This window comes from Pelobates fuscus, chromosome 8, assembly GCF_036172605.1.
Source record: "Pelobates fuscus isolate aPelFus1 chromosome 8, aPelFus1.pri, whole genome shotgun sequence".
Taxonomy (NCBI): Eukaryota; Metazoa; Chordata; class Amphibia; order Anura; family Pelobatidae; genus Pelobates; species Pelobates fuscus.
Genome location: NC_086324.1, coordinates 54,425,760 through 54,714,117, shown reverse-complemented (window position 1 = coordinate 54,714,117; position 288,358 = coordinate 54,425,760). Strand labels below are relative to the sequence as shown.

The following is a 288,358-nucleotide window of genomic DNA, read 5'->3' as shown; positions in this document are numbered from 1 at the left end:
AGATTAACAACAACACATGACTTATTACAACAATAAAGCCACAATGGAGAGGCCATGTGTGGAAAAACTAAGTGCACCTTATTATTCAGTAGCTTGTAGAACCAGCATTAGCAGCAATAATTTGATGTGATCATTTTCTCTCTGACATTGTTGTGGAGGAATTGTTGCCCACTCTTCCACATCCATTCCCTGCTAACATCACATTGGTGTAATGTGACACACTTTCACCTTGTGGAAGTTCATTAGATACACTATAAGAGGCATGACATACAGGTGGTTTGTGGCTGTTTTCACTTCCTACTATCATGATCCAAGTTATAGATCCTGTGATGGAGAGATCAGGGGCTGGTCCACATTAAAGTATATCCATCAAGGAAAATTAGTGACTCTTTGCTTACAACTTTCTTTCAAAATGGTAGTCTAGATGTGACACATGGGATATTGCATTTTCTCAAGCTCATAATGACTACATTGCCAACCCCTCCCCTGATTTTAAAGTGAAATATTGAGAATCCAAGAGTTTCTTGAATACATTGCTGTTATATAAAGTAAAGTCCTAGCCGGATTGCGCATTAAAGCATTGTTTAGCATTTTTGTGGAATGGAAAGACAGCGAGGTTGGCCTTGAGACTGTTGCAATAGCACACATTTCATCTCAGCCTCAGATTCACCACCTTCTAGAGACCATCTTGCCATGGACTGGGTTGAATGTCCATCAAATTTTCTAACACAATCTTTGAATACCAGTTTTGCCCACAAACACAACTGACCTACCTGTTGCACACCCCTTATATTATTCTTCCTCATGAATGTTAACACAATCCCCTATTGTACATAACAAATAAAGCCCCGAAATGTATCTGAGGTTAGGCCTACTTTGGTAATAACTGATCTTACCCTTTTTACCCGTAAGCCAGGCTTCCCAGCTGGTACTACTGAGAAACTGTTTAGTGCCTGGGAGTTGGGGACATTGACGTGCATGAAGGACTGCGGAGACAGGAACCACCACAAAGTTCTTAACTACACTCTACTGAGGAACTAATATCTCACTTTATACAACCCACTTTGTCACCTAAATATAAGCAGCTATATGAACATTGTATTATTCAATTGAAAAATTCTGATTGGGATCAAAGACTGGACAAATGAAACAACCAAACCGTATATTTTTACTCAATTAGTAAAATATCTACTTCAATGCCTCCACTAACAGTCACTCCCTACGCTTAGCGAGTCTAAGTGGGTAGTTGGTGTCACCACCTAATCATCAGACACAATCCTTTCAGCTACCAATGAATTTCTTTGATTGTTATCTGTACCATTATACCAGGAGATGCAGATTGTTAGTGAGCTTCGCAGGATTGTTTGAATTAGGTGACAGGCCAAATTATTCCATAGCTTTTGAAGCGGTCAACAAATATGTATCTTTTAGTGTAGAAATTGAAACCTATGTCATGGATTTACTACATCTGAATATTATACTCCCAGAAATAGCAATTTTGGGTATACTTAAAACCACTGAAATGTGTTCATATCTTGGCAGCAGCCATAATAAAACATCTTAAAACATGTGGACAGGCAGGCCTAATCTGGCAATATGTACTGTTAAACGAGCTTACATGTTCAAGGTGGATTACTTAGAATCCATATACACTCATTTTTTTTTTTATGAAATCTTCTCTTAACGCATTAGTTAAACAAGTTGAGCTGCGCACCATTCATTGACTAATTCTTACATAAACTGAAGGATTTGTGACAATCTCACTATACAGGATACACATCATGACTTACTACTACTCTAGATGTTTAAATGCCTATCATTTATTATGCTCTGCAAATTTAAACTGAACTGTTCTTTTATTATATATTAAATAGGAATTATTTTATGAGACTTCCCCATATCTGTAACATCAGAACTTCATCCTTGTTTATTTTTGTCTATTTCCAGTAAAATACCTGAAAGAAAAAATGAAAGTTGAACCTACAAGGGAACAACTTTTTGGGGGGCTTATTCAAGGATTGAGGACTTGACTGGCAAAATGTTGGACAATATAGGCAACACATAGAAGCAAAACTAGAGCTGTACTCACAGTCCACTATTTGCCTACATAATACAAGTCAATTTACTGAATGAATTGTATATTGGTATAATTTTTGTTTTCTCCCCCTCTAGACAGACAGCAGAATTGGAACAACAGCTACAGTTTAGTCGTGGACTATTGCAGGAATCTCTTGGCATGGACCAGACGCAGGCTATTTCACGACCATGGGTGTTCTCATACTTTGAGTTCCTGGAGCTCCTGGGCCTACCACTCCCTGTAAAAGAGGAGGAGGAATAAAAAAAACAAAAAACCGCCCACATACTTCCTGCAGGACTGTTACAACCAAATCACATTTTTAGCCTGACCTGCTCATTGTACACAAATACACTGGTTTTATTATAACAAATAATAAAATACAGGTTGCAACAGTTTACAACAGGCACTCCAACAAACTCACATTAATAAAATGTACGATGTAACATTTGCTTCTTCTTTAAAAAAAAGTCATTGTATGACGACATGTAACTGCATTATCACTTAACATGTCCGACGTAGGATGTCTGTGAACCTTAGGAAAGGGGAGCTACAGACCATTAATTATTTTAATTACACATATTTCTTACCTTTGACTTCATGTCAACATCACCCAATCCAAAAAATATATTCTCATTTCACTATATTAGCAAGGAGATTCTTTAATACCATATGAATATCATCCATGGTGCAATAGCTGGAACATTGTTTGGGAAACATATTTGAAGGTTTAGGTGTATGGTTATTTGCTTAATTAAGCCCTCAACCTTACTATGATAGTACTACCAGAACACAGATTACAATACTAGCACTTCAATTTACAATTCGCCAGTGCGAGATGACAATGATTTCAGACAGCAGTGGACGGAAATAAAACATAGAAGGTAAAATTTTGCATCTAATTAACGAGGCTTACAAATCAAGCAAGCATGGGGTTTGGAATAAATAAATACATCTCTATCACGAACTTAACTTCTGCTTCTTTAAAAGGAATACTATATCTAGCCCCCCTAAATATAGTAAAACCCTTACCCTTATTCCAATCTACTGGCTCTGCCAAGACCTGCCTCCTTGGCAGACCTCATCAGAAGTGATGATGATCTCAACCAATCACAATGCTTTATCATAGGAAAGCATTGAATTGGCTGAGATTGTCGATTCTGATAATCTCAGCCAAGGAGGTGGGCCAGGGGCGGAGCCTACACCACCCTGGCCAATCAGCATTTCCTCAGATGCAATGACTCAATGCATCTCTGTGAGGAAAGTTCAGTGTCTCCATGCAGTGCACTGCCCCAGGAAGCACCTCTAAAAGCCAGCAGAGGAGTGGCCACTGGAGTTGGCCCTAGGCTGTAATGTAAACAGTTTTTTTTTTGTTTTGTTATTTAAAGGCAGTGTTTACAGCAAAAAGCCGGCAGTGACAGAATACTCATCCGGACAACTACATTAAGCTGTAGTAGTTCTGGTGACTATAGTGCACCTTTAGGGCCTTCAATACCACTTAATGTTCACTGCTTCTAAACTGCAATAGCATTACACAAGACTTTATACAGTTTTACAGCATCCAAATTGACAGTTAAATGCAAGACACTTTTTTTGTAAAAAAAAAAAACAGGTTTCAAATTAGAAAATGAAACTCATCACATTTTCCAAGCCAACCACTCAAATAAAACTACAATCCAGGTGTTGAGAGGTAGGGTCAATCTTACCCAAGGTTGGATTCTGTCAACAGCAGAAATGCAGATGGATGGGGAAGATTTGTGAGCCTAATTTGTAGCACAGTGTTTGCCAAAAACAGTCAAGGAAAGAGTAACCTGTAGCCATACAAGATCGTGGAAGGAACGGCAGCAGTCAGGGATGAATATGCAATGGTAGCATTAGAGAGAAAGCAGGAAGGGAGTCTGCAGTGAGAGAATTTATGAAATATTAGAGTTCAGGTAGGATTAGGCAGTGGCAGAAAATTAAATAAATAAAATTGCCAGTGGGGACATAGTGTTAGCTACAATAAAGCACTAGAAACTATTGTGAGCCAGGACATTGTGCGATCATTAGTGGGAATCTGCAAATACCCAGCACATTATGCATTGAAGAGATGAACAGGCTGGAAGGAGCAGAGGCAGTATGAATGTCTAACACAGAAGGCACGACCTCCTAAATAGCTTAAGCTGCCTCTACCTTGCTGGACTGTTTGCCAAGTACCAGAACCATGGGACTCTAATGAGCTCCAGCAGCCACCAGGTATCTTCTGATCTACAGGTATTCGGACAAGATGCATCCCCATAATTCATACATAGGCAGTAATCATCGGAACAGACTAGAAAAATGACATGTCAAGAAGAATTCAGCCTCCAGTTTAACAATTTATTTTTATATATAGAACTTCAAATTAAGCAAAAAGACAAAAAACTTTTTTGTAATATACTTTTTTTTTTTCCTTTTTATTAAAACCCAAGCCCCACAAAAATAAAAAGATACACCAAACATTATTTCCATAACGGGTTGTATTGCATGACCACTTGTATCTAGAAAAACACAATTCCTATTTCTGCTAGGCCGGCGTTGGAACAATGACAATAAAGGGGGTCATGTTCATTATTGTTTGATAAGAAGCTAATCCAAAATTTTTATTTTATTTTTACATTTTCATCTTAAGTCCCCGGCTACTGATCTCCTCATCACTAAGTGAATTCACGATGTGGATTCCAGAGTAGGTCCTCACTGTCCAGAAGAGGTGAAGAGAAATAAAAATATTAACATAGGACCTGGACCGGTGCAGCCGTCAGAAACTACTCTGTGCTTGATAGTTGATGTGGACATTAAAATGAGGCGATTTTGTAGACTGGTAGCATATTACTATGAAGAAAACAGTTCGCAGAGGATAGGTAAATGACATTAAAAAACATGTTAAAACCAAAATTGCAACAAAAAAGTGAAAAGGGAATTACCAAAAGTAAAACGGGAAAATTTACATAAAAGTTTTAAAACGATGAATGACCCCCAGTCTGTTCCTGATAAACTTCAATAACATCTTCCTCTTCCATACCAAGCTGAAATACAGAAGAATTATAAAAAATAGATAAAAATTAATCCATCAAAGAGGTGTCAAACTATGCTTAAAAAAATCATTTAGGAACACAACTGTATTTCTCCCAAATTGCTGCACCCAGCAGTTACAAAAGCAGTGTTGAAAGTCTAACATCATGCCCCCCATACAGTTTGGACAATCTCTGTAGGCTTAGATAGAATTTAAAGGGACACTATAGTCACCAGAATAACTACAGCCTAAAGTAGTTGTTCTGGTGTGTATAGTATGTCCCTGTGGTCATTTGTATGTAAACATTGCCTTTTTAGAGAAAAGGCAGGGTTTACATAACAGCCTAGGGACACCTCCAGTGGCAGTCACTCAGATGGCCACTAGAGAGGCGCAGCACTGAGGTTCAGCATCTCTATGCTCTACTTAAACTTTCCCCATAGAGAATCAATGATTCAATGCATCTCTATGAGGAGATGCCAATTGGCGCAGAGCGCCATTTTGCCGTGCGTGTGCGTGCATTAGCCTCCCAATGCTTTCCGATGAGTAAGCAATGGATTGGCAGAGATGGTCAATTCTAATTATTTCAACCAAGAGGTGGAGGGGAGCAGGTCTGGCGTGGTTCTGAAATACAGGAGAGTTTTTAACTTTATTTAAGGTAACAAGAGGGGGTGGATACAACGTGTGGCCCTCACTGACTGTGTCAAGTAATGAGATCATAAAACATGGCATACTAACCTCTTTAGGAGTTTGGTGGTCTGAGATCCTCTGCCCTTCAAACAGAAACCTGAGTGAATTCATAGGAACACCCTATAAGGAAATATATATTATGAGTCTCCACATATATTCAGAAAGTAAAACTATGTCTTCACGCTGTATACATTCTTAGAGTATTAAACAATGGGCTTTCCTCACAGTCCACATTGCCCAACCCATTAATCATGCTTACCAACTAGCCAGATTTTCCACCAGGACAATCTGTTAATGTCATTAAATTCTTAAACAAGGGCACATGTATATGGTTAGACAGATTTCACTTTGGGATATAAATGTTTGATTTGTGCAGACAGGAAATGTACTAGTCCCTTAACTCCTGAGGCTTGATAAATTCCTAATCCAATCTATAGAACGTCACAAATCCATCACAGAACATCAAACTCAAACCGTCAAAGGTGCTGGTGTTGTAAAACCAGGATTGGTCATATATGATGGTCATGCCCCCTGACTTACATTTTGGAAGAAAACACATAAGCAAATTGGTGACATATTAATTTCAGAACCAGAAATCATATTGCCCCTAATCCCTGTCCCCTGGAGGATGTTCCTAATGATCCAGCACTGGTAAGATTGCAATGACCACCTTATTTAATAGGATGGACAAGCATACCACCTTTTGGTATGTGTGACTTTATTTTTCTCTCTCAAGAAACTTGGGGAATGCTCTGCCTTTACACAACCTACTAGAAAAATGTATTTATATTTCTCTTTCACTCCTCCACACTCTCTATGACCAACTGATCACCTACAGTCATCGGAAGAAGAAAACACACCCTCTTTGAAATCTATAGTTATACATATCAGGACATAATCATCCGTTCTTTAGCAGGTCTTAAAATTAGGTAAATACAAGCTCAGATAAACACCACATGACTTTACACAGAGTCATGATTTAACAAAACTTAAGCCAAAATGGCGCCACCGTGTGTGAAAACAAAGTGCCCCCTTACTGCTTCCATAGGAGTTAAGAGGCTAAGTAGCAGACAGGTGCTGCTAATCAAATGCCCTTGATTAATTGATTAGCAAGTGTGACCACCTCTATGAAAGCCAAAGTTTTAGCAGTGCCAAGGAGGAAAGACATAAGCAATGGTCTTAGAGAAGCAATTGTTGCTGCCCATTAAACTGGGAAGGCTTACAAAAGCTATTTCCACATTTTGCAAAAAACAAACACAGTATATCAGCACAAACACCTCATACCAATGGTCAAGCAGGGTGGTGGAGGGTGTTAAATAGGGCTTGTTTTGCAGACACAGAACCTGGGAACCTTGCAGTCATTGAGTCACCTATGAACTCCTTTGTATACCAAAGTATTATTGGATCAAATGTGGGCCATCTGTACGACAGCTAAAGCTTGGCCGAAATTGGGTCATGCAGCAATGATCCCAAGCACACCAGCAAATCTACAACAGAATGGCTGAAAAATAAACAAATCAAGATGTTGCAATGGCCAAATCAAACTCCAGACCTCAAACCAATGGAAATGCTGTGGATGGACCTTAAGAGAGCTGTGCATAAACAAATGCCAGCAAACCTCAAAGAACTGAAACTACGTTGTAAAGAAGAATGGGCCAACATTCCTCCACAATGATGTGAGAGACTGATAAAGTCATACAGAAAATGATTACTTCATGTTATTGCTGCTATAGGTGGTTCTACAAGCTATGCAATCATAATGTGTACTTTGTTTCACACATGGCCTCTCCATTTTGGCTTTAATTTTGTTAAATAAATCATTGCACTGTGTAATATGTCATGTATTGTTGTTCATTTGGGGTAGTATTTACCTGCTAAGGAACAGATGATTGTTATTATGCCCTGATATGTAAGACCACAGAAGTCATAGAGGGTGTACTTCCTTTTCCCCATGACTTGATACATTTATATAAAGGTTTACGTAGTTGGGGAATTTCCCCACCTCTTTTGCCTTGAATTTGCAAGAGTTAGAAGTTTCAACGCCCACCATGGCACCTTGACGTAGCCGCTTTCAGTTTTCAAACTATTTAACTGTATATTTTACCTTTGCTGTACAATTGTTATTCCTGTACATTTTTGTTGTGTGCGGAAAAATATTGTAGCAGGTTAACAGAAATAAGTGCAGGATTGCAAAACAAAAATAAAACAAAAACCAAATATACCTATACGCCTTTAAATAACGCAATGTTTTTAGTACTACTCCAAATAGTAAAGTGTGAGCTCACCTACCACATGAAGTCAAACCTCTTAGGAGAGTCTTATACAAATAATTCAACTTGCTAATTTCAGCTAAAAGCCAAAGTCTCAAATAACATCAGGTCTAGTTTTTATTTGCTTCTGTATTACAAAGCTATAGTATATCCTATTAAAGTAATACGTGGGATGATTACTACAGAGATTTGAAGTGGTCATGGTGCCTGGAGTCTGACTGCAAGTGCAGCGTTTTTATTTGAGCCACTGCACATATGGAGATTAACCCCTCTTTACTGCCAGTGATGTTACACTTTGAAGCTCACCAATTGCTTTGTTTTTTGCATTAACGGTACTAACATCACTGCAACAACAATGGCAAACCAAAATCAAATCACTTCCAATAAGAATTCTCTGCAAAGAATAAAAGTGTGTGTGTGTCACAGAATCGAAAACTGCTAAGCAAAAAAAGTATATATCTGAAGAAAGTACATCCCCCAGGCAATTTATCCAAGAGCCTTTAAACTTCTTCTATTTTACCATTCAATCCCCAATCTCTTAAATCTGCTGATTTTCAAAGAAAATACTTTTTATTGGTGCCTAGTAACACCGCTAGTGGCAGTCACTCAGACGGCCACTAGAGGTGCTTCAGCACTGGCGTTTGTCTCCACGTTCAGCATAGAGACCCTGAACGTTCCCCATAAAGATGCATGGATTTAATCCATCTCTATGAGGAGATGCTGAGTAGCACATATGCAATAGCCTTACGATGTTTTTCAATGGGAAAGCAATGGTTTGGTTGAGATCAAGATTGATGATCTCAGCCATGGAAGCAGAGCCAGCCACAGGGAGACTAGCACGGTTTGTAGAAGAGGTGAGCAAAAAGTAAGTAGATAAAAATAGGAATGGGAACAGTAACCTAAACAGCCACTTTAGGATCAGTGTCAGGAAAACAGGTTTGCATTTCTGATTCTATAATGTTCCATTAAAGTGACACTATCAGTGTCACCATACTGAGAAGCATCAAACACTGGCTCTATATCTAAGCCTAATCCTACCTTAGAAGGATTCCCTCTGCTGAGAACAGTACTCACATCATCAGAGGGGTTGCAGAGTTTAAACACTAGAGATGTCTGTGACTGCCATCTACTGGGAATTTTCTGTATTACAAGGACATAGCCATGTATTGCTGAAACGTAGGTATGCAGTCCCTGCTGCTCACAGCAAGCAGGGGTGCAAGCAGGAAGACCTTGTCAGAGTCTTTTTAAACCTTGGAGATCTCCATTGGGCAGCTTGCAGCCCTAGAATCAATGCAGTGAGTACGACTGCACACCCGCGGTGGGTTCAAAGAGCTGAATGCAGCAATTTAACCATCACATTGCAGCCACAGGGATTTAAATCACTATTTATATAGCTGTAAGCAGCACTAAACATCGTGTCAGCAGACAGTGGGGAGCCCCAGGTATCGACTGAAGACCAAGTCTCCCTGGATTTAATCCTGCACAAACCAGAATTTTAAGCAGGGGAGGGGGAGAATGTATAGCCCATCTAAAAAGCTGGATACATAACTTTGAGCACTGCATATAGCTCATCTGTCCGCCTAAGGCCACTAACTGTGGTCCGAAGGGACATAAGGAACCTCAGATATCAGATGATACCTTGGGCTTCCTGGTACCAGCTGTAAGTGTGTTATTAATTAGTGTTATTTCCCAAGTTTTGCATGGCAGAACTGTGACTGATAATACGGTTAGCTTCTACTGCAATAAAACACATTTGTATGCTGTGATGTCCCACAAGTACAACGACCCCGATATATAATAAAACCACATAAATATGTAAAAATAAATAAATTACAAAAAAAAATAAAAACACGAATCCATTCAAACATAATGACTCCACATATGTAGACCCCACTTTCATAGTCACTCACACTCCAAACACACCAACGTGAAATGCTGCTTATGTGTGTTCTCAGGTGTAGAGGGCATTTTAGGTCTGGCTAAGGATTTAAAAAGCTGTGCATCAATTCTGTAAAATAAATTGTGATATTAGGGAATTCATTTTGTTCTAAAATATGTATTAGTGACAATTTGTATGTTAATAAGAAAAGTATTAAGAAGAGACGAGGGAGGAAAGCAAAGGTTAAAATTTGTCTTCCAATGGATGACAATCTTTACACTACAGAAACCATGAAAAAAAAAAAAAAAAAAAAAATCTACTACACGAGTATCAGAATACATTTAACTACAGCAGTTCCTTGGCACAAGGAGATAACTAAACCAGATTTTATTTTGAAAAGAGAGAAAGAAAGGTTTATTCCTCAGTTTCAGGTACGAGACAATGTTACCTTGCAGAGGTGCCCATAGCCATGGCAATCTGCATAAGCCAACACTATCGCAGTCACCAAGTTAGAGGGCCACTATAACCACTACAGTTAACTGTAGTGGTTATGGTGTAAAGTCTTTGGGTCGCCCCTCTCCCTAGGGTGAGGAATAGACTACCAGAGGACTGGTCGGGGGAGTTCGAACTAACAGAAGGTCCAACGTAATGTGTACAGGGAGCAAATTGTAAGGCAATTCCGACATATGGCCCACCCAGCCCAGTGTTGGATCAACAGGGCTATGGCCATGTCTGTTACCACGTCACACTAGCCACAAGGGCATAGGATTGGTACTAAAATGGCACTGGCAATATCACATATAAGGTACAACAATGCACAATTTATGAAGATAATGGTACCCAGGGTTCCCCTTCCCCATCCTTTTTTTCCTTTCTGTATTCCTCCCCGTTACCTAGTTATATAAAAAAATTATTTTACGCAGCGAGGTGGAGTAGATGTGCACCACGACAAGCAAGATAAGAGATAGTCATGTGTGAGGCGTACGAAACGCATATCAAGTGCATACAATGTATATTAGCAAATTTGATTGCTTTAGTGATACCGGAGCTGTATAGTATCTGAGTATGTAAACCTACTATATAATGTGACTATTCTTGTGTATCATATGATGTCAGTTTGAGCTTCTCCAGAAACGACACTTGAAGCAATGTATACTGTGATGTACAAGTTGTTTTACTGCACCAATAAAAAAAAAAAAAAAAAAAAAAAAGTTACGTGAGGAGAAGTTTTTGATTCATCACCGTTCACCATTTAGTGAGTAAATCCTACAGAGAATATAGTTTTTGCTCCCACACACTGTCTCAGGCCTTAGGAAAACAAAAAAGTCAGTTTTAGTCAATGCCCCACATACAGCAATGATAGAATAGACACTGGAAGCAGAACTGGGGTGTCCTCAATTCGCAGCCTCTCTCCTATAGGGTACCTGAGAAACGCAAGTAGTATGGGAGCATTGGTATCTTCCCTTACAGTATGTCTGAATGTGTTTCAGTGCGCATCCTGTAAGCGTCTATATTGGCGTGTCTTAGAGTGTAACAGGGAGTGTAATAGTGTCCGTGTTCACTTACTCAGCATTACAGGTCATTTAAAATTGTAAAAAATAAAAATTAAAATATAAAAAACAAAACAAAATACATATATATTATTTATACACACCCACCATTTTTTTTGGCTTTAATTCAGAATAAAGAAAAAAAAAACTCACAACATACATTTTCCTTTCACACATGTGATCACATTGGGCATGGCATGGATTGATTGCACTATAATTGTACCTGTCTCTGACAATATGACTCTTTCAGCTTTTTCAGATGCGTCGTCATCTTTACCTTGAAGTGAATTTCACTGCTGTCCTAAAAACATAAATAAAAGACACTCAAAATGTGTACGTTTCTTAAAACTCATTTTAAGAAAAAGGAAAATATGTATATTGGCATTACGTGCCAGTATATAATGAGTAGGGTGTTATCACTCACAAATACTACTGGGGTGATGTACGGGAAAATTGGTCAATGACCGTGAAATGCTTACTATGAGAAAATGCCGTTAGTGGTTTTAGAGGAATGAACAGCAAGTGTAATGAAATATGGATACATCCAGAATTTTCTCCTAACAAAGGCCTGTTATGCATCTATTACATGCCACCCTCCTTCCCTGTATTTTTTTTCTACTGAAGTGTGTTACGCAGCAGCTGGACTGTCACATCGTTCCCTATCTTTCCTACTAACACAAAGGCATACCATACATATATTTGAAAGTCAGGCTGCCTGCCAGTGATGGGAATTATCATTCTTCAAGGCAGCAGCCACAATTTGAGACGGACCTTAAATTTCTTTGTACTCTGCCCCCAACAAAAATAAAAATGTACTGGGGAAATAAGGACACACTGTCTTCTTACCTGTCCAATTACTTTGAGTTTAATATAATCCCCTCCATCTTTCTTGTCCCCTAAATCTTCACTTGAGGGTTTTGCTTCCTGAGTAGGAAAATATAAATAAATTAAAAAAAATGTTTAAATAAAAAGCACAATAAAACAATCTAAAGCAAATCAAAACCACGAGGGCAGAAAAGAAAATAATGATCTATAATTAAGCAAAGTAGTCATTTTTCAAAAAAAGTATACACACACAAACAAACGCATATATGCCTATTGTCGCTTAATGTAATGAATGATTTAACAGCCCCCCCCTGCAGCAGTGAGATGTGCCTTCTTACACAGTCTATTCACACTTAATGTCCTTTCATATCCAATGTTGCTGATTCAGCTCTACGTGGAAGGAACGTTTTTTTAGAGTGTGGAATCAGCAGGTATAAGATGCAGAAAATCTGACGAATAATGTTCTAGAAAATAGATGAGACTCCAGCACAACGGAAAGATGCAAAATTAGAAAACACCTTCATTCAATGAGAATTACACTGCTGAATTCACAGTAAAAAGCTTTCCACCCTTGATGCCGCTCATCCTTAAAAACCCCTACCATCTTTCATTAACCAACTAAAATACACACAACAAAATGTCAATAATATTAAAGGAACACTACAAGACATGAACATAATAAACAAAAAAAAAATAATAATTTCTATTGGCAGTACTTTCACTCTTGATGAAGCATTAACAGCATTGTGTGTCATTATACTGGGCCTGATGACACTAGACATGAAGACCTTCAATTTTCAATGGCCTTTAGCAACTGTCAGGGTTTACATTTTGCTGAAGCCAGTCCGACACTTCTAAGAAACACCAATGTGTTACACTGCCTGACAAAAGGGCAGCATATTATGTGCACCAGAACCACTTCATTAAGATGAAGTGGTTTTGGTGCTTAGAGTGTTTCTTTAACCACTCAATAAACAGGCGTAGTGGAATTCCAAATCTTTCTACTGTCACTGGTCGTGCAGTGATTAGACGAAGCTAGAAGACAGAGCAGCTATTGCTAATCTTAACACAAAAGGACTCAAAGCTTCTCTACGAGAAGAATTGTATTGGCCGAGCGTTGCAACTGCCGTGCACGTGTCTTGGGATGGACCTGAGATCATCAAGCATGACGATAGAATTGCTGGTAAACCAGGCAGCTGAATAGACACTGTTTTGGTGCAGGATTGCAGGCAAGTTAATTAGTATTTGTTATAAATAGGGGAAGGGCTAAACAAATACTTACACTTAAAAAAAAAACTAGTAATATTAAAGCGTTCCTTTATTCTATACACAAAGTATCCCATGGTCAAAAAAAAGAATAAAAAAAAGACCCTTTTTATTTTTTACGGTACCATGGCATACACTAGGACTAGAACATAATGAGGCAAGATACTGACAGACAGTATGGGTATACTCCAATCCTCAGACAAATTAAATAGCTAGGGTACGTTAGAGTGCCATAAAGACCAGGGTTTTTCAAGTTTATGACAGGTTACAGACAGCCTGTGACATAACTATTGCAGCCACTCTCTTCAAAACAAACAGGAGAGAACAGGCGTTGTGGGCGATTGTTAAGCTTGAGCAATAATATGCACAAATATAGTTCTGTTTAGGCTTGAGACACGAACTAGAAAAACGTCTATGATAAATGCCTCTGGCATTAGCGGTAGAAGAATCCTTGTCTGGAATGCAATTAATGTTTGCAATTGGAACCTAAAGGAATGTAAAGATGGCCAAGCCCACAAAACATGTAGTAGTGTTCCTGTGTATCACAATGACAACAAAGAGGGGGAACTCATGGAAGGGCATGTGCTAGCCTCTAGGTAGTCACATACCATCGCATTAATAAGTTTTCTAAGATTCCCAGTAATTGAGACAGCACGCAGTACCCTGGATCATTGAGATGTCTTTGAACCATTGAGCAGTTGTAAATTGTTAACTCATGTTCTGTTCCTATTTAAGTATGTAAGCGAGTTTCTAGGGCCTGGACAGATTAGTAAACAACACAGCACAATGACAGATGTTTGGAATTACTTTTCCCCCTCACACAGTTTACCAATTACAATTATTTATATCGCATATTTATATTCTGCAGTGCTGTACAATTGGTACAGAATACGAACACTTAATTCTAACAAAACAATATTGACATATTGGAATAGTAGAGGACAAGGGCCACAGCCAAAAGAGCTTACAATCTAAAACCAAAACTAATCAAATCAGTCAAGGTCAAAGCCAATTCTCTCACACAGTCTAATCACTGGCTTCTCATAGAGAAGCCTGTGATTGGACAGTTTTGCTAGCCGAGCGAGTATGTGCACAACTGAGCCATTACGTGGAGGCAAAAAACGATACATTAAAAATATAAAGACTTTTAAAGAAAAAAAAACGAGACTAGGGACGTGGGAGGACTCCGAAAATTGAGGGAGGGACGTGACAATCACACTTCCACCTTCAGTCCCTGCCTGCAAGTGAGCAGTTTTATCCGTCCATTGCAGACAGACATATTTTTACATAAAGAATTGACATTAGGTGGTTCGGAACAAAGTCACATGTGCCGTGGGGGTTTCAGGGAACGTGGAACTGGTTATTTAGGCCTGATTATTAAAATGTGGCTCTGAACATGAACTGCATAACATATGCTGGGAGATGAGCTGGAAGTCGAAATTTAGGAGAAGCTTGAAAATACTTTGAATATTTTGCAATTCAGTTTTCAATTCAACATAGTTTAATAAGCAGAGAGCCTTTAGTTGCAAAGGTAATAAAACCGGTAAATGGCAAACAATGGTCTTAACACTGTCAGCTCCAAGTTTCAGGAACATAATAAAATGATCCAGCATTACACAACAAATTCTACATACATTGCTCCAGCCTTGCAGCTACCAAGTGTTTAAATAGTTCCTTTACTTGGTGCACCTGTACATTGTGGTGAGCTAATCTCTATGGACCCTCGAAACAAATGCAACTGGATAAGCATCTTCTGAGGAGGCCTACAAACGCCTCAGTTACCCTACACATTTTCTCGCATGTTCCCCAGCACAATGTACAAATTGTGTGAATAATACAGGGACATGGATCGTACAAGTCATTAGTTTTGTGGAAGACCAATCCTTTAAAACAAAGAGCAAATAATGCTGTGATTTCACAGATTTTCTATCTTAATGAATATATGCACATCCAAGGTTATTCCCTACAGTGAGAATTGTCAGGAATTCAAAGGAAACACTATAGGGTCAGGATTAAATGTGCATTAATGACCCTACAGTGATAAAAACACTATTTAGCTTGACAGCCAATAGGAAAGCAGCAAAACGCCACCCTGACCAATCAGCATTTCTTCAAATCGATGCATCTATATGGGGAACATTCAGCTTCTCCATGCAGAGCGTGGAGACGCTGAGCATCAGTGTTGCACAGACCCAGAAAGCATATCTAGTGGCCATTTAAGTGACTGTCATTGGAGGTGTCCCTAGGCAGCAATGTAAACACTGTCTTTTGTCTGAAAAGGCAGTGTTTACAGCAAAAAGCCTGAAGGGACTAACTATGCTCACCGGAACAACTAATTTAAATTAGATCACTGTGAGCTAAAGATATTTTATTGCTTATATTTAAAAGAGACGCACGCACACCAACAGTGTTATTAACTAAAGTAAGAATTATGAAAAATACCAAGTAATTTTCAAATTTAAAGGAACACAAACATGTATTCCTGAGCCTACATGTTTCCTAAAATCACCATCAAGACCCCCCCCCCCCCCCCCCCCCCTTAAATATAGTAAATTATTGCCTTTATTCCATTCTGCTGGTGCTGGCTCTGCCTATGATCTGCCTGCTTGGCTGACATCATCAGAAGTGGTGATCTGAACCAATTACAATGCTTTCCCATAGGAAAGCATGGAATTGGCTGACAGTGTCAAGGAGGCAGATTAAGGGCAGAGCCAGCACAAGCCTAAACACATCAGCATCTCCTCATAGAGCTGCATTTAATCAATGAATCTCTATGAGGAAAGTTTAGTGTCTGCATGCAGAGGGTATAGACAATGAATAGCAGTACTGCACACTGTGCAGCACCTCTAGTAGCCATCTGAGGAGTGACAATTGGAGGTATACGTAGGCTGTTATGTAAACACTGCGTTTTCTCTAAAAACCACAGTATTTACTGCAAAAAAACTTGAAGGGACTGACTATACTCACAAGAACAAATACAATAAGCTGTCGTTGTTCTGGTGACTATAGTGTCCTTTTAAAGGATCACTATAGGCACCCAGACCACTTCAGCTCAATGAAGTGGTCTGGGTGCCAGGTCCCTCTAGTTTTAACCCTGCAGCTGAAAACATAGTTTCAGAGAAATTGCTATGTTTCACTGAGGGTTAATCCATAGCTCTCACTGAAAATCACAGTGAGAAGAGGCTGGACGTCCATAGGAAAGCATTGAGTAATGCTTTCATATGGGCTGTTTGAATGCGCGCGTGGCTCTTGCCCTCACTGTAGCGAATAACCAGGTCAGTAAAGTACATAAACAAAAAGGTTGGTTTCTGAAGTGCGAGCTGTCATAAACTGTGAATACAAGGCGAATTTTAAAGTTTTAGGCTAAAACAGCTCAAATGAAAACATAGCATTTCTTTTTTTTTTTTTTAATGATCAAAAATTCTAAATAAATGTTAACATTTACTTTCAATTTATAGCAACTGCCACTTCAGCAAATAACCTGAACAAAATTAAAGTATACATTTATCAGTGAACATAGAATACAATATATTTCTTGGGGGTGGCGGAGGCAGGCGTAGTAGTACGCAGCGTCATCTCACAAATTTATCTGCGCTCACACCATGTCCATAAAATGACATTATTACACGACATACGTAGACACACACACATATCCATGACGGTCCTTTAACCCCTTAAGGACACATGACATGTGTGACATGTCATGATTCCCTTTTATTCCAGAAGTTTGGTCCTTAAGGGGTTAAATAAACATAAAGTAGAGTGCCACCAAATAGCTGATGACTATAACCACATAACAGGTCCAGACACAGAGGGATGGACAGGAGAACACACACACACACACACACACAGGGATGGACAGGAGAACACACACAGGGATGGACAGGAGAACACACACACACACACACACACACAGGGATGGACAGGAGAACACACACACACACACACACACACAGGGATGGACAGGAGAACACACACACAGGGATGGACAGGAGAACACACACACACACACACAGGGATGGACAGGAGAACACACACACAGGGATGGACAGGAGAACACACACACACAGGGATGGACAGGAGAACACACACACACAGGGATGGACAGGAGAACACACACACACACACACACACAGGGATGGACAGGAGAACACACACAGAGGGATGGACAGGAGAACACACACAGAGGGATGGACAGGAGAACACACACAGAGGGATGGACAGGAGAACACACACAGAGGGATGGACAGGAGAACACGAACACACACACACACACACACACAGGGACTCATTCCCTAAACAGTGGATGACAGAGAATTGGAGAGTCAGACTAAACTAATCAATCTCCGATCAGAGCTGACTTGGAGAAGGTTTCCAGATCAGCTATTTTTGCCTAATCTTGCAATCCTGTCTCCAATTCACCACAATGACTGCTCTGTGATTAGACCCCCATGGCCTCCCCCTGGAGGGGAGCTATGGCGGGCTGCCCCCACCTGATCAGACATGCTGCCGCCGTGTGTACCCCGGAATGCGCTTCTGCTTCACCAGGCACAATAACAGCACTGGACACTCACACCAGGCGGGTGTTCCGGGGCTAGTGACCTCACTTCCGCTCCAGCGAAACCCCGCCCACAAAAAAGCTCTAAACACTAAAGGCGACTGCTCTGACTATTATCGCTTCCCGTGGATACTTTATACCCTTGATTGCTCTTAGGGTTGCAACGACAAATATCCGAGAGCGATAAAGTGGTCTCCGGCAAGAGGTTCCCGCTGGATGAGACATTTATGCTAAGCTGAGGGGGGGAGGATTGAGTTACTAGTGTTTAGAGCTCTGAGCCGCAGCCGTGCGGATGACGTCAGTGATGCAGTTTACCGGAAACTGTGCAGTTCTGATCATAGAGTAATAACTCCAGGGAGAAAGAAGTCCTTTTATGTCATGAGCCATGTTTATGGTCTCCTGTTAGAACCTGTGTGATAAACAAAGCTTAGGATGTCATTTTAAATATAATAATAATAGAGTGGTTTTATTATTGAATGGAATATTTTAATGTTGCCATATTTAGAGGATTATTTATTAAAGTTTGTATTTTTTTGGGGGTAAATTTATGGTGAATGCAAAGGGGTTTATTAGCTAAATATAGAATTGTAGTTCATTGCAAAATAAAAATAAAAAAATAGGAGAATTAATATTGCAAAGCGCCGCAGAATAAGTTGTCGCTATATATAAAAGGCAAAAAATAATAATTGGGTTAAAAAAAATCTTGCAACAGGGCTGTTCACTGAATTGGGATGTCCGGAATAGAAAGAAATATCAAATTTTAGGTCAAAACAGCTGTACCGAAATGGAAAAACGTTGTACTCAATCTATTTTGGCCTGTAATTTGTAAACCGTAGTCACTACTACTGTGCCACATTAGACAAGACATGACACACACTTCTCAACCATCTAAAATTTAGTGGGACAGTACAGAATTTGGCCTGTCCCAGTTTTGGTCTCTGGTATCCAACACAAGTGCAAAGCACACCTATTCTTAAATGTTATGTGTAAACTGCACTTGAGATACTCTGCGCATGGACAGAGTGCTTCAACAGTGCTCTGTGTGTCCAATCCTGAGTGAGTGTGACCAGAGTGACGGCCTTGGCACAAAACGATCAAAAGAGCACCCTCCCAGCTGTGTGATTGACAGCAAGGAGGGTGCAATATTGTCACTTCATAATAGTTCAAATTTCTGGCAAAGTTCACTTAATAAAAGTTCAGTGGGGGGCAGCACCCGACTGCCAAACTGACAGGATGAGTGCTGAGCGTTTTCCCATGCTTTTGCAAGATCCTTTGGGTATAATCCCTGTCCACCCCCACTGTGTAGTGTCTTCACGGCTGCGCCTTGGCAAACCCAGAGATCCCACACTTATGAAGCTCGGACATCAAGGGCCAGCGTTGTAAATTTGCGACCTCCAACCGACTGAGCTGAAGAGAGGCGGCCGCTCTCCCCGCTCTAAAGTTTCTTAGAAAACCACCTCTCACCTACCCCCTTTCCAGAGCAGCGGGGGTTATCCCGGCCTCCGCTGAACTAATAAACACTATTATTCATAGCACGCAGGATCGATCCCACTTACTATTGAGACGTGACTGTACTACTCAAAATGGTGGAGGCAACTACACCTTGGTTACAGAGACTGGCCCTGCAATGCTCAGATCAGCGAGACTACACTAGTCGAATCCTGTCAAGGCTGGAGGAAATATTTGAGAGCTTCTGGGCCCAACTGGAAGAGCGATCAGCAGCATCAGACCCTACCATCTGGGGGAGACCAGAGAAGCTGGAGACATGGTCCTCTGGGCAAGTAAACCTCACAAGCTCAAGCCTTTCTACTTACCTGCCCTCCCGGGCTGGTGGCCAAATGGGGCTTATACCACCACATAGTCTACCTAAGTGGAGGTCCGCTAGACAGCATCGGCATCAGACTATCCGGACTCTTGTTTTTTTCCCACATGGGAAGGATTTGGTGTCAGGAAACTCCCGAGCCTTGTGTTAAAGGGGCGCCACTACCTGGCGATGTAACGATGATCAACCCAGCGAACCTTCCCTTTCATCTTTAAATGTGACGACTGTGGGAGTTGATTGAATGTCAGTGCCCAAGTATATGACGACCTACCATCTAAACACTAGGGCCTTGCAGTTTCTGTAGCCACCATCTTGTTTTGATCCATTACTTTATTTTAATGAGAGCAAATCCTGATAATGTGTCTGGTTCTAGTGGCATACTAGCATATGTAAAGCCTGTTTTACTGCCCTTCATTCCTTCCATAAATGCCCAAGCTTATTCACGGTGTAGTCATTACGACTGTAACATTATTTTAAAAATGAGCCTGTCTTAGCTAGGAGTTAAATCCATTGTGCTCATTACAATTCCAGTATTCATGTTCTTATCCACGTTAAAATTAGAATGACACGTGTACATTTGTTATAACTCATTATTTGTACTGTATTACTCAAATGCCTCAAATAAAAAGAGATTTACAAAAAAAATTAAATAATATATTAAAATTCGGTGAATATTACTGTCCGATAGCTAAGTAATGTATATAAAACAGAAAAGATCAATATTGCATAGGAACTTTGGACATTTATCATATACTATATTGTCCCAGAATTGCTTCAACATTTCTCAAATGATTGCTTTTCATTTGTTTGCTTTGCAGGTGAGAAATACGAATGGAGCAGTCTGATCAGCTGCAAAAGGCCAATCAAGACATATCTAGAGTAATTGACTAGGATCCTAATTGATAGCAATTTAGGAAGATTATTTGTAATTAATTCAGAGGTAACCTTAAATTTTCTATCCTTTAAATTAAAGGGACATTCTGGCTACCAATACAACTTTAAAACATTTGATAGATTATGGCCTCATTAATATGCTGTATTTTTGCCTAAGCAAATCTTATCTTTATAGTTTTTGCACAAACGATAAATGTTTTGTAGAATTCTGCACCATAAGTGTTCCTCCTTAGCCACGCCCCCTCAAGCCACATGACTTCCTTATCAAAAATATGCACACAGTCGCACACCCAGCAGCTCTGAGTGAGCTGATTTTAATTCACAGGTTAGTTACAGACAATCAAAGAAACTATAAACAGGTAGTGATCTCCTTACTATATGTTTCCCTGGGTGTCCTCTCCTTAATGCAGGTTGTGTTGTTCAGAGCATTCAGTACTGTCAGGGGCTTAGCTGTGGGCATACCTTTGAAAACGACGTGAGTGGGTGGCTAAAGGTGCAGGCTTATGCAAAACATTTATTTATTTTATGCAAACACTATAAAGATTTGAGGATGCAAAAAAATACAACATATTAATGAGGCCAAAACCTCAAAAAAATTTCCAATGCATTAAATTAGTATTAGCTCCCAGAGTGTGCCTTTTTAAGCAAACTCAGCTTAAAGCTGCATCACATTTAACAGGGTTATTTGCTGAAGTGAGAGCTAAAAGTGAATTTAAAACTTAAAGGGACACCATAGTCAACAGGAAAACTACAGTTTAATGTAGTTGTTCTGGTGTGTGTAGTATATCCCTGCAGGCTTTTTAATGTAAACACTGCCTTTTGGGCCAGCATTGGGTTGGCTAAGATCATCAAGTTTGATGATCTCAGCCAAGGAGGCAGAGCCAACCACGAGGAGACCCGCGCATAGCTGGAAAATGTCTATAAATTAACTTTTTTACCGTGAAACAAGGGAGCCGGGGACCTAAACAGCACTATTACAACTATATTGTCAGGAATAAATGTTAAGTTCAAAGTGGAAACATTCTGTAAGTCAGCTATGCTTGCAGCCCAGCTACTCTCGACTTAAAGGGTCACTATAGGCACCCAGACGACCTGATCTCATTGAAGTGGTCTGGGTTCAGTGCTACTGTCTCCTCAACCATAAAATGTAAAATATTGCACTTTCAGAGAAACTGAAATGTTTACATTGCAGGGTTAAGACTACCTCTAGTGGCTGTCTTCCAGGTTTCTAACGGAGTTTAGCAATATGAAATGACATTGTACATCACACTTTGCATTAGAATGTCTGTCTTCAAAATCCTACATATTTATTGATTGCTTTCCTGTGGGGAAGCTCTAATGTGCACATGCGTGCAGTAGACCCAGCCTGTGTTGAGGGACCACGGTGCTGGACAGAGGTAGGTGCCAACACGATTTTTAACCATTTCAACACCTAAGGGGGGTAGCAGTCCCACAGAAATAAGCAGAGAGACACTATAATGTCAGGAATACAGTTTTGTATTCCTTATGTTATGTGTTCCTGCAAATTTAAAATTAACTTTGAATTTTCGCTTTAGTAAATAACCCTGCTAGTCTTTCCAAACTGGAGGAGAATATCTTAAAGTTTAGGAGTTGCTAAAGTGAGAATTCAAACTGAATTTGAAATTTAAGGCTAGAATAGTTGAATTGAAAGTACAGCTGACTTAGTAGGGACTACTTCTTTTATGGTAATGCCTGAGATTGACAAAAGGAGGAGTTCCTCTGTCAACTTCTGACAAATCCCAGCAGCCGTCACATAACGACTGTGGGTTTCAGACATTGTCTATGGAGGATCCTGTAGTCTTGAGAGTGTTGTACAGCACTACCGTGGCTCCTGGCAGCTGAAGTGCCAGGAGCCGAAGAGACCTGCAGTTTTAATATGGCGGCGGCCATAAGGGACAGCCTTAAGTAAATAAAACTCACCCCCCCTGCAAACCTCGGCCACTAAACCCATACCACACTTGTCCATTTCAGGGGATATGCAAAAAAAAAAAAAAAACGAATGGACAAATCTACTTTAAAGCTACAATAGTCAAAATGAAAATAGACCTGACTTGGAAAATTCAGGTATATTATACTAAATCTTTAAATTCACTTTCAAATTTCCAGCAATGGTTACTTTACTGAATATCTCTGCAAGTGAAAGAACCCCACTCAACCTCCAAGTCATTATACAGACTTGATGAGTGTTTGGGTGCAGTCCTGAGAATGCTGCTGGTGTTCTGATAACTGAGGGGTGATGGCATTTGTAATTAGAAATGAGAGTTTGGGAACTCCCAGCTAATAATTTAGCTGTCTTAATCTACTGCATATGACATGGTGCCCAAATATATCTGCTTTATATGGAAACCAAGTTATCACCACTCAACTTTTTTCTCACTACACCTCCACTTGTGCTGTAGTGGTTATCCATTTTCCAATCTAGCATGGTTCCTATGGATATTTAAACATATTTGTTAACTGTTAACAAACTAGCAGTTCATTACTGCCAATGAAACTTTATTCCCTTCGAGATAATTGATTTCATCTTTGCAATAGACTGTCAATGAGCCATACTTGAACACCAATCAGAATTTTGAGAGCTGTAAAGTTTTGTAAACTACAAATTAAATCTATTTTTTTTTTAAATCTGATTTTTGTTTTTCTTTGTTATTATGGGGCAATAAGTGTAGATTCCTGTGAGAGACAAAAATAAAGATTTTAAACAATTGTAGCATAAAGCTGCAATATATAAAAGTGAAAAACATCATGGTGTCTAAATACTTTTTGAATGCACTTTATATTCATTCAATTGTGTGCTCAAGTTTATAGCATATACAAAGTTCAAAAAAAGTTTTAAAAGGTAAAAAAATAAATAATGAGACATATTACATAACATTGCAGACAGAGCTGTGATGTCAGAATGCAGCTTATTGTGACATCACAAGGTTGGGTATTTATCTCTGCAGAGATTACATAATCAAATGTCAGTTGGCTTTGGCTCTTACTACAGGTCATTGGCTGCTCACTGACAAATATTTTCACTAGCGATTCACAGAAAATCTATGATACTACAAATACACCTTATTTGTGTTCGGGGCCATTTCAGTAATGGAATGAAATAGTGATTAAGTAAAATACCATAATAAGCAAAAGTCGGTTGAGGTGTGCCGATACCGACGTGTGTGATAGGCTTGTAAATTAATTGTCAAAAGGAATACCGATCTTGTTATACCAAAGATATTTAACACGAAAACACATGATGTTATACCGGCATATTTATGAGGACATCTTAACAAATGCCTTTCTTAACTCTTGTATTGGCTGAGGTATATAAACGGCATAAGGGAATGACTTCCAGCGGCCTAATGTTTTGATCACATGTACCGGGATGTCTTGGCTTGAGGCAGTGGGTGCTGCCCCTATCCTGAATGAATGTCCTGAATATTTGGTGGCGTTTGAGCTGAGTCATGTTAATAATATCCGTATGTATACTATGAATTTAGAAGTGGTTAGGGTGGCCCATGAAGTGAACAGAGAGGGAGTGAGGCGTGTGCAGTTGTTGACAGTAGGGAAGTGTCAAACTTTAACCGGGCCCCAGGTATTGTTGGTGGGGTAGTAGTGCATAAGAACCGCTTGACCCATCTGGCTGGTCTTAGTTGAGTGTAGGCTTAGCACATAATGGTCCTGTAGTTTGTAAAGGTTTGAGTACCGTAGGCAATGCTTAGCATCGTGTTGCCCTGTGACAGTGAACTCTCTGGGTCGGAGAAAGCCGTAGACAGTCAAGTATATGGCGGTTTTAAGAACAGTGTTTGTATGAGGCTCGAAAGGTGTGGTATTCCGTTAGCCTGAAATATGTTTGAAGAGTTGTATATCGATAGGCCACCTACGTTGTGGAGTAGGACTGTGGGATTTGATTATACCCTTAAGGAGGATTTTGATGGGGTAGGATGTGAGGAATTCTTGTTTGTTGGGATGAGCTGAGAACATGTGGTGTTGGATGCCCGTGAGATATAACTTAATAGTGTTGTGTGACATTTTTAGTTTGATGTGGCAAAAAGTGTCGAAAGCCACCAAAGTTGTGTTATCAAACCAGTTGGTTAGGTGGTGATCTGTCATGAACTTTGATATAACCAGTAAGCTCTGTCATAAGCAGTGTGCGTATTCTTTGAGAGGGCCAATTTGTCAATTCCTGCTGTGACTTAGCAATTCTTCTATTCCAAGATTAACTGTTGGAGCGTGGGAGCGGTCGTGGCTATTGGTAAGGCTGTTGTTAGGGATTCACTGAATGCCTGAAATTGAAGACGAGATAGGTGGTCAGCAGCTGTGTTATGAATGCCTGGTACGTGGTAACAAACCAGATAAAATAGGTGACAGGCTGTCAACCACGTTAGTCTTCTAATAAATTTCATTATCACCAGGGATGATGACCTGCCTTTGTTTATGACACCAAATTGTCAGAGAAACATCGTACCGGTCTGCCAGTCCATAAATGTCCCCATGTTGTTGCTGCGGATACAATGGGGTATACCTCGAAGAGCGCCGAGTTCTTAGAACCCTTCAATCTGGCTTACTTCTTCCGGCCACCTACCCCACAGCCAATTGTCCCCAAATATGGCCGCAAACCCCGTGGGTGCCACTGCATCAGTCCAAACGGTGGAACCTGTGGGAGGAACATGCTTCTGCCATTCCAACTTGCTAGGAACAAGTTCTACATGCGTAATTCTGCAGCGGCTTGTTGGTCAAGAGGGGTACGGTTGTGGTTGTCTGGGAGTGTAGGGAGAAGGCACAGTAGCCTTGAAATAAATGATGTGCCTTGAGGTATGATACGCATGGTGAAATTCAGAGAGCCTATCAATTTTTTTGTACATTTTTTTTCATATGTGCAGGGTTAAAGTCTTGAGTGTCATAAGAATTAATTGTACCAGGTAACCAAGTTTCGGTTGGTGCTGGTTGTATGGCAGAGGGAGGCCCAGCCTTTGTGAGTGCTGAGGTGACTGATTCGAGATTTGCCAGTCTGGCGTTAATTTTCCTCATGGAGTTCATGATGAGTGAGGCTATCATGGCCTAGGATGGCCATTGGTAGAGATTTTGAGTTGATATATTTACCTTCAAGGGTATATGTTACTGTGTGCTGGGATCATATGTGCAGGGTTAACGTCCTGAGTGTCAGGAGAATTGATTGTACCAGGTGACCGAGTTTCGGTTGGTGCTGGTTGTACAGTAGCGTGAGGCCCAGCCTTTTGAGGGCTGTGGTGACTGACTCGATTGCCAGTCTGTCGTTAATTTTTTTTGCTCATGAGTTCAAGAGTGAGGCTAGCATGGCCTCGGTGTCACCTGAGTTGGTGTTCCTGGGGCCTTCCCCCGCCTCCATGTTGTCCGTTGATGTGCGGAGGAGTTTAAATAACTCTGCTTTCTTTACTGAGGCAGGGTAGGGGATTTAAGTCAAAAAGAAAAAGAAAAGAAGCCAGTGACTAAGTCAACCGGCCTCTGAGTGTGCCAGGGGGATCCAAACAAGGGGGTAACCCTTACATACGTGGGAAAGAACAATATTTACAAAAAGGTAGACCTAGGTAGAGAAGAGGAACCTCAATATTTTGTAAATATTGTTCTTTCCCACGTATGTAAGGGTTACCCCCTTGTTTGGATCCCCCTGGCACACTCAGAGGCTGGTTGACTTAGTCACTGGCTTCTTTTCTTTTTCTTTTTGACTTAAATTGTTCTAAACTGGTTTTAGTACCTGCAAAAGTGTGTCTTATTCCCTACTACTGTGTAAACTCATAAATATGGCCAGTTTCCTGAATCAATTAAAGGACCCAAATCAATGGTGCTTAGATGCTGAGAAAGTATTCTCAGACAAAGAATGTGCATTCCTTTCCACAGATATGAACATAGAATCAAAATTTAGACAACTATCGAATTTCTGTAAACAACAGATTAGGATGGGGTGGGAAATCTCATCCCTCCAAAATTACCTTAATAAATCGATGATACCAAGGGGTCTCAGGGTACAAATTATGCCTAACACCAATATAAATGATGCCACCCTCCTTAAAGAATGGGAAGAGGCGGCAAATCTCTGTTCTCGAACCTTTATGGATATAATATGTAGATTCGAAAGTAAAAAACTTACAGAAGTTAATGATAAAGTAAATGAGGCAGTTGAAGCCACACAACAGTTTAAAGAAGACCCTAACTTTAACACTCAGGAAGTCAGTCTCCAACAGAATTTAAATAAATACAGGGATTCTATTAAAAATCGGAAACATAGGAAATTCCTAAGGGACCACCAAGATTATAAGAATGAACGTGTCTATAGGAAATTCAGAAAGGTTACACATGTGGAATCCGACCAAAATACCACATCTGAGTATGAGACCTCAGACACAGACAATGAGGACACTAACATGGCCTCTGTATCCCGTACGAACGAACAATCAAAAGGTATCCTAAAGAAAGGGGTTACTTTTTTAGGGCAGAGCCCCAGAGAGGGGGAAATGCCATCACAATACAGACAGACAAGATACAGGGGGAAAGCACGGAAAAGATACTAGACACCAACACAAAGGTCCTCAATCTCTCTGACACTATACTTACTGACCCACAGTATCAGGTCCTGAGGAAGGGTTTATCGTTTGTCCCGGTACCCCCTTCAACAAGTTTGATTGGATAAAGGATATCCACTTGTTTGGCAGACGTCTGGCCTTACATAAATACTTTCTTACCATCAATGAAAAAAGAGCCCGAGAATTGGGCTTCAGTGTCAGAGAATTTCAATGCTTGAATGACCTTGTATCTTTGTTGGAAGACAATGATGAGACCTCCCCATACCCCTACACAGACTTGGGCCCTAGAAGTAAATTTACACCGAACATCAAAGACTTCAAAAATATAGATATGTTCGTTGAATCAGTATGTAAAATGGTAGACAAACTCAAAATAGATTCTTTGGAACCTCGACCCCATAGTAATCTTTCAAGGGATGAGTGGCGTGCCCTCCGTGTCCTGCAGGACAACGAGGACATCATCATCAAACCGGCAGATAAAGGGGGGAATATTGTTGTTTTAAACAGAGCGCACTATATTCAGCTTGCAAACAACATACTCAAGGATGATACAACTTAACGTACATTGAGCTCTGATCCCTCCATCAAATTTCTGTCAGATCTTAAATGTGTCTTGGACTCAGCATTTGATGACGGCATACTGGGTAGGAGAGAACATGCCTACATCTATATTAAAAATCCGGTTGTGTCTACGTTCTACTGCCTACCCAAGGTGCACAAAAAATATACTCAATTAACAGCTAGACCGATTGTGTCAGGGTCAAATAATCTAACAAGTAGGGCTAGTTATTATCTTGACAAAATACTTAGACCATTTGTGGAAAAACTACCGTCCTACTTGAGAGATACAAAGGACACATTGAAGTGCCTAACGTCTCTCAATCTACCTAGAGGTGCACTTCTGTGTAGCCTCGATGTAGAGGCCCTGTACTCCTCAATCCCCCACACCCTGGGACTGGCACACACTAAATGCTACCTAGATACACGGGGACTGAGACACGAGAACCACACGCGATTCGTAATAGAGTTGCTGAGGTTTGTGTTAACCCACAACTTCTTTCTCTTTAATGGCCAGCTCTACCACCAGGTGCAGGGTACAGCTATGGGCACGTCTTGTGCTCCATCATATGCCAACCTGCACCTGGGGTGGTGGGAAGAGAATGTGGTTTTCTCAGAGATCAATGTGGAGTTCACAAGACACATCTTCCTTTGGAAGAGGTATATGGATGATGTCCTCGTTGTCTGGACGGGCACGGAGGACGCCTTCAGGTTATTTGTAGAGAAACTGAACACCAATGAGCTGAACTTAAAACTCACAATGGAAATTGGTGGCTCTACACTTAACTTCCTAGATTGCACTGTCAATATCTCTAAAGAGTCAAGAATTGACACCACTCTGTTTAGAAAGGCCACCTCAACAAATACGATGCTAAGATGGGAAAGTCACCACCCAATAACTTTGAAAAAAGGCATCCCGGTTGGTCAATACCTACGCTTGAGGAGGAATTGTTCAACTATGGATGAATTCATCAACCAAGCCAAACTCCTCAGAGCTAGGTTCAAAGAGAGGGGATATCCCAATCGTTGCCTCAAAAAAGCATATCAAAGGGCACTATTAAGTGATAGAGAAGATCTCCTAAAAGATAAAGTAGCACCAACAAAGCAGGAACCTATTCGCTGTGTGGCTACGTTTGACTCTGGATGGGACCAGACCAAACGAATACTAGGCAGATTCTGGCCTTTGATTTCCCAAGACCCCCAACTTAAGGGAGTAGTGACTCCTTTTGTCTCCCTCACTGCACGAAGAGGCAAAAATCTAAAAGAAGTGTTGGTTCCTAGTCATTTATCTACAAAAAGGGGCAACACTAACTGGCTCTCCGTGCAGGGAACTTACCAATGTGGCAAGTGTGTGGCCTGCCATTATATGTTAAAAGATTCTAAAGTTCTCCCAGACTTGATTGACCAATCAACATGTCAGATCAAAAAAATTTTAATTGTAATACGAAGGGGATTGTATACCTACTGATATGTGTGTGTGGCCTCAGATATGTGGGGAAAACTATTCGCCCCTTCAAGAGGCGAGTTATGGAACACATACATTCAGTTAGGAATTTTAGAGACACCCCAATCTCTAGACATGTTAGAAATGAACACCAAGGTGACACACGAGGGATCAAGTTTGCAGGTATAGAGAAGATCCAGCTAGGACGCAGAGGAGGCGACCTGGACCGTACTCTTCTCAAGAGAGAATGCTATTGGATCTACAAATTCAATACACTGGCCCCGAACGGACTAAATGAAGGGTTTACATTCACGCCCTTCATTGAAAATTAAAATGAGTTTCACAGTAGATAATATTCAACATCAGTAGTAATGCAAATTACTTAAACTGTATATATGTATATATAACAATCTCTGTAAATACTTTAGTTATTTGTGTGTTTAAGTTTGGTTTTTAATGTCCCTCAGCCCCTTAATCACAGAAGTGAACTAGTGATACAATATCTATATTTAAGGAAACATTGCTAAAGAATTAAAGGACATTTCTATTTATACACAGACGAAGATATGTATGTACAGTAAGTTTTCGTCTTGTCCCGTCCCTTTAAATAACCAGGACACAGATCTTGTGCTCCTAGACAAATATAGCATGGATCCGTTTATCACTCTTACATATATTCAGACATGGATGCATAGATTTTTTAGATCCTGCCCCTTTAAATAAGGACTTGGATCATGTAAACAATTTATCTGCCATTTATACCACACTTGCATATATGTATGTACAAATATATACTCTTGTATCACTGATGCATCACTAATGTGCATATGTGCATACATCATGGACTAAGCTCCTCTAATCATAAATTTTGTGCAAAGAGGATTATTAGCTGGACCATTCAGACTAAGAGTGGATACAGACTAATCTTAGTCTGATCCACTAGATAAAAAATGACACAGATCGTCAACTTGTTCAATATGAATTGAACGTTTAGACGACAGTGCACCAGGGAGGTCCTTTAGAATCCCTGCCAATCATCCGGTGACGTTCACAAGGGGGCGGCACCCACTTGAACGGAAGTTTTTGGCGCGAACATTTCTTTGACACGCCCACTGTTTTCCGACCCGGTACTCCTATATAAAAGAGCCGCACGAGGGACAGACTGACACTATACCTCTGACGAAGGCGCATCAAGGCGCTGAAACGCGCGTTAGGTTAGTTTAGTCAGGAGAAGCCACATATTTAAGATTCCAGCGAGCTATAGATTTATGAATCTGGGGGCTGAGGATGTCGAATTAATCAATTTATTCTATAGAGAGGAGCTTTGGATGCTCAGCTCTTTTCGTGTGATCTGGGGGTTTGGGAGGTGGATCCCTCGAGAGAAGGGGCTTCCAATGTTCGAGCATTCAGCTGTGACAAGTCTGCAATTTAGCTCCACTGCTTTCTAGTGACAAAACGTTAAAATCAAAGTTATAAGTTACAATTTAACATCCCAAAACACAGGGATTCTAAAGCTATGGGGCAACAATGTGCACTTGATATAATATCCCCACAAACAGGGATTTAAGAGCAACGGAGCAACAATGTGCACTTGATACAATTTGTTTCTAATATTGTTACCAGGTACACCAGGTTTTTATACCTATTCTGAGCTCTTCTCTCCATATCTCATCCTATTTTGGCTATTGAGCCCATTTGCTGGAATCCTATCTGGGGTGTTTTTTCTGGGAGGACTATATATATTATAGATTATGGTCCACACCCAACAGGCATTCTGGGGTCTGGGAGAGGAATCCTTTGAGAGAAGGGCCTTCTAATGCTCCAGCTTGATCATTCAGCTGGGTCAGCTCATTTACCTCTATTGCTTTCCAGTGGTAGCACGATTCAGTAAAATATCCCACAACATAGGGACTTTACAACTGAGCAACAATGTGTACTTGATCCCACAACACAGGGATTTAAGAGCAATTGAGCAACTATGTGCACTTGATACAATTTGTTTCCAACATTGTTACCAAGTGCACCAGGTTTTTATACCTATTTTTGAGCTCCTCTCTCTATATCTCACCCTATCTGGCTATTGAGCCTACTTGCTGGAGTTTTATCTGGGGTGTTTTTGGGAGGACCTAATATATATATTACAGATTATGGTCTACACCCACAGTTATTTTTGTGGCTCTCCTCATCATTATTTTATACTTTTTTCTTACCAACTTTTTTTCACTTTTTATTTTTATTTTTGTTGGTGTTTACACATGTATTAAGGCCGTTTGGCCTGTATTTGTGGGAGGGGCTTAAATTAATTCACTCCCCTATATAAGGGACACCCCTTACCTGACTCATATCGCTTGAGGTCAGCATCAGAATGATTTCCACTTCCGGGTCATCCAGACGCCATTTTACCTGATTACTCCATGAGGTTTTCTAAGCAGAGCTGTGTCAGGAATCCAGCCACAGGCTTTTCCGGCCTACCACCTTCTTAATTCAATCCATCGCCGTGGATGGTGCCCAAGTGACTCACAAACCGTAAGTCGACCTACCCGTTACGCCAGGCATCAGTCCCACGGCACCATTCACGGGTCAGGTCCTCACTTTACGGCTGCATTTTGTCTAAGTCTGTTCTAAAACTATTGCATGTTCATGCATATCATTTGTTTAAACCCCCTACCAGTCTTTGGGTGTACTACAAGCTTCTTAGACATAATCACATTTCATGTACAAACCAACGAACCACTGCATTTTCGCCTACACACTGACCCCTACCGGCCATTCGGTGTACTACAGGCTTCTCAGACATTATTGCATTTCATGTACAAACCATCAAACCACTGCATTTTCGTCTGCACACTGACCCCTACCGGTCATTCAGTGTACTACAGGCTTCTCAGACATTATTGCATTTCATGTAAAAACCAACCAACCACCACATTTTTCACCTACACACTGACCCCTATCGATCATTCGATGTACTACAGGCGTCTTAGACGTTTTTTGCATTTTCATATACAAACCAATAAACCACTGCATTTTCACCTACACACTGACCCCTACCGCTTTTTGGTGTACTACAGGCTTCTTAGATATTATCGCATTTCATGTACAAATCAACGAACAACTCTTTTTTTTCGCCTACACACTGACCCCTACTGGTCTTTTGGTGTACTACAGGCTTCTCAGACATTATTGCATTTCATGTACAAACCAACAAAACACTGCATTTTTCACCTACACACTGACCCCTATCAGTCATTCGGTGTACTACAGGCTTCTTAGACGTTTTTGCTTTTCATGTACAAAACAATAAACCACTGCATTTTCACCTACACACTGACCCCTACCAGTCATTCAGTGTACAACAGGCTTCTCAGACATTATTGCATTTCATGTACAAACCAACGAACCACTGCATTTGCGCCTACACACTGACCCCTACCGGTCATTCAGTGTACTACAGGCTTCTCAGACATTATTGCACTTCATGTACAAACCAACTAACCACAGAATTTTCGCCTACATGCTGACCCCTACCGGTCAATCGGTATACTATAGGCTTCTCAGACTTTATTTCACTTCATAAGCAAACAAACTAACTACAGCATTTTCGCTTTTATACTGACTCCTATCTGTCAAACGGTAGGATTAACCCCTTAAGGACACATGATATGTGTGACATGTAATGATCCCCTTTTATTCCAGAAGTTTGGTCCTTAAGGGGTTAAAGGGTATTTTAACATACAATCAGCATTTCTGACCCCTACTGGTCAACAGCAAAACAGTCTTCACATGTCATATACAATTTACCAGCCAATATAAATTACACATACGATTGTTTTAAACATAACCATAAACCATAAATTAAACTCCAGCACGGGCTCAACTTCAGGTTTAATTCACAATAATTTACATTTCACATCAAGACCATCAGTGGTTCTATCAACACTGCCACCTACAGGTCTGTCAAGTACATTGACAATTTTCATGGGGTTTTACAAACACCAAAACACTGACACCTATAGGTCAACAGACAAACAACATTTCACATACCAATCAGTATCCAACTACACTGCCACCTATAGGGCACTCGGCAGATCTCCAGTGCACTTGCATTTTGCAACACCATGTTCACTGACCCCTACCATTCAATAAGACATCCAACAATTCACATAGCAAGCACTATATCAACATCTGGTATAAATACATATATTATTACACAATAGCAGACGCATCTGTATATACGTAACTGGTAATATAGTTCACATACATTTTTCACAGCACGCTGCTCACGCAACAGACTTTCCCCTAGCAAGGGGACATACAACATACAAGGTGGAGACAGACCACATTTTCACTTGTACATACGGCACTTAATGGGTTAAGATTGATACATATTTAACCAGTATGGCTACGATGTTTAATATTTACACATCACGGCACTTTACTTTTCACATATACTGTACGTATTAAGATAAGCTTGGTCTATGCCATATTTCCTTATGCCATACAGTTTTATCCATTCAGGTTACAGTTACTACTAAAAAACCTATAGGGATTGTCAGGTTCAATACCATACTACCAAGTACATACACCTGCTCACGTAGTTATTCATCTCTTACCTTCCCTGGAATAGTAATAGTATACTGGCAATTAGGGTTCTAGGGCCCAATAGGTATTACCCCCTTTTTTCTCTGCATTATGCTTCGGTTAGTGGTCCCGCGAGGCCAACACCCCGCCTCACACTCGGAGGCATACACCCCTCGGGCCACTCGTGAGCTAGCCGCCTCGCATTGTATCATAGAGAGGGCCTCACCTGTCACTCCCCTTCCTATTTTCTGGTTACTGTCACCGAGAGGTCAACATCCTGCCACAACGTTCGGTGGCCACTCAAAATCCCCTCGCGCCAAGCATAGATAGAGCCTCTCAAGCCACTTGGCAACTAGCAGGGCCTCACCAGTCACCAAAAAACACCAAGCCTAATCGTTTCGCCTTACGGCTTAGCTAGCAAGCCAGTACAAGAACTCTGGGTACAAATAATAATTGTAGTCTTTATTGTTATTTAAGTATTTCTCAAAAAGATGGTGAAGAATCACCTCTTCCTAGCACCCCGGCTAGAATTGATACACCTTCAAGCAGAGGAGATGTTGCTAGTCCAGCAGCAATCAGATCCTGGACGATCCCACACATTACCACCGACCTAAGGAGGTGACAAATCCCCTACCCTGCTACAGCAAGTAAAGCAGAGTTATTCAAACTCCTCCATACATCAACGGACAACACGGAGGCAGGGGAAGGCCCGGCTACATCAACTCAGGTGACACCCAGGCTACTAGCCTCACTCATAAACTCATGAGCCAAAAAATTTATGACAGACTGGCAATCTCGAGTTGGTCACCACAGCCCTCACAAGGCTGGGCCTCACGCTACTGTGCAACCAGCACCAACCAAAACCCTGTTACCTGGTACAATCAATTCTTATGACACACAAGAGACGTTAACCCTGCACGTATGATGTCAGCACATTGGGGAAGCAAGGCATATATATATATGTATGATGATGTATCTGTGGTGGTCAGATCCAGGGATTCCAGGTAAATCTGGAACTGACTATCCCTTGGTTGGGTTGGCAATTGGAATATGTAGAGATGTTTATTTTTGCAGGTACCCATACAGAAGGGATTTTGTCCCAAACAAATGGACGAGCGCTCTCAGGCTCCAGGTACCAGCACCTCTGAACTACCAGAGACCATTGATATGAGTAGTTGCATTGCATATAGACTGTTGCATATATGTTCAAATGGTTCAGGGCACATGACAAACCATGTGTCCCAATACAACTTACAAATAACGTACTCACCATCTGTACACACCAATGCATTTTCAACACTACTGACTCATCACCCTTCCAGACTTGTAGTAGATTTACTAAAGCTCTGGAGCTTCAAAGGGCTCCCATACAGGTATCATAAACACACCTTCAAGGAATATAGCATGCCTTCACTTACAGTCAGCACAACAACACCATTGGCTGTAAACACACTCATAGCCAAGATTTGCAGAGGGGTCTTCCAATCTCCACCATTTACAGCAGGGCACCAAACACAAACACATTGGTATTGTCACAAGGAATCTTCCCTTAAACAAAGACTAACCATAGACTTATTGGCACCACACACCTCCGCTACCCCAAGTCTCAACTCCCTCATACCCTCCGAGGAGTTTTCTTACTATACAACACCATTGATCTACCTTTACAGCTATCACTCAAGCATGGGTTGAAGCTTGGTTAAGTAAGACCAATATCATCAACGCAGTAAACGGCTACCATCTACCCTACACACTGGCACTTACATGGCATAAATTGGGCAATCCTTTCCCCGCTCAACTTTCGAGCTACAGATTAGCCTACTATCGATATTCGCAGATACTCTGTGCTGGTTATGATAACATATCCAGAGGTCTTACAGTCATACACTATCTAGAAGACTTCTTGTTGATCAAAGATAACATATTTTTCACTAGAAGCCTCATGGCAGCTTAGTCTGGTTGACCACTTGGGCGTCCCAGTACCCCATAAGAAACAGAAGGCCCAGACACTATCATCACATTACTGGGCATATGACTTGAGTCGGCATCCATACACGCAAGTTACCACAAGACAAATAGGGAACATTCTCATCTACATCAATCACTACCTCCTGCTTAGTACTTACAACTGCAAGGAACTACAATCCCTACCAGGTTCCTTAATTTTGCCATGCCAATCATACCACAAGACCACGCTTTCACATCCAGAGTACTTTCTCCTTTTTTCCACACTTCCAACATGATGATCAGAGGATGTCCCTAGACACCTCAGCAACAGCAGACCTGCACATGGGGGGGGAATTTCTTAACCACTTGGCATGGTAAAAGCATGTTCCTTCCAGGATTGTCTGACACTTCTCCAACCAGATGGTCAGACGCGCCGTCTACCACGGGTTTGGCAGCGATCTACCGGGAACGATTGCTTTGGAGCTGTTGGCCATGGCATCCAGGTTTGGAAATTTTTGCACCACCTCAGCCCCTTTGGGAGATCTACCCCATTGTAGCAGCTGCTGTGGCATGGGGTAAATCATGGTCAGGATCATCAATCCGTTATTACTCTGACAACTAGGCACATGTCATATCATCAACAATCGCCACTACTCATCCATAAGGTCATGATATTTCTGGGGAACTCACTTGGTTGGCCACTTATCACATTTCACTTTCATGTACCAGACGGGGGTATACATCCCTGCCGATAATTGTCTCATTTATATTCCAGGCATGTTCATCATACGCTTCCTACAGCCGCCCATACAGTCACGGCCACGCTTTTGTTCCAGAGACAAAATCATGGATTAGACATACTCATGCAGCATAGCATGCACTATCCCACCTAGCACTTTCGTCCCATACTTGTAGAACACATAACACAGCTTTTCACCTGGCTTAAAGAATCTCATTGGAACACGACATAGCTCAACCTGTGTCATAACATTTCTCCTAGGTTTTGCTTCTTTTTGCCACCTTAAACTTAAACTATCTCACACACCATTAATTATATAGTTTACAGGCATTCAACAACACAGGATAACCTATGGCCAAAACTACCATAACTTCATGCTATCATACCAGACAAGAATATACTCAGAGGTTTTCAGGAATCCATTCTCCCACGTTCCTCTCAGAGATTACCAATAGCCATCCAACTTTTCATCCTTATCGGACCTATTAGATCTACAACCATTCAATTATACTACCAAGTCGGCCATTATCAGCCATGCACATTGCCTTTTATGCCTTTCTCAGGCCAGAGAATTCACTACCATCACCACCACTCAGACAGATCATTGTCTCAACGATCCCACATACGTAAACACATATTTCATTACCTATTGGCTCTACCACATTCCGAAACGAGTCAACACGGACCAACAGTAGAGATAACATACTATCCTACCCACAACAAATGGTGTTCACTTTCGGTCCTAGATTCCTACCTTCAAAATTCTTCCAGGAATTAAATACTGTAATGCATTTAAGGAAATGTCTGGTTAATTTGTATATATTTGTTGACTGTATTAAATCTTTGCTTATTCATTTTTGCCCTCTTTATTTACAGGCCTACCGTATCGTCGGTCTCGGCACACCACAACCGACTTGCTCCCTTTATACTATCCTACGCTTATGCTGGATCCTTACTCCATATACGGCTATTTGCCCCTTACACAAGTATTAAGGCCGTTTGGCCTGTATTTGTGGGAGGGGCTTAAATTAATTCACTCCCCTATATAAGGGACCTGACTCATATCGCTTCAGGTCAGCATCAGAATGATCCTCCCACCCACTCCTCATTTCAACACTTTCTCTTTTCTTTCCATTTACTTTACTTTCTTACTCCTTGGTGGGCCCTCTTTATTTACAGGCCTACCGTATCGTCGGTCTCGGCACACCACAACCGACTTGCTCCCTTTATACTATCCTACGCTTATGCTGGATCCTTACTCCATATACGGCTATTTGCCCCTTACACAAATATATTTTATTTTGACAAATTACAATAAACGTTAAGTTTTATCGTAAAGCATTACCGAAGGGAGGGGTCTCCTATTGGGTGGATCAGGTTTGGGGTTGAGGAGGTTCCTCTTCTCTACCTAGGTCTACCTTTTTGTAAATAGGGTAGGGGATTTGTTGCATCCTTAGGTCGGTGGTAATGTGTGGGATCGTCGAGGATCTGATTGATGCTAGACTAGCAACATCTCCTCTGCTTGAAGGTGTATCGATTCTAACCGGGGTGCTAGGAAGAGGTAATTCTTCACCACCTTCCAGAGACATACTTAAATAACCATAAAGATAGTAATTATTATTTGTACCCAGGGTTCTTGTACTGGCTTTCTAGCTAAACCGTAAGGCGAAACGATTAGGCTTGGTGTTTTTTGGTGACTGGTGAGGCCCTGCTATTTGTCAAGTGGCTTGAGAGGCTCTATCTATGCTTGGCGCAAGGGGATTTTATGTGGCCACCGAACGTTGTGGCAGGATGTTGGCCTCTCGGTGACAGTAACCAGAAAATAGGAAGGGGAGTGACAGGTGAGGCCCTCTCTATGATACAATGCAAGGCGGCTAGCTCACGAGTGGCCCGAGGGGTGTATGCCTCTAAATGTGAGGCGGGGTGTTGGCCTCGCGGGACCACTAACCAAAGCGTAATGTAAAGAATAAAGGGGGGGGGGGGGGTAATACCTATGGACCCTAGAACCCTAATTGCCAGTACACTATTACTATTCCAGGGAAGGTAAGATATGAATAACTACGTGAGCAGGTGTACGTACCTGGTAGTATGGTATTGAACCTGACAATCCATATAGGTTTTTTTTTTTTTAGTAGTACCTGTAAGCTAAATAGATAAACCGTATGGCATAAGGAAATATGGTATCGACCAAGCTTATTTTAATACGTGCAGTATATGTGAAAAGTAAAGTGCCGTGATGTGTAAATATTAAACATCGTAGCCATACTGGTTAAATATGTATCAATCTTAACCCATTAAGTGTCGTATGTATAAGTGATAAAGTGGTCTGGCCCCACCTTGTGTTGTATGTCCCCTTGCTAGGGGAAAGTCTGTTGTGTGAGCAGCGTGCTGTGTAATAGAGTGTTTGTGAACTATATTACCGGTTACGTATATGCAGATGTGTCTGCTACTGTGTAATAATATGTGTATTTATACCAGATGTTGATATACTACTTGCTATGTGAATTGCTGTATGTCTTATTGACCGGTAGGGGTCAGTGAACATGGTGTTGCAAAATGTAAGTGCACTTGAGATCTGCCGAGTGCCCTGTAGGTGGCAATATAGTTGGATACTGATTGGTATATGAAAAATTTTGTTTGTCTGTTGACCTATAGGGGTCAGTGTTTTGGTGTTTGTAAAACCCCATGAAAATTGTCGATGTATTTGACAGACGTGTAGGTGGCAGTGTCAGTAGAACCACTGTTGTTCTTGATGTGAACTGTCAATTATTGTGAATTAACATTCACAATTAAGTTGAGCCCGTGCGGGAGTACAAGTTATGGTATATGGTTATGTTTAAAACAATCTTGTGTGTAATTTATATTGGCTGTAAAATTGTATATGACAAGTGAAGACAGCTGTTGCTTATGTAGTAGGGGTCAGAAATGCTGATTGTATGGTGAAATTCCCCTTAACCCCTTAAGGACCAAACTTTTGGAATAAAAGGGAATCATGACATGTCACACATGTCATGTGTCCTTTAGGGGTTAATCCAAAATGCAAGGTTAACCTGAGATTTTAAGAGTGACCTGTAGGGGTCAGTGTGGTTATGTGAACACTTGTTCGTGAGCTATACCCCATCGTAATGGATGCATGATGACAGGGAAACGAACAGTGCCTGTTCGACAATATATCATATGTGAACATAATAGCCTAATAACAGTCATTGTAACAAATCAGTGTTCTGTTCGTGGGTTTTAAAACAAGAAACGTGTGTTTAGTACCATAGTATATGCATGAACTAGTTCCTGTTCGGTAGAAATTGCACGAACCGTGAGCCTGGTATGTTAGGGAAACAAAACTAAACGAGCCTAGTATGTTAGGCAATGAAACAGAACGTGTTCCCGTTCGGGAGTACGCTAATGCTCGAAATGAGCCAGAGACAGATATAACCAAGTGAATTTAAACTAATGATATGCACGAACATGCAATGTTTTAAGAACAGACTTAGACGAATGCAGCCGTAAAGTGAGGACCTGACCCGTGCATGATGCCGTGGGATTGATGCCTGGCGTAACGGGTAGGTCGACTTACGGTTTGTGAGTCACTTGGATGCTTTCTGTGGCGATGGATTGAAGAAAGAAGCTGGTCGGACAAAAAAGCCGGAATAGAATAAAATAATAATAGATAAAATACTTCTAATAACAGTCAACCTTAATTTCACCGGGAGAACTAATTCCGTTCTACCTGCAGCTTTGATAGTCTCAAATAAATGGAACCAGTTAAGATATAGTACTGACGTGTAACATGAACCACAAAATCATGTGTGTATATATAGTGTAAAGTTGTTTGTTAGTGGCTATGTGCAACATGGCCACCAGGTGGCGTGTGCTTTCCTGTGCCCTGATCACCCAGGCATTGTGTATAGGTATTTGTTAACTGGCTATGTGTGACGTGGCCACCAGGTGGAGTAGTGTTGCCCTGCTCCCCCAGGCACAGTGCATGGTTGTTAGTTAAACGGCTGTGTGCAACATGGCCACCAGGTGGCGTGTGCTTTCCTGTGCCCTGATCACCCAGGCATTGTGTATAGGTATTTGTTAACTGGCTATGTGTGACGTGGCCACCAGGTGGAGTAGTGTTGCCCTGCTCCCCCAGGCACAGTGCATGGTTGTTAGTTAAACGGCTGTGTGCAACATGGCCACCAGGTGGCGTAGTGCTGCCCTGTGCACTGAATACTTTATGTCACATATCTGGATACATATAGCGGAGTTTGCAATGTGTCACTTTAAAACCAGCAGTAACATAACATACCTGGAGGAAAACCCTCATACAATTGTGACTGCTAACGTGCAGTTACTCATATATGACATACTCAAGACAAGCAATATTTAATATTGTATATATGCAACCAGCTTTAAATCGAACCATTGTGATGGGAATCCAGCATGGTCAAAATTTAGTAGGCCGAAATCTCCACATGGCATATGCTAATTAGTATCTGGTTACAAACAGTTGGATGAGTCATCAGTATACTGAGCATGTGTGGAAGTGGATAGTAAAATCCTTTGTCTTCAACAAGCCATGTGGTCTGCCATATAAGGAGATCCTGAATATCCTGTGTGCTGATTGGTCTGAGGAATATAGGAGGGGTTATACTGTATGGGAGGGGATATGCTGTTAACAAAAGTCCTGTGTACAATGTATTTGTCTCTCAGATATTTTTGGAACAGGAGTTCATCTGAGACCCGATCGGTACGTGATTAAAGGCATTTTACTTCCTGAAGACCTGTGTCCATATCTCTATGTGTGGCTTCTGCGGTTTGTTACTGTTATTTCCCCTGTAACACCATCACTGGCTTAATTGTTTCTACAGTATGTGCCTCCTTATGCATGCCTAAGTGCCGGATATTGTATGCCGTGACTGCCTTGGTTGGGAGTGTAGGGAGTAGTCTTCTTAACACATGTAACCTGTCTGCCTGCTTGTTGGAAAGAGGCAGGCAGATAATGTACCGAGAACCTGTGTCGGCTGTATCTACGGGTATGTGCCGGTGTATGGAGAGAGCAACCCGGCTTTAGATGCACCTTGTCGGTAATCCACCACCCTTAACCGTCCCTGAACCATCTCGTGACCCTCTGCCGAAGCGAGACTTGCTAACGCAAGCCGGTGGGGCTGTTTGCAGGGATTCTCCAGACCTCCGTGACCTGCGGTGAGTCCGAGGGTGACCTGCGGTATCCCCGGCCTGTGTAACCGGAGCCGGGGACCTCGGCAGGTCGGGCTAGGCTTAACATGCATACTGGTACAATGATACCGGTCTGCTGTACTCACTGTTTGGACGGGAAAGTCCCGAACGGGCGGCAGAGTGTTTGGTGACTTGAACAAACGACGAGCTGTCAGGAGGACTGAGTGCCACGAAAAGGAAGAAAAAATAAATAGAATTGAAGCGCTGGAAACCGGAAGTGCAGTCAACCAATCAGCCGAGCATCTGGAACCTAATAGGTAACATAGGTAAGAGGGGGAGTCCCTTTTAAAGGCACATAGCCCCTCCCGCAACTTCAGGCCCAGCCTTCCAATATATCTTGAATAACGCATATTGTGCGTATTACCCTACCTGCCTTTGAGTACCTCCACCTCACAGCGAGCACATACCAGAAAACGTCAGACCCACAGAAAATACCACAGAATGATAATACCACAGCATGAAATCCTAAATCCAAGTTATACTCATTATACAATAACATTTCTTCAGGGAGACCACATGAACTCATATTCTCACACCTTATCTTATGAGTTTCATATTTTGTATTTTCCCTACTCAATCAATTATATGGATGGAAAAAAAAATGTTTTCCTGTAGTTATTTTGACTATTTCAAAACTGATCATAAAATCATTTATTGCCTTGGGCATAATTTATTAGTGAAATACAAGGAAATATTTACTTATATGTAATTTGCTAATTGAGTGGTTTTTCACATGGTCATCAACCCCTGATGATGAAAGCCATGGCCTGCAGGCTTTTATTATTCACCTGATTGGTGAGGATGCGGAAGAAATTAACCAGCCTGAGATATTGATCTAACAGGCGAGGAAGCTGTAGAAGGAGAACAGGTATGTCTTTTTGCTGATGATACTAAGATATGTAACAGGGTTGATGTTCCAGGAGTAATAAGCCAAATGGCAAATGATTTACGTAAACTCGAAAAATGGTCAGAGTTGTGGCAACCAGGGATGTATTTACCACAAGGCAAACAAGGCATTTGCCTAGGGCGGCACTTTCAGGGGGGGCGCCAAAAAATGCCACCCCAAGCTCCCAGACAAATGCCTTGTTTGCCTCGTGTTCTGGGGCTGTCCACCTTACTGTGAGTGAGTGTAGCTGTCAGTGTGTGTCTGTGAGTGAGAATGGGTGTGCCTGTGAGTGTGTGTGTCAGTGTGTGTATATGTCATTTTGTGTGTATCTGAGAGTGTATGCCTGTCAGTGAGTGGGTGTGTCAGTATGTGTCTGGCAGTGAAAGTGTGTGTTGGTTAAAAAGTGTGTGCCAATGACTGTATTTGTCAGTGAGTGTATATCAGTGCATGTATCAATGAGGGCATGTGTCTGTCAGTCAAAAAAATGGCCTTGGAGGGGCAAATTTAGATGCCTAGGGCAGCACAAATCCAAAATACACCACTGGTGGCAACTGACATTTAATGTGGATAAGTGCAAGATAATGCATCTTGGACGTAAAAACCCAAGGGCAGAGTACAGAATATTTGATAGAGTCCTAACCTCAACATCTGAGGAAAGGGATTTAGGGGTGATTATTTCTGATGCAGACAATGTAATAAAGCAGCAGGAAATGCTAGCAGAATGCTTGGTTGTATAGGGAGCAGGGACGTTTTAGCCGCAAGGCAAACAAGGCTTTTGCCTTGGGCGGCATTTTCCAGGGGGCGGCAAAAAAAGCCCCCCCCAAATGCCCAAGGCAAATGTCTTGTTAGCCTTGCGGCTAACAGACATGTCGGCGGCTGCTGGGCGGTCGGGCGGCGCTGGCGGGCGGCTGGCGAGGGAGCACTTCCTCTGAGCTGTCTGCTTAGCTCCCTCGCGCGCCGCAGAGTGAGGCTGGGAGCCGGAATCTGACGTCATCTTCCGGCTCCGCCTCCCAGCCTCACTCTGCGGCGCACGAGGGAGCTAAGCAGACAGCTCAGAGGAAGTGCTCCCTCGCCAGCCGCCCGCCAGCGCCGCCCGACCGCCCGACTGCCCAGCAGCCACTGGACCACCAGGGAGAAAGATGACCCCCCCCCCCAGCATTCCCAAAGGTAAGGAGGCTGGGGGGGTTAAAGTAAAAATAAAAAAAATTAATGTGAGTGTGTGTGTGTGTGTGTGTGTCTGTTAGTCTGTGTCTGTTAGTGTGTGTGTGTGTGTGTGTGTCTGTTAGTGTGTGTGAGTGTGTGTGTGTCTGTTAGTGTGTGTGTGTGTGTGTATGTTAGTGTGTGTGTGTCTGTTAGTGTGTGTGTGTCTGTTAGTGAGTGTGTGTTTCTGTTAGTGTATGCTATAATAACTATAACATTTGGCTAACATTCCTTGTATTCTGTGAGGACATGCATATTTCTGTTAAACGTTAGTATATTAATGTGAACCACTTAAACAGTAAATGCAAACTTAGAGATGAAGATGTGAACTATAAAACGACAAGGTGGCCCTTTCAATCCTCATGGCCGTCTGGGGGGGTCTCTCATGGCACTGCTACCAAACTGTCCCTGGGGTGCTAGGCCTCCTTCCCTCCCCCCCCATGCTGATCTCCGCTCACCGGTCGGGTCCCCCACAGTTCCGTGGGCACTCAGGAGCCTGTCCGTTGGACCCCACCACAAAAGTCCTCTGGTCATCTGCTACCTGCACCTCCCCAGCTCCATGTGGGTCCCTTGAGGTGTGTGTTCCTACGTCTCGCCCGGTGCCGGCCACATGCTTGAGGCCAGTGTCCACCCCCCACGACCACCGGTCCGTCGGGGGGGCTGCGGGACAGTCCTTCCCCACCGGGCTTGTGGCGCCGGGGACTAGGCTCTCCGGGGACCCCTCAAACCCAGAGGCCCGGGCACCCACCTCTCCAGCGGTCAAGGTCACAGCACAGAGGATCCGTCCGGCGCCCGGCCCTGCCAGGGTCCGTGTGGGCCGCTCATGACAGTCCCCCTTGGTGAAAGCAGGCAGTCCAACCAGGTACAAGGAGATGGTCCCAAGGTAGGTACCGGTCCTGTAGCGTGTCCCTTGATTCCGGGTGCAGTTTCAGGCGTGCTACGTTTAGGCGGCCTGTGCCTGTATAGGAGATCAGTGTGTTCCCCAGGTGGCGTTCTCCGACCCGGGGCGTGCGGCCTCCATGTGGCCGGGATTACCCCCACCGGCGGGGGGGGCGGGCTGCACTGCTCGCCTGTGTGCGCCCTTATTTAAGTTCATGGAACCCGCATGCTTGCTCACACGGTCAGGTAATCAGGTGCCCGCTCTCGGGCCGTGGCATATTCAGGCCTGAAATGATACGTAGGCCGGGTGCATCTTTCTCGGTATTCTCTGTATATTTTCTGCCGCAGTCTGGTGTCGTGTGGAACAAACAAAAAAGTGCACACTCCACCAGAAAGGTGAGATCAGGCTCAACACTTAAGTAAAGGATTCCCTTAACCTTCACAAATCTCAGACAAATGGGACAAACAAAAATAAATGGAGCACTGAAATACCTGTACAAATATATGCACGATGTAACTAGATGACACTGTATTATAGCCTGTAAATGACAGACAACCAAATCATAGTGCAGATATGTATGATACAAAGGAAATACAAAGTGCAGGACGCATATAAATTTTAAACTCACAAATATAGAGCCACAGGGTCACCTGGCTCTAGTGGTACACGCCTCGGGATCTTTAGAGGGGATCCACCACCCTTTCTTTATATCCACTTGGTAACTCCCACTTCCAGAGTGAAGATATGGATGCAAGATGAATGAATATCCAATAAATCAGGAAAATATTTATTAAAATAAAATTGGAAATATAAAAGTAATAACAAAGATTCAAATGAATCAAAATAACATGACAAATAGTCCTATAAACCAAAACGCGTTTCGCCAGGAGCTGGCTTCCTCAGTTGGTGTAAATTTTCAAATGATACCTTTCCCGCTTTTATCTGATGTAAATTGCTTAATTTCGGGCATCTGTGTTGACGGACGTATTAATCAATGGGACGCATCTTTTATCCGTGCGTCTATGCCGGCATCTGTGAATCCGGAAGTTTTGTTCATGGAACGCACACGTGACCGGTCCGTGACACGCACACGTGACCGGATGACTCATGCGTCCGCACAGAACTTATTGCTCATCCTCTTATTAGTTCTTCGTGGAACGCACGTTTGCGTTCCACTTGGTTCATTGATGAACTTACAAAACGTCCTTATTGGTAATGAGTCCACTCGCAATTATAGTCCATTTTTAACAAATAGAGAGAGATAGAAAGAGAAAAAGAGAGAGAGTGTCAAATATAATTACATAAAAAACACAATCAAATACCATATAATTGATTCTAAAAACACTCCTAATAAAATGCTTAATGCCACTAATTATAAAATATTCCAAATAATAAAAAGAGAAACTAATGAATAAAAATCATGAATATTCACAATAGGGGAATGAAATATGTAAAGTGCAGACATTAAGAAGTAGGGAATATTTCCCCATATATGTACAATAAAAACATAGAGGATGTGGGACGTATAGTAGAAGGGTGGAGACATTTGGGAAGGGATATTTATAAAAAATGACAAAGCTCGAAATCTAAATTTAATCCAAATGGAACTAAAGTATTAAAATTATAAATAAATGACATCTCTTCCTTCCCAATTTGTTGGAGAAAATCTCCACCTCTCCACTTTCTCTTAATTAACCTTAGTGCACAAAACGTGAGTCCCTGTGGATTCTGATTATGATGTTGTTTAAAATGTTGAGGGACACTATGAGTTTCTATACCTTTCTTGATATTCCTTATGTGTTCGGAAACCCTGATGTGTAGGCATCTAATCGTTCTCCCTATATACATTTTATTGCAGGGGCATATTAAGAGGTAAATGACATTTTTAGAATAGCAAGTCAGTAGATCTCTTATGGCATATTCTTTATTACTAATTTCTCCGGTATTTTTTATAATCCTTTTTTTACTATTGGTTTCCCTGCATGCTAAGCATGTCCCACATCCATAAAATCCTTTACTTTTTGTTAAAAAGTTACCCTTATCACTGGAAGGATTTTTTAAAACACTATTGACTAAAATCTGTTTCATATTTTTACACCCCCTATGTACCATCTGAGGTTTTGATGGTAAAATCTCCTTAAGAATTGGGTCATCCTGTAACAGATGCCAATATTTATTAATGGCATATCTTACTTTTTTATTCCTTGCTGAAAAATCACAAACAAAGGGGATCTTAAATTTATTTTTTCCTACATCTTGTGTTCTCTTTTTATTATAAGAGAGTAGATCACTTCTTTTCAATCTTTTAATTTCCTCAATACTTGATTCTAATCCACTTTCATTATATCCCTTTTCTAGAAATTGGCCTTTTATAACTTGTGTCTGTGTCAAAAAATCCCTTTCTTGCGTACAGTTTCTTCTTAATCTCATGAATTGGCTCCTTGGTGCATTTGTAAGCCATGGGGTGTGGTGGCAGCTTGTTAGGTCAATATATCCATTGCAATCAACCTCTTTAAAATAATTTTTAGTATGGAGCTTTCCTTCTTCTATAAAAATATTCAAATCTAAAAAATTGATATCTGAATTACTATATGTAGAGGTAAGTCTGATCCCCCAATCGTTATTATTCAAAAAAGTTAAAAAATGATCCAGACTGATTCCGTCTCCTTTCCAAATAAAAAATATGTCGGCAATGTAACGGCGATAGGTGACCAAGTTCGCTGTAAAGTGACTATGCAAAATGAATGTCTCTTCCCAGTACGCCATAAATAAATTGGCGTAACTGGGTGCGAACTTGGTCCCCATCGCCGTTCCATTAATTTGGAGATAGAAACTATCCTTAAACCAAAAAAAATTATTTGTTAAAATAAGAAAAATTCCTTCTTTGATAAAATCAATCTGTTCCTGTTTAAAATCAGACCGTTCTAAAAAATATTGCACTGCTTCAATTCCTTTACTATGTGGAATGATACTATAAAGGGAACTGACATCACAAGTTACTAATATAAAATTATCTTCCCATATGATATCATTTAAAATCTGGAGGATATGTATTGTATCCTTCAAATATGTGGCGTTCTTTGCAACTATTGGTTGCAGGAGCACGTCGATATATTCTGATGTTCTTGACGATATGCTATCTACTCCAGAAATTATGGGTCTTCCTGGTGGGTCTGTTAAGTGCTTGTCCATCTTTGTTAAGCAATGGATTTTTTTGTGGATTTTTAATATTCAGATATTTCGCTTCTGAATCCAATAAAATATGATTATTTAATCCTTCTCTAATGAATTCCTCAAATTTTATTGCAACTTCCCGGCTTGGGTTTGACGGTAATTTCCTATATGTCTGAACATCCGATAGTAGTCTCTCTGCCTCCCCTATATACTTGTCTTTTGATAAGACTACAACCCCCCCCCCCCCCCTTGTCTGCTGGCTTAATGATAAGGTCTTCATTCTGTTGTATGTTTTTTAAAGTTTTTATTCCATTGGAGGAAAGGTTTTTTTGATATTTATTGGTGTGTTTGATTTTGCTAACTTCCTTCATCACCATCGTCTCAAAAGTCTGTATTTCACTAGAGATCATATTTTTAGGAAAAAATTTAGATTTCTCTTTGAGATTACTATGTATGAATGGGGAGACGGAGTTTTGTTCTATAGTGTCACTCCTATTGTGAAAAAACTTTTTCAAACATAGTTGTCTAATAAAACGATTAAGATAAATAAAAAATTCAAAAGGTTTAAAATCTAAACCGACGTCTGATTTTAAACCTTTTGAATTTTTTATTGATCTTAATCGTTTTATTAGACAACTATGTTTGAAAAAGTTTTTTCACAATAGGAGTGACACTATAGAACAAAACTCCGTCTCCCCATTCATACATAGTAATCTCAAAGAGAAATCTAAATTCTTTCCTAAAAATATGATCTCTAGTGAAATACAGACTTTTGAGACGATGGTGATGAAGGAAGTTAGCAAAATCAAACACACCAATAAATATCAAAAAAACCTTTCCTCCAATGGAATAAAAACTTTAAAAAACATACAACAGAATGAAGACCTTATCATTAAGCCAGCAGACAAGGGGGGGGGGGGTTGTAGTCTTATCAAAAGACAAGTATATAAGGGAGGCAGAGAGACTACTATCGGATGTTCAGACATATAGGAAATTACCGTCAAACCCAAGCCGGGAAGTTGCAATAAAATTTGAGGAATTCATTAGAGAAGGATTAAATAATCATATTTTATTGGATTCAGAAGCGAAATATCTGAATATTAAAAATCCACAAATCCCAGTATTTTATTGCTTACCAAAGATGCACAAGCACTTAACAGACCCACCAGGAAGACCCATAATTTCTGGAGTAGATAGCATATCGTCAAGAACATCAGAATATATCGACGTGCTCCTGCAACCAATAGTTGTAAAGAACGCCACATATTTGAAGGATACAATACATATCCTCCAGATTTTAAATGATATCATATGGGAAGATAATTTTATATTAGTAACTTGTGATGTCGGTTCCCTTTATAGTATCATTCCACATAGTAAAGGAATTGAAGCAGTGCAATATTTTTTTAGAACGGTCTGATTTTAAACAGGAACAGATTGATTTTATCAAAGAAGGAATTTTTCTTATTTTAACCAATAATTTTTTTTGGTTTAAGGATAGTTTCTATCTCCAAATTAATGGAACGGCGATGGGGACCAAGTTCGCACCCAGCTACGCCAATTTATTTATGGCGTACTGGGAAGAGACATTCATTTTGCATAGTCACTTTACAGCGAACTTGGTCACCTATCGCCGTTACATTGACGACATATTTTTTATTTGGAAAGGAGACGGAATCAGTCTGGATCATTTTTTATCTTTTTTGAATAATAACGATTGGGGGATCAGACTTACCTCTACATATAGTAATTCAGATATCAATTTTTTAGATTTGAATATTTTTATAGAAGAAGGAAAGCTCCATACTAAAAATTATTTTAAAGAGGTTGATTGCAATGGATATATTGACCTAACAAGCTGCCACCACACCCCATGGCTTACAAATGCACCAAATTCATGAGATTAAGAAGAAACTGTACGCAAGAAAGGGATTTTTTGACACAGATTTTTCAGCAAGGAATAAAAAAGTAAGATATGCCATTAATAAATATTGGCATCTGTTACAGGATGACCCAATTCTTAAGGAGATTTTGCCATCAAAACCTCAGATAGTACATAGGGGGTGTAAAAATATGAAACAGATTTTAGTCAATAGTGTTTTAAAAAATCCTTCCAGTGATAAGGGTAACTTTTTAACAAAAAGTAAAGGATTTTATGGATGTGGGACATGCTTAGCATGCAGGGAAACCAATAGTAAAAAAAGGATTATAAAAAATACCGGAGAAATTAGTAATAAAGAATATGCCATAAGAGATCTACTGACTTGCTATTCTAAAAATGTCATTTACCTCTTAATATGCCCCTGCAATAAAATGTATATAGGGAGAACGATTAGATGCCTACACATCAGGGTTTCCGAACACATAAGGAATATCAATAAAGGTATAGAAACTCATAGTGTCCCTCAACATTTTAAACAACATCATAATCAGAATCCACAGGGACTCACGTTTTGTGCACTAAGGTTAATTAAGAGAAAGTGGAGAGGTGGAGATTTTCTCCAACAAATTGGGAAGGAAGAGATGTCATTTATTTATAATTTTAATACTTTAGTTCCATTTGGATTTGTTATGGGCAAATGCAAATATTACAAGTTTTAGAATGAAATGTTGTATTTCTTAAACTGTGTACTTTGTATTTAAGAGATATTGCAAATTGACAAGGTGTTAGAAATGGAACATATTGTTTTTCATAGATGTTTCTTTAAGCAATAACCCCAGGTCATTACATGTTTGCGCCATTTTGTCCCAGACGAATTACAATAACAATAATGCATAAACAAGCTTCAAGGCTATACTACGACTCTTTCAGTACACAATATACTGTGGTAACCCCAAGTTAATGGAACTTCCCCAAATCCGGGAATCTCCCACGACTGTGCACTTACGTCTTAGTATAAACAACAGATAAGCTATTCAGACTTTGGGAAGCCATCTTGTCTCTTGAACTTGATGGAAGTTCCCCAGGTCCGGGAGTTTCCCATGACGTGTGCACTTGCTTTTAGTTATGGACTTTTTCATATTTGAACTATGGTGACTCTAAAATGACGACACTTAAGGTATAAATAGGTGTACTTTTAAATGTTAACACACAGAGGAGAGACTTGGAGACAGACGCTGCTCCATCTTAAAATGACTGAGAGGCTGACATGATGACATGTTCAGAAGGGTATGTTAACCTATTAATGATATTTGCAAGCATTTAATTTCATCTTATAAACTCTGCTATAATGGATTTGATATGTCTATATTTATATTTTTATATAATAAATATCTAAAAGACAAAATCTATGGCTTCCAAGACAATCCTTATTTTATATTGTATTCTCAATTATTTACACATGTTAAATAGAGGATCTCTTACTAACTATATAACATTATGGCTAAGATATCTGTATGGTTAGCCCTGCTAAGTTCTATGCTTTAAGACATTATAGAGGTAAATAAGGGAACCGCAAGCGGTTACAGTTGGCGACCACGAAGGGAGAGTTGCAGTCTGGCCTACAAACAAATATAGTAGACATAAAGTATAAGAGCATAACAGCTAATTATCCAGATAAATAATTGAATCATGATAGTTAAAGATCATATGATTACAATAACAACTGCAATAATGAATTTTTTAACTTTAAAAGAAAATGTTATTTGGTTTGTGATGGTTAAAGGTACATAACGCCACCTATACAAAGGTAGAGTTAAAATATAAATACCTTCAATATTGCATCTAAGTGCTTTCTTAACTCACTTTTAGAAACAATAAAAAATCCAAATCATCTTAAGTTACACCCAACAGCCGCTGGTAAATATACTTAAACAATTAAGATTCTCATTGTTAAGCATCCAATCTTTCCATAATGGCTGTCAGATCTTGGTAAAAATAAAATTCAATATTTGGGTGTTTCTGGTATTTTAAGCCACTAATAACTGTAGTTATTATATTATCTAACCATAACTTAGGGAATAAGTTGTCTTCTACCTAACAGGACCAAGAAAGATGAATAATGTCATATTTCCAATTAGCATCTATTCTAAATATATTGCGACATTTTGAATAAAAAAGAGTATTTTTAACATTTAAAGAGATTGTAATTTTACATACCATTGTGAACAAAGGCGGTAAATACTTTGCTGCTTCAAATCATCCTTATATCTCTAAATCATATACAAGGGTTTTTATCTTTAAAACAAAACACTAGAAAGATTAACTATGTTACTATTTCATCTATCATTATTATACAAACTATAACAAATGTAAAGATTTTTCCACAGATCTTACCTGTTAACATTTTTAGCACAACAGCACCTGATGTCATTGAGATGTCTATCACTGAGATGTTACCAAGATTCCAATACAGCAAAAAGAGGCGTTCTTGAGAATCCACTTCGATTGCTGTATCAACATAACATTTACTATAATGGGAACCATGTCACTTAAGACAATGTCTTGGAAATGCTGTCAATTAATTTATTCCGTAAAAGAATATCGGAGATTATCCAATATATACACATCATAAAACGGTGTAAAAATGTTTCACGGAAAAAAACAAAACAAAAAGCAAACAAGACAAAAGACAAAGACAAATACCAACACCATCACCACGGTGATAACAGATTATGCCGATTCAATATCTGCAACCAATTCTAGCCAAATATTTGGAAAGCTGGACTCTACAACCTATACTCTACAACAAATACCCGGGTATTCTACAAACACAACCTCCAGCAATGTATCTAAGGAATGTAAACTTCTACAGGCCTTTACAGACTTTGGATTACAAATACAATTACTACTTTTAACTTTGGATTACAATTCGTATCTGGATCCATCCAAGAATATCTTACTCTGGAACTTGGTGTTCTTTTCAATTCTTTCCCAGACAAAGGCTTTGCTCATTTTAATCAACCACCTCTACAGGCAAAGATCACACTACGGATATTTTACTGTTACAACAATGATCAAAGATGCTGGGAGCACAAAAAAAACCTAGACTGTTGGAGAACTTTGGTTCACTAATTTAAGGAAGAAATGGTCTACAATGCCCACAGTTTAATGGAGAGGGTGTTATGGGCAAATGCAAATATTACAAGTTTTAGAATGAAATGTTGTATTTCTTAAACTGTGTACTTTGTCTTTAAGAGATATTGCAAATTGACAAGGTGTTAGAAATGGAACATATTGTTTTTCATAGATGTTTCTTTAAGCAATAACCCCAGGTCATTACATGTTTGCGCCATTTTGTCCCAGACGAATTACAATAACAATAATGCATAAACAAGCTTCAAGGCTATACTACGACTCTTTCAGTACACAATATACTGTGGTAACCCCAAGTTAATGGAACTTCCCCAAATCCGGGAATCTCCCACGACTGTGCACTTACGTCTTAGTATAAACAACAGATAAGCTATTCAGACTTTGGGAAGCCATCTTGTCTCTTGAACTTGATGGAAGTTCCCCAGGTCCGGGAGTTTCCCATGACGTGTGCACTTGCTTTTAGTTATGGACTTTTTCATATTTGAACTATGGTGACTCTAAAATGACGACACTTAAGGTATAAATAGGTGTACTTTTAAATGTTAACACACAGAGGAGAGACTTGGAGACAGACGCTGCTCCATCTTAAAATGACTGAGAGGCTGACATGATGACATGTTCAGAAGGGTATGTTAACCTATTAATGATATTTGCAAGCATTTAATTTCATCTTATAAACTCTGCTATAATGGATTTGATATGTCTATATTTATATTTTTATATAATAAATATCTAAAAGACAATCTATGGCTTCCAAGACAATCCTTATTTTATATTGTATTCTCAATTATTTACACATGTTAAATAGAGGATCTCTTACTAACTATATAACATTATGGCTAAGATATCTGTATGGTTAGCCCTGCTAAGTTCTATGCTTTAAGACATTATAGAGGTAAATAAGGGAACCGCAAGCGGTTACAGATTAAATTTAGATTTCGAGCTTTGTCATTTTTTATAAATATCCCTTCCCAAATGTCTCCACCCTTCTACTATACGTCCCACATCCTCTATGTTTTTATTGTACATATATGGGGAAATATTCCCTACTTCTTAATGTCTGCACTTTACATATTTCATTCCCCTATTGTGAATATTCATGATTTTTATTCATTAGTTTCTCTTTTATTATTTAGAATATTTTATAATTAGTGGCATTAAGCATTTTATTAGGAGTGTTTTTAGAATCAATTATATGGTATTTGATTGTGTTTTTTATGTAATTATATTTGACACTCTCTCTCTTTTTCTCTTTCTATCTCTCTCTATTTGTTAAAAATTGACTATAATTGCGAGTGGACTCATTACCAATAAGGACGTTTTGTAAGTTCATCAATGAACCAAGTGGAACGCAAACGTGCGTTCCACGAAGAACTAATAAGAGGATGAGCAATAAGTTCTGTGCGGACGCACACGTCATCCGGTCACGTGTGCGTTCCATGAACGAAACTTCCGGGTTCACAGATGCCGGCATAGACGCACGGATAAAAGATGCGTCCCATTAATTAATACGTCCGTCAACACAGATGCCCGAAATTAAGCAATTTACATCAGATAAAAGCGGGAAAGGTATCATTTGAAAATTTACACCAACTGAGGAAGCCAGCTCCTGGCGAAACGCGTTTTGGTTTATAGGACTATTTGTCATGTTATTTTGATTCATTTGAATCTTTGTTATTACTTTTATATTTCCAATTTTATTTTAATAAATATTTTCCTGATTTATTGGATATTCATTCATCTTGCATCCTTATCTTCACTCTGGAAGTGGGAGTTACCAAGAGGATATAAAGAAAGGGTGGTGGATCCCCTCTAAAGATCCCGAGGCGTGTACCACTAGAGCCAGGTGACCCTGTGGCTCTATATTTGTGAGTTTAAAATTTATATGCGTCCTGCACTTTGTATATCCTTTGTATCATACATATCTGCGCTATGATTTGGTGTTGTGTGGAAGCCTGGGTGAATCCTCATAGCGCCACGGCGAGCAATCCTGCTTTGGGGCAGATTATAATTGTGTTTTGTGCCGTTTTTCGGGGCTCGGGCCCGGAGCCACGTTGCTTTGCTGCCATGCCGCTTGGTGGCCCGGCCCCGCCCCCCCGCAGAAAGCTTTTTGGCGCACCCATGTGGGCATGGTCATCTTACTAACCCCTCCCGTTTGCAAATGTCCAGACATGCATGTTTCTATAAATATTATAATGTCTCCTTAATAAACTTGGAATGATTTTGTCAAGAAATAAAACCTCACAGTTTAAATTTTTTGAAGGTTTATATATGTCTTTCTTTTTTTTCCCCACTTCAGTTTGCACATAACTATCACATGTATATTTTACATGAATAAAGAATGACGTAAGGAAAATGTACGAAATAAAGCACAAGTTAAATGATGAACTATTAAAAATAAAAATAATCAAAGCTATGTTAAAAATATAAAGTCTCATTATAAACTGTTGTATAGATGGTACTTAACTCCCTCTATAAGTTTTAAATCACAATTGTCAAAAACTAATACGTGTTGGAGAGAATGTGGACATATTGGTACACTGTTATACAATTTTTTGGTCTTGCCCTAAATTGAAATTTTGTTGGAAAGAAATTCACACATACTGATCAGGTTCCTTTTTTAACTCCAGAATTGTTTCTCCTGAAATTTCCAGATAATTAAAAAAAAATATTCTATGTCATGTCCTGATTTTGCTACTTCATTCTTCCCCGTTATTGGAAGAAAGATACTATTCCATCCATGCAGGAAGTGATGCAAATTGTCTTGGAATCTAAGAGATGCAAATTTGCTTTTAGGCCACCTTTTGATAAACTTCGTTTATAGAGACATGAATGGAAAGAAGACGTCAGAGGTCAATTTCATCTGTAATTTTGACATTTCCCCTTTTGGATGGTTAATCCATCAATATAGTTTATTTATCTTTGTATAAGAATTATATTAAAGGGACACTCCAGGCACCCAGACCACTTCTGCTCATTGGAGTGGTCTGGGTGCCAACTCCCACTACCCTTAACCCTGCAAGTGTAATTATTGCAGTTTTTTATAAACTGCAATAATTACATAGCAGGGTTAACTCCACCTCTAGTGGCTGTCTATTAGACAGCCACTAGAGGTCACTTCCTGGGTTCTAGCACAGGAAACCTGTGCTAGAGCGTCGCTGGACATCCTCACGCAGTGTGAGGACCTCCAGCGTCGCTCAAAACCCCATATGAAAACATTGAAATGATTTTTCAATGCTTTCCTATGGGGAGACGTAATGCGCATGCGCGGCATTTCCGCGCATGCGCATTAGGTCTCCTCGGCCGGTGGGCGAGATTAGTCTCGCCCACCGGCCGACGTAATCACAAGGAGGAGCGTTGCGGAGGCGGAGACAGCGGCGAAGGACATCGCCGCTGTCCCAGGTAAGTCACTGAAGGGGTTTTCACCCCTTCAGCAACCGGGGATTGGGGGGTGGGAGGGAGAGGGACCCTCCAGTGCCAGAAAAACGGATCGTTTTTCTGGCACTGGAGTTTCCCTTTAAGACTGAAAAGTATGACATTCTACTCGTACATATTTTATTTTTATATAGTAACAATGTTTATTCTTGCATTTGCTATTATTATATACCGGATGATATCTGTTAATTACATTCCCCGTTATTGTTTTTGCTGTTTTATTCATATTCATATTGTTTATATTGTATTTTTATTAAAAACGTTTATTTATTTATTTATTTTTTGTCAATCTTTCTTTTATTAAGGCATGTGCAATAGGGTACAGAACAAAAAGAGGGGAAATGCAATAGTGATATACAGATAAGGGTTAATACAGCGTTAATTACATTTCCTGCTGAACAATGCCTAATTTTTTATTTTTTATGTTGGTTAACGAGATTAGGTTCACGTTTGGTTTGAAATACAGTTGAACAAACATGTGTAAAACAGATTTTGAACTTCACTCTAGCCCAATTATGTCATGACATAAATGTTAAAGCAGGTAGCCCCAGCCATGACTTGTCGTCTGACTGTCAGCCGGTCAGTGATGGCCTATGGGCTATACCGATGCACGTTTTCATGAAAAGTCTAAGTTTGAACACCTTTAAACTTAAATGCAGTATTACAGCAGAAAGCGTTACAACAGGTAACGAGGCATGCATTAAGTATTATGGCTGGCGGCGCTTCTCTGACATGGATATGTCCATGACTATGCAAAAATGTGAACAGCCTAACGAAGCCTAAGCAGTTAAGTTAGCAGTGACTAAATAAAATACATATAAAAGTTAAACCAAAAAGCTGTAGTAAGGAGCGCCAAACGGCAGTTATCAATGCTAGAAGCAGCTTATGATATGTAGTCACGTTCTATACTCTCTAAGCGCAAAGATGCCCTGCATAAAATCTAGGGTGGGACGCTTAGAGAAACCCGATTGGGTCAATAAGTATAACATTTAAAAGCAGTGTTAGGCTGTAAGAGGGTAGCGGTGGTCCATACAAGGCTTATGCACATATTTAGTGAACAATAGGTGAGGTCCTAGCAGTAAGGATAATAGTGCGAAAAACCATAAGCATAAACATCACATAGGTTAAAACGATAACATGGCAAAAATTTATAGAAAAACAGTAGCTTGTCAGCGTAGGTTGGTAGTTACGTGCAGGGCACGGTTCGTGGGTATATCATATGTTGTCTAAATGCAACTATTGGACGACAACAGCCGTGTGGGAAGTATGGTGGTAGTCCAGTAAGAGTAGTTCGTGCTTGTCAATCGGGCCCGGTCCCCAAAAGTCATTGGTAGTGCGTTTGATGAACTGGACTATCAGTCCGTGTGTCTGGTTTAGCCTATACCGCTACTAGGTAGGGCCCCGGCACGGTCCAGTAGTATGGGGTAGATAGCATCTTCGTCTTGGGAGATCCTCAAGGCTGCGGCATGGAGCGGGTTGATGGTAGTCGCCCTCCGGCCCCAGGACTCCGTGAAGGCCTGCACCTGCGTTCCACCGACTCGGTTGCTCTTAGAGGCCGGGTCGACCCATGGTAGGGTGCCACGTGAGGCTAGGGTGTTCAGCCGCCGCCAGCGGCGGGCAGGCCTCCGGCGGTGTGGTTGGTGCTTCGGAGTGTCACTCCCTGCGGCCTTCAACCTGGGAAGGCATTGTGGGCGGCCTACTATGATGGCCTCCAGTAAACGGCGGAAGCTTTGGGTGGTATGTCGTGGCAGTTTAGTGCCGCGTCCCTGCCGCTGTGCGTGTGGCTTTGGGCCCTCAGGCGGGTCTCTGGATGCGGCTGTGAGTTTGGGAATCGGGCTTCGTTGCTTGGGCCAAGGCTGGGGTGTCGCTTTATTCAGGCTTGTTTTACCCCTCTGGTGTGCTGGGGCTTGTCTCATAGTAGGTTGCTTGGTACTGTGTCGTGAGTTGGGCTGGCACTTATGTGGGAGGCTGGCTGTCATGTTGGTTTGGGTCGGGTAGTTTATTAGTACCTCCAGTTTGCGCATGAGTTCATCAGTATCCCTCCAGCCTGGCCTCGAATCCCGTTTCAGCCTCTTCCTTGCCGAGCGTCCACGTGCCCTGCACTGTTTCTCCAGCGTTTAGATTTTGGGAGCCGCCAGTGTGTGGGTCGTGGTTAGTCACAGTGTCTGTATGTTGGACCAGGATAACCCCCCCGGTCCGGTGGGGGGGAAGCAGAGCCCCGAGTGATCTCGGCGGCAGGGGAGACCAGGGACGGGAGGTCGGCCGCCTCCCCCGCCCCAGGCCCCCGCTAGGCCGCACCTGGACTTCGGCGGTCAGCGTTCCGGTAATCCGCTTCGGAACCCTCCTGCCTTCATCTACGGTAGGCGGAACCATGTTTGGGTCACTTGGTGTGTGGCAGGAGTCCCTGGTAGTCGCTTGGGAGAATAGATTGGTAGGGAGCTCCTGCAATGTGCGACCGTCCGCCATGCCAGTCCGGCCCCGCCCCCAAAAACGTTTATTAATAAAAAAAAAAAAAAAAAAAAAAAAATCTAATTATTATACAATGTTTTTCTCATTTTTGCTATGCTAAGTGTATAGCTGTTCAAATGTTGCTCAATAAGTGTGAAAATATTTCAGTGACTCTTTATTATATTAATTAACTATATTTATAAACTATATTAATTGTCCTTGCAATGACAGACACACAATCTCACTGATTTATAGCTCACACACAGATAGACACACAATGTCACTGACAAACACAAACACACTCACTGACAGACACACACTCACTGACAGACACACACTGATAGACACACTCACAGACACACAGTGACGAATACACACACGCACTCACTGACAGACACATTCACACTTTCTTGTACACTTTAATTTAATTTTTTTGTGATTTTTTTTTTTTTTAATTCTTTATTTTTGCAGTGCATATGGTGATAACATTCAGGCACGTGGTACCCCAAAGGCAATCCGCATGCTTAGTTCAAAACAATGAGTGATAACATGAAAAGAAATAGGGCGTGGTAGTACAATGCACAATTTTATATAAATATACAAACAGGCTTAGATCAAGATAGTTAGGCAAGGTATAGATTATTCACGTGGTATGCTAAAGTAATTATGCGTGTTCAGAATAAAACATACATGTGGTAAGATCGTTTAAATTGGCTATAGACTGAGTTAGCAATGTTTGATCGTTCCTACAAGCTAGATACATACTATAACTACCGTTGTCCCGGCAGATTGAGTGGTGACAATAGCTTTCATTTAACATTTCTATGGTGCAGATCTAGCTAAATTACATATGTCAGTACAGCAGTGTTTAACATCAGAAGCTTAGGGAGCCTGAGAGAGTTATCAGGTTGTCAGTGTCATAGTAGAGGAGTGGGTTGCATTAAAGTGAGTACGAGTTAGGCCAAGTATACTAGTGGGGCGTTATATACGCTTGTGTGGCATGAGCCTGCTAAAGATAAGGTAAGCGGTTAAATCCGTTAAAGCAGTTAAATCGCCAGGTAATCAGGCTTGTCAGCATATAGTTAGCAGGGTATGGGCCGTACTGGCACAGGTCTAGTAGGCTTACTAAAACATTATAGCATTGTGTAAAGAATATTTTGATAAAGTCACAGCAAATCATAACTGAATAAACAATGAGGATCTCTTACAAGTTCGATGTTGTTTGCCAATTTTCGAAACCTTAAATTATAAACTGCACCATCAAAACTTCGTATGGGCATGGTGATAGGGCAGCAAGCTAGCCCCCATAGTGTTACCAAAAGTCAGCCGACTCCCTTAGCCGGCATTCTCATGTCGCCTGCACGCGAGGCACCGGCGGTGCTCAGAGGTAGTGTCCACATGTCGGTAGTGCTTCTACCGGCTGGGGTCTTAGAGCAATGTCCTCTGGAGTGAGGGGGGTTTGGTGTGTAGTGGTAATCTCGCCGTTTTGTTCGGGTGTTCCCGCCGCAGCTCCGCTTCCCGGCTCTCTGGCTCCGGGCCTTCGCGAGAGCCCTCGCCTTGAGTCCATGGAGCCTCCCAGACACGGTGGTTGGCTCGGGGGCCCGCGGGTTCTCCCTAATCCAGGTGTCCCCACGGGTGTATGGATGGCATGGGGTACTCCCCCGGTGGGCTCCCAGCCCAGAAGGACGTCGGGCAGTCAGGGCGGCAGCTTTGTACACCCTTTTGATAGGCGATGCTGGTTTGGGGTTTAGTGTAGTCTGGCCGGTTTCCCCCTGCGCTTGTGCTGTTACGCCCGCAGTGCGCCGCTTGGTATGTGGCTCGGTATCCTTCCCGGTAACACAGTGCTTGTTGCTTTTGTAACACTTGCTTTGCCGTCGTGAGGCTTTCGGCTGCAGTTTGGCCACCAGTTTGCGCCAGAGGTCGTTGAAGATTGCTCCAAGTCTTTGCTGTGTCTCATGCTGTGGGTCTGTGGGCTCGAGGGAACATGAGGTGTCCGCCATTTTGGGTGCATCCTCGTATAGTATATTTCCCCTTGTACTCCCTCTCTGCACTCTCTCCGGACTCGATTTCCCTCTCAGGTGTGGACCCCGATCACCCCCGACGGTCCAGGGGGGGGGGGGGTAACGGGGTTCCTTCTTGCGTTGTGTCAGCCTCTTGTGGCACCGGACCGGGGGATCGGCTGCCTCTCCCGCTCTACGGTCGCCAGGCCTCATGGCGCAAGTCGGTCTGCCAGCTGGTTCCAAGATGTTCACAAGCTGCAAGCTCCGTTTAGTACCCTGTCATGGGTTGAGTGAAGCTGTTTGGGTTGCTTTTTTGTATGATTTTGGGGCCAAAAAGCGGTATTTTGCCCTATTGTTTGAGGAGCTCTGCAGTGGCACGTCTATCAGCTTCGCTGGTCAGGCCCCGCCCCCCGTGATTTTATTTTTGAGGCCCAGTGGGGTCTTCTCCCTGGGGTCCAGTGTGGATCTCTGCTGTAATCTTGCAGTTCTTCACTCCTGCCGCACGCTGTTTCTTATGTTGGGGCCAGAATGACGACATATTCTGGCTCCTGGCATCACAGAGGGTGCGTGGGAGGAGTGAGAAACGGCAAGATCAGAGCTCCCTGGCTGCCGCTGGTTGCCTGCCACCCTCCTCTTCTGGCATATATTGGCAAAGTAGGTACCTGCTATACAGGTAAGCAGGTTCCTATTCTGCCTTACTGAATAAGCGCTGCTTTGGGGGTGTCTTAAGGTGACCAGACGGCCACCACCTGGGCCCCCTGTGACAGGGCACCTCTTAGTGCCTCCCCCACTTGGGGCGCGGTGCACCCTCTGCATCCGCCCAGGATTGGTCTTGGGAATTGTGTAGCATCTTTGAGGTAGCATACCTTGCTTTAAATAATAAGAACGAGAAAATAAATCTATATGTGTAACATGTTTACCATGTGAACTGCTTCAATCTGAATACGATTGCACTCTCTATAAGGCACATTGGTTTCTGATGGTCTGCACTATATTGTCTGTATATGTATCTTTTCAGATGATTTTTATGAAAATTTCCTGGTGAGATATACACTAATTATATACACAAAGTAATATTTTAGCGCAACAACCTTTTCTGGTTATTGGACTATTTTAAACACCCACTAAATTTGGGTGATTGCTGCTGATTCCGAAGATCTTTATCATCCCAAGTGCTACACTTTATATCAAAATTTCTTTTAGCGCTATCCACTGTTTTGGGTTTACTGTCAGTAAATGTGTTGTTATATCTGTCAGTGTGTCTGAGTGAGTGTATCTGTCAATGAGTTTGTCTGTCAATGAATGCGTGTGTGTGTCTGTCTGTCATTTTGTGTGTGTCTGTCTGAGTGTGTTTGTATGTCAGTGTGTTTTTTTCTGTCAGTGTGTGTGTGTCAGTGAATGTGTATTTTTATCTGTGAGTGTGTCTGTCAGTGAGTTTGTTTGTCAGTGAATGTGAGTTTGTGTGTGTATGTCTGTCAGTGTGTGTGTGTCTATCAGTGTGTGCCTGTGAGTGTGTGTATGTCTGTCAATGTGTCTGTCAGTGAGTGTGTCTTTCAGTGCGTGTCAGTGTGTGTCTGAGTGATTGTGTGTGTCTGTCAGATTGTGTCAAATCAGTAATTGTTTGTGTGTCTGTCAGATTGTGTCAAATCAGTGAGTGTGTGAGTATGCGTGTCTGCCAGTGAGTGTATGTCAGTGTATCTGAGAGTGTGTGCGCCGGTCAGTGAGTGGGTGTATCTGTGTGTATGTCAGTCAAAGCGTCTTTTAGTCTTTAACAGGAAGAGGTGTGGCCTTGATCAGAGGGGGAGGGGCAAATTTAAATTAGGGGGTGCCCGAGTTCTGTCATGCCTTGTGCAGCAAAAATTCTAAATACACCACTGTCTCTATTACGTCATATCTCCAACCCCAAAATACAGAAGTGCCACCAATCACTCATGATTTCAGTGTGATCATTTAATAGAGATAAATGGCGCACAGAGCACTCAGAGTTTAGCCATGCAATGATAAAAAAAAGGAAGCAGAAGGGAATGGCATACCAGAGCGTGGCACGACTTTCGAATATATACAAGCTCTTAATTTGTACAATATGCTATTCAATTGGATTGCGGACGTTAGCATCCTTGTTTACCTTCATGTTATATGGTTACTCAGCCCTGCGAGGCTGTCTGATTCCAAATGCAATTTATGAAAAACGGTTTAACTGTGAACACTTGTATATCCCGAAATTGTTTCTGCTTTATGCACAGTGACCAATAAAAAATTGTATTAACAAAAAAAAAAAGGTAGCAGAGATTTAAAATGTTAAGAATTGGGGTAAAAAGACACCATTAAAAAGAGGGTATTAGGAGAAAGACACCAGAGGTGGGAAGATGGAGGTAGGAGAATGGGTTATTGGTGGAGAAAACCACAAAATTAGGGGGCTAGAGAGACACAAAAAAGGAAAAAGTGAGTTAGTGAAGTAGGGACATAAATAAGGGGGAGAAGTTGAATGGAAAGACCAATTGGGCAAGAATGGGAAAATTGAGGCGCACAAAAGAAGGGGTCAGGAGACGCTAAAAGGGATGAAGAGGGTTAAGGAGACACCAAAATAATGGAAGAGCGCAAGGAACACCAACAAAGGGAGAGGAGAGTTAGATAAACCCCACAGAGAGAGAGAGACACTAAGTAGAGTACAACTCCACCTACTCTGAAAGGCCTCTGCTCTTAGACGTGGCCATGGAGCAAGCGATCTGAGTGTGCAGGAAGTGCCTAGAAGACAACCACTAGAGGCTGTCTTAATCCTGCCATGCAAACTAACTGCAATGTTTTGCATTGCAGGATTACGGGGACAGGGGCACTTCACCCAGACCACTTCAATGAGGTGAAGTGGTCTGGGTTCCTATAGTGTTCCTTTAATGAGTGGGAATCGAGCTGGAGTAACACTTTGTTGCTAATTGTGCTCATTAACCTGTCATGTATAATGTAAAACACCTCCATCGGCTTGCCACACATCACAACACATTTATGTAGGAATGTGTTACCAAGCAATTTCAGCCATGATTCTTTTTGGACAATATGTTCAAAAGATTTAATATTTCTGGTTAAACTTTTTAAATAATTTTTTTCAAAGCATTAAAATATCCAAATATATAAATATTTGGATATTTTAATGTTTTGAAAAAAAATAAATTTTTAATCGCGTCTAAATATACAAAAATATCAATATATATTAATATTACAAAATTAACCATTCCTCATAATATGAAATAATTTTAAAAGTTTATTAAAAAATAGTAAATAATTAGCAAAGATTGTCCAACAATATTAAATTGAAGTCTAGGTTTTATAGATTTGTGTACTGTATTGTTTGCTTGTAAACCGTAAACAAAAACTCAACAAAAAAAGCATAACAAAAGGACTAGTGAGACATTTTCTGATGTCCTCAGTTGTGGGACACATGCAGAAAAATACAGGACAGAACCCTGAAACTGGGAATATCTCATTAGCCCCTTTGCTTTCCATCTATAACAATTACAGCGAATGTGCTGTGGTTGCTATGGTAACTCCTCAGCCAGTGCTGCTAGAGCTGGATAACCGTTAGATAATATAGTAATGTAGTGACAAAACCAGAGTGTTGGCGTCATGGAGGACATTTGTAATGCCTGGGGAAAGTGTCCAAAGGAAAACCAGAGGAGGAGCGCGGGTGGGCCAGAGATGTGTGTTACAGAAGTTTTAAGATTGTGACTTTTATGAAAGTCTTCACATGCAGCCTCTTCGCTTCTAGCGTGACTTCACCAGACGAGGATCGGGGGCTAAGAGAGACTGTCCTGTTGCTGAAATAAATTAATAAAAGTTATTTTTAATTATGTAAAACAAAACAAAACAAACGAGGGAAGGGAGATGTAATCTAAACATAAAAGGAAGTCACCTCATAATGTGAACACACAGATTTATTTTAAATTCTTTATTTTTGAGTGCATGGTTAGACAAGACAGCTCGCTCTGCCACAATAGCGTTAGTGAGCATAGATATTTCACATTGATGTTACATTTATGGCATTTGAACAGTGCACAATTTTTTTTTTGAAAAGCATGAACAGAACATAGTTTACTATCGGTTACGCATTACAGTTAAATTTACTCGCTTAATATCGCTTGTTGTGAAGAGTATGCATGCTAAATAAATAAAATCAGTGCTTGCAAAATAACAGCTTAAAACATAAACTGAGAGCGCTGATTTTAAGAGCACAAAAATTTTCCACCCAGCTACGCTGGCATATTAGCTTAATATGCAGACCTCAATTTATTAACCATGTGTAAACATATCGATAGGCGTCTGACATTGCATTTTAGGATTGACATGTATAGTATGGTGCGATTAATGCTTAATCCAGTGGGTTAGAGGATGCCAGGCAAGGCGGCCATCTTAACAGCTAGTTGCACATCTTTAACAGGGTGGTGTGGTGTATGTGTGACCCAGGGGCAAGCTAAACCTCGTGGTCAGGGAGGCAGATGTGTATGTGCCTTTAAGAAGGTCCCCCTATAATATATTGCCTGTAAACTGTGAGCTAAGCTAAGCAAAGACATGGTACAAAATACAGCTAATTAGGTTACTCTGGTATAACAAATAGCGTCCGTGGCAATGATCTGCTAGTTGCTGCAGTAGCCAAGTTGAAGCAGGTATGGGAGTGTGTTATCCCGTGGTGTCCAGCTTCATGGAGCTCTGTGCTGGCTGTTATCACACGCTGACTTAATAGCATTGTCCATCGCTTCCATGTGTTCCTCTGGTGAGGTGACGGTAGGGTAGTGTAGCCGGACTGATGCTTGTTTCTCCGCTGTGCTGATGCCCTCTAAGGGTGTTGTGCGGTCCTGCTGTAAACCGGCTGTCTCTGTGCTTTGCAGCTTTTTCTGTGCTGGTGAGAGAGTGGTGTTCGGCTCTTCGTAGGGGAGACCTGCTTCCCTGCACGTCTGGAGTGTAGGTGTTCGCCTATGTGTCTGCGGTGTGTTCCAGTTCAGTGCAGGTGCTGGTTTGCTGTGCCCCCTCCTCACCCTCCCGTTTCGGGCCTGCCCTGGGGCTAGAGTAGGAGTCCGAGCTTGCTTCCCGGGCGGTAAGTCAGGGCGCTTTGCTGGGGGTTTATTCTTGGCTGAGGTGGGTGGCAGGCTAGTTTGTACCTGTAGGCCGTTCGCGTTGTGAGCGCTGGGCTGTTGTCATAGGGCCCCTCATTGCCTTCGGCATGCATGGTGTCCGCCATCTTTGATGAGATATTTAGGCTGTTGGTCGTGGTAGCGACGCTGCTGGGTCTTGGTAGGCCTGTAGTTGTTGTGGCCACTGGGTGGGGACCGGGATGACCCCCCCGGTCCAGAGGGGGGTAAGCAAGACACCGGTCGGAGACCCGGGAGAGCGGCCGTCCCTACCCGGCTCAAGCTCCGGAGCGCTTCGGGCCTTGTCGGGTTGCTGTGGAGTGCCAGGCATGGCCTAGTGTGGTATCCCCGTGTACCCCAGCTGCTGGTAATCGCTGTGGGCACCAGTTTGGGTCAGTGGTTGCGTTTGGCACCTTGTGGCACCGATTCTCAGACCCAGAAGCAGGAGCTCAGACGGAGCACGTCTGATCCTGTTGGCGGTCAGGCCCCGCCCCCCACACATATTTATTTTAATTATATTGTTCCTTAAAGACACTCTCCAGTCACCAAAACAACGTAATGTAAATAAAGTTGATACGGTGCAATGAGTCCCCCAGAGGCACTCTTACCTCAAGGGATTAAATAAACTAAGCAGTGGTTTCGTAAACAATTTAACTACAAAGTTGCCTCCAGCGGTGAACTGCACTCGCCCCCAGGCGTCATCCGTTTCTGAAATTTTACTTTCAAGAGTGCCACCAGGCAGGGGCGACACTGATTGACTAAGTCAGTCTTGTGAATGGGAAGTCACTGATTGGCTGAGAGTCAGCTGACCGCTCTGAACCAAACAGCAGTGTCTCTGCCCTCCGCGTTTCTTGAAAGTGAAATTTCAGCACGGGATGCAGTCGGGGAGGGGGCGGGGTTGTGATGGTCGCCGCTGGAAGCAAAGTTAAGATTAAGCCATTTGAAAACGGTTTAACCCCTTGAAGTAAGAGTGCCCCTGGGGGCCTCCTGCCACCATAACAACTTCATTTAGATGCTGATTTGGTGCCTGGAGTGTCCCTTTAACCAGGCTAGCGGTATTCCCGAGCGTGACTCGGGGTTAATTTTCGCTGCCAGAAGCGGTAACCCCGAGTCACGCTCGGGGTAGATAACAGAGCTGGCAGCTTCCAGCCCCCGGAGGTAAGATGTACTTACCTCCGCCGCGATCCGCTTCGGGAGGACTGCCTCACAGCCCAGGCAGCCCTCCCACGGCAAATCAGGCCCCCGGGGGCCATGTGATCGCTCTCAAAGAGCGATCACATGGCCCTCTATAGCTGGCTGTGGATCTGCCAGCAGGGGGACTGTTTGAAATATCAGACAGTCCCCCTGCTGGTGGGAAGTATAAAAAAATAAATAAAAGACAAGTGTAAAAATAAATTAAATATATTTTTATATATATATAATATGTATATATATTATATATATAATAGATGTACATATATATATTATATATAAATACGTATAATTAAAATAATAAATAAATAAATAAAATAATAAAATAAATAAATAAAAAAATTGAAACAAAATTTAATATAAATTATATATGCATATGTAATTTCATTCTAACTGTATTTTGTTATTAATATATATATATCGGTAACAAAATACACTTAGAATGACATTCTATATATATCTCTATATATATAAAATACAAATAACCGCAAATATATATATATAGATAAATACATATAATTACATAAAAGATTACATTAGTATACACGTAGAATTTAAATACCTATAAATGCATATATATTAAAATTCTACATGTATATTTAAATAATCTTTTAACGTAATTATGTGATTTGATTAATTAAAATTTGATTGACATGCCTGACAACACAGGGAGAAAGTGCAGAGAATTTAATTTGCAAACACTATATTTGACCCTGTAACTCTCCAAGACACCATAAAACCTGTACATAGGGGGTACTGTTTTACTCGGGAGACTTCGCTGAACTCAAATATTCGTGTTTCAAACTGGTAAATTGTATTACAACGATGATATTTTAAGTAAAAGTTACGTTTTTTGCATTTTTTACAAGCGAACTGCACTTTTATGGTCTATATTATTGTTGTAATATGTTTTACTGTTTTAAAACACTAATATTTGTGTTTAGTGAAGTCTCCCGAGAATAACAGTACCCCCCATGTACAGGTTTTATGGTGTTTTGGAAAGTTAGAGAGTCACATATAAGGCTTGCATTTCATTTTTTTCACATTGAAATTTGCCAGATTGGTTATGTTGCCTTTGAGAGCGTATGGTAGCCCAGGAATGAGAATTACCCCCATGATGGCATACCATTTGCAAAAGTAGACAACCTGAGGTATTGCAAGTGGGGTATGTCCAGTCTTTCTTAGTAGCCACTTAGTCACAAACACTGGCCAAATATTCGTTTTTTGCTTTTTTCACACAAAAACAAATATGAACGCTAACTTTGGCCAGTGTTTGTGACTAAGTGGCTACTAAAAAAGACTAAACATACCCCACTTTCAATACCTTGGCTTGTCTACTTTTTCAAATGGTATGCCATTATGGGGGTAATTCTCATTCCTGGGCTACCACACCGTCTCAAAGGTAACATTACCAATCTGGCAAATTTCAATTTGAAAATGGAATGTTCTATATTTGACCCTGTAACTTTCCAAAACAACATAAAACCTGTTAATGGGGGGTACTGTTGTACTCGTGAGACATCGCTGATTACAAATATGTGCATTTTTTTGCAGTAAAACCTAATAGTATTATGACATTCACAGTTAAAATGGCAGACGGAAATGCAAATTTAAAAAAAAAATCTTATTTTCTCACATTTTTTTTACTTTTATTCATAATAAATGATGTTCCATATATGAATAGTGAATGATAGATTAAAGCCCTGTTTCTCCTGGACAAAATGATATATAATAAGTGTGGGTGCATATAATTTGAAAGAGGGGAACTACAGGTGAACAGACATATAGCGCAAATTCCAGTTTTTGTTTACGTTTTGTTTTGATCAGAATGTGCACTATTGACTCCGTCCTGAAGGGGTTAACTTCTCCTTGCGATCCAGCGATGTCTCCGCGCTGTGATTGCCGGTGAGAGCCCCGGCGGATGCCTCCATCTGACTTCCTGGTTCCGTCTCTGTGAGCCGCAGAGGCTCATGGGGGCGGAACTGGGCAGGTAATTCAAATGCAAAAAAATGGTACCGCTTTTGGTACAAAATTCCTGACATAATCATACCGCCAGGGAGGTTAAGGATTCATGTTTGCCACCTCATAAGATATGTATATATAAATAGATCATTTTATTGGGGTCCCTTTAAATGACCACTGAGAGCACCATAACAACTTCATTGGCATTCAGTTGTTATGGTGCCTGGAGTGTCCCTTTAAGGCTGGTCATTCACTATGGGACTTGTAGCTGAAGCCACAGCGCTCACTGTGTCCCCTCCCCCTGCCAGCACGCGCACAGCGCAGCACAGGAAGGAAGGGAGGGAGGATGGGAAGTCGCGCGGCGGGAGCGGAAGTGGCGTCACGGAACAGGGCGGGGTTAGGGCGGATCTCGCGGTTGCTGCTGGGAGCCGACTCACACGTGTCTGTGCAGCGCGGCTCGGTGCGTCCTCAATCGCCTCTCCCCGAATCCCGGCCCCGCCATGCTGGTGCTGTTTGAGACCGCGGCGGGTTACGCCATATTTAAGGTGAGTGAGTGTGAGCGGGCCGGGCTGTGTGACCCGGGAGGGAATAGTGAGGGAGGTGAGGAGGCGGCCACGTGGAGGGACCCTCACTGCTCACATGTGGCTACTGGGCCACCTCGGGCACCACTTGCAGAAACCGGCCATCACTCCGCGTGGGTCACTGAGGCAGCATCAGGGGCTTTCACTGAAACCGTGCCGCTTTCTGCACTCTAACAGTTATATTCTCATTATAGGCAGATATTCTCATTATAGGCAGATATTCTCATTATAGTGCTGCTTTAATCCGGCTCTGACCCTAAATATTATAGTGCGATGAATGTCTGTCTGGACTCGTCTCACTTATATTCAGATGGACATAAAAGAGAAAAATCGGTGCATGTATGTAGAATTCATATGCTGCGGGAGGGCTTACATATTGCAGGGCAGTCCTTTTCATGTACTGCCCATCAGCCCGAATTAGGAATATATGTCTAAGAAAGAATGTAGGATCTTGGAACTTAGTTCAACGTTGGGGGCAATATGTCATTGGACACTGTAACATTATGAACATTATTAACTTTAGAGTGTCTCTCCCCTCCCCCCACCACTTGCAATACTGCTCCTCCCCCAACACGACCATTAAAGGGTACTTCATGCATGTGCACTTCCACTAATTCCTGGTAGAGGGCTAACAATTTGACTTGTTACATACCTGGGTCTCACTGTGCTCCTTTTCTACTCTGAAACAGGATTTACAACATCGACTGGTAGCCGAGGGGTTCAAACTCTGCATGTTCGATGTTTCATAGAGAAATTATGCACATACATATTCCATGCACCAAATTACTGAAGTGGCCATGGTGCTCGGTGTAACCCTGTAAAAAAAATTTATGTACCACAGCGCCTGGATAAAATCTTCATGGCAGTCCGTTTAACACATGATCATGTCCATGCAGATTTTTTTCATATGGAAACATTGTGGGCGGCCTTTGTTTCCCATAGAGAATCATTCAGTCTGATTCTTCTGTATGAGAAGCATTACCTTGTTCAGCTGAAGAACGCAGAAGACCTTTTGTTTTCAAATGTCTTAACCCCTTAAGGACTGGACTTTTTTTGCGATGTTGTACATTTGCGACCAGGCATCTTTTTGACACTTTTGTGGTGTTTGTGTTTAGCTGTAATTTTCCGCTCTCTCATTTACTGTTCCCATACAAATTATATATTGTTTTTTTCAGGACAAAAGGGGCTTTCTTTACATACCATTATTTATATAATCTCATCTAATTTAATTTAAAAAAATGAAAAAATATGATGAAAAATTGAAAAAAATACACGTTTTTTGAATTTTATGTGAAAAATCTTTTACTCATCTACAAAAGCGAATGAAAAAAACTGCTAAATAGATTCAAAATGTTGTCCTGAGTTCAAAAATACCCAGTGTTTACATGCTTTTTGCTTTTTTTTTGCATGTTATAGGGCTATAAGTACAAGTAGGATATTGCGGTTTCAAAACATACATTTTTAAAATGTATCAATAGTGACATTGTAACACTGTTATCTGTCATAAATTGCTAAATAACACCCCACATGTACATATTTTTTTAAAAGTAGACAACCCAGGGTATTCAATATGGGGTATGTCCAGACTTTTTTAGTAGCCACTTAGTCGCAAACACTGGCCAAAGTTAGCGTTCATATTTGTTTGTGTGTAAAAAACTAAATTGAACGCTAATTTTGGCCAGTGTTTGTGACTAAGTGGTTACTAAAAACGACTGGACTTACCCCATTTGCAATACCTTGGGTTGTCTTCTTTTGCAAATGGTATGCCATCATGGGGGTAATTCTCATTCCTGGGCTACCATACGCTCTCAAAGGCAACGTAACCAACCTGGCCATTTTCAATGTAAAAATATTTGACCTATATATTTGACCCTGTAACTTTCAAAAAGGCTATAAAACCTGTACATGGGGGGTCCTGTTCTACTCAGGAGACTTTGCTGAACACAAATATTAGTGTTTCAAAACTGGAAAATGTATCACAACAATTATATCATCAGTAAAAGTGCTGTTTGTGTGTGAAAAATGCAAAAAAAGTCACTTTCACTGACAATATCATCGCTGTGATATGTTTTACTGTTTTGAATCACTAATATTTGTGTTCAGCGAAGTCTCCCGAGTAAAACAGTACCCCCCATGTACATGTTTTAGGGTGTCGTAGAACGTTACAGGGTAAAATACAGTGATAGCAAATTAAATTCTCTGGTCTTTCGGCCTGGGTTGGCAGGCAGGTCCCTTAAATTGCAATCAATAAAATAACTTAATTATGTAAAAATATTACCTAAATACGCACGTAGAATTTAAATATATATGCATATTTATATATTTGACGTCTACGTGTATATTTATATAATTATTTATGTAATTTTGTATATCGACATATGAATAGTTCGCATTCTTTTTATTTATTTAAATATACATAGATATATATACAATTTCATTATAAGTGTATTTTGATATAAATATATATATATTAATATCAAAATACAGTTAGAATAAAATTTCGTATAGATATATAATTTTTTTTCAATTTTTTATTATTATTTTTAATTTTTTTAATTTAATTTAAATTATTTATTATTCGTATTTTATAATAATATATATATACAATATATATAGTTATTATATATATTATATATATACGTGTGCAAATTAATTATAAGTGTATTTTTATATTAATATATGTACATATTAATATAAAAATACACTTAGCATGACATTATATATATGATATATAGACATATATTATATAGGTATAATATATGTCTATATATCATATATATATATACACATATATAATAATATTTTTTTTTTATTACCTTTCACTTTAATTTTTTTTATGATTTTACACTGGCAGGGAGACTGCCTGTCAGCACAGACAGTCCCCCTGCAGGCAGAGACTAGGACACCTATTGTGACCATGTGGTCGCCCTGTTGGGCGATCACATGGCCCCAGGGGTCCTAAACCGCCATGGGGAGACTGTCTGGGCTGCAGGCAGTCTCCCCACACCGGGAGCACCGCCGATCGCCGCCGGGGGAACGACGGCGATCGGGTAAGTACATTTTAAATTTAGGACGGTTCAGGACCGTCGTCGGTCGGCAACGCAAAAATGCCGATGACGGTCCTGAACCGTCCTGCGTCCTCAAGGGGTTAAATGAACACGTCAAGCACCATAACCACACCAGATCACTGGAGTACCCTGGTGCTGTCGCGGGTAAGAAGTCAAACAGATTTAGTTTGACAGCCTGTCTGGTGTCCTGCTAGGCAGCTTCTGCTTCTGGTCTCTAGAGAATCCAGTTAGCTCTGCAGAGCTAAGCCAAACACTGCTTATTGGCCAAAAGTAACCCTCATTGCCTGTAAAGGCACACACTGCAGTTTGAAACCCGAAATTTTGTGTAGCGGTGACTGCATGGCTAATGTCCAGACATCCCATTGTACAGCGCTACAGAATCTGATGGTGCTATATAAATAATAAAATAAAAATAATCTTGCGTTTGGTTACACCAGACGATCTAGTAGCTGCATCCTCACATAATATATATGCAGATCTAGACCCTTTATTAAAACAGCCATTTGCTTTCCTCTTCCCCTCTCGTTACTGTATTGCCGGTTGGGAAATCCTTTTTTTCTGCTCCTAGGAGAGCAGACTTGCAAGAGTTTTTTTTTTTTATTATTTATTTTTTTAACATAGGTGAATGTGTTAATGCAAAAGTCTGCATATAGAGTAAAATCCATGCAAGGAGTACATGAAATGCAGCATGTAGGTCTCCCAGCCTGACTGACAGATTAAAGGGACACTATATACACCCAGACCAGTACATCTCATCATCAATGTGCCATGTAAGAAAGAAAATACATTTTCTATTAAAAAAAAAAAAATATATATATATATATATATATATATATAATTATTTTATATATATATATTTTTTTTTTTTTACTCCCCGCAGGGAGTAGGTGGCCAATGGGGTACTTGCATTAGGAATACATTTGTTCTGATAATTCTTTAGTATTAATTTATTGAAAGATTGAGAGATCACAAGTAAATTCCTCTTCCTTAATGTAGGTGTGCGGGGATAAAAAGGATATACTTTTTTATCATTAGAAATTTAGATGTTTATGACATTGTGATTAGTTTAACCTCATAAGCATCAGATATTACACTTTGCCATAGTCGCAATACAAATCAATTAGTCTGGCAGTGTTTGTATTTGTCAGAGAATATGCCCCTAGTGGCAGTCTGACTGTAAGCCACTAGATGAGCTTTTTCTTGAAGGCCATTTCAGTGCTTCTTTATGAGAACCATAGGGTTGGATTCGCGTGCCAATTTCAGCACATGTACCGTAGGTCCCTAGTTAGTTTTTTTTTGTTTTTGTGTGTGTGTGAAAAGCATTGAACTTCACTGAAATCATCACAACTCATACATTTATTGGAAACAGTCTACTGCACCCAGACACCTTTTTATTGAGATGAAATGTTATGCGTGACTTCAGTGGTCCTTTAAAGGGACATTCTATGCACCATAACCACTTTATCTCATTGAAGTGGAGTCCCATGGCACTGTTCAATAATTAAACATATTCAGATTATTTAAATTAACACTCCAATCTGCACTTTTTATAATTTAATTGGGAAACACTCCCATGCTATCAGTTAGTCTGGGAGGTTTGCAGTTTCCTTCCATTGGCTCCCTTGACCTAAAATTAATGCATGTATTCATTAGGGGTATATCTTCTAAACAGTGCCTTCAACCCCCCCTCCCTCCCAATTTGGGCAGGTAAGTGGTCCTTTAACATTGAACGAGGGTGACTTCAGTTCTGCAGTGATAACTGTGGCAATATAGAATTACGCTTTAGCCAGGAACTGGGCTGTTCTGGTGTTAAACTGTTCAAAGGTGAACCGCGGGGCAGCCCTAGGAACCATAACCACTGTATCAACATATACAATTCCTTCTTGCCACAGGTTCTAGATGAGAGTAAATTGCAAGAAGTTGACAGTATATGGAAGGAATTTGAAACGCCGGAGAAAGCAAATAAAATGTAAGTTTTTATTTTTATTTTTTTCATTATACTGCCCCAAAGCTTTCAGCCTATGATTTACCTCTGAAGTTGGAGTAATACAAACATTCTCATCCCCGTTTGCGCAGTCACAGAATTTGTGTCTGTTTGTAGTTTTGGGGAGCCCTGTTTGTGACTGTTGCCAATGATGGATCCATTGTTGAATTGATTACCTATGATTACGTTCAATATTTTGTCACTACCACTGAGGCAACAATAAATAAATGTCATGCAGTAAACAAAATGTGTGAATTGATTTTTCATTGTTTAGTCACTTTAAATTCCTGATAATTCACACTTAAGTGAATAATCTTGAATATGGTTTCAGTAATGTGGACTCTTGGTGCATTGGCTTTAAAGGACCACTCTAGGCACCAAGACAACTTCATTTCAATGAAGTTGTCTTGGTGCCAGGTACCTCTAGTTTTTTTTTGTTTTTTTTTAAATTCACTGCCGTTTCAGAGAAAAAGCAGTGTAATTTTTTTTCCCTAATCCCACCTACAGTGGCTGTCTCTGAGACCGCCACTAGATGGTGCTTCCTCAATCCTCACTGTTAAAATCACAGTGAGCTGACGTCAGACGTCCTCTTGGACGTCTAACGTCATTCCCTCTAATGCAGGCAGCTCAGATGTGAGCGCGCCTGCATTAGAGACTATGCTGAGATGTGAACGCGCCGAGCGCGTTCACATCTCAGTTTTATTCCTCGGAGGCCAGTGTGTGAGAGAGAATCTCTCACTGAAGACAGAGTGCCGAAAGAAGAATCTTCCCTAACGGAATCTGGCTGCACATTGACAGTAAGTACATTTTTCTAATGTTTTTATTTGCTTATTAATTAATGTAATGTTTTATTAATGTTTTTAATTTTAGTTAGTGATTTATATAAAGTTTAATTAATTAATATATATATGTTTTTTTTTTTATTTTTTTTGGAAAAAATGTTTTATTTAGATTGATTTACTTTTCCTGCTGGTTCCCTGGACTGGCGCTGGGTAGTGAGAGTTGGAGTGCCGGTGTTCTATCAGATTCAGAAGGTATCTGAGTCTGATAGAAGACCGGGGCTAGAGGAATGGGAGGTGGGCTAAGGGAGGACAGTGGGCGGTGAACTGAGATGTCACTCAGTTCGCCGCTCGTGAACGTGCACACTGCGCGCATGCGCGGTGTGCATACAATTTCTTCCCATTGAGATTCATTGTAGTCAATGAATCTCAATGAGAAGATTTTCATTGGATGAGCGCTGCGCTGAACGCGCATGCGCTTTCGCCCGCAATGATTTCCTATGAGAGGAAATTCATTGGCGGACGGCGGAGAAGAGAGTCAGCAGACCTGATGACCGCGCGGGAGGTGTAGACGATCGGTGACGTAGCGCTGCAAAGAAGGTAGGTAAATGGGTATTTAGAATAGTTTTTAAAAGTTAAAAGTGGGCTTCAGAGGGGCACAGAGTAGTCAGTTATAGAATAAGGCAGTTAAATCAGGTAGTTTATGGGGAACTAGAGTGGTCCTTTAAGGGTATGTTTGGGTTTTTTTTTTTTTTCTGTGCTTTTTTTAGTGTAGAATATTGATTTCAGTTGTGGAACAACTGTACAGAATGTGACCACATCATTGTTTGCTTTTTTCCCCCCAGAGTGAAATTAAAACACTTTGAGAAGTTCCAGGACACCACAGAAGCTTTAGCAGGTAAATACGTCCTAGGTGAAATCCATAAAACATTCATGGAGAAAATTGTGAGCTAGAGGCAAAATGTTCCTTTTATTGTTTAATGTTATTTTGGAACATTAGACTTTTAATTACCCTCCATGCTTAATTTGCTGTGCAGCTGTCTTATATGTCAAATAGTGTATGTCGCCAATGATGGAAATTTGTTAAGATGAAATAAGATGATTTTTACATTAACATTTCGTCACTACCGCTGAGGCGACTTGTCTGTCTGGCTCCTTTACAAAATGTGATTGAAATGTTTGTGTTTGCAGTCTGCTATAGGGAATGAGTTTACTGTGCTTTTTCTCTCCCTCCAATCCTGATATCAGCAGATGGTTGTGAATTGTGGTATACCAGGGCTGTAGAATAAAACAAAAAACATTCTACCTGTCCAAGGGCTATTTGCTGAATTCAGAATTTTCACAAAATAATTCTTAAAGGAGAAATGGGGGCAAAAATCGCTAATGTGGAAAAATTCTCTCTCTGCTACAGTCACAATGTGGCTATTTTCACATCGCTTTTGCCATTTGTATTTATTTAGCAAACTTTGAGTCTTGGGAATTAACCTAAGGCAGAACAAAGTTGTACTAGACAACTTACAACCATTTTTATTTTCAGCATCCACCGCATTGATTGAAGGGAAGCTGAGCAAGAACTTGAAGAAAGTCCTGAAAAAACTCGCAGCCAAAGATGCCCACGAGCAACTGGCGATTGCGGATGCCAAGCTTGGTGGGGTTATCAAGGTACAATGTAACAAATGTTACCCAGCTATTTTAACAGCTAGATGGCGCCATTTGTAATCCCAAGGTTTAAGGGACATTCCAGTTTTAAGGGAAGAATCTTGTGCTAGACCATTTTAAAATGTCTGTCGTACTTTAGAAAAACAAATTGTATTGTGAATGCGTGATATCGTGACATTGACAGAGTAGTCGGGCATATTGCAATGACAGTGCCAAAGTGCAGCAGTAAAAATTGCATACACAGTTTTTGTATTCCTAGTATAACATAAAGAATACTAAATAAATACTCGTTCAGTCCAGCAGTATCATGCATAGGGAACGAGTATTTCAGAGGATCCACGCTTCTGGCGCTGAAGGATTGAGAGCTTTGTGTATGGCCACTTCAGATATAATGTATGAGAACAACTTTTCAGAATTAGAATATAGTGCATTAAAAATCCTTCTTGCATTCTATAGGCCGATGTATTGATTGGTGCTGCTGTTGGTGGCATACAGGTCTATGCTGAGGAATGAGTGATGGGAGAGCAGGAGGAACCTCCTCTAGTTGATTCTTCTCTCATTTCAGTCGGTTTCCCCAGGAAGCATGCTTGGGACATATAGTTCCGGGCAGGCAAGTGGCAAGGCTGCTACAGGGAGCATGTGGTCATGCGCTCCTAGCGACAGTCTGTTTTATTGTAAAGTCCCACTTACTTTGTAGCATGGACCAAACTGCTGTCCCTTCCCTCTGCCCAGCCTCGGACTCCACTTCATACCTGAGGCTTTGTGGAGGGGGTGGGACATATTGCATGTCTGTTCCCTGACTGGCTGGAGACTGGGAGTTGCCCAGTAGGAGGAGTAAATTGGAGGCTGGGACCAGATACTCTTAATTGGTGAGAGGTAGGGACACTAATTGGTGAGTGAGGGCGAAGACAATAATGGTAGGGGCCCTAATGAACACCTCGCTAATGGGATGAGTTTGATTAGGGGACATTAATAGAGGTGGGGCAGGGGCAATAGTGGGATAGGGTACATGCACTATTGGGGATTTGGATGCAGAGACAAGCTGGGTCAAATCACACACATTGTCTGCAGGCATACTCTCACTTTGGGGGAGGGGGCAGAAGGTGAAACAGATGAGGGGTATACACTAAACTCTGAATTGTTAAAAAAAAATTTAAATAAACGGAGGCAAAAACTGTGACTTGCTGTATTGAGCAAGTAGATTGCCATGGTGGACATGTAGATGTGGCTGCTGATTTAGTCGCCTTTTCCCTTAAATTGAGCAAATAGACCTATTTTCTCAGTTTTGGCAAGTATAAGTGAGTTACAGTAGAGGGCTATTCCCCAATAATGGGGCATAAGTCTCCGGGGACTGTGCCTTAGTGTTGTTTTCCTTTATCTAATTATTTCAGTGGTAAGGCTAATAGCTCATGAAGCAATTGGATATATCATTTTTCAGATATATAATCCTGTTGCTTTTGAAGCGGTACTTTAAGATAGACCTTTCATGACAAGCTCACATTGATGCGAGTAATTTGATGTTTTGGTTTTAGCAGAGCTGGCTATAGTCTTAGATGGCCTGGGTACACATTGCACTTCTTTGCACACTTTACTGTTGTACTTATTGGGATAGATTTGTCATTTCATAGTTTTCTCTAACATAGGATCTTGCGTACTGTTCTTTTTATTAAAATGGCTGCCGCTGTAAAATGTTATGTAAGTATAGTGAACTGGACGTTCTTTCTTTGTCGTTCCTATAGGAAAAAGCCAACCTCAGCTGTGTTCACAGCGCCATGGTCACCGAACTGATGAGAGGCATCCGTAATCAGATAGATGGACTGATCACAGGACTTTCGTCTCGTGAGATGGCTGCCATGTCACTGGGTTTGGCTCACAGGTGAGTAATACCTTATTTGTTGTTCGTTAGAGTAGTGTTTGTCCTGTGGAATAGCTTTTAAATTGGCTCAATTAGTTTAGACTTTTAGGACTCCTATGGCATAAGCTGCATTGTAATCAGGAATTTTGTGTTAACTTTTCTCGAGTACCACAGTCACACAGGATACTTGGAGGATAATGGAGTGTATAACCTGCATCAGATAATTGAGAGCATCTCAGAATAAAAGGGCATAGTAAACTATCGTAAATTGTACATCCGTTTACTTGGGATTTTTGAACCCTGCTTAGCGTTGGGATTTTTTGATTTTGCTGCCGTTGATGGATCTTTGTAAACTTTAATTCATTCGACATGGCATCAATGCAGCTGACATACCATAACTTTTTAATTGAATTTGCCGGTGAAATACATTTACGGTCCCAGGGATTTAAGTGGTTCGTGCCTACTGGACCTCCTTTTTAGGTTAGATTTAGATCTAAACTTTTGATTGTATAACTGAATTGTACCTGAGTGTAAATTTGCCTTGTGCCAAACCCAATAAACATGAATGTGTGATATATTCTTTATTTCAGTCTGTCTCGATACAAGCTGAAGTTCAGTCCTGATAAGGTGGACACAATGATAGTTCAAGCGATATGTAAGTATAAGAGATTATCTTTTTCTTTGTGAGTGCGATCAGGGGCATCATTACCAATTTCTAATCTACCAAAGCATGGTGGTAATACACTGTGGGGCAGGCTACTTTTTAATTCTCATTGAAGTGGAACTAGCCTGTCTGCAATCAATCGTTGAGTTAATCCTTGGATATATTGTGTAGATGCCTTGTTCTGTTTCTAACTGCCTATCTGTGTAACGCCATCCTACTTGCAGGATATTGCCAATCTATAGTGTCACTCCCACCTCAAAATCCAATAATGGGTCCAATTCCTGATAGAAATGTTAGTTATAGGTTGAAAATATTTTCATGTTGGTGTTTTTGCAGAAAACTTGTCAAAATACAATCTGCATCTGTAGTTTTTATAAGTTTTGAATTTTTATTAATTTTTTTACTTCAAGCTCTTTTGGACGATCTGGATAAGGAGCTGAACAACTACGTGATGCGGTGCAGAGAGTGGTACGGATGGCATTTTCCTGAACTGGGCAAGATCATCACAGATAACTTGGCCTTTTGCAAGTGTGTTCGTGCAGTTGGTAAGTTAGTGTCCTCCTTAATATTTGTTCAGCATATAAAATTTGAATTCGACATATTCTGATTCTGTACATTTGCTCTGTTATGAGTTTTCAAATTCCTTTTTGTTCCTTTATCAGTGTCTCACCAGAAGGCACAAATTTCTTAAAAACATCTCACTAATCCTGCAAAGCTGAAATCTGTTAATGTGTGCGTTTTGAATGCTACACATAGAACCATCGTTAACTAACCTGTAACACTTCCGAAAATGAGCATTTTTCTGACCATAAAGTTTTTCCTGGGCCAAAATAAATCACTGTTTAGTAGATCAATCCCGAATGAATACATACGTAAGCTTTTTGTGCATGCATTCATTGGTGGGTACACGCTAAAAGGGCTTGCAGTGGCTGCAGTTTTTAGAGCCCCCCCAGAAGAGACTATAGGTCATTGAGAAGCCTCTAAATTTGAGCCCTTGGGCATGCGTGTACGGTTTGGAGGCGCTGGATGACCTAATCTCAGGTCTGTGGGTGAGGAGGCTGGTGTGCTCAGAAGGAAGCTGCAAACCTCTCCGGTTCTTTGACGGCCAGGGAGTGTTCTGTGGTTTTAATTATAAGTGCCAATTTATCATAGAAATCTGCACTTTTATGAACTAGATTTAAAGTAAGATACTCCTCACCCATACAGCACTTCCCCTTAATCTGTCTTTGTCCTTATGGGAGAGTGTCACAACTAAGCATTACACAGGCTGAGTGGTATATTGATGACCATCTTTGGTTGTGTTCTGCAGCTGTTGGTCGCTTATGTGATGTTTATAGCTCTTCTAGTGGCGGACTCCAAATCTGGTCAGTGATGATGATTTATATGTAATTGCCTGATACATCCATGAGGGCAATTCTAGTCACTACCTCATCTGAGACCTGTTTGAAAGTTTGCATACATTTTATTGCTTTATACTATTCTTCAAGATCCCTTGATATTTTGTTTTAACTGTAGTTAATAGGGCTCACAATAGCAGTCTCTTAACTTGTAAGATTTAGCCCTTTTTTTTGTCTGTGCTAGAGATCAAGACTCTTCACTTTTTGTGTGCAACCTGGAGCGTATTCCTGCTTGAAATAAATCAGTTGATTCTTTCTTGCACATCAGTGGCTACAACACAGGTTAAAATGTAATATGTATTGAAAAGCTCAACAACTCTTAAAACTACTTCTCCCGTGCTCTTTTAGGGGACAGAGTCAACTTTTCGAGTTTCGACCTGAGTGATTTTCTCCCAGAAGAGGTGGAAGCAGAGGTGAAGGCAGCTGCAGAGATCTCCATGGGAACAGAAGTGTCAGAAGAAGACATAACCAACATCTTGCACTTGTGTGACCAGGTAAGTCAATGGGCAGAGTGTATACACTTTTTAGTACATTGGGAGCAATATATACAACAATTTTATAATTCTACAGAATACAGCTGTTATGGTGTCCGGTCAAATGTGAAGTTCTTTGCTGGACATTAAATGGACACTCCAGTCCCTTTAAAGCACTTCAGCTTGTTGAGGTGCTTTATGTATTAATTGCATGTCCCTGCTAACAAGGTGTTTCAAATACCTTACTTTCAATTACATTAGGCCTGGCGCATGTTTGTGGGGGGGTTACTCAGTGAAGGGGTTACGACTGTCAGAATGTTTTGTTTTGTTCCATGTATTATGTCTGGTTGTGTTTCTTCGAGAGTAAACTTCTTCACTGACTGAAATTAAAAGTGGAGTTGTCATCATTCTGTAAAAGACGACAAAGCATCTAGCATGGATTTTATAATAATCAGCTTTTAAGTTGGCCTGGCCGCTTACATTGTTCCAAATATTCCCTTCTAGGTGATAGAGATCACAGAGTACAGGTCGCAGCTGTATGACTATCTAAAGAACAGAATGATGGCCATTGCACCCAACCTCACACTGCTAGTTGGAGAACTAGTTGGCGCCAGGCTCATTTCCCACGCTGGTAAGGCTCCGGCTACCCAAAGCTTTCTGTAATTGGATAAAACGTAGGTTTCTGATTACTTGCAGCTTCTGATGCAGTCTGTTTATTATGTAATCAATGATGATGATTCTGTATAATTGCCTGATAAAAATATGAGGGCAATTCTAGTCACTACCTCATCTGAGATAACATTCACTTCTTTTAATACACGTCATGTTTTCAATGTATTCCGGCAATGTTATTGACCCATTTTAATTTTGTTTCTACCAGGCTCACTGTTGAATTTGGCTAAGCATCCTGCGTCAACTGTGCAGATCTTGGGTGCAGAAAAGGCGCTATTCAGAGCTCTGAAGACTAAACGAGACACTCCCAAATATGGTCTAATCTATCATGCTTCGCTGGTTGGCCAGACTACCCCTAAAAACAAGGGCAAGGTGTGTGTCATGTCAGTGTAATCCCCATAGGCAGTGTGGTCAGTGTGTAATTTACCTTCTCTGGAAGCAATCTCTAATCTCTGTGGTCTCTTCCTTTCTGTTAAATGGAGAAAGGGAAACACATGTCCCACAGTTCTTGATACTTCTTAACAGGATATTCTTATCTGTTTCTCATCAATATAATTAATGCTTTAATTACAATTTCTGACCACTTTTTTGTTTAATCAAAAACTCCTTTAATATTTAGGCACTGTTCAATAAAAAAAAAATAGATTAAAAAAAAAAAAAAAATTCTAGAAGAAAACAAAATGCTAATCATCATTCTGACGTCCTCTTCAGTCATGCTACACTGTTCATTGTTTGATTCTCAAAGCTTCTCTCTGTTTTCCTTACAGATCTCCCGTATGTTGGCTGCCAAGGCATCTCTTGCCATTCGATACGACGCTCTTGGAGAGGACACAAATGTAGACTTGGGTGTAGAGACCAGAGCGAAGCTAGAATTGCGTCTCCGACAACTGGAAGAAAGAGGAGTAAGTACATTTAGCAGCTTCAAGCCTTGTCTAAGCTACTGGTCAATGAAGAGAACTTGATTTGATTGCCTGATAACTCCATGAGGGCAATTTCAGTCACTACCTCGTCTGAGGCCAAAATTACTGATATCTGTCAATGCAACGTTGGGTGGCACACTCATTGACTAACATTCTTTTAATTTCTCAGCTCAAACGAATCAGTGGCACCGGAAAAGCACTTGCCAGAGCCGACAAGTACCAGCATAAGAGGTAGTCATTTGTGTTCAGTATGTACTCTTCTTTATAGAAAAAAGCCAATAGTAAGCCATCTGCTGTATTTTTGTTTAAAGGGAAAACCCTTTTAAATTCTTTTTTTTCCCATTTTCTGTGTATCTAATTTATATACTTTGAAATTATGGCTGGTTTCAATATCAAGCTTTTTATTGATTTTTAAACTATTCAATGTATCTGTCATCTGCTACTTTTAAGGCAGTTGTTTACTTTTTTGTTTTGTTCCCCTCCTTTCAAATCCTAATTTGTGCTGAATACCCCAGTGGGACAGATCATGCCCTAACCTAGTTTTTGTTTCTCTCTTTGCAGTGAAGTTAGAACCTATGATCCATCTGGTGACTCGACATTGCCCGCTGTCCCAAAGAAACGCAAGTTTGAAGAGGTGGAACAGGAGGAAGAGCCACCAACTGAGATCAAAGTAAAAAAGGCAAAAAAGCCCAAAGTGGAAGTAGTGGAAGAAGTTGAAGGTTTGTGTTTTGTTTTCTGTTTGGTTAACGATGGCTCTGACACTGCTTATGGTCATTTTGTCACTACTTTATTAGATCGGTGTGTCATGTTTTAGGTTCTCCAGGTAGTATTGAGTTTGAATACACCTGACCTGTATATAGTCTCTTTGACTGACCTCTATATTTCTTCCCTGGACCACTGAGCTGCTCTCCCATCACTGTTGGATTCTAGTATACATTAAAGCAAAACTGTCATTTCTCTGCAAGTGACCGTTCCAATTCATTAACTTCATAAACATAGTTGAGACGTGAGTCAATAAAACCTTAGTGTTCAGAGAATTGCCATTGCCCTGTGATGTTCCAGTTGTGCTTTGGCATTTCAATTCTATATTATTTTACACATATTAGGCATGCATTGTTTAGTCCTGTAAGCATACATGGTATTGTGTGTAGTAAAGGACTTCATCTCCATTATGTGGTCTTGGTGCAGTGCTTCTGTCATTTTAACCTTGCAATGTAAAACATTGCAGTTTTGTAGAAATTGCAATGTTTACCTTGCATCTAAACGCACGCCTAGTGGCGGTCTTTCTGATACCTACTAGAGGCCTTTCGTTGCAATGACCAAGTAAAACGCTTTCTAGGGAAGCATTGGATGCACTCCCTACACTCGCCGTGCATATACATTAGGTCTCCAAAATGTTCCTTAATAAAATTAGGCATTCATTGTACATAAAAATGTGGAAGAAACATTTGTCAGATTAAAAAAGTAGTTAATTGGCCTATCTTATCTCAAACCTATTTTTAAATTGGCTGTCGGTTTGTGCAAATAAAATCTGACATGATCATTCTACTTTACATAGATTTTCTGTTTACCTTTAGTAAAATATGCTACTCTGAGGTTTACAATATCTGCTTTAGAAGCACTAGACAGTGTTTTTGTTTCTGAGGGGCTTTTTTAAATTTATCATCTCACCTGTTTACAGAAGAAACGGTGGAAGAGGCACCAAAGAAGAAGAAGAAGAAAAAGAAGATTAAAACTGAGGAGGAAGAAGAAGCTGTAGTGGAGGTGATGGAAGAAGAGGAAGAGCCTACAACCAGCACAGCTGCAGAGGTAATATCATGAGTCTACGATAGGATTACATTCTATATGACACTGTGTTCAAGACAGAAAACCTACCTAATAAGATGCCTGAAAGCAACACTCCAGCATGCACTAATAATTTAAGATATATATTTTAGAAATGTGGCTGACGGTTATCTTAGGTGTTCTGCCCTTAACGTGCACCCGTCATGATATAAAACTGCATTTTAGGTTCAGGAGGGGACCACAATATTGCATCTGTACATTGTGCAAGCTGTATTTCTAGTGAATGTATACATTATCTGCAAAAAACCTTCTTGTTACTCTGCTTAACAGTTAGTCTATACAGAGAGTAGAGCAGGCACTTCTGCTGACATTGCAACTACAGCTCATCCTCAATAGCTGCTGTGATTACTTTTAGCAAGAGGATGTGTGCACCAAGATAATAGCTGCTAAATGAAACGTATAACTTCTCACAATATATCCGATATTCGGTGCTTTAGGAACTGTAGTCCATAAACATGAAACTTGTCCTGATGGGTTCTCTTTTACTTTTTTGAAAAGCACGTACACAGTGGTTCTCTGGCTAAGATTATTCCATATATTTTTGCTGTTTGACCAGCTTCAGAAAATAAGTGCCCGTTGTGAAACTAAGAAAATATATCAATTTCTATCCGAAACCTATGAGGGGCAGTTGTATAGTTTTTACAATATAGAAGTTATTTCTGAGCCCGAACCTTCTTTCCAATAAACTCTTTCTAGGCAGCAGATTGTGAGATAAAATCGGACCCACATTACAGAGTTGAAAGGCTTCATATTTAGTGGAGTCTCTTTCTGCTTTGAGCAAAATTCGGCAATTTTTGCATTAACTATGTATAAATAGCATTAAGAAACCGAGGTCCCATTCAGTCGGCCTAAAATGTTCCTTTAAAAGCTGTTTGGTTATAATGTAATCCTAAAAAGCCCTTTGTTTCCCATCATCAGACTCCCAAAAAGAAAAAGAAGAAGAAGAAGAAGATTAAACAGGAGGAAGAGGAAGAGGATTAGAGGATGAAATGGCGATTATGAACTGTTTAAAAAGACTCAAATCTTGTTGTTTTTCTAAATCCACGTGCAGAAATACCCCCGGGTCATGAGTGGTGGCCCTGTTTAGGTTCCTTGAAAATGCGGCTTATAATCCAACATCCCTGGACCAGAATTTCACGATTTGCTACTTTACTTATTTAAGTGGCAAATCTTATAGCTGTTTTGATTTTCTCTTTGAGAAATGTATTGATTCGCTGTGTTTCTACACCAGAAGTGGACAAAGAAACTACATTTCTAAACCCCTATTTTTATTTCCTTAAATCAAGGTTTAATCTTTAATTTGTGTATAGACATTTGTAAACTTTTTTTTTTCCAAAATGTAAAAATATATACTTTTGTTAAAGTAACAAATGAGTATGCTGATCTTACTTTCTGCTGAAAAACTTTTAAGAGTCAGTAAAAACATAGTTTTATTAACCCTTAAGGAAGTACCTTTTTATACCGTACAATATAACTTTCTATGTATTTTTCAGCTGTACCTTTCATTTTGTACAAACACAAGATCGGTCAGACTTTTTTCTTCAAAGACGAGGACCCTCTGTAATTCAAAATAATTTGATCAAATATGGACTCATTTAGATTCTTAGTTTTGTGTGTTAAAACCTCAATTTTCAAGTTCTGAGAGCGAAAAACACTCAAAATGTTATATTTTTATATAATTGATTTATTGGGTTATCTTGCAAATTACAAGTTTATGGAACACCACAGTCAACAGGGTATGAAGTAATTCAAAAAGCTTTATTGACACGCACAGGTCAGGAGTTTGGAATTGCATCACTGGGGAAGCCAAAACCTAGGCTTGATTTTGACTCCCCCCTGCAATTCCAAATGCCTGATCTGTGATTATCAAAGCTTTTTGTATCAATGTATCCTATTGAGTTCTATTAACTGGACATGTGTATTTTGCAGCGTTTTCGCTCCTCCTGCACAATGACCATGCTTGATATTTGGGCAAGCAATTAGAATTAGGCATAAATGTAAGAATCTTAAGTCCAAGGATTGCGTTCCTTATCCGGTTTTATACAAAGGGGCACTATGGAGTTTTTCTTGCAGACTTTATTTAAAACACATTCTTTGTTTTGATGTGCAGTGGAATCAACACAAGTTAGCAATGACTTGTGATACAATTAAAGGCACACTGTGGGCCTCCAGACTACTTCAGCTTATTTAAGTGGTCTGGGTACAGTGTCCCGTCATCCTTAGCCCTAAGCATGTAATTATTGCAGATTTTAATAAACTGCAATAATTGCCTGCTATGGTTAACTCCACCTCTACTAGACAGCCACTAGAGGGACTTACGGGTGATGAGGCAATTTTTCTTTAATTTTTTTTTTTATTATTTAAAACGATATACGGTATCAAACTGGATAGGCATAAGTAAACAAGCTTGGTAAGCACCAATGAACAATTATTGATATATCTAGATCAACTATTCATGGGTATAAAAACAAAAAAGAACTAAAACGGTTTTGTTATAGATTCTGGCCAGGTTAGGTAGGACTGTTCCATTTTTATCTTTCTTCTCGCTGCATAAATAGACAGGCCTGAAGTATTATTGACAGCGACAGTCCTGTGTGTCACACCGGCTCACCACCTCCAACCCAGACCTTAATAGGAGCCAGCTTTTGGTGTCCAGGGATCCTCTGTTTCAAAGTAGATTTGTAAGATCACAGAGGCTTCAGATGTCAATGGAACAGCGAGCCGGAGTGACCTCTGGAGTCAGCGTTGCTACAGGCGAAGTATGAATACTTGGTTGATAGTTCACCCAATGCCAAGACTCCTAGCACAGCTTCTCTAATTGAGCCTCAAAGCTCCTTCTCCAATTCTGGCATTCTAGGCCTGTTAATTAAGAAGGTGCTCGTGTGTGGTGGCCATCCTGGACTTGCCGCGTGGTTGCGGATTTAGAAGAAATAGAAATAAATCTGGACTATTCCCAGCAGCATTTCGAATATTCGACAATTAATAGCTCTAGTTGGTAGGAGCTACTTGAGAATACGGAAAACAAACTTCTGTCACCTGATTCCATCACCGATGTCCCTCTGTGCTTGTTCAGGCTCTGCCGGAAGGGATGACTGCATGCAGGGCAACGCCCGTGCTCCCATTCTTGCTTCCCTCATAGGAAAACATAATTACTTTCTATGGGGTTCTACGTGATGTTGGCTGGTAGACAGTCACCAGAGGTGGAGTTAATCCTCAGACAATTATTGCAGTTTATTACCTTTGCGCAGGGTTAAGGGACCTGGAACACTGCACCCAGACTACTTTAATGAGCTATGATAGTCTGGGTACCTATAGTGTCCCTTTAAACAGTGTATTTTCGCTGTAATTGTCTTCATTTGTTAGTGGAGGAAATATAATTCCACATATCTATACACTTAGATGGTACACATTAGGCCTTATACCTATTTCATCTTGAACTGAGCCTCAAATTTGAAATATCCTTTTGTAGTTTCCAAAAGCAAATAGGTGGGAGATTACTACATGTAGCAGTTTCCTCTGTTGTTGTGTGCGTGAAGGAAAATGACTCATACTGCACTCAAGCACTGGACATACAGTTTTAAAACAAAGCATGCACATTAAGGGACATTATAATCCTCAAACAAATTTAGCTCAAAGTGGTTTTGGTGTATAGATAATTGTCCTGCAGTCTAACTCCTCAATTCTTGCCATCAAGGAGATAAATCACTTTGCTCATGCAGCTTTAGCTGCACCTCCGCTACATGTGAACTATACAGTCTCCGTACGCATTTCCTGTATATAGATGTAATGTTAGAAACTTCATTGCTCAGTCTGTTTAATTTAGAATTCTGTAAACAGCCTGCAGGAGCCGCTTGTCTGTGTTTAACCCCTTAAGGACACGTGACATGTCATGATTCCCTTTTATTCCAGAAGTTTGGTCCTTAAGGGGTTAAAGCTCAATTACCAGCTGGAGATAAAAAACTTCTAAAGTAAACACACTGTGCTGTCACTATCTGTGATTAAAATAAAATCCTTTTTTTTTTTTTTTTTTTACCATTTAGACTGTTTTAGCCAGTGGTGGTGTGGTTACAGCTGTATTAACAGATGCAAAGATAATTTAACTCCTAAATAAGAGAACTGGATGGTGAGCTCAAGTTGTTTAGGAGCTTAGATTATCACTGTAACATTAAGAAACTCACCCCCATTCGAACACTGTGGAGAATACACAATGACACTAATGCTCTCACTTAGGTTGTGTGCAGTGTCCATAAGACTATCGGGTTCTTTTGGAGCTCCTCATACATGAAATGTTTTAGTCCAGTCGCCCATAATTTTTATCTTGAGATCTCTAGGCATCCTGTCGGTTGACCGGCTCGGGGTTGCTTCCAGCGGTCACTGGCTAAAGCTGGAAAGAGGAACTTACCTGTTTGAGAGTGAGGCCTGGTGGTAGTTGTGGTGGGGAGAGGCAGCACACTTGCCGGATGCACTGTGCACCTGGCAGGGGTAATTCCGGTCCCCATCCTGATGGTCCTTGAACTATATTGGAGAACTGTGACACACGACTGTTCCAAAAGCGGCATTATCAAGATAGTGGTGGCCGCGTGTTCCCTGATGCACCAGGAAGAAAGGTCTGCCGCTAAATCCAAGCTGGACACCCTCTTTGATGATTTTTGGAGGAAGCTGTAGAGAATGCTGATCTATTATGCCCCTGCGTTCTCTGTAGCACCCTCTGAACAGCCACAACCAGCCAAATACCGCTCCGTAATCCTTATCGGGGGCTTGACATGACGGAGGCGGCAGAGGACTTGTCCGATTCCCCCGAGGAAAGCCATACTGCTCCTAAACTTGAGGTTTCTTCTATTCTCACTGTCCCACATTAACAAGCTGTATGAAACTGGACGTCCCTACTTCATCCCTAGGGCTTTCTGGGGTGGCATATTCGCCTGATGGTTATTCCTCACCATATCTATTAATGTTTGGTTGCGTTCTTGTTAGTAAAGCTGTTTAAGTCTACTAATTTAACCTACATTTCTAGCTAAGGCGTGTACCTAGCTTGTTTTATTATTAGTTCTAAATCACCATGTCAGGACAACTATCAACATAGTTTTAATAGTTCAGTATGTTTATACCTAGCCTACTTTTTCATGTTTCATTTTATTTTACTTTAAAATAGTGCATGGATTTAGGTGCCTATGTATCAATAAGTATGATATTGAATACCTGTCAATGCTGTCATGGCATCACAAGCTTGTCTGTAACAACCTGCACTGCAAAAATTAAGAATTTTAAAATATATAAAAATATACATATCTATATTCTCTCTCTCTCTCTCTCTCCTTCCCAAATTTTAACCCCTTAAGGACACATGACATGTGTGACATGTCATGATTCCCTTTTATTCCAGAAGTTTGGTCCTTAAGGGGTTGAACGCAACACTTCTGTTTTTGCCCCCATTTTTCATGAGCTGAACTCAAAGATCCAAGACTTTTTCTATGAACACAAAGGGCCTTTTTCTTTCAAGTATTGTTCACAAATCTGTCTAAATCCGAGTTAGTGAGCACTTCTCCTTTGCTGAGATAATCCATCCACCTCACAGGTGTGGCATATCAAGATGCTGATTAGACAGCATGATTATTGCAAAGGTGTGCCTTAGGCTGGCCACAATAAAAGGCCACTCTAAAATGTGCAGTTTTATCACACAGCACAATGCCACAGATGTTGCAAGTTTTGAGGGAGCGTGCAATTGGCATGCTGACTACAAGAATGTCCACCAGAGCTGTTGCCCGTGAATTGAATGTTAATTTCTCTACCATAAGCTGTCTCCAAAGGCGTTTCAGAGAATTTAGCAGTACATCCAACCGGCCTCACAACCGCAGACCATGTGAAACCACACCAGCCCAGGACCTCCACATCCAGTATCTTCGCCTCGAAGATCATCTGACACCAGCCACCCGGACAGCTGCTACAACAATCAATTTGCATAACCAAAGAATTTCTGCACAAACTGTCAAAAACTGTCTCAGGGAAGCTCATCTGCATGCTTGTCGTCCTCATCGGGGTCTCGATCTGACTGTAGTTCGTCGTCGTAACCGATTTAAGTGGGCAAATGCTCACATTCGATGGCATCTGGCACTTTGGAGAGGTGTTCTCTTCACGGATGAATCCCGGTTTTCACTGTACAGGGAAGATGGCAGACAGCGTATATGGCGTCATGTGGGTGAGCGGTTTGCTGATGTCCATGTTGTGGATCGAGTGGCCTATGGTGGAGGTGGGGTTATGGTATGGGCAGGCGTATGTTATGGACAACGAACACATGTGCGTTTTATTGATGGCATTTTGAATGCAAAGAGATACCGTAACGAGATCCTGACGACCATCACCTCATGTTGCAGCATGATAATGCATGACCCCATGTTGTAAGGATCTGTACACAATTACTGGAAGCTGAAAACATCCCACTTCTTGCATGGCCACCATACTCAACGGACATGTCATCCATTGAGCATGTTTGGGATGCTCTGGATCGGCGTATACGACAGCGTGTTACAGGTCCTGCCAATATCCAGCAACTTTGTACAGCCATTGAAGAGGAGTGGACTAACATTCCACAGGCCACAATCAACAACCTGATCAACTCTATGTGAAGGAGATGTGTTGCACTGCGTGAGGCAAATGGTGGTCACACCAGATACTGACTGGTTTTCAGACCCCACCCCAGACTCCCCAATACAGTAAAACTGCACATTTTAGAGTGGCCTTTTATTGTGGCCAGCTTAAAGCACACCTTTGCAATAATCATGCTGTCTAATCAGCATCTTGATATGCCACACCTGTGAGGTGGATGGATTATCTTGGCAAAAGAGAAGTGATCACTAACCCAGATTTAGACAGACTTGTGAACAATATTTGAGAGAAATAGGCCTTTTGTGTACATAGAAAAAGTCTTAGATCTTTGAGTTCAGTGCATGAAAAATGGGGGCAAAACCAAAAGTGTTGCGTTTATAATTTTGTTCAGTGTTTATACAAACGCAAATCATGAACAAAATTAGGTTCTGTAGTTGTGTGCTTGTTCATTATAGAGTACAGTGATCAGATTAAAAATAATATCTAGGGGACACTGTCTTCATTTAACACAGTAGGGTGAAGACGAGGGTCTGGAGCCTCTGGCAACTTCTGAGTTACGTATAGTCATGGGATAAAGAAAGAACACCCTCTTTGAATTCTATGGTTTTACATATTAGGACATAATAATATCTGTTCCCTAGCATGTCTTAAAATTAGGTGAAACAACCTCAGATGAACAACACATGACATAAAGGCATAGATTTCATAAATTATACAGCACACTGTAGTGGTTATAGTGCCACAAGTGCCCTGGTGCCTTCAGTTTGCCTTCTTAGCTGGGGTCCAATGGGTGCTGCTCCCTGCCTCGTCTGTTCCAGTCCTGCTAGGAGCTTCCCTTAGCTCTTCTGCTAAACTACACCAAGAGCCCCTTCACCCTACCCTACAGCCCTTATCCCCGCTACACTACAGCTCGTAAACTATTAGCAAAAGCTTTTAAGGTTTGACAACTTACAGGGGGTCATCATGGCACCATAACTACTACAGTGAGCTGTGTTGAATATGTTGTTTGGTGCTTTACAAAAACAAATTGCTCTGATATCCTCAGCTACCCTTAAAACCCTTACTATGCAAAATGAACAGCCCTACTAACATTAATTTAACCATTTCAGCGCTACTACTGAGAGCAGCAAAGGACAGTTTTCATTCGACGCACTGACATTAAATAAAACATACATTTGGGGGATGGACTTTGGCCATCAAGCTGTCTCTCTGCAAAATTAGTGACCTGAGCTGATTTACAGCTTTACGAACTGTTCTAAATGTGTCATGGATTAGGCTGGGAGTCTCACAGTTGAGAGCAGCAAGTTGTAACATGTATACTATAGAAAATATCTTGTTTAGTAATTGCTGTTCTGAGTATTTACCACTAGATGGCCACATTGTGTAACTTAAATATTAGGGTAAAGAGTGATTTGTTTTAGCAGCCATTGACATACAGGACACGTTTACTGAGTAGATATGTTTTTTTTTTTTCTTTATTTATTTGTATTTATTTTGATCTTTCAAAATTACTCGGGGCACTACCAGCATCATATGTGGAGGTGTATGATGATCAAAGAGTTTTATATTTTTTTCTTTTTAAAGAGGTGAAGTAAGGAGCCAGTGGGGATTAAATTGTCATCATGGATGGTCACATTGTACGCCAGTTTATAATTTACCCATTATTTGACATTTTAACATACTAACCTGTTATTAACACAACGGGACAAAAGCATAGGAGAGGAGCGCAGACCATGTGAAACTGCATAGAGGCCCAATATGGCAGAGAGAGCCTCATCTGGATATGAAAAAAGCTAAAAAGTGCCACATGAATGTCCACATCAATGCCACACTGAAAAGATGGATATCAGAATGCTCCAGAACCTTTAACATTGGCTGCTTAGCTCTCTTCTCACTTTGGCAGTATGCTTCAGGTCCCTTAAGCATCCGAATAACCTGTAATGGCAGCCAAGGTACTTAATTGTTAACAACTAGTTTCATACAGCAGGTAGTGAACGACAACACTCTCTATAAATCCACAGACTACTCCTGAAAACTGCAAAATTCCACTAAATGGTGGTGTTCCCGCCTCCCACTGACCTAGGTCCTGTTGTCTTAGAATGGAGTATACCACAATCATTAGCAGTCAAGCAAAACAGATTCAATATTCACATGATGGATACTGTACAAATACTGTCTATCTTCCAATATATAACTATTACTAGTTTGGTGGGATGAGCGGGAATTGATAGTGATGCGAACTGCGTCTATGGCGGTATCCAGAGAAGGGGCGATGTTGCCCACTGGCAGGTTATCTGGCCAGCATCCAGCCTTCAGGATCATGCAGGGTGTACATGGTCTCTCCCTGCATGGTCCTAGTGCCTGCTTCACGATCGTATCTAATGATGAAAGAAAGCAAGTTACCTGCGCTTTCTCCTTAATCCCTATGTTTATTTAAACAAATGGAGGTCATTTAGTTACTCCAATGGCCACTGGAGGGAATGCCCGCCTGCCAACGTCAAGGCAGACCCCCCTAGACGGGTCCTACTCTGACCCTTCAACTTGCTTCCTTGAGCTTCTGGCAAAGATCTCTAATGAGACAGAAAGGGGTAATTTTGATATACACCCCTATATACTTATTAACCCTTAATAGGGAACACATGGGATGGGTGGCAGCATTGTAACAAGGCTATGTGATACAAAAAGTGAATACAAATACAAAAAGAAAAGTCCTGCGGCGGCAGCAACAACCACAGTACACATCAGTCCAATATATAGTAAAAACCAAAGGAAAAAAGTTACCTGAGCTCTCTCCTTAATCCCTATGTATATTTAAACAAATGGAGGTCATTTAGTTATCCTATGTATATTTAAACAAATTGACGGCTGGCGGGCATTCCCTCTAGTGGCCATTGGAGTAGCTAAATGACCTCCATTTGGGTCACCAAGCAATCTGACATAGATGGTGTGGTCTGAAAGCTATCTATTGCTTCAGCCTTAAATTTGTTTTTATCCATAACTACTACATTGTCACCCATGTCAGACCGACTGATGACCAACTGCTCAGTTTGGCTGATGCTCTCCAAAGCTACCATTTGTTCCCTAGTGAAATGATAGGATTTCTTTGAGTCTTGATTAAGCTCTGTTAGATCCCTTTCCACCAGCTTATGAAATCTATTTCCAGGGCCACCCTTTGTACCATTTTTACAGTAATAAATAGGTCAATCATATGGGAGATAGTAGCAAGTGAAGGAAAAGGGACTGGGCAACTTCTGTTTTGCAATCAATTCAGGGCTGTTGCAAGGATTTTTGGCCACACAGGCGAAGATGCATTTTGCTGCACGACCCCTCTTTTGTATCTTACACCCCTCTACAGTATATCTTATCCCCCTTTTCCCCCTTTCTGTGTCTTACACCTCTTGTGTGTGTGTGTCTTTCTCCCCAACCCATTTTGTGTTTCTTTTACAATTCCCCCCTTGTGTGTGTCTCACTTTTACCCCAGATCCTTTGTTATTTCTTCCTCCTTCTCACCTCTGTTATGTAGCGTGGCCGAGCAATCCGTGGTAGAGGATCTTCTACTGTATCATCTACTGGTCTGGCAGGAAGCTGTTCATTGCTCCCATAGAGCACTTCCTGTGAGACTGGGTAAAGGATATTGAAAATCCTCTACTGTGTTCTGCATGGCCATGTTACATAAAGTGACTGGTAGAAGGGGAAAGGCTGTGTGCTTCCTTACTACAGGTCAACCCAAAAATTGCGTCCCCCCGGGCTGGCATGTCTAAACACATAGCTTAAATACATATTACAGGGAGCATTGTTGCTGTGGAGCTAAGGGACAGGAAGGGGAGAGGAACACTAAGGGACAGGAAGGGGAGGAGAGAGGACCACTAATAGACAGGAAGGTGTCAGGATCGGGACAGGGATCCAACACGCAAAGTACAAACAGGACAGGGTACGTATACCGGACCTTAGAATGGCCGGACTAACGTACGGAGAGTAAAGAGAATGGTCAGAAACAAGCCGAGGTCGAGGGAACGAGAGGACAGGTGAGCGAGGAACAAGCCGGGTCAAGGATACCAGAGGGAAACAGAGTAAGTCAAACTAGCCGGGTCGGAACCAAAGGAATAACTGAAATCGCCAGAGCACTGTGTGACTAGACAGGCTAGAACCACGACAGGGCAATGAGTGAATGGGAGAAACAGGTTTAAATACCCTGGTTACAGTGAGTATACCCGCCTCCGACGAGTCCTGAGTGGCTTCCAGTCACTTGAGTGACAGATCGGTCCGGACTGACGTCATGACGTCGGGCAGCGTGCGTGACGTCATAAAATGAGACGGATCCCTCGCGGCCGGCGTGAGAGTGTCTAGGAGAGCCGCGAGGGATGGAGGAAGCCGACCTGCTGGAGGAGTAAACTACTAAGTCTCTACCTCTTTCGGAGGTAGAGGCTTCAGGTACCCTGACAGTATCCCCCCTCTCAGATACGCCCACCGGGCGGAAGGAACCGGGACGAGACGGAAAGCGTGAGTGAAACGCCCTGCGAAGGCGAGGAGCATGAACATCCTCTTGTGGTACCCAACTTCTCTCCTCAGGACCATATCCCTTCCAGTCGACCAAATATTGTACTCTACCCCGAGAGATACGAGAATCAATGATGGAGTTAACCTCATACTCCTCCTGACCCTCCACCTGAACAGAGCGAGGAGGGGCGATCGTGGAGGAGAATCTGTTACAAACTAGGGGTTTCAACAATGAAACGTGAAAGGAATTAGGGATGCGTAAGGCAGCTGGGAGAGCTAGACGATACGCCACTGGGTTAATTCGAGTCAAGATCCTGTAAGGGCCAATATATCGAGGAGCGAATTTCATGGAAGGAACTTTAAGCCGAATATTCCTAGTGCTTAACCATACTCTATCGCCTGGAACGAAAATCGGAGCCGCCCTTCTACGTTTATCGGCGTGTTTCTTAACCAGCATAGAATTGTGTAGAAGAATTTGTCGAGTCTGATCCCACAACTTCCTCAAATTGGCAACATGTACATCAACCGACGGTACACCTTGGGAAGGAGAAACCGAGGGAAGAATAGATGGATGAAAGCCATAGTTCATGAAGAAGGGGCTTGAATGAGTAGAGTCACAAACGAGATTGTTGTGCGCAAACTCCGCCCAAGGAATCAAACCGACCCAATCGTCCTGGTGTTCGGAAACAAAACAACGTAGATATTGCTCAATCTTTTGGTTAGTACGTTCAGCAGCTCCGTTAGACTGGGGATGATAGGCAGAAGAGAAATTTAATTTAATACCTAGTTGAGAACAAAAGGATCTCCAAAAACGGGAAACAAATTGGGACCCTCTGTCAGATACGATTTGAGAAGGTATCCCATGTAAGCGAAAAATCTCCCTCGCGAATATCTCTGCCAACTCTTGGGAGGATGGAAGTTTAGGCAAGGGAATGAAGTGGGCCATCTTGGTGAATCTGTCAACCACGGTGAGGATAACAGTCTGTTTTTTAGAGATAGGTAGATCGACAATAAAGTCCATGGCCAAACAAGACCATGGTTTCTCTGGTACCTCTAAGGGATGCAGGAATCCACTTGGGAGCGTATGAGGTTGTTTGGTCTTAGTACACACTTCACACGCAGCGATGAAATCTTTAGTATCTTTACGTAAAGCAGGCCACCAGAAGTCTTTAGAAATCAAGGCATACGTCTTGCGGATACCAGGATGTCCCGCCATCTTGCTGTTATGGAAACATTGCAACAGCTCCAGTTGAAGAGTAGGAGGAACGAAATGTCGACCCTCAGGAGCCTGTTTAGGTGCTAGATGTTGCAGCTTAATGATCTCGGCCAGTAACGGGGAATGAATCCTGAGATTCGTATTAGCAACAATCTTGCATTTAGGAACTATAGAAGAAAGAATCGGTTCAGATACAGTGAAAGGTTCATATTGTCGAGACAAAGCATCGGCCTTAGAGTTCTTAGAGCCAGGTCTGTAAGTAAGTACATAATTGAAATGAGTCAGGAATAAGGACCAACGAGCTTGCCTAGAGGACAAACGCTTAGCCTCCCCAATATAGGACAAGTTCTTGTGGTCCGTCAAAATAGTAACCGGATGTAAGGTGCCCTCCAATAGATGTCTCCACTCTTTCAAGGGTTTAATGACTGCTAACAATTCCCTGTCTCCGATGTCATACCTGCTCTCAGGCCCAGAAAGTTTCTTGGAAAAAAAACCACAAGGATGTAACGGTTTATCCACCCCCAACCTTTGTGAGAGAACGGCACCTACTCCTGTCTCAGAGGCATCGACCTCAAGTAGGAACGGCAAGGATGTATCAGGATGGACTAATATTGGAGCAGAAGCAAAAAGTTCTTTGAGATTTTTGAAAGCAACGAGAGCTTCAGTAGACCAAGTCTTAGTATCAGCCCCTTGTTTGGTCATATTGGTAATAGGTGCAATAATAGAAGAGTAACCCTTAATGAAGCGCCTATAATAATTGGAGAACCCAATAAACCTCTGGATAGCCTTGAGTCCCTTAGGCAATGGCCAATCTAGAATAGACTGGAGTTTGTCAGGATCCATCTTAAAGCCTTCCCCAGAAATCACGTATCCAAGAAAATCTATCTGGGTCTGGTCAAAGCTGCATTTCTCCAATTTGCAGTATAAGCCGTGTTGTAGAAGTTTGTGTAATACCTTTCTGACTTGTCTATGGTGGGTCTCAATCTCTCTAGAGTGTATGAGAATGTCATCCAGGTATACAATAACACAATCCTGTTGAAATTCCCTAAGAACTTCGTTAATTAGATCCTGGAATACTGCCGGTGCGTTACAAAGGCCAAAAGGCATGACCGTGTACTCATAATGCCCGTAGCGGGTATTAAACGCCGTCTTCCACTCGTGACCTTGTTGAATTCTCACCAAGTTACATGCCCCTCTGAGGTCCAACTTGGTGAAAATCTTAGAACCTTTTAGCCGATCAAAGAGCTCGGTAATCAAGGGGATCGGATAGGCATTCCTAATGGTTATTTTATTCAAACCTCGGTAATCAATACATGGTCTGAGTGAGCCATCCTTCTTTTTAACAAAAAAAAATCCAGCCCCGGAGGGAGAAGAGGATCTCCTAATAAATCCCTTGTCTAAATTCTCCTGAATATATTCCTCTAAAACAGAATTCTCTTTAATGGATAGAGGATATACATTACCCCTGGGGGGCATGGTGCCGGGCAAAAGATTAATTTTACAATCAAAGGTCCTGTGTGGGGGTAGTGTATCAGCGTTCTTCTTATCGAACACTGCTTTCAAGTCTATGTACAGAGGAGGTATCTGTCTCCCTGTAGACTGGGTAGAACTATCTGGTGTGTTAATCATAGCCAATGGAGACACCCTGCGTAAACACCTCTCCTGACAACCCTGGCCCCATGAGATTATCTCCCCTAATTCCCAATCGATAATAGGGTTATGTCTCTTTAACCATGGGTAGCCCAGGACTATGGGAACAGAAGGAGATGAAATGAGCATAAGTGATAAGTTCTCCTCGTGTAAGATACCAATAGTTAAGTTAATGGGTATAGTCTCACGAGAGATAACAGGCTCAAGTAAAGGTCTACCATCTATGGCCTCAACGGCCAAGGGTGTATCCCTTAACTGGGATGGGATAGTGTGTTTAGTAGCAAAGACTTGGTCGATAAAATTCTCAGCAGCTCCGGAATCTATCAAGGCCATGGTCTTTAGTATTCCCTTCTCCCACGTTAAAGAAATTGGTAGCAGAAGCCTGTGATCTTTATAATTATGCGTAGAGGACAAAATAGAAACACCCAAGGCCTGTCCTCTAGAGAAACTTAGGTGCGGGCGTTTCCCGAGCGAGTAGGACAATTCAGACGCAAATGACCTCTGGCTCCACAATACATACATAAACCCTCCCTTCTCCTGTACTGCCTCTCCTCTTCAGAGAGGCGAGTATTGCCTATCTGCATAGGTTCAGGATACAGTGAGGTATTGGAATCAGGACTTTGAAATGTAGGGGCTAATTTAAAGGCAGGTCTGAAGTTCCTCTCTCTAGTATTCTGTCTCTCTCTTAAACGCTCATCAATACGAGAAATGAACGAAATTAAGTCCTCTAAATTCTCAGGAAGCTCGGGGAATGACGGAGTGCGGCGGGACGTAAGCGTACGCACGCACCAGGAGGTGGAGCTCAATGGGGGTATCGGAGGAAGGAGCAGCCACGAGGAAATGGCGTTTGTGCTGAGCCCGTGTTGAGCCTGTCGGGGAACTGAGAAGCAGCGCGGCCTGGTATCTGTTCGGAGAAATGCGGACACATAACTACAAGGAGAGGAAGAATTGGGGTATATATTAATTATGGCAACCAATGTTATGTGGATTCATAACCGGACAGCCAGACGTATACCGGAGCGGTAGCTGGTAAAAAAGTGCAGCGATTTTTATGTGGCTTATTATGGGGCTCGGTTCACTTTGCAACGTGGCCGATACCATTTAATGATATAACTTTCGGAATCTGGAACTGCAAATATAGATCAAATCCAGTAACCTTTTTTTTGGTTTGTTTTTGGTTTGTTCCCTTTTTTTTTTGCTACTAACAACTTATTAGAGAACAGCAATATATAAGCAAATATATGTGGCTTAATAAAGTGGTTTAACAGAATGGAAAGGTTATGACCACAAGATTTGATGGCTAACTGTCTGAGAAACAGATGAGGAGAAATCTAACAGCTTACAGCTTAACTCTCACTTGGTAAATAATTTACTACTTTGGTGCTATTTTTGGTGCTCCAGTTTGGTTTGTCCTTGTTAAGGTGGCACATACCACTTAAAAAAAAATATATATGTTGGAACTGTAAGATCATAGATGTGAATTTTATAACGTTTGATTTCCCTGACCGACATCACTTGTATCTTTGGACCTTTAATTGGATCCCTAATTGGATCATTGGATCAATAGACTTCTTGCAAAACGTGGAGATAAGAGGATCAAGAAATTGGGGGGAGAAAAAAAACAGCATAAAGGTCATAAAGGTCAAAGACCAATAAAGCCAAGACCAGAGACATTGAATACAAAGACAGATTGTTTTCAAGACAAGATAAAGAAAAGAAGCTGGTGAGAAAGTGAAAGTGGAAAGGATAAGGGCCCCTTGACACAATAGTAAACAAAGATGGCGATGCCAAAGATCTCAAAAAAAACCAAGGAGGTCAAAAAAGATAACAAAAATGAAAAAGTGGCTTCTAACTTTTTTTCACCACATAATAAACAGAATGAGGAACTATCCTTTCTGGATGAATCAACATTTGAAGATAAAAGAGTTTCAATAACCAATTTTCAAGATTTTATAAAAACAAGCCTGGACAATCAAACTGAAATTTTCAAAAAAGAATTAGAAAATAGCACAGCTCAAATGACAAGGCAAATGGAAGAAATTAACAGAAAAATAGTAAAAGTGGAAGAATTTCAAGAACAAATAACTAACCATTATAATCTAATCACAGAAGAACAAACCAAAATAAAGGTGGAAATAAACAGTTTAGAAGATCGAGTAAATATGATGGAAGAGAGAATGAGAGCTAAAAATATACGGATAAAAAATATTCCAGAAGATATCTCTCACGATAAAATCAAGGACTATTTGAACGGGCTGTTTGCAGCACTAAACTTACAAACTCAAGTTTCGGCAGTGTGTATGGAAAACATATACAGAATTAAGAAGCCACAGGGAATCCAGAATGCTTATCCTAGAGACACGATGGTTACTCTCCACTCCCTGATTGTCAAGCAGCAAATAATAAATGCAATAAGAAATAAAAAATTCTCAGAAGAGGATAAATTTAAAGATATCCAAATTTATCAAGATCTACCCAGAGCAGTAAGAATGGAGAGAAAAAGATATTTTGAAAAATTAAAACCACTGAAAGAAAGAAACATCGGATATCGATGGGGACCAGGAAAGGCCATTACAATAAATTGGAACGATACAAGGAAAGTCCTTCTGAACCCAAAAGAATTAGAAGATTGGACAGCTCAACAATTTAAATGATGAGGAGAGAAAACGCAAGAACTTTGGCAAAAAGGGGAAGAGGAGGGGAGAAAGAGATAAGAGATGGGAGAGAGGAAGGATTTTTTTTTTTTTTTTTTTTCTTTTTTTTTTTTTCTTTCTTTTCCTCTCCCCCGACAAGAGTGTTGAATATGAAATTGTGTATGGGACATATTATCCCATGGATAAACTAATAGGAGATTATTAATGTACATATAATAGATGAATGATGGGATATAATTTAAAAGGAATTTTTTGGGAATAACAGTATAAATCACTAATGGAGGGGGGAGATGCATTTCAGGACTAAGGGAAGGGGTTTTGTACAGGGGGTATCACAAAAATCAGAAGGATAAAATGATATTGTATATATGGAGGGGTGCGAATTTGAGTGTGATACTTTGATAAGGGATACACAAAGAGATAAATTAATAAGAGTTTGGTTAAATATAACTACACAATAGATAGAGTTTGGTATAGGGGATAGAAATGAATGAATTTTTGTTTACGGATAAAATAGGAGAGGTAATTTTTACAAGTATAAGAGGTAACAAGGTATTCAAATACTAAGATTTACAGTATATTTTCACTAATGGAGTGGGAAGATGCATTCCGGGATGAAGGGAAGATGTTTGCACAGGAGATATCATAAATAATCTGAAGGTTATAATGATACTGTATAACACGGAGGGGTGTTTGTACGTGATATTTTGATATGGGATACATAAAAAAAATAGATAAATTAGTAAGAGATTTGTTTAAATATAATAGCGAATAGATGGAGTGCTGTGCAGGGGATATAAATGAACACGAGAATAAAAAATTTCGTATGGATAAGGTGAATTAAGGGACTAAGGGTAAAACAATACGAACACTTAAATACCAAGGGAAAATATACAGTTTTCGCTGAAAGTCCTGTGAGAAGAATCAGTTTTTTTTTTTTTTTTTTTTCTTTCCCCTCTCTTCCTCCTTCTCTCTCTGCCCAGTATGAGGGACAGACAGAGGGAAGGAGAAAGATTGGCTGCTCTGCTCGGATTCCTCCTGTGTAGCTACCACTTTAAGGTCAGAGATAGACCTTAGCCCTAGACATAAGATATTGTCAAGGCTTACAGGTTGAAGAGATGATTAATTTCTATTATCTCTTGAAACAACAAGTAAGAATGTTTGGGAATGGGCTACTCTGTACTATGAGAGCTCAGACGTGTGTGAATGAAATGGGAGAGAGGGCAGCAGGAATAGATGTTACAGGAAAACATAAACCATGAAGTGTATCTCACTAAATGTACAGGGGCTAAATACCCCATATAAAAGAGCTATGATGAGAGGATTGCTAAAAAAAAAAGGAATAGATCTAGCGATGGTGCAAGAGACACATTGGATACGGGAAGATAGGACTAGATGGAACGATGAAGGATATGAGATAATCTCTCAAGCAGCCTTGAGTAAGAAAAAGAAAAGAGGAGTGGCCATAATCCTTTCAAAAAGAATAAATAGAGAAATTATATATGAGGATATAGATATAGAAGGACGGTACCAGATAGTAATATGTAAGTTGGAGGAGAAAGTTTACACTTTGGTAAATGTATACCTCCCAAATGTACTACCCACTAAATGTTTTAAAGAGATTATGGAAAAGGTAGAAAGGGTCAAGATAGGATTATTAGTTATTGCAGGAGATTTCAACTGTGTGGTGGATACAGCTTTGGATAAAAAAACAAAAAATAATAAACCCATAACTAAATATTTTATAAATCAAGCAAGGAACTTGAGAAACTCACTTTTAGAAAATAATTTATTGGATATATGGAGAGTATATAACACAGAGGGAAGAGAATATACACATTTCTCAAGGGTACACTCTTCACTTTCCAGAATTGATCTTCTGTTGGGGGAAGCCAATTTAGTGGAACAAATAAAAAGCATATATATAGAAGAGAATGTCTGGTCAGATCATAGCTATATAATTTTTTCTATAACTGACGTTAAAAAGTACAGATCTAAGACGACCTGGCGTTTAGACGACAGTATTTTGAAGAATAGTAAAGATCAGTTACAAATTAGAGAACTGATTCAACTGTACTTTAGTGAGAATATCTCAGAAGAACTCCCGATAACCACTATTTGGTGCGCATTTAAAGCAGTGGTACGGGGGTATTTGATTAAACTTAAGAAAAGGATTCAAAGAGATAGAGGTCTGACCAGAGAAAAACTATATATAGAGTACTATAAGTTGGCCAGAAGTAACAAAAGATCTTTAAGTAATGAATCTTTCAAGCAACTCTCTGAGATTAAAATGAAAATAGAAAAAATGGAGAAAGAAAGAATAGAGAAAAATCTGGAGAGGATGAAATCCAATTTTTATTACGACAATAATAAGATTAATAAGTGGTTAACAAAAAAACTTAAAAATACAAAAAATGGGAAAAATAGGATTAGTTGTATTAGAACCGAATCAGGAATCTGTAGAAAACCAGAAACAATAGCTAAGGCGTTTCAAAAATACTATGAAAAGTTGTATAATTTACCAAATCAATCAAAAGAAGCAGCAATAAACGATTATCTGAGGGAGATTAGGTTCCCGAGGATTTCGGAAGAACAGAAAATAATGCTAAATGCCCCTCTACAAATTGTGGAATTTACAGGTGCAATTAAAAAACTTGTGAACTATAAGACTCCGGGCCCAGATGGTCTGACTAATAGATTTGACAAGGTCTATGGAGATATATTGGCAGATTACTTGACTAGAACATATAATGAAATCTCTCTGAAAGGTACAGGCCCTAGAGAATTATTACAAGCAAATATAATCCCTATCCACAAAAAAGATAAGGATCCGCAAGATCTAAAGAATTATCGCCCGATATCACTTATCAACGTCGATTCAAAGTTATTTTCATCTATATTGGCAGATAGGTTGAAAAGGATAATTATGGAATTGGTAGACAGAGATCAGATAGGGTTTGTCCCAACCAGACAAGCTAGCACTAATATTAGAAGAATGATTAATGTTCTGGATTGGAGTGATAGAATGCGAATTCCCCTCCTGACCCTGTCATTGGATGCAGAAAAGGCCTTTGACAGGGTCGGGTGGGGATATATGATGGGAGTACTGAGGGCAATGGGCATAGATGGATGGATGCTGTCGGCAATAGGCTCTATCTATCAAAATCCTATGGCGAGGGTAGTGGGCATGGATTTATGTTCAGACTGGTTTCCATTGAAAAATGGCACACGGCAAGGGTGTCCACTCTCACCCATTTTATACATTCTCTCAATGGAACCCTTTGCAATCAGAATAAGAGAGAACCCGGATATCCGGGGAGTACCAACTACGGATAGAGAACTAAAAATAAGTATGTACGCTGATGATACCATTTTGACTCTAATAGACCCAATTAAATCAATTGATAATTTGATAAAAGAAATAGAAATGTTTAGCATTATCTCAAATTATAAAATAAACTCAGATAAAACGATTGTCTTATTTAAAAACTGTAGCAAAGAGTGGAAAAGTGAATTTTTGAAAACTTATAGCTTTGTGGATGCGAAGGGGAGTTTTGAATATCTTGGGGTAACAATATCGGAGAATTTGGATAAAATGGTGGAGATCAACTTTACTAGGCTTTTGAAATCCACTGGGATATCGTTAAAAAAATGGAACCCCTTGTTTCTGAGTTGGTTAGGAAGGATAAAAGTAATTAATGCGTACATAGTGCCTAGATGGACATACTTTTTTAGAATGGTTCCGTTAAAAATTCCTCTACCATGGCTGGAGATAACACAGAGGCTAATTAAAAACTTTATTTGGAAGGGGAAAAAACCACGGATTGGATTAGTTCAATTAACAAATAATACAGAGCAGGGAGGGGTAAACTTCCCGAACATAATAAGCCATTACGAGGCCTCTATTATATTCCACACTCAGTTATTAAATAAAAAAGATTCTGAAAAAACGGGCTGGTTTCGCTTAGAGACCCGAGCCCTAAATGGTAAAGAACTGACTAGGTACATCTGGCAACCCAAAAAAATTGAAAAAGAAGTCAGCAGTGTAATTCTAGACTATTTGTTGAATGAATGGAATAAGATTAGAAAAAAATTAAATATCCTGGGAAGCATTTTTGGGTTTATGAGAATAGAAATATTAGAAGCCCTATTGCCAGACTTAAAATTAGACTCTTGGAAGGATAGGAAAATTGAAACTTTGGACGATATAATAATAGGAGATAGAATTAAAGACTTTGTAACTCTGTCTGGGGAATTTGGTCTTCTTCAGGATGAGGCTTTTCGATATTTAAGAATAAAATCCTTTTTGGATAAATCACTTGCTAAGAGTAATATAAACAGTAGTATACTCATAAAACAGATCTTTGGAAATAATAGTACTCGAAAAAACATGGCAAAATGCTACGCCCTTATAAGAGCGACCCCCAAAAATATAAGGTCTAAACAAATAAAAAGTTGGGAAAAAGAATGCAATATAAAAATAGACCCAACAAAGTGGGGGGATATGTTGATACAGTTAAAAAGAAATGTTCACAACGATATATTGTTTGAGACTCAGTATAAAGTTTGCTATCGTTGGTATTTAGTGCCAATGAGACTAAACAGAATTGATCACAATGAATCTAAAATATGTTGGAGATGTGGAAGCAATTTGGGAAGTTTTGTCCATATTTGGTGGAGTTGTGGATTAATTAGGAGATTATGGGACGAGGTTTTTAGAAAATTGTATGTTTGGGACAAAATTCTTATAGAACAATCTTCAGTAAGGGCCCTCTTACACCTCCAATGGCCAGAGTTATTAAAATACCAACAATTTCTGGTCTGCCATTCTTTTATGGCATTAAAGATATTGATAGCTAGGGGGTGGAAGAGCTCCGTGACAATTGAGTTCAAACACTGGGAGAAACAATTAAAACTTCAGATTAATAACGAGATAGGGCTTTTTAAGAGGAAGGATAGTGTACAGAAATATGAAATGGGGAAAAAGTGCTTAAAACTCTTAGAAACTAATGTGCAACAATAGTAATCTTTTGTGATGTATACACAGAAATGTTTAATAGATAAAAATGACTTTGTATGTTTAAATTCTATTGTAACTTGCTGCCTACTCCCACAAATGTAAGAATGCATGAGGTATGATGTATGAATGAACTGTGAAATATGTTTTAATGATTTAGTTTGGAGGACTGGATGTCTACTAATATTGTCGAAACTGTCTACATGTTTATATGAAATAATGTTTTGATATGATGAGAAAATTTTTTTTAAAATCAAATAAAGATATATTTGCAAAAAAAAAAAAAAAAAAAAAAAAAAAATAAATTCTCAGGAAGCTCCCTAGTAGCAACCTCATCAAGGATAATATCTGATAGCCCGTTCAAAAATACATCTATATAAGCCTGCTCATTCCACTTGACTTCTGCCGCCAGAGACCTGAACTCTAGTGCATAATCCACAAGTGTTCGGTTCTCCTGTCTCAGGCGCAACAGTAATCTGGCTGCATTAACCTTCCTACCAGGAGGGTCAAAAGTTCTTCTAAATGCAGCTACAAAGGCATTATAATTATATACCAATGGGTTATCATTCTCCCATAGTGGGTTGGCCCATCTCAGAGCTTTCTCAATGAGTAGGGTGATAATAAATCCAACTTTCGCCCTATCTGTGGGATAGGAGCGAGGTTGTAGTTCGAAGTGGATACTAATCTGGTTCAAAAAACCACGACACTTCTCCGGTGAACCACCATAACGTACAGGTGGGGTAATACGGGAAGAGGCACCTACAGTGGCTACCTCTAGACCAGAACTTACAGGAGAGATGGAAGTAGTACGGATCTCCTCAGGTGGGTTATTGGCACGAGATAATAGCGCCTGTAGTGCTAGTGCCATCTGGTCCATTCTGTGTTCCATGGCGTCAAACCTGGAATCAGAGGGACCAACCTGACTGTTTGTACCTGCAGGATCCATTGGCCCTGTCGTAATGTCAGGATCGGGACAGGGATCCAACACGCAAAGTACAAACAGGACAGGGTACGTATACCGGACCTTAGAATGGCCGGACTAACGTACGGAGAGTAAAGAGAATGGTCAGAAACAAGCCGAGGTCGAGGGAACGAGAGGACAGGTGAGCGAGGAACAAGCCGGGTCAAGGATACCAGAGGGAAACAGAGTAAGTCAAACTAGCCGGGTCGGAACCAAAGGAATAACTGAAATCGCCAGAGCACTGTGTGACTAGACAGGCTAGAACCACGACAGGGCAATGAGTGAATGGGAGAAACAGGTTTAAATACCCTGGTTACAGTGAGTATACCCGCCTCCGACGAGTCCTGAGTGGCTTCCAGTCACTTGAGTGACAGATCGGTCCGGACTGACGTCATGACGTTGGGCAGCGTGCGTGACGTCATAAAATGAGACGGATCCCTCGCGGCCGGCGTGAGAGTGTCTAGGAGAGCCGCGAGGGATGGAGGAAGCCGACCTGCTGGAGGAGTAAACTACTAAGTCTCTACCTCTTTCGGAGGTAGAGGCTTCAGGTACCCTGACAGAAGGGGAGCGGAGAGGAACAATAAGTGACATGGAGGGGAGAGTGGCACACAGGGGGGCCTGAGTGGGGATGAAGACACACAGAGGGACATGAGGGGGGAGAAAGACACACAGATGGGCCTGGGGGTGAGAAAGATGTACAGAGGGGCTGGGTATGAAAGTCACACAGTAGGGGAGGGGTGGAAAAACAGTGAAAGAGACAGTGAGGGACTGGAGAAGAGGAAAAAGAGACACAGAGGGTCTGGTGGGAGACTGTCACAGTGGGGGTGAAAGAGAAACACACAAGGGAGCTGGGAAGAGTAAAAGACACAAAGGGGCTGGCAGAGAAAGAGACATACAAAGGGGCTAGGGGGAGTAAGATACACAAAGGGGGGATGTAAGAGATACACAATGGGGAACAATAGGGCATGAGATACACTATAGGGGTAAGACATTTAAAAGAGGGGATAAGACATAAAAGGGGGGTTAAGAGGCACACAGGTGAAGATGCTTTTTTGGGTGGGGGCACCAAAATCATCTTTGCCTGTGTACCCAAAAATCCTTGCACCGGCCCTGTGCAGAGATATTAGTAATTGTGTGCTGAGGGCTAGTTGCACCCCCAATACACGTCATTGGTAGCCCAGGACTGCTAAATGTCAATTCTGTGTAGATTTTATGACTTGTCAGAGCTTGGAAGGCAGTGCTGGATTCTATATAAAAAACTGTTTTTTTCCCCCTTCAGATTTCACTGCAATCGGAGCGAGGAGACCTTATGCATAATGCCCATTTTACACATAAAAGGTCCCCCAGCTCCAAAGGGTTAAAGTATCCCTTTAAATACGTTCATCACTGCTATGTTTATTTATATCCCACTATCTCTAGCTTGTTTTAAAGGATCAGTATAGGGTCAGGAACACAAACATGTATTCCTGACACTATAGTGTTAACATCACCATCTAGCCCCCCTGGGCCACTCATGCCTCCATAAATATAGCAACATCTTACTGTATTCAAGCCAGAAGCTGTAACTCTGCATGCTGTTTGCCTAAAAAAAAAAACAAGCAGTCTGCTGACATCATCAGAAGTGGTAGCCTGATCCAATCACAATGCTTCCCCATAGGATTGGCTGAGACTGACAAGGAGGCAGATCAGGGGCAGAGCCAGCATGATTCAAACACAGCCCTGGCCAATCAGCATCTCCTCATAGAGATGAATTGAATCAATGAATCTCTATGAGGAAAGTTCAGTGTCTGCATGCAGTGGGAGGAGACGCTGAATGTTTGGATGCATTTTAGGCAGCCATGACCCAGGACGGATCTCTAACAGCCATCTGAGGAGTGGCCAGTGAAGTTATCACTAGGCTGTAATGTAAACACTGCATTTCCTCTGAACAGACAGTGTTTATAGCAAAAAGCCTGAAGGTCATTAATGATTCTACTAACCAGAACAAATTCAATAAGCTGTAGTTGTTCTGGTGACTATAGTGTTCCTTTAAGTTATCTGGGGTTAATTCTAGAGATTGATCGACCTAAAGGAGGGTGGGACTATAGGTATTTATAATTTATTCACTTTGAGGTTGGTGTAGCTGTTGATAAAATATCTGTTTAGACATGAAATGTGTCCAACTCCTTTAGGCATGTGGCAATGGCTTTTTAATCATTTCTTCCCCTCTATAGATCTAGTAGGCATGTTTGTGAAGTTTTACTGCTGATCTGCCACATGTTTTCATGTCATGATATTTTTATATGGACGATAAATAAACAGAACCTGGTACGGCAATATTGTGTGATTAAATATTAAATATTTATTTGCTATGATCGTGATTTTAAGTAGCGTTGCAAGATTTAAAACTTTGTTTTTGTGTATGTGTGTTGTTTCCTTAATCTGTATTTTGCATATATTTTGGTCTTTATTAAAGCAGCATCTTTATTAAAGGGACACCAGAGGCACCAAAACCACTACAGCTTAATGTAGCAATTCAGAAGCAATTGCAAGTTGTGCAGTGTAAAAGCTGCATTTTCTGACAGCCACTAGAGGGACTTCCTGGGTTCAGTCCTGCAAAGATTGCAGGACCTACATTCAGTCTTCTTGGATCTTCATATCTACTACCTTCCAGGATTTAGATCTCGTCCTATGCAACCTGCTTTTTCTCTCAGTGTGCTATCCCCAAGTCAGAACAACCATTTAGCCACTGTATTGTTATTGAAGACATTTCTACCAAGACCCAACTCATGCTAAAGCTCCATCGCTACTGATTGCTATTTTCACTCCCGAAGACTGTACAGTCACAGACTTTGTATCAGTTGCCTTTCCACTTAGTTGCCTCATATCCTCTCATTCTGCTAAAGTCTGCTGTTGTCCAAATCTCTCTGCTGCCTCTACTGGCATGACCTAAGCAGCTCACTCCTGGATCCACCAGGCTGCTCATTCCACCCCCATGTGACCTCCTAAAGTATTGCACATCGTAGGTCTATGAGGCGGTTGTCAAGCAACTACCAATCTATTTAAGGAGTTTCTACTTCATTGTACAAACATCTCAAATGCCTCAGGAGGTTACAATACTGTCCATGTTGTAAGTATCTGCCATTATTGTTCTGTTTCAGATATCATTGTTGTTATCAAATTAACTCCATTGTAGGGGCTCAAGTGTCACAGTCTGTGGTAAGACTGATAAAGTCAAGTCATTTTATTTACTGCTAAAACTATTGTCCCCTCCACTTATTGCACCATGACTACAAGGAATTGTGACAGGCTCATAGTTTTTCAAAATAAGTCAAGTACATTTTATTGGCAGTGGAACAATTTGGTCTGTTCCTTGGGATTAGTGGTTTCCTTGGGACTAGGTTATCAAAAGAAAAACAAATTATTCCCTATTGGAAGCTGATAATGGGAATATCTTGATGAGTTTTAAGATGGTGGGACACTAAAGCACACCCCCAGAATTTAACTACTCCCCTTAACTCAGTAGCCATCAATTTCAGACCTGTGGGATCTGTCCACTTAACCTCATGTACTTAACCCCTAGTGGTAGTCCCTGTACCAAGAATAGGCAACCTTTGGCACGCCAGATGTTGTCCACTACATCCCCCATAATGCTCTTACACTCATAATGCTGGCAAAGCACCAAGGGAGGTGTAGTCCAAAACATCTGGAGTGCCGAAGGTTGCCTAAGTGTGCATACAATACTCGCAGTAGCATCCAATACAGAGAGACCCATACAACATACAGTGCCAGAAACAATTCACATAGCATAATGCACAGATACCCATACAATACATAGAGATGTACAACACTTAGCGTGGAAGACTATACCACCATCACTTCTGATGTGAGGCCATCTAGTCTTCTACATAGGAGTGACATTCCTGTGTCAAAAAGGATATAGCAACTGTGATGCACCAAAAATGATCCAGTAACGTTGATACAGGACCACAGTACTGCTGCCACGTGTAATTCCAGTGTCAAAAATGACGCGGAATGCTATGACCGTTCTTGAGATTATAGCCATAATGATGCAGACACTGCATAATTGCTCACCTGTGACATTCTGGCACTGTGCTGATGACATCAGACGCCAAGCCTGTATAATTTCAGACCACTAGGAGTTCTGTGCCCTGTGTGTGTGATGCAGTGTGTGTTTGTGTTGGTGGGGGTGGGCATTTTGATTGTTATATTATTAATTATTGTATTAATTATTATTTTATAATATTATTATTTTTTTTTTATTATTATTTTTTTCGTCCCCCCTCCCTGCTTGCTAGCTGGCCAGGGAGGGGGGCTCTTACTCCCTGGTGGTCCAGTGGCATTGGCAGTTCAGTGGGGGGGAGAGCGTGGCTGTCAGAGCTGTAACTTACCTGTCCTGCAGCTCCTGTCAGCTCCCTCCTCCTCCGCGCCGTCCGGTCAGCTCTTCTGTCAGCTCCCACTGTAAGTCTCGCGAGAGCCGCGGCTCTCGCGAGATTTACACTGGGAGCTGACCGAGGTGCTGAACGGACGGCGCGGAGGAGGAGGGAGCTGACAGGAGCTGCAGGACAGGTAAGTTACAGCTCTGACAGCCCCCACAGCCCCTGTCTGTATTATGGCAATGCAAATTGCCATAATACAGACTATTGACTCGAGTATAAGCCGAGTTGGGGTTTTTCAGCACAAAAAATGTGCTGAAAAACTCGGCTTATACTCGAGTATATACGGTAATAATAAGTGTGGGTGCATTTAAAATATAAGAGGTGAATTATGGTTGAGCCAATATTCCATATTCCAGCGCAAATTCCAGGCTTGTTTACTAGTATTGTGGTTTCTCTGTTCTCCTTTGACCTTAGATTATCCTTTGACTATTCCCATGCTTTCCAAAGAAGAAAACGATGTCCCATAGGTGTGTCAAGGGAACTTTGAAGGGGGTAATCCACTTCAGTATACTATTCCTATGCTTTACCTCATTAAGCATGGTCATTCTAATGAACGATATGACTAATTGGCACTTTTACTATTATATATTTGCGTGTTAGGTATCCGTACTATCCTGACAGGGCCAGCGCTGTATTTAGCACGAGGCTGGCAAGGCATTTGCCTTGGGCAGCACTTTCAGGGGGGCTGCAAAAAAGCCACCCCCAATCACCTTGGCAGATGCCTTGCCAGTCTCTTGTCCTGTGCCCCCCCCCCCCCCCCCCCCCGAGGCTGACATGCACTGATGTATGAGGCGAGCAGCGAGGAAGCACCCTCCCCTGAGCTTTCCCTGCTCAACTCCCTAGCGCGCGCCAGAGTGATGCCGGAGCCGGAATATGATGTCACTCTGGCAACGGCATCACTAAGAGGCACGCAAGGGAGCTAAGCAGGAGGAGCTTTACATCATTTCAACTAGCCATAACATGAGTATTACAGAGCTGCAGAGGACTTAAAAGAAGATGGTGGGTGCTGGGCAGCTCAGCTACAGTATGAAATATGAAGTAGAAATTATTTAAACTATTAGTGACAGCATAATGCTTCTCTTGTCCTGCCTCGGATTCCCTATCAGGCAGACGTTTTGGGGAGGGAAAACGGTAATATCTTACAATTAGATTTGAAAGGGCAAGGAGTTGTTGCAGTACTCACTCGCTGCTATTTCCAAGATACCTTCTTGCTTTCGTTCTTGTGCCCACTTTAACCACACATTCTTGTGGTATGGGCCAATGATGGCCCCTGAATAGAGGCCAATAGTATGTGTCTATTTATGAGCAGTTGCTTCTGCTGTTCAAATGGCAACTCAATGGTGGGCCCCTGAAATGTCTTCTTAAAGGAGAGTAGACCTGTGCAATACCTGCTGAAGCAGGACAAATTTCAAGTCTGTCCATTTATTATGATACCAATTTAGTTCTGACACACACATATAGACAATTGCTAGAGTAGAGTACCCCCCACAAAATGTCCCTATAAAAGAGGGTCAGACAGTACGTCTGATTGAGTTGGTCCCATAGTTCCAATGATTTACAGACAACTGGGTATTTAGTGTGAAGTAAGGGGGTTTTGGTGCTTAGTGAGCCAGAGATATAACTGTAGATGGTCTGGGGCTATCAATTCAGACTTCATGTCTACTCATCTTTTATGTCCTATCAGTATATGACAAGCCTGATGTACTCACCCATTGACACAAGGGTTATATGAAAAATAGTTTTGACCATTTTGCTGTCTTTTCTGTTGAATGCTTTCTAAGATTGTTTGTCTAATTGTATCTTGCCGACATGGCACACTGATTAAGTATGCTGGTTAATGATTTGGTCGTTATGTATTTTTATGATTTTCTTAAGCACACTTTGTAGGTGGAATTTTGGATAGCAATTGTTAATAATTACATATTGTGTCCCTGTTTGCATATGGATAATTAATAAAAAAAATAAACATTAAAAAAAAGCCTGATGTTGGGCTAGCTGAGGCATAGCGTGAGCATAGTACATTGGGCATGTAACACCCAGGCCTTCCATGGATTTAGCACTATAGAAGAAGCATCTCTCTCTTGCCTTGCTTTCCCATTCAAGTAAAGGAGTTTATTGTCATCTGTTGATGGGCAGGTTGTCTTTCGTCAATAGCAGTGGGAAGATATGTGAATAGATATAACAATCTTGGCATAATAATAAATTCATGCAATGCATACGACTGATCTAGGACATATGTTCTGATTAGTGATGACATAATAGTCTGTTTTGAACAAGAAGAGGACTATAATCAAACAGATGGTAAATTGAACCAGAGCTTTGAGATTAAAGAGCCTGGATTCATCAGATGGAAGAAAATGGCAATTATCTACTCAAAAACGGGAAATCATTACAAATCTTGAATGCTCTGGCATTCAACAATGGAACAGACAAGTCCTTACGTAACAATATTGGAAAAGATCTGAAAATTAACTGTTGGTAGCTACTGTTTCCGGGACAGATATTGCCTTGGTGGTAGAGACAGAGCCAGATAACACATTAGACAACCAAGGTGACCACCTATGGCCCAGGTGGTTTTCTGTCTGGGCCTGGAGCTCTGGCTCTCAGCAAGTCCTCCTCGAGCCTGTAGGGAGATCCATCGCTCTGTTGAGGGAACATTTCGGTCTGTACTAATATCTGGTACAGACCGCATTAACCAAGGATCGTGCTCACCCTCCACTGGACCATCAGGGAAGTTAAGCAAGTGAGGGGCATAACATACACACACATTACACTGACTGCTACACACACACACACACATCTGCCACCACACGCAACACTCAAGCAGCACACACAGACACATAAAGCCTCCCTATAGAGCTCTCAGCCACCTCCACTACATACACTCTCACAAACACACACGCACAGAAACACTCACAGAAACAGAGTCCAGGGCTCTAGGAAAGGGCCGCAATCTGCCATCCTGTCTAGAGCACTGGGCAACCATGGTAGAGAGCTTGTGCCAGAAAATTGCAGCAACCTGGCAATATGATTGGAATGCTGTTAAAAGGGTGAAGTAAGGTCTGATCAGGTCTGGGATAAAAGAGATCACAAGTCTACAAGTGGTTATAACTTTCGAACTTAGAGGATCAATACCATGACTATGCAGGTAGACATGAATCATCACCTCCTAGCAAGAGCATTGTCCATCAGAAAAGATGCCCACAAATGTTATAACAAAACCATTGTCAAGAAACTGGTGATATTTTTATTCAAAAATAATCCAAATATGCCAGGATTAAATAATAAAGGGTAACGGGACTTAACAGAGGTATTGGGAGCAACACTGAGTGCTCTGCAAAGCGTCAGTCCTAGGGCAGATGAAGATTCTCTATTCATGAAGCTGCATGGCCCTCCATGTACCTTGCGTAGAAGGCCCCATAATGTCTTGATCAGGACATTTCTAAACTTGACTGTGATCATAAGCTTCTTGCATAACTTTCAGAGAGTGGCTTTATAATACTTTTATCTTATTTTTTTAATGTTTTTTGCTTAATACTTTGTGCACCTCTTTGTTTGTATTTTTTGTTTTTTGGTGGGGGGATTATTTTAATAAAATTTACCTCTATAGATGTGGAATTTTTCTGATGGGTGGTCCCTTCACTGTATGACCGGGTGACTTATTCACACTTTCTCCACACTTTCTTCCTACATGTAATAGTACTGCTATTTTGATATCTAACCCCATGAATTAAAGAGAGATCAGGACGACTATAAAACAGGTAATATTAGACCTCCTGAAAAGAGAAATTTTGAAGAACAAACTAAAAAGAAACCATACGTAAAGAAGTTTGAGGCTAATAGAGGAAAAGAAACCTACATGAGGGAGAAGAAAAGAGATTATGAGAGGAATAGACCCAGGGGCGGACTGAGAACCCTCGGGGCCCCCGGGCGAAATAAATCAAGGGCCCCCTTACAGGCCCCACCCATACTCCGCAGCAAGCGCCACCCATGTCCCGCCTCCATGCACCGCCTCCAGCCACACCCTACACAATCTTTAGACACAAGGAACAAAAGTGCAATAATCCCTTCAAGGCCCCAGTAGAGATTACAATTGAGGGCTAATGGGCCATGGAGGGGGGGAGCATTCTAGCAGAGGCTATCTCAGTGTCCTTTAGAGGGTGTGTTAGAAAGAATTTCCTCCAGGTTCCATTAGAGATTACAATGGAGTCTAATGGGGCCTGGAGGGGGGTCTCTCCAACACTCTGGTTCCTATTCACAATATAGCAACACAACATAGCTCGCTGATACCTAGGCCAAGTTGGCTCCTCTTACCTTAATTACTGTTGCTGGCTGGCAGTCTGTGGGCTTGCTGGAAGGCTGTGGGCTTACTGGCTGCGGCTGGCAGGCTGTGGGCTTGCTGGCAGGCTGTGGGCTTGCTGGTAACTGCCGGAAGGCTGTGGGCTTGCTGGCTGCGGCTGGCAGGCTGTTGGCTACTGCCGGCAGGCTGTTGGCTTGCTGGCTGCGACTGGCAGGCTGTTGGCTTGCTGGCTGCGGCTGGCAGGCTGTGGCTTGCTGGTTGGCAGGCTGTGGGCTTGCTGGCTGTAAGCCTAACTGGTGGCCTGTGGGCTGGCTTGCCGGCCTATGGGCTGGCTGGCTGGCTGGCCGGCCTGTGGGCTGGCTGGCTTGCTGGCTACTGGGGCACTTGTAGATTATTTAAAGAAATAATCCATGCACAATAACCACTACTGCTCTGTGTAGTCGTTATGGTGCCAGGAGGGCCGGGCCCCCCTTTCAGAGTAAGTAGTCAAACTGTTTAAGAACAGTTTGACAACTTACCTGGGGTCTGCTGGGATATGAGGCTGTAGTAGGGTATAGGAGCAGTGGTGCAATGTGTAAGGGGTGCAGTGTGTGTGAAAGGTTCAGTGTGTGTGAGGGGGTGTAGTGTGTGAATGTGTAGGGTGTGTGGGGCAATGTGTGTATGAGGGGGCTGTGTATGTGTGTGGCAATGTTAATATGGGGGGCTGTGTGTGTATGGGTGGGCAGTGTATGTGTGTGTGTGTGTGTGAGGCAATGTGTGTAAATGTGTATGGTGTGTGTATGGGGGGCAGTGTGTGAATGTGTATGGTGTGTGGGGGCAGTGTGTTTATGGGGCTAGAGTTCACTCTCACCACTGCGACCACCAGGAATCCCTGGTGGTCACAGTGTTGAGAGTGAACTCTAGCCCGTAGCTCCAGGGCTAGAGTTTACTCTCGTAAGAGCCGTAACGTTGCCGTGGTAACCGCGGCAACGATCTGTGCTCGCGCAAGAAGGACCCAGAGGAGCTGAAGACTGAGCTCCCGGGTCCTCTCTTCCTCCCTCCCCTGCAGGCTGCCCGCATGGTGCCTGCGGACAGGGGAGGGGGCAATTGCCCTCCTCTTACTCCCCCCTCACTCTCTTCTTACCCCCCTTCTTACTCCCCCCTCCCCTTCTTCTTACTCCCACCTCTTCTTACTCCCCTACCCCTCTTCTTACCCCCCTCCTTACTCCCCCCTTCCTCTTTTTACTCCCCCTTCCTCTTTTTACTCCCCCCTCCCCCTCTTCTTACTCCCCCCTCTTCTTACTCCCCCCTCCCTCTTCTTACTCCCCCCTTCCTCTCTTCTTACCCCCCTCCCTCCTCTTCTTACCCCCCTCCCCTCTCTTCTTACTCTTCCCTCCCCCTATTCTCACCCCCCTCCCTCTTTCTTCTCACCCCCCCTCCCTCTTTCTTCTCACCCCCCCTCCCTCTTTCTTCTCACCCCCCTCCCTCTTTCTTCTCACCGACAATTTGAGGAAAAAGGCTATAATAATACTTCTTTGGAAAAAACATTGAAAGAAGTTAGTACCATCGATCGACAATCCCTTCTAAAATACCTTTACATGTTAACTTGTCCATGTGGACTCCAGTATATAGGTAGAACTTCACGTAATCTCAAAACCAGAATTGGAGAACATATCTATAACATAACCGTAAATTCATTAACCATAGTGTCTCTAAACACTTCATGGAATACCACAATAGTGACCCAAAACAATTAGAATTTGTGGCCATAGAAAAAGTTGGAATCCATTGGAGAGGGGGAGATTTAGAAACTTTACTTAATAGAACAGAAATGAAATGGATTTTTAACATGGATACCCTAATACCACAAGGTCTTAATGTAGATTTTGAGATTACCCCATATTTATAATTTTTTTATATATTTTTTAAAGGAATTTTTTATAATGATTTTTTAACGAATATTTTTATTATTATTCATTAAACCCTTCTTCCCTTTTTATAATATAGATTTTTCTTTCCTCTTTGTAAAAATACTAAATATATATTATATTTTTTTTTTTCTAATAACCCTTATGGACTTATTTGATTTTTTTTTATCCAATTTGAGTTAATCTCAAACTCTATTCCCTGTAATGTATACATTTAGATTATTATACAAAATGGTAATACCCTTATGACTGTTTAATAAGAATCTTAACAACTTCTCCCCATTCTTTCCCTTTAAAATTACAGGTCAAATGCTTTTTTAATTGTATGTATTAACTTTTTCTTACTTATATCTTTTGGGAATGTTCCCTAAAATGAAAAGAATGTCTTTTCTAAAGCTGTGTATATTTGTTTTAGAATGTAAATGAACGTTGTTTTATATATTGGATATGTATCCCCTTTTGCCCTTTGTGAATGCTTGGGAATCCATTTGCAATTTGGGCAAAGTCCGGAGAATGAGTGGTTCCGCCCCCGGTATATACACATCACGACGTGAACAAGGAGAGAACGTCATGACGCCATATCTAATGGACTCTGTACCCGGATGTGCGACCGGAGACCGGAAACCGGAACAAGGAAGTAGAAAAAAGTGCCAAAGAACGTCTTTTAAAAGAACTGGAAGGACGAAGAATTTTGAACTCTTGAAAAAGGCGATACTGCCGAAACGCGTTGAGTTGTTTTTCATGGTATTTGGACCCTCCTGTGTAAAGTATTTATCTTTACTTATTTTTAATTATCCACCGTGTGTCTAATAAAACTTTGAGTTTTAATCAATTGTATCCTGAGTCAATTGGAACAGGAAACATCTAAGGACCACAGAGGGGAACAAGTTTGGAGTGCCAAATACAACTAATGATAAGATATGCTGTTAGTCTGAGCCAGCTTAAGAAGTGGCTCATGACCATATTTTTTACAAGACTGCTTGGTTTATATGTACAAAGGGTAAAGTAGTTTTAGAGTGCTCTCACCTACCACTTTTTGTTGTTTTATTGTATCATTTTAGATGTGATTAAGTGACTCACATTTGGTGATTGCAGCACTACATTTTTAAACCTCTTAACCTTTATTCTTGTTTATTTAATCTAACCCCATGATGCCTGCTACATTTTCTTTTTTGTTTTCTGCAAACCTAGTTTAGTCTCCTCTGTTTTATGTTTTCCCGCTTTATATGGTCCCCTCTCAGAGGTCCGTCATAAGCTCAAATAATCTGGCAATTGAGTATCTTCGATCTTTTATCAAACTAAAAGCAATCTTTTTCCTAATTGTGCTTTTTTTTTTAAATTGTACCATACAGCAGCATCGCTTTATTGTCTACATCAGTGTATCTGTGTGTCAGGGTGTTTGTATATGTCAGTGTATGTGTGGGCTAAGGTGTGTGTATGTGTCAGTGTCTATATGAATTTGCGTGTATGTGTCAGTGTATTTATATGTATCTGTGTGTTAATGTGCATTATATCTGTGTAAGTATGTATGTATGTGTGTGGTAGTGTATGTGCATACATCCAAGCAGTCAAACACCAGCACAACGTACAAACACACTCCTGCAATCTAACACAAATATTGCATACAAACACATCCCAAATATACATCCGCATTTAAAAGTGAACATTACATTCAAACACACCACTGAAATCAAATGCAAACATTACATACAAACACACCCCTGTATTAAAATACTAAAACCATATACAAGCACCAACCCTTCAAACACCAACATTATACATTACACTATAGTGCCAGTATATGCCGCTGTACAGTACAGTGCTGTACAGATATACAACCTATAAATTTTGACTTGGAAGAATATTGAAATATTAAGGGAGCCTTGAACCTAAAAAGTTTGGGAACCACTGGTCTACAATATGTTTAAAAAATGCCTGCAATCGTGTAGGAACCTCCCCAGGCGATCTGGGGCCTACCTCGAGTTTCACACTGCACAGCCTGCACTAGAAATCCCGGAACTGCAGAGGTAATACAACACTGACCTCACCCTTAACACACGGCATCCCACAGACACATAGACACCATGGGGAGAAGATCCCAAAAACTACAATCAGGTGCAAGTAAAGACTTCCAAGATATAAGCGCCATGTTACAGTGCCCCACTGCCACAAAGATGGCAACCTCACCAGCCTGAATTGGGAGCCCAAACGGTTCAGAGTCACCAGCAGAGGACATGACAGGGGTGCCCCCAACCCAGCCTTCACAGACGGCACCAGAGAGAAGGCAAAACCATACTCCAGCCACCAAGCAAGACATTGCGGATCTATTACACAAAATGAGACAGCTCCATGTGGCGGATCAGGAATTGCTCCGGACCGAAATAGCAGTAACAGCACATACACAGGCCTCTGAGGAAGACATCCTAGACCTGATGCAGGAGGTGCAGGGTTTTAGAGAAGCATTCCAACAAATGCAATCCTCCCACGCTTCCCTAACAACCAGGGCTGACCTGACAGATAACCGCCACAGACGCACAAACCTCAAGATTCTGGGCTTTTCAGACGCCGTTGACACCAAAGAACTGCCTCACTGTAATGGTCTTACCTTAGTTGGAGTCCAAAGTGCAGAGATGTTTGCTCACCCTTGCAGATAAACACAACCCACGGTAACCAGAAGCTACCTGGGCTGTGAATCTGGGCACGGGGGCCTGGCAGGAACAATAACCGAGTACGAGGAAACAGACAAGGACAAATACAGGAGAATAGTCAGGCAAAGCTCCAAAGGTCAGGGCAGGCAGCGAACAGGCAATAACGAAGATCCAGAAGCAGGGGTCACATGCCAAGTCAGTCTTAAGGAACAGGAAACAATGAACTGACACTGCCCTCAGGGAGAGGCAGTGTTATATAGCTGGATAACAGGCAGCCAATTTGCAAGATGCCACAGGTGGACTTAGGAGACAGGTAGTAATCAAAGGAGATGTCCAGCCCCCTAGTGCTGCAGACAAGGCCAGGTAAACAGGGCTAGAAATGTATGTTCAGAGACAGGAGAGCAGGCTTAGGATGCAGAAGGACCCAGGATCAATTCCCCTGTAAGGCACCTGTGGGGTGGCCACGTCTGGAAGGCACGAGGAGAAGAAGGCACGGGGAGAACAGTGACACTCACTACCTAAAGTGCCTCACTGCCTCCCTTATGCAGCACGCTCATGCAAAGAAACTTACATTTGCGGCTTCTTTCGTATCCCAAAACTGAAGCAAGCACCACCTACAGCCACACAAGATGTTATAATCCATTGTCACTCTCTCACCAATAAAAAACGAATCATGGCTGTGGAGCACGGACGAACCCTGCTTACATTCGAAACCACCCAACTCACCTTCTTCCAACACATTGTTATGGCACTGATCAATGACACCGGTGACCAGCCAACTGAGAGCTGCTGGCATCGAATACAGATGGACATTACAGAGAACCCTGATCAAAGAGGGAACCACTAAGGATGTCTGGAATATCTGAAGCCAACGCTTTCCTGCAGGCCCTTGGAATCCCTATAAGAGCGCAGACTCCCGTGAAACCTACTACCCCACATACATGAGACCCTAAAAGAGCAGCACCTTTCATCCCCAGAGGAGATGAGAGGCGAGGAGCCCGACTTGAACTGATCCAGAAATGCCTGCTTTATGCTGCACTACATTGTTTTGTCTCCTTATTACCCTTTTCATAAAACTGACACACATTAGCCAACTGGCATCACTTTACGCCTCCCGATAGGCCCCTACACCATTTAGTGAGACCTTTTTAAGTAGCAAGAAGCCATAAACCTTGATGATATTCCCCCCTCGTCCCTTTTAGTTAGACGTTATACATGTGTTCTGAGACAGCAGAAACAAATGCATGCTACTCCCAATATTATTATTATTATTATTATTATTATTATTATTGCAATTTATATAGGGCCAACAGATTCCGTAGCGCTTTACAATATTATGAGAAGGGATTTAACTATAAATAGGACAATTACAAATAAACTTACAGTTACAGTACTTAATGCCCTTGTAAGGGGCATCACTCGACTCGGCAGTGCCACTGTTAATGACCAAGACACGATGCCAAACAAATCATTACTGATGAACCACACCACACCAGAGTAGTCTCTGACTGAAATGCTCTAAACACAACTACCACATGTGGAGTGGAGCACTGATCATGGCCGCACACTACGTAAAATGTCCCAGATCAGGGGAAACGCCTGACCAGATAAGGCCTTGCCATAAACCTACTGAGCACTCAAACTTACCTGACACTAGCTACCCAGTTGGGCCACCGCTTGCCTATAGACCAAATCACAAACTGATAGACTTAACACCCAACTTACACGACGAAATAGAATCACAAACAAAAAAACAAAAAATGAGGTCTGATAAACTGGAATGTTGTATTCGTCTTACCTATGTACAATTCAATATACGTTTCTTATGCTACATTCTCTTGCAAACCTGTATTATGAATGTCATACCTCAATAAAACAAAGAATAAAAAAAATGTGGATGTTTATTGCTTATTGACTTACGATAAAATTGTACTGCTCCACATTCTAAGTAAAAGGGGGTAGAGAATGGAATAACACGAGATGCTAAATTATCTTGTCCTTGCTTGGTGTCTGTCAATTTGTAAAATTCTGAATGATTAGATAATATGTTTCACTGATCAGATATGTTATCAGCTTTGAAGTTTTATTTGTGTTTTTTTTTTTTTTTTTATCATTCATGCAATTCTTGGCCAGGATCTGAGCAGTTAGACTGAACATCACATAAAACTGACAATGAAACCTATGCTCTAGTCACGAGAAGTGAAAGGGGAGGCTCAGGACAAAGAGACACTGGCTTATAAACGGAACACTCAACAACAATTCTTTGAACTTCTCTGCACTGTTATTTTCTCACAGTCTGCAAACACTGTGTTTGTGTTTTATTTGTTAAGTACAGATTTTCATCGTTAATGTTTAATAGTTTTACATTAAGAACTGCTAGATATTTTATTAAAATATTCATTAAAATCTGTCTTAAATCTAGTGAAAAAAAATATTTCTCTGAAGGCTTTTCCCACATTAACAAACTAACGGGTTTTAGAAAACTACATTGTATTACCCCCAAGAAAACGATATTGTATTACCTCAAGTGCGTTGACCTAAATTTGGGTAGTAACCCAAGATGACTAGTAGAAAGCTTTTGGATGGCAGAGAGTTAGTGATAACCTGGGCAGGTGTAGGTAGAATTTGATGTTAATTACTTTTAGGGCCTATAAAGGGTGTCGAGTAAGTAAATTGAGAGGCTTAGTGCTAATAATTATTTCATACCTACACTCACTCCACTTCACAAGAAGTCTTTCCCCTTTAATTGGAGTCATGATCTTGTAGCTCGCACACAAAACATTCTGGGTGCTTGGTAGTGTTCTCAAGCAAAGCTCTAAAACCTTTGAGGCCCACTAAACTCAGATATGTTAAACCACTGCCAGTGGAAGCCAGTGCCAGGATATAACACCATACTTGGCAAGCTCAGCCTGTGCTATCTCCAGGGGGAGCAGGAGGTAATGTTGGGCTTGCACACCAACCCTGGCTCTCTCCCTCCTCACACAGCAGGCCAGGTAAGCAGAAGGAGAAGGTGGCTATTACAATTGGATGTGTGAGTGTTAGTATATGTGTGTTAGTATGAAATGTTAGTTGAAGTGTTTGTTTGTATGAGTTTTAGAGTATGTGTGTTAGTATGTGTCTATGGATGTTTGTTCATTTGCGTCTATGTGTTAGCATGAGTCAAGGCTAGCCTAACCCTAACACGCAAATGTAGGAAAAGAGAAATCAAAGGACAGAAGTGAGTATCGACCCTTAGAGTGAGTGGGCTAGTGCAAAGCTAAGGTAGGTAGAATATCAGCAGGCAGACAGAGAATAAACAATGGCAACCTGAGGTCAAAGGAGTATAGAGAGGCACAAATAGGAGGGACAAGCCAAGGTCTGGAATGCAGACGTGAAGAATAGTTAAACTAGCCAAAGTGAGAATTAGATAGGACAATAAACACTATAAATACACTCTTGTGAATACAGGAACTACAACTGGGCAAGGAACCAATGTGAATCCAGATGCTAAATACATACTAGTGTTGGTCAGAGTCATGCAAGGAATGCCAGAGCATGCATGGTCAATGACGGCAGATTGACGCAGCATTCCACGGTGTCGAAAAATGATACAATCTATCCCTTTGACTGGAGGAATGATTTTTTTTTTTTGTGAATATAATTTTTATTTATTTATTCGTTGCGTTAGTATCTAGTAGCAATGAGACTCGCAGGTCTCCAAGATCTGTTTTGGTAAAGAGTAACAGGTCGGGCTCGCAGGCCCACAGCGTGAACGGACTCGCAGGTCCTCATGCTCTGGTGTTATGTTCTACATATAATACAAGTTTTCATGCATATTATAAACGGGATGAACCACATGTACAGAAACCGTTTTTAGTCTAGGTTAGTTAGCATTTTACACTGTGTTGGTATTTGTGATGTGAGCACCGTTGTTCATGTCATTCGTCTATTCAAGAACCTCGGTGCGTTCGCTATGTCTCAGCTAACTTATAAGTGTCGTTTGTATGTCGGTGTTCCCACGCTATCATTCGGTTCATGCATTGTATTAGAGGTTCGTGCTGTGTTTGCGTCTGGGCTTGTAAGCCTCTCTTCTGACCTCGATTATCGGGCCTCCCATAGGGCCCTTTGTCTTGCGTTGTGTGGTATTGCCCTTGTGGAGTTCGTGTTCCCCCCCCCCCCCCGTTACTGTAGCATTTCATATGTTTATGTAGGGTTGTGTTGGTGTTGTGGCCAAGAGATTCCCCCTTGCTGAGTGGGTGGTTGCGACTTTAGTAGTGTCGCGTCCGGGCCCCTCTAGAGTTATTATGTTTGTTCCTAGAGTGGGGAACTGTTGTGTGGTGCAGGAGCATCGCTGCCGGTTCCAGGGGGGGGCGCGTCTGTGAATTTCTCTAGCATTTTGTGTATCCTCTTCCAGTATGGCTGGATCATCGCGCAATCCCACCAAATGTGTTTTATAGTGCCTTCCTCTCGCTCGCATCTCCAGCATAGCCTGGAGTGGTCTGGGTTTACGTGGTGGAGGAGATGTGGTGTTCTATACCAGTGAGTTAGCATCTTGTAGGCAGTTTCCTGTATTTTACTGTGTGTGGGGCAGTGGTGTGTGAGGTAGCAGATGGATTCCCATTCTGCATCTGTAAGCGTGTTGCTGAGGGCGGCCTCCCATTTTCCCATGAATAGGGGCGTCTCGGAAGGGGTTTCTGATTGTAGCATGGAGTATAGGAAGGACACTCCATGCGGGAGTGGGTCTGGGTGTGAGCTGACCACCTCTATTGTGGTCCGGTCTCTCGTGAGTGCCGGTCCCTGTGGCAGGGAGTGCACAAAGTTGGTTAGTTGGGCGTATCGAAAGTGGTGCATGAAGGTCGGGGGCGTTTCCCCTAGCATATCTGTTAGTGTTTTACATTTCCCTCCTTGAAGGATGTGGTGTAGGCGTGGGGATGTATCTGGAAGGATGTGTTTGAGGGCTCTTGGGTCTAGTCCTGGGGGAAAGTCCTCATTGTGCATTAGTGGTAGGAGGGGGGAGGGGTATGGTGACATGTTCCCCTTCCTCGCGGCCCTCCTCCACACTCTCAGGGTGTGTCTCGTAAATATGGACATTTCACCCCATTCGGCCGTGTCTCGGCCCCAGGGAAGTCCTGCGATCGGTCTGCCTGCCTCTGTCTCCTCCACTGCCTTCCATAGTTTGTGCACCCTGTCCTTAGACCATTCCATTACTCTCTGTAGGTGTGTGGCCACATAGTACAGGTGAAAGTCTGGGAGGGCTAGTCCCCCTTTGTCTTTAGGTTGTGTTAATGTGGAGAATTTCACCCTAGGTCTCCCCCCGTTCCATACGTATCTAGTCATTTCTTTTCTGAGTGAGTTAAAGAAGGTGCCTGGAATCTCGATAACAGGTGTGGGAGGAAGTTCATTTTTATGACCTGAACTCTTCCAAGCCACGAGATATGCGGGTATGACCATTCCCTCAGATCTTTCTGGAACGTTTGTAGTATGTCGGCGAAGTTTTCTCTAAACAGGTCTCTACTCTGCTTTGTCAGCCATATCCCTAGGTATCTGATTTTATGTTCGGCCCATTGAAATGGGAAGCTATGCCATAGGGGGTCCGCGCGCGTGGTGGGGACGCTAACGTTAAGAATGCATGATTTACTGTAGTTAATTTTCAGGTTAGATATGTCTCCAAATATCCGCAGGTCTTTCTGGATGTTCGGGAGGGTGATTTCGGGGTTGGTCACCACAAAGAGGAGGTCATCCGCGTACGCAGCAACTTTGTGGTGTACTTGGCCTGTCGTTAGGCCGGTTATGTCTGGGTTGTGTCGGATGTGTGTGAGAAACGGTTCCAGGGCGAGAGCGAACAGGAGCGGGGATAGGGGGCACCCCTGTCTCGTGCCGTTGTGTATGGTGAAGGCGTCAGTTAATGCACCATTGACCAGCACCTGGGCTGTTGGTTCTCGGTATAGCGCCTCTATCCACTGTCGTGCGTGAGGTCCCAACCCCACGTGAGCTAGCGTTTCGAAGAGGTACTCCCAGCACACTCTATCGAAGGCCTTCTCTGCGTCCGTGGACAGCAAGAGAAGGTCTCCGCTTGTGCTCCCACCTCCGTGCATGAGGGTGAGCGCCCTGATGGTGTTGTCTCGTGCCTCGCGTCCCGTCACAAATCCCACCTGATCAGGGTGGACCAGAGACGGGATATGTTTTGTGAGACGCGTCGCCAGGATCTTGGCCAGTAGCTTAATGTCGCAATTAATAAGCGAAATTGGCCTATAGTTCCCGCAGTGTTCCCTATCTTTGCCGTCTTTGGGTATAATGGTGATGTGGGTTGTTAGGGCTTGTGTGGGGATGTGGTTCCCGTCTCTTATCGCGTTGAATGCTTCCACCATGGGTGGGTATAGGTCCTTGGCGTAGGTTTTGTAGTATTTTGCCGGTAGGCCGTCCGGCCCTGGGCTTTTGCCCGGTTTAGTGAGTTTAACCGCCAGCGCTAGTTCTCAATTGTGATAGGTTCGTCGATTAGTTCTGCGACATCTGCGTCTAGGGTCGGTATCGGGTGCTTTGTCAGGTATTCTCGGATCGAGTTACGAAGGTGTGCCTTCGCCCGTTCGGTTTTGGTTGTGGGAGTGTGTATAGCTCTGTGTAGTAAGCGCGAATCGTTCTCATGATATCAGTCGGGAGATGGTGTAGGGTCCCCTGCTTATCTCTAATCCTGTCGATGTATGTGTGTTGTCTCTAGGAGCTTGCCACTCTTGTTCCCATGTAGGGTGAAGAAGGCCTTATGTCTGAGTGCGTCCCTATGGTGTTTGGAGTGTAGAAGTGTTGCCGGGTCCCTCCTCAGTTGCAGGAGTCGGGCTTGGTGTGTGTGGTCTGGGTCTCGCTTGTTTTGTTCATCCGTCTTGTGTATATCGTCCAGTAGGTCTGCTAGTCGGGCTTCAGTTTGTTTCTTTAGTCTCGCCCCCTGTTGTATATAGTGACCCGGTATCACGCTTTTGTGTGCTTCCCATTGAATTGTTGGGGATGTTTGCTCCGCAGTGTTGGTAGTTAGGTATTCCCTAATTTTCTCGCCTATGATGGTCGTGACCTCAGGGTTGGAGAGTAGGTATTCGTTGAGTCTCCATTTCAGGGACATGGGGAGGAAGAGTGGTAATTTAAGTTCAAGAGATACTGGGGCGTGGTCTGACCACGTGGCGATGCCGATTGTTACGAAGGTCACAAGTGGGAGGTCGTAGTGTGTGGTGTATATGTGGTCTATTCGGGCGTATGAGTTGGAGGAATTATTTTTTTTTTTTTTTTTTAAATTCTTTATTTTTGCGTGCATGAGAGATATAAATATGGTACAACAAATGCATCACATGAGAGTATAACAGGTTACAATTGTAGTTGTTTGATGCATTCAGTCGGATTCAGCACAATTTTTTGTTACTGGTGTGTACTCCTAGGTATAGTGTGTGGTTTTGTAGGAGTGCAGATGAGTTAGTATTTCGCGGGTTTGTTACCTAGGTGTTGGGTTGTAGTGGATATCTGGGCCCAACTAAGCTGTTAACTTATTGAGTGAGGTTGTAGCGCGTTTCGGGGGCCTGGCTTGGTTCAGTGAGAGTTGTGTCGTCGGTTGGTGAGTCACATGAGTAGCCCTAGTGAGTGTTTCTATGCCCCGTGGGGGTTTAGTGGGTCAGTGTCGGTGTAGACTACTCGTGAGGGGTGGCGGCCCTAACCGTGGGGCTGTCGGGGGGGGGGTGTGTGTCGTCCGGAGCTGCGGATACCATATGCTGGTATTGCGGTTGTGTGTCTGCATCGGCCGTTACCGCTAGTATGTGCTAACCAGGTGCATTAAACTTTGTGGTTATAGGGCGTGGAGGGTAGGGAGAAAACATAATACATGAAGCCTTAAACATGGCAAAGTAGTGTCGCCGTTGAGCGGACAGGAGCAGGAGACTTCTCCCCCCCGTCCGTCAGGTGGCTTGTGCATTGGTTCTCTGTCTTCTTGGCACAAATGTTTCTGAGGTCGCTGGGTTCCAGTCGTGGGTTGTGCCCCGGGCAGGCAGGTTCTGTAGGCCCAACTGTGTGAGAAGTTCAGAAGCCTCAGTCCCAGAGGTGAGTTTATGTGTTGCCCCCTGATGGGTGACAAGTAAGGAGCGTGGGTTTCCCCACCTGTATGGTATTCCCGCCGTGCGTAATAGGCTGGTGAGTTCAGTTAGCGATTTCCTCCATTGGAGAGTGGCCTTGGATAAGTCCTGGTAAAAGGTCAGTTGGGCTTCTTCAAAATCAAGCGGGGTTTTGCCCTTGAGCGCGCTCATGATGTGCCCTTTATCTTGGGGTAGGACGCAGCGAATGATGACGTCTCCAGCTAGTGTTGCTGCTGCTCTGGGTGGGGTAGGCAGTCGGTAGATCCCTGCGAAGGTGAGCTTCTTCGTTACTGCCAAAGGGAGTAGAGATTGTGTGAGTCACCTCACGTAGTGCGGTAGGTCGTCATTGCTAACCAAGGCCGGGATTCCTCTTATTTTGATATGGTTACGCCGGCTTTTGTCCTCCTGTACTGCTAGTTGGATTGCCATGTGCTGGTGGTCTTGTTGTAGTTGGTGGAGTGAGTTTTGCAGTGTGGAGATTTCTCCCTGGATTGTTTTGACTTGTCCCTCTGTGTTGGTCACTTTTTCTGTGATCTGCTGCATGCTCATTTTGAGCGCTGGTAAGTCTGCTGCCAGCAGGCTTTGGATATCTTGCAGCATGGTCTGCATCTGCTGCAGATCCTGTTTGGTGGCTGGGTTTGCAGCTCCTAGCAGGGGTGTGGGTTTGAGGGTCATAGCCTGGGTGGGTTGCTGGGTTTTCTCTGTTTCCCCTGTTTCCCCTTGGGTGTTTTGGGCTGGAGGGGGATCTGCCTGTGGAAGGTCAGGGCCCTGTTCGGCCGCCATTTTGGCTGGGGTGTGTTTTTGCAGCATTACCCCTATGTCTGGCTGTGCTGTACCTTGCTGTGGTTTTTGCGATCTGCGCCCCATCTCCTTGTGGATGTGATCGAGGTCCTGCAGTGGATCGTCGCTGTAGTCTCCCAGGCTTTCTCCGCCCCACAGGTACTCCAGGCCGCGGTAGTTTGGTGTGAGGTAGGCCCGGTTTTTGGATTTGGGCTTTGCCTGCCTCGGTGTGTACCGAAATGGCATCGGGTTGTGCAGGATGGTCTCCCCTATTGTGTGCCGGTAGTTTTTCGCCTGGATGGCGTGTGGTTTGGCAGATATGCCGCGGATTGTGTGCTGTTTGCACGGAGCTGCCTGTAATGGCGTCCGGCTCGTTTCGCCGCGAAGCTCCGCCCCCAGGAATTATTTTTTTACTTATTTAGTCAAATTAGTAAAAACTACTGATGCAATTATCCAGACTCTTACAAAAAACAAAACAGTCCACAACGTAACATGGACAGACAGAATCAACACAGTAAAGATGTAAATCCTGCCAACCTGTCTCTATCTATTTCGGATTCTGGCAGTCACGATACTGACTAGAACTTAAGAGAAATTTGAGATGCCTTTTCTTCTTCATATAGAAGAAGTGACCTTCCTCAATGATCCGTTCAAACCGTCTGCTTACTTATGTATCTAAGAGGCATGGGGGTCCCTAACATATGCAACTATTATATTGCATCAACCAATGTGGGCATCCCTGGAAAACAAATTCATCTACCCTTACTCTATACAACAACTTCTATGGATGCCAACATCTTCCATACCTGCCCTCCCTAAAGCACTAAAAACCACTAAACATTGCGTGCAATTCTGGCAATGTTGGCTCCCCATACTGACAGGGAATATAAAGGCTCTCCATAATACAACTACTGACTCCAGACCCCAATATTTCCGCCTGGTCAACCAAGCAGATTATGAAAATGAAAATAAAACTTCTAACCGCAAGAGGTTTGCTCCTATTTGCAAAGTTAGCAAAACCGTTTCACCTTCCACCAGGAGAAATGTTTACATCTGATATAAAAATGCCCTCCTTTCTCACGACATAGGCTTCTTAAAAGATGATTTTGTCACGATTCGGGAACCTAACACGCTAACAGGTCACAGATAGTAAAGGGTGCAATACCAGTCCTTAGAATGGCCGGGTTAAGCACACGAAGAATAGTCAGGAGACAAGCCAAGTAAAGGGAGCCAGAAAACAGGAGAACGAGAAACAAGCCGAGGTCAAAGGAATGGAGAAAACAGGAGAATCGGAATAACAAGCCAAATAATCGGTAACCAGAGAGAAACACGAGCAAATTGCAATACAGGTATCATTAGACCACAACAGGGCACTGAGAGACAGGAAAGGTAAGTATTTAAATCCTGTGCTTAATTCTGATTGGATAACTTCCAATCAGAATTAACAATCACACGTGGGGGATATCTATACCTCCCACTGTGATTATTGTGCTGTTGCTTTAACGCCGGGTCACGTGAGTGAACCCGGCGTTTGGATAAATGTGCCGGCTCCCAGTGTGCAGCGTTATACAAGCTGCCGCTGGGAGGAGAGGAGGAGGACGCGAGCGGCGCGTCAAGCAGAGAGGACGCCGCTCGCCGACAGGTTGGGGAAGAGGGGACCGCGGAGCCCTGACAGGTTTGCTATTTAATTTTCAGAAATTGTCTTCAAAAGAAGGTGGCTGTGAAACCTCTGTCTATCTGTTATCACAGTTTGGCAGAACAGACCTCTCTAGAGAAACTCCAGTATATGGTGGAATGGGAAGAAGACCTCCCAAAATTATTTTTCTACAGAAGCATGATGAAAAGCAGCTTCAATATTCAAGAGAACATCGAAATGTGTCGGTCATTGGAAAGCCCAAAAATCACCTACTCATGAGGTGGCACCTCACCCCGTAAAGACTTTCCATATGTTCTAAAATGCCTCCACTAACTGTTGGAGATGTGGCCAAGCTACAGGCTCACTCCTTTATATTTTCTGGTCATTTCTCAGGCTGGAAGGGTTTTGGAAGAGTGTTAGACACCTCAACACTGAATTCATGAAGATAACTCTGGAGGTCAACACTGAATTTATGAAGATAACCTGGAGGTGTTCCTACTTGACCTATTCCCACCTATTCCCATTAGTATTTCAGGGCCCCCACCCACCGCTCAGGGGTGGGGGCCAGGGGGGAGGACATTAGGTCCTCCCCCTAATTAGTATTTTAGGGCCCCCATCCACCGCTCAGGGGTGGGGGCCAGGGGGGTGGACATTAGGTCCCCCCCTTATTAGTATTTCAGGGCCCCCACCCACCGCTCAGGGGTGGGGGCCAGGGGGGAGGACATTAGGTCCCCCCCTAATTAGTATTTTAGGGGCCCCCACCCACCGCTCATGGGTGGGGGCCAGGGGGAGGACATTAGGTCCCCCCTAATTAGTATTTTAGGGCCCCCACCCACCGCTCAGGGGTGGGGGCCAGGGGGGAGGACATTAGGTTCCCCCCCTTATTAGTATTTTAGGGCCCCCACCCACCACTCAGGGGTGGGGGCCAGGGGGGAGGACATTAGGTGCCCCCCTAATTAGTATTTTAGGGCCCCCACCCACCGCTCAGGGGTGGGGGCCAGGGGGAAGGACATCAGGTCCCCCCCTAATTAGTATTTTAGGGGCCCCCACCCACCGCTCAGGGGTGGGGGCCAGGGGGAGGACATTAGGTCCTCCCCCCTCATTCTAATTTAGGGCCCCCACCCACTGCTCAGGGGTGGGGGCTGGGGGGAGGACAATAGGTCTCCCCCCATTATTTTACTTTAAGGCCCCCACCCGCCGCTTAGGGGTGGGGGCAATAGCCCCCCCCTTTAGTTTAAAGGGTGTGGGCTCGGGAGGGGGGACCCAGTTTTGAATTTTTTTAAATTTTTTTTTAACAGTGAGCAGCCACTGGCTGCTCACTGTTTAATAGACATGCCCCTACTCGCGGTATAGCGAGTAGGGGCACAATTTACTAATACTAAGTAATTTTTACTTAGTATTAGTAAATTTGTCTGAAAGACCAATTTAGGTCTTTCAGGCTTTTGGTAGATAACTCCCTAATATCGTGGGAATTAGGGAGTTATCTACCAAGCGGCTGCAAGAGACGTTCCGAAGTCCCGAAGTGACGAAGTTGCCGAAGTTCCGAAGTGCCGAATTGGCGAGATCCCGAAGTTCTGAAATTACCGAATTTCCGAATTGTTGAAGTGTCGAAGTGCCGAATTGCCGATGTCCCGAATTGTCTAAGTCCCGAATTTTGGAATGCCGAAACGAAAGTTTTTCCCATGCACATGCCTACTACTAACCTAAATAAGTCACCTAAATGATGGCTGAATTTAGATAAGTGTATGAATGGTACCACTTGCAGTTGCACTGTATGGAGTGTGGGTGTGCTATGTAGCCGGCCCATTCTTAATGTTAATACATGAAAGCTGATCAAATGTACAAAGAACAACAAGGGCAAAGGTCTTGGCAGGGGATAAATAAGAAGCAACAACCGATTAAAAGCTCTGGTCTTTGTAGATTTCTCCATGCAACAATAAATACATTGTGTCTACAAACTTTAGTCCAGAGAAGCGAGGCTTCCATCTTAATGACAAATATTAAATTTTTTATGTCTTAAGCAGAGCCACAACAGCATTTAAAAGACTATATTTATTATGTTATATGCATTAAATATGTCAGTCACAGTGGAGAGACTAAATTAGGGACAGCATCTACAAATAGCAGTTGCTGCCCGGCATGTAACTCCCACCAATCTCAGACACCCTGAAAATGAATGTACCAGAGCATTAACCCTCATTAAAAAAAAATCATGTACTATAAACGTTACAAAATGTTATTCTTTGAGTTATGGCTAAATAATTTATTCTCAAGGTTTGAGGGATATTTAGAAACCATTGAACATCCTGCAATGTGGTTTATTATGATGTCTCTAAAATTCATCAATAGTATTATTTAGCCATAATGCACACTTCATCAAGACAAATACTTATTCTTTTTAAAATATTGCACGATCTGCCTGTTTTCAAATACTGTACTGCTCTATGAATATGAATGACCCCGCAATGCGCATTAAAGTAACACTCCACTCCAAGCTCCACAATCACTACAGTGCACTGTGGTGGTTATGGTGCCAGAAGTTCATTGGCACCCCCTCTTTTAAGTAGCCTTACCTGAGATCTGCTGGGCACTGCGCCCCGTCTCCCCTACTTCTTATGAAAAGCTGGAAGCTCCTAAGCAGGAGATTCTTTTAGCTCACCTGAGCATGGACCTTTAAAGTTTTAAATGGTTTGACTCCTTACAGAGATGGAGAGGTGCCAAGGCCTTCATGGTACCATAACCGCCTGGAGTGCTCCTTTAATAACTATAATGAATGATGGCACTGTGCTGTGCAGGACCCCAAATCTCAACATACTGTAGCACAAGGACATGTCCTGGCCATCAGAAAATTAGTCTGAGTTACAACAGTGCTGAAATACATTCAGTATCTCTTCAAAACTGTTATTTGAATTCCTGACACTTTAGTTAAAAACCCTGCAGGAATTATCGGCAATTCAAGGTGAATTTTAAATCTAGGGGCAAAGTAATCAACTGGAAGGAACGATATTTGACATTTTGGTATTTTAGCCCAAAGTTTGACATTCTCTTTGAATTCCTACTAGTAAATGCTTTGTGGCTACCCATTAAAGAATCTTTCTAAAATTTTAAATTTACTTTGAACCCAAAAAGAACACACCGGGGTTTAGTTACTATACGCCCCTCATTCTTTATAATATATGAGGACTGTCGTTTTTAGTCTTGTCACATTTACTTAAATCTCATCGACAGCCCGAAATCTCTTCCCTTTCAATGGTCAGAAGTAGCAGGGCGCCAAATCTTTCCACAGATTTTTGACCATCTTTGTAGCATTTGTGCCTTACTTTTTTTTTGCACTGCTCTCATTGTATCGTCCCCGAATGCCTTCTGAATCATCCGAATAGTTTCCATGGCGGAGTGTTCAAGCTTAACGCAAAATTTGATGCAGATTTGTTGCTCTACTTGCTCAGTCATTTTGAATGCAATGGTCACACACAGGGCCGGACTGGCCCACCGGGATACCGGGAAATTTCCCGGTGGGCCGCGGCACCTGGGGGGCTGCTCTGGCAATATATGTGCCACCGGGTGGCCGGTCCGGTGGCACATACTCTGATAGGGCCGGCCGGCCGGCGGCCGCATACCACGCTGGAGCCGCCGGACCGGGTGGCAGCCTCGCCGGTCCGGCGGCATTTCTAATGCTGGGGGCTGAGCCTGAAGGAGGAGGGAGGAGCATGTCTCTGTACCATGCTCCCTCGCGGTTCCCACAATTCACAGCACAGGAACCGCGAGGGAGCATGGTACAGAGACATGCTCCTCCCTCCTCCTTCAGGCTCAGCCCCCAGCATTAGAAATGCCGTCGGACCGGCGAGGCTGTAGTGGAACGCGCTGCCCCCCCTGACTCCTCTCAGGTAGGGGGGTGGGGTGGAAAGAAAGAGACAGAGGGGGAGGGAGAAAGGGGGGGATGCAAGAAAGACAGAAGGGGAGGGAGAATGGGGGGGGGGTGCAAAAAAGAGACAGAAGGGGAGGGAGAATGGGGGGTTGCAAGAAAGAGACAGAAGGGGAGGGAGAATGGGGGGAGTGCAAGAAAGAGACAGGGGGGAGTGCAAGAAAGAGACAGGGGGGGTGCAAGAAAGAGGGGGAGGGAGAGTGCCACAGGAAAAGGAGGGAGAATATAGAGACAGAGGGGGGAGAATAGAGAGACAGAGGGGGAGGGAGAGTGCCACAGGGAAAGGAGGGAGAAAGAGGCAGAGGGGGGATAATAGAGAGACAGGGGAAGAGATATGTGGGGGAGAGAGAGAGAGACACATGGAAAGGGGGGAGAGAGACAGAGGGGAAGAGATATGTGGGGGAGAGAGACAGATGGGAAGAGATGTGTGGGGGAGAGAGAGACACATGGAAAGGGGGGGAGAGACAGAGGGGAAGAGATATGTGGGGGAGAGAGAGGGAAAGGGGGGGAAAGAGACAGAGGGGAAGAGAGATGTGGGGGAGAGACACAGGGAAAGGGAGGAGAAAGAGACAGAGGGGAAGAGAGATGTGGAGGAGAGAGAGACACAGGGAAAGTGGGGAGACAGAGACAGAGGGGAAGAGAGAGACAGGGAGAAAGGAGAGAGACACACAAGGGGAGGGGGAAGAGAGAAACAGAGGGAGAAAGGAGACACACACACAAGGGTAGGGGGAGAAAGGCAGAGGGGGAAGAGAGAGACTGGGAAGGAGAGGGGAGACTCCTCTTCCCCCCTTCCCCCCCCCACGAGGCTCTCCCTTGGTGGTCGCAGTGTTGAAAGTGAACTCTACCCCCATAGACACACTACCCCCACACACACACCATACACATGCACACATTGCCCCCCCCACACATTCACAGCCCCCCACACACACATTCACAGCCCCCCCATACACACATTTCCCCACACACCCTACGCATTCACACACTACACCCCCCACACACACATACACTGAAACTTTCACACACACACACTGCACCCCTCACACATTGCACCACTGCTCCTATACCCTACTACAGCCCCATATCCCAGCAGACCCCGGGTAAGTTGTCAAACTGTTCTTAACCCCTTAAGGACCAAACTTCTGGAATAAAATGGAATCATGACATGTCACACATGTCATGTGTCCTTAAGGGGTTTTAAACGGTTTGACTTCTTACTCTGTGAAGGGGTCCCGGCACTCCTTGCACCATAACCACTACACAGAGCAGTACTGGTTATTGTACATGGATTTTTTCCCCTCCCGAGATCAGGCTCTGGATCCTCCAATGGTATATGACATGTATATTAATGTGTGTATTAGTTATATACATATATATGCATACATATATATATATACATACATACACACATACACATACACATACACACATACACACACACACACACACACACATATATATACATATACACACACACATATATATATATAAAATTATGCCTTTTATATTTACAATAACATATTTAAAGTGAAGCGCGCACCCACAGGACTTCAATATAAATAAGATAACGTCATTTTTTTACAGTTGTGCCATACATACATTCACTATTTCAGTCCCATTACCAAGCTTTCCTTAATATGTCCAGGTAGTTGGACTGAAATATTGATTACATGCACGTCTGCTTAAAATAAATCAGCACTTTTGTTTATTTTGAAGCCTATGAGTGCTTTTCTTTACGTTGGAGTAATAGTTTTTAATTTTAAGTTCTCTTTTCTAACTCTGTATCTGCACACTATGCTGGCGCGACGCATTATGGTGCTGGTAAATATTTTTTTCCAGGGCTGCTTTTAATTCCCAGTCCGGCCCTGGTCACACAGTAAACAGTCAGTAAGGCCTAACCAATGAAATCATGTTTTCAGTGGCCCGGTCAGTGCTGCTACACTTTAATAGTGCCACCGGGCCTCTTTAGTGATGTCAGTGCTGGTAGGAAGTGACAGCTGGTCACTTCCTCCCAGCTCACTCAGAGCGCCAACTCAGAGGCAAAGAGGAGGGAGTGTGAACTGGGAGAGACTCCGACTCACAACAGCCTCAGGCAGCCGACTGGACCCCAGGGAAGACCCTCTCGCATCTTAAAGGTAGGAAACATGAGTTGGTTAAAAAAAATTATATTTTGCACATTTGTGTGTGTGTGTATATGTGTGTGTTTATATCTGTGTGTTATTCTGTGTATCAGTGTGTGTGTCTGTATGTGTGTTAGTAAGTGTGTGCATATTTGCATTGGCATCAGTGTTTCTGTGTACCTGTATGAGTGTTAGGGTGTGTGTATCTGTATATGTGTCAGTGTATCTATCTGTGTGTATCTGTTTGTCTGTACATGTATCTGTATGTGTTTCAGTGTTTGTATCTGTGTGTAATTCTGTTTGTCTGTGTATCCTGTCTGTGGAAGGGGAAGCAGTAGAAACTATAGTGACAGTAACACCCTTTTGTATTTCTAGCATTACAGTATAGCTTTAAAGAACACTTCAATCACTGCAGTGGTTATGGTGCCAGGAGTGCCCTGGCTAATTGTGGGGAATGTACAAGGCAAATACAAACTGTGCAGGGAGTCTACCAACACTAGAACACTCTATATATGGAACGTTCTGTTCGCTTAGCGTCCCACTGACCATGTATTCAGAGGCTCGCCTTCTATACTGGCCTTGTGCTGCTCTTTTTTCCCCCTTTCCAATAAAGTTCGGCGACAATAAAAAAAAAAAAAAAAGAAGAAGAGTCAATAAACCCCAAGCCTAGACTCTCCTCCCTCTGCCATCGCCTCCGCCTTCCTCTCCCAGTCTGGGCGGTTTGAGAGGCCTCTTTGTGTCTGGCTGTGACACAGGAGCAGCGGCAGGAGCAGGAGGAGGTGGGTCTGTGTATGTGTGAGAGAATAAGGGAGGAGGGGAGCTTATTCGGTGCCTTCCTTATCAGCCCTTCCAAGCCACAACTCTCCTCCTCCTCTTAGACCTTATCACAACAAACCCTCCTTTTAGGTGGCTTTCCCAGGGGAGGAGAGGGGAGCCTGCTGAGAGGCTGGGGGGCTACTCCATGACATATTCAGCAACAGGGAGCATGCACACATAGCACTGCCAAAGCTCATCCTTCTGAGCCCTGCACAGGCCTTCATCCTGGAACTACAAAATCCAAGTACACTGCATTCTTTGGAATATTGCTTTTAATTTAATTTTTGTTGGAGGACAGGACCAGAAGCTTAACCCTGTATGCCATTTAATATTTATATAGAGATCTATATATTTTCTAAATACTATTTTATTTTTATTTTTTTTGATGAAGAAGAAATGATTTGACATTTTTTAAAAATATCCTTAAAAAGCCCATAAAGTGCTGGGAAAGATCTGAGGAGAAGAGAAACAGATTTCTTGCTTGGAAACTGGGAGTAGGGTGACATCAGTGTAAGCTGCTTCCAGGTGCAAGAAGAAAAATTTACTGCTACTAAGGAAGCAACATTGAATATATGAAACTTCCTAAGAATAATTCCTTGGAGGAACACATTGTATCATCAGACAAGGGGTTGCTTTGCTTTTTGTAGGATACTGATATATATATATATATATATATATATATATATATATATATAAGCAGGACCCAAGTCATTATTTTTTTTTGTATGGTCTACAATGGATTTTGCAGTATTTGCATTAAAACCCTTGTATGTGATGGGGATGGCTGTGGAATCTCATGCCTGATTTCTTGCTGTTTGGAAATGCTTTTTCAGGACCTTGGTGTTTTCATTTACATGCTGTGACACAGTGTGGGAAATAATACAGCTCTCTGGGAGTGCTGTAGCCCCCCAGGCTTACACCTCCCCTGGTGTGAGACCAAGGACATCATCCTTGCTACAGCAGCTATTCCTGCTCTGAAGGATCCTCTGCTGTCCCTAATGGATTAGCCAGCAGAATCACGTTCATTGGGAAATCGGATTACAGTTGAATAGATTGTATCTCTGTTATTTTTTTTTCCATTGCTCTAGCTACTTACTGTCCCTTCCCCCAGTTCTTTGGGGGCTACCTGGGTTATGGCTTCAAATCAGATCCTCGTTTTGCTGTTCCTTGCATTGTACTCCACCTTGCTATTAACAGCAGCTGCTGGTAAGTCCCTTTTCCTTGTCAATATCTTTTTTAACATTGATCGTTGCAGAGATTTGATGCTGGTACCATTTTTGTTTCCTATTTAAATGATTTAATCTGTGGATTTTATTTTAAAAGAATTCATAAAAATTGCCCTGTAATAATTTTTTTTTCTTCTTTAGTTTATTACTACCAAAGGTTATTCTATGATTCATTTGCTGACAATGCTTTGATTTGCTTGTGAAATCATTATGGGGAATTCAGAAGGTTTAGAGATTTGTATGATACAGCTATACTGGAGGCGGTGGTTGTGGTTCTTTGATGGGAGTGAAGTGTTTCAGGATGAATACATGTGCAATAGTGTCCTGACCATTAACTGTATAACATGAGATTGAATGGGAGTGGCACTTAATGGGAACTTCATTGGCGCAATACTAAGGACGCTCACTGCAGAGATCTCTAGATTTCGCAGCTTATCATTTCCAGGCCCTTAAAAACATAAATTAAATATAATTTGTATGATTTTAAATTATTATTTAAAATAAATAAATAAATGTTTTTATATGTAGTACTAGGTGTGACCGCAGCGCAGTATAAATTTTAATTACATGGTATTGTACAAATAATAGAGCTGGCAAATTCGCACAAGCATCAGGAGAAATAATCTATGTATGGAAAATTTTAGCACATGATTGAAAAACAGCCAATCTTTTTGCTTTGCGCTCTATATTTAAAATAGAACCAAAAATCTTGATTTTTTGCATGATGCTGTGTATATGCAAATTGTGAAATAATAAACCTTGCATGCTTGTAAGTAATTTTTTAGGTACCAAATCAGTGATTTCAATGATTTCATTCGTGTGACCCTCTAGGCTTTTCTGGGGTTAAAATATTCACGTTTAGTATGGCAGAATATAACCAATCTTCACATTCTGGTTTATGGTGGACAGGGTATGAGCTGTCTTCATAGTTTCATTAAACGTGAGATATTATTGCAGATTTCAGCATCCATTGAGAAGATTTGCTTGTCGCTGCAATGGGGCGCTAATCTTAATGCTTGTGCAGTCTTTTCATTCTATTATGTGTCTGCTGCTGTCTCTATGTAAAGCCATTGTGTGCAAGGCCAAAATAAAAACGTGATATTTCCACACGCCACTTCACAATTTAAGTGTGCCGTGGGCGTTACTAGTTTTTCTGTGAGATTCCATTTTGAAAACTGTCACAAAGATAACCTCATAACCTCTGCACCAAATGTCCCAATACTAGCTACACATTTTATTTGGTTCCTACAACCTAAAGATATTTGATTTCAATATGGGATTTATTTCTATTAAAGAATTTTTGAGATTCTCAGAAAAAACACATTCATTTTAGCCTAATGTTTGCATGATTGGATTTAATTGGGTGCAATCTACTGTTTGGCATATTAACCACTTGCACCTTTCTTGCCAGGGTTCCAAATTTATATACATGGCTTTAGCCATTCTATTCTTCTGCAACGACACACCTCTTTAATTCGACTCAAAGTATCATTGGTACTAAATCTGTTGTTAGGGAACGCAGTACCACTACAAAGGACCAGTTGCCTGGGGCATGACCAACATAATGTTGAATTGTCACCCATAAAAAAATGGCACTGTCACTCGTGGCCTCTTGGTACCCAATTTAGGGCCTCTCCCATGTTTTAAAGTGCCAGTGTCACCTCAAGACCTCCTGACATCTACAGCCTAACCCCTCTTGTATAGCTTTGTGAATGTAGACTTCAACAAAATCCTCCTCCATCTTTGGGTGCAATGCTAGGCTGAGGGCACAAGGTTAGGCCTCGACCAGTGCTCTGTTCGTCATGGCTATTCAAAATTAGATTCCTGTTTTTTGTTAACAATTCAAATAGATTGACGCATACCTGAGGAACAGCTAGCACAGACTGCACCATAACCACTGATTGGGTGCTTATAGTGCATCTTTATTTATTCTTAAACCATTGATTTAATGTTTGCTTTCTTAAACACCAGTCTACCGCCCCCCCCCCCCCCCCAAAAAAAAAAAATTGTGCTGTGAGTCCAAACCAGGAACAATGCTCTTTGTGAACTAACACACACATTGGTCTAAAATGTTCTCATTACCTAGTATTTAGCTAGGCTTTATTACTTAATGTGACAGAAAAGCATACAGTAATTATGGCAAGACCAAGGGAGTTTGTTAAATCTCATTTCTTTTTTTCTTCTCTTCTCTTCAAAACCATTATCTCTTGTCTCCAGAGTGTCTTGAGTCATGAGATCCCAGACTGATAAACTGGAATAGCTATTCAATCCTTAATGCACACAGTGATCACTGAATTTTAGTTTAAAATTGCCAGACTGGAAAATAAAATCTCCAACTCTTATCTTTCCAGCTCAGCCTTTTTTGTTCTAAACCTTGCAATCCCCCAGTCAGTTCCTGAAAATTCCCAAATTAGTCAATAACTATGAGCACATGGTTATACTGGCAATCCATTACTTATCCAAAATGTATATTTTTAGGAGGTTAAAGAAGCTCTCATTAACCCTGTTTTTCCCTATTGGCATTGTAGACCCCTCTGGCAACATTGTGGGTTAATTGCGCTTTTGACATTGGATCCTCCCAGTCTTGTACATCAAAGCGATGTCTCTGTCTCCACACTGCCTTAAAAAGACTGTGGGTTCATAAAATAAAGCGAGAACGGTCTCCTTCTTATTAATGCTACTGCTGGTGTAAGAAAGTTGATGCCCCAGAAAGAGAGGAAGTATTTATCTCTTAATACCCGCCTTATTTAAATAAAATACATTTTTACTGGCAAACATGAGGCTTCCCTGACGTGTAAGATAAATGTAATTACAGTACTTGGATATTTGGATTTGTGTCATTATTTATATAGCGCCAGCAAATTCCCTCGCGCTGACCAATGGGTATGTTTGTGTGTTGTGGTTTTTTTTTTTTTGTCCATTAAAGCAAGCATTTCTTTACTCTATCCAATTGTGAGATATTGGTTTTTTTTTTTTATCTTTTTTTTTTTTTTTTGTATTAATTTTGCATGCTTAAACTAAGTAGGAATACTAAATAAGTAAACTAAATGAGTAGGTATACTCTGACCTCTGAATTTCTTAATGCCATAATTATTTCTTTTTAAAGTCATAAATCTGGCCCCTGGGATTGTAGCGCTGTGTGTAATCAGTTTATGTAGATCCAAAGCGACAGTTCACCTCTCCCCAATGCGCAATACTGTACAGAATTTTGTTAACTAACCTTCCTTGATTTACTGTTAATCATGAAAGTGTGTGTGTATATATATATATTCATAACCATACATGTTTAATATTTGTGTGTGTGTACATATTACGTAGGTTGCTCTTAATTTGTCATCTGTCAACTATTTCCTGTTGTACGTATCCCCACTGTATAATGAGTAAGATGGTACTATATTCATGTTTAACCCCTTAAGGACACATGACGAAAATATTCCATCATGATTCCCTTTTGTTTCTGAAGTTGTGTCCTTAAGGGGTTAATAAAGTAAAATCTAATTATTTCTAGTGTAGAGTTGTCAAAGGCGATTGAAAATGTTACACATTACCATTTTTACTGATTGCTAAGAATACTTCTCCCCCATCCCTCCACCTTTTCTGACCAATGCGGTACTCAGTTATTCACTAATAGAGAAATATTTTGTAATTTTAACTCTTAGGCCAAAATAGACAAACTAGAAAAATCCCTGACTTCTGCAGTTTTTCTAACTTGGCTCTTTTTTGGTCTAAAATGTGCCTTTTCTGGTTTAGGGAATAATCCAGACAGTATTTTCTTAAAGGCAAAGGAAGTCTGTCTCCAATGTTGGGGAAACAAACACTCACTTCCACAGTGATCATAGTTCATCATTATCTGTAGAAAATATTGATCTTATCAAGTACATTTTACTAGCCCAAGGCAAGGTAAGACTTCAAGCACACTTTGTTTGGTGGTGGAGGTAACTTACAATAGGAATTCATTCTATTATTGAAACATTGAGCTAATTATGACAGGGTGATTTACTGAAGTGAGAATTTTAAATTTAAATTAGCCAAACTGGAAGCTTATCTGACTTGGAGAATTTCTAGAATTTGGACTTCGTTCTTTTGAAGTTCCCTGTGAATTCTTATTTTTTTAGTAAATAACTTTTAGTAGAACACTTAACTGATGGTTAAATGTCCTAGGTTTGTATCTGAGTCCTTTAGCAATGTAAGAACATTCCATGCAGTCCTACCAATAGTGGGCTTTAATGCCATTGAGATGGCATGGAATGTCCTCATATTTTGGTATGGTGCAAGGTTAAATCCCTGCTCAAACCAGGGAGAGCCAAGTATCTGTCACGGTGAGTCTGAGACTGTCCCCAAACTGTGGGAGACCCGCAGGTCTCAGTTACAGGTATGGTAAGGGTTAATGCTGTTTTCTGCGTAGTTTTGGGTACGGTTAAGGAAGGTGTGTTAGTGTGTGTAGGGTTAGTTAAGGGTAGGATTGGTATAGGATTACGGTTGCCCATCAAAAATGAATTTAGTTTCTAGACGTAGGAGGCATTTGACAACCAAGACTGATAGGTGAACTATTTTGTGTGTGATTTATTTCTTCCCTCTTTCGTTGCATTTTGTTTGAAAATTCTGAGCAAATATGTTGAAACGTGTTATTTCCCGATTTTTATTTATTTATTTATTTTTTGCCATTTATTAAAGAGAACCTGCGATGCCCATAATGACTAGCTCTTTTGAAAGCGCTTCAAATTCCGTCTATACATTTTCTGGCGGCTTGCTAACAAATTTATAGATTGGGAGAAAAAAACTATTAAAAAATTGTGTTTTCTCCCACCTGTCTCTCAATTCCATGGCAGACATGCAATGCTGAGGTTTGTTCACATGATGTCCCTCTGCTCTCCACCTATAGCAACCACAGCACATGTACTGTGGTTGCTATAATTCTCTAGCTGGTTTAGGTATGGGCTATAGGAATGGACATCACTCTAAGACCCTGGTTAAAAAAAAAGAGCTCAGGAGGTGGTGTAGCACCCAACTGTGTAAAGAGATCACATGGGAGCAGAGGGCCAGGTAAATGGTGACAGTTTCCCTTTATTGTTGTGTTAAGTGTACATATAGGACATTAAAATAAAGCCATATATAATATGTATGGGTGCTCTTAAAGAAATTCCTCTCAATTACGGTGGAACAAACATCTATTCTAGGTTTTGTTTTAATTTAGAAGTTGGTCAGTTGCCTCCTTACTGATGATGATGATGATGATGCTACAGAGAAGTTATTTATTAGAGTATTTCCTTGAAACTTGCTGTCCCTGGCAACACTTAAATGAGATTATCTCTTCCAGCTAGAGATGAGGCAGGGTATGCTAGCTGTCTTTAAAAGCGACATCTACAGCTTTAACCCCTTAAGGACCAAACTTCTGGAATAAAAGGGAATCATGACATGTCACACATGTCATGTGTCCTTAAGGGGTTAAAGGCAGAATTTTTTTCTTTTTTTTTTTTTCTTTTTCCTATCCTATAGGATTTCTGGCAGTTTCTATTTATTGTTTTGTTTTATTTTACAAGGTCACAAAGTTGGGTTTCCTTGTGTAATATCTTAATCTACAAAATGCTGCAGACAGCACAGGCTCCTGCGAGTAGTTGCTAATGTGCAGTCTTAAAGGGTCACTCAAAAACATTATATATTGCTGAAGTGAGTAACTGCTGACCCCCTAGACCCAATTCATAAATGTGCTGATTTTCAAGAGAAATCAGCACTTTCATGAATTGATCCGGGACAATTTGTGTGTTTCCTGATTTACTCAATTGAAGAGTTTTTCCACAGGGAAGCATTAGTCTGTGCTTCCCTATGAGAGGAACTCTATTGTGCGTCCACTGAGCATGCGCCGGTTTTCTCTGGACAGGAAGGGGAGACTTTGAAGTTGAACAGAAATGTCAGACAACCCTCTACTGACTGAAAAGGCAAGTAAACTTTATTTTAATTCCAGGGACTGCCTTCCATGTAATGGATTAAAAAGAAAAACTCATAAGCGCCATAGATGATAATTTCTAATGTACGGTTTATTTTATTGTATACATGGTGCAAAGAGTCTTGTCTTTGATCTTCAAGTTTTTCTCAAACTGATTTGATCAGACTTTATTGCAACACAGCCCTTCTGCTATGTCCCATATAATGTGGCATTCGTGCAGGTTTGGACAGCAACATTGGGTTGGTGGAGGGGCAATTTGTTTTCCCCTTCCCATACTAACTATATTTTCTACTGATTTGAAAGTTTGCATGCTTAGGAGTTTATGGTAGTTGTAATTCTTGGCTTTCTATAGGAAAGCTTAACCAGACACTGGAACATAAAGATTGGTGGCATTATTTCCTGTTCTGGTAGAGCCCTCTGTAGAAACTACAACACTTGTTTGTTTCCTACAATTGGAAATCAAAAGTAATTTTTGTTAATTTTTATTTTTTTTCTCTTCTTCTTCCATGTATTGTAATTCATTGTATATATAATTACTGCCTGACATCTTCCCTTTGGCAGTAATTAAAAAAAATAAAAATTGAAGCCTCTTAAAAAACAAAAAACAGCTGAAGCAAATGAATTGTACTAAATGACCTACCACTTGTGGACATGAAATAAAACAAGCAACAGGGCATTCTCCTGAGCCCTCTGGTCAGAATTTAACCTGCAACATAAACTCCTAAGTACTGGAGACCTGTAGTGGTTATGGTACCGTAAGTTCCCTGGCTGTGTCCCATAGTAAATAGTCAAAGCTGTTTTCAAATGACTGCTATAATGCTTAGTAGCTTTTAAAATAGTCTACAAAGATGGGATATGACAATCTCTCACTATTTATTTCCCCCCTCTATTTCATGCAGTTTAGTTACAGATATTTTTATTTTTATTCTGTATTATCTATTTATATATCCAACTGATAAAATCTTAGGAGACCTCAAGGATCTGTTACATTGTGCTATAGACTCGGTCCATCGTGTAATAGGAACTGGCCTAGATAAGTAAAGCTGTAAATCTCCATGAGAACAAATTGCAGTGTGTAAAGGACATTCACCTTGAGTGAAAGCCGTACAATAGCAGATAATAATGTTTGGTGGAGGAAACCTAAATCCCTCCTGCACAGTGTAACTATTATTGGCATTTCTATAGCGCCAACGTATTCCGCAATAAAACCGTAAATGAGACCATTACAAAATGTTAAAGGTACAATAGTTTGAGCACCCTGGTGGGGTATAAAAACACAACAAGAAGGGCATTGAAGACCCCCTATATTTGGATTATTTATTTTTGATACCACTTCTTTTTCTAAATCCCCTTTTCATTTTCCTGGAGTGAATGCTAATGCTTGGAGAGGAGAGAGAGGGAGAGGGAGAACGAACCTTCCTTTACACCCCATAGCCGGCGGACACCAAGCAGTGCAGTGACTGTCAAAATATGCAAAGATCGAAGACGGTGAAAGAGTTACTCTAATAGTGTAATATCACTGCATTTGCTCCACAGGTTAAAATCTCAATACATCATTTACTGTTCCAATGTTTTATTTATAAATTTTTTTATATATAAACTTTGAGTATACTCTACGGAACGTTTTGGGCCTTTCACATAAAGCTGAAAAATATAAGGGGGTTCAAGGTATATAGATGTGGTCTTCTGGACTCCAGGGATCCAAAATAAAAGGGCAATGTTACATGAAGGTAAAGTTGCTTGAGAGAGTAGAGCCATTTTCTTCTTTATTGAATGAATGTCTGAAGGATGAGGCCTTAAGAACCTAGGGATTAGCTGAGGCAAAGGGGGGATTTCTAAGGAAGGTTCTCCATTCTAGAATTTTGTAAATTTATGGTACACTTATTCATTTTTAATTCGATATTTTTTTTTTATTTTTTTTTTAACTTTTGTTTTGTAATTTTATAATCATGCCAAGTTGGCCAGCACTCACTGAACTATTGCAGACTATTCCAAGTAAAATAGAACAGTCTATTTAAAATGCAGAAGTTTGGTAAATTGACTTTAAAAAAGAAATACAAATAATAATTTTATTTTTAGTTTTGAAGCAAGATTTATGCTTGAAATAAAATTATTAATCTGCCATTGACTGACTTCCTTATGGCAGTCTGTGGAAAGAAGGGATGGGGGGGGGGGGGGGGGAATAGTTGCTTATTTAAGTGTATGATCTTTAATTAAACATGTTCCTGCATGTTCTCATTTGAAAAGCAGAAGTCTATAGTACTCTATTGTTTGCCAAAATCCAGCTGTAAAACTGCTGCTTTAAACATATAATCTTGCATCCTGAACTGGTTATTCAAGCGCAATCGCAATAAAAAGATTAAAAAAACAATTATAAATTCTCTGTCCTCTAGAAAGTGCTGATGCAGTCTGTGAGCTGTAGTGTAATTTTGGTGATAATTACTATGTAGGGGTGTGTCAGAAGGATCCATCTAGCATATTAATATTTATCATCTTGGTGTAATTAGCCCATGCATATTTTTTTTCTTTTAATCTCATTGGTCTGTTTTAATTGTGCCTTTTTTATTCAACCCTTTCTATGGAATCGTTGCCTAAAAATCAATGTTTCTGCAGGAACCTCAAAGCCTCAATATGAGTCCTACTAATATTTCCAGTGGTGGTACTGTAAATATCCTATACATATTTTTCCAGCAGTCAATAGTATATTTGTTCATGAAAAGACATGAATCAAACCAGTTGTTAGACGTGTTAAAGCTGCAGCAGGGTCCGCCGGTCAATATGCTTGGAGTTTCCCTTTAAAATGTATGACTCCAACATGATTTTATATATTTAGTCCTGCTCTGAACATAAACATTCAGATGTAGAGGCAGTGGTGTATACAAAACACTGCAATTCTGTATAGTTAAAGGGACACTATAGTCGCCAGAACAACTACAGGTGGTGACCACAGACCACTTCTCAGTTCCTATGCTTCCTGGCTGATGTTTTGGTCACTTTTGAATGCTGGCGGTGCTTTCACTCTAGTGGTAGCATGAGACGGAGTCTACAACCCACACAAGTGGCTCAGGTAGTGCAGCTTATCCAGGATGGCACATGTAGTGTCCAGAGCATGGAGGCGCAACCAGGAGACAGGCCAGTACATCAAGAGACATGGAGGAGGCACTAGGAGGGCAACAACCCAGTAGCAGGACCGCTACCTCTGCCTTTGTGCAAGGAGGAACAGGAGGAGCACTGCCAGAGTCCTGCAAAATGACCTCCAGCAGGCCACAAATGTGCATGTGTCTGCTCAAATGGTCAGAAACAGACTCCATGAGGGTGGTATGAGGTCCGACGTCCACAGGTGGGGGTTGTGCTTACAGCCCAACACCGTGCAGGATGTTTGGCATTTACCAGAGAACACCAAGATTGGCAAATTCTCAACTGGCGCCCTGTGCTCCAGTAGAGAATGTTCTGCTGCCTGCAACATCCTCCAGCATTATCGGTTTGGCAGTGGGTCAGTAATGGTGTGGGGTGGCATTTCTTTGGGGCCCGTACAGCCTTCCATTTGCTCGCCGGAGGTAGCCTGACTGCCATTAGGTACCGAGATGAGATCCTCAGACCCCTTGTCAGACCATATGCTGGTGCGGTTGGCCCTGGGTTCCTCTTAATGCTAGACCTCATGTGGCTGGAGTGTGTCAGCAGTTCCTGCAAGACGAAGGCATTGATGCCATGCACTGGCCCGCCCGTTTCCCAGACCTGAATCCAATTGAGCACATCTGGGACATCGTGTCTCGCTCCATCCACCAACGTCACATTGCACCACAGACTGTCCAGGAGTTGGCAGATGCTTTAGTCCAGGTCTGGGAGGAGATCCCTCAGGAGACCATCCGCCACCTCATCAGGAGCATGCACAGGCGTTGTAGGGAGGTCATACAGGCACGTGGAGGCCACACACACAACTGAGCCTCATTTTGACTTGTTTTAAGGACATTACATCAAAGTTGGAGCCTGTAGTGTGTTTTTCCACTTTAATTTTGAGTGTGACTCCAAATCCAGACCTCCATGGGTTGAAAAATTTGATTTCCATTTTTAATTTTTGTGTGATTTTGTTGTCTGCACATTCAACTATATAAAGAACAAAGTATTTCAGAAGAATATTTATCATTCAGATCTAGAATGTTATTTTTGTGTTCCCTTTATTTTTTTGAGATATATATTATAATTTTTATTTTATTTTTCTCTGCAGCTTCTGATTGTTTTACAGATTTTATTTACGCCTATTGTCAATTCTGTGTTTTACATTTTTAAGCCATGTGTAACTCAATAGAGCTCTAAAATTGTATTTGAAATTGTACTGTAACCAAACTGTGAAGCAGTTTGTGTCTATCTGAAAATATTTATTATTCTAAAGTTTATAAAACCAGTTCCGTAGAGCAGAATCATACTTTCTGTTCCCAGGACATACTTGAATGAAAGAGCAAGCATAATGCAGACTTCCTGGCAAAACATTTCATTATTATGTTGATGTAATACAATAGGACTTTGAACTTTTCAGAAGATTTAACCGTGACTGCATAACGCAAACCATTTAAGGGACACTCTAAGCACCATCACCTCTGCAGTTTGATGTAGTGGTTGTGGCGATGAGTCTTTTTGGTGCATTCCCTGTGTTTATGGTGTTTGGTTTCACTATTGTACTGCTGTTTTGTTGTCATTGAGCTTTTGTATGTTAAGAAATAACTTTAATCAGTCTTTTTTATTGTGCTGTATGAATATAAGTAAAAAGGCATTCATTTCCTTTTAACCTTTTCAAAATAGAGTATGTGTGTGTGTTTCAATGTATTGACTATCTACTGACTTCAGGTGGAAGGGGTTTTCAGTCACTAATTTTCCCCACCATAACTTCTTTTTATTTATTTATACCACAGAAATCTCACTTTAACAGTGCTCTCACTACTGCAAGGGATTCTTTGTAGGCATATGCAAATGAGCTCAAGAAAGAACCACATTTGTGCCTCATAATTCCACTTTATACATTCATTTCTTTTGGTTTTCATCCACACTTTCCCCCACCACAACTTATTGTGTGTGTGTGTGTGTGTGTATATGTGTGTGTGTGTGTGTGTGTGTGTGTGTATATATATATATATATATATATATATATTTGTGTACGGGATTATGGAAAGGGGCGTACATTCCCAATAGGTTTAGTTTTAACAAATAATAGTCGGTTGAGGTGTGCCGAAACCGACGAGAGGCTAGGCCTGCAAAAAAGAGGGCCCGCCTGGTTATGGTGAACTGAAAGGGGTTTTTATCTAACAGCTTAGAGATTCTTTCGAAGATGTTACCATCTATTGGGAGTCTTACAAGGGTTTTATGGTTATTTAGTCTCTGTATACCCTTAAGAATGTTTTTAATTGGGTATGTGGACAAGAAAGGGGTCTTGTCTGGATAGAGAGTAAGCATGAAGTGTTGTATGCCTGTTAAGTATAGTTTGATGGTATTGTATGCGAGTTTTAATGAGATGTGGCAAAAAGTTGAAAATGCCACCATAGTTTCGACAGAAAATCGATTTATTATGTTGAAGTTGCGTACAAAGTTATTGAATATCTCAAATGCCCTATTGTATGCCTTTTTAGTGTTAGCTGATAACCCGGCCTGAGCTAGAATTCTACTGTGGGCCAACAATAGATTTAAAGCATGACTAGATCTCTGAACTGCGGGGGAGTTTTGGGTTGTCTGTTCGCCGTAGGGTGAAGTCGGAAAAATTCCTGCAAATGGAAACGTGACAAAGCGTCAGCTGCATTGTTGGACATACCGGGAACATGTATACAATAAATGAAAAACTGCAAGTTCGCCGCCAACCAAGTGAGCTTTCTTACCAAGTTCATTGTAGACCGGGACTGAGATCGGCCTTTGTTAATTATATCGCAGGCTGCTAAGTTATCTGAATAACACCTAACTGCTTTGCCCCTCCAAACCTCACCCCAAATGTGTGCTGCTGCCACTATGGGAAAAATTTCGAACAACGCTGAGGTTTTGTCGAAGTTATCTAGTGAACTAGTCTCAGGTGGCCAACTATCATAAACCCATTCACCCCCAAATATTGCTGCATATCCAACTGAAGCGGCGGCGTCAGTCCAAACCACTGGAGAATCATCAGAGATGGGAGGAATGAATAACGACCTGCTGTTCCACGAGGATAAGAACAGTTCCCACATAGCTAGGTCAGCCCTTGCAGAACTGTCTAAACTGATCTTAGTGTCATCGTCAGGGAGGCCGTGGAGTAGCGAGAGCAACCTGGAGATGAAAGATCTGCCTTGCGGGATAATACTCATGGCAAAGTTAAGAGAGCCCAAAAGAGACTGTAACTCTTTCCTGGTGCACGACCCGAGGTTGGTGCAGGTGTGAATGTAATCTAGAATCCTATCTACTTTGACCTGAGGGAGGCTGGCTTGCATGGATTCCGAATTGATCGTGATACCTAAGAAGGTGATTTCAGTTTTAGGACCTTCTGTCTTATTAGAGGCTACCGGAACACCCAGTTCCTCGAATAAGGAGAGTGCCTTCTGCAGGCTGAGTGGTGTGCAGTAGTGAGGTTCGACGTACAGAAAGTCGTCGAGGTAGTGGATTACTACTGGGCACCTGCACTCGTTGAGTAAAAGCCAATTCAGGGTCTCCGCGAACATGTCGAAAAGTTTTGGGCTTCTTTTGGAGCCAAAGGTCAGCCTGGTTGCAAAATAGTATTCCCCTTGCCACTTAACTCCGTGAAGGTGCCAGAGCGACTGCTTAAAGGGAAACTCCAGTGCCAGGAAAACAATCCGTTTTCCTGGCACTGGAGGGTCCCTCTCCCTCCCACCCCCCAATCCCCAGTTGCTGAAGGGGTGAAAACCCCTTCAGTCACTTACCAGGGGCAGCGACAGGTCCCACATCGCTGCTTCCTCCTCCCCCGCCGCTCCTCCTTCTGGTTACGTCGGCCGGTGGGCGAGACTGATCTCGCCCGCCGGCCGAGGAGACCTAATGCGCATGCGGTGCCGAGAAGTCAATTATTAACCTCTTCTTACCGTTAAATTTACCCGTGGCTATACCCAACGGACTTGTCCTCCAGGACGTGATAGGAGGCGTAGTGAAAGGACCTATCATGAAGCCACTACCCACCTCCTTATCGAGGAGATCCTTCAGAGAGGCTGGGTCAGACAACGCTGAATGCAGGTTGGGGCATTCTAGTGTGCCTGGAGGGAGTGCTACAAAACCTGTGTGAAAGCCTTTGGTGAAACCGGAGATGAGAAAGTCCGCCAAGTGCGAGGAAGGATGTGTAGTCAGGTAACGTTGCAAATTAGGTACGTTTATTGGTGTAATTGCCTTTTTCGGAAACAGTTTGTTCGGGCACATTGTTTTTGCGTGAGCCCTGAAACAGATTGAACAAACATGGAGCAATCTACACCCCCCGTCATTAAAGTTATTGCAAACTTGCACTTTCCCGAGAAAAACTATAGGTCTGCCTAATTTGTCTTTAATATCCCTCTGACCAGAGTAGTCTGAGTTAGCAAAACTAGTGGACGGAGCTACTGCGGTACTGGGACAAAAGTTGGATGTGTGAGAAGCTGAAGCGCATATTGCACATGCTGGTGTCCTAAGCCCGGCGAAATGCCTACAAAATAATTCAGTGTCCAACTGACTCCAATCGGTGGGAGTGTTGAACTGTGCCAGTGATGCGGCTGATCTGGCTGAGAAAGACTTATGGTAGTCGTAGAACGCATAACCACCGTACTTGTAGGCAAGGTCCACCAGCTTGTGCAAGTATAAGTCCAGCTCTTCCCTGCGGAGTGGAAAAGAAGAGCAAATTACGTCCCTATACAACCCAAAGGCTAACACGAACTCGGGAATATTGAGTTTTTTGTTGAGCCTAGGGTCTCTAGCTTTCATCACTACGGAGATATCTTCAAAAGTGTAAGACCTGTTCTCGATGATATCCTGTGATGCGATAAGGAGGGAAGCTAAATTAACATCTTTCCCTTCAAGTATGTCCCGTTTAAGGTTCTGAGGGATCAAATGCACCGGATTAATTATGCTAGATTTTTTGGCGGGAATAGTAGTGGGGTTACCTCCGGAGCCGGGCTCTGGTTGTACCAGCGGAACCGGGATTTCAGTAATGTTGGTCTGACCGGAGGCTTCCAGGGTATCCAACCGGTCGCTTATGTTGGCTACGGAAGCCACCAAAGAGGTCATCATGCCTCGCAGTTCTGCCAGACTACTCTGGATAGTACCGTCAGAACTAGGGCCCGGCAAAACCTCCGCATTTTGGGGATTAAGCAAACGGAAGAGTTCTGCTTTCCTGGCAGTAGCCGGGAAGGGAATGCTCCTTCTGTTCAGCTCGGCCGTGATCTTTGAAATGGTCCAGGATCTGTAGCTGGATGAGGCACCAGGCTCTCCTGGCTGGATGCTAGACCTGGACGAGACGCTTGCAATTGACTGTTCATCGTCTTGCGCTGAAACGGTGGACATGCTGTGGGCATGAGAGAAAACGTAGCGTTAGAGGGAGAGAGAAGGGAAAGCTTAATTTATTATTTATTTATTTAATTATTGATTTTGTTTTGTGAGCTGGTTGGCTAGCTAGTGCCACCGTGGCGAAGCAATTAGACTAGGTTGATGACAGGTGAGGCCCTACTAAGTGCCAAGCGGCTTGAGAGGCTCTATCTATGAGTTGGTGCGAGGGGATTTCGTGGCCACTGAGCGTAGTGGCGGGGCGTTGGCCTCTCGGTGAATTGTAAACATAAGACAGATTGGGGGTGACAGGTGAGGCCCTCTCTATGCCACAATGCGAGGCGGCTAGCTATGATTTGGCCCGAGGGGCGTGGAACCTCCGAATTGAGGATGGGTGATGGCCTCGCGGGACCACTAACCTAAGGCGAAGAAGCCAGGGGAAAACTACCGCTATTGGGCTCCTAAAACCCTGAAACCAGCCACAACTAAACGGGATGGAGAAAATAGCCACGAGACTGAATGTATTCGAACAGAAACGCTATCCTTACCTGAACGATTGAGTTAGCGACAAGTAGTAGCCCAGACGACCCACAGAGTCAAAATACACCCTGTTAGCTTGTACTGCAGATGCCCCGAATTGTAGAGAAGGGACCCAGGTGACGTTTAGAAAATATAAAAATAGAAACAAATTCCAGGTTAGAAACCCCCCCCTCTTATTATTTTTTTTTTTTATTTATTTATTTATTTTTTTTAATATGTAAGAAGAGTGAGACTACCGATTCACACTAGAAACAAGTGAAGCATGCAACTTATAACGGCAGATTTACCCCCGGGAATATGAATGGAGAGAAAGCAGAGGAGACCCAAGAGTCAGTAACCACGTGAAAATTTAAAGTCCATAAGGCCAGCCATTAGTAAAACCAATTTAAATGACCAAAAGCATTTATGTAAATTCATGGCAAACAAACCGTTCCCCATGCCTCCCTCACTCGTACCCCATACATATGAAAAAACGAGCGATAGGAAAACAGTTCCTGAACCCAGTTAACGCAAAACTGCATTCAGCTATACAAAGCCATCAGGGGTAAAGAACTGTTCAGGTACACGTTAATATACATGAACTAACATTTAAATATGCAAATGCGTTATTAAAGAAATCGGGAAGGAAGCAGCCGAAACGGCATGTATACGTGAGGATGTAAAGGCATGCGTGTGAAACGAAAGGAATGCGACGAATTGGGAAAGCAAGATGATTTGCGAACAGTGATCGTTAAGGGGAACATGAAAGAGTGATGTACGAACTGAAAGACTTACGGTTTGACGAACGAAAGATTGCTAAGGCCGCGTTGGACAGCCAGGAACCGGCGGGCAGCGTGGCGCACGTCGCGGCGGAATGAAAGCGGGAACTTCCGGATCGACGAAGACAGGTGAGTGGGGACTAGTTGGTTTATATAGGGCTATAAATCCCTCCCACAATTTCAGGCATAAGCCTTCTATATATATATATATATATATATATATATATATATATATATATATATATATATATATATATATATATATATATATATATATATATATATAATTTTACGTATACGTCTATATCTGCTTATTCACTTTTTATAACCATAGCTATTTGAGAAAGTACTTGAAAGCAACCTGGTGGCAATGATTCCAACTGATCATAAGTAGAATGTCTGCAGATATAGCCGATGGAGGGCTCATGCCAGCTTGAGCATAGAAACGTAGAATGTGACATCAGATAAGAACCAGTTTCTACAATTTGAGGTGGGTGTGAGGGACCCCCACAAGAGTGTTGTAGCATCTACACGATTTTCAATATTTTATAAGCGCCTTTTCTACACAGTTTTTTCTTCGTCCTTTTCATTTACAATGTAGTATCCAATCATGTGTAGAAGTGACAGTTACCTTTTTAATATAAAAGAAAATGAAGAATTTCATGAATAAAAATGGTTAACCCAAATTAGTGGTGATTTTCACTGATTAATTCAGAGGTGCAATTTCCAAGGAAGTGCCCTTTAAACTTAGTAGCGTGGGTAAGTTTAGTTGTATTTTGTTTGTGTATGCAATCACATACCTTTCCTTCCTGTGTCACCAGCAGAACTCTTTCTGTAGATTTGTAGCATGAAATAATTCTGAATGGAGGAATATAAAGTTACATACCTGCCATCACATACGATAAAAATTATTTAGGGAATTAAAATGTATATAGTGAATTATAGGTCAAATAATGTGTTTAATATTTTCAGCTCAGATGTGACCACAGTACTTTTAGTTTAACAAAATGCCTTGTCAAACCGTAAATTACTTAGTCCGTGAGATATCCCATGCATTAAGAAGGCCGGATCAATGTGTGTGGTGTTTCCTTTCCCTCTTTATTTTGATGTACATTACCATTTAATTCTTCTCCATTATGTTCACTTGAAAAGTAGTATATTCTTTTTGATCATACCCATGGCTTTTTATTTTGACAAGTCCTATAAAAGAAAAGGCTAAACTGAAAGTGTATGACACGATATTTTTTTAAATTAAAATGCTTATGGGTCTTAGATTAGATTATGTACACTAAACCGTGAAATACAAACCTGTGTTAAGGGTACTAAGGAGCTCCTATAATTCTTTTAACAATAGGTACGCATTTTGGGAACTGCAGCTTAACAACAGCTGGGGCTCAGTTTGGCTTCCTGTCTGTTGACCTCTATAGACTTGATCTGTGGTTTTGTAGGTAATTTTCTTTAAAAAAAATAAAATAATAATGTTTGTTTATTATTTTGGTCAACCAGATAGTTACTTACTGGATAACTGAAGGATACAACTACTTTTCTTTTTATTAATTCTGTTACAGTAGCATGCTGAAAGATGTCTCTAAATCCAATTAGGTCAATCAATGATGAAACCTAATATTATTGTATTCAAAGACCTTGCCTGCATGTCTGGGGCATGCTGTTCATTCTCTGCAATGGAATTCAACTCAGCTGTTTCCTCTTTTAAGTGATGAAGCCTCATGACAAGTATTCTCTATATTACATGACATTGGTATTACCTTAATGTTCAACGTTGGCACCATTATGTGTGCTAACCATAAACCCTATCTATCTGTGAGCATCTTGCTTGTTTCATAACAAGTTACCATCTTCTGGTTTATTGCAGTGAGGTTTTTCGGGATGTCATTGGCTTCCGTGCATCGTTCACACTGTCTGTATTTCATGGTGTTTTGTCTTAATTTGGAAGATAACTGACCAACTTTAATGTTCAAAGCACAGTTGGTCTGTCTGGAATACTAGCAGTCTGACCATCAGCCGTTTAAGAGCTTGACCCATAGCTCTCATAAAAATGTACCGACGCAAAGTGGCACTGTCCCTTATTGAGTCTGTGCATTGTGCATACTACTCATTAAAAATTTTGTTTCCTATTGGCTGTCAAAGGTGATGGTTGATGGGAAATGCCAGTATGTAATGGCCGAAGCTCTTTCAACTGCCCCCCCTCCACCCCTGCCAATATTCAACTCCATGAGAAATATATCCTTACTTTGTCTCATTTCTATATTTTAATTCAATTGTTCAATTGTAATTGAGTTTTCTAAACAGAGGGTTTTCATAAGGATTTTGTCTATGAAAAAAACTCTGTGACACTACCGCTTAAGTGATCCCTTTTTTGACGTCTCATTTATTTATTTATTTATTTTTGTTAGAAGCACATACACGTAATTGGACACTAATTTCACCCCTACTTTTAATACACTATGCAGAGACTATTTTGAACAAAAAGGAATACATTATATCACTGTTTACAGATCAGGGTGCGGAGCGGAGTTTGCCTTTAAAAATATATATTTTTTTTAAATAAAACGTGCATAAAATTGGGGGGGGGGGGGGGGGGGGAACACTTTAAAAAAAAGTGTAATTTTTTTTTTATTTTTTTTTTATTGGACTAACCATTTTTTTAATGACAACCTTTCGGGAGAACCTCCCTTTCTCAAGTCTAAAGCATTTCTGGGCAAGACGACCCATAGAATTCAAAGTTGAGTTGTGACATGAGTGCAGAATAGAAAATAGATATAATTTTCACAGAGGGTTGTAAATATCTTGTGTGAAGATCAGAGTGAGGTGGGAGAGAGGGGGGGAAAAATGCAAACAGTGCAGAGGATGGTGCTATAAGGGGAGAGTAAAAACAAAATAATTACTTGTATTGATTGCATGAATTCCCATCCAAGAGTTACAGGATATGCATGAAGGCTTATATTTAGCGCGCGCGCACACACACACACACACACACACACACACACACACACACACATGTACATATACAACAATATAGATATAAATACAATCAAAAGCACAAATATATATGCATACACAAGCTCCAATAAGTGTACCCATAAACCTACATGGACCCATATATATGTATATGTACACATCCACCAATTCATATATACATACATGTATGCATGTATACACACTTATACCTACACACATATATTATATATGCACATAAACACATGAATCTAAATATATAAAAATAAAAAGATCTTGCACTCCATAAATCCAGAAACTTGCCCGGTGCTTGTCAAGCCAAATACACGGAAGATATTCTGGATAGCACTCTCAAGACTTGCTAAATAGTAAAATTTAGCTTTTAATTAGCTTCACATAAAAAATAAATAAAAAAAATTGTTTCAGCTTGTTACACACAAACTCAAATTTTAATAAAATAATTAACTTTTTTTTTTTTTTTTTATATATAAGTAAAGCTAAGGTTTACTATTTGGTAAGTCCTGAGAGTGCTATCCGGAGAATATATATCTATATCTTTTAACATTAAAGGTTAGGTTGTTCTTTTTAATCAAAAATTTCCATTAATTGTTTGAGCACCTGTGAATGAAAGCTAGGAACAGGCAAGATTTGCTTGTGAAAGGGATTTCACTTTAATGAATGTGAGTGGCTGTGGATCCACTGCTTATAAATAGCCATGGTAGGCATGTAGAATGGGTGCATTAGATAGGGTAGTTGTGGGAGTGATACAGCTGACCACATTCTATACGTGTTTACTAGCCCGTGAGCATTGCATAATGAGATTAACGTGATTTACATTGTATGTCAAGATACATAATCTCCTGTGATGTAAATAAAAGGAAACAAAAAGAGCGCACAGAATTTTCTATGCAAAATAATACAAAAAAACTACAAAACAAAACTTTAAGGGTTACTTTTTAAAAGTATTTTACGACTTCGTGGTGGTTTCAACCTCTAGCTCTTTAGGGCTTCCATTAAAGTTCGAATGCTGTCTTTTATAAAATAGAGTATGTACCTCAAGAGACTCCCAGGTATTTGCAATGTAATGAGATTTCTATTGACCATGTGTATTCTACATTGTTCCATTAATCACATAATGTGGTGATATATACTAAAAAGGTGTGTGTGTGTGTGTGTGTGTGTACTCTGTCACCTGTGACATTTAATGCAATGCTTTTTGTCAACAAATTAAAGTGATGCCTTGTAATTTTTTCATTAGATTTTAAAACCATGGACACACCTGTGTTGGCACAATAGGCCAGCCTGTTTGGCCTCCTGGCTTCCTGAAATCTTTTAACAGCACAGAAAAACAGCTAGTTAGATTTTTGCAATTTTTAAAATTATCATTCATTTTTCTCAGTTCCTGTAATCTATTTTTAATTGCTAGAATTGACTTTTTAGAGTTGGAAGATTAGTTTTCCAATCAATAGAACTGGGAGCTGAGAGAATGGATTTATCTGTTTTGTACCATCCGGGGTCTGCAGCTCTATTGATTTTAATGAATGGTCCGATTTTTCTCCGTGACTGTCCCTGGTACGACCTAGTGCTTCATTTTGCTGTGCAGTGTTTTACCTGAGTCTGTGACCGCAAGATGCATCGACACAGCTTTTATAACACACGGTCTACAAACCTAATGAAGGGAGAATATATACTAATTATAATACTGGCTTGGTTCCACAGCATCCAGATGACGCTTACATCACATTTTGGAGAGCAGTTGCTTACAAAAATGAACACAAATTATAGATACCTTTTTAATCCACCCAATGTCCCTGCAGATCTCAGCATGCCCACATTTTTCAGTAGGCACTGCTGCAGTGGCTGGTTGGTAAAAGACTGCACAAAGAAAAGGGATGAGTCAAGTCAGATTAGCTAGCCCCGAATAACATGCCTCATTTGCACTGTATTTACCCCACAGTCTGGTTGTCTGTCTCTAACTATTATGTAGATAAACGACCTAGCTTGTATGATACAATGACTCTTCACATCAAAACTGGGACAGCCAGGAACAGATTTATAGGGATCCTGATTATTGGGGTTTGTCACCCTTGACATTAACCACTATGGAAATAAATACACTTTCTGTATGTTTTTTGTTTTTTTTATGTTTGTTTGTTTTGTTTTTTCTTATAACATTTTTTTTCCCCATTGGTTTCATTTTGTCTCTTCTGAGAGCACAATGTTTTTACAGCATGCCAAAAATTGATGCAATGTCATTTAAATTTATTTTTGTTTACTAAAAGCCTATTCAAAGCATATTAAATGGAGGCCATGGTAAAATGAGGGCCACTGGGCATATTTTGGTTTTCAGCAGGATTGCTTCTTCTTTGAAAAGTCCTATATATATTATATTATATTATATTATATTATATTATAGCCTCATCTGGGTATACACATTTGATTTAAAGTTAAACTTTGATCTAAAGGGGAAACAAAAATCAGTTTGATAAAATAGACAATGCAAACACATTCTACAGGTTTACAGGTGCCTGTCTCATCTTTTTCCTTTTCATCACTTACACCTTGAAGACTGCAACACTGATTAGTTTAGTCATGTTAGTGTAGCTGAGCTGGAATGCTATAAATGAGAAGGCGCTGATAGTTTGCAACTTTCTGGCCATCTTGCATTTTCAACTATGCCAGGCAGCCTTATATCTAGTGGTTGTAATATTGAGTTTTTACACAATAACAAGCTGGTTCAGAAGGAGAGTGGCACAAGACAGACCCAGGAACAAGTCACACCATTTTACAATGGATTTGACTTTTTTTGTGTGTTTTATTTTAATTTATATTGGGGGCACCAGGGCCCTCCTAACGTTGAAATGTTCCTTTTTAGTGGGTTTTGTTTCACATGTTGCAAGGCTGGATAAGCTGTCTGTGTATACAATATGTAAATCTGCTTGGCACTCTCCTTATCAGTTAGCAGTTACTCTGTACAAAAAAATGCCTCTGTGCTTACCCACGTTTGTATATGTAAAAATGTTTAGTGTTTAATGTGTTACAAAAATCACATGTGCTCCAGTTAATCGTTTCCCCATTTGGGACTCTATTATTATTTTTTTTTATTCTTGAAACTTGAGGGAGGTAAATGTTTGTAGCTATAAAGATTGGGGACCAATTACCCTTCCAATGCCTTTTTCACCATTGGCTGAGATTAGTATGGTTAGGATTTCTGATTACATTAACCTTATGTAAAGTCTTTAGCGATATTTGGCAAAATTTGTCTATCTCTAACATCACACCGGGTAATGACTCAATCTAGATTACAATGGATTACGCTGGAGAGTGAGCAGGGGGAGGATGCAAGTGTGACTAAAATTGCCCTATAAATATCTTGATAAGCATGGTGTTTTGGTAGTATAACATTTTATATCAGTGAATTAAGGTTATATAAGAGAAGTATAGCCTTGAAGGTTACAAGGGGAAAGAGGATCTTGTAAGTAATTGCATTGGATGTGAATAAAATAATGTTCTAGTTCGAATACCTCAATTCCTTAATTTCACTTAATATCCTCTTTATTCCCCATTCTGTAATTGTAAAGCACTATGGAATATGCTATTGTTGTGTGTGTGTGTGTGTGTGTGTTTTTTTTTTTTAAGTTTTTGTTCACCATTATTTATATACAAAATTTGACAGAATTATTTACATTTCCATCTCCTCTCTTCATTGTCTTCCATCTCCCCCCCCCCCCCCTCTCCTCCACTCCTGTCACCCTTGTCCTCACTTCTGGCGACATCCAGCAAGATGGGTGTGACGTCCACAGAGGATGATGGGCCTGAGTGACAACTAGGTCTTGGCATTGGAACAGAAGTGCGGGTGTTCTGTGTGTTTTAACTTTATTTATTTATTTGTACAGAACCAGGTTAGGAAGAGTTACTGACCAAATACATTGTAAGAAATCACCAATTTGGCTCTTGGGTCTGCCAAGGCCCACATCATTTTGCAATGTCCATTGCGGGCAAAATGGGTGTGCATGTGCACACCTTACAGAGCACAGTGCTTATATCTTTTGACTGCATTGCAATTTCATTTAAATTCCATGCCCGTTTTTGTGAAATGATCAAACGTTTTCCTGGTGACCGAGATGCTGTAACAGAAGTCATGGGTGTTTTACAGTGTTTTATTTAAAAAAAAATTAAATTTCCAAGAAGTGACCGTTCCTGTTTAAGAGAACTTGGCATTTCTGTAAAATACCATTTTATCACACATTCCCAGCTGTCAATCACAGTCGAGGGGGGTATCCAGCCTTGCAGGCTTTGAACTACAAGTCAAAACAGAAGGAAGTGGCTGAGCTGATCTTCGCACTTGCCATTCATATATTTATCAGTGAGCTATACTATAGCTCATTGAGAAGTGTATAATTTACCTGTCATGTGTGATTAATTTGTGCTATATTTACTAAATGGTTGATTTAAAAAATAAAATATATCTATTCCCCCCCCCCTCCCCCTCTTTAGTATGTTATTTAAAGGAACACTATCAGCACCCCAGACCACTTCATTTTATTGAAGTGGTCTGGGTGCAGTGTGCCTGTCTCCATAACTCTGCAATGTAAAACATTACATTCTACTGTTTACTTTGCAGTGTTTAGACTGCCTGTAGTAGCAGTCTACTAGAATTCTACTGCTCCCTGCATTTACACAAATTTAACTCCATGAAACGACGCAGGTAGTCTTCACACTGTGCACAAGGGCGTGCAGTGCTGTCAAAAGCCCCATAGAATAGCATTGATTCAATACTTTATCAGGAAGGCTTAATCGCCATGATGTTTGGGGGGGAAAGGAGCCTGATCCAGCGCCAAGGATCTTCTGTCCTGGAATCAGATAAGTGGGGGTGAGAGGGGGGGGTTTCAACCCTTTCCTGACTGTAGGGAAGAGGGGCTGCAGAGGCACAATATAGTGTTAGGAATACTATTTTATGTTCTTTACACTATAGTCTTATGGTCGTAAAATCCGGCTTCCCAGTACTGTTCTCTCAAATAGCAACACTGATGCTCATTTCTTACTGAATGTGAGCAGTTGTCAAAACGTTGATGCCAATACTTGCCCTGGTTTCAGTATAACCTGACTCTGTAGCTGCACAAGACGCCATCGTTTAGGAAAGGATTTGTTTTACTTTTGAATAAACATCATTCTCTATATGTATATAATTTACTCAAAGTGTTGATTAAAAAAAAAAAAAATCATAATGTATACATTTATTTTGCCCTCTGTGTTATGCACTGACTAGACAAAAGAAGAGGTTCTAGCAATCCAGCGATTTTTAAATTAAATCTACCAAAGCAGAAAAGCCAAATAGATGACTTGCCAGAGATGTGTCTATGTTTAATAATTTTTAATTTAAACCATGTGCTGTTATCAGCATGTGCAGTGTGCATACTTCAAACATTCCAAAATCTGGTGAGACAGGCCTGATTTGAGAGTCGGGACCCATATCCTGTGTTAATAGGCTTCTTTGTAGTGTCTTTCTTCTGAGGAAATAGGCAGATATGTCCAGCACACAATTTGCTAGCAATTTTGCTTTTATTTCACCACAAGTCAAAAGAGTAACTTTTTTGCACTACAGAATGTACTCTGTATAGGAACATGATTTATATGTGTGCATCCTAGGACATTTTTGAATATAACCGGAAAAAATAAAATTATGTGTGTGTGTATATTTTAATATTCTGGTAAATTGTGTTCTAAATAAACAGTTAAAACAAATTTGACACAAGTGATGGTTATATAAGTCTTAAAGGGACCTTCCAAGCATTAAGTACCTTTTTGTGTATTTTATGGTTTCTGTGTCCCCTCCCCCAGGATTGTGCACCAGATAGTTGTAGTAATATTCAAAGATCCTTTGCCATTCTAAGCTCCCCTCCCCCACCAGGCTCAATACAGCACATTGTCACTGCCTGTACAAGTACTAGCATGGTATACCGTTCTAATCCCTACAATGTATTTTTTTTTTTTTTTTTTTTTTTTTTTTACAAGCTCTCTCGTAGCTAGATCACATTGTGTTGTATACAGTCATTGTGCTTCCCAACCAATACCCCCTTGTTCTTCTTTTCTGCTTACCTTCGAAGCATAATATTGCAGGGGAATAAGAGGCTGCAGTTGAAGGACCGTGTACTTGGCAATCATAAAAAAACTGGCCTACTACAATATGGCCACTTATGCAAGACGCAAATACAGAACTTATTCAAATGTGCATTTGCACACTTGTTTTGTAAATGTCTATGCTGAATGTATGAATGCTTTTTTTTTATTTTTATAATGACTATTTTTTCCTTCGTGATAACCTTTTTATTTTTTTATGACCCGTAAAAGGGCTGTATCCTTTTTACCTGTATAGAAGACCTTGAACACTATTATGACTGTTCCATCAATGCAGTATTCATCTATACTTTGCCTTTCTCATGTATAATGCTGTATTTACATGTCATTTTTACTCCACCTCCAATAGTAATTCTCTCCCACCAACAACGTTCTTAAAAAAAACCAACACAAAAAAATATACAAAAGCAAACCTTAATATATTAATGCTAAAACCTACCTCCGTTCCATCCCAGAGTCCAAGTTCTCCCCTCAACCTAATCCTCCTGGCATCTTCCTTGCCAGCGGGGGAGGGAGGTCAGGGAGAAGGATGGAGGTGGCATGGGAAGTGGGGGTGGTGCTGATGCCTAAAAATTGGCTTGTCTGATCATTGCTGTTCAAACCTGAGGCTGTTGTGGTTATGGTGTTTTAGAATGCACCTTGTAAAGGGGCACAGGAAAAGTCTGAGTTGTGTCACATTCTGACAATTAAAAAGTTGAATGTAGGTAAAGATAGAGTAACATTTGCAGGTTACACAATATTGCTTTTCTATACAGGTGAAATACATTTACAATTAAAAAAATAATAATAATTTAATATCCGGTGTGACTTGCTGCTGGTTTCACTAAGCAATATTCATTTTTGTAGAAGCGCAGTAGTTTGACTATTTTGTCAGGTATAATAAAATTTAAGTCTAAAGCTGTGGATTGCTGCTGAAATTTGTTCTGATTAAGGGCAGCTCATTTTCAAGATGAAGCGATATCTGCAAAAAAAAAAAACGCTTCTTTCATGCAGAATCCTCATATTATCTGGAACCATGCTGTGGGAGCAGATCAGTGCAGCCCCATGTACTGTCACTCCAGTCTTAAAAGAAGCTTGATACATAATTTAAAAGCAGAGCAAGTCTGGCAAGGGCTTTCCCTGTCAGCAAAGGAAAGCAGCCTCAGGCTGTGGAACAATGGAAGGTGCTTTTGGAAGGGAATGTAAATTAGGGAGAGTATGTTGGCAAATCTCCAGCAGACAGACAGGGCTCTGTCTGCGCAAACACTAACTGCCTTAACTCCTCAAGCCCCGGAATACTGCAGTTGTATCCTTGATACATTTCAGAACGGTAGAATTTTCCTGAATGGTTAAATAATCATCCACGACTGCAACTATAACCGCTAATAAAATATTTTGTTTGCGGTTTTAAAACTCATTTGAAGAAATCAAAAACCTTTTTATTTGCATTGCAGTTCTTCTCAACCTTCACTAAAAAGTTTATTTTCTATCAACAGTTTTAATGGAAGATGGGTGTATAGAAGAAATGGTTAAAGAAAACCGAAAACTAAATTCTTAATTTACAAAACCGTACACAGATTGTGGATACCATAGCCAATATCAGTCTGTGTGTCTGTCTAATCTCAAAATAAAAACAGATTGAAATCATTGATGTAAAAAACAGCAAGAACATTTTAATGGCTTCTTCTTTTTATTTATTTTTTAAATTTTTTTTTTTTTTAAACCTGATTTCTTGCACTATATGTAACACTGTGCATACAGGTTGAATTATGTTCCACAAATTGTTTATAACCTCCACAGATTGATTATGCAAAGCATCTATTGAGTAAGAAATAATTGTGCTGAACTGACAAATAGTTATCGGAAGAGTTAGTCTTCAAGTAATTATCCTATTAGATTTTTATCTGCAAATCTGGTGTCTGTGACCACCCATGGCTGCTTACACATTCGTGGAGAATCGAGTTTGACAGGTTACAGATCTGTAGCTACAAAGGACATTCTCAGATGCTGGGTGGAATGCCCTTTATAATTTTGTGTTACTGTACCATTCACGTCCATCCACTAGATATATGGCATTCGTTTGTAGGCCGCTCGATAGACAATGAGCTGAATTATGTTTTATTGCGATGTGGGGAAATTGGTTGTATTTGTGTCAGTGTGATCACTAAGCGGTTAACGACCATGTACAACAAGGCAATTTGGGACATGGGGATGGGTGATAAAGAAATACTACTCTGTTTTAATTCCAAGCCCATTATAGGGTCTGTTGTTTTTAGCATTACACACTGTGTGCATGAGGGCAAGCTCATTTCAGCACGCCTGAACAGCAGCCTGTCCGTGCTGCGTTTGTACTTTACAGTCATGCACAGTAAGCAGATCTACGAACACAGCATCTTCTATCCATATGGCCCTGATTTATTTTCTTCAGATGTTAAGACATGGAATATATCCACGGCAATGGCTCTTGAACACTTTTTTGAAATAGGAGAACTGTTGCTGTGATGCTTCAACTTATTTTTAAACTTGAGATCGCTATCTTTTCATTAAAAACCCATGCCTAGCTCATATAATTTCCATAGTGAATATGCTAAGATACCCTTGGGCCAGAGAGAACACATGCTTACTATCATAATTCTTATATGTTCTTAACGGGAGTCTCTCGTCATCCGTTTTGTATTTTTTTTTTTTTTTTTTTTTAAATTCTTTATTTTTGGCAATGCAGTAGGAGGTAGACAATTTTTAAAAGGCATGTATACATGTTGGCATTATAAGACATACATTCAATGAGAGTAGCAGGTTATCCATACTGCATTTTTTTTTTTTTTTTTTTTGTGAAAAAACAAATGAAAAACAGAGTAGGTCAAACATGAGAGGGTCTCGGCCTGTAAAGTAATATTTGGGGATCTTGCTCTTGTACCGTGGGTGAGTGGGTCTGATGAGGGGACAACAAGGCTTCCTCTGTGGCTGCTAGGCGTGAGACACTTTAAATAATGAGCCGATGAGTTAGGCTGTCTAGGTGAGCAGGTTACCTGAGTAGGACAGTGGCGTCGGAGCGGGACGCAGTTAGTAGTATCCCCGGGGTACTAAAGTGTTATGCTAATGCGTGTCCTGTAGTGCCCTGTCGGGGGTAACTCCCCTCCTGGTGTTAGTAAGAAGTCACTTGTATGCTGCACTGTATCGTCCAGGGCAGGATGGGGGGGGAGGGCTGTTACTCACACGGTGTGTCCGTGCATAGGAGTGCAAAGGTTGTGAGTGGCAACGGGTATAGCTTGTGCGAATAATAACGCAGGATAACTTTGGAACTAAAGTAACTAAAGTAAAACGAAATTAAGTTCAGCAAGTGCCCCCGTCAAGGGCGCTCAGGTAGGGGCCGCAGTCCGTGAAGCGCTGGCCGTTCCTTTCGGCACAAAAGTCACTGCCGTGGCCGGATTCCAATCGTGTGTCGTTGATGGCTTGCGAGGCTGTTGTAGGGAGTCCGGAGGGAGGCCCAGAGGGACGAGGTGTGCCATCGCCTCCTGCAAATTCGTAATAATACGTTCTATCATTCTGGGTTATCTGGAGCTTGTGTGGGGAGCGCCACTGGTAAGATGTTTTGTGCGCGGAGCAAGGCGGTAAAAGGCCTCAGGGTTGCACGCCATGCCACAGTCCCCTTGGAAAGATCGGCGTATAACGAGAGGGCCATATCTTCGAAGTGAAGGGGTGTGTTTCCCCTGGCGGCTGCCATCTTGTCTTGTCTTTTCTGAAATTTGACGATTAAGTCTCTGGGTGCTGCCTTGGGGGGCTGTGGGTGGTTTTGCGATTCTGAACATGCCGTCCAGCACCACTCCTTTGGCCTGTTTCGGCGGTAGTAGTTTGCCGATTAGGCGCCGCATGAGGTGGGGGATTTCGGACTACGGTATTGACTCCGCAATGCCTCTTATTTTCAGGTTTTGGGCGCGGCGTGAATCTTCTATTGCCGCCATGTGTTGTTCCAGTTGTTGGTGCTTTGTCTGCAGATTTGCCCCGAGTGGTTTCGGCAGTCCTGTTCCACTGTGTTCAAGCGGTGCGTTAGGCCCTGAATATTTTTTTTCATGTCGGCCATGTCTGACTTTATATTGCCGCTAAGCTCGGCAAGCAGCTCCCTCATTTCTGCCTTGGTGACCGGGGCAGTGTCCGATTTTGTTTGAGGCTGCGGTGGGCTGCGCCCTGCGGGCAGGCATGTTTCTGCAGGGTCAGAGAGATCTTCGTCGGAGTCGTCTAAGCCCTCCATGTAGGTGCCCAGGTCTGGCTCCATAGCGCCACGTGCTCGCCGCCATAGATCCCCTATGCTAGCACCCGGCCGGGGTAAGTCTGATTTTGGTTTTTTGCTTTTTCTGCCCATTAGAGCGTTGTCTACAGTAGTAGGTTTGCCTCGATGGCCTCCTGGGGTGCAAAATTTTCGAATTTTGTTCGTTTTAGGCTTGTAGATCCCGGAGCTCCCATGAGATGCGACCAGTCAGTTCGGCTGTTGGCTCCGCCCCCCGTTTTGGATTAACCTTATTGTAAAATGGAAATCCAGAGTGATATAATATATTTCTCTCTTAGTATCTGCAGATGTGCAAAACTCATCAGGATACTTTTCTGGCTTTTATCTGTGCAAGTTTGCAAGAATGTCTGTGTTTTTTGTGTACTTACAGAACTGCAATGGTTGGGAGGTAAAGAAAACCGTTTTGTATCTACCTTGTAGTTTTTAGGATGTGGTCTAGGCAGTCTCTCATTGACATGACCATAAGTGACTCAATATTTAAGTCTTGTTATCCATGCCTGGCAATATTCTAGTATACTGGGATTGGAAACCGTTTAAACAGCAACTGGCCTAACTGTACCCATAGCCTCTCTGAACTATAACCACATCATTAAGCCCAAGTGGTTATGGTAGTGCGTGTGTGACATTAAATGCTATAGTGTGTCTACAGATCCTGATGCAAGTGACCTGTATGCCTTATATGAATCTATATACTAAACTGCGCTACAAATAACCGGCAATAGCTTTACGAGCTACTTTCAAGATACTGGCAAGTGAGATGTCTTTTTATATAGCGTATCCGATAATTTAAAACCTGTAAAATTTCAGAACTGACACTTTAATTTCTATACTGATTAAAATAATGGAAACAATCAATTCAATCCTTTAAATACCACTTGGGCAGCTATTGGTGCATTAAAACTGCAGTTTATGATTCACTTTAAAGGGACACTATAGACACCAGAACAACTACAGCTTAAAGAGTATGGTCATTCCCTTCAGGCATTTTCATGCAAATACTGCCTTTTCAGAGAAAATGCAGTGTTTACATTGCCTCCTAGGGACACCTCCAAGTGGCCACTCTTAAGATGACTCCTAAGGTGCTTCCTGGGGCAGTTCTGCACAGTAGGCAGCACTGCCATTCAGCGTCTCCATGCAGTGCTGAAATTTTTTAAGAGATGCATTGATTCAATGCATCTCTAGGAGGAGGTGCTGATTGGCCAAAATTACGGTTTACATTTTCTAAGGGGATCTGGGGGGACTGGAGCCACCTAAATGGTGGATTACAAATGATAGGGACAGGAATACGTTTGTGTTCCTGACCCTATAGTGTTCCTTTAATTGTTCTATTTGGGTAGGAATTTAAAGAGCTTGATTTCTCCAGGTTAGTGTTGCAAGGTGAGTAGGTGGGCTTTAGGCACTGGGAAATCACAAGGAATTTGTCAAGCTTGTCTTGTGACTCCTGCGGTCACCATTTATTAAAAAAAATTCCACTGAGGGACAAAGGTTAATATAAAATGTGTTTTCTGTGTTTCTATGTATTTTGTCTTTGAAGGGTTTTTGTCTGCTGCAAAGGGGGAAAACGTGCCTTTTTTTTCTTTTCTTTTCTTTTAAACTGTGATAATTTTTAATATATAGCTTTCCACATCTTCTGAATATCTGGCAATATGTTTTCTATATACATTTTATTTATTTGTATTTATTTTCCTGTCTCATGAATAATTAAAGCAGATCCTTCCCAGACATGATTAAATAATACATATGAAGAAGACAATGTATCTCACTGCATTAAGGCAGCAATTCCTCAATGACTAGCTCTTTTTAAATATGCATTATCTGAAAGCGTAATATTAACCGGACCTAGCACAGGAAATGAAGGTTTTCTTTTATTCCTCGCTGAAATGTGACAACTGCGAAAACATCCATCCATTATATGAAGAATACAGTTTCTATACTGCGCTTACTTCTTTAGAGTACTTTTGAATTATAGGCAGTAATTAATCAAGACGAGTAGAGTGGGGAAAAAAACAAGATAAATCGCACAAAATGTAAGGTATTACGAAAAGAATAATCATAATTGAAACCATCCTACGTGTCGTTTTTGTTCTGTTATTTTTGTTGCACATTCCTCTTGTTAATGTGTCTATTATAGGAAAAAATCTGAGTTATTCACTAAAGTGTGATTTCAAAGTGCATTTCAAATGTAAGGTCAAAATTGATTAACTGGAAAAATGATCTAAATTGGCTATGCTTTCCATTCGGCTTCTCTGACCTGAAATTTTACATTTACTTTGAATTCACTTAGAATTCTCACTCTAGTGAATAACCCTGTAAGTTACTCCTATACCAGCTATAGAAATAACCATGTATTCATTTGCGTTAATACAGCTACTGCAGGGGGTGCACTTTTCCCTCTCTAGAAATATAATTCCGTAAACCCACAATTCATAGCATGTAATCTTGCTTTGTGGGGTGTGTTTACTAAATTCTTGATTGGATTGAAAACCATATGGCAAAAGTCACTCTGAAATAGTCAGGCTGTGATTTATGTTCAAGTTGGAGAATTGTATTCAATTTTTTTAATTTTATTTATTTTTTTTACACCTTCCCACCCCCAAAATCTGCACTTTGTAATTAAAATTTTGCTAGTTATCAATCCTTTCCAATTCCTGTTAATTAGGCATTCACCTGAGAGTAATTGGATTGTAGACTGTAAGGATTTACGGCATGACTTATCATCCTTTTGCTTATTATTCAAAAATTCTTACAAACGTTATGCATTTTGGGGTGATTAAATGCTTGCATACAGTCTGGCGCCGATCTAAGAGAAAGATACATTTTAAGTAACAAAAAATGTTTATTCATGACATTTGATTGCAGTTTTTCCGAGCATAACTTCTGAAATCAAACCGTCCTAAATGAAGGCCCTATCAACCTATTTATTGATGCAACAACCACATTAACTTGGTGATGGTTATAATGTTGCAGATGCTTTCTAACAAGTGTGTTAAAGTCCATTTTTAATGGTTTAAATTGCCTTGGTTACAAAAAATATATAAGCACTGCATAAAGGTTTTTTGCTTTTTACTATTTTTTTTTTTTTATTATTTTCCAGGACACTGCATGGACACTGGTGCTTTTAGTTCTCCAGTATACAGGATATCGGTACTTTAGTGCAGTGGTTTTCAAACCAGTGAAATTTCAGAGTCATGAGTAATACACAAAAACTGCTTCATTAAGCGGAAGTTGTTTTGGTGACTATAGGGACACTTTAAATTTTAAATTTGCTTTGAAGTCTCACTTTTGGTAATGACCGTGTGAGTGTTTTGCTAATAATATTTTAGTGTCTTTCAAAAGAAGCAGATCATCTGATATGTTCGTGGTCTCCACGGTCTATTTCCTTATAGATTGCCACTTTGTCAAAAGTCCCGTTCCAAGCACATTTTTTCAGTTTTCTAAATATTGTTCCTGTAGAGGTGGCAGACTGTAATAGGCATAGGCAGTGAGAAATGTTTAGTGCTGTTTGCCCTATCGTGAAAATAAATAAGGGCTAATGTATTACAGACGATAAGTTGAAAGTAAGGCCGATAAGGCCCAATGGATCTTTTCACTTGTCACATTCCAAAGTCTCTTGGACTATAAATGAACAGAAGCAATGTTTAGGAGAAATGAAGCTCTTTTGTGTGTGGAAACTCCTCCAGACAGAATTAAACCCAGTGTTAAATAGAACACACAAAGCAAACAAACTATTAATGGTAATATTCCATCTATACAGATTGGGTCCTCGATAACCTCCTGACTCCTGTTACCATTTGTTGTAGTTTGTTGCGTGCTGTTATGCTCCATGTTATAATTGTAAAGTGCAGTAGACTATTTTGACTATATAAAGGCTAATAAAAAAAAATAAATGCTTTTAAAGGGAATCTATAGTGTTAGGAATAGAAAGTTGTATTCCTAACACTATAGTGTCCTTTGGTCCCCTGTTAAACAGAAGCCTGACCTAGAAACCTCACACCATACACAAAAAAATAACTGATATACTGTAAATCAGACTTTATCTGTTCATACTATTGCAACTATATCTTACCCCCTGTTAGGATAGGCTTGAAGGATATACATTTACTGTCAAAGATGGCAGCAGGAGGTACAGGGGAATCAATATACTATTAGACCGTTTGCTCCGTTTGTACGTTTCATTCCAGGGTCTACCATAGTGATGGCTTACATTGGCACTACTGTGATATAACTACTACATTTCCCACAATTCCTTTCCAGCCAGGGGGAGGCATCATGAGAGCTTATACTTGGCAAACACCTGTAGTATATTTTATATGGTGTTAGGAACTCGCATGTCTCTTTGCACAGAATTGCTTATACTGTATTTTGTGGGAGTTTGGGAAAATGTCATAATTCTAAACCCACCCCCCAAAGTAGCAGATGTCACAAGAGAAACTTAAAGAATACTTTGGTCACCATAACCACTTATTGTAAATGACAAGGAGCTGTCCTCTTTCTTACATCAAGCTACCTCCACCACTGGATCTGCAGTTTTCCCCAGTGCATCTGACTTTTGAAACAAAGTTTCAGGAAGAGTGGAGTGGAGTTGGGCAGGAGCGCCTCTGATTGGCTGGAATTGTCAGCTGATACTCCAAGCCAATAAGTAGCTCCCCAGAGGAAAGGCTTCTGGATACAGGGAAACTCTGGAAAGGCTTCTGGATACAGGGGGTCAGGCCACTCGTGGATACAGGTAGTCAGGCAGCTAGCACAGGAACTCATGACAAAAGGACCAGAACAATAACATTAATGAACTGGCAAACAAGAAGGGGTGAGGCTCCACTAAATCGGGAGAAGATGATTGCAAAGTAAGGCCAGCTGGGAACAGAGAGCGATCTCGGTATGGGTGCAGCAACCTGCAATAGCACCACAGACTGGTAGTGGCCAGGGCCGGACTGGGTAAAAAATCAGCCCGGGCAATTTTCAATCACAGCGGCTCCCTGACAAGCACTCCCCCTCTTAAAGTGAGAATGTTAGTTCAATGTGCAGAGCCCCGCTGAAGAGCTATAGAATGAGAAAAAGGCCCTGTATTTTTGTTCTGCACAGCGCAAGCAAATTTAATAACATGCTTGCGCTGTGTTTGCTTTGAACTTGTCTCTGGTGTCTCCATAAGTGGGATACCGGAAGACAAAAGGGCCAGGAAACAGGGCCGGACTGGGGGTACACAGCAGCCCTGGAAAAAATCTATGCCAGCCCCATGTCATTGAGCCTTGTGTGTGAGTGTATATATTTATATTCGTGTGTATACATTAGTAACTGGAGCAGGATAGTGGAGTGCAGGGTAATGTTGGTGTGTGCATGCAGATTAGAAGGGGTTGAGTTGCCAGCCCAATGTGAAACGTTATGAGCCACCTCAAATGCTTGTGCACAGTATTTTTATTTATTTATTTATTTAAATTACATTTTATTTTATTTATTCAGGTATGTACACAACTTAAATTTGTGTGTATGCAGGGGCATATTTGTATTGATAGTTTTATGTGTGTGTGTGTGTGTGTGTGTGTGTATATATTTGCAGTGCCATATTTGTATGTAGTTTGTGTTTACAGGTGCATATATATGGAGCAGGTCAATGTGTTTAAATGTAGGGACGTGTGTGTGTGTGTGTGTGTGGAGAGTCTGTGTGTGTGAATGCAGGGATATGTCTGGAGGTTTGATGAGCGTAAAGGTGCAGAAGTGTGTAGTGGGTCAAAGTGTTCTTGTGTATGGTGGGCACTGACTGTCTCCGTGAATTAAGTGGTCAATTTGTATCCGTCATTGTCTGTAGTCCATTTCCATCTGCAATAGCTAGTAGCCCATTACTGCCCCATAGTTTGTAGTCTGTTTTTTCCATCCTATTTCCCATAGGTAGAAGAAGCCTAGTCTTTGCCCTCTGTAGTTAGTAGCCCATTCCCTTCCCCCCATAGTTAATAGCCTATGTCCCTCCTCTTCCCCCATAGATAGTACTCAATCCCTCCCATAGAAGTAACCTACTCACCTCTTCTCCCCGTAGATAGTACTATATTCTCCTCCTAGTACTCAATTTTCCTCCTAACCCCATAGATAGTATACATTATACCCCCCAGTCAACCTCCCCATAGATAGTACCCCAATCCCTCACCTTATAGACAGTGCCCCAATCCCCCTCCTCATAGATAGTACCTCAATCTCCCTCCTCGTGGATAGTATCCCAATCCCCCTCCTCATGGATAGTATCCCAATCCCCCTCCTCATATATAGTACCCCAATTTCCCTCCTCATATATAGAGCCCTAATCCCCCTATTCATATATAGTACCCCAAACTCACCCCTCACATATAATACCCAAAAAACCCTCCACATAGTGCCCCAATCCCACTCCTCAAAAGTATTGCCCCAATCCCTCCCCCATAGATAGTGCCCCAATCCCCCTCATCATATATAGTACCCCAATTCTCCTATTCATATATAGTACCCCAATCCCCCTCCTCATAGTGCCATAATCCCCCTATTCATATATAGGGCACAATCCCTCCCCCATAGTTTCCCAAACCCGCTCCTCATATATAGTATCCCTATCCCCCTCATAGACAGTGCCCCAATCCCCTCCCCCATAGACAGTGCCCCAATCCCCTCCCCCATAGACAGTGCCCCAATTCCCTCCCCCATAGACAGTGCCCCAATTCCCTCCCCCATAGACAGTGCCCCAATTCCCTCCCCCATAGACAGTGCCCCAATTCCCTCCCCCATAGACAGTGCCCCAATTCCCTCCCCCATAGACAGTGCCCCAATTCCCTCCCCCATAGACAGTGCCCCAATTCCCTCCCCCATAGACAGTGCCCCAATTCCCTCCCCCATAGGCAGTGCCCCAATTCCCTCCCCCATAGGCAGTGCCCCAATCCCCTCCCCCATAGGCAGTGCCACAATCCCTCCCCCATAGGCAGTGCCACAATCCCTCCCCCATAGACAGTGCCACAATCCCTCCCCCATAGACAGTGCCACAATCCCTCCCCCATAGACAGTGCCACAATCCCTCCCCCATAGACAGTGCCACAATCCCTCCCCCATAGGCAGTGCCACAATCCCTCACCCATAGGCAGTGCCCCAATCCCTCCCCTATAGGCAGTGCCCCAATGCCCTCCCCTATATGCAGTGCCCCAATCCCCTCCCCCATAGACAGTGCCCCAATCCCCTCCCCCATAGACAGTGCCCCAATCCCCTCCCCCATAGGCAGTGCCCCAATCCCTCCCCCATAGGCAGTGCCTGAGGGGGGCCAGCAGTGTATTAAATAGGCTCCCCCCTAATGCACTCCCCAAATGTAATACACAATAGGTCCCCCAAGCCCCTTTACTCCTACCTGTACTTCAAGTCAGGATGCTGACAGGGCAGCTCAGTTCACTAGTGATGGATGGTCTGCACAAGCAGGGAAGGGATGCCGCCGGACGCAGGTATGCTGTGCAGTGTAGAGCCGCTGTCGCGCAGCCGCCGGATATGACGTCATATGCCGCTCACATCCGGCGGCAGGTGAAGAAAAAAATCTTTGCGCTCGCGGCTCTAATTTCCGCGGCCCGCTATGCAGCCGCGGAAGGACAAACAGGAAAAAAATATTTTCCTGTCTTGTGGGTGCAGGCTGCAGCCACATGTCAAAGCGGCCCCAGGCTCGGCGGCCTACCGGGAAATTTCCCGGTATCCCGGTAGGCCAGTCCGGCCCTGCCAGGAAAGCATATGGTGCATGTGTTTGGAGCTTGCTTATGGGATTGTGTGGGTTTGTGTGTGTGTATAGAGTGAGCTGATTGTGGTGTGGTATTGTGTAAATAGGTAGATTTAAATTGTGTTTGTGCTGTAATATGTGTGGCTAGTGGCTGTAGAGAGAAAGTGTGTGTGTATGTGTGTGTAGGTGACGTAGTGTGCGTTTGTTTGCTTACAAGGAATGTAGTACGTGCATAGGGGATCCAGAGTTTGTATATCAGGAATGTAGTGTGTAGGGGATCTAGCATGTATTTGGAGCGTAATGTGTGTAGTGGTGCGGTGTGAGAGGTGCTGTAGTTTGTGTGTGTGTGTGTGTGTGTGTGTGTAAAATATCTCTCTCTCTACAATAATGCAGATTGCTTACCTTTTTTTTTATTTATTTTTTTAAATCATTTAAAATATTTTGCATCTTTTGCCTTTGGCTACACATTATTTGTTGGTACATAAGTTATTTCTCGTTCTACTTCATAAATTTATGACTGTTGAAATACACAAGTAATTTAACATCCAATAGCTTGGAAGCAAAGGCAAGTAAACGGTAAATGTACAGTTTATTGGGAATACATTTAATTTTTTACATAGATGCACTTAAACTCATATAGGTCCTAAAAGAAGGAGATATAGGAGAAAAATTTAACTGGTGGGCTCTTAGTAATGACCTGATTGGTGGTTGTGGTGCTGGAGGCTAATTAGTAATTAACACCTAAATTATAGAAGATTCTAAATGAATAAATGGCATGTATTCTCAGATGGCTTGTGTAAAAACAATTTGATGTAATTGTTATAAAACTTGGTTTAAAACAGCTAATTGTTTCAGGGACTTTTCATATTTCAATTTGCTTTAACAGCTAAGATGAGTTTAATGCATTCTGCAGTCAAAGTGCACCTGTCATACAAACAAATGCTTCAAAGAGCAACATTTTCATGTGTCATTTCCCTTCAGATATATTGGTTAAAACATTTAAACAGTGTTTTTGGTAATACTCTTGGTGATTTAAAGTCCCACATGCTTCGTTGTGGTTTTATTTTTTTATCAATTTATTTGTATTGTCTATATTGTGTTTATACTTGTCCTCTATATTTAACCAATATATTTTTTATGATGTATGAAAACTTAAATGTCGAAGTTAGCACTTTGTTATCTTGAACTCTCCATCTTAGCTCGTTGTCAGTCATTGTTATATGCTTTGTCTGTTGCACCTGGCAGTCAGCAGTCATTGTTCTGGCTGTACCTTGACACAACTGGACTGTTTCATTTTACCCTTATATGAAAGATTTATAAAATGTAATCAGAGCATGAAATAAAGGGGTGATTTTACGCATGTTTTATTGGTGATTTTCAAAGTTCAATGCTTTAATGAGTTGTTTGCCTATCTATCCTAACATTCTCTTGTCCAAGCTACGATTGTCTCCAGATTGATAGTGTTTTAGCATATGCCTGACATACAATGGCTATGTGTGATGCTGTGATATAAAAATCACCTAATTTCATTGTAGCTTTGCCCTCTGTATAGTAAAATATCTTACTTGTTAAGCACTAATTAATTGTAGCTAGTTTTTTTTGTTTTTTGTTTTTTTTATCAACTTAATTCATATTCAATAAAATACAAATTTATGAAAGGTTCTCCTTACAATTTGTGTATAGATAGCTGCTTTAAAAAAAAAAAAAAAAAAAAAAAAAAATCTATGGGTAAAAGTTCAAATTAATTAAAAACCATTTTAACCTATGTCCCTCGGCGCTGGGTCGACTCTCCGCCCTCTCCTCCATCCCGCCCCGAGCGGGGTCTAATGTGCATTAGACCTCCCCATAGGAAAGCATTGAAACAATGCTTTCCTATGGGGGAAAATATGAAGCTGGGTGTCCTCATCCGTTTCAATTCAGGAAGCCCTCTAGTGTCTGGCAGACAACCACAAAGAAGGGTAGACTTAGAAGAGCTTTCCATGGAAAGTTTTGCATGACAAAGATTTGTTGAACAATTGTAACAAAGTAAAAACACCTCTTTTCATCTTGTACACACCTCAGTATTTTTGCAGAGTTGCCCTGTGTTTGCAAGTTATACGTTTTGGATTCTTTTAGAATGCTAGACTGCTGAGGCTGATGTTTAGTGTAGCTGAGATTAAAAAAAAAAAAAAAAAAAAAGGAACAACAACAAAAGAAACCTAAACTCTGCTTGCACTGCCTTGCCAGAGGCTACTGTTGGACTACTGAATACATCAGACTGAATTTGTCACGGAGCATTGCATTGGCATTGGTTAAACAAAGACAATAATTGAGAAAATGCACATATAAAAGCAGGCTTGACTTACATTTAATATACCGTATATACTCGAGTATAAGCAGAGTTTTTCAGCACATTTTTTTTGTGCTTAAAAACCCCAACTCGGCTTATACTCGAGTCAATTGTCTGTATTATGGCAATTCACATTGCCATAATACAGACTGGGGGCTGGCTCTCCTTCGCGCTCTCTGCTCGCTCTCTTCTCCTTCGCGCTCTCTGCGCGTTCTCTTCTCCTTCGCGCTCTCTGCGCGTTCTCTTCTCCTTCGCGCTCTCTGCTCGCTCTCTTCTCCTTCGCGCTCTCTGCTCGCTCTTTTCCTTCGCGCTCTCTGCTCGCTCTTTTCCTTCGCGCTCTCTGCTCGCTCTTTTCCTTCGCGCTCTGTGCTCTCTCTCTTTTCCTTCGCGCTCTGTGCTCGCTCTCTTCTCCCTCGCGCTCTCTGCTCGCTCTCTTCTCCCTCGTGCTCTCTGCTCGCTCTCTTCTCCCTCGCGCTCTCTGCTCGCTCTCTTCTCCCTCTCTCTCTTAAAAACAAATTCAAGCAACATTTATGGCACTTCTATTTGTCTTGAGCGCATGAGCTAATGATTTACATATGTGGTTGTATAAATGCCAGGTTCTTAGGACATCCATATTTCAACAAGGAGAGCACTATCTGACTATTTCCCAGTCTCTACGGAGTGCAGACTTCAGTCTAAAACCAGTGTTTTGACTAGAAGTAGATTGATTTTTTTTTTTTTTATTGGGGTTGGAGACACAATTTGTTCATTTTACTTTACTCTCATCTAGTCTGTTCTGTGACACAAGGATCTATCCAGGTTTAGCAATTTAGTTTCCAAAGCTAAAACTGGTAATCTCAATATTATAAACCTAAAAATATACATTAATAAAAATCTGACAACTACAGAGAATAAAATAATTTTATAAACCTTGTTTGAATTTCTATTCCTGCTTACTATATAAATTCTTGATCTAAATTTGTCGTACAGAAATTTCAAGCGCTGTTTTAAATACCTGCGCTGAAAAATGATGCTCCTCTTAGCTGAAAATTGTTAACCAAATCTTAGATGAATGCATTCATTTTTTTTTTTTTTAAATTCTTTATTTTGATTGTGCAAAGAGGAACATACAGCATAGCACAGCCACAACAGCTTGTGCCTGAGATTAATTCAACAATATCAATTTACATTTATGTGGCCAGGTAATACTCGCACTTTTTATATTTTTGTCTCGGTCACGTACGTGTTATCTCGTGGCTAGGGGTGAGTGCCCGGTTCCGTGCTGGGGACTCGCCTACTCGGTTGGGTTCCTCGGCCCGTTAGAGCCTTTAGCTAGTCTGAGGTCAGTCGTGGCGGTGGGACCCTGTTCGGGTCGGGGTTTGTGTGTGGAGCAATGCGGGCCGTACCTTAATGTGAGTAGATTGCATGGGGTAGGTGCCCTACACCATAGGGTCCTGCCCTGTTCTATCTCGCTGTGTGTGTTACGCCTGGCCTTATGTTGTCGCTCGTATCCTGTCGTTCTCCTATCAGGCGGGGGGGGGAGAGGATGGATCTTGGCTAAGTGTCAGTCAGACAGTGGATGTAGGGTGTAGTGTCTCGTCCAGTTAGTAACATTATATGGAGGAGCTAACGATAAAAAAGGAAACACAATAATGCATAACAAAATAACAAAATGAAGATAGTCCAATGGGTTAACAAAGAGTCCACATCAGGGCTGGATTGCTTCAGGTTGCTGTAGCCTCAGTTCGGTTCCGTTCCGCTCTGCGTGGGACAAAGGGTTTTACTCGGTCAGGGTTCCACTGGTGAGTCGGAGTAGGTTCTTTCAGGTTCTCCGTAGGTTGAAGAGAGTCTGTAGGCAGGCCCAGGGTGGGTAGTAGAGCTGTCGCGTCTTCCAGAGATCTTATAGTGTAGTTGGTCTCACCCTTCTGGAGCCATATGGCACGTGTCTTCAGCCATCTGTATGGCATTTCTTGCTGTTGTAGCAGCTTTGTAAATGGCTTGAAAGACCGGCGCCAAGCGAGTGTACTTCCGGTGAGATCAGCGTAGAACGAGAGGGACATCGATTCAAACTTGTAAGGGGAGCATTCCCTGGTTGCTGCGACGACCGCCATCTTGTCTCTGTGGTGCTGGAAGCGGATGATGAGGTCTCGGGGTGCCATGGTAGGTGCCTTTGCCGGTTTCGGAGCTCGGAAGAAGCCGTCCAGCTGAGCTGCTTTGGCTTGTCGCGGCGGTAACAGAGCTGTTAGTAGCCGCCTTAGCATATGCGGGATCTCCGCGGCCTGAATGTCTTCCAGGATGCCTCTGATTTTTAAATTTTGGGCCCGCCGTGCGTCCTCTATGGCTGCGAACTGGCACTCATGCTTTGCGTTCTGGCTTTTGAGGTCTTGCACCTCTCGCTGTAGTGCAGCGATCTGTGTTGTGTGGGTAGTCGTAGTTGCCTCCAGAGTTCCGATTCTTCCCGTTAGGCCTTGGATGTCGGCCCGGAGGGACGCCATGTCCGTTTGGAGAGTTTTTTGAAGGTCGGCCAATAGGGACTTAAGGACCTCCGTTGTTACCGGTGAGGTGTCTGCTACCCGGACAGTCGGCTGAGGTGCCGCCATCTGGGGTAGGTCTGGCGTTTCCTCCCCAGAGGAGAAGTCATCCGAGAATTCAGAGAAGGTTTCAGGGTAGGCGGCCATTTTGGGCCCAGATGCCCCTTGAGTTTGCCGCAAGAGTTCCGCAATGTTGGGGCCCTGTCTCGGTTTATCCGGTCTGGGCTTCTTCGTTTTGCGCCCCATCTTGATGGCGAATTGCCTGTCTCTCTCCTGAGCCGAAGAGGTTGCCGGTTTAGAGGCGGAAAACAGCTATTTTTTATAGTTTTTTGGCTAGTGTAGCGGGAGCCCATGTGCTGTGCGACTTTCCTGCTCGGCAGTTAACTCCGCCCCCCCCGAATGCATTCATTTTGACCATTAGTGGTATATGTTTTTTTTTTTTTTTTTTTTTTAATCTCAGGGTTTGAAGCTGAACAAACAATAACAAGTCAAAGCAGATTTTCTGAGGATGCATGAAAAAACAACTGTGACTCATAAACCTTGTCTAACACAACAGATGCTGCTCTGAAAAGTCTAACATTTTGCACAACCCATTCAGAGCTTAAAAAAAAATGGAATATTGCACTATAGAACCATTGTTGAGCTTTATAAGTCTGAATCTATTGTATTATCCAAAAAAGAACCGAGAAGGTTTATCCAACTTTACTGTTACTGAAGCAATCATTATTTTAAAATTAAAGGGACACTCCAGGCATCAATATTACTTTAATGTCCTAAATTCCTGTCCTATTGTATTTTACACCCCACCTCCTATAGAATGTAAGCTCGTTTGAGCAGGGTCCTCTCCAACCTATCGTTCCTGTAAATTTTTTGTAATTGTCCTATTTATAGTTAAATCCCCCCTCTCCTAATATTGTAAAGCGCTATGGAATCTGTTGGCGCGATAATAATAATAATAATGTATTTGATAGATTTTTGTTTAAATGATTTTTATTTTATACTTAATAAGGCAGAGAGTTGACCAGAGTGCCATTTGATAGATTTTGGCCTCATTAATATGTTGTATTATTTTTTTTTTTTTTTCCAAGCTCAAATATTTATAGTTTTTGCACAAAAGAAAAAGGTGGCAGAATGCAGTGCCATGTTTTTTGTTTTTTTTATTTAAATATATAGCCGTTGCCTCCATTCAGCTTTAATGGCTTTTTGCTTGTTCTCAAAGTTACATTATGTGAAAAAAAATATAAAATCAAATAGGAAGTTGTAGATAATTATCTCTGTATACTTTATTGCACTCCCTGCCACGATATGTAATGAAAATTTCAGGTGGCTGGGCCACTTTAAGTGGTTAGTATTTCCGCAAATTGTCTGTCTGAGCTGTATTCGTATAGAAGGCTGGATACACCCCCTGGCTGGTAAATCTGTGTTTTGTCTCCCAACCACTTCCAAAATATGCAGCATTTACTCAAGTCCCTAGTGCCTGTTACTTGATCCCCCTGTTACAGGCTCATTTACCCTGAGAAGTGAGCTAATCATGCTAACTGCAGTTTATAGTCCTCTCTTCCTGCAAGCCTTTTAAAATAATGTCATTAATAGAGAAAGGCCTTCCTTTCTTTTTCTACACGTGTGTGTTATATACTGTTTTTACAATGTGTAGCGTGTGGAATGAACACGTAATACCTACTGCAGCCAAGTAAAACCATTTTGCTTTATTTTTTTTTAAAGTATTTGTATGTAACTCTTATAAATTGCTTTGTATGCAGCTTGTGAAATGCTCAACGTATGAGATCATCTTTGTGCTAGCAGTCTATGCACAACACTTAAAACCTTTCACTATTGTGATGCTCCATATTGCACGTATGAAAGGTGTATCTGCACAGCTAGTCAGCCGTCTCTTTACAATTTACTAAAATATTTTTTTCGCTTTGAAGGTGGGAGATCTGATAACAAGATACCTGTCAATGATGGCTCTCCAGTTTCTGAGGAAACTAAAAGGAACATTTGATAGTGTTAGGAATACAAATATGTTTTCCTTACGATAAAGTTACCATTTAGGTGACCAGGAAGGTGCTGCAAGGGTTAAAATGATCTTTTAATGACCCTTTTCTTTTAATTTTACCCTCGCTGTGCTGGTCTCTGTGCTCAAGATCTGCCTCTTTGACTAAGATAATCAGTGTTGATGATCTTCGCCAATCCAATGCTTCCTCATGCTGCCTAATTTTATTTTATTTTATTTATAAAATATTTTACCAGGAAAGATACATTGAGATTTCTCTCATTTTCAAGTATGTCCTGGGTCCACAAAACATTGCATTGTTACATTAAGGTACAATAAAATACAAAAACAATATTAATACACGATATATAATGTCAATTCTGTGCATAATTACGTCTGTCAGTGAGCACTGCACAATGTCAACAGACATGAAAATCTTCGCCTTGCAGGAAGAGCTAGCTTATCCCCTCCCGCCCACCCGCATTGCACTCCCTCTATGCAGCATTTGGGTATTTAGTTATTTTAAAAACCTTCCCCATGACTGCTTGAAGTGTGCACATGCGTTCCGAGACAGCAATTGGTCCAATTATAGGTTCTCTAAGAACCTGTGATCGAACTGTGTGTGGGCCCCAGGGACGTCAGGAGGGGGCACGGAAGAGCAGTGCCGGGAGTTTTGCCTGACACTGGATTCAAGGGTGAGTAAAACTTTTTATTTCAGGTTATGCTACAAATTGAACGGGGTACCTTCCCCAAGGTACTCAAACAAAACTACAATTTTACTTTAGAAGAAGCAATAAGCTTACACATTTATTATTTTTATTTTCTGTTCCCCGTAGAGAGATCCTAAGATGTGTGAAACCTCCCCCCCACCACCCCTTTCCACACATTGTCCGGGCTATTCACTAAAGTTAGAATTCTAAGCGATTTTATACTGGGACACTATATAGTCACCAGAACAATTACAGCTTATTGTCTTTGTTCTGGTGAGTAGACTCATTTCCTTTAGGCAGTAAACACGGTATTTTTAGAAAATGCAGTGTTTACATTACAGCCTAGGGATACCTCTACTGGCCACTCCTCAGGTGGCTACTAGAGGTGTTTCCTGGGGCAGTGCTGCTCAGTGTACAACACTGACATTTAGTGTCTCCACCCTCTGAATGGAGACTCTGAACTTCCCTCATAGAAATGCATTTCTATGAGGAGGTGCCGCTTTGCCAGGGTTGTGTTTGGCTTGTGTTAGCCCTGATCTGCCTCCTTAACAGTCTCAGCCAATCCTATGGGAAAGCATTGTTATTGGCAGAGAGAATCACTTCTGATGATGTCGGCCAATCAGGCAGATTAGGGGCAGAGCCAGCAGCAGTCGACTGGAGTAAAGGTTATATTTTACTATACAGCATTCAATTGGGCAAGGGGGGACCAGATGGTGTTTTTAACACTATATAGGGTAAGGAACACATGTTTGTGTTCCAGACCCTATAGTGTTCCTTTAAAGACAAGGCAGCTGAACTGGTATCGTACCTTTTTTGGATGCCTACAATGCATTGTGGTGTTTGAGGCCTACTCAGAGTGACCTTCGTCAGCTTGTCTGTTTTGATTGGCAGAAAGGAACACATGCAATGAAAGCATTTGAAGCTTGCCAGACATATATTACATCAATATATTTATCTTGATTATCTTTGTTTACGTGAACGGTGATGAATGCCCTGGTTAAAGGGTCACTCCAGGGTGGGATTGAGTCTTTTTTTTTTTTCAACCAGGGAGCCACCAGAGGCACTTCCTGCTTGCTAACAAACCTTTTGGTCGCCTAACGGACGCTGGACGCCCTCACGCTCTGCATGAGTACATCCAATGTCCGTGAAATCCCCATTGGAAAGCATTGCTAAAATGGTTTCCTATGGGGAGGGCCGAATGCTATCACCACGCTTGCACATTAGCTCTCTCCCTCCTTTCTTAGCCCAGCAAAGATTTTTTTTTTTTTTTGTCTTTTTTTTCTTTACAGGAGAAAGTTTAAACTGAACTGTCATGCTCTGTTTTAACCGATAAGCTCCACATTGCCATAGAAAGTTATGGAAACATAATGATTGGCTGAGTCTTTTCCTGGTTTGGGCAGAGCGCAATGAAGAAGCTGCAAAGCCTACAAATGTTTTTGTTCCTGATATATTGTTTCAATTTCGTTTTGTACATGTAGTCAAAGCATTATTCATGTAATACAATAAAAAAAATGGATACAGCCCATCCTGGAGTGTTCTTTTATAAGGACACTATAAACACCAGACCACTTTATCTCAATGAAGTGGTCTGGGTGTCATGGAATAGATATTAGTGATCTCAGCCAAGTGGGGGAGGAAGGGAGGGGGGGTTCAAACACTGAGACCGGGGAGAAAAGGCGAGTGAACGAAACTTTTTTTTTTTTTTTTTTTTTACTCCTTAAACCACAACAAAGGCACTATAGCTTTAGGAATATACACAGTTAAAGGAAGAATATAACGTTAGGAATACAAACGTGAGTCTGTGTATCCCAAGTATATTCCAGTTGCACATTTCACATCCTTATGTAAGGTGTGTGGGGAACTCATGGCTACCAGGCAGACTTCTAACACCGTGTTCAGCTGTTCTCCTCGCACTGCAGTTAGTGTGTGAAAATGCCCTATTTCCAGACCATTGGATGAAGCCAAGTCGGTGTCCCAGCGCTTTCTGAGAAATGAACATGTTTCTGGTTAAGCATAAAGTCTCTGCGGACAGCTGGCCAACACCATTGTTTTCTGTCACTGATTTTCTGGCAGAGAAAGCCAGTTTTTAGATGTGATGTAGAGTTTGACCAGGGAATCCAGGACGAAAGGCAGTCTGTTTATGTATTCATTAGACATTCTGAAATCTTTAAAAAGTTGTACCCTTTGACTTTTTGGTCTCGGTACAACTTTTCAACCTTTCTTTGTCCGCAGACCTGTGGCTATCCAGATATTTCAGTCATTTGTCTGCAATGTGTCTGTATTCTATATAAGTAGTGCCTTTACACCAAAATACTGTTAACATTATAGTAAGATAAAAAAAAAAAACGCAAATCTAAATATAACACTTCTTATGGATTTTAAATTATAGATCAAAGTAGCTGAATTGACAAAACCTCCACTTACTATCTTACCAGTTTGACTACTTTGTTCTTTAAATGTAAATTCTTTTTTCAGTTCCCCCTCAGTTCTCTATTTAGTGAACCAACTGTTTAGTGAACCACTGACAGATGGATTATAGGATATTCTAGTGCTAGAAATACAACTGGATTAATGGCACTATAGTTTCCCTATTAATGGTGTAGTCTCCTGACAATGAAATGATTATTAGCAACGAACGGGAAAGAAATTGTGGAACACAATTCTATTTTGCCAAGGGATAGAAGACTGAGACACTTTATATCAGACCATGTCTTGGTTGAGTAACCTCTGCTAGTAATGGCTAATATGGCAATTCAGAATGTTGAAGTACATTTCCATCAGCCATCATCCTAATTGTCCTAGCTTAGCTAACACTGAATCCTTTATGTATAGAACTTGTAAATGTGCTCTGTGTGCAGCCAGCCTCTTGTATAACAAAAAAAAATCCAGGACAAGGTCATGTTCACATGGGGATCTATTGATGTTTTGAAAATGATTGCAAAAACACAGTTGCACTGTGGCGGGTACATTATATTCTCGTTCTAGATAAGACGTAATTGATGCAGACATTTGAAATGTTGTAGTGAGGATTGGGAAGTTACAAAACATGCCCTTTAGAGTTTGTGGTAGAAAAACATACATGTTTTAATTAGTTGATTTGCACTAAGTGATGGATAAACAGATATGTTTTAATTGATACACATTGTTATCTAAACTTAAAGAAAATTGTTGTGATAGAGGTACAAGACTCAAGAGATATATTTTATTTTAATAAGACTCATCCATTCTGGCACTCCACCATTGCACCTATCCATTGTAAGTAGTCAAACCGTTTTAGAATGGTTTGAGCTCTCATTAGCTCTCCGGAGCCAAGCCCTGGAGTCGGTGAGCTCGACCACTGCATGCTGTAGTGATAATAATATTGCTGCAATGTTAGCTCTGTCCAGGCAAGAATGTATGTACAAGCTTTCAGCCAGTAATCAATGGCACAGCCATTATTTTTAATAGGAGATCTGAATGTATTTTAAAACACAAGACTTGACAAATTCCTCATAAATGTATTGGCAATGGCCAAGTGTTAGAAACCAGGCAAAAAGTCAATCAGTGACACGTGTGCCGTTAGCCAGGTTCACTGTAATGGTTATGCTGCCTAGAGTCCAAGGGATGCAGTTCCTCTGTTTAATATCAAACTGATCAAAATGATTTGATATGTACCAAGGCCATTCCTAGTGCAGAGGGACTCTGGCAGCATAGTCACTACAGTTATTAGCTCAGTATGTATAGGTGTTAATTCCAGCTTAGCATCACAGGTGCAAAGTACAGGTAATAGTAATTCAGTCTGGAAATTCTGTTACATTTTGCAAACTCTCTACTATAACCTATAAGGCATTAATTTTCTCTAAGTGTTTAAGAGGATATAGACTTTTCCTGTGTGTTTTTGCACAGGCTCCTCTGTTCCAACATTTGTAGATAAGGAAAAGCCCAAGAGACAGACAAATTCAACAAACTCCATGAACTTTGATATGCGTAGATGATAAGAGGTCGGGGCTGAAACTAAGCCCACTACTGGAAAAACAGTCCCCAGGCTCAGGGACAAGCGATAAGAGATTCTCTGTGTAATACTCCTGAAGGTGGCAAGACTAATGTTAAAATATTTCTTATTGTTTGTGTTGCATGCTTGAAGCGCTTTCTGCAGACCTCAATTTCTCATGTAATCACAATAGCTTGATAGCTATGTGTGGGTATGTGATTTGTGCTTTTAACCACGTTTGTGAATATGTTGCTCATCCGTATCGCTAAGGCAAATTAAGTATAGCTATATCATAAAAGTAAAGTTTATCAAACTATCATTGTCAGTCTGTTTCAATTCTGTGTAATGCCATCTTTGGTATATTTCATTCTCTCTTTTAACTCTTCATTTTTGCTTTTCCTTTTGTGTTTAGTCCCTCCAAATAGTTCCTTCATCTCTCCTTTTCCATTTCCAAAAAAAAAATAAAGATAATTTTCCTTCCCTAGTTTCTCTCCTTTATTAAATTAAATTTTTCTTTTATTTATATACTTTTTGAAGGAGGGCTTTCCCTCTTTATTGTGGTTTTTTTTTTTCTTCTTCTTCTTTGTCATTGCTCACTCTTTCTTTCATTTCTTTATACATTTTTTTGTTGAGACTAATGGCTTTTGATTAGAAAATATATTGGTGATGGAGGGGGGAGGGGGTAGTTTATTCCATTAAAGTAGCTCTGTCGTCCCCACCCCTCCAAAATCTTTGAGAAATACTCACATTGGCCGTGTTAGAATGTCATGGAAATTTCAGCGAAGACAAAATATTGCGTACACCTGAGAACCTACAAAAGGCGAAGGTACTCCCGTTAATATTTGTCATTCCCCCTCTGCCGTCACTAGTGTTGGCTATGGAGAAAAAGGGATTGTCTATGGAGTACTATAGGATCCATCATAGACTTCAGTGTTGTACTCTCGCGCATGTGTGCTGGAGAGGACCGACCGGATGAAGATGGCCACGATGCAAGTGGAGCAGTCACCGTTGTGGGGTCTTTTCAAGATATGCAGAGACCCCAGATTGTGACAGTCTCTTTAAATACTAAAGTTGTGCAAATCTTGCCTAGTTTCCCCTGTGAATTAGCAATTGTATTGTCATTCTTTTTATGACCCAAGGGCTTATTCTTTCGCTGAATGTTAGTCTAGTTATTTGTTACTCGTCATTTATGAAGTTTCCAGGAAAACAAAAAAAAAAATAAGTGGGTTGAATTTCTTTTTATGGAAATCAACATCTTTCCGTTTATCAACTCTGCCTTTCTAGGAATTGCACATTGAATATAGAAACACATTGGAGGGTTCATGGCTTAACTATGTCAATCATTAAGCAGCCAAGCTTCCCTTCAGATACATTGAACTTTTACCTTTCCTGTTTTAGACAATAGGTTGGTTAGATCAGGGCCATTATCACCTCTGCAACGATTACTTTGTATGTTAGGTTTCCCCATTCTACATCGCAGCAGAATATGTTGGAGCTTAATAAATAAATCTATGAAAAGCCATGGTCACATTTAACACTTTGTGGCTGTATGGGAAGAAATGTATCACAGAAAATTATTTGTGTATCTCTCCAGTAATTATTGAAAGACCTATTAAACAGGATCCAGATATATAACCCCATCACTTCATAAAAATAATAAATAAAGGCGCCCAATGGTCTGGGACATACTCTGTTCTCTCACGCTCCGACAATTTCCAAGCTTATATGTAGACTGAACTCCCACAGATGAGCGAAATGTTAATGCCTTCGGATATATATTTCTCTGAAATACACAAACCATAATACACACTGCTTTTGGACCTTTTAAAGGAACACTATAGTGTTACAAATTTGTGTTTTTCTTTAAGGATTAAAAAATGTATTTTACTCAGCTTGTCTCACATTCCGTGCTACACTCTACACGGTTAGCTCTGCCTCCTTGGCTGAGATGGTCGAGATCGATTCTCAGCCACTCCAATGATTTCCCATAGGAATTTTTGGGGAGCCTGGTGTGCATGCGCTGCAAAACACCACACTGCTTCAATCAGATGGTCTCTGAGTGACCACCACTAGATACATTTTAACCCTGCAGTGAAAACAATGGCGTTCCTGTAGAATGGCAATGTTTGTATTGCAGTGACAAATCTACAAAGACATGGAACCCAGACCACTGCCTTGTGATGAAAAGGTGTACCTTTAATGGGCTAAAACATTTGCAAGAAGAATGTTACAATACAGTTTTATTGGTGTTGGCAGCCGTACGACGGTGATATGTGGCTGAAGAAACTGGTCTACTCTAAAGTTAAATATTTTGCTAAACTTATCGTTTTACTTTTATTTAAATGAAGACTCTCTAGCTAGTGGAAATATACAAAAACAAGTCCTGCGCTCAAACTCTCACTATTCCTGGGCAGCAACATTGACTGACCGTGTCAGCACGCCGAAATGCGCGTTGAGCTATCTTTGTTTTCACCTTCTCACTTGGTAGCACTTATGCACTTTTTAGCCCAGTCTTATTTACCATTTTATATTTAGTTCAGAAAGGGAGAGTGGTTCAGGTAGGCACCTGTGGTTAGTCCACAGTACTGAGGTGATTGGGACAGACCTACTCTCAGAGCTTTGGTTTGGGGCTGTAATGGTAATTTTCATGGGGTAATTTACTCCTTCCTCTCAAGCCTAAGATTCCATACCTCACTTCTAGCTATACTTTATTTTTTTTATTTTTTTTGTCCAATTTCTGGGACAGTGCACAGTATAGGCGCAGACCTGACTAGTGGTTAAGCTGATCTTGAATTACCCAGCTGGATATTGCTAGGTATATGTGTATATGTACAAACAATATATATATATATATGCGCTGTAGGCGAAACGCGCGCGTCAGGGGCTAAGGGCTCACCGGTGATCCTTTGAGAATAGCGTCGGTTGGTGCTCATATCTAAACCTATTCGTGCACTAACCTTGGGATCCTGAGCCCAACTCCGACTACCATAGTGGGGGCTTTTCTCGACCATATACTGTATTTAATCAGGTTTTATTCCCCCGTCTGTATAGAAGGAGTCTTTTCTAATTAGTGCCGATACATCTTTTATATTGCACTAATTAAACACACTCCAGTGCTTCTTTTTGACTTTAACCCCTTAAGGACACATGACATGTGTGACACGTCATGATTCCCTTTTATTCCAGAAGTTTGGTCCTTAAGGGGTTAAAGGGACACTATAGTCACCTGAACAACTTTAGCTTAATGAAGCAGTTTTGGTGTATAGAACATGCCCCTGCAGCCTCACTGCTCAATCCTCTGCCATTTAGGAGTTAAATCCCTTTGTTTATGAACCCTAGTCACACCTCCCTGCATGTGACTTGCACAGCCTTCCATAAACACTTCCTGTAAAGAGAGCCCTATTTAGGCTTTCTTTATCGCAAGTTCTGTTTAATTAAGATTTTCTTATCCCCTGCTATGTTAATAGCTTGCTAGACCCTCCAGTATGTGATTAAAGTTCAATTTAGAGATTGAGATACAATTATTTAAGGTAAATTACATCTGTTTGAAAGTGAAACCAGTTTTTTTTTTTTTTTCATGCAGGCTCTGTCAATCATAGCCAGGGGAGGTGTGGCTAGGGCCATAAACAGAAACAAAGTGATTTAACTCCTAAATGACAGTGAATTGAGCAGTGAAATTGCAGGGGAATGATCTATACACTAAAACTGCTTTATTGAGCTAAAGTGATTTATATGACTATAGTGTTCCTTTAAGCACTGTAAGTGTGGATATTTAATTGCACAGATACATTTCTGTTTGTATAATACACCCCAGTGCTGTCTCTGACCAATAAGCACTGTGAGTGACAAGACTGAACTGCTCAGACACTTTTGTATCTGTACTAGCTACATATATATTCCATGCTTGTAGATACACACAGTGACAATGAACACTATACACTGTCACATGTAACTAAATGTTTCTTTTTGGCATCTTGTTGTTGTATTTGCATTAGATGCAGGCATTTCAGTGTTCATCCTAACATGGTTTATTGATCCAACTACTATTATATGCAGCTTATCTGTTCCTTTGGAACTCTACTCACCTTATATATTTTTTATTTATACTGTTTTATCATTGCTAAAACCTTATGGTTTTTGCACCTAACTAGGAGAAGGATCCTGAAAACTTTTGAACAGGACTTCTTTATTTAGACCTTGGTGGCAGTTTATTTATTAGTGTGAGTTAGTTTTACCTAAGGATTTCTTAACCTTCACGGTTTATTATACATATAGCGTCACTTTAGTGACTACCTTTATTGTTTTTCTTATCTATGTATAGCTAGCATATCATTATTTTAATTATACTATTAAAAGCTATATTTTATATTTAGGGGCACTCACCCTCTCTCCCTCTCTCTTTTCTCACTACCATTGTAGTTTCTCAAGGGTTAATCCCTATATGAGTGCATTCCTTTGCTTCCAGCCTCTTGTTCTAATTTTTATATATATATATATACACACCTTTTTTGTCTCTCACTATGTCCTGTTTTATATTCCTGTTCTCCCTTAGGACTATTAAAGGTAGGATCCCCAGTTTCCCATTTCTATGTTAACTCTCCCAGTTAGGACTTTTTAGTCCACTTCTGTTTACTCTGTTTACCGTGGGTTATTCCTCAATTCCCTGGGAGAGTAACATTGGGCACATTCTGGTACTGATCCACTAGCGCCCCCACCCTCCACACCATTTTGGGATTCTTGGATCAGCATCTATTTTTTCAATATGTAATTTACATACCTATCCTGCATCTGGTTCCCGAATTTCTACTCAAAGGAATATCATCACCTTCTGGGGAACCTGAATTTATCTCTACACCTGCATCTGATTGAAATCGCTATTACAGTTTAGAGCTGACTTATAGGGGCTCTAAATCTTGTGAGTGTTCCAAGTTACTTTTTTCCCTTTTATTCTGTACATACATATTGTCTTATGATGGCTTTTTATGTTTGCAGTATCTAGGTATCTTGTAATTATATGTAATGCCTTAACTATGGTATCCTCTTACTTCCTGGTTCCACGGAGCTTAGCCACACCCCTTTATGACACGGTCTGCCTATTTAATCTGACTGAACCAGCTGATCAAGGCTGGATTATTGAACTACGTTCCGTACTCACGAACCGGCTACAACATCGTTGTGAAAGCCCTCTGTTACCGGACCGGACTGGAAGACTTCAAGTTCCCTTCACCTCTCCTCATCCACGACTAAAGCTGAACTCTCTTCATCCGCCTCTGAGGAGATCTCGGGAACCAGTGTTCTATGTCCCGGAAGCTAAGTAAAACCTCTGTGATAAGCGTTACATCTCAAAGCCGTTATTTCCTGTTTCCAAGTCCTTCTATAAAACAACCCAGTTACAGCTATCTTCAACTCTTCACTATACAAGTTAGCTGCATCTGTCTTGCTTCAGTTAATTGCTATGGAACAGCTATTGTAACTACTTATCACCTAAACCGTTAATTCTACTAAGAGACTCTTATTTGATTCAGTGTCTGCAAATTACTATCGTTTACTCCTTAAAGCTACAGTGTCTGTAATTGTGGACTTCAGTTATCGTTTACTACTTAAAGCTACAGTGCCTGTAATTGTGGACTTCAGTTATCGTTTACTACTTAAAGCTACAGTGCCTGTAATTGTGGACTTCAGTTATCGTTTACTTATTAAAGCTACAGTGCCTGTGAATTGGACTAACGTCCCATTATCTTTTCCTTTTTTATAATAAATATTCAAACTATTCGAAATCTACAGTTGTGTTCCTTCATAACAAATGTTTAGACGTGACAGAATAATCCAGCCCTTGTAATGGATCCAGTAGATTTCGATTCCACGATAACTACGCTGAATCAACGAGTCAATACACTAGCCCAAGGGTTGCAAGACCTTCAAGTTACTCATGAAAGACTTCTCACTTATGTTAAAGACTTACAGACACATCCTCCTCATACTGCTCTGCAATCACTTAGCGATCCTGCTGTATGTAACCCTGAAAAATTCTATGGTGATCGTTCCAAATATAAGGAGTTTTTTTATTCCTGCAAATTATTGATTGCTTTAAAACCGAGATCTTATCCCACAGAAAGATCTAAGGTTTTTTCAGTTATCTCATTTCTGAGAGGTGAACCTATGTCCTGGGCCCATTCCTTTTTGGACAATGATGACCCCATCTTAGATTCACTGGAGGAATTCCTTAAAGCCATGTCTCTTCTCTATGAAGATCCATACAAACAAAATACTGCTGAATTAACAATTAGAACCTTGCTACAAAACCATAGACCCGTTGAAGATTATATTGCTGAATTTAAAAGATGGGCAGCAGAAACGCAATGGAATGACATCGCATTGCGCAACCAGTTTCGAATCGGCTTATCTGAAGCTGTTAAAGATGAACTATCCAGAATAGAACTCCCTTCTACTTTGAATGCTCTGATTCATCTATCGATCAGCATTGACAGAAGGCTTAGAGAAAGAAAGACCGAAAAGGCTCTCTCAACTTCAACTGGGAAAAAATCATTTCATCCTCCAAAGCCTCCTGACAACCCATCCGAACCAATCGAACCTATGGAAATGGGGATAATAAGAAGTCCCCTCACTCCTGAAGAGAAAAATCGAAGACGTATATTAAACCTCTGCATGTATTGTGCCTCTCAAGTTCATTTAGTCTCTGATTGTCCTTTATTGAAACGGATAAAAGGCAGTAGGCAGTCTCATGCCTCTTCCATCCTAAGTGTACTTCCCTCTACAGCAAATACTCAAATGTCCCCTATCGTTCTTGTATTACAGTGGGACAATAAAAGAATTATAACCAAGGCTGTTATCGATTCCGGTGCAAATGGAGTATTCATCGACTCAGCCTTTGTAACAAAGAATAAAATTCCTTGTGTTCGTAAAAGAACTTCTGTGCCTGTTAAAGTGATTGACGGGTCCCTCATTTCATCGGGACCAATACTTCATGAATCCATCCCTCTAAAAGTAACCATCAATCATACTCATACTGAAAGTCTTATATTTGATGTTATCTCATCACCATTTTTTCCTATTATATTAGGGATCAACTGGTTAAGGAACCACAACCCTCAAATCTCATGGTTTCCCTTTTCTCTTGCCTTTAATTCCGATTTTTGCAAGAAAACATGTTTACAACGTATTCCAATTCTTCAGTCTACTAATGAACCAGCTAAAACCTCGTGTTGTTCTGACACCGAACTGGAGTTTCCTCCTCCTACAGTCGTTGGGACTTTATCTTCCCTTATTGACGATCTTAAAGACCTCAGTGAAGATGCTCTTGAACTTCCTAATTCAGTTAAATTATCCAAGAAAGACGGTCTGTACTGTTTCAAAGACCGGATTTACGTACCTCCCTCTTTCAGAATTAAAGTACTCGAATTTATTCATGATTCTCCTCGGGCAGGTCATCCAGGTATAAAAAAGACCCTTAAATTGTCTAAGAGATACTATTGAATCTTATGTCAAGTCTTGTTCTATATGCCAAAGATCCAAACATGTCTATCATCAACCATCAGTTTCTTCATCTAACCTCTCCAATTCGAATCAAATCTCTCATATGTCCTCTTTATTCAAGAAATTGCATGAAAATCTAGAATTAGCCTCCTCCAATCAAAAGAAGTTTTTTGATACAAAAAGACAACCTTCACCCTCTTATAAAATTGGTGATCTTGTCTGGCTTTCCTCAAAGAACATCTCTACAAACCGTCCATTAAAGAAGTTAAGTTCCCTTTTTCTTGGTCCTTTTCCAATAATATCGGTTATCAACCGTAATGTTGTTAAATTGAAACTTCCACCTACTTTAAAGCTACATCCTGTTTTTCATGTGTCCTTGCTGAAGCCTCATCATCCTGACCCTTTCCAAAGAAATGTCACTACTTCTCCTGATCCCATATTGGTCCAGGGTGAAGAAGAATACGAAATTCAAAGTATACTGGATTCAAGGATCCATCGTGGCTCTTTACAATACCTCATCAGATGGAAAGGATATGGAATTGATGAAGATACATGGGAAAACTCCTCTGTCGTTCATGCTGACAAATTAATTTCTAAATTTCACAAGCGTTACCCTTCTAAACCAAGTCAATAGCACCCAGAGGTTGCTCATTAAGGAGGGGATACTGTAATGCCTTAACTATGGTATCCTCTTACTTCCTGGTTCCACGGAGCTTAGCCACACCCCTTTATGACACGGTCTGCCTATTTAATCTGACTGAACCAGCTGATCGAGGCTGGATTATTGAACTACGTTCCGTACTCACGAACCGGCTACAACATCGTTGTGAAAGCCCTCTGTTACCGGACCGGACTGGAAGACTTCAAGTTCCCTTCACCTCTCCTCATCCACGACTAAAGCTGAACTCTCTTCATCCGCCTCTGAGGAGATCTCGGGAACCAGTGTTCTATGTGCCGGAAGCTAAGTAAAACCTCTGTGATAAGCATTGCATCTCAAAGCCGTTATTTCCTGTTTCCAAGTCCTTCTATAAAACAACCCAGTTACAGCTATCTTCAACTCTTCACTATACAAGTTAGCTGCATCTGTCTTGCTTCAGTTAATTGCTATGGAACAGCTATTGTAACTACTTATCACCTAAACCGTTAATTCTACTAAGAGACTCTTATTTGATTCAGTGTCTGCAAATTACTATCGTTTACTCCTTAAAGCTACAGTGCCTGTAATTGTGGACTTCAGTTATCGTTTACTACTTAAAGCTACAGTGCCTGTAATTGTGGACTTCAGTTATCGTTTACTACTTAAAGCTACAGTGCCTGTAATTGTGGACTTCAGTTATCGTTTACTTATTAAAGCTACAGTACCTGTGAATTGGACTAACGTCCCATTATCTTTTCCTTTTTTATAATAAATATTCAAACTATTCGAAATCTACAGTTGTGTTCCTTCATAACAAATGTTTAGACGTGACATTATACCAAGAGAAACCATCTACCACTGTGTGCGTAATCACCCTATTCCTGTTTCCAATTGTTCGTATGTAAGTGTTTTTAGTGACTAAACACTTGGGTGCTTTTTAGCTGCACTGGGTTTTACTTTGTACACTTTATTGGATTTTTAGCGCCACCTTTCCTTCATTTGTTTTCTGATAAGATGGTGAGAGCCTTTCTCAAATGAGTTTACCGACTACGGACTAAGGAACTAAAGTCTGGATATCGGCAATGTTATAATAGTATGTGATCAATAATAATTCTTGAAGTGCTTTATGTGTCTGAAGTCTGTCTCCTTGTTTTTTTTTTGTTGTTTTTTTTTTAAACACAAAACTTTTTTTATTAAACTTTTAATGCTGGCAGCGGAAACACCTACCTGGCTGTAACTTTCTTCTACTTCCGTTAGCTCTGTGGAGTGGCACCTACCTTCCCCCTTCTGATTAAACTGTACTACATCTCTATGAGAAGCATTGGAAAGCCATGATTGCACTCTCAAAGCACCAGCACAATGACTTCTCCCGGAGAGGCTTTTGACTAATCACTTCCCCGTCTCGGACATTCTGAGGGGAGGTCTTGCGAAGGCTGCAGACCGCAGGTTTGTAGTTTTAGCAAGCTGTTTTTCATATATGCCCTAAGAAAACCATACAGGAAAAATAGATGCATGTTTTCTTTGAGGTATATCTCCTAAATAGTCATACAATTCAATAGTGTTCCTTTTACAGAGTTGAGTCTGGTCTGGACTGGTCTGGAGAATTTCCAATCACGCTAAAACTTTGAGATGGTAATCGATTCAGTTATAAACTATCAAAGCAGCTGCAACTTAAAGGCAGAGATAAAGTGTCCCTAGAGATATTGCTGCTGTCAGTCTGACGTGTGCTAGCAGTAAGCTGAGAAGCATGGTAAAGCATTTACTTTTATTATCAGCTTTCCCTATTGGCATACTCTAGTAGCCTTCTCTCACCTATCCATCTCTCTAATAATATTAATGCTGTCTGTGCTCTGAAAAGCAGATTCCGGCATGTAAGGGAAAGAGGGTGCCAAGCCTTTGTGCCTCCACCGTTATTTGCAGCAGCCGTTACATATAGATTGTTTATCTAAGCAAAGTGATGGGCAAAAATGCATACAGGGTTGAATTGCTAGCTTTTAAAGTCAATTTCAAATGTATTGGCTAAAGTAGCCAAATTGGGGGAGTGGAGGGGGGGGGGGCGGGGGGGGGGGCTCAAAGTTAACTATGTTATCAGTTTGCCTTTTCTACCATAACATTTGGAATTCAGCTCGAAACACACAGATAAAGCAGCGCGCTTACAGCAGCAGTAGCTTAGTATCCATCAGCTCAAAATACATAGTAAAAACAAAGAGAACGTTACCTGCGCTCTGGCCCAAATCCCTATGTACATTTAAACAAAATGGAGGCTCTTTAGTTTTATTCCAATGGCCATTTGAATATAAGCTCACCTGCCATGTCAAGGTGAGTCCTACTCTAGCCATTAGATTTGTTGATATCTGCCAAGAATCTCCAATGAGACAGGAAGGGGTATTTTATAAACCCTTTCACATTTAACCCTTTATAGGACTTCTACACATACAATAAACTTTGCTGGTATCAGACAAATGTAAATGTCTCTGAGACATGAAGGCGTTAGAATACATATTTGAAAACACTTTTGGGATTTATTCGCTAAACTGTGTGAGTTGCGTTAAAGTAACACTAGTGTTAGGAATACAAATGTGTATTCCAAGTGCTATAGTGGCCTGGCTGTTTAGGTGACTAGGCACCACCTTCAAGGAGAAATAAAGTACTTTTACTTCCCTCTATTCCCTCGCAGTGCCGGTCTCAGTCCTTCTGGCAAACCTCCTTGATCTCCGCCCATCAAGTGTTTTGCCATAGGAAAGCATTGGGAGGCTAGCCGTATACAGGTCAATACGCAGTGCTGTGACAGAAATTTTTACTCTCTTCCCTCGAAAGCGTCTCTAGTAGCTGTCAGTGGCACTTACTAGAGGGACTTAAACCCTGCAATGAAAACATTGCCATTCTGAAGAACAGCTATTTTTTTATTTTATTTTTTTGCTGCAGGGTGAAAAGCGGGGGCGTGGCACCCAGACCATTTAATTGAGATGAATTGCTCTGGGTGCCCATAGTGTCCCTTAAATTGATGGACAGCTTGTGAAATATAAGCCAATTAGTAGAGCTGGCTCATTCATCTCAACGCATTTTTAAAAGTCTATAAACTCGGGGGGCGGGGTCCGGCCGCCGAGCTGGATGGACGTGGAGCACTTCAGCTCCTCTACAAACGATCAATAACCAGCCTATACACTGAAATGTGGGCACCGTGGTTCTTCTATATCGCCAGCTGCCGACAGTACGGGGACTACCAGGGGCGCGCAGCGCAACCTCCAATGCCCCCCCCTCTCTAACCTCTTTTCCTACTCTCTTCTCTCTGATCTCTGGGCCACAGGGGATCTGGGCCCGGGACTGGCTAGACCATACACAGGACGGATAATCGACATCTCACGGTACATGACTGACCTGACTACCGACTGACGATTTTTCGGTGTTCAGACTTGATGGCGGATGGTAAACCATGATCTCCGGGGATGCCCTCGGAGACCCTGGAGACCTAGGTCACGCTGGACACTTACTAAATTTGGGCGACCACCGCTCTAGTCCACCCCCTCAATGCCCCGGGATGGTGCCCATACGTACTTACGCATTGAGAACTCGTGACCTTTGACATGGGCGATCAATTGACCCCCTTTTTTAAATGGTTTAGTGGTTTGTTGGGTGTACTAGCCGGTGGATATATCTCGAGCTCCGCTGTGGCACACTGTCTGGAGGGATGATCTCCCACTACCGCAGAGTCTTAGAGCCTGAATATTGGCCTTATCTGGGGATACACTAGGTAAAGGGGTTATGCATGTGAAGTGATGAGGCAGTACTCTATATCGTCTTCACAGACCCAGAATTCTAAACCTCTACGTTGCTAACGGTTGACCCAATTTTCCTAACTCTGCTCTCATGGGATAGATCATGCCAACTATCTCTGCCCAACCTAAAGCAACGTCACACCTAGAATAGTCACTGGTGCACCCATGTAAATACCTTGGGAATGTTCTGAGGTACTGCTCATTTACATATCTGAACCTGACAGCTGGGGACCTGCTACTGACCCACAAGAGGAAGCTCGGATCTCCTGATCCGATATAGGTTAATCGTATTGCTCCTGTTTATATCACAATTTACTAGATATTAAAACTTTGTATACATGTCTTGCTAATGCCTTGAAAATTTTGCTCGTTTATCTGGCCTGCGAGCCAACTCTGTATTATTTACTATGCCTTAATAAACAGATTTACAAAAAAAAAAATAACCAGCCTATACTCACCACTTCTCCCTCGAATTAACCTCCAGAAGTTGTCAGATGACAAGGAGAACTCGAGCAGCAACCTAACGGTTAAATGTCGGCTCCTGTCCTACCCGCGGCACCGACTGATGGGCCGATGAGTTTGCGGCCTGCTGTTAGGCTCTGGCGGGAGAAACTGCCGTTCTCCCGTGCTTAGTCCGGCAGGACCCCTCTAACGCCTATCGGGGGTCCCGTGCTCCCCCCCCCCCCTTGTGGGCCGGTGGGTGTTATCCCGGTCCCCACCAGGGATGCATTGTCACGCACAGTAACATGGCAGTGGAGTGACCAACCTGGGCCCGCATGAAAAACCCAAGATGGCCGCCACGCCTACTACATGATGGAGAATAGAGGCTGCATTACTTGAGTAGCGGCTGTGTACCTTTCTGCAGATAGCTGACGACAAGAATAACAGCACGCTGGCAGCACTCCGAAAATAGACAGCACAGTCTCGCAATTCCCCCCGACCACCAGGTAACATCAGGGGGTGACGGCTCAACACTAGAGCTGAGAGACATCCCAGCTCAATTAAGGAATCACCGTCCACACCATCCGAGGTATCACTTGTGGGTATAAGAGGACTTTACCGGGACTATGACCCAGCTATACTAGTGGGTACAAAGAGGCGCCAGCCCTATTCTCTGCCTGAGGTTGCTGCCAGCGGACACACAGGATCGGACACGCTCCCAACTGACAAGCTCCCATGCATTCAGTGTGAGTTACACCCGGTCCCAGTCATGACAACGGCTAATCCAGCGCAACAACGAGAGCGACTAAAATGCTGCTCGCCACACAAGTTTACAGTGGACTACTGTATATTCTACATTTTATGCTTTAATTTTAACTTCATTTTGTGCTTCTAACAGTAGATTCTAACTTTGCATCCTCCCACCAGCAGCACTTAATTTTTCAGCATGTACACCCAAACCTAGACAGCCCAGTGCTCCGCTGTCCCCTGGTGGTAACACTACGCTACGTTAACACACGTTAGCAAGTAACTACTCACAATTTATGCTTACCATGTCTTGCCTATCTAGTTAGACACATACGCAGTACCGTCACTCGACACTTGATTTAGCTCCCTTACTAATCAGACAGAACGACTAAGCTTATTCATTTAACCCCAGTAACTTTGTCCCTCTCTGTCATTTAACTACCAAGCCTTAAGCAGGGATCATCATAACCTGTTACTGACAATACAGATTGCACAGTATGTGACCTAGTATAGGTAACCTGATGGATAGCAGAGACTAGCATGAAAAAGCCTGTCTGTTAACCAATGTTTTATTAATCTAGCTAATATAACCAAACGAAATGAACATGATTACTATAACAAAAATGTGCAGTTTAATCTTATGCCATGACATTGTGTGGATTTAACATGCCTGCAGAGGCCTGATTTTGCTGTTGTGGCATTACAGGTCAGTTTGTACTCTCTTATATGCACCAAAAATAAAGAATTAAAAAAAAAAAAAAAAAAAAAAGTCTAAACTCACCACAACTTGCAGTGGAGTGAATAGATCAATGAAATACAGTAAGACATAATTTGTAATAATGCAATTGTGTCTGCGTATGCCGCTGTGGCTATTTCATTGCAATTCCCTAGACTACTGTAAACTGTATTTTTTCCTCTATGCGAATTTGGGATAAAATATTACAATGCGTCTTATTTGGATTCCTCCCAAGGTGTGTAATGATGTAAATCCGTAAATTAACATACAGAGAATAGCAAACACTGAAGATGTGGCTTCTCAAAAAATATTACTTCTGACATGTTAATGCTTCTAGAGGTGTACAGTTTGGTGCTGATGTACAAATAAATTAATAGTATATTGAATACTGCTGAACTTAAAGGACCACTCTAGTGCCAGGAAAACCTACTTGTTTTCCTGGCACTAGAGTGCCCTCAGGGTCCCCCTCCCGCCCGGCTCTGGAAAGGGGAAAAGGGGTAAAACTTACCTTTTTTCCAGCGCTGGACGGGGAGATCTCTGCCTCCGATCCTCCTCCGTTCCTCCCCGTCGGCTGAATGCACACGCGCGGAAAGAGCCGCCGCGCATTCAGCCGGTCGCATAGGAAAGCATTTACAATGCTTTCCTATGGACGCTTGCGTGCTCTCACTGTGATTTTCACAGTGAGAATCACGCAAGCGCCTCTAGCGGCTGTCAACGAGACAGCCACTAGAGAATTAGGGGGAAGGCTTAACCAATTTATAAACATAGCAGTTTCTCTGAAACTGCTATGTTTATAAAAAAAAAAATGGGTTAATCCTAGCTGGACCTGGCACCCACACCACTTCATTAAGCTGAAGTGGTCTGGGTGCCTAGAGTGGTCCTTTAAGCAAATACACTACTTAATTTGACAGAGAATTAAATGAATAGATGCAGTAAGTTTTGGTTCCTGTCTGCATTCTTAAAGGGATACTATCATTTCTTTGGAAATTACAATATTGAATTAAATAATGGGACGTGACCGTTCCTGTTTAAGCCTTAAGCCGCTATGGTTAATCTGTAAACTCAATTTTTAGGATAAAGCCTGAGCCTTTGAATTAAAATAATTTTTAAAAAATATATGAATTTTGTGTGTCTGTCAGCGTCAAACACACACATTCTCTGTCTGTCTCTGTGTCTCAGTATCAGTGTCTGCTTAGGTGACCAGCTCCTCTCTGATCGCATTGGGAAGGTAAAAATGTATTTATTTTATTTTTTTCCCGCCATGGCTGGTCCAACCTTCATGGCAGAGGTAATCAAACAAGCCAAAGCTTTCCTATAGGATTGGGAGGCTATTGCACATGCACTAATCTGGATCTCCTCATAGGGATGCATTGAATCAACACATCTCTATGGGGAACATTCGGCGCCTCTAGAGAGAGCATGCTGAACATAGCTACAGCAGCACTGGACTAGGCAGCATCTCTTGTGGCCTTCTGAGTGACTGTCACTAGAGATATGCCTAAGCTTTTCTCTAAAAAGGTAGCATTTACAGTGCTCAGCCTACAGGGAGAGGCTATAGACACCAGACCTAGTACATAAAGCTGTAGTGGTTCTGGTTACTATATAGTTTCCATTTATGAATTGTATTTGTTGCTGAAAATGTATTTATAAAAATTAAAAAAAAAAAAGAGTAAAAACTGGCTCCTAACTTTTTTTAGCTGGCCCCTAGATTCCAAGCACGTTTGTCAAGCCCTGACAATTTTCATCTGACCTGATGAGTTTTAAAAATATTTGTCAAGTTCCGATAACGTGAAGAACTTATTAATATATCTACTTTGCTGAGGGAAAGGAAAAAGACTGCGTAGTACTGTGGTGTAATAGAGATTACATTTTATTATGAGTAAGGCAGGATGTGGGATAGTTACAAAACAGAACAACGATTTGTTTAGTAATTCTGATCATTTTGGTTTGTTGTCTAATAGTTCATCTGGGATAAAATCAAAGTTCATCCAATTCTGTGACTGTGAGAAATAGTTTGCATTCATACTCGAACCACCTATAACGTTGTCTCTCTGCAATCTCTGTATTTTATCGGAATACGCCAAGATTTCTTTAACCCCTTAAGGACCAAACTTCTGGAATAAAAGGGAATCATGACATGTCACACATGTCGTGTCCTTAAGGGGTTAAACGAGTCAGCCAAAGTGTCAGGGCTATTCAGTACGGAATCCGAAAAATTCAAAGTGAATTTCAGATTTTAGGCCAAATTTGAAACTTAGCTGGTTTACAGAATGTTTTTAGTGTGGCATTTGTGGTCTACGATTTGAAATTATTTTTGAATTCCTGACATTCCATTTTTTTCTCAACTGCAATGTTTTTTTTTTATTTTATTATTCAGAAGTATACACATTGCAGAAGTATATCAAAACAGAAGTATATCAGATGTGGCCTGTTTTCAATAGGTTGCTATCATGGTATATCGTTCTGTAAGTGGCCATTACTACTTGTTGCTAGTACTGCTCAGGGTCAGTCTTTACAGCTTACATTTGGACTCTTTCAATAATTGCCCAAAATTGAATCAACGTAGCCCCAAAATTCGATTAAATTAAGCAAATCGTAACTGATGGGAAGTAGCATACAGAAAGCTTGTCTGCTCAGAATATCGCTCAATCCCTGCTGGCCAATAATAGATGTCACCAGTTGGACATTGAATTTAGCTTGCCAATAGTCTGAGTTTGTACTGGGTAGACTGTTTTACACTGTGTACATACTGACTTGCTGACCTCTTCTCTTAGAGTTTGCTCCATGTCACAGTGTGTTTTATTGGACGCATATCAAAATGTGATCTATTAATACACATCTATTTTTATTTTCCTCTCCTGATGCCGGCGTTGAGTTGTCAGGTTTTTTTTTGTTTGTTTGTTTAGTTTTTTTATGCCGTATCCCTGCATAATTTTGCAAAAAGACAAAACAAAGCGTTTTTCAGTTCATGTGAAATACTGATTCTACATAGGAAAACAGTCACCTTAATACCATTCTGTATTAATGCTGGTATCTCCTTTTGGAACCTGGCTGCTGAAAGAAACCTTTATTGATTGATTTTTCTAAATTATCTACACTCTTACCCTACATACTCTAACAGTATTCGTTTTAAACATTGTGAACAAAAACAAATAAACGATTACCTGACATAGAAAATATCTGAAATTCAAATTTTATAGAAAATGATGTGGGGAAAATAGATTGATTGGAAAGAACGTATTTTATTTTATGTTTTATAAAATTTTATTTTTAGTAAACGGAAAATTCTTTAAAATAAAAACCAAAACCTAAGATTCCCAATTTGGAAAGTTCTGTTTGAATGGACGTTTTTACAGGAATCCGAATTGCTGCATCTGATTCTACTCAAATCCTTTGTTGTCACATGTTTTAAGGGACACCGCTTTAATTTTACCAAACAGTTAATTATTTGTCCAAAAGTGTAAGCCCCTCTTTATCTAAAGTGCAGGTAAACTGAAGGTCACAAGGTTACAGTTAACAGGTTGACCCACAGTAATCTGATAGGCAAATACAACATTTTGGGAGATGCTGCTTGTCAAAACAAAGGCATATCCAATGTCAAATGGATGCCAACAGAGAGTGATTTGCAGATCTCTTAATTTAAAAGGACACTAATCACCAGAACCACTACAGCGTAACATAGTGGTTCTGGTGTCTATAGCATGTACCTGCAATGTTAGCACTGTAAACACTGCCTTTCCAGACAAAAGGTAGTGTTTAAATTGCTGCCTAGGAACACCTCTAGGGGCAGTCACGCATGACGGCCACTTGGGGTGCTTCCTAGGTTAGTGCTGCACAGTGTGCAGCACTCCATTTCAGCATCTCCACGCTCTGCATGAAGATGCTGGACATTCCCTTTAGCGATGCATGGAATCAATGCATCTCTGAGGAGATGCAGATTGGTGCAGCACAATAGCCTTCCAATGCTTTCCTATGGGAAAGGAGGAGATTGGCTGAAATCGCCATTTTACTGCAAAGAGAGGGTGCGGTGTCCTAAACAGCCACTTCAGGATTAAAGTGTCAGGAATACTTGTTTGTATTCCTGACCCTATAGTGTTACTTTAACAGTACTTTTCAAACTGCAAGATAAAATACCAGACAGCTAGCATGGACTTTAACCCTTAGAATGCTAGTAGTTAGTCGGGGAGAATTGACATTTAGTTACCTATATGCAATGGAAGAGGGAAGAGCATTAACAAAAAAAAGTTGCCAGGAACAAACTACTTTTTGTCTGCTTTTTAATGTGTTCGATTTCTTCTCTACCTGTGTAGATCATCCTTAAAACCACGATGCAGGATACTAATGTATAAAAGCATTTTAATGGGAAAAGTGGTGGAATTACATAAAAATGTCTTTGACTTTGTATAAAAATATTCCCACCAGAAATACACCATTCTGTGCACATATTAATATATTAAAACTACCCAACAGTAAAATCTGTCCAAACAGACTAGGCTCAGTGTTACAGATTGCACGGTTACTTATACGTAACCCCCAATGTTCTCTCACATGAATCGTTGCATTCATTTTGACACATGTATCCTCACAATAAATAAGATTTGTTACTCATTTGAAAGTAACATTAGTAAGGTTGGACTTGTTCCAGTGCTGGCATGTGTTTTATAGAGCTATCTGCCTGGCCACATGTGATCCGTACAAGCTAAAATCATGACTGCCAGGGTGTGAGGTAACCAGTGTCTGGAATGATTTAGAAAGGTTTTAGAACCTGATGTTGGAAACCATTGAAAATGTAAGGGGTTTAAGCAGAGGTTTCAAACTCCATATTGATGTCCTACAACTCCCAGAATTCTCAGAGGGACAGAATTTGAGATGCCTTGGTTAAAGCTTTAACAATGGGCTGCATGAAGTGGGGTATAATAGAAGTGTTTTTTGTTTGTTTGTTTGTTTGTTTTTGGGGGGGGGGGGGGGAGGAGAGGGGGTTGTAGGTCATTCCACCCCTCATTATTCTCAGAGAAATTAGAGACCCTAGATGGTATTGGCATAAAGTGCTGATGGTGCCTCTTGTCTTTATGCCCAATGTTTCACTATGAAATGCTGCACCTACGGGGTTTAACCTCTTTGCTGTCAAGGATGCTACTCTGTCCCCCAACAGCATCATTAGCCAGTCTAGATCGTCTGAGAGAGGCCAGCTGATGCTCTTTATCCATTGAATGTTCTGCAGGTCTACAGAAGTCGGATGCACGTCACAACCTGCAAGGACCGGGCAAACTGGTGCAAAATAGTTTGCCCCATTACCCTGAAGTGGCCCAGGGTATTTCTGGCATCACAAGCATGTCCGCAGATAGTAGTGGTTGTGTGCTTGGAGTAGCCCCTAAACTATTTTTATTTGTCTGGTTACAACTACATGTTTGTTCGTCCACCCACTGTAAAGTGCTGCGGAATTTGTTGGCGCTATATAAATAATATGATAATGTATGATGATGTATGCATACCTTTTTAACAAAACATTTTTTAAAAATCTTTAGTTATCAGAGAATTCTGTGCAGGATCCTTAATTGAAGTACACTATTTTACTGTTCCTTTAAAACATACGTTATCAGTGGTGTTTCCATGGTGTCAACACAATCTGTTTTCCACTTGAAAGATCTACTGATTTAGTAGCTTGCCTCTGCTCGTCTACTGATTCTAAAAAAGACCGTTCAATTGCATTATAAAGTCTGCATGTTCAAGATTTCAAGCTGACCTACCTTAATGCACCATTTGTATCTGAACCACATTTCCCATCATACATGGCACACCATTAAGAAGCATCCGGGGTTAAGGTTAGCTATAAATGCCTTGGATTGAAATGGAAGCACATAATTTTACTGATCGTTATAGGATTCTTCTAACCATCTAGAATATTGTCGTGTCCCTCCCAGGATTAAAAAACAAAAAACAGGATGGACTAAAATTCTAAGCTGGACTAAGGCAGCAATGTGAACATTGCTTTTTCTCCGTAAGGGCAGAATTTACACTGCGTAACCTGTAGGAACAGGCAAAATGTTGCAGAACTACTTTAAGCTGTAGTGTTCGACTTTAGTGTCATTGTAAGTGGTTGAAGGAAATTGCAACATAAAAATTCAGATCAGGTAAATATTTGCAGTTAGGTCTCCAGGGATATATTCCCAGCAATTCATGTCTTAAATATTTATTTTAATACATTCTTGTAAATGATAAAACAGGATGCTATATTATTGATGGGGACGTCCGATGGGTAATGCCAACTTGCATTTCTCAGGAAGTTGATTTTGCAAAATCCAGTTCCAATTGTTATCATATAAAATATTGTTTTGGATTAAAATTTTCCCATAAGTTGTTTTGGAAAATATTATCTTCATTCCCTCTCTTCCTCCCTCCCCCCTCATGTTTATTGGTGTAAGACTGATAATGTAACAGATACAATAGAATTTGTGTATAATATATTTGGAAAGTTTTTATTTATAAATAACATCCCAACTTTTAATTCGTTCTTCTCCACTTTCAGCTTTGTCTCTCTGTTATAGAAGCTTATTCTCCTCTCCACCATAAATATCCTTTGGTTTGGAGTTCCTGTAATTCTTCCCCCTTTTCTTTTCACATTTTGTTGTCTCTCGTGGCAAACAAATAACTTATTTGGATTCCGGTATGTCCAACATGCTGATGATACTCACTTCTGTCTTATCTCCTCTTGGATTGTGTTGACAACTGTCATTGTGCTATCTCTACCTTCGACCTCTTTAAACTCAATTTCTTCAAAACAGAACAGTTCCAGGAAGCAGCCTTTAGTTGCTAATTTATCTTTAGGTCCTTGGTGCATGTAGCTGGATGTTGTTTTATTTTTCTTTGGTTTATCTTTTTCTTACACCACAAGATCTTTCTGTGTGTATTTCTGTGTTGTATGTGTTTCTGTTCTTTTGCTTTTTTTTTTTCTTGTCTCATTGTCATGTACAGTGTAATGTATGATATTATGCCGATATCTTACCGTTTCTCTGACTTTGTAACCCTTGTGTTATCTAAAAATTTTCAGTAGAAATTTGATGTGGATTTTTTTTTTAATTTAACTAAATGGAAAACTCAGGCTTTCTGTGAGCAATCAGTTAAAATATATACATGCAATGGCATATGTTCTTGCATTGTTAACTCAGATAGCAGCTATTGGCTGTAAGTTCCTGGTTGAAGTTCAAATGATCTCCTTCAAGGGATTTGCTGCAAAGGAAATAATTGTATTAATTTATTTTTCTAAAACACTTTCCAGTGTATTGTCTGTGCAATAAAAATGGGTGGTTATCACTCTACATTTTATTTTTATTTCTTTTTTTTTTTAATTTATAGAATTACTTGTTTTATGCTAATCTCTCCCTCCCCTATGTGGAGAAATCGTACGGCTGTATGTCATTAACGGACTAAAATTCTTCTGTGTTAAACAGCTCTAGAACATAAGTATAGACAAGCATTAGCACTCTGTCCACCCTTCCACCAACAACATGCTGTAATGCTGCTAGGAACAGCTGAGTATGTCTGCCTCATACATCTGTCATCGAGACTGAAATGTCTTCATGTGACCAGGAGAACGCAGCATGGTGCCTGACTGTGGCTGCAGTCTATTTGAAGAGGCAGGCCTCCAATACTTGCTACTAGTTTTTATTTTATCTTGTTTATATATTAAGATTAAAGTATCTCTTTCCTCTCCCCACTTGGTTTACTTCTCCTTGGATAAAATACGTCCTGCATTTTTGTTGTGGACCTTTTTTTTTTTTTTTTTTTTTTAAATAAGTAATTTCTACTTCCTTTTTATTTAACACTTTTGTTTTCTATTAATAAAAATATGCTGCAGTTATTCACGTAATAACCGACCCTATGACTTTCAATCACAGCAATATCTTTAAACTCGTCACTTGTGTAGCATTCTGTAATACTGTATTATTTTGGGTATATATAGACAGGCAATCCTAAACATTGAAGTGGATTTGTTAGTGCACATGTTTGTTAATTAATTATTTTGTGCTCATTATTGAAATACAGTTCTGATAAAGGCTACTTTTATCAACCTGTGTGTAAAAGAAACATTATAGTGTTAGAAATACAAAACTGTATTCCTAACGCTATACTGTCCCTCTTGCCTAAAATTATTCTCTCCCTTTCCCCTTTTGATGAAAGGGTTTAAAAAAACAACAACCTTAAAACACTTACCTCTTCCCTGTGCCAAGGTCCCTCAGCGATGGCTCCGTTTCCTCCTCCTCAGACGTTGGCAATGTGAGGAACTTAACGTGCATACGTGGTGAACATTGCTCAACATTAGGCCTTCCTCATGAATCAATGTTTTCCTATTGGGAATTGCAAGACGCTGGACTTCATCATGCAAAGCGTGAAGACGTCCAGCATCATTTCATGAAGTTAAACTCTGTGAAAGGCCAGCGCCTCTGGGAGTAAGCCACTTGTGGCAATTTTAACCATGCAATTTGAAAATTGCAGTTTATCTGAAACTGCAATGTTCTACGTTGCAGGGCTAAGGTGACAGGGACACTGAACCCAGGCCACTTCAATGAGATGAAATGGTCTGGGTTCCTATAGAAGATATGTATTTTTATATGAAGAGTAAATTGGATAAAAGTGTTTGGCATAATTGTCAGCATTCCGGCACACTAATGGCAAATAATTCTTATCTACACTGCCTCTATCTTTGTGTTCCACTGTGCAAGTTTTTGAAATATTGCATTATATCTATACTTCTCACCCAGCTTATGTTTCCAACAGGAAACCAAATGCTGAAAGCAGAAGAAAATACCATAGGATTTCCTGTACCTGTGCCATGGAATTCCATGGAAGCACTTGAGAACTTGCATATGGCCAAATGCCTAACCTGGGATGGCTCTGGGAATCTATTGTGTATACCCAAATTCTGAAGACGTAGCTTCACCTCTGATGGCGTTGTTGAGTGTGTCATTTGCGAGGCTAGATAACGTCACTTTTGTGCAGCTTTCATTGCACAGAATGTCAGTCATTGGCAGAGAGCGGTCAGCGGATTCTCTCAACCAATGAGGCCTCTGGCTTCTGTGCCTCTGCAGGAACCATAAGTGTGTCACCGGGCTACCAGCGGAATCTGAGGCCAGTGGGACCCAGATAAGTTGCTTCACTGCTTGCTCCGTTACCCGGAAACCAGGCCAGGGTATCCATGACATCATAACTTCTACGGTGGACTGTAGTGGATATGAGGATTGGAGTAACCCTTTAAGTTCTATTTTTTGATGAAAACCGGATTCTAGGGTCATCAGGACCTGGCCTTAAAGACAACAAAGCATTCAGATTGTTGTACCTGAAAGTTAGCCAGTTTAATTATGTGTATTTTATATGAATGGAAATACATAATTGATCCGTCTTGGCTATTTTGACCTAAAATGTGCAACTCTATATTTTCCTTTTTTACAATTTCCAGTTTAGTGATTATACCATTATGCATTATTCATAGATCTTTTTTTCCTGACTAGCCCCATTCTTCACAAACTGATCTATCATATTCTAATAACATAAACCTTCATTTGGGGGAGATGTTTGATATAGAATGTTACCTTTGTATTAGAAGAATCAAAATGTCAGCCCTTTTCTAGTCTTTTTTCAGATTTTCTTTGTGTTCTCTGTGATGTTAACTTCGGAGTGTCGCCCAGAGGTTTAACGTCTTAGATCTTTTATTTAAATGGAATTACAAAAATATGCATTCCTAATAAATGCCAATGTTTAGTTGTATACATGTAGTTAGGTTTCTCTATACCAAAGTTCAGAATTTATATTTTAAGGTTTCCTTTCTTCTTTCCCCAGCTGCTCAGAGTGAGGAACGTGTATGTGCATATAAAGATCCAAACCAGCAAGAACAAGGAGTGAGTGAAAGTCAGATCTCAGAGAATGGAACCATTCAGTGTTCCAAAGGTAGTACTTGCTTTGGACTGTGGGAGAAGACAAGAGACGGTGAAATCAATCTGGTCAAGCAAGGTAAGTAAATCTTTACTCACCATTGTCCTGGGGCTGATCTTTTCAACAGTATTGAATTCCACGTTGTCTTGGACCATATGCCACTTTGCAGTGCTCAGTCAATTCCAGGCTTGATGGCGATCTCAAGATCACATCGAGACCTGCAGTTTGCCCTCTGATAACCTTTTGGCATGCAATCTGGACCCAAATTTATAGATCTGCTTCCTCCTATCTTTCAGGCACATGACAAAATACACTTTCAGCTTTGTTCATTAGTTATTTAACATTGTGGCGATAATCTGTCATTCATGCCTATGTCTTCCATTTCATCCATTAATGGCTATGGATTAATGGGGGTTCTAGCCAGCTGTATACTTATCTCCACAAATAGTCTATCTGACCATCAGGACGAGCCTAGGCCTTCTGGCACTCTGAGCCAAATGTTTGAGTGATGACTACTCCCCCCCACAGTGTTCACCAACTAATCATTATGGATTGTCATCATTTAATGTAGATAGATCGAAAATCCACTTTTTTTAGTTACACAGCCAATCTCTCAGATACACCTATTGATATGTGTGTGACTGTTATTGTCATAACTCATAAGTCCTAGATTCACAACCCGAGGTACGTGTACCCCAGGAGGTACGGGCAACAAAGGCTTAGCCTCCTTAGTGCCTCGCAAGAGACGGTCAGCTGGGGGAGAATGGAGGCAGCGAGGGAGCTATATTCATGACCTTCCAGCACTGTTCTCTCTCACGCTCCTTGCGGGGAGCCAGGTTACAATGTCGCCCCGTCATTACTAGTATTTTTAAAACAAGGAGCACAACCACATGAGTATATGGAAAAAAAGTTTATTACATGGGTCAAACTAATAGGCTCTCATACACAGTATCAATGCATGGAAAAAGCAATAAATGCCCAATAAGAAGTGCAATACAATATCAATAGGTTCATGAGTTGCATATAAGCAAACACACTGGCTACCAGGTAAATCATCCTCTCCAGCTCTCTCAAAGGCAGGGAATCTGGATGGACCTAATTAAAAGTGGTAAAAAAAAATTATAATTTGTGAGAGAATGTGTCAAATCAGTGAGTGTGTGCCTGTTGGTGAATGAGTGTGTGTCAGATTTCTCTGTGGGTCAGTTTCCTCTGACACCCACACTTACACACAGGAAATTGGTTTCACAGACGCACACTTGCACACAGCGGAAACGGACACACCGAGATAGTGTCCTCTGTGTGTAACCATTAGGTGTGCATCATATTTTCATTTTGTGACTTTACTTCAGATTAGATGGTTCCTACAGACGCATCTCCTTACATACACAATATTCACATTGCCCTATTTATTTAAAAAAAATATTATTTACTACCTTTAATTGGGTTTGTTCAGTACTGTACAAATGTTAACTTAAATACAGTTTCTGCATATTTCATTTGGAATTTAAATCAATAGAAATTACCTACTCGAGGCAGGTATACTTAGGAAGTTTTAGCCCTGTGCAATCTCATTAGTCGCCTACCCCTAAAGCTGGCCTTGGTGACCATATAATAACTGTATGGGTTCGCCAACTGGTAACTTTCCAGCTGTCAGAATAACTACATCTCCCATGGTACTTTGCTTTACAAATGTTTTGATTTATACTTTGAATCTTTTGGCATTATTGAAACTAACATTTTGCAACTGCTGGAGGGTTAACTGTTGGATAAACCTACAAAATACCATGGTTTAAACCGGGTGTATTCATATATCAGGCTGCTGGTTATCTACAACTCCTATGGCCTTTAGCAAGCCACTTACTGTGGCTAAATTAGTGGGAACTAGAGTCCAGCTTCACCTGGAAGTTCCATTTACACATTTACCATTCTGCTGTTTGTCTTTCGCATTTCATAACATAATGTTGATTGTTAGACTGATCAAAATGTTATGTACTGGAATGTAACAAATAGCTGCAAAACAACAACCACAAAGTCACATGGAGAAGTATTTTTAATTATTTTATTAAAAAAAAAAAAAATTATAGATATTTTTTTTTATCTTGGGAAGTTTAAAATGTACCTATGTTTATTAGGTCCATAAAAATAAATTCAAGGTTTTAAATTGTATAAAATAAGGATTTCCTTGGGGCTCCATAGTCTATGTGGTTGTCATCAATGTTTCTTCCCTGTCTGTAACATAAATACAGTATTTATTGTGCCTACTGTGCTCCATTTTGTTCATCCATGTGAGTGTCCATGTGAGTGTAATGTAATGCAAATTTAAGTAACCTTCTTAAGAAAGTTTGTAAAGCGTAGGTTCCCCATCCCCCAGGTTTAAGCACATATTCAATTGAATAGCATGGAATGTGTATTTGCTTATAACTTTACATTACGATGTATGTGCAGCTGGTAACATGAACTTTTACTGTGTTTTAGGCTGCTGGTCCTACATAGGCGACCCTCATGACTGTCATTATGAAGAATGTGTTGTTACAACCACTCCACCGCTCATACAGAATGGGACATACCGTTTCTGCTGCTGCAATGCAGATATGTGTAATGGCAACTTCACTGAGAATTTCACACCTCCAGATCCCACAGACACCACACCATATAGTAAGTTGATATAAGTCGTCAAAGTTCTTCCGTAATAAGATTTGACTCCTTCATAGGAGTGGTCCCACAAACTTTTTAAATATGTTTTACAGCAGTGCAGTTTTGTAAGGGGTTAAAAAAGGGTATTTTGTTTCTAATTTCTTTTTTATTATTATTATTTATTTTTGTTGTGCATTGTTAGAACATGCATTGTTAGAACATTGTTAAACATTATAAGAAAACAATATCATGGTGCTACCTAGCCAGCATAATTGCACACTTTTATTTTTTTGTAAGTAAAGAATAAAGCAGAGTGGATCAAATGAAGATTATAACAGTAGAGTGGAAAGAGAAAAGAAACCCCTAGGAGACCCCACTGATGGGTAGAATGTGATTTCTCCCCCCCCCCCCCCCCCCCCCCCCCCCATTGTGAATACAGAAGTATGCTCCCCACATCATACAATAACAATGGGTGCAGTACTGTGACACCTTGTAGGAGATGGCAAGTTCAAGGTTCCGTCCTGAGATCAGCCACAGGGGTCTCAAGATTGGGCCAGGTATTGGGCGTGGAAGAAGAATATGGCAGGCTTAATGTATGCAGGACGTCTGTATGGTGCTCCCAGGTGGCGTCAAGACCCAGAGTGGGTTGGGGTGCAGGCACTTCGGAAGTGTCGGGTCAGGTAGTGGCTGGTAGCAGGAATATGGGTGTGTGGCTACTCTGCTGTGTTGAATCCCAGCTGCATCAGGATTCCGACTTGTAGCATTGTGACACGGCAAGTGCGTTCGTCCCCTCCGCCGTCTTTGTCGAGCTCCCTTAACTCTGAGAACCGCTTGTTTGAGACGGGAGCGTGGATGCTTAGGTAAGTGATATCTGGCTTCTTGCTTGAGAGCCAGTTTTCTCCAGAAGGCCGCAAATATGCTGTCCAGCTTGGTTGCAATGTCGCTGTACCAGGGAGAGCAAGTGGCATCCGCCGTTGCCGCTAATCAGTTTGCTCAACGTCACCGTCCAGGTTCAGCCTGGTTGTCCCCCAGGGGTGGACCGGGATCACTCCCACTGATCCGGAGGAGGGGGGTGGGGGGGAGGGAATGGGACCCTTTTGTTGTAGTATGACAGTGATGAAGCAGTGTATCACGTCCCAAATGCACCACTGTCTTTCTCTTGTCCGACTGTTCCACTGGGCCTCACTCGTGTCTGCGGGGTATACAGTCCTAGATGCATGCAACCTCAGTCCAAGGTACCACTGTTGGCTCCATATACAGACAGGCTTCAAGTTGCGTCTGCTCAGCACTCTAAGAGTGGTATTTTAGGCTTTTAGTGTGATTTAAGTGAGGAGCTCTCACAAAGTGCGACCAGCCGCCATGAGTTACAGGCCCCGTCCCCTCTTGTTTCTAATTTTCACATTGATAAATGTAAAGTTTCTTTTATAAAGTATTCAGTCTGGTGGGATTTTGCAATCTGTTTAAACTTTGGAATATATGATTGAAAACCAGTATATTTATTTCACATTCTTTATAGGGATCGACCGATTATCGGTTTTACCGATATTATCGGCCTATATTTGGTATTTTCGGCAATATCGGTATCGGCCAATATTGCCGATAATACCTCCTAGGACCGCCAGGCTCATTACAAGCCCGGCGGTCCTGGGGGGGCCTGCAGGTAGCGTTTACATACCTTCCCTGCAGCTCCTCCAGCTCCCCTGTGTAAATCTCGCGAGACCCGCGACCGTCAGAGCGTTGCCACTGGTTACAATGGCAACGCTCTGCGCGGCATACAGACGGCAAGATTTACACAGGGGAGGTGAGTAAACGCTTGCTACCCGCCCCCCCACAGCTCAGCCCATACCACTGGACCACCAGGGATTGCTATATCCCCCCTCCCTGGCCAGGCAACAAGCAGGGAGGGGGGACAACAAAAAATAATAAAACATAAATATTAAAAATAAACATTAAAAAAAATAAACATAAATATTAAAAATTTAAATAAAACAAACATTAAAAATTAAAATTAAAAAATGCCTTGATGGAAAATCAAATGCACTTTGGGACTTACGAATTTAGATTACTACATAATTTAAGGGTTTAAAGAAGCCCTGGAGTAGTCGTATGAGCAAAGTTTGGAAAATATGTAGTATCCTAGATAGCACATTCAGCTTGCTCGTGTTGATTTTACCAATCCAGGATATGCATGGTTATTCTATCTGTTCCCTTAATGAGTAATTGAATACATTATTAAGAAACCGAGAAATCTTGATCGTTATCCACATGTACATTCTTGCAGCTCTCTAGAAATGGAATGCCAACACTGCTATAGAGTTTTGTAGATCGTTATAAATTTGTCTTTGCCTGTGTATCTTCATTTGCCCTCTAAATCTATTATGTAAAGACTGATGTCCTGTTCTTGTGCACATTTGTATTTAGGCCACCATCTTTTTCTCCTAGGTCTCCTATATTGGTTTGCTTTGTCTTGTGCTAATGTTACGTCTTTATGTTTGCTGCAGTCGTTACTAGGTTGCACAGACTGCGGTTCAGCATTGCATGAGCTATAAATAGCTTCCGTGTTATCTCATTAGCGTGACAATGCATGGCCATTGCTACTGGCATAATACTGCTTACATAAAAGTTAGATACTCTCTACGTCCAATTAGCGTTCTTTTTATGACTGTGTAATGGGCATTTACGAATTATATTTAATTTAATTAACATACCTTACAATTAAGTTATAAATCACTGTTAAGACGGAAGCATGCTATTTTAAGCCCCTGTTTTTGATGCTGAGTTAATGTTGCGTCTAAATCAATTGCAGATCACTTTTAAACCCCTCTGGGGCTTATCGGTCCCAGTAGACTTCACTGTTACAATGTTAGACTGAAATGTTATCTGCCTCTTGCACCAATAAGTAACAATGCCTTTTGTATATAACAAGGGACATAATCAACACAAAGTGTGTAGATTTATCACACAACTAAATTTGAGATCCATAAACTATTGGTTCATAACTTTGTGTGAATATGTGTAATTTTCAAAGAGAATGATTGACTGAATTGGGGGGGAGGGGGGTAATTTCTTTTCAGGTACACTGTTCAATCACTTTTATTTCTATGTATTAATTTTCATGTAGATAGATTTAAATTGACTTTCTCAGTCCTGTTTTGATGTTATAACAATGTGGGCATTGATGCAAATGATTTTCAATAGCACTGTCAAAAACGTTGCAATGTCATTTAATGGTGCTGTATTCAAGAAAAGTGTATTTAAAGGATTCTTGCAGACACCGTGACCACTTCAGTGATTTGGCTGGCTAATGTTAATTCTGTGCATATTGGGTGTTGTCAGTACGCATAGCATGCTGGTGACCGATGACCTTCGGCCTGTCCTCTGGGGCATGCCTCCACCTTACTTAATTAGACCAGGAGCAGGCTGCAGAGACAACTTGACCTTGGTGTTGGATCTAAGGTATTTTTTTTACAGGGGCAGGGACCAGGCCAACGACTGTTACTACAACCAAAAGCACTGTTTTTGATTGGAATATCCATTAAAAGATTCCAAGAGAAGCATACTTCGGAGGGGTGTTTATATTTTAAGATAGGGTAACCTCTAACCCCAGTGATCTTTAAGGTTAGGAGTACACCTGCACCCAAGATAATGGTGTTTTTTTTTTTTGTTTTTTTCTGCTGAGCTTTTGGCAGTCCATATTCGATTACAGTTAACATTGGATTAGGAGGCTACAAACTTTACTTAAAGGGAAGCACTGCTGCTGTACCATGTGCTGTGGTGACACAAACTATTATGACCAGAGCTGCAAAGAGTTAACGTGCTTATTAGTACGGCTGTTACCGTGTGGCTCTGATGATGCTCATACTTTCATTTCAATTTGACATTTTTACTGCACTGTTTGGATCTCTGATCACAAAATGCATTGCTACGACTGAGGCATGCTAGAACAAATTGCTACCCAGGTGTTTTTTTTTTTTGTGCAAGTGGTTTGTTTGTGTAAATATCAGTGACGTTCTGTGGTTCAGAACCTATTGAACATTACTGTAATCTATTTTTTTTGCAATGCTTTTGTTTCCTGTTTCTGAGAGCACAAACACTTGTAAGGCCTGCCAGCTTTACTGAATAAAAGAAGCATTAGTAGACAAAGGACAGTAAAGGTCCATTCCTTAATGTGCCATAACTGAAGGAGGGATGATTATTTGTTATGTGCGTTTTAATTCATGACATCAGCAGAATGCAACCGGATAATTAGAAGCACTCAGCAGACATTTGACATTTTTGTGGTTTGCATTGCAAAAGCTTTGAGTAAACAGGAATGTACCAGTTACGGGGAAAACTGTTTATTGTATTATTATCTCTGTGTGGATGTTTGATAAGTTTTTAAAGACAATAACATATTTTCAAGCAGACAGGAAATGTAGGAAGCTAGCCATAGCACAAAGCATTGCTGAGTAGGAATTTTGTACAGCTGAATATGGTTGATGCTCCTGATTAGATGACTACGTCTAATCAGGAACGGCTGAGTTGGCCCATGGTCCCTATAAGAAGAAATGTGAAAATCGTCGTAATTGGCATTGTTTAACCCCTTAAGGACCAACCTTCTGGAATAAAAGGGAATCATGACATGTCACACATGTCATGTGTCCTTAAGGGGTTAAACTTTCATCATCAATGATCAATGCCACTTTGTAGAGCGAGAATAAAGGTCTGCGGAGGATCCATAGAACCGCGTGATCCTTCATATATGCAGCCAATTCCTGGTGACGGCTGCCGGGATTGACACTTGCAGACTGTCCTGAGTCTAAGAAAATCGGTGGATTAGAAATAGAGAGACATGGTACTCCCTACTTTGTCTCTGTATATCTCTTGAATATATCAGCGAAATTCCAACACAGTCAAAGTTAGTATTTCATAAAAAGTCTATCTTTTATGAAATACTCATTTTTCGGGGGAGGGGGTTATGACCGTACCGCTTTCAAAAACAAAAACTCAGTAGTAGACAAATGGACTTATTACAGAGTCTGGACATGCTCTGGGTGCAGTTCAGATGATTTGTTGCAGACCCTGGAGAGGGTGTAGGCGCACTACAGATTTTTGTAAAAGCCGTGATAGATTCTGATTGCAGCACTGACGGTTTGTTGCCGAGCCTGCAGTGGTTCTGGACGCAGAGCATGTTGGAAATTCTAGTTGCAGTGCAGATTTATGATTGCAGAGCCTGGAGAGTTTGTGGCTGCAGTGCAGATGAATTTCTGTAGAGCCGGGATAGGTTCAGGGCACAGTGCAGATAATTTGTTGTAGGGTCTGAAGTTGGTCTGAAAAATCTGCAGGTAGATTTTTGTGCATTGCAGTGTTTTTTTGGCAGGGGGTGACTAGTAAAACGATAGAGAACTAAGGGAGTAGATTAGTCTCTCTTGTTCCTATCGTGTAAAAAATGTGAATATATATTTGCAGTGAAAAGGTTATGGTTAGACTTGTACCAGTGATTATCTCTTCTAGTGTTCTCCCTAAGGAGGACTAATTTATGTATGTTTAATTTCTTTTGACTGTTTTCTTAAATCACTCCCTCATGTTCTCTGTTGGGGCCATGCCTAGATAATTAAAAACACATGCTTTATAAAGCTAGCTTGCTCATCCGCCACAAATAGTCACATTCCCTGTATCCTGTACTGTTCTCACAGTGCTAGTAACAAGCAGGAAATACAAGACATAATAATACGGTGTCATTCTTTCTGTCCACTGTCTGTTAATTAGTCAGAGGTCACACTTTTCACCCTATGCCCTGAAGCATTTCACTTGATAGAATTTACCCCTTCAGTGCCACAGCAGAAAGTGGGCGAAAATTACCTAGATCGATTTTTTTTTTTTGTTTTCTTTTTTTTGATTTGTGCATTGTGCCTTGTGTTAGCACAAAGCAGTCAGAAAGAAAAGCTTTGTAAAATTGCCCATTTCTAGACAAATCAGCACTTCTACAAACTAAAAAAGGAAGGACAATCTGCTAACCCCTAAAGCGCTTTAGGGGTTTGAAGTGTTATTTTTAAAGGGACACTGTAGGCACCCAGACCACTTCATCTAATTGAAGTAGTCTGCGTGCTGTGACCCTTCTGCACTGGATTCAGGTAAGTGGCTGAATGAGTTTTAACCCCTTAAGCCCTGCAGGCGGGGGGCCCAGAGGGAGGGGGGACCTAATAACCCTATAGTGCCAGGAAAACTGCTTTGTGATATCACAATCCAGTCAAGACACAGCCAGGGCACAAAATGCAAATGAGAAAAACGAAACGAAAAATGAGACGTTGTTTCTGTCTCTTCTACACTATGTTCAGTGACCTCAACCGGCAACATTTACAGGAACACTCCACACTGAAATAAAGTCAAATCACTAGTAGGCATAGCCCCAATGGGCATATGCATGCATTTATTTATGCATGTAGTCATTGGTGGTGTGTCTAAAACAAAAACAAAAAAAACAGAACATTCCCTTCCCGTACATTTTTGAAAAGCCCCTGATTTTAAACCACGGGCGTACACGCAAGGCCAGGGAGTAAGAAGGAGAGCCGCAGGAGGGAGGTAAAATAAAATCTGTAGGAGGAGGCAGAGGCAGTTGTTACTAAAGCTAAAGGGAGTAAACATTGCTGGCTGTCTGATTGGTGTTTCTTAATTGATTTATGGTATGCCATTAAAATGGGATACTCCATACACACAAAGCACCTCATCTAGCTGAAGTGTGATATGTGCGATACTCTCCTCCCTCACCCTTCTTTTTTATTTATTTAAAAAATTTTTTTTTTTAAAACAGGTTTACAAATACAATGAAAACTGTGAACAAATGAGTGTTATTAAACATGGCATCAAGGCATATGATCACTTATTTATAGTTCTTCAACGCTAGGTACCTTAAATAAAGCGTATAAAAAATTTAGTTGAATACAACATTCCAAACCAACATCCTCCTTGGCATATCTGTAGCTTCAGAAAATAGGCGGTAAAATTTCGACCTCCAATGAGGTCTTTATCAAGCTACATTTCTCCTTAAAACTCCTTCTCTTCTATTACCTTGCCATTTCCACTTCAGTATCCCCAGAAATCAATCTACTCATCACCTCAAGTCATTTATTTATCATGTTAAACTAAATATTGTTTTCAAGTTGAAAATAAGCATACACCGTACTTTGCCCTCTCCTGGAATTACCATGATGATAAGTAAGGGATAAAATCATGCGTGTGAAATTGCAGACCCTCCCTCTCCCCAAATTCTGTTTATACAATTCCATAATTCCATGGATTACAAATTTGGAATTCTCTGCAAACCTTTGAGAAGGAGGGAAAGGCTTGTAACTAGGCAGGCGTTTCCTGAGAGAGCTAGGGGTGTTTTTAGTTGCCTGGTTGATTTGGAGTCGGAATGTTTATAAATGTTGGAGCCTGGATATGGCCCAGTCTGGGAGGCAAGCTGTCTGCTTCCTCCTGCCTCTGTCTGCCTATACCATCAGAAGTAAAGATATCAAATCAATTAACTCTCCCCTTCCCCCAGAGGTACGACAACGAGTTTTTAAAGCTCTGCTGGCATTCAAATAGTAACATATGCAGTACTTGAAATCTTCAACAATGAAGATACTTTTTAAAGATACTTGTAACTCGAGCTCCACACTCATTTGGAACATTATATATATATATATATATATTTTTTTTTTTTTAATTCTTTATTTTGTGCCAGTGATCGTGTAATGGTAACATGACACATGAAACACGTCAAAAATGTTTACAATCAAACGAGGTACAATTTGGGTTACTCAAGGTCTCATTTCGGTATTCCACTTATTTTTAAGTTATGTCAACTAGGTTTCCCTATTATGGGCAGGGTGCGTTATGGCAGTCTACGTTTATAGAGGGGTCTGGCCTTAGATCTCGTAGTGCCTCTTAGGTCTTATCGCGGTATGGCTGTGAGGAATCAGCTGCACTGAGGCCTTCAGTGAGGTTAACAGTTGGCCTGCTAGCCTTCGTTTGCTGTGACTTTACGCTTGGCATATTATTGCTAGGGTGGAAGGCCTGGGGGATGGCCCGTGCGGGCATAGTATGCTTAGAGAAAGCATTATGAACTTTAGGCCATTACTCGTTGTGGGGTGGGGGGGGGAGTGTATCATAATATAGGGCTAGTCCGTCTTGCGGAGCCAGTTTAAACCCTCGGGGGGGGGGAGGGGGGTTAGGTTTTAGGTATAAAATCTGCATTATAGGCAATAGGCAGTCTTGCGGTCCACCAACAGTGTGAACAACCAACATGGGTATCTGTAAGTCCTGCACTCAGGTGGGTGAGGTGTCCATCTCACGTCTCCCCCTTCCAGGAACAAAAGGAGTGATTCCAGCAACTGTCCATGTTGGGCGCTCTGTGTGTAGTGCTTTCTCCGCCGGTATGCCTATGCGTTGGAGAAAAGTGGGTGCTTCTGAGAGGCATGACATTGTGTGCATCTTGCCGGCTTTATTCGCCATAATTCGGCGTGGGCCACATCTGTAGGGGATAGTGTGTTCCTGCAGTGTCTGGGTGACTTGCTTGAGGGACCTCCGCCAGGTAAGTGTGTGCCTTGAAAAGTCTCGAAAGAAAATCAGCTGTGCCCCCTCAAACGACACTGTGGAGGAGCCTCTCACTGACCCCATTATCGCTCCGCGGTCGGAATCTCGGGTCAGCTTTAGCAGGATTTCTCTGGGCGCTTCTGGAGCGGCGTTGGAAGCCTTGTTGAGGCGGAAACAGGAGTCCACCACCATTTGCTTCGCCTGTTTAGGCATGAGCAGCGTGGCGAACAGTCTCCGGCAGTAGTGGGGGAGTTCTGCCCCTGCAATCGACTCCGGTACTCCCCGGATTCTTAGGTTGCGGGCTCTGGCTCTGTCCTCCATGGTGGCTATTTGCACTTGTTGGTCTGCGCATTGTTTCTGGAGCGCGTCTATAGCTGCATCAGTGGCTGATTGGGCCAGTTTAGTGCCCTCCATTCCTTCCTCAAGTGCTTGTACCTTGTCAGTTAGTTTTGTGACCGCTTCTCAGATCGGGGCCATATCAGCAGTAAACATTTTTTTTATTTCAGCCATTAGTGCCCTGATGTCTGCTTTGGTTGATGGTGCAGACTCTGCCAGCTCAGTGGTTGGTTGTGGTCCTGAGCGTGGCCTGGAAGGAGGTAAAGAGTCTGCAGCAGCGCTGTCATCGTCCGATGACGTTGGCATGTAGGCCTCAGCCGGCGCCATCTTGGCTGTGTCAGTCCTCGAGGTTGTGCGGAGGAAATCTCCGATATCGCGGGTGCCCGAGCCCAGGTCCGCTCGATGCTTCTTAGGTTTTTTTCCCCGTGGCTTCGGGAGATGAGCTGGTGCCTTTGGGGTGGTATAGCAGTGCCTGGGATGGTAATTATCCCCGTTTATCGTATGCGATGCACGGAGCAGTCTCGGTGTGCGTCTGGCTCGTTCAGGCGCTGGCTCCGCCCCCTCGGAACATTATATTAAAAAAAGAAGGGGGGGGGAGCAGTTTCAGAATGTTTTAAGACTTTTTTTGCTACCTAATTCTAACTGAATTCTAAACCTAGGTGAAATAGAAGTGTTTAGATTTTGTGGTAGTTTCTTAGAGTAATTATTAAAAGTGGTCTCTCCAGACCTCAGGATATATTCTCTAATGGCATTGTTTGCTATAGTGTGCAAAATATGAAACTGTAACATCAGTATCTTAGAAACACTGGGCTAGTCCAATTGGTATTGAATCATGTTCTTTTTCTGGATTTTCCACCACTTCTTCAGAGGTATTTCATACATTAAAAATCCGTAAGGGTAATTGTGACCAACCAAACCTCGTCAAGGGCTCCTAGAGGAGCCTGCTAGCCAGCCTCCTGCCCCAGGATTATGGGTCATGCAAAATACACTGAAAAAAGGCTTGGTTTGTACATTTTGGCTTATATTGCTCGGAAACCGAACAGCCGCACAAGCACAAAATACGTTTTTAAATTCTGAAAGTTTTGGGATCCTTAGATCTGGACTTCAGGGTTATTCACTATACTCTAAATGTTCCTAAATTAATAGGACACTATGGGCACCCAGACCACTTTATCTAATTGAAGTGGTCTGCATTGTTTCCATTGCAGGATTAAGACTGCCTCTAGTGACTGAAACAACAAAAGAAAGCAAAAAAAATATCTTAGAAATAGATGTATGTAAAGTATAACTTTGATATTATTTTAAAAATACCACAAACAGCAAGACTATAATAAAATATATTAAAATCACAAGAGTGATAAGAATGAGTAAATCTATAAACTCAGTTCAATGACAAGCTGGTTTCGGCTAATGCAACAAAATAAATACTTTCCTGTAATATATCTAAAAAAAAAAATAACAACTATATCCATTGTTGATCATTTTTGTACAATACTACTAAAAAAATTATTAAATGACCCTGACAACACGGTATGCAGGGCCGGTGCACGGATTTCTGCCGCCCTAGGCAAAGATCCATATTGCTGCCCCCTCATGTCACTCACTCACTGACACACACACACACACACACACACACACACACACACACACACACACACACAGACCCACACAATTTTTGAATTTTATTTTTTAGAACCATCCAGCCTCCCTACCTCTCTGGGGTCCAGTGTGGGGCAGCTCCTCACTCCTCCAGCATGCTGTTTAGTATGCCTGGGGCTGGAATGACGTCATACTCCTGCTCCCGGCACCACAGAGGGCGCGCGAGGGAGCAGTGGGAAGCTGCAAGACGAGCCTCCCATCGCTGCCTGCCTTCTCTGTCCCCCCTCTCTGTCCCCCCCTCTCTGTCCCCCCCTCTCTGTCCCCCCCTCTCTGTCCCCCCCTCTCTGTCCCCCCCTCTCTGTCCCCCCTCTCTGTCCCCCCTCTCTGTCCCCCCTCTCTGTCCCCCCTCTCTGTCCCCCCTCTCTGTCCCCCCTCTCTGTCCCCCCTCTCTGTCCCCCCTCTCCTCCAGACTCTGTTCACCGGCATTTCTCGGCAGAGCAGGCACCTGCCATCGAGGTAATCAGGTGCCTGCTCTGCCTTACCTAGCACTGCTTCGGGGTCGCCCTGAGATAGGGTTCCTCAAGAGCTGCTCGCCCAGCGCTGCGGACCCAGACGGAGGAGCTTACCAGGAAATATACCGATGGGCGCCCACAGCATGCCGGCGCCCTAGGCAAATGCCTAGTTCGCCTAACGGTGGCCATATATTTTTAACAATAAAGTTAAAGGACCACTCTAGGCACCCAGACCACTTCAGCTTAATGAAGTGGTCTGGGTGCCTGGTCCCTCTAGGATTAACCCTTTTTTTTTTTTTTTTTTTTTATATCAACATAGCAGTTTCAGAGAAACTGCTATGTTTATATTGAGGGTTAATCCAGCCTCCAGAGCCTCTAGTGGCTGTCTCATTGACAGCCGCTAGAGGCGCTTGCGTGCTTCTCACTGTGAAAATCACAGTGAGAAGACGCCAGCGTCCATAGGAAAGCATTGTAAATGCTTTCCTATGCGACCGGCTGAATGCGCGTGCGGCTCTTGCCGCGCATGCGCATTCAGCCGATGACGTCGCGAGGAAGGAGGAGAGGAGGAGGAAAGCTCCCCGCCCGACGCTGGAGAAAGGTAAGATTTTAACCCCTTCCTCTCTCCAGAGCCCGGCGGGAGGGGGACCCTGAGGGTGGGGGCACCCTCAGGGCACTATAGTGCCAGGAAAACGAGTATGTTTGTTTTCCTTGCACTATAGTGGTCCTTTAATGGTTTATATAGTCCCCCTTTTATTATTTTAAAATATGTGTGTATCTGGTAATGCTCCCCATACACAGCCATGCACCTGGACCCTTCTAGTGTTAGATCTTTCCCCACCAGCCATTCCCTTATGATATACAATCATATCTCGCCACTATTTCCTCTGCTGTTGACCGCTATAGTCCGCGCTATAGCATCCCTGTTGTTTGCCCACAGCACAGCTAAAGGCAAAAAACAATAGCCTGTCTGGTAAGAAGAAATACATTTGTCGTGCAATGCAGTTTCACATCCCTAAGGTGTAAATAGGGCAGACCTGTTACATCTATGTTCAGTGGTAATGCTATTATTGGCTTTTATATAGCACCAACTTATTCTGTAGCGCTTTACAATATTATAAAATGGACATTTTAACAATAAATGAGATTTCAAAAAGGTTACAGGAACAATAGGTTGATGAGGACCCTGCTCGAACAAGCTTACAATCTATCTTTATAAACATGTCTGCTCAGTTTGTCTGACAAATCTATCTAGACCAGGGATGTTGTAGAACTACAACTCACATGATGCTGTGCATGCCTTTAGAATGACAAAACATCATGGAAGCTGTAGTTTTAAAAACATCTGGGGATCTACGTATTTGACACCCCTAATGTAGACCATGGTTCTCCAAACTCTGGCCCTCCAGATGATGATGTACTACAACTCCCATGAGTATTTGACTGAAATACATAGGCAGAGAATAATGGGAGCTGTAGTTCATCAACACCTGGAGGGCCAGAGTTTTTCGAATCCTGATCTAAGTCCATGGGTGGGCAAATGGTAGATCTCCAGATGTTGTTGAACTGCAGCTTTGACATTCTAAAGGCTGGCAGGGGATCATGGGAGTTGTAATTCTACCTTTTACCCAGATACGATGGGGTGTATTTCTTACTCCTTTACATTTCTTGTATTATAAATGATGTCATAAAGGAAAATATCACTGAATGCCTTATGGGGCTATTTCCTTTACTGTGATTTTTTTTAACAAAGAACTGTTTGAGGTTTATTTGCCAAACTCTGGCTAGCCATTGCTTTCTACTTGGGGAAAATATATATAGATCCGTTACCACAATGAATAAAAGCCAACCCTTTTATTATATAGTGTATTGTCTAAGTGTATGTGATACCATCCTTGTCTGCATGACACATACATGACCTATTCAATTTCCTCTGATGAGGAAATGGTGTGCATGCATTTTAGAAAAGCTGTAGTAGCTGGGTGTGAGGTGAAGCAGCAGATTTAAAAATAAATTATTTAGCATCATAAAAAAAGCATTATTATTTGCAAATGATCTACCATAGTGGTTCTCGGTCCATTGTTTAAGATTTGGATTTGAAACGCACCGTCTAGAAATTGTAATCGCAAAGAGATTTAAAAAAAAAAATTAAAAAATAATAATTGTTTGAATGTTTGGTTGTTTACATATAGGCCCTGATTGAAATGCATCCTTTACACACTGTAATACTTATACCAGGAGCCTCAGTTACCAGTCTCAGGGGTGTCGATCAATTTGGGGGTGTATGAGATATATCTTACTTTGGTACTTAAACAGCAGCATACTTAAAGAGACACTATAGTCACCAGAACAATTACAGCTTAATGTAGTTGTTCTGGTGTCTATGGCTTGTCCCTGCATCATTTTTTCAGAGAAAAGGCAGTGTTTGCATTACAGCCTAGAAACACCTTCACTGGCCACTCCTCCGATGGGCACTCAAGATGCTTCATGGGTCAGTGCTGCACAGTGTGCAGCACTGACGTTCAGCGCTCCACACCTTGCATGGTGATGCTGAACTTCCCCCATTGGGATGTATGGATTCAGTACATCTCTGTGAGGAGATGCTGATTGGCCAGACATGACGAAACCCGCCCAGTGCTGGAAAAAGGTGAGTAAATCGCCATTCTAACATGAGGTAAGGGGGACCGACCACCTAAATTGTGGGTTTAGAACTATAGTGCCAGGAATAGATGTTTGTGGTTATGACTAGTGATGTCGCGAACATAACATTTGCGAACGGCGAACGCGAACTACCGCAAATGTTCGCGAACCGCCATAGACTTAAATAGGCAGGCGAATTTTAAAACCCACAGGGACTCTTTCTGGCCACAATAGTGATGGAAAAGTTGTTTCAAGGGGACTAACACCTGGACTGTGGCATGCTGGAGGGGGATCCATGGCAAAACTCCCATGGAAAATTACATAGTTGATGCAGAGTCTGGTTTTAATCCATAAAGGGCATAAATCACCTAACTTTCCTAAATTGTTTGGAATAACGTGCTTTAAAACATCAGGTATGATGTTGTATCGATCAGGTAGTGTAAGGGTTACGCCCGCTTCACAGTGACAGACCAAACTCCTTGTTTAACGCACCGCAAACAGTCCATTTGCACAACCACAAACTCCCCATTTGCACAAGGTTGGATACCAAGCTAGCCATGTCACGTTCCTTGTCCTCACTGATGTCATTGAAGGTCTCTTCCTCCACCCAGCCACGTATTATTATTATTATTATTATTGCCATTTATATAGCGCCAACAGATTCCGTAGCGCTTTACAATATCATGAGAGGGGATTTAACTATAAATAGGACAATTACCAATAAACTTATAGGAACAATAGGTTGAAGAGGACCCTGCTCAATCGAGCTTACATTCTATAGGACAACACCAAGGGTCCCCGAAAGGTGACAACAAGCCCCATGGGACGCCTGCTGTGTTTGGTCTTCCACCTCCTCAAAGCCACCTTCCTCCTCTGACTCCTCTTCTTCAGACTCCTCTCTCTGTGTTGCCTCTCTCTGCGTTATTATAAGGTGTGTTAAGTAGTACTATTCCTATCAGGGGACGTGTATATAAGGCATCGATTTTAGGAACCGGGAGATGGAAAAAGATGCTTGGTCGGTCCTCCTACTTCAAATTTGGGGCACTGCGCGTGCAATCTAATGTGCCACCAGATAGGAGTGGTGTGTTAAGTAGTACTATTCTTATCAGTTTAATCCCAATGTCACGACTACTAGTGTGGTCCAGCACGCAGCAACTATGTAAACATATACATAGGCAAGAAAAGGAAAATAAAAGGAGAGAGAGCGTAAACCGGACCTTAGAATGGCCGGACTAATACGCTAGAGACAGAGAATGGTCAAAGGGAAAGCCGAGGTCAAGGAAGCCAGAAAATACACAATACCGTTTACACAAGCCAAGTCAGGGAAACCAGAATTCAGAATAACCAGGGAAAAGCCAAGATCAGGATACCAGGAAATCAGATTCACAATGATAAAGAACTCTCAGGAAACCAGGAACAGGAAACCACGACAGGGCAAGGTACTGGGGTGAGCTAGGGATTTAAATATCACGCGGCGGGCCGGCAGCCACGTCCCCCTCATCAGGCCTTTTTTAGTCTAATGTATCGCCCACTGTCAGTCCCTCATTCAGGATCCATCCCTCATTCGTCTTAATAAAGGTGAGGTAATCTAGACTTTTTTGACCTAGGCGACTTCTCTTCTCAGTGACAATACCTCCTGCTGCACTGAAGGTCCTTTCTGACAGGACACTTGAAGCGGGGCAGGCCAGAAGTTCTATCGCAAATTGGGATAGTTCAGGCCACAGGTCAAGCCTGCACATCCAGTAGTCAAGGGGTTCATCGCTCCTCAGAGTGTCCATATCTGCAGTTAAGGCGAGGTAGTCTGCTACCTGTCGGTCGAGTCGTTCTCTGAGGGTGGACCCCGAAGGGCTGTGGCGATGCGTAGGACTTAAAAAGCTCTGCATGTCCTCCATCAACAACACGTCTGTAAAGCGTCCTGTCCTTGCCGGCGTGGTCATGGGAGAAGGAGGATTACTTTCACGTCTTCCCCTGTTAGATTCCCGTTGTGCTGTGACATCAACCTTATACGCTGTGTAAAGCATACTTTTTAATTGATTTTGGAACTGCTGCATCCTTTCCGACTTGCTGTAATTCGGTAACATTTCAGGTACTTTCTGCTTATACCGGGGGTCTAGTAGCGTGGACACCCAGTACAGGTCGTTCTCCTTCAGCCTTTTTATTCGAGGGTCCCTCAACAGGCACGACAGCATGAAAGACCCCATTTGCACAAGGTTGGATGCCGAGTTACTCATGTCCCTTTCCTCGTCCTCAGTGATCTCACTGAAGGTATGTTCTTCCCCCTAGCCACGTACAACACCACGGGTACCAGATAGGTGACAACGAGCACCCTAGGATGCCTGTTGTGGTTGGTCTTCCTCCTCCTCCTCAAAGCCACATTCCTCCTCTGACTCCTCTTCCTCACAATCCTCTTCCAGTGTTGCCGCAGGTCCAGCAAGCGATGCTGATAATGCTGTTTCTGGTGGTGATGGTGACCACAACTCTTCCTCTTCACGCTCATCTACGGCCTGATCCAGCACTCTTCGCAGGGCACGCTCCAGGAAGAAAACAAATGGTATGTCGTCGCTGATGGTGCCTTCGGTGCGACTGACTAGGTTTGTCACCTCCTCAACAGGACGCTTCAGCCTACAGGCATTGCGCATGAGCGTCCAGTAACGTGGCAAAAAAAATTCCCAGCTCCGCAGAGCCTGTCCTAGCACCCCGGTCATACAACTACTCGTTAATGGCTTTTTCTTGTTGGAGCAGGCGGTCGAACATTAGGAGTGTTGAATTCCAACCTGTCGGGCTGTTGCAAATCAAGCGCCTCACTGGCATGTTTTTTCGCCGCTGGATATCTGAAAAGTGCGCCATGGCCGTGTAGGAACGCCTGAAATGGCCACACACCTTCCTGGCCTGCTTCAGGATGTCCTGTAAGCCTGGGTACTTATGCACAAAGCGTTGTACGATCAGATTACACACATGTGCCATGCACGGCACATGTGTCAACTTGGCCAAATGCAATGCCGCCAACAAATTTCTTCCGTTAATACAAACCACTTTGTCGATCTCCAGTTGGTGCGGAGTCAGCCACTGATCCACCTGTGCGTTCAGGGCGGACAGGAGTGCTGGTCCGGTGTGACTCTCTGCTTTCAGGCAAGTCAACCCCAAGACGGCCTGACACTGCCGTATCCGGGATGTGGAATAGTACCTGGGGAGCTGGGGGGGTGCCGTTGATGTGGAGCAAGACGCAGCAGCAGAAGAGGACTCAGCCGAGGTGGTTATGGAAGAGGATGGAGTAGGAGGAGTAGAGGAGGTGGCAGCAGGCCTGCCTGCAAGTCGTGGCGGTGTCACCAACTCCTCTGCAGAGCCACGCATTCCATGCTTGGCAGCCGTCAGCAGGTTTACCCAATGCGCAGTGTAGGTGATATAACTGCCCTGACCATGCTTTGCAGACCAGGTATCAGTGGTCAGATGGACCCTTGCCCCAACACTGTGTGCCAGACATGCCATTACTTCCTTTTGCACAATCGAGTACAGGTTGGGGATTGCCTTTTGTGCAAAGAAATTTCGGCCGGGTACCTTCCACTGCGGTGTCCCAATAGCTACAAACACCTCAGACTCCACCAGCTTGTATGGTAAAAGAGTTCAGTCAAGCCAGCTGTCAGACGCCGGGCAAGGGGGTGACTTTGTGACATTGGCTTCTTACGCTCAAACATGTCCTTGACAGACACCTGACTGTGGGCAGATGAGCAGGAACTGCTCAAGGCGAGAGACGGAGTGGCGGATGGTTGAGAGGGGGCAAGGAGGACAGCAGTGGTTGACGTGGCTGAAGATGCTGGACCAGGAGGAGGATGGCGGCTTTGAGTTTGTGTGCTGCTTGTACTCATGTGTTGATCCCATAGGCGTTTGTGATGTGCGATCATGTGCCTTCGCAAAGCAGTTGTACCCAGGTGGGTGTTGGACTTCCCACGACTCAGTTTCTTTTGGCACAGGTTGCAAATGGCATCGCTGTTGTCAGAGGCAGACACACAAAAAAAATACCACACTGCTGAGCTCTGCAATGACGAAATTCTGGTGGTGGCAACAGCATGCGTTGATTGGCGTGCTGTCTGGCTGACCCCGGGTGCCGATGCATGCTGTCTGACTGTGCCACTAGCTCCTTGCGACGACCTCCCCCTGCTTCCAACTCGTCTCCTCCTTCTCCTCTCTGTCTCCCAATCTGAACTTCCCCCTGTTCTTCTTCTCTTCTAGCGGGCACCCACGTGACATCCACGGACGCATGGTCATCATCAACCGCTTCACTTGTATCTGACAACTCAGCAAAGGAAGCAGCAGCGGGTACAACATCATCATCATCATCATCATCATCATCATCATGACACCGTACGTCCATGTGTGTAATGCTGCCTGACTGAGACATATCCCTGTTATCTACATCCTCTGGCAATAATGCTTGCGCATCACTCATTTCTACCAACTGATGTGTAAATAACTCCTCTGACATACCAAGTGAAGCTGCTGTGGTGCTAGTGTTGGTGGTGGCGGCAGACGGGCGAGCGGTAACTTTAGAGGTGCCCGAAGCTAAGCTGGAGGAGGATGGTGCGTCAAGGTTCCGAGTGGAAGCTGTAGAAGATTGGGTGTCCTGTGTTAGCCAGTCAACTATGTCCTCAGAACTTTTCGAGTTCAGGGTACGTGGCCTCTGAACACTGGGCATTATTCTAGGGCCAAAGGGAATCACAGCACCACGACCATGACGGCCCCTGCGGGGTGGCCTGCCTCTGCCTGTCATTTTTTTTTTTCGATTAGTGGTACTATGCGTGCAAGCTACTGTGACGACAGATATGAGTGGCACTGTGCACTGGCAGAAGTTGGCAGAGTAGACTGCTATTCGATATATTACAGTCAAAATTGTATTTTTTTTTTTTTAATGTACACTACTGTTACACCAGATATGAGTTGCACTGGTGTGACACTGTGCCCTGGCAGGCCCTGAAACGCACACGCGTGAAGGAAACTGAATGCTATTATATTACATTTAAAAAGTTTTTTTTTTTGTTAAATGCAAGCTATTGTGACACCAGTGAGTGAGTGGTGGCACTGGGCAACTGGGCACAGTATACGCTGTGAGCCTGACACACAGGCTGGCAGGCAGGCAACTGCAATTACATTACACAGAAAAAAAAAAAAAAGCAGACTGATGTTCTAGCCCGAAATATGGCTTTTTGGGGTGCTGTCCTTACAGCAGAGATCAGATGAGTCCTTCAGGACTGTAGTGGACACTGAAGACTACCTAGCTATCACTTTCCCTATCAAATCAGCAGCAGCTACACTGTCCCTACTCTCACTAAGAATGCAGCTCACAATGAATGTAAAATGGATGCTGTCCAGGAGGTGGGAGGGTCTTCTGCTGATTGGCTGTAATGTGTCTTCTGACTGTGAGGTACAGGGTCAAAGTTTACTCAATGATGACTAATAGGGGGCGGACCGAACATCGCATATGTTCGCCATCTATGTTCGCCGGGAACTATTCGCCTGCGAACCGTTCGGGTCATCACTAGTTATGACACTATAGTGCCCCTTTAATAAGCTGATGTATTTCTGGCTGATGCATTTAAAGTGAACCTGTTGTCAAAAAAATGAACTTGCCTTAACTGCTCAAATATACATTCCATACACCATATATCACAAAGATACATGCTCTAATCAATGTCAAATATTACATTTACGCACTATTCCTTCATTCCAACACTGCCACCTTCATGCTTTGTTGGTGTTATAATTCGTGTAACACCCACTTCCAAACGGTCCTCTGCTCCGTCTCTGCTCTTCTTTGATTTGCCCTGCTTAGGACACATCCACAAGTAGGGCAATTCTCGCCAATAACATTGGAAATCCAGCGTGCCACTTCTTTCCAATGCTCCTAAGCCAGAGCTAGAAGCACAGACTAGCGAGTTTCCATAGTAATCGCAGTGCATGTGCTGTTGTTGCTATGGAAGGAGAGCGGTGAGGCACACCGAGGCATTGACAGACCGCTGGGAGAAAAAGCTGTTTTTGTATAGGGTTTTTCTCCTAATCCATACATTTGCTAGCAAAACTGCTAACACAACGTATAAAGTCTTATGCTCCAACTAATGAGCATAAGTTGTTTGAGGCATGACAGGTGCCCTTTAAATTTAGAATGACCTCTTTAGCATGTTATCTTCTAAAATTACAATTGTGAGAGAAACCATTTTCTGTCCCATGGCAATTTAGTTAGCATGTTGCGACATCATCAGCCAAACTGTTTTTAATTAGAAAGCCATTGTCAGACTAAAATACTCACATTAATTCTGAATCTGGTGTTCCTTGTTCCTTGGACAACTCCGGATACGTTTGGAATATTAATGTGGGGGCCGTAAAAAAAAAAAAAAAAAAAATATATATATATATATATATATATCATTAAATAATAAAACATTCACTGAATTAATTTTGGGGGAGCTTCAATGCTGGAAAAAGGTGAGAAAATCCCTTTGTTTAACCAAGTTTTATGCAACACAAGGGGGGACAACAAAATTAAGTTCCCAACGTAATCTCTGATCACGTACAAAATCTCATCACATACAAACTACCATACTGCACTTGTTATCAAGGCTTCCACACGCACCACGTATCAGCTCGCTACTGCATCAGCTATATATATATATATATATATATATCTCTCGCTGAAATAGCTGATGCAGTAGCGACCTGATATGTGGTGCATGTGGAAGCTTTGATAACAAGTGCAGTATGGTAGTTTGTATGTGATGAGATTTTGTACGTGATCAGAGATTACGTTGGGAACTTAATTTTGTTGTCCCCCCTTGTGTTGCATAAAACTTGGTTAAACAAAGGGATTTTCTCACCTTTTTCCAGCATTGAAGCTCCCCCAAAATTAATTCAGTGAATGTTTTATTATTTAATGATTATTAAAGAACAGGCAAAACATGGAGGGAAAAACAGTGCCTGCGCATTCGTGAAAAAGGCTCGGCAACATAAGGGTTAAAAATACAATAATGTGAATTCAATTTTTTTTTTTTTTTTTTTTTTTTTTTTTTAAATGGGCAAAGCTATGTGCCCGATTTAGTATCCATCACTCACCGTCATTTCACAGTGAAACCAGTTTGAAGGACGCTGGACACATTTGTGCTTCTCATTTTACAGCACCGAAATAATATTAATATATACACATTATCTTGGTCACAGTCTGCTGCAAAGGATTCATATTTACCAGCTGCATGAAGTCTCCTCTCCAATGATGTGGCTGTCGATAGATAAAAGGAACTTTTGTTTACAATAAACAGACGTTTAGGAATGTGCTTTGATAGACTACAGATTAAGATTTTGACGTCACAGGAAGACCTTCCAAAATTGGGGAAACAAACCTTTATTTGTTGTGGTGCTTTTATTTCAAAAACCTTTTATTGTGAAATCTTTCTCTTGTGTTTTGTGTTGTAGTTTAGTATATGTAGCATAGTGAAATGGAGGAATATTCTTTTGTTGTTTTCTTTCTTTTTCTTTTTATTTATTTTTTTTTTACACACTTTTTACTCCATTGAGTCTGCTTGCTTGTATGCACATTGTTAATCGGTCATTGGCATAATCTTTGGTGATCTCTAGTGTGATTTCACACCAAAAAAGCATAATAAAGTGTTAATAAAGAATCGGGTTAAGTGTTCACGGTAAAATGGTTAGTGAGGTCAGAAAACCACAACTCGGAGACTCACGAGTTCTGTCAAGAGAGATGAAAACTCTTCAGTAGTGAGTTGTAGATGTGAAGAAAGAACATTATGATTCAAAGGCTTGTCATTAATTTAGCAGATCAAAAAGGATGACTTGACTCAACTGTGATACTTTTTTTTAATGTGTGTCTCTGTCTGCATTAAAATTCCAGATCTGTCAATGTGATAAGTGTCTATAGAGACATCTAGAGGGCCAATGTGACTACTGTGACAAACGCATAGCACAGTTATAATGCTCGTGCAAATTCTCCAGACACTCAATGGTTTTTGATGATTTTTTTTTTTAAACCAGCTTTATTTTTCATTGAGTGAAAATACACAAAGATTGAGTTACATTGCATAGATTGTAAGCATAATCAAGTATAGAATACAGTAGAACACCCTCTACATTGTTTGATAAAGGAGTAATAAGAGTAGCGCCCTATTGTGCAAAATATGTATATACACAAATAGACTCCAGTAAAAACAAAATCCTGGAGTCAAAATAAACTGCATCAAAAAAGGAGAAAAAAATGATAATATAAGCATTTGAAAGAACACACATATTGGAAAGAGCTCACCCATTCACAAGCAATGGAGCCCTGCATCCTAAAGCAGGGGTGGGTAATCCCAATTACACAGATGAGGCACAAGGGTGGATACGGTGTTCCACGGTGTAGATATGTTGAAGAAAACTTTCCATAATCTGTTTATCTGCTAAAACATAGCATGTATTTAAAAAATATATTTAAAAAAATCGTGACACACGTAATTCAAGGGAAAAAAGTCAAGCCTATTCCATGACTAAGATAAAGTGCCATGCGACACAAAATGCCACGCATGGCACTTCATATTAGACCTGTTTGACTTTTTTCTTCTTTGGGGGAGGAGAAAAAAAAAAGCTTCCATGCCGGCTGTATGTTAAAGGGTTACTCCAACCCTTGTAGTCCTACCACCATGACCACTTCACATCACTGAAGTGGTCATGGTGGTTAAAATAACCCTTTAACCTTTTCTGTGAACTTGTTTCCAAATCCAGTCCTGAGGGTTCATTTCACTGCTTTGGCAAACACATTTAGGCTAATATCAGGCTTGGTTCCATGTCAGTGTTACTGAAATACTAGACATTACTTTTCAAGGCAAACCCTAAACCGGAAGACATCGTCAACAGCCCCGGTTCAGTGAATGGGCAAACCAGATATCAAGTAATTTGACAAGACATTTGAAAAAGTGGACCTACTCAGATGAGTTTACAGTGTACATGTCCTCATTGAAATAACTTCTTGTTAGCTGTTCAGATGTTAAAGGGTAACTCCAAGCACTGTGACCACTTCAGTGATTTTAAGTAGTCAAGGTGCCTGGAGTCTGTATGTGCAGCGATTTGCTTTGAAACGCTGTACATTGAGAGGATAAACCCTTAGATGCCAGAGTTGTCACTCAAACTCGGGCTGTATCATAGGATTATCATCAGCCATCCAGGAAAAAGTTCTGGGTTGGCTAATGTCAGTTCTGTGCAACTTTCATTTAGATACGTTCAGATACTCTCAGCCAATGAATGTCGACTGCTGCCGAAACACATCACTGGAGCACTAGGGGGCCCAGCGGGAACACAGGTAATTGGGCAAATTGTTGCTAAACTATTTGCACCATTACCAGGGTACTCCTGGCATCATAACCATACTTGATGCTTGGAGTGGCCCTTTAAAGAATGTAAAGAACGGAGTCAAGACTATTTTTATTTTATTTTTTCCTTAATGTTAAGCTCGTAGATTTTTAGAATCACTAGATTCATTTAAAAAAAAAAAAAAAAGTGGAGTGGATTTGCCAAGTTTTTACAATGGTTCCTGTGCGTGTTTTATAGAAGGGAAACAATAGTTGACAAAGGTTTCCTCCCTTCATTCCTCGGCTGGGCTGTGGTGCTGGAGCCTCTCCAAACATAGTGGACTTGGTGTCTGCATCCGGAATGGAGTCGGCTCTCAGCTCTATTTAAAGGGCGAGCCACATGTCACGCCAAAGCACAAGAGAACGTGTAATTCTCCATATGAAAAAGTATTGACATTATTTTCATGTTTTTTTTTTTTTTTTTTTTTTAAGTATGACACAAGTTGGTGATGGATGCAGACGACATGTGTTACTGCATTCAGCTCGCTTCCCCAATGAACGGATTTTGCTTTAGTTTCTCAGCATTATGCAGACATGGATACCAGCACTTCATGTTTACATCATCAGAGAAGTACTTTAAACACTGTTGTGGTTTGCAGATCATCTAAACATCAAAGGAAAAGATTCATTATTTGTTGAGCAAAGAAATATACTGCAATGTTTTGTAAAACGGGCAGACAAAACATACAAGAAAAGGTTGACAAATTCAGCTGAACATGTACAAGAGGTGACGTGACGAAAGGGCTTTGTTCAAGCTAGTCTAGAGTCTGTAGAGAAAGTGGAGTATAGTTACAAAAAAGTTAAAAGGGCAATGTATGCAGAATGGAAAGATAAAATGTCTGGTTTACAATCCATGTCTAGCTGTGTACGATATATGTATACAGTAGCTATAGAGAAAGGTTCAAATTAAAGTGACCCTATACTCACACAGACTACTTAGTCTCAATGAAGTTGTCTGGGTTCAGTGTCCCTGTTAACCCTTGAAAAGAAAATGCAGTGTTTGCATTGCAGTGTTAAGTCGACCTGTACTGTCTGTCAGTGTGATGACTACTAGAGGTGCGTCTGTGGTTCTGAACAAGCTTTCCTATGGGGAAGTTTGAATATTCGCATTTGGTCCTTAGTGCTACTCTGTGAAGAGCATTGAATTGGACATAGGTGTGAGGAGGCCATGCATGATGTCACAGGAGGGGTATATTAGAGATAACGGTATAGTGTTGCTTTGTTGTTAGGGCAGACCTGGTTAGTTATGTAATACTGGAGTAGCCTGCAAGAGCTTACATTCTTTTTGATGGAAACTGAATGTAAATCCTGATGGGGCATGGTAGAGCATTCTATAAAAAAAATTAAAACGTAAATAAATTATTACGACCTAGAAAGGTCCTGAAAGTACAACTTAGAGGTTGCGCTGTGAACAGAATTAGACAATGATCAATAGCAGAGTGGAAGAACTGTGATCTCGTGTACTTTTTGTGGATGACCTTACGGTTAGTAAATATTTATCTATGTACCGTGTTGCGAAATTGTACTCCAGAAAAGAAAAGAGGGGGAAAAAAGTAAATTTACTTTCCATTTCTATATGGAAGTTGGACAGATAATATGGAGAATTCACTTGCCTGTTATCCAAGCCATAGTAAGAGGGCTGGGCTTTAGGTGGTGGAAGTGCTCAATGTAACTCAAACTAGGGGAATGATATGTACCATAGCCATTGCTAGGTTGTACTAAAATGTCCAACATACTGAGCAGCTGGGAGATCAACAGAAAAGGAAATAAGAGTAGAATTATTTTTTTTTTTTTATTCTCATAGTGTCCATTTTCCAAGGGATTTAATAAAGATGTGTTTTGTGGACAGCTATAAAGATTCATTTAATAGGTTCAGTTAAAATATTACACATAATGAACACATTTATTAAAGTGAATATACTGTAGTTCAAAGTGATTCGGGATCTCTGCAATATTTAACTTTTTCAAGGAAACTTTTTTGCTTTCTGCCTGCAAGTCTAACTTTATCTGTTGAAGGGCATTGTACAATGATTACTTGCAATCTTACGTCTGCAGCTCTTTTTCGCTGGGTCGTTGTACAGTCCCCCAGTGTGTGCCAACGCAAATGTTTTTGTACCTTGCCATAGCACAATATTGTTTGTTTTCTGCCTCTGCCAAATTAAGGCTAAATGCACACAAACATTGTGTATATTTGCGTTTGATGGGCTTTTTTCTAGATTTTTTTTTATTTTTTGTGTGTTTAAGAATATTCAGGATTGATTATTTCACTTAAAGGGGTAGCTGTGTTCTTGCATTTGGTAGTTGTACAGATTTATTGCTTGTGAAAACATATTCGAATAATTGACAAAAAGATCGTTACGTATTTGCCAGTTGTATTTCTTCACATCCATGGGCCTTTTGTGATTGTTTAAGGCTGAGCAACTCTAATGCAAAGTCACAAGTGCCCCAATATGTCAGACTTCAGTCTGAAGTGAGTAAGGAAAATGTTGAATATGACACATGGAATTGCTGTTATCCATAAAGTGGCATAATTGTAGCCTTCCTTCCAGTATGGAGAATAGATTCATAGATATTGTGTCTTAAACTGAAGGTTTTGTGTTAAGTTGCTTGCCTAATGCCTTACTAAAAAAATACCATCATATTAATAACGAATAACGCTATCTGTGAAAGCAGGAAAAACACAGCATTTATTCGTCATCATTACTTGTATCGATCAACTAGCAAATAACAAAGTTACATGTTTCATTCCCAAGCTTCCACCCAGTGGAACGTGTATTTTGGTTGAGGCTGGGACAGATCCACGTTTTAAGACATACATCCTTTTTTCAAAGACCTGGTACAAAGAGCTCCCAAAGATTTGTGTGTTTAACCTGAGAAATGGTCAGTGATCCCATGACCTGATAGATATCAGGCCAAAGTGACTGTTAGGCCTTAATTTGTGTATCGTTTAGAAAGAATGAGAAAATGGAATTAAGAGAGGGAAGGATTACTGAGTAAAGTAATTTCATGGTTATATGGGTTTCCTGTATATTTTGTATTTCCTCGCAGCCTGTCCAATCTTGTCTGTTCTACACCTCACTCCAGATGCTCATACTATGTGGCTTTGGCTTCAGATGTCTGATATTAGTGGGGGCTGGTACAAAAACAAACAAAACTAGGTAATCAACTCCTTTTTTTAACAGCGGCAGAAACAAAAAGGGGGGGGGGGTGGACTAAATGCTCATGAATACCATAATGTACAGTAATACCTTTTCATTCATAGTAAAGGGGGGGGGGGGGGTGGCGGCAGAATCAGTGTTGATACTAAATTCACAGAAAGACATATTGAATACTTTATTTTTCTGCCTGCGTTTTTATAAAGGTAAATAGGATAATCATTTTATGAGTGTATCTCTTGAATCATTGTTATCTGACTGCACGTTTCTCTAAACATTGTCAGCTGTAGGACAGACCATTATGGTCCCAAAATCTCCTAAAACGTCCTTACTCCAAGTACTATAAAATCATTGGTGCCCCCTGCCCTGCTCTATCCAATCCTTATAGCTGCAGTAGTTAGAAACAGTCTCACAACTTATCTTGTGACATAAAAAAATATAATTTCCTCTGTACAGCGTGCATTAGCATAAGTGACACTTCTTCCCAAAGTTCATATAAGTTTCTGAAGCAGAAAGAAGGACTTTCTGAAGCAGTTCCCTTCATACCTTTTCATGAGTGAAAAATTCTATCGACTGCAAAAGTAACAATCCAATTGGGGCAGAGCTAGCAACAGACCAAAGCAGACACATGATTGCAGAGCTCCAGAAAGACCGGTTATTCTGGGCAGATATCTGCTGAATTCCGCAAACCTTTTCGAGAATTTATTTATATCTAGCTTCATACAAAGAAAACTAAGCTTTGCTGCTTGTTATATGGCTTCTACTTTTAGAGATCTAGGAGATTTGCTTCTCGTGCCTCTTTATCAGCATCCATCTAAGATGACTCCTGCACATGAGCCTTCACTTTCTCCCTCTGAGGGCAGCAACACAGAAAATCTGGAGATGGCTTCAGAGCACCAGATAAGGTCAGGAAATACACCTCTGGCTGTGTATCACCTACCTGGCAGCAAGGCAGATATTAAGATTTTACTTACCAACATTAAAGTATTATTCGCTGCAGATATCGCTTTAGTATGCAAGTCATCACTGCAGAGATTCAATCGAAGAGGAAACTAATTTTGAATTTTGCAAAGGGAAGGCGTGAGGATTTGCATGCAGAGGTAGCACAACTTAAGCAAAATGAAAACAAATATAAACACCACAATATTCATGAAAAGTAGTGTAAATTACTTAACTTCAATTAATATGCAGCCTCCCGAGATTATCCACAACAAACGACCTTTACAGAATACAAAAAACGAAAACCGAATCGGGATACGGCTGTATAATCTATAGAGAGAACATACAAAAGCAAAATAATGTGATACAGGATATACAATAAATCTTGCGCTGTTAATAAATGCACTCCCAAGATGGTGTAGAAAAGAGTGCTCCTAAGGTGCCTCCCTGATGATATGGGGGGCTAGTAATCCCCTTGCCAATGCGAAGTAGCCAATGGTACACGGGACTCCAAGTAGGTAATAATCAAAATCCAATTATTTTATTTTTTTAAAAGGTGAAACACACCATAAAAATAAAAATTAAGAATGCGGCAAAAGGTCCAACGCGTTTCGTTCACATAAGAACTTCTTCAGGGACCGCAACAATAATAAAAACCACATACAATATCACAGATTGTAAAATAATGCATCCTACTCCCCCCTAAATACAATCCCTTTAATAGGGCTAGTCCCAGTGTCCAATTGGTCAGTACTGTGGGGGTGAAAACACCCACAGTACTGACCAATTGGACACTAGGACTAGCCCTATTAAAGGGATTGTATTAACTTTGGTCCCATGGAGGTGGCTAGCATCTCTGGCTATTGGCTACCTTTTCTTTAGGTATTTTGGTCTAAGTGAGTTTTGTTATTCCCATGTCCTCTCTTGGAGCATTTATTAAATGTTTTCTCAGTTCTGCTCTCTATTACTTATCATAGTGTAGTATGTGAGATACAGGATTATTATATACAGGGAATCTTTTTTTTTTATTTTATTTTTTTTAATTCAACAATCTCCTATCAAAAGTCAGTTTATTAATATTGTCTAACTGCACATAAAGATACCAAATAAAAAATAAAAATTCAATAGTAATAGACCCAAGCTGGTTATCATTTCATGGTATATGCACATTTTTTTTTGTGTGTTTTTTTTTTTTTTTTTTGTGTTTTCTTGCATATGTTTATTTTAACTTATTTTTGCCATAATACATTAAAAAAGGATCTATCCTAAGTGTATACCATAAGATAAGGGGAAAAGAGATATGGAGGGTATGACAAGGTGGTGAACTGGGTAAATAAACTGTATATAAACTATGTATATTCCCTATGTTGTAACAAAATGTGCCTGCATTATCCCTCCTTTTCATTCTGTACCCTGGCGGGCAGGAGCCGAAAATTTAACAATGTGAAACACCAAAAAAAAAAGGATCTATCTACATTATTGAACCTACTGCTCTCATAGACCAGTGACTAATTATGGTGGAGATGTTCTCTAGGTTTTTGTAATGTGCTACTGTACATCTGTTCTCTTTTCATATACTACTATAAAACTTTCCCTGAGATAATGGATTAGTTTGAATTGGAATTCAACAGCTTCTGCCCAAGTTTAAAGGCACTATGCAGCTTGTTTTTTCTTGTGTATTTCTACTAAAAGTGCTTTATTTGGAATATAAGTTCATATACTCGTACTAGGGGAACACATTTCGATACTCCTATGAGGAGGTTTGTGATTTTCCAAGAAGTATCAGTATTCTGTACGTGTGTGTGCGCCCAAAATCACTTAAAGGAACCTTTACATATTTACAGAGCGTTCCTTTTTATTGTACATTACTGCCTCCCCTCCTTTAAAAAAAAATTAAACAAAATAATCATAATAAATTCTGTAAACCAGCTTCATGAAACTCTTTTCTGCATCTCTGTCCACCCATCACGCTTGATGACCTAGATGTTCAGATTATGATGTACAGTAACCGTAGCCAGCAGATAATCAATAATTAGAAAACGGCATATGATTTATAAAAGTTATTTTTAATGAGCCTTTAAAAGATGTGCTATTTTTCAAGTCCCGTCACCTCCTTGAGACTGATAATGCTCAATTTCCATACATCCTCAATCAGGAGATTTTTAGTATTGATAAGTTGGTGCGTCTGACTACGTATCCGCAGTCAGGTAATCACCTGATTGTAATTATTCATGAAATGCAAACATATTCTGTATATCTGTACTCACACGATGTATTGTATTTCATGTTTGGTGTAGTTAAAGTAGACTATTTATACATGTGCGAAACATTCCTGAACGATATTGTGATATAACATTCCCACTCATTAAGTTCTGACGCCAGTCGAAAAATCACACTTTTGAATTTTTTTTTAGTACTTTTTAAGAACAAGCATAGTTTAAAATGTACTGAAAAATGTTTCTTTGTAATTTCCTTCCCTGCTATTGCCTCAGTGTTATTTTGGGATTTCTGGAAGGGGGAAAGCCGAACAGTCTGGAGCCGAGAGTACTTGTCTTTGACAAATTTTCTGCTACAGCAGTCTGCAATGACCTCTTGCTATATAAATAGTTATTTTACTGCCAAATAAACCCCTTTTCCATTCCTAATACCACAGTGACATTTTCAAGGATTTTTTGTTTTGGAATAATATTCAGAAACACATATTTCTGTGTGGGAGCGGTTATCGGAGAATTGTTGAGTATTTTCATAACAAATACTCCTTCCCTCTAAGAAAAAATGCATTCATTTATTTGAATGTCTGTTTGTTTTTTGCAATTCAATTACATTTTTTTCATATCTTTTTTGTTTGCTGTCAAAATTACTCGACTGTTTTAGTTGTTGACTTGTTTGGCTTTGTTCTTACAGTCATAGGTGATATTTTCATTATTATTTACGGAGTATCAATATCTAACACAATGTTATGCAATGGGTATAAAACAAATCAAGCAAAAATATAATGTTAAACATATGTTAAAATATAACATAAAAAAGTTAGTCAGCAGAGAAAGGGAGGGGCAAAGTGTATAACAATCTTACAGTCTACCGTAAGAAGGTGGTATTTATGTATCCAAAAAATTAAAGGTTACCAGGTGTGTAGTCTATAACCAATGAAATGTATAGGACAGAGATGTGTAAGGTAACTTCAGAGAAAAAAGTTTGAATAGGGGACTCAGATGTGTTCAAGGGAGGAGAGGGTTTGCTAGTTGTGGAGAGATTCATTGTGTGATAAGTTTATAAGCTTTCATGAAGAAATATATGTTTAAAGGACCACTATAGGCACCAGACCACTTCAGCTCAATAAAGTGGTCTGGGTGCCAGGTCCATCTAGGGTTAACCCTTTCTGCTGTAAACATAGCAGTTTCAGAGAAACTGCTATGTTTACCTATGGGTTAATCCAGCCTCTAGTGGCTGTCTCATTGACAGCCGCTAGAGGCGCTTCCTCGCTTCTCACTGTGATTTTCACAGTGAGAAGACGCCAGCGTCCATAGGAAAGCATTGAGAATGCTTTCCTATGGACTGACTGACTGTGCGCGCGGCTCTTGCCGCGCATGCGCATTCAGCTGATGACGTCCAAAGGAGGAGGAGAGTCCCCAGCGCCGAGGGAGCCTGGTGCTGGAGAAAGGTAAGTGTTTAACCCCTTCCTCCCCCTTCAGCCCGACGGGAGGGGGCCATGAGTGAGGGGGGGAACCTATTAACACCATAGTGCCAGGAAAACGAGTTTGTTTTTCTGGCACTAGACTGGTCCTTTAAGTACAAAAGGGAATTTTATGTGTGATATTTGGGTGCTTCATATATAGGAAAAAATAAATTTATATATATCTACTAGCAGCTACAGCACTCTTTGGGTTCTCTTATTTACCCAGAAAAACAGTAGTGAGAGAAAGAACACTCAATGTGTTAAAACCAGGTTTAGGTGATATTACCCATGTCACACACAGCAGTACATGGTGCTGCACTATACACTGCTGTGTGTGACAAGGATAATATCACCTAAACCTGGTTTGAACACATTGAGTGTTCTTTTTCTCACTATATGTTTAAGTATGGCAGTTACACATAAATACTTGTGGTTGGACACACTCCATGTGTTTCCTTCTTTTAAAAAAAAAAAAATATATATATATATATTTGTTGGATATTCCAAAGCTATGTAGAAAAAAATTACTACATAATTCTATAGAAGTTGGAACTGTGCACTCTTTCACCTTGGACTTCATGAACACTTCATATATAAGAGTTTCTCAGTCTTCATGTGAAAATGGGAAGAACATAGGAAGGAGAAAGTGTCAGGGAGACCCAAAATTACTTTGTTATGGAGACTTCCACTGCTCGTTTCTCACACTATGCTACTTTCTCAATCATCAGTAACATGTTATCTGATAACCATAGAGACTAAACTCATACTAGTAAAACATTCTCTTTGCTCGTAAGTTACCGGGGACTTTGTAACTATTATATGGTACCGATTTTATGTGCGTGAGTTTATGATCTGTCTGTTGCTTTCCTCGGACGATAAATATCTGATCAGTCCTCTAATTCCCCGCAATATTATGAATCTGACCTGTTCTTCGTACTTTTTCCATGCCTATTATAACCATTATATAAACCGATAATGTTCCCCATTAATGTAAGCATGCTTAACTTTGCGTTTCCTAACACAATCGACTTTTCGCAGTGCCTTCATCCCATCCTGCAGTCTCTGTATATAGTATAGCTCCTGTCATTTTCCGGAAGATTATTGTGTTTACTTACTATCATAGAAAACAGCTGTCAGTGTATGCCATTCCCTGTCTATGTACAGACTGAATTAAGATGTATTATGCAGACTTCCTTTTGAATGGGAATTGCTGAATTTGTCTGCATAGAAACTTGGTGAATTCATAGAGCGGAGGAGAATGACACAATGTATTGATTCCATAAATATCTCCACCGCACAGAATTCTGTATCATTCTAAAGCATTGATGATACTGTATAGTTCTTGCCATATAGGACAATAACAGCCATTTTGAATTAAATATGCTCAAAGTAGACCCTGACTGATCTACAACTAGAATTTGTATGATCTTTGTCAGCCTTTGTGCAAAATGATCAACCGGAATAATACGGTTCTCTTTTTATGTTTACCAGTATTTCTTGCTATCATGACTTGCTTATTCTGAATATAATCATCTTCTAAACAAATCAATAACTAGTCTCTTGTCTAATTGTTTTCTTTTTTGTTTCTTCTTTTATAGGTCCATCTGGCTGGTTTCAACGAGAAGTGACCATAATCATTGCCCTGGCTTCAGTGTCTGTGATGGCGGTTGTGATAGTTGTTGTCTTCTTTGGATATAGGATATTTGGAGGTATGTTATTGTGTGTTCTAGATTACTCTCATTCAGTCTTATGCAACAGAGCAGGTTCCAGGTGCATAGGTGGCTCGTTAATTAGCACATTTGGCCTTTCAGAAAAGGGAACGAAAAGTATACTTATAAGAAGCAAGGGTGTACTTTAAAACAAAAAGCATTCACAGGGTTATACGTGAAATCCAAAAATATGTATTTAACATTAATGCCAGCAACATTTAAATTCTAGTCACAGATACCAGTAATTGCCTGACATGACATTTCCATACTGAAAGCATTCAGATCTTTGCATCAGTTATACCTACATTTACTATAGCTTAATTAGATTAAATATTATCTGTCAGGGATATTGCTTTAAATGTATTAATTTAATTGAATTCTTTGACAGAATCAATGTAATGAGTCCAATGGTGTCTAATTTTTTTCCCTCTTTCTTTCTTTTAGGAGACCGAAAGCAAGGCCTTCACAGCATGAATATGATGGAGGCAGCAACCTCAGAGCCATCTCTGGACCTAGATAATTTAAAATTATTAGAGGTAATTGAAGTCTCTGAAATCATTTTGGCTTACAGGTCTCTGAGCTGTTGTGCATCCAATTTACGTCATGTTGCTTTATAAATAGCTTTATTAAATTGAGAAATTAATCTACTCCTTCCTCTATTCACATCTACGAATTCTTTGTTGATTTGTACCCAGTTTTTAAATGTATTTATTTTTTTATTACAAATCAAATTGTCCAAAATATGGCAGTTTGTGGAAATAATAAAGGGGATATGTAGCTTGGATAAACAAAAATTAACAGATTGTTATGAAGTGGGCAGATGCACTGCTGATTGCTTTAGATCAGACAGTGGACACTCTAAATCAATCAATAAGTACCCATTCATTAAAAGAAACTTAAATATTAGCTTAACGCGTCAGTTGACCACTTTCAGCCAATCAGCGGCACCCTTGCACAAGGCAGTTCGAGGATTCCATTTTTAGAATTTTCAGAAAGCTGATGTTGAAGCAGAGACTTTGGGATTAAACTTTTCATGAACAGTTCAACCCCAAAAAGTAAACCAGGACCAGGGAGCCCCTGGCTCCTAACTTCAATTTGATTAAGTTGTTATGGTGCCCATAGTGTTCTTTTAAGTATGTTATAGCTCAGTATGTATTTTTTTTTATATATATATATATATATATACATACAGCTGCTTTATATAAATATCCTTCTATTTATGGATTTCCAAAATATGGAACAGGTATCTTCTGTATATACAAATAACTCTTCTTGGCACAGGAATTTATAGTGTGCAATTAATGCGATGTAAAAATATAAACACTTTGTGCAAGGGCACATGACTGTTCAATGTTACTTTAAATGGCTCATGCCTTCCAACTGACTATTTATGTATTGTTTTGTCTACTTGTCCTTTGAATTCTTTTCGTGATGTGAAAAACTATTTGTGGTGTAAAATTATCAGTGGTGTTACATAAATAGGTAGGAAAGGTCACGTTTATGTAATAAAACTATGTAGAAGTGAATGTTTATCATTTCTGTATGTATTGGTTCTAAAAGGGCACATTCATATTCGTAGAACCTGTATTAATTAAATGTAAAAAAAAAAGTCACTCCAAAAGTTTAGTGAACACGAGTGGCAAACTGTAGTCCAAAAATCATGTTTGCCAACTGTGACTGACCGCCTGGCACCCGACTGGGTACCTCCGTCAATCGCTGCTTCCTAGTACTTGCGAGCACTGTACTGGAACACCATAACCACCGGTGGCTCCCACACACCGCCGCAGCTTGGTTGGGGATCTTGCCGTCCTCCACCCACCCTGGACCCAAGACCAGGATCCAGCTTCCGGTGGGTAGACCTCTCCTAGCCCAGAGAGCATAGCAGGAACAGCTCTTATAAAAACTAGTGATTATACTCAGGGGAGTATTGTGATATAGCAATCCCCAGAGTGTATGTAGTTCTCCAATCCCCCAAACATTAGCCAAGACTTCATGAAGGGCTAAACGAATCTCTCTTTAATGGGAGCCACACTTTCCTTTTATGCAAGTCCCCAAGCAAGGTGTATGCCCACATGGACCTTGTTGGGGACAGGGACACAAACTTACAAACCAATAATAACACATTTACAATGTAAGACCCTCCCCTCTGCTTGGGAGATCATTGGATCGGTAACTGTACTAATTCTAATCCAATTATCTCCACGCACAGAAAAAACATACTTTTTAAAAACACCCCAAAAGTACCCTAAAATACATCAAACCACACAAATGTTACATCCCTGATGGCCCTGATCTGGGTGACCAACAAATCCAAAAATCACCCAGATCATTTCAGGAATTTCCTGGAGGTCATATTTTTGACCAACCGTGCAGAAGGTCCCATGCCCAAAACAGTTCCAGAGAACGGTCGGTCTCTCTGTCTATAGTACAAAGGTACATACTGTACTTCACATGAACAGAGCCTTTTAAAGTATTTTAGCCATGTCTACTGCTGGGGCCATAGTCACAAGGTAAGAGGCTGGCCAGCAGGCTCCTCCAAGAACCACTGACTAGGTTCAGATCGTCACACCGACATTTCCATATCTTTCCAACCTGACAATGTTGGCTATATGTTTGAAGCTACAAATCAGAGACCCTTCAATTTGTGCTTGAAACAAATGTTCATGAATTTTACAAACAAATCTAAAGCTACGTGCCTGTCATTTACCGGTTTGTTGTCCTATTTATTCTGTAGTAAAATGTGGTTATGGTGCCCTTTCCTTGCACCTCAGTTATTCACAGTAAAGAAGAGTTTAGAAGACCCATTAAAGGGATACTATGAGGACTGATGTCTGTGTGTGATAGGCGATCAGAGAAAACATAAGGGAGTTACATAAAATAAGGCATATAGATTCAATGTTGGAAAATTGATACATTTATTTAATCCATTTAAACAATGTAACAATTAAAGGAAAGTGCCAAGTTCCACATAAAGTCAAAATTGGCACAGTGTATAAATGACAATAAATATTTGGATCCTAGATGAAATATTTGAAGTGTTGGTGCTAGTAGATCAAAAGACTTGGGGGGAATTAGAAACTGTTATCCTGAAGTTTGTATTTCCAACAAGATCACAGCAATGTTCAGTAATCCAGGATTCCTGTACACGTAGAAGGCACTTTCCGCTGGACATGTGGGTAATTAGCCTTTATCTGGAAGGAAGTTGTATGCTGAAGCTCACATTAGCAGTGGGTCCACAGGAAGTAAAAAGGAACACTTACGGAGATCATCTGGGGCAAATAAAGATGTAACGATCCATTAGCTGGACATTATAACATTCTGGATACCACACGTATTAAGCCACTTCCTGTTTAAGCAGATATGATTAATTACATAAGATCAAGGAGAAACATTCATAAGCATGTTGTACTTTTTTTTTTTTTTTTTTTTTTTAACTCCACAATGGTTTATGAGTGGTAACTCTCATCATCCCCTGCGTAATTGTTCAATTCTATAAGTAATCTTTGGTAATAAAGATTAACACATTCTTGTGATTACTGTTTGAATGGGAGTATGGAGTATGGTGTCTTACATTGCGCAATTTTCTCATCTTAGCTCATCGGTCGAGGCCGCTATGGGTCTGTATACAAAGGATCCTTGGACGAACGCTCTGTGGCAGTAAAAGTCTTCTCATTCAACAATCGCCAGAATTTCCTCAATGAAAGAAGCATTTACAGAACCCCTTTGCTGGAGCATGATAACATTGCCCATTTTATTGTCGCAGACGAAAGGGTGACTTCAGATGGCCGTATGGAATACCTCCTTGTGATGGAGTACTATCCAAATGTGAGTCTTGCATGGGAATCTCTGCAGAGTGCAATGCATAAGTCATTCCATCTTCCGTAATTTATTTATTAAACTGCGATTATCCTCTGTTTTATTAGATGCTTGCATGCCTCTTAACTGTTCCATGCTATCCTGTTTATTTTTGTCTGGTATCCGGTTTCTGTTGTACCAAAGAAAATTTGGCACTGGTATTGCACAAAGTCTACTGAGGACATTTCTACTAATACAAGAAAGAATCAGCACTTTGTACATGGCTAGCATAGTGTGTCGCCAGCTATTGGCATTGCATCCCTGGCATTACCTTACTATTGTAACTCCATCTCAATTTCATAAGTCCTAATGTAAAGGACTTCCGCATGTGCCCTTGTCCTTGAGAGCATAAACGTTTTTGGAATGATGTAAGCAGCTTTAGTTTTTTTTTTGAGAAAAGCAAGAAGTTAACCGTCAGTACTATAGTGCACACAGTACCCTAGGTTTATAAGTGTACCCTTACAAACACTCAAAAATCAACAGTGACAAGAAAAAGGAAGAAAACCAAAGGTACAAAATAATGTGAATCACCAAAGTGATATGTAAATAAATATAATACAAACTGGGTGCAAAATAATGTGAATCACCAAAGTGATAATATGTAAATAAATATAATACAAACTAGGTGCAAAATAATGTGAATCACTAAAGTGATTAGTTTTTTTTTTTGCATTCTATGCTGAAAAGAAAATTATTAGAAAACTTTGCTCAATTAGTACTGTACTTTTTCTAGTAAATTCCTAAGCCCTGCTACGTTAGACAGGTATTCGGCACACCCAACTGTTGTATAAACTCATACCATGGAGTAGGGTAAGCTTTGGGTTTCTGGGGTGAAGATGGTTTTAGAGTCTCACAACTACATCTTATTGAAGTTGTTCTGGTGCCTGCACTCTTGCCCCCTCCCCCTTCCCCATCCTACCCACCAAAACCCAGTACTAACCTAAGTAGAAGAATTGGAAGTTTGGTCTTAAGCCACTCCTTCAAGCCATCTGGGTATAGGAGGATTCTTACTTCCCGGCTGTCATACCGTGACACCCTCACACGTTGTCTATGTTCCCCAGTGCGCACTGTGCCTAGAGGGATATTGGCTATACCTCACTGATGATACCTTTACAAGGTTGAAACGATAGTCTGAGGTCGCTGTATCTCTCGTGCAGATGGAACTGGCAGGCATTTCAGATCTGGACTGTTCGTACGGGTGGGACCAGTCTGATATGCTTCAGATATGTTCTCTCTGTAATGGCACTAGACAAAGTAAAACCAGCTTGAGATCTGAGCGGGCACCCACCGAAGGGCAGGCTACTTGAGCTGTTGTTCGTGCTCGCCACTTGCTACTTGTTCTACGTTCCCCAGTGATCCTCTGAGGAGCATTGGATTGGTCCGTCATTTTGGAAGCACGTCTCCAGGATGACTCAACACAAAATAATTTTATTTTATTTATTTTTTATTTTATAATGTGGGGGGACCTAATTTATAAGGGCTTTTTCAGGGCCGTAGCATTAGGAATACAGATATGCATTCCTAACTCTACAGTGTTCCTTTAAGTTGTTGTAAAATCATTTTATTTATTTTTTCTTGCATAGTAATCATGTTAATATTTTGGATAAAAGTAGTACTATTGAAGAAAAACAGATGTCTTTGAACCATTTTTAAGTGGAGCCAACTTGATCTTTGTGTTTTGAGACTGCTAATTTTTTTGTAACTCCATTTAATCCTAAAAATATGTGCTCATTTAAATACTGCTAGCATTCCAAAAATCACTATTAGGAGATCACGGTCAACATTAAATGTTGGGTATATCCCAACATTTCAAATGGACAAAGAGGGACTCATTAATGTTAGGAGTGCTAGTGGGGGTGTGGCCAGGGCTGTTCTGATGAATTTTAATGATTTATTTACATTTTGGTTGCATAAATTGTGGTTATTTAGAACAAGAACAATTTATCTTATTTACCCAGTGATTTCTAAAGACGGTTATGGTTGTTTAAAGACATGTTACTGTATTGCTTTGGAGCTCTGCTATTCGCTCAGACACACCAACAATATTGAACTTCTAAATTAGAATATAGGGACATTACGATGGATAAGAGGGACCAAGCGATTTGGGCCTAAAACAGGGACTTCCCCTCCTAAATAGGGACACTTGGTTGTATTTATCATGACTGGTTCCCTATTTTATATTAACATTGTGTAAGAATCAGTGCGACAAGGTGTGGTGGCCATTGTCTAATATATTATGGTATCATCCACACTCATGTGTGGCAGACAACCAAAAAGCAAATCCCAGCTTTGCATACTGGGGTAGCATAATGTCATGTTATTGTTTCAAGTTTGGAGCAGTTGTTCTTTTAATAGGCGTTGCAAGTAGAGGCATGATCACAGAATGTAAAAATCAAAGAACATCTTTTAAAAAATAGTATATGTATGGCAGACATATGTAACAATGATTGATTGTACACAATTGTGCATTGTTGTCTTTATTTAGTAAGAGTGACCTACTATATGTGTCGGGTTAAGTCAAGTGAGAAGGTTTATGTTTGGCTTTCAGACAGTGGCAACACCGCAGCCTCATAGAAAAAGGTTACTGATAAAGCATTATTTAGAAATTCAGTGATGCCACCATGTGGTAAAATAAGTTACTGCACTAGAGCAAAAATGTTGGTAGTCATAGGTATGTAAGAGTGCAGATTATAAACACACTTCACACGAGATAATGAATATTCGTAACTATTAACAGTACCTGTGTCAGCAGAGCGCTTTACACTTGAAGAAAACATTTTGAATAATAATAAAAAAAAAAAATCTTGGGATGGGAGTTCCAACTTCCAATAAGTGTCTGATCTGAATAAAGTTGGACTTATAGCAAGTTATCCTGGATGCTCAAATGCTTTGAAACCCCATTGTTACATTCTGGAGTGAAATGGGAATGTGAAGCAAAGTGGTGAAGAGTGAGCAGGCATACAATGACTTGCGCGTATGTGTAACAGTGTGGATGTCATACTGCATTTCAACTGTTATGTTGCAAAACATTGCATGGTGCATAAATACTGTAAATTTGGGAAGTTGACCTCACCCAGATATTTGTTTTTGTTGTACTCGGCAAGAAGTGGTTTCACAGAGAATCAGAACAAACTTGTTTATTCTATAGATTGCGCAAAGCCAATCGCTAGCAGGTGCATGGATAGAGAGCGAGAAAGATAAATTGATAGATAAATATCAGGGGTTGCCAACATTTTTCTCCTTGGCAGCCCATTTACATAAATTGTACCCCTCATATTAGCAAAATGTTTGTAACACTGGAGAAATGACACTACAATGTAAAGTAGTAAGTGTACAGCCTGTATAACAGTATAAATTTGCTGTCCCTTCAAAATAACTCAACACACAGCCATTAATGTCTACTGCCCTGCGGCCCAGTCCCCGGAGGGAGGGGATCATGCTCTGCTTCAGTATGTCACAGTACATGTTGGCATTCATGGTTCCCTCAATAAACTGTAGCTCCCCAGTGCCGGCAGCACTCATGCAGGCCCAGACCATGAAACTCCCACTATGCTTGACTGTAGGTAAGACTTTGTATTCCTCACCTGGTTGCCGCCACACACGCTTGACACCATCAGAACCAAATAAGTTTATCTTGGTCTCATCGGACCACAGGACATGGTTCCAGTAATCCATGTCTGCTTGTCTTCTTGTGCATCATCTTTAGAAGAGGCTTCTTTCTGGGACGACAGCCATACAGACCAATTTGATGCAGTGTGCGTTGTATGGTCTGAGCACTCACAGGCTGACCCCCACCCCTTCAACCTCTGCAGCAATGCTGGCAGCACTCATATGTCTATTTCCCAAAGACAACCTCTGGATATGACGCTGAGTACATGCATTCAACTTCTTTGGTCGACCATGGCGAAGCCTGTTCTGAGTGGAACCTGTCCTGTAAAACAGCTGTATGGTCTTGCCCACTGTGCTGCAGCTCAGTTTCAGGGTCTTTGCAAACTTTCTATAGCCTAGGCCAGTGATGACGAACATGGGAGAAATGTGTGTATGGGGGTACAGAGGGGGGAGTAGTGTGTGTGTATGTGTGTATGTGTGTATGTGTGTGTGTGGGGGTACAGAGGGGGGAGAAGTGTGTGTGTGTGTGTGTGTGTGTGTGTGGATGGGGTACAGAGGGGGAGATTGTGTGTGTGTGTGTGTGTGTGTGTGGATGGGGTACAGAGGGGGAGATGTGTGTGTGTGTGTGTGTGTGTGTGTGTGTATATGGGGGTACAGAGGGGGAGGTGTGTGTGTGTGTGTGTGTGTGTGTGTATATGGGGGTGCAGAGGGGGGAGGTGTGTGTGTATATGGGGGTGCAGAGGGGGGAGGTGTGTGTGTGTGTGTATATGGGGGTGCAGAGGGGGGAGGTGTGTGTGTGTGTGTGTGTATGGGGGTACAGAGGGGGGAGGTGTGTGTGTGTGTGTATGGGGGTACAGAGGGGGGAGGTGTGTATGGGGGTACAGAGGGGGGAGGTGTGTATGGGGGTACAGAGGGGGGAGGTGTGTATGGGGGTACAGAGGGGGGAGGTGTGTATGGGGGTACAGAGGGGGGAGGTGTGTATGGGGGTACAGAGGGGGGAGGTGTGTATGGGGGTACAGAGGGGGGAGGTGTGTATGGGGGTACAGAGGGGGGAGGTGTGTATGGGGGTACAGAGGGGGGAGGTGTGTATGGGGGTACAGAGGGGGGAGGTGTGTGTGGGGGTACAGAGGGGGGGAGGTGTGTGTGGGGGTACAGAGGGGGGGAGGTGTGTGTGGGGGTACAGGGGGGGGGGCGAGAGAGAAGTGTGTGTATGTAGTTGGGGGCTTATTAAACAAATGTTTTTGTGTTTTTATTAAAAGAAATATGCTTTATATCCCTCCCTGCATTCTTACCTTTGCTCAGGGAGGGGGGGGGGGATATCGATTGTGAAGCCCTGGTGTACTGGTGGAGAATCCCTAGCGGTTCTAGTGTGGAGTGAATTCTAGCCTGCAGCTCCTGGGCTAGAGTTCACTCTCGCGAGAACGGAGCGTTGCCATGGTAACTCTGCGGCAGTGCTCCGCGCTCATGAGGAGACCTGGCAGAGCTGCAAGCTAGAGCTCCTGTGTCTCGTCTCCTCCCTCCCCTGGGAAAATGGCTAATTTGGCCAAAGATGGACATTTCCACTTAGGGGTGTACTCACTTTTGTTGCTAACAGTTTAGACATTAATGGCTGTGGGTTGAGTTATTTTGAGGGGACAGCAAATTTACTCTTATACAGGCTGTACACTTACTACTTTACATTGTAGCAGAGTGTCATTTCTTCAGTATTATCACATGAAAAGATAGAATAAAATATTTACAAAAATGTGAGGGGTGTACTCACTTCTGTGAGATACTGTAGCTGCTATTATTTCAAATGTATACGTTTCGCTCTGCCCCATCTCCCCTTTGTCGCTGCCTTTTGTCGCTGCCCCTGGCTCCCCTGCTCTTGCTCTGCCCCTGGCTCCCCTGCTCTTGCTCTGCCCCTGGCTCCCCTGCTCTTGCTCTGCCCCTGGCTCCCCTGCTCTTGCTCTGCCCCTGGCTCCCCTGCTCTTGCTCTGCCCCTGGCTCCCCTGCTCTTGCTCTGCCCCTGGCTCCCCTGCTCTTGCTCTGCCCCTGGCTCCCCTGCTCTTGCTCTGCCCCTGGCTCCCCTGCTCTTGCTCTGCCCCTGGCTCCCCTGCTCTTGCTCTGCCCCTGGCTCCCCTGCTCTTGCTCTGCCCCTGGCTCCCCTGCTCTTGCGCTGCCCCTGGCTCCCCTGCTCTTGCGCTGCCCCTGGCTCCCCTGCTCTTGCGCTGCCCCTGGCTCCCCTGCTCTTGCGCTGCCCCTGGCTCCCCTGCTCTTGCGCTGCCCCTGGCTCCCCTGCTCTTGCTCTGCCCCTGGCTCCCCTGCTCTTGCTCTGCCCCTGGCTCCCCTGCTCTTGCTCTGCCCCTGGCTCCCCTGCTCTTGCTCTGCCCCTGGCTCCCCTGCTCTTGCTCTGCCCCTGGCTCCCCTGCTCTTGCTCTGCCCCTGGCTCCCCTGCTCTTGCTCTGCCCCTGGCTCCCCTGCTCTTGCTCTGCCCCTGGCTCCCCTGCTCTTGCTCTGCCCCTGGCTCCCCTGCTCTTGCGCTGCCCCTGGCTCCCCTGCTCTTGCTCTGCCCCTGGCTCCCCTGCTCTTGCTCTGCCCCTGGCTCCCCTGCTCTTGCTCTGCCCCTGGCTCCCCTGCTCTTGCTCTGCCCCTGGCTCCCCTGCTCTTGCTCTGCCCCTGGCTCCCCTGCTCTTGCTCTGCCCCTGGCTCCCCTGCTCTTGCTCTGCCCCTGGCTCCCCTGCTCTTGCTCTGCCCCTGGCTCCCCTGCTCTTGCTCTGCCCCTGGCTCCCCTGCTCTTGCGCTGCCCCTGGCTCCCCTGCTCTTGCGCTGCCCCTGGCTCCCCTGCTCTTGCTCTGCCCCTGGCTCCCCTGCTCTTGCTCTGCCCCTGGCTCCCCTGCTCTTGCTCTGCCCCTGGCTCCCCTGCTCTTGCTCTGCCCCTGGCTCCCCTGCTCTTGCTCTGCCCCTGGCTCCCCTGCTCTTGCTCTGCCCCTGGCTCCCCTGCTCTTGCTCTGCCCCTGGCTCCCCTGCTCTTGCTCTGCCCCTGGCTCCCCTGCTCTTGCGCTGCCCCTGGCTCCCCTGCTCTTGCGCTGCCCCTGGCTCCCCTGCTCTTGCTCTGCCCCTGGCTCCCCTGCTCTTGCTCTGCCCCCCCTGCTCTTGCTCTGCCCCCCCTGCTCTTGCTCTGCCCCCCCTGCTCTTGCTCTGCCCCTGGCTCCCCTGCTCTTGCTCTGCCCCTGGCTCCCCTGCTCTTGCTCTGCCCCTGGCTCCTCTGCTCTTGCTCTGCCCCTGGCTCCCCTGCTCTTGCTCTGCCCCTGGCTCCCCTGCTCTTGCTCAGCCCCTGGCTCCCCTGCTCTTGCTCAGCCCCTGGCTCCCCTGCTCTTGCTCTGCCCCTGGCTCCCCTGCTCTTGCTCTGCCCCTGGCTCCCCTGCTCTTGCTCTGCCCCTGGCTCCCCTGCTCTTGCTCTGCCCCTGGCTCCCCTGCTCTTGCTCTGCCCCTGGCTCCCCTGCTCTTGCTCTGCCCCTGGCTCCCCTGCTCTTGCTCTGCCCCTGGCTCCCCTGCTCTTGCTCTGCCCCTGGCTCCCCTGCTCTTGCTCTGCCCCTGGCTCCCCTGCTCTTGCTCTGCCCCTGGCTCCCCTGCTCTTGCTCTGCCCCTGGCTCCCCTGCTCTTGCTCTGCCCCTGGCTCCCCTGCTCTTGCTCTGCCCCTGGCTCCCCTGCTCTTGCTCTGCCCCTGGCTCCCCTGCTCTTGCTCTGCCCCTGGCTCCCCTGCTCTTGCTCTGCCCCTGGCTCCCCTGCTCTTGCTCTGCCCCTGGCTCCCCTGCTCTTGCTCTGCCCCTGGCTCCCCTGCTCTTGCTCTGCCCCTGGCTCCCCTGCTCTTGCTCTGCCCCTGGCTCCCCTGCTCTTGCTCTGCCCCTGGCTCCCCTGCTCTTGCTCTGCCCCTGGCTCCCCTGCTCTTGCTCTGCCCCTGGCTCCCCTGCTCTTGCTCTGCCCCTGGCTCCCCTGCTCTTGCTCTGCCCCTGGCTCCCCTGCTCTTGCTCTGCCCCTGGCTCCCCTGCTCTTGCTCTGCCCCTGGCTCCCCTGCTCTTGCTCTGCCCCTGGCTCCCCTGCTCTTGCTCTGCCCCTGGCTCCCCTGCTCCTCCTCTGCCCCAGGCTCCCCTGCTCCTCCTCTGCCCCAGGCTCCCCTGCTCCTCCTCTGCCCCAGGCTCCCCTGCTCCTCCTCTGCCCCAGGCTCCCCTGCTCCTCCTCTGCCCCAGGCTCCCCTGCTCCTCCTCTGCCCCAGGCTCCCCTGCTCCTCCTCTGCCCCAGGCTCCCCTGCTCCTCCTCTGCCCCAGGCTCCCCTGCTCCTCCTCTGCCCCAGGCTCCCCTGCTCCTCCTCTGCCCCAGGCTCCCCTGCTCCTCCTCTGCCCCAGGCTCCCCTGCTCCTCCTCTGCCCCAGGCTCCCCTGCTCCTCCTCTGCCCCAGGCTCCCCTGCTCCTCCTCTGCCCCAGGCTCCCCTGCTCCTCCTCTGCCCCAGGCTCCCCTGCTCCTCCTCTGCCCCAGGCTCCCCTGCTCCTCCTCTGCCCCAGGCTCCCCTGCTCCTCCTCTGCCCCAGGCTCCCCTGCTCCTCCTCTGCCCCAGGCTCCCCTGCTCCTCCTCTGCCCCAGGCTCCCCTGCTCCTCCTCTGCCCCAGGCTCCCCTGCTCCTCCTCTGCCCCAGGCTCCCCTGCTCCTCCTCTGCCCCAGGCTCCCCTGCTCCTCCTCTGCCCCAGGCTCCCCTGCTCCTCCTCTGCCCCATGCTCCCCTGCTCCTCCTCTGCCCCAGGCTCCCCTGCTCCTCCTCTGCCCCAGGCTCCCCTGCTCCTCCTCTGCCCCAGGCTCCCCTGCTCCTCCTCTGCCCCAGGCTCCCCTGCTCCTCCTCTGCCCCAGGCTCCCCTGCTCCTCCTCTGCCCCAGGCTCCCCTGCTCCTCCTCTGCCCCAGGCTCCCCTGCTCCTCCTCTGCCCCAGGCTCCCCTGCTCTTCCTCTGCCCCAGGCTCCCCTGCTCTTCCTCTGCCCCAGGCTCCCCTGCTCTTCCTCTGCCCCAGGCTCCCCTGCTCTTCCTCTGCCCCAGGCTCCCCAGCTCTTCCTCTGCCCCAGGCTCCCCAGCTCTTCCTCTGCCCCAGGCTCCCCAGCTCTTCCTCTGCCCCAGGCTCCCCTGCTCTTCCTCTGCCCCAGGCTCCCCTGCTCTTCCTCTGCCCCAGGCTCCCCTGCTCTTCCTCTGCCCCAGGCTCCCCTGCTCTTCCTCTGCCCCAGGCTCCCCTGCTCCTCCTCTGCCCCAGGCTCCCCTGCTCCTCCTCTGCCCCAGGCTCCCCTGCTCCTCCTCTGCCCCAGGCTCCCCTGCTCCTCCTCTGCCCCAGGCTCCCCTGCTCCTCCTCTGCCCCAGGCTCCCCTGCTCCTCCTCTGCCCCAGGCTCCCCTGCTCCTCCTCTGCCCCAGGCTCCCCTGCTCCTCCTCTGCCCCAGGCTCCCCTGCTCCTCCTCTGCCCCAGGCTCCCCTGCTCCTCCTCTGCCCCAGGCTCCCCTGCTCCTCCTCTGCCCCAGGCTCCCCTGCTCCTCCTCTGCCCCAGGCTCCCCTGCTCCTCCTCTGCCCCAGGCTCCCCTGCTCCTCCTCTGCCCCAGGCTCCCCTGCTCCTCCTCTGCCCCAGGCTCCCCTGCTCTTCCTCTGCCCCAGGCTCCCCTGCTCTTCCTCTGCCCCAGGCTCCCCTGCTCTTCCTCTGCCCCAGGCTCCCCTGCTCTTCCTCTGCCCCAGGCTCCCCTGCTCTTCCTCTGCCCCAGGCTCCCCTGCTCTTCCTCTGCCCCAGGCTCCCCTGCTCTTCCTCTGCCCCAGGCTCCCCTGCTCTTCCTCTGCCCCAGGCTCCCCTGCTCTTCCTCTGCCCCAGGCTCCCCTGCTCTTCCTGGTATCGCAAACTATGCTTTTGGTGTTGGCGTGCTGTTTTTTCAGGATAGCAACACTTTAAGGAACACTCCAAGCACCATAACCACTAAAGCCCGCTGTAGTGGTTATAATGCCAAGGTTTCCCTGTGCCCCCATTGAAAGTATTTAAACCTTTTTATATAGTCTGACTTCTTAACTGGGGTTCACCGGGTGTTCCTGTCCAGCACTAGCACCTCAGCCAGTATCTCTCTGTCTGAGCTAACTGAAGCTTCATGGCAGGAGCATCCGTCTCGCTTTCTGTGGTATGGGGTGGGGAAGTCTCGATGAGCACATTTTCTAAAATAGTAGAACTACTCCTGGAACCATAATCGCTACACCACACTGTAATGGTTATGGTGCTTGGTTTGTTTCTTTAACTAGTAAAAGTAGTGTAAAAATCAGAATTTTATCATGGGTGCTGCAGATGGTTTGAAGCGTAGAGGCTTTATTGTTCCAGACAACTCTGCATTAATGAGTAGATGGATGTTTTGGAGGGATAAAGGTGGTTCGGACTGATGTCTGTTTTAAGACTATTACAGTTCTCTTAAATTGGAAGATTAGAATTGGAGCCTTGCACCCTGAAACTGTTAAGCTATTATATGTAATCAGAGTTGCATGAGTTAATGTTTTATTAAGTATGTGTCACTCCATGTGTGTACTAAATAGTTTTCTGTTTGTGTCTGCAGGGATCTCTGTGCAAGTATTTAAGTATTCACACGAATGACTGGCTCGGCTCCTGTCGTCTGGCACACTCCATAACCAGAGGATTAGCATATCTTCACACAGAATTGCTACGAGGAGGTACAGTGATAACGTCCAATTTTTGGTTATTTCCAGCAACCAATTAATAATTTCACTCATTTTGCACAAAGAGAAGTAACAAGGTGTTTGAAATAAAGTAAATGCTTGAATTGCACATCCCCAACTTATTTCACCTTTTATGTCAAATATTTTATAATGGGGAAGGAATCTGGTTGCATGCGACCATGTAGTAGCATACAATTGTTTACCAATAATGCCTGTCAAACATTTTAGCCCCTCTGTCATGTTTTAAGTATTTAATAAAAATGATATGAGGCAAATTATGGGGACTACTTTGTCTTATGGGCAAGACTGAAGTTGACAAAAGCACAGAGCTTCGCTGTGAACGTGTGTCAAATTAATTTGCGCATTGGGAGATGTGATCTGTGGAAGCTCCCGTAGGATCCTCAGTAGATCTCAGTGTTGTAATATAGTCTCATGCACACCACTAACATAGCTTCTGTCTGGTAAAACACCTGCAGCTAGAGACTGTCACCAGGACGACTATGGTGGTGGTCTTAAGGGACAGATTTTGGTAAGTGCATCTACCTTCTATAGCACCTTGCAGAGATGTTGCCTAAAATATGTGAACACCCCTAAAAGTGCCAGATCTGCTTTAAAACTGCTAATATTGTATACATGTATATACTGAAATGGCAGGAACTTAGCAGTATTTTTGGGGTTTGCATTTCCAAAAGGATCTACGGTATTTGTGACTTAAAGAAATTTCATAATTTTTTAAATTATTTCTTAAAATGAAAAAAGAGGTTGGTGATTTATCAAGGCAAAACGGGTGCTATTCTGAGTGCAAAGTACTAAATATTGAGATATTCTATTTGTTTCCATGGTGACTGCCCCCTCATTATATTATGGAGTATCCTTTTGTAATGAATGCATAGAAGGTAACTCTTATTAGTGCATCTTCTGACTTATCCTTGCATTGGGGCAGTAAAAATATTTAGTCCTCTTTAAGAAGAAGCCTAACATATCGAAGACCATGCCTGGTGCTTGTGTGTAATATCAGTATTTTTGAATGCACACTAGAGCTTGTTTACCTTTGTGGTTTTTATTCGAGTAAGTGTTACTTCTCACCAGAAAGGGCATAAATAGGGCTGCCTCCTTGGGGCAAGGGTAAGTCAGAAATGTCACTGAAAATAGTATTTACAAAAATGTATGCATTACAACATAACATACGCAGAGGCTAGAACACATGTAATCTATGATAAAAAAATTTCCCAATTTTTCGATTTTTATTATAAATAAAACATCTATTTCTTTCAGCTCATCCTTCCCCCACAGAGACATTGTACCATAGTCTGGTAGAGCATTACGAGTGTTTTAGTACAATAGTAGGCAATTCTTTTCCCCCCACTGTAGAGCTTAGCATTTAGTTTTTGTGTCCTAAAAAGTGACCATAAAATCAGAGCCCACATTTTGCATTTGTTTGGGATATTGGTGTATTAATCAAACTGCTCCTTGCTTTAGTATTTAGCCTGTTCTACACATCGGCAAAAGCAGATTTGCTCTTTCGAAGAACACAAGATGCATTTTTCATTTTATTTTTTTGGCAGAACATTATAAGCCAGCCATTTCCCATCGTGACCTCAATAGCCGCAACGTGCTTGTGAAAAGTGATGGAACGTGTGTGATCAGTGACTTTGGCCTGTCTATGAGACTGACTGGAAACAGGCTGGTACGGCCAGGAGATGAAGACAATGCAGCCATCAGTGAGGTGAGAGAAGAGATGTAGCTATTTGTATCAAGGGTTCAACTAAAGTCAGCTTGAAATGACCACATTGGCTTTCTGATCAATCTGATTTACTGTGTATTTTGAACATAGTATTATCATGGCAGAGGCTGTGTTGGCAAATTCTATTGAACCAGGTTGATTGTAAATTTTAATTTCTGAGTTCCACTCTCACTCAATGTTTTCCATTCCCCATACTGTGTTGGCATAGGGCTGAGTATTTGTATCCTTATGGAATAACCAGATTGCAACATCAGCAATTGTTGCATTGATGCACTGAGCAGGGAATCGTGGATCCGATATATAACATTTGGGATATCATAACAATACAAGAAATGTGCACAAAATGTCTGCTTATCTGTGTTTTGTGTTGATAATAAATAATTCACTATTATATAGTTTGAGAACCATTTAACATTTGAAGTAATTTAGAGTGACATTTGGGGGGGGGGACCTTGTTTTTGGTACAAATAGTCCTTACTATATAAACACTATCTAATTGGCAACATTTTAAACACCTTTCTGTCACATACATAGTTTGTTTAATGATGGAAACTATGAACTTGTTAACACTGTGAGTGCTGAAGTCATCCCTGCCACTTTTGAATGGTAACATCTATTTAAATTCATATGAACTTACTTTCAGTCCTTGTACTGCCCTGCAAAATATTTTAAGCACACTCATCACGATAATATCACTGGCCTGAAACTATCCCTCTTGATTTAACAGTAATGATTTATGTATTTCAGGCCATAAGGTGAAATTGTATTAAAAATTACATTAAAAACTCCAAATGTGTATGTAATCCCGATTTTTTTATTTTTTTTATTTTTTTTATATAGTTTGGTTATTTACTTTGGGGGTTGATTCTTCATGTCTAGTTTGAGAAAGATGTGTGATTCTGAGGAAATCTGTCTGCATAGACTACATGGGAGGGATAGTATTAAGGATAGAGATAGCAGGTGTTATACATTGATCCATTATATCGGTGTCTGCAGATGAATTTACTTTATAGCAATTCTGGCGCAGTCAATACACAATGCTTGTTATTGGAATTCAACACCATCTGACTGTCTGACTGTTAAAGGGATACTCTAAGCACTAAAGCAACATTAGCATAATAAAGCCGTTTTGGTGTATAGATCATGCCCCCTACTATCTCACTGCTCAGTTCTCTGCAATTTAGGAATTAAATCATTTTGTTTATGCAGTCCTAGTCACACCTCCCTGCGATTCACACAGCCTCCCTACACACTTCCTGAAAAAGAGTATATATTTTTTTAGCTTCCCTTATTGCACAATTTTTTTTTTCTTGTAGAATGTTGTGCCTCCAGCTCTGCTAATTGCCCGGTAGAGCCTGCGACAGCCTCCTGTGTATGATTAACGTTCAATTAACAGAACAGGAAATAAAACTTCTAAAGTAAAGACCCTGTGCTGTAAAGTATGATCGAAAATGAAACCATTTTTTTTTCATGGAGGCTGTGTGAGTCACAGCCAAGGGAGGTGTGGCTATGGCTGCATAAACAAAAAATAAAAGTGACTAATTAGCAGTGAATTGACAACAGGGACATGACCTTTACACCAGAACTTTGTGTACACCTACTTTTTACCACCTGCATATGAGAACATATATACTTTCTTAGGTCCTAACAGCAATTGCATTTTTCTACAGGTTGGCACAATTCGTTACATGGCTCCTGAAGTTCTAGAAGGAGCTGTTAACTTGAGGGATTGCGAATCTGCTCTGAAGCAAGTGGATATGTATTCTCTGGGTCTAATCTATTGGGAGATATTCATGAGATGCACAGACCTCTTTCCTGGTAAGATCCTTATTAAATTATTGCAAAATCAGTGATTTAGTGTTTTTAGATCATGGGTACATCAGGATCAAAACCATCAGGGCTGAAAGTCTGTTACATTAACATCTTCTAAGGTGAAGGAAATATATATCCTGTGTGTCAGTGAATGGTTTATCTGTGGAATCATTTATAGTGCTGGTTCTGTATAATGGCATTTTTATTGTTTTTAAATTGAGTGTTCTTGGTCTCCAGACAGGAGTTAACCTATGCTTTATTATACATTTTATAATAAATGTATTGTATAGATTTTATAAATTGACTTAAAAAAATAAATAAACAAATCAAATAAAACTGTACTCATAAATGAAGTTCCTGCAATTACTGCACAACCCAAGTATTTGCAGCTCCTGAAATGAAATCCCACAAAACCATGAATTGTCTCAACTTCCTTAAAGGGGCACTTCAGACCCCTAAATCACTTTAGTTTTCTGAACTGCTTTATGTGTGAAGAGTGTGTCTTTGTTTTGTTAATTTAATATAAATTGACACTTTTTTAAATTAAGCTTTTTAAACCCCTGGCTGTAAATCAGACAACTGGTCCTGATACTTCCTGGTATTTTAGCCCAGTGGATCTAAACTCAAGAGGCAGGTAATTACTCAGAGCCCCTGCCTTGCAAAGACTTCTCATTGAGCTGCACTGGGAAGTATGTGAATGGACAGCCACAGATAGTATTTTGTAACCCGTTTTAGATTATTTAATACGTGCATTTTTTCGTTGTGAGTAAATCTACTAAACGGGGATTTTATAATTATTATTTGGTAGTGGAGTGTCCCTTTAACTCTGTGTTACACTATGGAGTTTATCCCATAAGCAGTACTTTAATGGCATGCAGCAAGGGTTTCTGGTAGTTGTAGTTTACTTGTCATCTTTTCTACTGTAAGAAGATAAGACTCCCCAGTAATGGAAGGGCAGAAACAATGGGTTTATAGACTCTAAAACATTATTTTAAGAAACAAGATAAGTAAAAACCAATCCAGCAAAATTAACCTACCCAGCGCTGCCATCAGAGTTCTTGAGTCCCTTAACAAAATCATTGGCAAGGTTTAGGATGGTGAAGTGAGAACCTTTAACCGCAACTGTAATTGCTATTGTTTTTATTTAATTTATTATAAGAGCTTGTAGTTTGTTGTTAATTTCAAAGATTAATTTAAAAAGTGACTTGCGTCTGTGTCAATTTACACATAACATAAAAAAGTACATAAACTAGCTGCACCACTGCCACCTAGTGGTAAAGAGACATACCTGTCCATCAACCATGCATGAGAAGAAGCTTGCAAAAAAATCCTCCATATTTTTAGCATCATCAGATGCCGTCATACTCTCTCCTGCAAGAGGGGCTGTTGAAATTCAAAACAAGAATGCATAACATGGCAATATACTTCTTAACCTGCCTATGTACCCAAGTTTTGTCACGTCCTAACTTAATTTAATTACTATAAAATTATAGTAGAAATGTAACTCTTGCTTACCGGTACATTTGATGTTGAGCAATATTTTAAGACATACGTAATGTCTGATATTTTGATCACAGTGTGTTCTTGTTCAGTAGTAACAGGGTAATTCACAGAAGTGAGAATTGATGGAAATTCATAGTGTGTGCAAAGAGAATTTCAGCGTTGAGGCCACAATAACAGAACTGCAAAATTCTACAAGCCAAATATGCCTCCAGTTTGGTTTTTTGGCCTTAAATTTGAAATTCAATTTAAATTCCCAACAATTCGTACAATCCTAGTTAGTTAAACTTTTGGGAAATCCTAAATAGCATACAAACCCCCACAATCCACTCCCAACTCTCCACTGTCAAAATGGACAACCAATCACTGCAACACCCCTTAGATGTAGCAAATAAGTTCAATAATAATTTGTTATCTTAGCAACCAGGGTGGTAGCACATCTAACAAAATGACACTCCTTTTAAGATCACAAATAAAGATCAGGCCCTACCAAATCTTCAAAATCCTCGTATTGAGAAATTCAATTTTAGACCTGTGCCTGTTAGTGTCGTTAATAAACATCTTAATAATTTAAAAATGAAAAACCAGTGTGGACCTGATCAAATCCTAACAATGTTGCTGAAGCTCAGTGTGCCAGCAATTGCTAAACCGTTCACTATCCTTATCAATGAATCAATGGTGTACCTATCCATAAAAGTGGTGACAATACTTTGGTATCTAACTATCGCCTGATATCATTTCTCCTAGTATTGTCACAAATCTTGGAAAAATGCGTCCACACGCAACTATGTGAATATTATCAACAATCAAATTATCTGACTCCTGATCAATCAGGTTTTCGTCCAAATCATTCAACTTTGACTGCCCTCTTAAAAGTTTGCAATGACAACCAAACTGACATGGTACAAGGAGACTTAACTGGAACTATTTTCCTTGATTTTGCCAACGCCTTTGACACAGTAGACTATTGCATTCTTTTGCAAAAACTTAAAAACTCAGGCATTGGTGATCATCCGCTAACCTTGTTTTGATCATGTTTCAGACCGATTGCAATATGTGGCCATTTCTGATAGCGCCTCCCTCCGTCTTCCAGTTACGTGTGGTGTTCTCCAAGGCTCCATACTCTGCCCCCTGCCATTCACATTATTTATAAATGATCTGCCCAACGTCTGCAAATCCTCAACTGTACACATGTATGCAGACAACACTGTAATCTACACTAGTAAATCCAATCAACCGCAGCTTGAGGCTGTGCTCCAAAACCAATTTACAGAGGTAGAAAAATGGATAGCAGATAACAAACTCTTCCTAAACACTGACTAAACCCTTACAATGATCTTTGGAACTGTACCTAAATTATGTAAACTATAAAATCGACAACTATGTATAAGAACAAATTCAAATTGCACACTGACAGCAGTCTGCTCTTTTAAATATCTAGGTATGTTGCTAGACCCCCAATCTATACTTTGGCCTTCAAATTGAAAGAATCTCTTCAAAACTTTACCCAAAACTAGTTGCCCTGTACAGAAACAAATCCTGCATAAGCCCTACAGTAAGGAAACCGGTAATATGAAATATAATTCATTCTGCCGCTTTGTACTAGAATGCAATTACTTTACCCACCATTGTGACTTGTTAAAAGAGCTAAACTGGCTATCGCTGGAATCCCAAAGCACTCTACAATTTTTCAGCCTTGTGCAAAAGAGTATTTCTGGGAATCTCCCACCCTACCTGAGTAGAATGCTCTCCCCAGCTGTTCCAACCTCCTATAACCTCCGATCCAGTACTAGCACAATATTTAGCATACCGTAATACAAAAATAAAGTGGCTCGGTCCTCATTTTCCTACAGAGCAACGCAATTATGGAATAACCTCAGGGACACAGTCAAATCTTCATTCAATCTAAAATCTCTTAAGAGATCTATGGCAATATACCTCAATACAAAATGCACCTGTCATGGTTGAATATATTTAACGACTGTTATATGTTTAATTTATATTAAATGTGTGTATATATGTATGTATGTATGTATGTATATGTGTGTGTATATGTGTGTGTATATATATATATATATATATATGTGTGTGTGTGTGTATATTGTAATATTGTATCCTATTGTAACAATGCAATGTTTTGTGGACCCAGGACATACTTGAAAATGAGAGAAATCTCAATGTATCCATCCTGGTAAAATATTTTATAAATAAATACTGCCGATATAGTAAAAGTATTGTAAAGTGCTGCTGACTGGGCACTTTCTATTTGTATAGCTCACCAACCAGTGGCGTACATGCAGGGGTCGCAGCTGCAACTGGGCCCGTCACTCCAGGGGCCTGTATGTATGTGCCTGTGTGTGTGTGTCTGTGTTTCTGTGTGTGTGTCTGTATGGGGGGGGGAGGGGCTATGGATCAGTTTTGCACCGGGGCCCCATGGATTGTGTGTACGCCACTGTCACCAACCCAATAGTGTGCAATGTTTGAATGGATGAACTAGACTGAATTTCCAAATATATGTCCTAGGCATAGTGTTTTAGTGAGCCGAAATATCTGCATACGCTGTGGCAGTCGCCTGTAAAACATTACTGCTGGATTAACTTTATCTATAGATGCAGTTACATTCAAGGTTCTAAAATTAGAAACATCAGCAGGAACATTCCTTTGAGTTTCACTATAAACACTAATTTCTATAATTTTATTTTTTACCTTTTTCTCAAGAATTGTAGTATACATGAAGTTGTTCACATGGTATTCCTGCAATAATTGCTTCCCATATAATGCAATTGCTAATCATGTATTGTACTTGTATTGCATAGTAAGCTGTAAACCGTAAACTTATGTGGATTTATTTTATCATCTGACTGTTTTACAAGTTTGGATCAATTTGTCTTAGAACAAACAGAATAAATTGACCAAAAGATGTTCACATGCGACACATACGGAGTGCTTATAGGCAGGTTTCCAGATTCGTAACCATTTAAAAAAAAAAAAAGAAAAAAAAATATTAAAAAAGAAGAAAAAAAATTTACTAAACAACTTTTTTATGGAACTCACAAAATGGTTTAGTTGGACTCTTAGCTTCTGTGCCAATTTTAGTCTAACCAATCCTGCAAGTAATTGTAAATACCAATATACACATTTCTAATTAAAAAAAGTTTTAATTTTCTTAATTTGTAAACACTAGTTAATTTTAACTTTACAAATTTGTAAAGTGCCAACTTCATCACAAGGTCAAACACTTCAATACATTTGTGTCTGGCTGCAACAAATGTCCAACACGTATAAAATAACATATTAATAGACTGACCTGCTGCTGTGTGTGTGTGTATTTGCACAGGGGAGTCTGTACCAGAATACCAAATGGCGTTCCAAATTGAAGCTGGAAACCACCCAACATTTGAAGACATGCAGGTACTGGTGTCCAGAGAGAAGCAGAGACCAAAATTTCCAGAGGCTTGGAAAGAGAACAGTCTGGTAAGATTTGACACCACGGACAATGATCGCATTTGTGTTTGTGTCATCCATGATGTGGGTTATTGTTTTTGTATCCCCTACATGTGAACTGATGACAAACCTCGTGAAAACCCAAACAACCACTCAGAACAGGAGGATAGTGTATTATTTTTTTATTATTTATATAGCGCCAGCAAATTCCATAGCGCTGTACAATGCGTGGACTAACAGACACATAATTGTAACCAGACAAATGGACGCACAGGAACAGAGGGGTTGAGGGCCCTGCTCAATGAGCTTACATCTAGCATATTCACTTCCAATGTTTTGCTCAAGCAGGAAGATAAATGTACTTGAGAAAAGTCACAATTGCATTTCTCATGGATATTTTGAGGAAGATTTAATCAAACTGTTTATTAGGTTAAAAATGTACCGTATAGTTGTGCAAAACTATATTCGATCATCAAGAAAGAAAAGGCCTCTATGGGTCACAGCTGGCTGACATCTATAAAGTACTGTCTGCCCTTTAACAGTTGGCATTTATGGACCATGTCACTCTGTTTATTGATTTAATTTACCGCCATGGCAGCCGTTTCAGGTCTGTTTTGTTTATGGAACAGTTACTTGCCAAGTGAACATTTAATCCGCTGGTGAAAAAAAAAAAAAAATCTAGGATAAATAATATTTGCAGCGTGCAATGATTTTAATTTTTTTCTTATCATTAATTATTTTGCCATTTCCATTTACTAATGAAGTTGAAGAGGAAGAAAATGCATATTATCGGATTATGTGCTGAAAGCATTAAATTATGCCTAGGAGGACTGAAATAACTTTCTTAAAAATGAAGCAACTACTAGTCTTGAAGATTATAAGGAACTTGTACTTATATTTTAGCATCCATCTCCCATTGCTTATGTTAAAATAATCTATACACAAAGACATCTGTTTTTTGTTTTAACTGCATGTGTATGTGCTTGTAACCATTTCTGTAAATGCGTCTCTCATTTCCATGAAGGTGTATAGCATTCGTTGGATTGTTAAAGGTTTTATTATGGGTGGGTATTGTCTAGCTTGATTACTGTGGAATGTATGTGAGCAGCAGCTGTTATGCTCTGTGTTGATTTTTTTGCTGGTATTGCTGCAGATGCTTGCTTTCGTTCGAGGTTAATGAAGGAGTTATAGGACTTTATTTGAGGTTACTTGTTAACATTGTTAACATTATATAAAACTATAATTCATCATAACGCAAAGAGATCATTCGGGACAGTAGAAAGTCAATCAAACAAATAGCTCCATACATTAGTGAAGTGAGTTGTGTAAATGCATAAACTTGCACAGCCATTAATTTGTTCTCCATGTAATATTTCCACCCGTAGGCTGTAAGGTCGTTGAAAGAGACAATCGATGACTGCTGGGATCAGGATGCTGAAGCTAGACTCACGGCACAGTGTGCGGAGGAGAGGATGGCTGAACTCATGATGATCTGGGAACGGAACAAGTCTGTGAGCCCGACAATCAATTCAACCTCCACAGCTGTTCAGAATGAGCGGTATGCAGATGTGCATGAATTACAAATTATTTATTTACTCTATTGTACTTGATAAACATCAGTGAACATTCATTAAATTCACTAAAAAATCTGGATCATGGGGAAGCTACCCATTACATGTCTTTTCTATGACGTAAGATGTCATCATTCGTGGTAACAAAGGTGGTCACTTGGAGCGAATGGTTTATATGCTAAAACGTAGAAAGGGTCTTTTTGGCGATTGCTTACAATCTAGTGGGAATAAGGCCACAAATCAAACATAAGGTTGACACAGGGTCTTGCACGTTCCTTTCACTGATTCTAGTGGTGGTAATAAAGTAGTAAATCGGAAATGTTATTGCTGGAAAGATGGGATGAATGATTAAGGATTGCATGTGGTCTTCTTATATCTAAGTTTGTTAATGAAAAGGTAGATCATTACAAAACTATAAACAGTTGTGTTTACATAAATATAATACAATATAAACTAAAACTATCAAAATATACATTTGAGAAATGCTAGTAATTAAGGAGCATGATCTACACAAATAAGAACCATTGAGACAGGCAGCCAAATATATGCATATAAAATTTCCCTGATGGGAATTAGAATTGATATAAGCACTATTGTGTGAATAAATATAGTTATATTTCTGGATGTATAGCATGGTTTTCTCAAAGGGTTTAGTTTGCAGCATTAACGTGCTAAAGTAAATGCTGAATTGCAAAATGTAAGCAAAAATGGCCAAGTGGTGATTTATTATAAAATTGGATGTTTTGTCCAAATCTACTATTTTTACCTTAGTTTGGAATTCACTCATCAGTTCTCTACAATGCACTGTTTGCAGTAACGATGTGTCACCCAAATATTACAGCTGGGCAGTAGAAAGAAGAAATTACTCATAAAGCTACTAATGACCCAATTTGGTTCCATAGAAGTAGTTTTGGTTCGGTGTACAGTTTCATGCATACATTTGGGGTTCTTTGACAAGCCAGTAATCTGATCTTGAGACGTTTAGTTGAAACTGTTGTCAATGCTTTGCAAAATCATGTTTTCCTTCACTTACGTTTTTCTGTTTGTCTTTGAAGCAATTTGTCTCAGAGTCGGCGTGTTCCAAAGATTGGACCATATCCAGATTACTCTTCATCCTCCTACATTGAAGATTCTGTGCACAACACAGACAGCATTGTGAAGAATATCTCATCTGAGACTTCATTGTCTAGCACTCCTCTCACCACTGGTGAAAAGAATCGGAACTCCATTAACTATGAAAGGCAGCAGGCGCAGGCGCGCCTACCCAGCCCAGAAACCAGTGTCACCAGCTTATCAACTAACACTACCACTACCAACACCACCGGATTTACACCAAGCACTGGAATGACTACAATATCAGAGGTCCAGTATTCAGATGAAGTTATGCATGGCATGCAGCAGATGGGTCCCACGCCTGTGTGTTTGCAACTGACTGAGGAAGACTTAGAGACTAACAAGTTGGATCCAAAAGAGGTAGATAAAAACCTCAAGGAGAGTTCAGATGAGAACCTCATGGAGCATTCCCTCAAGCAGTTTAGTGGACCTGATCCACTGTGCAGTACAAGCTCTAATTTATTTTATCCATTGATAAAGTTGGCAGTGGAATCCACGGGACATTCCGATTTCACCCAAACTGGGAATGGCCAACCTTGCTTAGTGCCAGATGTTCATCCTGCCCAGATATATCCTCTTCCTAAGCAACAGAACCTTCCCAAGAGACCTACTACCCTCCCACTGAACTCTAAAAACTCAAGCAAAGAGTCTAGGCTGAAATTTGGAAGCAAGCACAAATCTAACTTAAAGCACGTGGAGACAGGAGTAGCCAAAATGAACACAGTGAGTGCTGCGGAACCTCATGTGGTTACTGTAACCACCGCAGCAGTTGGGAGCAGGACTGGGTATGTGAATTCTCAGGGCCCCATAGCCCAAAATACTAACACTGCAGTTGTCTCCAGCACCAACTCTGTGGCCCACAGGGCTCAGGAAATGCTACAGAACCAGTTCAGAGGAGAGGATAGCCGTGTAAACATTAACTCCAGCCCAGATGAGAATGAGCCCCTGCTAAGGCGGGAGCAACAGGTTGGACAAGATGAATCTGTCCTAGATCGACTGGTGGAAAGGAGGGAGCGCCCTGTGGAAAGTCGAGTGAACTCCAATAACAACAACAGCAATCAGTGTGCACCTCAAGACACAGCTCCACAAACTGCTCCTGTAGAGCCCAGACAGCGTCAGACAAGAAGAGCACAGAGACCGAACTCTCTGGACTTGTCCACCACCTCTAGTATTATGGATAATTACAGCACACATTGTAAGTTTTGCACCTTTTGTAAATGTGCAGTGAGTTTAATTTTTTTAATATGCCAGTTCTTCATTATGTCAGGGTGCTGTGATTCTTTTACCTGCTCTTGTGTGAATTTATGCCTAAACTGATAGCAGCTACACTGTGGTTGCTTTCAGCTTACCACCGTTTTGCAAAGGGAAATATGCATTAGGATCACCTGATTTCATATAAATTTTTTAGGGGAGGTAGGAACTTGAATGGCATATGTAAGCCATGTGACTATTTGGACAGGCAAATTAGGTAGCTTCCTTCTTTTGACATCTGGGACTGAAGGAGCAGGCTTATAACTGTAGTTGTAAGCAGAGGGGGCTCTCTAATTAGGCGATTTAGGCGGCCGCCTAAGGCCTTGCGCTGTCTGGGGCCTCGCGGCCGCCTAAATCACCTTAGGACAGACTAACATGTTGGGTCCTCAGTCTATGGCCCGACACAGCAGGGGGCCCGGCAGCTTGTCCATAATGTCGGCGGGTGCAAGGCCCCCACAGCCAGTCTGCCCTGATGGAGATCCAGCCTTCAGTTTGCAGCTCCGCCGGGAGTGAGCTGCAGACTGAGGTGTCTTGCTATCTCCAGTCTATCAGAGCGTTGCCGTGGTAACTAACAGTGAGTCTTACCATGTGGTGCTGCAGACCGGAGAGAGAGGTCGCCTGCCGAACCACCAGGGAATTAGAAAAAAAAAAAAGTATTTATGAACCCCCTCTACCCCCTGTCACTGCTCCTCCACCCCCTCTACTCCCTGTCACTGCTCATCCACCTCTCCTATCCCCGGTCACTGCCCCTCTACCCCCGGTCACTCTCACCCCCTCCAACCATACCAAACTCACCTGCCCTTGCTTTACCAGAATTACCCTATCACATTACCCCCCCCCCACCCTCCAATTCTGTCTGACTTAACCTTCTCTTGCACTGTCGCACACAGTCCCCAGCTCTTTCACACTCATCTTCAATCAGTCTGTTCCACTCACCCCCTTCACCCTGCCACACTCACCCTACCACATAATCCTCCTCCGACTGTGCCACACTCACCCAAACCCTGTCACATAAAAAAGCACTGTATATGGGAAAAATAATCTTTATGCCAAAACAGAATCCCATAAAGTTCCTCTGGCAATGTGCTTTTAGCAAAGGTAGCATCAGTGGTACACACCCTGTATCACTTGCCTTGCCAACAGAATATAAATGAGACAGGGTAAACGGCAAGAAGCATTAGCTATTGTGTATTTAAGTTGATCAGTATAAAGGACTTCCAGGAATTTCAAATATATATGTTAAGAAACATTTTAGGTGGAGTCCTGATTTTTCTGTGAATTGATTTTATAGGCTTAGTTATGGTAGTTTAACAATCCTGATGCCAGAACAAATCACTGAAGTAATACTCACTGTTCTCCCTCCCAGTTAATAGGGAGTCCTGGAGTCTCCTTTACTTTTAAGAGAGAGGATCACTAGTTACTTTTTAATGTAGTTGTGCCGATTGTTAGTGCTAGTCACAGGAGACTTTTTTTTTTTCCTATAAATCCTACATCAAATGAAAGTTGGTCTGTACAGAAGGGGAAAAAGGCACGGAAAGGGGATTCAGAGCAATCCTGTCTTAATAGAAGATGTTTTGCAGTAGATAGTCCAACGGAACACATTAAACTTTTCATATATATTTGTACAAGGATAAATTGAAACAAAACACAAAGATACACTAACGATCTTGTCAGTTTGTAGAGTATGATGATATCAGTATGAGGACATCAATGAATTGAGTTGGCAAATTTTTATGTCAACTGGGCCATGCTGTGGCTTCCTTGGTAGATTGCATGACAGAACTGAATGTATACGGTCATATCTACAAGATTTTAAACTGTTACATAGTATTTAATCTAGGTTTATAAAGACTCTGGTTCATAGGGTTCAAAGCCAATGATCTGGAGGACCTTAGGGGAGTGGCAAGGAATGACAGCAGGAGTATGTGGTATATTCACTTACAACACACAGATTTGGGACAGGGGACACTTCTGTCTTGACTTGTTTGTTATTGGGGATGTTTCTGATGTATAACGCCTCCAAATGATATTTGAATTTGGTGGCTGTCGTAGAATAGTTTTCCTCATCACCCCCTTTGTTTTAGAAATATTTTTTTTTTAAATAATATATATATATATATATATATATATATATATATATATAATTTTTTTTTAAATTTTTTTTTTTAATACGTAACAATCCAGCTTTTTGACGGTTTCCTCTCTGCCTTCACTAAAGTAATCAGTTATGATAACTTTTGTCCAAACCAATGCTTCACGGCATGCGAGTGGCCATCGTACCACTTGGCCAATCAAATTCTTCTTAGAGAGACATTGAATCATTAATATCAGACTTTAAAATTTCACGTTCCACATAACTTGCCATGCTTTAACGTTACTTGCCACTACAAGCCCGAAGGGTCCATGTCACACTCATCAGAGGTGAATTTCTATTCGCCTAGGCTAAACTTTCAGTTCCTAGTGGTGCATTGAAATTTTAAGCCATAATTAGCAGTAGCATTTTGTGTGTAATGACGCTAAATGTCAAATGGCGATGTTTTAATTTTTTTTTTAATTTTTAATTTTTTTTTTAATTAAAGTGTTACAAAGTTCTATTTTCTCACGGCTTCTGAATTTGGTTTGTGTTTTTCTGTTTAGGCGAAACCCTCTCTGACAGTCGACCTGGTTCAGGTGACAAGATTAAGAAGCGAGTGAAAACCCCATACTCCCTTAAACGATGGCGCCCATCCACTTGGGCCATTCCCACTGAACACCAGGACTGTGAAGTCAACAACAATGGCTGCAGAGAAGCCTTCAGCCACTCAAAGTCCAGCACAGCTGTTTACCTTATTGATGGGGTCACTGCAACAGCCGCCCTTCCTAAAGAGAGCAGGATTAGCTGCTTGTAAATGTTTTTTCTGTTTTTTTTTTGTATGTTATTCTTGTATTTGAAATTCTCCACGCTTTTTTTTTTTTTTTTTTTCCTCTCATCATTCAACGAGTGAAGACACAGGAAAACAAACAAACAAAAAAAAAAACACTTTCCACCATCGATTCTTTGTACAGGACTGATTTTTTAACCTTTTATGGTTCTGTAGAATTCCATCAGTTTATTGCAAAGCATTACTTTGATGGACCCTCCAAAACTAAAAAAAAAAAGGGTTAAATAGATTTCAGCTATGCAGACTAAACACAAATGGCTTATGCTTCCATATTTTAATTTTCATCATCTTCCGTTTTTATTTTTTAAACATTTCTGCACCTTGTGTTATAATGTTCCGCAAGTTTTATTTCTGCCCAGAGCACCGTTTTTTATATATACATATACTTATGTAGGTGAATAATAAGAGAGAGAGAAAAAAAGAAAATTAACAAAAATGACACCATGAAGATTTTTCTGCTTAAAAGAAAACAAAACAATGAAAAGGACTTTGCTGACCAACGTGGTCTCTAAATACACTAAGAAAGCTGTCAGACAGGATAAACTGCTGCGGTTTTGTGCACGCAATTATAATTTGTACGCTAAGTCTAGTCTGTATGTTGGTGTGTTAAAAGGTATACCCGTTCAAAGAGAGGAATGATGTTCTCAAGCTGATGTTTAATTTCTGCCTTTTCCTTATTAGCGGAGACTTTGCACTTTTAGGTAAAAGCACTGCAGGTTGTATTTAAAAATGACTGCCCTTTCTTGAAATCTTTACATTTTGCAAACTGCAATCCAAATGCTGAAGATCTGCACCCTCAACAATCACGTGTGTCCTTGCATATATGGACTTCAAACATTTCCAAGATTTGGAGAAGAAAACTTACCCATAATTGTGTAAAAGCAGCTGAATTTCATTTTTTTGTATTTTTTTTTTTTTTTGTATATATATTTTTTTTAATTTACAGTTTTCTTTCACAAGGCGGAGAAGAATGCATTTTGGACAACCAATCATGAAGCATGAATTTTAAAGTGAAAAAGCAACAGATCATGTCGTCTAAGGCAAATGTTTTAAAACAAATGAAATAGATTAAAATTATATATAAATATAAATATATATATATATATAAGTGATTATAACAAGAAAAGAGCTTTTAAAAGTGATATTTTAGCCTATGTGTGCAAGAAAGATCACTTGTTTAACGGAGTGCATTTTCCTTTGAATTTCTTGTCTTATCCTGTAGCTAGTTAAAACGTGCAATAGTCTATATTTTGCTTCAAATTTTACTGGAAAAATCAATTTCACAAACACTACAATTTTTTTTATCTTTTATTTTTTGCCATATTTGTGAATACATATCTCTATATATTTTTTTTAAATAATTTTTTTTTGTTGTTCATTAAATAATTTACATTTTATTCCCCCACGAGCTGCTCTGTGTTGCCAGCAGCTGCCCTGTTGCTGGTTGTGTCATGTGAAAATGCTTTAACTTTGTATTTTTAATATATATATACACACAGAATAAATGTATGCAAAAAGCGGTTCCAAAAATAGACTTTTTCCATCCTTTTAAAGGAGCAGTGCCACTTAATAGTTTATTACACCAGAAAACGTTTATCCTTTCCACTATCAGATTTCATTGTAGCACAAAAACTGCACAGTTAAGGGATATATGTTGCTTCCACTGAAGGTCACGTAAACGAGATCTCCCAGTTTAATGAAAAAAAAAAATCTAATATTTTGTTGCGTTTTATAAATATTTTTGTTGGCGCATTTCTGCACCTACACAAAAAGTGTTGTGTAGATACAAAAATGAAGGCTAAACTTTGGTATATAGATATCTAGGTCCCTACCCCCTTACAAACATTTCCACTAATTAACGATTATTAATATGTATACTGATTACAGTGCAAATGTTTATGATCTCATTATTTTGGTAACTGAATCATATACAGCTTTGCATATTTTCCTATTTCGCAAATGAAAAATGTGTATTTATATGCAAGAAGGGCTCGGCTATATTGGTGTTTTTATTTCGGGCTGGTATTATTGTCCTAATAAAACCTTGTAAATAAAGATGCCCGGTAATGAGAACAAGAGGAGCAGAAAAACGTTCTATGTTGCTGGAAAATGCAGAGAAAATCTGCTACACTTAAGATCTAAAGCTGAAACTGCTATATATCAGATTCCACCTATCAGTAGAGGAGAACAGCAGGGGAAAAGTACTCCTTTCACGTTTGTGTGTTTTCGTGTCTGTGTATATTTGTACAAGTGTTTGGCTAATTTGTCGGGTATATAAGAGACAAAGAGAGAGTGTAGCTAATTATGTGTGTTAAAATTATGGCTTGCTTTGTATATAAGTGTGACCGTGGCCAACATATGATTATAAGTGTACGTTTTCTTGTAAAATTCCTATTTATAGTTAAATCCCCCCTCTCATAATATTGTAAAGCGCTACGGAATCTGTTGGCGCTATATGAATGGCAATAATATTAATAATAATAATTTAGTGTGATTAACTGGGTATGTGCGAGAGTGGCTTTGTGTATGTTTTGCTATTAAGAAATATTGCCTGGCTAATTTCTTTTGATTATGGCTTCTAAATTCAATAGTTTAGATTACAGAAACCATGTCACAATATTGCTACTTGTACCTGGAGCGAGGAAGACCGAAATGTGTGCCTATGACCTCTTGCCCACCACACTTACCATTTGGTCATGGTGCTTCTAAACTTTTCTAATTGGGTTGCGTGCAACCACTCTAAACTCTACCTTCCTCCCAACTGTGTATCGTCAGGCTAAATGTTCTTTTGCATTGCTGCATTCTAGAAACCAGGAACGTATGGAAATACAATGGACGCAATGCAGGACTCTTTTGCAAGCTGCATAGTCCTACAAGTGCTTGTTTTTAGCCAGGGATACATAATTGTTGTTGCAAAATGCCCACTTGCAGATATTTCAACACCTTGATAGCTTTTGTGAGGTTACATTTCCCAGAATGGCACCAGCTTTCTTACAAATGCCCATAGAAAGTGCATTTGACCATTTTCTTTGTATATTTTTGTCACCACTTGTATTTTTGCTTGTATGCCAATGTTTCAGCCTCTCTCGGTTCATCTCAGGTTTCAAATATGCCAATTTAAATTCTAAATGAAAAGAACTTGTTTGCGAAGGGTTTAATAGTTAATCTCACTTTTTGAACACTCATGGCTACATAACGATCAATCTCCATTTTGTGCAAAGAAACATGGTACATATGGAAATACACTGACAAAAGGATGGAGCCGTACATCTACTCCAGCTGTAGAGAGACATGTTAGCTGTTTGCACCACGTAACAGTGTGCCAAGAATTTTCTTGCAAATAATTAAGTGCTTGTGATTTAACGAACTCTTAAACTATTGTGGAACCACAATGTCCAATATGCTTTGCCTTCATAAAGTATTTTTATATACAGGGTTATTCACTAAATTCAAAATTCGAACCCTTACCCATGAAGCTCTAACCAACTCTAGCCACTCTTGCATTTCTTCACTGATTCGTAGGTATGCCCCCTCTCGGAGTCTCCGCTCTATTGGTGACCACCTCCTGTCTGCTGCTCGCACCCTTACTGCTAATTCACGCCTGCAGGTCTTCTCGCAGGCGGCTCCTTTCCTTTGGAACAGCCTGCCTACCCCCGTCAGACTTTCCCCTAGTCTTCAATCCTTTAAGAAGTCCCTCAAAACCCATCTTTTCAGGAATGCTTATGGCCTCCTAGAGTAACTTCTGTCTCACAAACCTTCCTCTTGCTTTCTGCTAAACGACCATACTCCACTTTCCCACCATGTTTATTTGCTGTCTCCCTCAATACCCTTCCTATTGTGTTCTATGCCGCACCTCCTCTAGACTAAGGTCGTTTGAGCAGGGTGGTCCTCTACCATTTGTTCCTGTAACATTTCGTTATTGTCTCATTTGTTAATGTCAAGTGCTGCGGAATAAGCTGGCACTATATAAATACCAATAATAAGTGAAAATTCAAGGTGTATTCAAAGTGTATTTCAAATTTAAAGTTAAAATAGGTGAACTGGAAACCTTTTCTATGTCCGCTATGCTTTCAGTACAGCTACTCTGACCTTAAATTTTAAATTCACTTTGAATAATCTTCTACCCTCCAGCTGATTGTTACTTTACATATTACCATAACCCAGTGATGGTGCACAGGTGGTATTTTTTAGCTCTTTAGAACTACAGCTCCTTTGATGGGTTGCCATCGGAGTTCCACTGCAGTTGTGGAGCCACAAGTTAACTGCTTTCTACTAGTAACTGGAACTTTGGCACATCTGAAATTGTAATGGAACACTACGGTCACCCTAACTCCTTCATCTTAATGAAGTGGTCTTGGTACAGTGGTTCTGTCAGTTTATTTTAGAAATTTCAATGTTTACATTGCAGGGCTAGTGGCTGTCATACTGATCAGTAAAACTTTTTTGATTGGAGGAGTGTGGCATTTTGCCACGCATGCGCTCACCAGTATGATGCTTCACAATGAGAAGCATTGGATTGGACAAAATAGAAGGTGACGTCAACATGCATGCTGATATCACTGGATGAGGGGCCTGGAGGTTGCAGCAAAGGAGACCCGGCGTTGGAAATAGGGTGAGCAAGATTTATTTAACTTTAATTTTACAGAGAAAAGGTAGATGGTCCGAAGGAAGCTCATAGTCCCGAAAAAATTGTCTTTAAGGCATATCTTGTGCACCAACCCACTAAGATGTCAAGCTTATCTTATTAGGAAATTATGGTTTCCTTGAGAGGTGGAATGAGATGCCTAGAATGCTTATGAGCTTAGATTTGTATTTTTTATATTGTTTATATTTAGTTAGTAGAAAATGTGCACGAATGTTTAATAGAACAATTTTTTAAATTTAAAACAAGAATGGTTGTATTAAGTGGCACTGCTGCTTTGCATAGTTACTGGCAATTTTATGTGACATTCTAATTTTATATTCTCCTGATTAAAAATGGTCTGCTCCAATCACTTAGTGTACACACTTTCACAGAACGTGTCCATCCACTCAATTGTAACTGTATTTTAACCAGAAAGCAAAGTGAGACCTGTTGACTAAAGACCTGATTACAAATGTACCAACTGTTAAATTGAATTTTGAAAGGTGGATTGACTTCTATCCATTACTGTTCTTTTCCATATTCTGTTCAAATAAACAATTATCAGTTATTAAGCAAGTTCTTTGTGAATCCAATCAAGATTTTTTTATTTATTTTTTTACCTTTTACTTGCCTATCGCAGTTATGGGTATATTTTGTAAATATTACATGTTCACTACTTTCTTGTTTGATCTTAACCCTTTCCCGACATTACTGCGTGCTGCGCCATCCAACAAAAGGAAGGCTCAAACACTATTAAGGAGGCCCAAATACTCACCACCTCTCCATATCTAATCAGGGGGACTGCCTAACCCTGCAGTCACATGACTCGGACCGCCGTATTTGACAGATTGGCTGCAGGGTTGTCAAGTATATCCCTTAACATATAATCAATTAATTATGTAAAAAATAATACATACATATACACATAGCATTTGTGGGAGGAGTTATGATCCTATATAAACCTTACCCCCTTACTTACTTTTGTCGTGCAAGCTGTTTGTCGTCTCCATAGTTACCTGCACTTCCGCCAAGTCCTGTCTCAAGCTGTCTCTAGCAAGCAGTCCGTCGCCAGCACCTCCTGCCTCCGTCTTCCGTGCCCGTCCACCGGCATCTATCCGACTTCGCCACTTGCTACCCAGCTTCCGATCACAAGACCGGCACGTCCACGTAAGCATAAACGTGGGAAATGGCGTTGGGCTATTTCCCACGTTCGGGCCTAAAAACACGGGGATAAGGCTCCCATTATTACTTACCCATTCATGCTTTTACACAGTTCGTGTACTTCTGCGTTTGTGCGGCTAACAGCCGACTGCAGAGTACACACTCCTCTTGTTTATTTTCGTATAAGCTAACTACCGACCGCACTAAACAAACTTACGTTCGACTATTTCATCCGTTTGTTCGTTCGTTCATCCGACCACTGGTACAATTGGCTTTCGTTTAAAAGTCTGTTTTGTATGCTCCATTTAGCCGAACGCAGGAGTTCTTTCTCGTTACAGTTCTACAGTTCATTCGTTTACCGAACGCAAGAGGCTACAGTGTTTAAATTCACTAATCTACTGTAATAGTACATAGTTATGCTTTTACGTGTCTAAGTACTCGCATTATTTATCCTATATGTGTTTTTTTTTTACATGGCTCTTAAAGTCACCACTGGTTAAATAATGTGTTTCTAATCTAACTATCTAACTATCTTTTACAGGGTAAATCTTCTCAAAGGCACAGTTTGTCCACTTTCTCTTATAAGTTGAGTTATAAAGTACACCTCCAGGCATTATCATACCCTGCTGGGACTTAGTCTGTTGTACTTTCCCTTATGTATTAGTCTTCTACGCAACTAAGGTCTCCGCTCATAGGTTAAAAGGACCAATATAGGCACCCAGCTTAATGAAGTAGTCCGGGTGCCTGATCCATCTAAGATTAACCCTTTCTGCTGTAAACATAGCAGTTTCAGAGAAACTGCTGTTTACCTATGGGTTAATCCAGCCTCTAGTGGCTGTCTCATTGACAGCCACTAGAGGCGCTTCCTCGCTTCTCACTGTGATTTTCACAGTGAGAAGACGCTAGCGTCCATAGGAAAGCATTGAGAATGCTTTCCTATGGACTGGCTGAATGCGCGTGCAGCTCTGGCAGAGCATGCGCATTCAGCCAGTGACAGGGAAAGAAGACGGAGAGTCTCCACTGCCGAGGGAGCCTGGCGGTGGAGAAAGGTAAGTTATTTAACCCCTTCCTACCCCTAGAGCCTGGCGGGAGTGGGACCCTAAGGGTGGGGGGACCTAGAGACCCTATAGTGCCAGGAAAACAAGTATGTTTTCCTGGAACTATAGTGGTCCTTTAAGCCTTACAGTCCTTTTTCACCAGGCTCATTACAGACCATTAGCATGATTAATTTAGCCTCCACGGCCTCATTCAGCCTCCCAAAGTGGGTTCTAAACTTCAAACGGGCCAGATCTGTGATTCCTCACGGCGATTAAAACATCAATCACATAAACCTACACCACCTTGCTACTACTTATACTTTTCTTCAAGCAAAGCTCCAAAAAGAGGTTCCTAGTATCCCGCATTTCGGTAACCGGTAAGAAGGTTTACCATTTTAAGTTTTCCCTTGAGGCCTTATTCAGCCTCCACAGCCTCATACAGCCCCCCACCTCCCAAAGTGGGTTCTAAACTTCAAAACGTATCTGGTCTAAGATTCCTTAAAAATGTCAACAACAATCTCGTTATCGGGGCGGAGCCTGACCGCCGAGCCGCGCGGACGCAACTTACACAAGCTCCAGCCCGGCGGACAGAATTCGGGGCAAAAACGACGGCTGCTAAGCCAACTTACACCCGAGGGTGCACCACCCACGTCGGGGGTGCCCCAACGAATCGTGGCCTACTAGGGCTGAAGCTGAGGAGAGGCGGCCGCTCTCCTCGGTGCAAAAGCCCACAAGCGAAGTATCAGCATACCTCCCCCCCCCCCTGGACCGGTGGGGGACATCCCGGTCCCCACAGGACATACTGACCTGTCGGGAAAGCTAGCAAACTGGCAGCAGAGCATAAAGGGGCAACAGGCCCACAACAACCGGCCAAAATGGCCGCCCAGCCTACACCTGGAAAGAACACTCACATTAAGACACACGTGTCCCCTCTGCTAATCTTTGACCTGCTTTGTGCAGGCCTCAAGGAGGCTCTAATTACCCGGGGGGCATCCCACTGACAAGCTGAAACAAGGGTGGCTTCGTGGATACGTCCAGCAGCGAGGCGCAGCCACTATATGCAGGTACCTCGAGCCTCCAAGATGGCCGTTCGGCAACGCAGATACCGCCGAGCTTTGAGGCAGGGCACGGGACCAAAACCCTCGGGCACAAGCTCACACCAGAACACAAGAAGCACCGGGATTATAAACCAAGCGACACACACACATCTGCTACCTGACCCCGGCGACCAGCGCAACTTGAAACACATCACCCCAGTTGCAGCAACATCACAAACGGCCACACGGCAGCACAACAAGGGGGGAACTACCGGAGCAGACCTCCGAGCCGGAGAAACCGGGCCGGGCGGCCGCAAAGACGGGACTAAACATTACAGCATAGCGGACCCACAGAAGCCACCAGCCCGCAATCCGACCATAACTAAACTGGGCATCGGCTGAAACAAGCACTGGACTGAATACCTGCGGCAGGCGGACGCCGGCTGCACTGGACACTGAGAACCGTAGAACGCACACAAAATCCGGTGATCTCCCCCCATTGACTCTCATGCACTGTGCACTCTGCCAGTACTCTTTAATTGCTATACTTTAATTGCTATACTTAGATTTGCTTACACGCTTAGCCAACCTACTGAAACCCTAGGCATTTCACCTCTTACTATGTTAATGTAGCCTTAGATTCTATGCCTAGACACTCAGTTTATCCTGCCTACCACACATACATTAATGTGCATATGCCTCATAAGACAGATACACTAGCAAAAAATTGTGCATGTTAATAGCCTAGATCAGTCATGTGTATTAACCTCTTGTACCCACACCGCTGGTTATTGCGACCTACATTTACCAATAACGTGATCTAATCAATACTAATCTCACGTTTAAAAACAAAAAATGTGTGCTGATAATCCTAATGTTCCAATTGTTTTGCCTGAAATTGTGCTCGAGGAATGCTATTGGGGCACCAAGAGCTTATTTGTTATGTTACCCAAAGCACAACAAAAATAAAGAATTAAAAAAAAAACAAAAAAAAAACAATCTCGTTATCATAATCCACCGTATTACTACAATATTTAATGGTACATGTTTTTGTCATTCTTTTTTACATATTATTGCTTAGACCTGCGTCATTACCGCAGCTCGTCAACTCCTACGCCATCGACAACATACAGGCTACCTGGTTCCCTGCATTACAGTATCAGGTATTGGTAATCTTACTCACAACGTTTCCGTTTCTTCTTAAGGGAACCCAGGGGCTTGTCTCTAATTTACGGACCAACGTTCAGGTCCCTCAGCTTACCCAAGTTCTTACGTTGCAGTATCTCTGATTTACACCTACCCATTTGTTCAACATTTTTACACTCATACCAGTGGCACGCCTCAGGCCCACTAGCATCTTTTTCCCCTAAGGTTTCCCGGACCAAGCCCGTTCCCTGCAGAAGCAAGACTATATTGTAATCTTCTTGCGCATTGCCCAAAGAAAGAGGACAAACACTCAAGGTTAAGTATCTACATACATTATATCACACCATTCTAAGAGACAAGCCCCATCAGGCTACAGAACTGGCATTGAGGGTTAGGCGCTGGCCTTAGCTATCCTAAGTAATACTACGGTCCAGAGAGGTCTACACCCCCACCTCATACACGTAGGTTCAGCCCCACGACCAAATCATAGTTAGCTACCTCGCTCGCCCTTCTTTAGGGCTTCCCAAGTCACGGCCACATGGTCACCGAGAGGCCGACACCATGCCACCACGTTCAAGTGCCCACAAAATTCCCTAGGTCCAAATCATAGGTAGAGCCTCTCTCCGCCACTTGGCACTAGCAGGGCCTCACCTGTCACTTGGTTCTAGGAAAAATGTTCGCTTCGCCACTAGCTAGCAGACCAGTTCTCTGAAGGTCTCATCCATACCTCTAAGACACATTACTTATCCAAATCATTATTTCTTTTTCAGAATGTCACAAGAATCCATCCCAAAAATCTGTCTGCTGTCGGATGAAATTCCCAGCACGCCAGTCAGGCCTGGGTCTCCAAAGGAATCCCTCACCCCTTCTACCCTCAGTTACCCGGAATCCTGTTACATTCCAAAAATGCCAGCAGAGCTCAGTCACAGGGGTATCCCATCTCCAGTCACTACCAGTAAGGCATGACTACACAGGCTCACGACGGCTCAGGCCAACGTCCCCAGGCCCGACTCTAGTTCACAAGGGCTGTCCGCTTACTCCTCAGATTCCAATCAGGAGACCCCGGTCGCTATCCCGGCCAGCCTCCAAACGATCAACAGGCTGATAAGTGGAATCGGCTATAGCCACACCAGGTTTCTCGTTAAGCCCGGCAGGCCCTCACCATGCGATCTCGGTCATACAGTCTGGCTTACCTCTCATTTCCCTCCCTGTCCCCCACCATCCACTTCACAACTCCATACGTCTCACCTTATCGCCATTCCCACAGGTACACTCATATGCCCCAACCTATTATCTACATCCATTGACCCTCTTCCGGTGGACCACTTTCTGATCACAGCAATCATATGCTGGTTTCACGATCTCCTCTTTTCCGGTCCTCACACTTTTCATCTTGGCGTACCATTCCCATCGAGGTAGCCATTCACAACACCCTTTAATACGTCTGATCATAGATCCCTTCCGCACTGCACTCTACTTCCATTCCCAGCATCAAAACCCCTCATGAGTTCTTACTGCACTACGCAAATCGACCATGCCATACAAGCTGTCACTTCCGCAAGTAGTAAGGCTTGGTTGAGCAAGTCAGCTGGAGAAATTGATATATATATATATAAAATCAGTGTTTGTGCAAAAATTTTTTTTTTTTTATTTTTTTTAGAGTCATATTGACTGTTAGTACCAGATTCTATAACGGAGTATAATGTTCTCCAACAGACTGAACACATTTCTTAGATAAATAATCTTAATATATGTTTAAAATAAGCTAGACTTTTTTTATTTTGGGATGTGCATCTAAGCTAGATTAAATAGAATATTTTTTCCACAGCAACAATTCCCCATGGGGATCACCTGTGACCCAAAGTGCTGGAGGGGCTGTCCACTGATGCAAAGTGATACACCAGATTGTCTCCACATTGACGATGTACAACTAGAGTTCTCACCAGACACTTATTACATATGACTCCAATGCCGTTTGCGAAATACAAAAAGATGTTGATACCACACTTGCATAACGCAGCCTGGAGTTTGATCACTTGTCATTGGAAACGAAAGACAGCACAATCCCTCAGAAAATGGGTGAATAGAGTTGAGGAGTTGAAAATGGATACTAGCAGTGGCGGGGTGGGCACAGGTGTATCATGTGGCTTGGTAGTATTGGCTACAAGGGCTTTCTACAGACGCTCGCACTGTCCAATGGAAGGGAGACCAGAGTAAGTGAGGCTGACGATGTGGATTGGGCCCCCTCTAGTTGCTACAGGTAATTGTATTTATTCCCAAATAAGGAATATAGGAGGAATCCTTGGAGACAGACTGGTCCCTTCCTAGCCAGTTGGGAGGCCTGGGACCCCCTGGGTAAGGTTAGGGTTGTGCGGGTGAAGGAGCTAGACAGAGCAGGAAGTCTGCCCCCTGAGAACGTAACAGAGGGGAGATTTTCTCCCCCCTCTCTCTTTCCTCACACTACCCTCTTCTCATCTTCTCTTTACCCTTCCCTCTTTTCTACATGAGCTTCTTTTCATGGCCTACACCCATTGCATTTGCTTTCTCATAGGGGTTATCTTTAGGATCTGCTTTACTGGTTATCAGCACTGCCACCCATGAGCAAAATTTCACATCCTCTGTTGGATGCCTCTCTTATAGGGACTTGTGGTTCTTAACAATTACCTGACCTGCCATCTTTAATTTCTCAGTTGCATACATATGTGTATGCATATCATTTCTGCTATGTTGATGAGGGAAAGAAGAAAAAGAAACCGTTTTGTATACACAACATCCAACTACTTTGCTTCCTTGTATATTTTTGTATACGGTCTATTATATATTTTTTCTATTATGTTGCTTCTGCAACATTTTCTGTTATGACATTTGCTGATCCCAATAAACCTGGAATGATGACAAATCAGGTCAGAAGTACCAGTTTAGAAAAGGATTGAGAATCGTGCAGAGTTCTGTGGTACACTAAAGATGATTAAGCGAAGATATACATGGAAGTTCAGTAAAGATCACAGTTCACAGATCAGCAAGAAATGCTGT

General features: G+C 41.5%; 4 protein-coding genes, 4 non-coding genes and 1 pseudogene across 9 annotated transcripts in view; 8 read left to right on the top strand and 1 right to left on the bottom strand.

Moving 5' to 3' along the window:
* Positions 1–2,456, top strand: part of KIAA2012 (KIAA2012 ortholog) — a 193,155-nt gene extending 190,699 nt beyond the window's left edge. Inside the window, exon 28 of the mRNA XM_063429839.1 lies at positions 2,173–2,456. Coding sequence (XP_063285909.1) covers positions 2,173–2,338 — 166 coding nt within the window. The 3' untranslated portion in view covers positions 2,339–2,456. The remainder of the gene's footprint in view (positions 1–2,172) is intronic.
* Positions 2,457–4,432: 1,976 nt separating this feature from the next.
* Positions 4,433–18,241, bottom strand: SUMO1 (small ubiquitin like modifier 1). 2 transcript variants are annotated; one of them, XM_063428699.1, is made up of 6 exons: positions 18,076–18,241; positions 12,338–12,415; positions 11,715–11,792; positions 5,841–5,912; positions 5,017–5,118; positions 4,436–4,789 (listed from the first exon to the last, which is right to left on the bottom strand). In XM_063428699.1, exons 1-5 carry the CDS (start codon positions 18,085–18,087, stop codon positions 5,050–5,052), a joined length of 309 nt encoding a protein of 102 aa, XP_063284769.1. In that variant the 5' UTR covers positions 18,088–18,241; the 3' UTR covers positions 4,436–4,789; positions 5,017–5,049. The 2 variants fall into 2 exon arrangements, with proteins under 2 accessions (XP_063284768.1, XP_063284769.1); XM_063428698.1 differs by having other exon boundaries at positions 4,433–5,118; positions 18,076–18,240.
* A 51,394-nt stretch (positions 18,242–69,635) lies between these two features.
* NOP58 (NOP58 ribonucleoprotein) lies at positions 69,636–86,450 on the top strand. The gene is made up of 15 exons (XM_063428697.1): positions 69,636–69,781; positions 74,778–74,854; positions 76,494–76,546; positions 77,186–77,310; positions 79,047–79,183; positions 79,753–79,817; positions 80,237–80,371; positions 81,572–81,717; positions 82,201–82,327; positions 82,577–82,740; positions 83,136–83,270; positions 83,458–83,519; positions 83,850–84,007; positions 84,970–85,097; positions 86,052–86,450. Exons 1-15 carry the CDS (start codon positions 69,737–69,739, stop codon positions 86,112–86,114), a joined length of 1,620 nt encoding a protein of 539 aa, XP_063284767.1. The 5' UTR covers positions 69,636–69,736; the 3' UTR covers positions 86,115–86,450.
* Positions 75,005–75,093, top strand: LOC134572137 (small nucleolar RNA SNORD70). The gene has a single exon (XR_010085248.1). It is a non-coding gene; the product is annotated as a small nucleolar RNA SNORD70 (small nucleolar RNA).
* On the top strand, positions 76,705–76,794 carry LOC134572138 (small nucleolar RNA SNORD70). The gene has a single exon (XR_010085249.1). It is a non-coding gene; the product is annotated as a small nucleolar RNA SNORD70 (small nucleolar RNA).
* Positions 81,187–81,269, top strand: LOC134572150 (small nucleolar RNA SNORD11B). The gene has a single exon (XR_010085260.1). It is a non-coding gene; the product is annotated as a small nucleolar RNA SNORD11B (small nucleolar RNA).
* LOC134572149 (small nucleolar RNA SNORD11B) lies at positions 82,416–82,497 on the top strand. The gene has a single exon (XR_010085259.1). It is a non-coding gene; the product is annotated as a small nucleolar RNA SNORD11B (small nucleolar RNA).
* A 52,626-nt stretch (positions 86,451–139,076) lies between the features above and the next one.
* On the top strand, positions 139,077–276,419 carry BMPR2 (bone morphogenetic protein receptor type 2). The gene is made up of 13 exons (XM_063429840.1): positions 139,077–139,583; positions 211,566–211,736; positions 214,134–214,313; positions 246,681–246,791; positions 247,236–247,327; positions 250,386–250,616; positions 260,844–260,958; positions 262,530–262,690; positions 264,379–264,526; positions 269,358–269,494; positions 270,850–271,022; positions 272,091–273,343; positions 276,037–276,419. The coding sequence occupies exons 1-13, from the start codon at positions 139,511–139,513 to the stop codon at positions 276,285–276,287; spliced, it is 3,096 nt and encodes a 1,031-aa protein (XP_063285910.1). The 5' UTR covers positions 139,077–139,510; the 3' UTR covers positions 276,288–276,419.
* An 11,047-nt stretch (positions 276,420–287,466) lies between these two features.
* LOC134571240 (WD repeat-containing protein 70-like) overlaps positions 287,467–288,358 on the top strand; it is a 2,641-nt pseudogene continuing 1,749 nt past the window's right edge.

Excerpts from the sequence above, each read along its gene's own strand:
- NOP58 (XM_063428697.1), top strand. The coding sequence starts at position 69,737 with ATGCTGGTGCTGTTTGAGACCGCGGCGGGTTACGCCATATTTAAG. Across the intron at positions 83,271-83,457 it reads GACAACTGGAAGAAAGAGGA|CTCAAACGAATCAGTGGCAC; the intron begins GTAAGTACATTT and ends TTAATTTCTCAG. Across the intron at positions 85,098-86,051 it reads CAACCAGCACAGCTGCAGAG|ACTCCCAAAAAGAAAAAGAA; the intron begins GTAATATCATGA and ends TCCCATCATCAG.
- SUMO1 (XM_063428699.1), bottom strand. Across the intron at positions 11,793-12,337 it reads AACTCAAAGTAATTGGACAG|GACAGCAGTGAAATTCACTT; the intron begins GTAAGAAGACAG and ends TTATGTTTTTAG. Across the intron at positions 5,119-5,840 it reads ACCACCAAACTCCTAAAGAG|CTTGGTATGGAAGAGGAAGA; the intron begins GTTAGTATGCCA and ends TCTGTATTTCAG.
- BMPR2 (XM_063429840.1), top strand. The coding sequence starts at position 139,511 with ATGGCTTCAAATCAGATCCTCGTTTTGCTGTTCCTTGCATTGTACTCC. Across the intron at positions 211,737-214,133 it reads AATCAATCTGGTCAAGCAAG|GCTGCTGGTCCTACATAGGC; the intron begins GTAAGTAAATCT and ends ACTGTGTTTTAG. Across the intron at positions 273,344-276,036 it reads GGATAATTACAGCACACATT|GCGAAACCCTCTCTGACAGT; the intron begins GTAAGTTTTGCA and ends TTTTCTGTTTAG.